General features: G+C 33.4%; 10 protein-coding genes, 1 long non-coding RNA gene and 2 other non-coding genes across 16 annotated transcripts; 9 read left to right on the top strand and 4 right to left on the bottom strand.

Moving 5' to 3' along the window:
• Positions 1-4,254: 4,254 nt before the first annotated feature.
• On the top strand, positions 4,255-4,373 carry LOC131947484 (5S ribosomal RNA). Its single transcript, XR_009387887.1, has one exon. It is a non-coding gene; the product is annotated as a 5S ribosomal RNA (ribosomal RNA).
• A 10,342-nt stretch (positions 4,374-14,715) lies between these two features.
• LOC131947467 (uncharacterized) lies at positions 14,716-15,594 on the top strand. Its single transcript, XM_059308684.1, has one exon. The coding sequence runs from the start codon at positions 14,716-14,718 to the stop codon at positions 15,592-15,594; it is 879 nt and encodes a 292-aa protein (XP_059164667.1).
• Positions 15,595-20,318: 4,724 nt separating this feature from the next.
• Positions 20,319-20,437, top strand: LOC131947483 (5S ribosomal RNA). Its single transcript, XR_009387886.1, has one exon. It is a non-coding gene; the product is annotated as a 5S ribosomal RNA (ribosomal RNA).
• Positions 20,438-28,822: 8,385 nt separating this feature from the next.
• Positions 28,823-34,171, top strand: LOC131947465 (uncharacterized). Its single transcript, XM_059308683.1, has 6 exons — positions 28,823-28,831; positions 29,122-29,245; positions 30,150-30,254; positions 30,634-31,127; positions 31,459-31,513; positions 33,357-34,171. Exons 1-6 carry the CDS (start codon positions 28,823-28,825, stop codon positions 33,758-33,760), a joined length of 1,191 nt encoding a protein of 396 aa, XP_059164666.1. The 3' UTR covers positions 33,761-34,171.
• An 11,847-nt stretch (positions 34,172-46,018) lies between these two features.
• LOC131947468 (nuclease SbcCD subunit C) lies at positions 46,019-115,410 on the bottom strand. 3 transcript variants are annotated; one of them, XM_059308686.1, is made up of 7 exons: positions 115,354-115,410; positions 50,342-50,422; positions 50,090-50,216; positions 49,310-49,390; positions 48,713-49,173; positions 47,533-48,037; positions 46,019-46,586 (listed from the first exon to the last, which is right to left on the bottom strand). In XM_059308686.1, the coding sequence occupies exons 2-7, from the start codon at positions 50,369-50,371 to the stop codon at positions 46,195-46,197; spliced, it is 1,596 nt and encodes a 531-aa protein (XP_059164669.1). In that variant the 5' UTR covers positions 50,372-50,422; positions 115,354-115,410; the 3' UTR covers positions 46,019-46,194. The 3 variants fall into 3 exon arrangements, with proteins under 3 accessions (XP_059164669.1, XP_059164668.1, XP_059164670.1); XM_059308685.1 differs by lacking the exon at positions 115,354-115,410 and adding an exon at positions 52,899-52,970; XM_059308687.1 differs by lacking the exons at positions 49,310-49,390; positions 115,354-115,410 and adding an exon at positions 52,899-52,970.
• LOC131947464 (uncharacterized) lies at positions 64,441-66,227 on the top strand. Its single transcript, XM_059308682.1, has one exon. The coding sequence runs from the start codon at positions 64,443-64,445 to the stop codon at positions 66,225-66,227; it is 1,785 nt and encodes a 594-aa protein (XP_059164665.1). The 5' UTR covers positions 64,441-64,442.
• On the top strand, positions 72,058-78,796 carry LOC131947470 (putative leucine-rich repeat-containing protein DDB_G0290503). Its single transcript, XM_059308689.1, has 8 exons — positions 72,058-72,119; positions 74,230-74,328; positions 74,803-74,908; positions 75,182-75,286; positions 75,626-76,119; positions 76,278-76,379; positions 77,325-77,379; positions 78,317-78,796. The coding sequence occupies exons 2-8, from the start codon at positions 74,230-74,232 to the stop codon at positions 78,718-78,720; spliced, it is 1,365 nt and encodes a 454-aa protein (XP_059164672.1). The 5' UTR covers positions 72,058-72,119; the 3' UTR covers positions 78,721-78,796.
• LOC131947472 (uncharacterized) lies at positions 81,173-86,109 on the top strand. Of its 2 annotated transcripts, none has more exons than XM_059308693.1 (8): positions 81,173-81,335; positions 81,831-81,929; positions 82,181-82,304; positions 82,571-82,675; positions 82,857-83,329; positions 83,814-83,918; positions 84,245-84,299; positions 85,159-86,109. In XM_059308693.1, the coding sequence occupies exons 2-8, from the start codon at positions 81,831-81,833 to the stop codon at positions 85,542-85,544; spliced, it is 1,347 nt and encodes a 448-aa protein (XP_059164676.1). In that variant the 5' UTR covers positions 81,173-81,335; the 3' UTR covers positions 85,545-86,109. The 2 variants fall into 2 exon arrangements, with proteins under 2 accessions (XP_059164676.1, XP_059164677.1); XM_059308694.1 differs by having other exon boundaries at positions 81,174-81,335; positions 82,872-83,329.
• On the top strand, positions 94,871-102,180 carry LOC131947475 (nuclease SbcCD subunit C-like). Its single transcript, XM_059308697.1, has 8 exons — positions 94,871-94,902; positions 95,240-95,338; positions 95,606-95,729; positions 95,981-96,064; positions 96,427-96,899; positions 98,470-98,574; positions 98,911-98,965; positions 101,764-102,180. Exons 2-8 carry the CDS (start codon positions 95,240-95,242, stop codon positions 102,156-102,158), a joined length of 1,335 nt encoding a protein of 444 aa, XP_059164680.1. The 5' UTR covers positions 94,871-94,902; the 3' UTR covers positions 102,159-102,180.
• On the bottom strand, positions 107,647-200,160 carry LOC131947463 (spindle assembly abnormal protein 6 homolog). The gene is made up of 7 exons (XM_059308681.1): positions 200,096-200,160; positions 197,785-197,865; positions 197,533-197,659; positions 111,412-111,492; positions 110,807-111,267; positions 109,800-110,124; positions 107,647-108,552 (listed from the first exon to the last, which is right to left on the bottom strand). The coding sequence occupies exons 1-7, from the start codon at positions 200,096-200,098 to the stop codon at positions 108,161-108,163; spliced, it is 1,470 nt and encodes a 489-aa protein (XP_059164664.1). The 5' UTR covers positions 200,099-200,160; the 3' UTR covers positions 107,647-108,160.
• Positions 177,385-178,501, bottom strand: LOC131947481 (uncharacterized). Its single transcript, XR_009387884.1, has 3 exons — positions 178,411-178,501; positions 177,810-177,933; positions 177,385-177,465 (listed from the first exon to the last, which is right to left on the bottom strand). It is a non-coding gene; the product is annotated as an uncharacterized LOC131947481 (long non-coding RNA).
• A 1,409-nt stretch (positions 200,161-201,569) lies between the features above and the next one.
• LOC131947462 (nuclease SbcCD subunit C-like) lies at positions 201,570-210,031 on the bottom strand. Its single transcript, XM_059308680.1, has 7 exons — positions 209,971-210,031; positions 207,707-207,787; positions 207,455-207,581; positions 206,623-206,703; positions 206,025-206,479; positions 205,117-205,357; positions 201,570-201,961 (listed from the first exon to the last, which is right to left on the bottom strand). Exons 2-7 carry the CDS (start codon positions 207,734-207,736, stop codon positions 201,570-201,572), a joined length of 1,326 nt encoding a protein of 441 aa, XP_059164663.1. The 5' UTR covers positions 207,737-207,787; positions 209,971-210,031.
• Positions 210,032-227,869: 17,838 nt separating this feature from the next.
• On the top strand, positions 227,870-234,859 carry LOC131947461 (uncharacterized). The gene is made up of 9 exons (XM_059308679.1): positions 227,870-227,889; positions 228,397-228,463; positions 228,781-228,879; positions 229,180-229,303; positions 229,548-229,631; positions 229,966-230,087; positions 230,325-230,429; positions 233,118-233,172; positions 233,583-234,859. Exons 1-9 carry the CDS (start codon positions 227,870-227,872, stop codon positions 233,972-233,974), a joined length of 1,068 nt encoding a protein of 355 aa, XP_059164662.1. The 3' UTR covers positions 233,975-234,859.
• Positions 234,860-238,799: the final 3,940 nt, after the last annotated feature.

Genomic DNA, 238,799 nt, shown 5'->3' with positions numbered 1-238,799 from the left:
ATCATGAACTCCTTCGTCAACGACATCTTTGAGCGCATTTCAGCTGAAGCCAGCCGTCTTGCCCACTACAACAAGCGCAGCACCATCACCTCCAGGGAGATCCAGACCGCTGTCCGTCTCCTCCTGCCCGGTGAGCTGGCCAAACACGCCGTCAGTGAAGGCACCAAGGCTGTCACCAAGTACACCACCAGCAAATAAACACAACAGCAAACAACCACCTGGCTTGCTTGTTGTGTGGCTCTACTACTCGGCCCTTTTCAGGGCCCTCCACCCATTCCCAATTAGCTCGGTTTTGGTTTACATTGAACGAGTTTTCCCTCCCTTATCCACCTACCCACCCACTCTGTGTAGCTGCCATGTTACAGTTGTTTTTTGTTTAGTCATTCTTTTCTTTAATAAGTAGAGATAGATATACATACATACATAGGCCTGCATAGTAATATGCCTATCCCAACAACTGCACACACTATTCTCTTAACACATTTCATGCTAATTCTATCCTTTAAACTAGACATAAAAAGGCCACATACTTATTACTGGGTGGCTCCTTTTTTTAAAAAACACTATTTCATTCTGCATCTCACACAGGGCATCAGCACACCTCTATGCATATCATTTATTGTGTGTTGTTTGGCATAGATCCAAGGGATGAATGGGATTTAATAGTTTTAATTCAGATTATAAGGCTGGCTGTTGTAATAGGAATTATTAGCCAACACTTTGATTCTTATCACCAGTGCTAACTGCCATTTTCATTACAATACATCCATTCTGGTGGGTTGGTTTTTTTCTGTCTTCATTATATATGTTGAACATAACTGTGTGAATGTGGCTTTTGGTGTTTTTATTATTTTTGTTTTTCTTTCATTAAAGCTACCATGTCAGATTGCTAAGGCATGCATCTGCCACCATTTGTTCACTGATTTATTTTTTTCCTACTACCATCATATCATATGATTCTTTTTGTTTTGTCTTTTGCTAGTCCTGGCTTGAAAATGAGTTGGTTACACTTCTGCACAACATACATTCTCTTTAACAAGACAAAACAACAATTAAATACTCTGAACTTTTTTTTTTATTATCATATATATACTTTTTTTTTTTTCAAATTACAGAAAATAAAAAATAACATGAGCTCAAGTACACAGCTTTCAAGAAGTTCATGGTTTTCTTTGCCAGCCCGCACAATGATTTCAGCACAGATTAAAATTTAAACAATCAAAAGGAGGTTGATCTCTTACCGGCTGACGAGAAAGTTTGCGCAGAAGCATCATTTCTTAAGTCCTTGGTCAGTTGGAGTTGTAAAATGATGAGGTTTTCTTAACATTTGCCCTGGGGCATACATTTATGGTCCTGGTACTAGTTCTATACTGACAAGGATTCTTTCAAAGCAACTTGAGCCCAAAGGGAAGTATTTATATGCCTGCAACATAGCTGTGATTAATAAAGAATGAATTTCAATGCAAAAAATAATAATTTGAATCCCTGCAAGCTCCTTTCACATAAACCAGAGAGAAAAAAATGTATGCCAGTCTATAACATATACAAAATAAATAAATAAGATTGAATATAAAGATTTTTTTTATTCCTCTCATTAGTTCAACCCTTCTCTTTTTATATAAACACCCAAGGCAGACACTTGAGTAAATTAATATCCTTCCATATATTATAGAAACATAAATAAATATGTGTAAAAAGTATTTCATATATGTATATTTTTTTTAATATATATAAATATATATATATATATATATAAATATATATATATATATATATATATATATATATATATATATATATATATATATATATATATAATGTAAAAATATTGAATAGACGAATATTGTATATATGTCTATATATACGTATGTATATATATGCATGTTTTGTGTATATATATATATATATATATATATATATATATATATATATATATATATATATTTACATGTGTGTCTAAATGTATATTCATTGAATATATATTTGAATGTATATTCAAATATATATATTTGAGTGTAGACGAAAGACGCTCAAGTAAAATAATATCCTTCAGAATATTATAATTATAAGTTTTTTTTTTTCTACCCCAGCAAACAGAAGGATATATATATACACACATATATATAATTTATATTTACAAATATATATCATATAAGAATTAATATATATATTCATAATATATAAGGATATAATACAAATATATATATATATATATATATATATGTATAAATAAATAAATTATATATATAGATATATTCATATATAATGTATTTATTATGTAAATATATATATATATGTATATATCAGTGTGTATATATAAAGGTATGTATATATGTTCCAATATATTTATTTGTTTGTTCGGATACATATATATCTGTTGTGTGTATTAAATTGCGCTCTTCTGTCAGTTTTTTCATTTGACGACAGTCGGTTAAGGTACTGGCCCCAGCCTAAAGATATTAGTAGAGCCTTCATAATGTGATGCCATGGGTTAGCAAAAAATAAATGAAGAAAAATCACATAGCAGGACAAATTGACATTTTACATGCTTTCAAACTTAAACTGAAATCAGAAAATGATGTGAAATTCATCTTGTGTATATAGAAAAATAAGCATTGTGCCAAAATCCTAATCATTGGTTTTAAAAATGACACCAGCTTAATTTAAAAACTGGAAATTGTTTTGCCCTGGCGGATGAGATACCGGTAGCCGACACAGGGTTTACAGGCTGATAAAAGAAAGCGGTATACTTAAAGACAAAAGAATACCCTGTGTTAAAGCGGAACCAGCTAAGATTAAAGCTTAAAGTAAAGGCCTGCCCTGTCGCAGAATGTTAAAGTGGCCGGTGAAAGATCCCCGCGCCAGGCTAAAAGCAAGCTGTACACTTATTACTTAACGAGAGCTTCTTCAGGTCTTGTCTGTAGGACAATTCAGTCACAATAACAGGCAGACCAGGCCAGCCCTGGATATAAGCTAATTCATTTTATGCGGTGCTTCGACAGTCAATGAATATGGAGCTGCGGTCAGACTTTCAAACAAACCGCCTGAGTATTTAAAATGGGAAACAATATTTATTAATATTATCACCAACTAGATCTAGATTATATAGGCTACAAGGAAACCCAGAACCAGACTGGAAAGAAGTAAATTTACTCCCACTAATGATGACTTCTCACTAATACTAATAATTAAAAAAATGTTTAAAAAAATTAATTGCTCAAACCTAATAATCATTACAATCAAGCATCAAGTCTGATAGCCAACATTGGACCTAAAATCTAGATCTATTAGTTTTTACTGAACTAAATCTTATGTTAGCTACTAATAATTACTAATGCATTCAATTATTAATACCTAGGCTACTCATTCCTACAGAATCTAGAAATTCTAGATCTAGACTCTAGAGAAATACTGGCGTCCCAGGCCAACCTAACCTTTTAAGCAACATCCTTAATTAGCATTTAATTTACCATGGATCGCCTGCCTTTTTTTTTTTCACCGTGAAATTATTATTGTAATTTTTGAAACAGTATTTTGAATAGATCCACCCTCCTGTTTATATTATTTTAGTTAAGCTAGAGCGTTAGATCTAGAATTCTAGATCGACGCCTAGTTGCGTGTTTTAAAATAAAGCCAGAATATTAATAGACTGAAAATAAATGTGCCAGTTGTCGTGGGAAAAGGTTAAAAGAATAATTAATAAATGAAAAGCATTGAACTATTTCTCAAACATTAAATTAGTAGACTTGTAGGCGGCTAGATCTAGATCTATGTGATGAGTTGGATTAAAATTGAATGAATTCGTGCAGAATGTTTCGGAAGGAGTGAGTGAGCGGGAGACCCAAAAAAGTTAAAGTATCGCCTTTCCGATAGATCATTTCACATGAAAGCGATAGTTAAAGGACAGGTCGGATGCAGGGGGCACCTGGTTTTCTGATTTTAGTCAAGGAAAATGGGGAAAATGTATTTATTTTGTATTTTACAACGCGCGATGCTCGAAAATTAGTAGCTCAGGGAAGTCTACCGGTGGTTACCGCCTCAGGTTAAAAATAGCGACCAATGGCTGTAGAGGGAAAAAAAGGCACATAGTATTCGATATTAAAACAATGTTTCGCTTTTGTGGCGATTTAGGGCGTTTTTTATTATTGAAATAATATGAGGAAAGCAGTGAAATCATTATTGTAGCCAGAAAAGGACGAATAACTGCTGATTTCGTTTGAGTATATTTATAAGCCCCAATTTTCTCACACCGATGTCTACGGCCATACCACGTTGAAAATACCGGTTCTCGTCCGATCACCGCAGTCAAGCAACGTCGGGCGTGGTTAGTACTTAGATGGGTGACCGCTTGGGAACACCACGTGTTGTAGACTTTTTTTCATCTTTTGTCTTTTGTTTTTACCCCACTGGACACCTATTCTTACCACCTGTACTCTTTCCTAAGTTCACCACATACCTGTGAACACTTTTGTAATATCGAAATATTTTTTGTTTGTTTCTTTTGTGCCTTCACGGTAGGCTACCTCGACCCTCCCCACCCATGGAAACAAACCCCTTAAAAACCAAAGGAAAGATGACCACTCTGCCCAAATTAAATAAATAAACTAAGTAGGCTACAACCAAATAATTGTACAATCAAACCTAAGTAATAAGGAGGAAGAAGTAACTCAGTAAGTAAGGGGTAGGTATGGAAAACATTCGTGTAGGGGTTACAACCACTCGAGCTAATTCGGAAACGTATGGGTGGCCCTAATAAGGGCCGGATGGGTAGAACAAATGGGTGGTCCTGGGTTGAGTTTAACCGCCGAAGCCGTACAGGGTGCGACCTTGACGTTTCAGAGCATAGACGACATCCATAGCAGTGACGGTCTTCCTCTTGGCGTGCTCAGTGTAGGTGACGGCATCACGGATGACATTTTCAAGGAACACCTTGAGGACACCTCTGGTTTCTTCGTAGATCAGACCAGAGATACGTTTGACACCACCTCTGCGAGCAAGACGACGGATGGCTGGCTTGGTGATACCTTGGATGTTATCACGCAACACCTTCCTGTGACGCTTGGCGCCTCCTTTGCCGAGTCCCTTACCACCCTTGCCTCGGCCAGACATATTGAATTTTTTTTCTTTGTTGATGAACGAGTGTTCGAAAAACGCCGTCTGCAGAGAAACTCGCTCCTTATATACGGTCCTGGGCTCGAGTTCGTTCAATATGGCGGACACCGCCCAACCAAAAGCGGTCGGCGAATGAGCCAGCCAATGAAAAAGCAGCTTGCCGTGTCGACTGGAATGTTGCTGGCTTGTCGGCTAACGGTGTCGTTTTCAAAGTCATTTTTTCACCTATTCTGCTATGCGACCCTTGGATAAAAAATAAAGAGTTTCATTGCCCACACGTGTAGGCATAGAAAAGATCCACGTTTGTCATGTTAAAATATGGTATTAGACGTTATTTTCACCGTTTTGTGCGAATAAAACTGAAATATTTCCCTACACCTAATTATGCGAGTACGAGCGAGCTCATTATGCGAGTACGAGAGAATCTCGAACGCTGATTGGTCGAGTACGAACGAAATAATATTCTCGTACTCCGCTCCGTACTCGCAGTGGTTTGTTTACATCGTGAAACGAATAGGTTAGTTAGGCTTCTAATAATTAAATAATCTATGGCGTGTAGTCGTTAAGAATAATTTCTGCTCTCCGATTAAGATCTAGATATCTAGCTCTAACCCTAAAGGGTTTTTCTTTTTTATATATTTTAAAAAGCAATGGATAGGGTGGTGGGTGGGTGGGTGAAAGAAAAATATAAAATTTATTCTCTCCTTTCTTCACATTTGAGATAAATAAAACAATATCAACAGCATGCATACACGAATTCAAATAGCAATGTGATGTGTGAGTTGAATTAAAGAGATAAATGAATAGAACCTATCTCCCGCATCCCCCAGAATAATACTAATAGATGTAGTAGTAGTAGTAGAGTGGCAGACATGGGCAGGGGGTGTAGTGGGTGGGTGGGTGGAAACTCGTGAGGTGGGGGACCTTCACTGCTAATCTGAACGTTGTCAGGTGGTCCTAAAAAGGACCTTGGTTGAGGACAGGGGGTGGTGGTTTGGGCTTAAAAGAAACCTCTTAAGCACGCTCACCACGGATACGTCTGGCTAGCTGGATGTCCTTGGGCATGATGGTGACACGCTTGGCGTGGATGGCGCACAGGTTGGTGTCTTCAAACAGACCGACGAGGTAAGCCTCGCTAGCCTCCTGCAGGGCCATGACAGCGGAGCTCTGGAAGCGAAGGTCAGTCTTGAAGTCCTGGGCGATTTCTCTGACCAGGCGCTGGAATGGCAGCTTGCGAATGAGCAGCTCAGTGCTCTTCTGGTAACGACGGATTTCTCTCAGGGCGACGGTTCCAGGCCTGTAACGATGGGGCTTCTTAACACCGCCGGTGGCTGGTGCTGACTTTCTGGCGGCTTTGGTGGCCAGCTGTTTACGTGGGGCTTTGCCTCCGGTGGATTTACGGGCGGTTTGTTTTGTTCTGGCCATGGCGGTATCTCAACTGGATGATAGTCAGTTTAAGAAATGTGGCAGCCCAGCGCTGCTGGTCCTTTTATAACCGTCCGCCAAACCCTTAGCGCAACGAAGCTCTCCCATTGGACGAGTACGAGTTTAACAACGCTGATTGGCCAGAAGCAGCCACACAACGTTGAGACAGCGTCGACATACCTAGCAGATTATTTTTAGATCGCTCGGTATCCAGCCGAGCGATCTATTAATAGCAGACAGGGCCGATAACACAAAATATTCTTCGTTCAAATGAAATCCTTGGTTGTGCCGCTTGTCATGGGTAACGGTGTGTTTGCTTCTGTCCTCTTCAATGAATTATGAATGTGTGTGAGTGATTAGAAAAGAACCCAACATAGACTGCATGAAACAATCTAGATCTAGACCTAGTCTATAGACCTATGTAGATATTCTGACCCAATTCTTACCCAATTCGCCCGCTCGATCGGCGGTAATAATAGTGTGTAAATAAATGAGGGGGAAGGATTGTAATCAAACATATTTGTTTTTAAAAACAAGAAGATATAAAATAAAAATGGTAGACTAGCGGTGGGTTAAAGAATAGAATTTTAAAATAACGACCACCCTTATTTCTTGTAGACAAGGGTTAAACGGAGCACATTTAAAGAAAAAAAGATTCTATTTACATTTGTATCTATGAGCGAATACCCCTAAAATATGTCCAGTTACTACTATTAATATGACCGCCCCCCTCCCTGTTCTGCTCGTGTAAACCAGTGTAAGTATTATACATCTATAATAATGATCTCATACTGCTAGTGAGTGACATATTGATGCGTTATTAATACAGTTTGAAACAAGTAGGGTAGGGTAGGGTTGGAAAACTCGATTTTTGTTCATTGACACACAACGAAAGCTAATTGGGTAAACTTTGGTTGTCCTGAAAAGGACAGTAGTAGGCTAGGTGGACAGTGGGCAGCAGGGTGACACTGTTTAGCTCTTGCCACCGGGTGTCTTCTGTGACTTCTTGGGCAGAAGCACGGCCTGGATGTTGGGGAGGACACCACCCTGGGCGATGGTGACACCCGACAAAAGTTTGTTCAACTCTTCGTCGTTACGGATGGCCAGCTGGAGGTGACGAGGAATGATTCTTGTCTTCTTGTTGTCTCTGGCAGCGTTGCCGGCCAACTCGAGCACTTCAGCGGCCAAATACTCGAGGACGGCGGCTAGGTAGACTGGGGCACCAGCACCGACACGCTCAGCATAGTTTCCTTTCCTCAACAGACGATGAATACGTCCGACTGGGAATTGAAGGCCTGCCCTGGAGGAGCGAGACTTGGACTTTCCCTTGACTTTACCGCCTTTACCACGTCCGGACATTGTGAGTTGGTTAGGAGCGAGAAGAGTATAGTTTTTTTTTTTTTTTTTTTTTTTTTTTTTTTATATATAATACTTTTATTTTCCAATTTAAAACAAATACAAATACAATAACATTCCACGCCATTTGGTTGGATATTTACAATATAGTTACATTTGTGAAAAAGTACAGGTAATAAATAGCAGATTATGTAGATGGAATACAAAAGGTAATTTGAATTGAAAGGCAATTGCTGATTATGTAGATGGAATACAAAAGGTAATTTGAATTGAAAGGCAATTGCTTAAACAATGAAAAAAAAAGGCTGGTTTGTTGCCTGTTTACCAACAGAAAGATAGATCCGTGGTGGGAACATAAAAAAAAAAATGCAATTTAAATTGCTAGCTGCTGTTCTCAATGTAGGGCTTGCCGTGAAGGGCCATTTGAATACATATTACAATTACAAAACTTTCGGAAAGTGGGAAACCAAGGAGTCAAAATGTTCATAAGAGTTACATGGATAAACAGAAATAATAAAAAAAAAAACATTCCACACCGTTTGGGTGGATATTTACAATATAGCTGCATTGGTGAAAGAGTACAGTAAATAAATAGCAAAATATGTAAATGGAATACAAAAGGTACATTGAATTGAAAGACCATTGCTTCAACAATGAAAAATGGTTGGTTTGTAACTTATTTGCCAACAAAATTTTAGGTCCGTGGTGGTAACATCAATAAATAAAGCAATTTAATTACTAGCTGCTGTTCGCAGTATAGGGCTTGCCGTGAAGGGCAATGTAAATACATAATACAATAACATGGCAACAACAACTCCAAGCTGTCAGCATGTGCCTAGAGGTTACATTGATATGCAAATTTAAAGGGAAGGAAACATCGTGGGGCGGGGAGGTGTATGTGAGGGGTGTGGGTTGGTTGGGAAAGGCTGACCAGGCAGCGGGATCATTGATGCGTTACATCAAAATGTTCATAAGAGTTACATGGATAAACAGAATTTAAAAAAACATTTCCAAAAACATTCCACACCATTTGGGTGGATATTTACAATATAGCTGAATTGGTGAAAGAGTACAGTAAATAAGTAGCAAAATATGTAAATGGAATACAAAAGGTATATTGAATTGAAAGACCATTGCTTCAACAATGAAAAAAGGTTGGTTTGTAACTTATTTGCCGACAAAATGATAGGTCCGTGGTGGTAACATCAATAAATAAAGCAATTTAATTACTAGCTGCTGTTCGCAGTATAGGGCTTGCCGTGAAGGGCAATGTAAATACATAATACAATAACATGGCAACAACAACTCCAAGCTGTCAACATGTGCCTAGAGGTTACATTGATATGCAAATTTAAAGGGAAGGAAACATCGTGGGGCGGGGAGGTGTATGTGAGGGGTGTGGGTTGGTTGAGAAGGCTGACCAGGCAGCGGGATCATTGATGCGTTACATAGCTAGTGAGGGTGAGGGACGGATCTCAATGACAGTATAAAAAAAAAAAAAAAAAAAAAAAAAAAAAAAAATTCAATTTAAAGTTCCCTAACAAACACAGTATGCCTAAGAGTTACATGAATAAACTAGATTTAAGGGGAGAAAGTTGATGGGGCGGGGAGGTAGAGGCGAAGGTAAAGGTTGGTTGGGTAAAATAGGCCAGGCAACAAGATCATTGTTGCGTGACATGAACGCTGAAGGTAAGGGGCGGGTCGCGGTGGTTGACGGGGCATTGAGTGTGTGAGTTTAAGGCGAGCCAGGCGTAAGAGACTGTGTTGTGTGTGAACTGACTACTGGGGTGTTACTATTTATAGTTTGTGTGTTGATGTGCTATATTTGTCCAGTCGTCTGCTAAAAATTAAATCTAAAATCTGTCCCGTAAACTGTGAATTTTCGAATTTAGCTCTGTTTCTACTAGTCCATATGGTTTGTCTATAAATAGCTACAGTCCTTGCTTTGTCTTCTAAGTCTGTCCGGTCTTTTTGCTTAGGTAGTTTGTTTAGCGTTATAGCTATATCGACATTGAATGTGTCTTTTTTACTAGTTATTTTGGCCCTAAGGTTGTTTTTCATTGTCTGTATGGTGGGGCATTCTAAAAAGATGTGTGTTTCTGTTTCTATTGTGTTTTGTCTGCATAGTGGGCAGTGGGCGGTCTGACTTTGGCCTATCGGTGTTGTATTGTAGATTAGTCTGTATGTTATTTCCCTAGCTTTAGGTGTAATGTTTTTCAGGTGTAGGTTCCGAAAAGTGTCTGTTGTATCTGTAAGGGCAAATTTTGAACACCATTTGATTCGATTAAAAAGGGGGGTTGAAAGTTTTTGTACTAATTTTTGGTAGATATTTTGGGATTTGTTGTGTATGAGTTTTTCATTGTTTTTAAGTGATTGTAAACATTCTTTGTAAAAGGCGCTAACTTCTTGACCAAAAAAGTGGGGTGATTTGTTGTTTAGTTTTGTGAGTTTATTGAGCTGAATGCCTATGTAGTAGTGTGCTAGTGGGTGGAAGTGTGGTTGTGCAATTATTCTTCCGATATGTGTTATTCTAAATGTGTTAATTTTTGTTTGAATGTCGTGTAGATTGATTCCCCCTTTATGTTTGTTTTGAACCAGCGTATTATGACTAATGTTTCTAATAGTGCCTTGGAATATGTACTCTCTAATGAGTATGTTAATGGTTTTGATTATTTTTTTGGAGATTGTTTTTGCTGTGGCTATATAAATAATTTTGGGGATGATGTACCGGTTGATAATAGCTGACCTGGCAAATATTGTGGTTGTACTAAATTTGTAAAGTGCTAAGGTGTTTTTGATTTTTTTGGTCATTTCTTTCCATTCTTCTTCATTTGTGTCTTGTGGGTTATTATGATGGGTTATTCCGTAAAGTTTCAATTTGTTAGTCCCCGTCAGATTTTGTGGGTAGTTTTCTTTGTTCGTCCAGCGTCCTAACCCCAAAATTTTAGTTTTCGTAAGGTTAATTTTTGTCCCACTAGCAGGTCCGAAATCGAGGAAAAGGTCAATTATTTGTGTAATGGATTTTTCCGATTGTATGGTGAAAGCTGTGTCGTCAGCATATGCTAAGATTTTTTTATTTGTCATGTTTGGTAAGTCTAAGCCTCGGATTTCTCTGGTGAGCCTGATGCATTCTAGGAGCGGTTCTAGTGTTAATATGTATAAGATAGGAGATAAAGGACACCCTTGTCTGACTGATCTATTGATAGGGAAGGGTTTGGTGATGTTGTTATTTATTAAAAGTTGACTTTGAGCGTTATGATAGATTATTTTGATCCATTTATAAAAATATGTTCCTAAATTGTTAGCTTCTATAATTTTGAAAAGGTATGAATGTGCTACTCTGTCGAAAGCCTTTTCTTGGTCAAGGCTTAGTATAGCTGCTTGTATATTTTTTTCCTGTGTGTATTGAATGATATCTCTAATTAGGTGATTGTGGTTTTGAATGTTCCTACCGGCAATGTTACACTGTTGATCTAGATGAATGAGCTTGTGGAGATGTGGTTCTAATTTAGATACTAAAATTTTTGTTAGGATTTTGTAGTCTGTGTTTAAAAGAGAGATCGGCCTATAGTTTTGGGTTTGTTTGGGGTCGGTTTTAGGTTTGCGTATTAGCGTTATGTAAGATCTGTTAAAATTTTCATGGCATTGTTCTAGCAAAAACATTTCTCTGTAGGTGTCTAGGAGAAGGGGGGTTAAGTCGGATGAAAAGGTTTTGAAAAATTCGCTGGTTAGCCCGTCGGGTCCTGGCGACTTATTTATATTTAGTTTTAGAATGGCTTTAGTGATATCATCTTTCTGGAGGGGGGTGTTGATGCGACTTTTGTCGTCGTCATTTAGAGGTTTAGTGAATTTTAAGTATTTGTCCTGTTTGTCGTTGTCTGTCGTTTCCAGTTGGTAAAGTCTTGTGTAGTAATCAGTAAACATTGCTTGTATTTTTTCAGGGTCAGTCGTCAACTGGTCGTTGTGGTCTATGAGGTGTGTGATTTGTCTTGACTTTTGAATGCTTTGTTCTAAAATTAGAGTGTGATGTGTGGGATCTTCGGAGCCTATTTTTTCTATCCTACTCCTAATTAGTGCTCCTTTGAATTTGTGTTCTTGTATTTCTGTAAGTTCCCGCTCTAATGTGTCTATTTGTTCTTTATTGTTGTCATTTCCCCGTAGTAAACTAAGTTTTCTTTGGATTATCGATTCTATTTGTGTCCTAGCGCTATTAATGCTGCTTGCTACTTGGATTGATGTTTTTTTAATATCCTCTTTTAGATTGTTCCAATGCTCTATCTTGTAAGTGTTTGGTGCAGACTGTATGTAAAACTGAATTAGGTTTTTAATTGTTCTGATGTATCTTTCATCTAACAGTAGGGAGTTGTTAAGCTTCCAATAAGTACTTCTTTTCTTTTTGCTATACGTTAATTCGTCGTTAAGGGTTGTCAAGACTGCTGTGTGGTCGCTGAATTGTAGGGTTTGTGGCAGGTGTTCTACTCTGTTAATTTTTGTGTCTGTTTGGACGTAGATTCTGTCGAGTCTGTATTTGTTTGCTGGTGCTTTGGATGCATGTGTTGTTTGAATGTCGTGTGGGTGAAGCGTTCGGAACGTGTCGACTAATTTAAAGAGTGTTTTAATCTCGGTGAATATATCTATGTAGAGTTTATCGCCAGCCAAACGTTTTCGTGTGCTGTCGTCTGGACCTATTATGTCGAGTTTATCTTCAACGAAATTAAAATCACCGGCTAGGATAATTTTATGATCTTTGTATTTATTTATCAATAGTTTATGTAGTTTATGATAAAAATGTCTGTCGTTTTGTCTATGCGGTCCGTGTACATTTACAATACTAGTTTTTTTTTCCTGTCCGTCAAAGGTTGCTATCGCTAGTTTGCCGTCCGCGTCAGAGTAAGTGTCTATTATGTTATGCCTATTGGATGTGTTGAGTATAGACGCTCCACTGCCAATGGAGCGTGAACTGTAGCTGTGGTGTGCTTGTGTTAGGCCTAAGCTGTGTGTGAATTTGTTAGCTATGTATGCGTTTTTAAAGTTTGTCTCTTGTAATAAGAGAAAATCGGGTTTATGTTTGTGAATTAGGTGTCTGATGTGTTTGTCTTTGTGATGTGTACTTTGTATGTTAAGGGTTATTAGTGTGATTTGGGTACTTACGTTATTTGTTGTATTATTTGTTTCTCTTAAGTCTGGCTCGACCTAGTTTGCTTGGGGATGCGCTGAGGAGGTGTGTTTTTCTTTCTTTTACTTGATAATTTAACTCTGCCTTTGTAGAGAGGGTCATCTTGGGGTGGTACTGAGGGACTCCTGATTGGTTGGGTTTCTTTGGTGTGCTCTGAGGTTTCTTTTTGTTTGTATTTTTTCTTCCTTTCTGTCAGTTCTTTTTTTGAAATAATTGTTGTCCATGTTTGGTCTGTTTCGATGTTTTCTCTTGGATCACTGGGGTCTGGCTCGCTGTCTGGGTTGCTGTCTGAGTCGTCGTCGTCGTCTGAAGTTCTTGTAGATTCAATGACAAGGTGATGATTGCCATCTTCGTCCACTTGTATGCTGTCACGATTTCGTACAAAAGGGCTTTTGCAGGCCAAGGGTCCGTGTAGAGTAGTGTTGCACAGTCTGCAGACTGTCTTCCTTCCATTCAATTGAAGAAGTAATTGGTGGGTTTCCCCACCAATTTCCACATCCAGGTAGTGGGGGAGATCTTCTAGTGGAGCGTTGGGGAGGAAATCTATGGCCCACTTGTCACCTTTCCCCATTCGGAGTGTTGTGACATTTGTTTCCGCTTCGGCCAATGTTTTCACTATCTGATTTATTGTGCTTTCAGTGATTGTGGGGGGCACCCATTTAATATGGCCCCTTTGCCCGTTCTTTTCGGCGTGGAGTAAGATTAGACTTTTGCAGTAGTCAGAATGTTCGAGGAGCTCGTACATATGCAAAGAATTGTAGAGCTCCTCGGACTTGAGGGTTATATACCACTCCGTAGGCTTCCCTAAGTTATAAACGTTTACAAACATGCTTCTGCTGATGTTTAACTCATATGAAATCAAATCTTCCAGTATTATTTCATCAATTTTGCGTTCAGTCTTCCCTCTTAAAATTGCCTTGAGGGTATTTTTGGGGTGCCGGCCAGGGGCGACCCCAGGAATTGATATTTTCTTTATGAGGTTGTTTCTAATCAATTGTGGATTACTCACGTTTTCGCTCTGGTTTGGTTGTACATCGGATTGTCTTTCTTTTGTTTTGTCGGCCATCTGCCATGCAGATTGAATGATTTTTTCCACTTCTGGAGAATCCATAGCGAGAAGAAATACAGCGACTAACAGCGATACGGCTGCAGGCGAGAAGAGTATAGCGACACAGCGATTGCGGCTGTAGGCTATGAATGAAGACTTAACGGCGAGATCGGCCCTTTTATACGAAACGGCGAGGAAATCCGTTCGTCACCAAGCGAGCGTTCTGATTGGCTGCGCAGCGGCTTGGCGTTCGTACTCGTACTCGTACTCTCCAAATTTCCTCGCCGTTTCATATAAAAGGGCGGCCGGCGGTGGGTTCGCCTCACTTCGGGTATCAACAGGAGATACTTATGTGTATATGTATTTCGATGATTTCCTTTTTTTTTTTTCTACGAACCATGCGCACGTTGTTTTCCGACCGCGAAGCCCGAATCGAAATCAAGAAGAGGAGAGAGAGGGAGAGGAGACCTGCAACCAAACCTCAATCGCGGATCAAAACTTAGTCATCCACAAACCTATAGTCCCCCCCTGGGAACTGACATCCCCAGCATTACATACAGACCTGCACAATCAGATAAATAAAAAAGAGGACCCAGTAATGGCCCGTATTGAGGCTTCAAATGAAATAGAAAGGATGACAGCCAATAGCCTAACCATCTACACAGACGGATCAAAAATAAACGAGAAAGTTGGAGCAGGGTTCCACATCCCCCACCTCAACCACTCCAAAAGCTTTAGGTTGACAGACGGCGCCTCCATTTTCACTGCCGAACTAACGGCCATCCTTATGGCCCTCGAGTACACCCCAACAACCCCACATACCAGCATCAGCATATTATCAGACTCCCTGTCAGCATTACAGGCCATTAAAGGGGGAGAATGCTGCAGGGAAGACATTGTAGAAGAAATCCTTCACAAATGTTCCCAGTGGAAACAAAGGGGTCGCTCGGTGCAAATGATCTGGATTCCCTCCCATATCGGCATACAAGGTAACGAGAATGCCGACAAAGCTGCTAAAAAGGGAGTGGAATCCAGAGCTATTGTGAAAACGGGAATAGGCTATTCCGAAATGAAGGCTACTATAAAGAAACAAATAAAAGAAGAATGGATTCAAAAATGGAACGCAAGCGACAAGGGTAGGCACGCCCACAACATACTACGTCCACCCGACGGGAGACTGCAAGTTACAGAAGACCAACGGCCACCCATTAATAAAAAAATTACAAGGCTGCGTCTAGGTTCAGCCTCCTTCATTCACACAAAGAAATGGTGCCACACCTGCAATGAAATAAACACAATAGACCACTACCTAATACACTGTAAGGCATACAACAACCAAAGAAAAGAACTCATCAACTACTTCCAGATAAACCAAAACACATTACTAACAACAGAAACATTACTGGCTATGGACGCCCCATCCACTCTGCTTAGCCTGGTAAAAAAATATGTGCACAAAACCGAAGAATCAGTCTAATAAGCTGTAAAGATAAAATAATATTCACCCAATAACAAAATACAGATCCCGCACAATAAAAAAACTACACCCAAAAATGAAAGGAAAACAAATGAAACCAAACTGTATATACACAAAAACCACGAACTAACCACCAAAAATAGTCTGCGATATAAACGTAAGTTTGAAAGCGGACTTTAAACCCCAAAACAACAACAACAACGGTTCGCCTCATTTCTGTTCAAGCCGTTGAAAAGAAAACAACATGCCACCTAAAGTTTCTTCCAAGGGAGCCAAGAAGGCCGGTAAGGCTAAAGCCGTACGCACCGGTGACAAGAAAAAGAAGAGGAGGAGAAAGGAAAGCTACAGCATCTACATTTACAAAGTCTTGAAGCAGGTGCACCCTGACACTGGCATTTCCTCCAAGGCCATGTCCATCATGAACTCCTTCGTCAACGACATCTTTGAGCGCATTTCAGCTGAAGCCAGCCGTCTTGCCCACTACAACAAGCGCAGCACCATCACCTCCAGGGAGATCCAGACCGCTGTCCGTCTCCTCCTGCCCGGTGAGCTGGCCAAACACGCCGTCAGTGAAGGCACCAAGGCTGTCACCAAGTACACCACCAGCAAATAAACACAACAGCAAACAACCACCTGGCTTGCTTGTTGTGTGGCTCTACTACTCGGCCCTTTTCAGGGCCTCCACCCATTCCCAATTAGCTCGGTTTGGTTTACATTGAACGAGTTTTCCCTCCCTTATCCACCTACCCACCCACTCTGTGTAGCTGCCATGTTACAGTTGTTTTTTGTTTAGTCATTCTTTTCTTTAATAAGTAGAGATAGATATACATACATACATAGGCCTGCATAGTAATATGCCTATCCCAACAACTGCACACACTATTCTCTTAACACATTTCATGCTAATTCTATCCTTTAAACTAGACATAAAAAGGCCACATACTTATTACTGGGTGGCTCCTTTTTTTAAAAAACACTATTTCATTCTGCATCTCACACAGGGCATCAGCACACCTCTATGCATATCATTTATTGTGTGTTGTTTGGCATAGATCCAAGGGATGAATGGGATTTAATAGTTTTAATTCAGATTATAAGGCTGGCTGTTGTAATAGGAATTATTAGCCAACACTTTGATTCTTATCACCAGTGCTAACTGCCATTTTCATTACAATACATCCATTCTGGTGGGTTGGTTTTTTTCTGTCTTCATTATATATGTTGAACATAACTGTGTGAATGTGGCTTTTGGTGTTTTTATTATTTTTGTTTTTCTTTCATTAAAGCTACCATGTCAGATTGCTAAGGCATGCATCTGCCACCATTTGTTCACTGATTTATTTTTTTCCTACTACCATCATATCATATGATTCTTTTTGTTTTGTCTTTTGCTAGTCCTGGCTTGAAAATGAGTTGGTTACACTTCTGCACAACATACATTCTCTTTAACAAGACAAAACAACAATTAAATACTCTGAACTTTTTTTTTTATTATCATATATATACTTTTTTTTTTTTCAAATTACAGAAAATAAAAAATAACATGAGCTCAAGTACACAGCTTTCAAGAAGTTCATGGTTTTCTTTGCCAGCCCGCACAATGATTTCAGCACAGATTAAAATTTAAACAATCAAAAGGAGGTTGATCTCTTACCGGCTGACGAGAAAGTTTGCGCAGAAGCATCATTTCTTAAGTCCTTGGTCAGTTGGAGTTGTAAAATGATGAGGTTTTCTTAACATTTGCCCTGGGGCATACATTTATGGTCCTGGTACTAGTTCTATACTGACAAGGATTCTTTCAAAGCAACTTGAGCCCAAAGGGAAGTATTTATATGCCTGCAACATAGCTGTGATTAATAAAGAATGAATTTCAATGCAAAAAATAATAATTTGAATCCCTGCAAGCTCCTTTCACATAAACCAGAGAGAAAAAAAATGTATGCCAGTCTATAACATATACAAAATAAATAAATAAGATTGAATATAAAGATTTTTTTTATTCCTCTCATTAGTTCAACCCTTCTCTTTTTATATAAACACCCAAGGCAGACACTTGAGTAAATTAATATCCTTCCATATATTATAGAAACATAAATAAATATGTGTAAAAAGTATTTCATATATGTATATTTTTTTTAATATATATAAATATATATATATATATATATAAATATATATATATATATATATATATATATATATATATATATATATATATATATATATATATATATATATATATATATATATATATATATATATATATAATGTAAAAATATTGAATAGACGTATATTGTATATATGTCTATATATACGTATGTATATATATGCATGTTTTGTGTATATATATATATATATATATATATATATATATATATATATATATATATATATATATATATATATATTTTTACATGTGTGTCTAAATGTATATTCATTGAATATATATTTGAATGTATATTCAAATATATATATTTGAGTGTAGACGAAAGACGCTCAAGTAAAATAATATCCTTCAGAATATTATAATTATAAGTTTTTTTTTTCTACCCCAGCAAACAGAAGGATATATATATACACACATATATATAATTTATATTTACAAATATATATCATATAAGAATTAATATATATATTCATAATATATAAGGATATAATACAAATATATATATATATATATATATATATATATATATGTATAAATAAATAAATTATATATATAGATATATTCATATATAATGTATTTATTATGTAAATATATATATATGTATATATCAGTGTGTATATATAAAGGTATGTATATATGTTCCAATATATTTATTTGTTTGTTCGGATACATATATATCTGTTGTGTGTATTAAATTGCGCTCTTCTGTCAGTTTTTTCATTTGACGACAGTCGGTTAAGGTACTGGCCCCAGCCTAAAGATATTAGTAGAGCCTTCATAATGTGATGCCATGGGTTAGCAAAAAATAAATGAAGAAAAATCACATAGCAGGACAAATTGACATTTTACATGCTTTCAAACTTAAACTGAAATCAGAAAATGATGTGAAATTCATCTTGTGTATATAGAAAAATAAGCATTGTGCCAAAATCCTAATCATTGGTTTTAAAAATGACACCAGCTTAATTTAAAAACTGGAAATTGTTTTGCCCTGGCGGATGAGATACCGGTAGCCGACACAGGGTTTACAGGCTGATAAAAGAAAGCGGTATACTTAAAGACAAAAGAATACCCTGTGTTAAAGCGGAACCAGCTAAGATTAAAGCTTAAAGTAAAGGCCTGCCCTGTCGCAGAATGTTAAAGTGGCCGGTGAAAGATCCCCGCGCCAGGCTAAAAGCAAGCTGTACACTTATTACTTAACGAGAGCTTCTTCAGGTCTTGTCTGTAGGACAATTCAGTCACAATAACAGGCAGACCAGGCCAGCCCTGGATATAAGCTAATTCATTTTATGCGGTGCTTCGACAGTCAATGAATATGGAGCTGCGGTCAGACTTTCAAACAAACCGCCTGAGTATTTAAAATGGGAAACAATATTTATTAATATTATCACCAACTAGATCTAGATTATATAGGCTACAAGGAAACCCAGAACCAGACTGGAAAGAAGTAAATTTACTCCCACTAATGATGACTTCTCACTAATACTAATAATTAAAAAAATGTTTAAAAAAATTAATTGCTCAAACCTAATAATCATTACAATCAAGCATCAAGTCTGATAGCCAACATTGGACCTAAAATCTAGATCTATTAGTTTTTACTGAACTAAATCTTATGTTAGCTACTAATAATTACTAATGCATTCAATTATTAATACCTAGGCTACTCATTCCTACAGAATCTAGAAATTCTAGATCTAGACTCTAGAGAAATACTGGCGTCCCAGGCCAACCTAACCTTTTAAGCAACATCCTTAATTAGCATTTAATTTACCATGGATCGCCTGCCTTTTTTTTTTCACCGTGAAATTATTATTGTAATTTTTGAAACAGTATTTTGAATAGATCTACCCTCCTGTTTATATTATTTTAGTTAAGCTAGAGCGTTAGATCTAGAATTCTAGATCGACGCCTAGTTGCGTGTTTTAAAATGAAGCCAGAATATTAATAGACTGAAAATAAATGTGCCAGTTGTCGTGGGAAAAGGTTAAAAGAATAATTAATAAATGAAAAGCATTGAACTATTTCTCAAACATTAAATTAGTAGACTTGTAGGCGGCTAGATCTAGATCTATGTGATGAGTTGGATTAAAATTGAATGAATTCGTGCAGAATGTTTCGGAAGGAGTGAGTGAGCGGGAGACCCAAAAAAGTTAAAGTATCGCCTTTCCGATAGATCATTTCACATGAAAGCGATAGTTAAAGGACAGGTCGGATGCAGGGGGCACCTGGTTTTCTGATTTTAGTCAAGGAAAATGGGGAAAATGTATTTATTTTGTATTTTACAACGCGCGATGCTCGAAAATTAGTAGCTCAGGGAAGTCTACCGGTGGTTACCGCCTCAGGTTAAAAATAGCGACCAATGGCTGTAGAGGGAAAAAAAGGCACATAGTATTCGATATTAAAACAATGTTTCGCTTTTGTGGCGATTTAGGGCGTTTTTTATTATTGAAATAATATGAGGAAAGCAGTGAAATCATTATTGTAGCCAGAAAAGGACGAATAACTGCTGATTTCGTTTGAGTATATTTATAAGCCCCAATTTTCTCACACCGATGTCTACGGCCATACCACGTTGAAAATACCGGTTCTCGTCCGATCACCGCAGTCAAGCAACGTCGGGCGTGGTTAGTACTTAGATGGGTGACCGCTTGGGAACACCACGTGTTGTAGACTTTTTTTCATCTTTTGTCTTTTGTTTTTACCCCACTGGACACCTATTCTTACCACCTGTACTCTTTCCTAAGTTCACCACATACCTGTGAACACTTTTGTAATATCGAAATATTTTTTGTTTGTTTCTTTTGTGCCTTCACGGTAGGCTACCTCGACCCTCCCCACCCATGGAAACAAACCCCTTAAAAACCAAAGGAAAGATGACCACTCTGCCCAAATTAAATAAATAAACTAAGTAGGCTACAACCAAATAATTGTACAATCAAACCTAAGTAATAAGGAGGAAGAAGTAACTCAGTAAGTAAGGGGTAGGTATGGAAAACATTCGTGTAGGGGTTACAACCACTCGAGCTAATTCGGAAACGTATGGGTGGCCCTAATAAGGGCCGGATGGGTAGAACAAATGGGTGGTCCTGGGTTGAGTTTAACCGCCGAAGCCGTACAGGGTGCGACCTTGACGTTTCAGAGCATAGACGACATCCATAGCAGTGACGGTCTTCCTCTTGGCGTGCTCAGTGTAGGTGACGGCATCACGGATGACATTTTCAAGGAACACCTTGAGGACACCTCTGGTTTCTTCGTAGATCAGACCAGAGATACGTTTGACACCACCTCTGCGAGCAAGACGACGGATGGCTGGCTTGGTGATACCTTGGATGTTATCACGCAACACCTTCCTGTGACGCTTGGCGCCTCCTTTGCCGAGTCCCTTACCACCCTTTTTTTTTTTTTTTTTTTTTTTCTTCTTTTTTTTTATGGATTTACAAATGTATACACATTTTTTATTAAATTTTATCATCTAATGAAACCATTTTGTCAGGATGAGCGTATTAATAATAAGTATGTACATGGTTATCATATTTGTTTTATATATGTTGTTATACAAAATTTTAAGGGATAATCAGTAAAAGGGGTTAAAGTAAAATGATAGTGTTGGAATCCGCATGAGGAGGGATTGACAAAACTTGTTTAAGTGGTGAGTACAGCGTGTCATATTTGAAGAGTTGTCCTTCTCGATGTTTATGTTCTGTCGTCTGCATATATGTAAGAAATGGATCTGTCTGGATTGAGGATGTAGAATATTTGATTGTGGCAGGGGTCGTTGTCGGGGTGCTGGTCGTTGAGGTGTTTTTCTATGTCGTATTTGGTGTATAGACTTGTTAGGCAGTATCCACACTGGAAGACAGCGGTGTCTGGGTGTTTTAGTACGTGGTGCTTTATTGCTCCTCTGCTTTTGATCAGATTGTTGCAATGCGGGCATTTACTCGTATCAGGATGGGAAGTTTTTGTATGTGTTTTACACTCGCTGGCAGTACTGAAACTGTGAAAGCAATAACCGCAGCTCTTGTCTTTTCCAGGAGTTAAAGGTTTGGGAATTTGAATTGGTTCAGTGGTAGTTTCTTGTTGCGGCTGGGTTTCTAAGGTGTTTGTCAGGCGATCGAAGATTTGATTCGCGAGTTTTTTTGTTAATTTTCCTTGTTCTGTGGGGCTGATTTCGTTTTTTCTTTTCATTGACGTGGCGTTATCTATTTCTGAATCTGGGCTTTGTGTTTCTCCAGTGTTTTGGATTTTTGTTGATGTAGTTGGTGACTTCGGGTAAGCCGTACTTGGGATCGCTTTTTGGTTCGACAGGTTAGGGGTTACCAATGTTTGCTGCGGTGTGGGTGGTGCTCTAGGTGGTTCTGTTAAAATTGTCTGTGTGGATGGTTGTTGAGTTTGTTCCTGTATTGTTGACAGGTGAACATTGGGTGTTGACTCTGGTGTTGATGATTGGCAGTGGTTGGTCCAGTGTCTGTCTGAATTCGACTTTGCTGCGCATGTTTGTTTGCTAGGTGTTGATGGTATACTTGGCGGCTTGGCTGGGATGATCGGGTTTTTGACCGATGCTTGTTGGTCGCTTGGTGATGGTGCTGGCTGGGCGGATGGCATTGTTTTTTGTAGTGTAGAATGTGCTGGTGTTTGATTACTGGGCGTTGTTTGTAAGTTGAGAGTTTGACAGCGGTTGGTCCAGTGTTCAGTTGACGAGCATGTTTGGCAGGCTTGTTTTCTGTCTTTGATGGCAATTAGCATGTTGAGTGTCTTGTTTTTGTAGTTTATTTGGATGTAGTGAGGGATGGCTGATGGGTTGTCAGTGTGTATTGAGAAATTGCGGTTGGTAGTGAGGGGGATTGTGTATATAGAAGGTTCCTTGTTGCTGTAGGGTTGTAGTGCTTGTATGAGTGTGCGATCGCTTAGTGTGGGTGGGACCCATCTAAGGGTTCCGTTGATCCTGTTTTTTTCGTGTAAAGTGAAGTAGAGCGTGTAGGGGCCGTGTGTTTTGTGTGTATTATGTAAGGTGGTGACGTCGAAGGCAGTTGATGTAAAGAACCAGGTGTCTGCTCGTCCGTAATTGAAGAGGAAGATCTGTTGGTTGCTTATTAGTTGCCGCAGGATATGTCCTCTCAGATTGGGTTGACCATTTGAGTTGATTGTGACTTGAATGGTGGGTGAATCAGCAGGAAATAGTTCTGGGCAATCTTCGTCAGGTAGATCCAGTATGGCTGTAGTAGCTGAAAGGGGTTGGGCCCTGGATTTCATTAAACCCCCCGGACCGTAGTCCGGGAGGCTCCTCCCCAAGTCTCTCGACCCAGGGGGAACATCCAAGGGCGCAACCCCTTTGCTGGCGTGGATTATATTTGCATATGTCGTCATTAGAATACTATTATTTTAGTTCAAGAAAATTTGATAAGATCAGACGACTTTGTGTCATTGGTTGTCCCTTACCACCCTTGCCTCGGCCAGACATATTGAATTTTTTTTCTTTGTTGATGAACGAGTGTTCGAAAAACGCCGTCTGCAGAGAAACTCGCTCCTTATATACGGTCCTGGGCTCGAGTTCGTTCAATATGGCGGACACCGCCCAACCAAAAGCGGTCGGCGAATGAGCCAGCCAATGAAAAAGCAGCTTGCCGTGTCGACTGGAATGTTGCTGGCTTGTCGGCTAACGGTGTCGTTTTCAAAGTCATTTTTTCACCTATTCTGCTATGCGACCCTTGGATAAAAAATAAAGAGTTTCATTGCCCACACGTGTAGGCATAGAAAAGATCCACGTTTGTCATGTTAAAATATGGTATTAGACGTTATTTTCACCGTTTTGTGCGAATAAAACTGAAATATTTCCCTACACCTAATTATGCGAGTACGAGCGAGCTCATTATGCGAGTACGAGAGAATCTCGAACGCTGATTGGTCGAGTACGAACGAAATAATATTCTCGTACTCCGCTCCGTACTCGCAGTGGTTTGTTTACATCGTGAAACGAATAGGTTAGTTAGGCTTCTAATAATTAAATAATCTATGGCGTGTAGTCGTTAAGAATAATTTCTGCTCTCCGATTAAGATCTAGATATCTAGCTCTAACCCTAAAGGGTTTTTCTTTTTTATATATTTTAAAAAGCAATGGATAGGGTGGTGGGTGGGTGGGTGAAAGAAAAATATAAAATTTATTCTCTCCTTTCTTCACATTTGAGATAAATAAAACAATATCAACAGCATGCATACACGAATTCAAATAGCAATGTGATGTGTGAGTTGAATTAAAGAGATAAATGAATAGAACCTATCTCCCGCATCCCCCAGAATAATACTAATAGATGTAGTAGTAGTAGTAGAGTGGCAGACATGGGCAGGGGGTGTAGTGGGTGGGTGGGTGGAAACTCGTGAGGTGGGGGACCTTCACTGCTAATCTGAACGTTGTCAGGTGGTCCTAAAAAGGACCTTGGTTGAGGACAGGGGGTGGTGGTTTGGGCTTAAAAGAAACCTCTTAAGCACGCTCACCACGGATACGTCTGGCTAGCTGGATGTCCTTGGGCATGATGGTGACACGCTTGGCGTGGATGGCGCACAGGTTGGTGTCTTCAAACAGACCGACGAGGTAAGCCTCGCTAGCCTCCTGCAGGGCCATGACAGCGGAGCTCTGGAAGCGAAGGTCAGTCTTGAAGTCCTGGGCGATTTCTCTGACCAGGCGCTGGAATGGCAGCTTGCGAATGAGCAGCTCAGTGCTCTTCTGGTAACGACGGATTTCTCTCAGGGCGACGGTTCCAGGCCTGTAACGATGGGGCTTCTTAACACCGCCGGTGGCTGGTGCTGACTTTCTGGCGGCTTTGGTGGCCAGCTGTTTACGTGGGGCTTTGCCTCCGGTGGATTTACGGGCGGTTTGTTTTGTTCTGGCCATGGCGGTATCTCAACTGGATGATAGTCAGTTTAAGAAATGTGGCAGCCCAGCGCTGCTGGTCCTTTTATAACCGTCCGCCAAACCCTTAGCGCAACGAAGCTCTCCCATTGGACGAGTACGAGTTTAACAACGCTGATTGGCCAGAAGCAGCCACACAACGTTGAGACAGCGTCGACATACCTAGCAGATTATTTTTAGATCGCTCGGTATCCAGCCGAGCGATCTATTAATAGCAGACAGGGCCGATAACACAAAATATTCTTCGTTCAAATGAAATCCTTGGTTGTGCCGCTTGTCATGGGTAACGGTGTGTTTGCTTCTGTCCTCTTCAATGAATTATGAATGTGTGTGAGTGATTAGAAAAGAACCCAACATAGACTGCATGAAACAATCTAGATCTAGACCTAGTCTATAGACCTATGTAGATATTCTGACCCAATTCTTACCCAATTCGCCCGCTCGATCGGCGGTAATAATAGTGTGTAGTGTGTAAATAAATGAGGGGGAAGGATTGTAATCAAACATATTTGTTTTTAAAAACAAGAAGATATAAAATAAAAATGGTAGACTAGCGGTGGGTTAAAGAATAGAATTTTAAAATAACGACCACCCTTATTTCTTGTAGACAAGGGTTAAACGCAGCACATTTAAAGAAAAAAAAGATTCTATTTACATTTGTATCTATGAGCGAATACCCCTAAAATATGTCCAGTTACTACTATTAATATGACCGCCCCCCTCCCTGTTCTGCTCGTGTAAACCAGTGTAAGTATTATACATCTATAATAATGATCTCATACTGCTAGTGAGTGACATATTGATGCGTTATTAATACAGTTTGAAACAAGTAGGGTAGGGTAGGGTTGGAAAACTCGATTTTTGTTCATTGACACACAACGAAAGCTAATTGGGTAAACTTTGGTTGTCCTGAAAAGGACAGTAGTAGGCTAGGTGGACAGTGGGCAGCAGGGTGACACTGTTTAGCTCTTGCCACCGGGTGTCTTCTGTGACTTCTTGGGCAGAAGCACGGCCTGGATGTTGGGGAGGACACCACCCTGGGCGATGGTGACACCCGACAAAAGTTTGTTCAACTCTTCGTCGTTACGGATGGCCAGCTGGAGGTGACGAGGAATGATTCTTGTCTTCTTGTTGTCTCTGGCAGCGTTGCCGGCCAACTCGAGCACTTCAGCGGCCAAATACTCGAGGACGGCGGCTAGGTAGACTGGGGCACCAGCACCGACACGCTCAGCATAGTTTCCTTTCCTCAACAGACGATGAATACGTCCGACTGGGAATTGAAGGCCTGCCCTGGAGGAGCGAGACTTGGACTTTCCCTTGACTTTACCGCCTTTACCACGTCCGGACATTGTGAGTTGGTTAGGAGCGAGAAGAAATACAGCGATTTTTTTTTTTTAAATACTTTTATTTGCAATAAAACAATAACATAATTTACAAATTCATTTAACCATCACAGGGGTTAAGTTGATTATAATAAAATACATTTTAGAGAGGTGGTTCATGTGTGAACGACAGATGAAAATAAAAAAAAGAGCGCGTCGTGTTTGACGGCCTCGGTAAATATACAATGATACATATATAGAACAAAAAAAAGGATGCCTCATAGTTAATACAATGCTACAATTTCAAGAGAAACTAACAATCTTGTAATGGTGTGTCTATTTACAGCTGATGCTCACAATATAAAGTTTGCCGTGTGTGGCAATGTAAATAAATAGTGTAATTACAAAACTTTCATAAAAAAAATAATTCCAAATTGTCAAATGTACAGTGGTGGGGCAGGAAGGAGTAGGTGGGGGTTGATGAGTGGCCGGGGGAGGTGTAGGAGGGGGGTGATTCATACATGAACAACTAATGTATAAAATGAAAGGAGCTTGTCGTGCTTGACAGCCTTAGAGTTGGTACAATACTACAATTTCAAGGAGAAATGAACATTCTTATAATGGTATAATAGCAAAACTGAAAGAAGGAAACACGTGGTGGGGCGGGGATGGGTAGGTGGGGGTTGTTGGGTGGACGGGGTGGTGTAGGTGGGGGTTATTGGGTGGGCAGGGAGGTGTAAACGGAGGTTGTTATGTAGGCGGGGAGGTGTAGGTGGGAGGTGTTGCGTACGTGAACAACAGATGTGTAAAACAAAGAAGGTTAACATGCTAGTCAGCCTCAGTTTTGATACAGTACTACAATTTGAAAAATAATTTAACATTCTTTCAAAAAAAAAAAAAAAAGAAAAAAAAAAAACAAAAAAAAAAAAACGCTAAACTGTGCCTAAAGGTTACGTGGATAAACAAAAATTTGAAGGAAAAGAAACGTTGAGGGGCGGGAAGATGTATGTGGGGGTTAGCTGGGTAAGGCGGGCCAATAAAGCGGAATCATTGTTGCGTGACATGAATGCTGAGGGTAAGGGGCGGGTCGCGATGGTTGACGGGGCACTGAGTGTGTGAGTTTAAGGCGAGCCAGACGTAAGAGATTTTGTTGTGTGTGAACTGACTACTGGGGTGTTACTATTTATGGTTTGTGTGTTGATGTGCTATATTTGTCCAGTCGTCTGCTAAAAATTAAATCTAAAATCTGTCCTGTAAACTGTGAATTTTCGAATTTAGCTCTGTTTCTACTAGTCCAGATGGTTTGTCTATAAACGGCGAGTATCCTGTAGGTCCGTCCTGTTTTTCTGTTTAGGTAGTTTGTTTAGCGTTATGGCTATGTCAACATTGTATGTGTCTTTTTTACTGATTATTTTGGTGCTAAAGGATGATTTTCCGGTTCACTGATTACTCTTTGGATATGTGTCAACCTGAATGTGTTTCTTTTTGTATATGTGTCGTGTAAGCTAACCCCCCCCCCCCCCCCATGAAGTTTGCTCTGGTGTGGCTAATAGTGTAGTGTTCTGTTCCAATATGTGTTCCTATTGTATGTTGGTGCTTTGTTGTTAAATGTCGCGAGTACAGCTGTTTTGTCACTAAACTATTGTGAGTGGTAGAGTTGTTGTACTTTGTTGATTTTCATTTGTCTTGGTGCATATATATCTAATCTAGAATTGTTGTGTTTTATTACTATGGGTGAATTGAGTTTTACTTGGGTGAAGTGTAAGTTGAAGTGACGTTTTATATTATTGATTACGTTTGCCAGTGGTTTGTTTCCATGATGGCGTCTGGTCAGCGAGTCACTATGTCCTGTTATGCCTAGTTTGTCTCATAAGTGGTTATTCGCCTGCTAGTATGCTATTATGGTCTGTATACTTTTTCACCAATAGTGTCTGTAAATTGCGGAAAAAAGGGACAGTTGCCTCTGTTGATAGGTCCGTGTAGGCCTACTTCAAAGCTTTAAGGTACTACTTATTTAAAAAGGATGCAGTTTAGTAAAGCATTTAGCCAAAATAAAGTAAATGCAATTATCTTAACAATTAATCTGGTCTTTATATTGTATATAGGGAACTAATCTAGAAATATGTAATATGTTTATATTCTAGTTTCAATTTCTTTTTCACTTTAGCTTTAACTTAAGTTATCAAGATCTTAATTAAAATCGAATAAAATAATATATTGTCACACACACACACGCACAAACTTTATATACTATATAGGGAACTAATCTAGAATTATGTAATATGTTTATATCCTAGTTTTAATTTCTTTTTGACTTAAGTTTTAATTTGAGTTATTAAGATTTTTATTAAAATCGAATAAAATAATATATTGTCAAACACACATACACACACACACACACACACACGCACGCGCGCACGCACGCACACACGCACGCAGACATGCACGCACGCACACACGCACACACACACACGCACACACAGGCAAAAGGCTGATATATAGGCTCATATATATATATATATATATATATATATATATATATATATATATATATATATATATATATATATATATATATATATATATATATAAGCAATAAACACAATCATGTAGGCATTTCTGTTGATATAAACAAGCAAAAAATAAAAATCGAGTTGATTACAGCTTGTCTTTAACAGATGTCTCAACATTTAAAGAAGTATTTAACAACTCAGTTTGAGCTATTGGACGAGTCAAGTTTTCTTCTACAGAGTAACATCAGGGATTTCGTACAGCAGGTAGATACTCAAAATATAAAATATCTTTGTTAGATAAAGTTGAGTGTCTTTTCAAATGGATAGTGTTTTTAAAAATGATTTATTTATAAAAAAAAACAATGAATTTTCTTTGTATTATAGTATAAAAACACAACTTATTGAAATATACTATTGGTTTATTATTTTTTTTTGTAACACTCACTGTTAATTAGATTCATCTAAACAATCTAGGTATAAAGACAACCTGTAGAAGCTACATGTTAAACATATTTAGCCTTTAACATAAGACTAAACATTGATAGACTGTGATTGGTAATAAATGATATAATCTTAAAGCACATAACCACTTCTAATACTTTCTTGTTACTTGTGCAGATAAAAACCAGAGCCAATGAATGTGTAGACAACTCTACAGACTCCATTAAAGCTGTGAAAGATGCAATCGCTATGGTAACAACAGCACATAGTACAATACTAGAACACACAGATATGTTCACTGGTATGGATAGATCTTTATTTAAAAACATTACCTATTATTAGTTTGTTGAGAATATATTCACTTTTGATCTTGTAAAATTATTTTATTTTTTGTCATCATCATCATCACTCATTTGTGGCCCCTGGGGAGCAAAGGGCTGCAACCACACATCTCCAGCGGACTCGGCTTTGGGCTGCTCCTCTAATCTGTGCCCATGAGAGCCCAGCTGTTTTCGCCTCCTCCTCAACCATTCTCTTCCATGTTTTCCTTGGCCGGCCCACCCTCCTTTTCCCCTGGGGATTCCAGTCCAATGCATGTTTTGCGATGTTTTCTTTTTCTTTTCTTAACGTGTGTCCGATCCATCCCCATTTACGAGCCTTTCTCTATCGGCTGTTGTTTTAAAATTTGCCACAGGTCTTTGTTTGATATTTTATCTGGCCATCTTATTTTGAGTATATGTCGTAAGCATTTGTTTACGAACGCCTGTAGCCTATCAGTAATTGTCTTCGTAACCCTCCAGGTCTCCGAACCATAAAGTAGCACTGCCTTAACATTTGTGTTGAAAATCCCAATTTTGCTCCAGAGTGACAGGGCCGTGGACCTCCACATCGGGCGCAGTGAGTTGAAGGCACATCTAGCCTTGTTGATACGGCATTTTATGTCCTCGTCTGCTACCCCGTCCTTATTGATCACGCTGCCCAGATATGTGAATGTATTATTTTTTGTCAGTGGTTATTAAAATAAAAATTCTTGAAATTTGTTTTACTTTAATAAGTGTGCAATGATGAATGAATTGACATCTGTAAAAGACCTTTCACTGTACATACATCTGATAAAAACTATTGTCAGTGCATAATGTAGGTTTGAGTGACCTGAAGTGCTATCTGTAAGCTTTGTGTATATCTTATGTATATCTTGTGTACAGAATCCACCCTGTTGTACCCTCCCACAGTGATGGCGGGGGAAAAGACATCAATAGAAAGTTTGAAATCAGCAGACACTGGATTTAAATTTAAAGCCTCTATATCTGGTTACTAAGTGATGCTGATTACAATTTAATTACATTATTATCACCCCAAGGAAGCAATTTATAAGATTATTATAAATTTAGTGAATGATTAAAAAAAGTGCAGTTAAAACAATTTATTTATTAATTTGTAAAAAGAAGAGATTACTCAATAATTAGATGAAAAGGAATGTGCTATTTTGTTGTTTGTTAGATGCTATTAAAACTGGTAACTTTAATGAATTCAACAAAACAGTTGAAGTTTGGATTTGCTTAGTTAAATATTTAATTAACAATATTCTTTCTTGTCTCCCAATCATTGGAAATAACAATATTCTCTTTGAGAGTATAATTTTAATTATTTTGCTAAGTCTTATAAAACCTATTTCATTTTGTAATCAAGTTGAATGTAGTCCAGAAACTTCTAGAAGACTAAAGGATATTGAAACAGCTTTATCATCCCTTCAAGACACAAAACAAAAGACTGAAGATGACATATCAGAAATAAAAAAATGGAGGGACAACTTTGTTACAGAACAAAAAGACATTAGGATAAAAATTGAAAAGTTGTGCAAGAAACATAAACAGCACTTTAAAAGCATTAGGACACAAATACACGAACAAGAAAAAAAATTAAAAAATCTGTCTGAAGAAATGGAAAGTTTAAGAGAAAAAGAATCAATTTTTGTCAAAATAATAGAACGAATGTCAATAGATATGAAAGATTACAAAAGGAACTTAGATAAAATAAATAAAGAGATGCCAGGTCGAACAGATAAAACAAGACATTTATCACAAGAAATTAAGAGCCATTCAGATTTGATAGCTACAATACAAGAAGATGGAAAGAAAAATAGAAGGTATACAACAAAAACATGTGAAAAACTACTGTCTAAGGTAATATTTTATTGAAGCTGTATTAAGCGGATTTAGTTTATTTAATTAAAAATGTATTACAGTTTAGACACAGCTAAGTCATAGACATTTTTAATATGTACCTCTTATGCATTAATACAACTTATATTAATACAACATATATAATGGATTATAACTATGCTGCATGTATTTCATGTGTTTATCCTTATATCTATACTCTGTTATGATGTGTCTGTGTTAGTAATTGTAGTAAAGCATGACTTAAAGCTAAATTGGCTAAAATGACTTTTCTGATTAAAAATGCTATATTCTATATTATGGCATAAATAAGGTACTGCTGTTCTATTCTTAGACTGAAACTCAAGAAAAAGATGTTCTTAAGTTGTCGCAGAATTCTCCAGCAATTGGTAAGTAAAATAATGACAAACAACTATAGTCCTTATTACAAATAAACATCTTTTGAGCTTAAACCCTAGTGTTTAGTCCAAACTAAAGTAAATTAAAGTTCACTTTCGAGTAGCGCTCACCTGTTTCTGTGAACTCGGCAAACCATGGTGTGGTCAGCACTATGCCCAGCCGCAGAGGCGTAGCGACCCTTCCCGGCGCCCGGGGACAAACTTTCGATTTGCACCCCCCTCGAACTTTTCATTTGCACCCCCCCTCAAACTTTCGATTTGCACCCCCCGTCGAACTTTTCATTTGCGCCCCCCCCCTCAAACTTTCAATTTAGCGCCCCCCCCCCTAAGGTCGGCGCTCGGGGACATATGTCCCCCCCCCCCCCTCGCTACGCCTCTGCCCAATCGCCTTTGACGTTCCATAACATGAGTTAGGTACCCTCAGAGTTTCTTCCAGGCATCTCTTCGCCCCCCCCCCCCGAACGAAATGAAATTTGTATAATTTATATAGAAAATATATACTTTTAACAGTGTCCGCCCCCTCGCCGAAAATTTCAAGTGCCCCCCCCCCCCCCCCCCGGAGAAAAAAGTCTGGAAGAAACACTGGGTACCCTATCAAGGACATTCTTACTCGAACCGGGACTCGAACTCGAGTCTTTCAGGTTAGCAATCTAGCGCCTCACCGCTAGGGCACACCGTCCCATCCTATCAGCCCTAAGGTGTCGTTATTCCTTGTTGTTATTAGAATGACTTCAGCTCGTCCAATGTCAGAGATGTTACTGTAATGGTTGTTCAGGTGGGAGCCATGTTTGGTTACTTGAGAAAGGGAAACAACCCACTTAAAACCACTGTCAAACCAATGTATGTTAAAATACTTTTTTTTTCTGTTTTACCCTCGTCTATATAATGCTCTTACGACAGTAGGCGTCTAAATAAAACGAAAATTGTTGTTATATAACGACCGTTCCATTGTGTGCGCAGTTTGGACCCTTGTCTGATTTATGTGCATTCAACATAAAGTAAAAGTAAATTAAAGTTCCATTTTCAAACCTGAAGGTCTATGCGGCAAGTGAAGTAGAGTTCACTTGTTTCTGTGACCTCGGCATATGAAGAGATAGTGTGGATAGCACTATGTCCAGCCGTCTTTACTTTTCCAGGGACGGTCTACTGACTTTAACCCGGATTCGAACTCGAGACTTACGGGTTAACAGTCCAGCTCTCTACCGCTAGACCACTCCGTCCCTATTCAACATTAGGGTCACCCATAAATCACGTCACGTTTTTTGACGATTTTACCCACCCCGCCCTCTGTCACACATCGTCACAAAAAGCCAGACCCCCCTAAAATGACGTCACACCTCAGCCTACCTCCCCCCCTAAAATAGCAGTTGCATTTTTTTTAAACATCGAAATTTTTCCAAAATCTTGTCTGAACTTTGTCATCATGGATTATTTTAATCAAATCCTATTACAGTTTATTTAAACAGTTTTATAAAACGCGAAATATCGGTTAAACCTTGTTTTCTAACATTGCTTTTTTATAATGCAAAAATGTGACGTCACACCATCTGAAACCACACCCCTCCCCCTCATCACACACCGTCACAAAATTACGGACCACTTCCACCTTCGAGTGTGACGTCATTTACGGACGACCCCATAGGCGTACATACATCTTTCTGTTCACGGATCAATGCACTTTAAAAATGTATTCTCTTACATCTGTATTGTATTACTGTCCGAACAATTGTGTTGGTTTTACTACAAACATTGTGTCTTAATTAAAATAAAATACGTTTTTATTAGTAGTTTGTTAAGAATAAACAGAGGTAACTTTGTATCTTAATTCGTGCAGCCAATCAACAAGTGAAACATTCTACACTGGGGTTTGTTGCTTCACAAGGTCGCTGGAATGGGGAATGGTATATGGGACACCCAGTTATTACATTCAAAACTGTGAAACGGAACGTAGGAAACCATTTTGATCCAAAGACTGGAGAGTTTACCGCCCCTGTTGATGGCCTGTATAAAGCAAGTCCTACAATAAAACAAACAGCAGATGATGAAGTTAAAGTGTGTGTTGGGCACAGATCTGGTGGCGTGACGTCATGGCTCGATTGTGTTGTGACAGAAGATAAATCTGTGGACGCTTCTAGAACATTGGAAGTTCAGATGAAAACGGGAGATGTTTTATATTCAGTCACTGGCCATAATGACTGTGAATGTACACATTTTTCTTGTGCTCTTCTTGACGTCTAGTTTTCATACAACATAACATGTGCAGAGGCGTAGCGAGGGCGGGGCGGGAGGTGCGGACCACACCGGGTGACACCTGACCATGTGACGCCACTTAACATATGTACAAACAATTATTACACAGTTTCTTGTAGATAGTAGTCAAAAAGTGTTACAAATTTAATCCTTGAAGAAAATTCAGAGGTTTAAATATACAAATATTTACAATACATTGTCAGAAAGAATGAAAACGAAAGGAAGCTAGTGACCTATTTTCTCTGCTCGCAACACCAAAGATGTTACGTATAGTAACATCAATGTTACATTAACAAAAAAAAAACAAAAACAAAACAACAAACCAACAAACAAACTTCAACATAAATAGTCAGTAATATAAATAATGTGTTTGTTTTTATTCATTATTTTACTCTTTTACCTATGCAATAAATCAGGTTATTTTTTAATAATAATTACTTTTTTCTTGGTTGTATTTTAAAATATTTAATGAAATAAAATAATCTCATTAACCTAGTAAAAAACCCTAGTCAGGAAAGTAGAACCTTGCATTGAAAATATAATTCACAGAGACCAACAATGCAGCATCCCAGAAAGAAACATAAAAAAATCACACCTATCTTTTGAGATATATAGTACGATATTTTACGTAGAAAAACACATGCTTGTAAATCCTTAGTATAGATCATTAAAAATAATTAGATAGAGTAGATCATACATGTCTAACATAAACAACCTAGTGCATTACTTTAAAACATGGATCAAAATTATCTAAACAGATGCACATAGCCACCTTTTAGTAAATAACATAGTCACAAAACCATACTCATTCGAAAATCAGCTAGACAAGCAGGGGCGTAGCGAGGGGGGGGGGGCGGGGGGTGCGGACCGCACCGGGTGACACCATTTAGGGGGGTGACACCAAGGCAAAAAATAGCAAAATATATAGAGAAAAACTTGAGGGGGGGGGGAACGCAAATCGAAAGCTTGAGGGGGGGGGGTGCAAATCGAAAGTTTGAGGGGGGGGGGGGGGTGCAAATCGAAAATTTGAAAGTTTGTCCCCGGGAAGGGTCGCTACGCCTCTGGGGGGGTGACACCATTAAGTGCCGCACCGGGTGACACCCGACCTCGCTACGCCACTGTAGACAAGTCTGTCGACTATCCCGGCGACTATATATCCTTAGCATAGAACCTATACTAAATTATTAGATAGGACAGCTGCATTAAAGGATTATCACTGCCAAACACGACGGCCAAAAATATCATCGCATATTCCGACGATACGAATTTCATACTACTTATTAAATGTTCACAGAATTAGAAAGAAGTACCGAAGAAAACATTAATGCAGGAAAATTGAAAATAATGCGGCTAGGTAGATCGACAGACAATAAAACAATCGATCACAATAATCGTTTGATTAAAACTGTACTGTATAACAAACATATGCAGACAGTCCGAAATTAACACATTGTCCACATACAAAAATGCCATACTATTATTTTTGCAACGGTGAATATATATATATATATATATATATATATATATATATATATATATATATATATATATATATATATATATATATATATATATATATATATATATATATATATATATATATATATATATATATATATATATATATATATATATATATATATATATATATATACAGGGGCGTAGCGAGGGGATGGGGCGGGGGGTGCGGACCGCACTGGGTGACACCATTTAGGGGGGGTTACACCAGGGCAAAAAATAGCAAAAATATATAGAAAAAAACTTGAGGGGGGGGGGGGGGGTGGAAATCGAAAGTTTGGGGGGGGGGGGAGGTGCAAATCGGAAACTTATGGGGGGGGGGGGGGGGGGGGTAAATCGAAAACTTGAAAGTTTGTCCCCGGGAAGGGTCGCTACGCCTCTAGGGGGTGACACCATTAAGTGCCGCACCGGGTGACACCCGACCTCGCTACGCCACTGTATATATATATATATATATATATATATATATATATATATATATATATATATATATATATATATATATATATATATATATATATATATATAATCAGAAGCGCCAGACATCCAACTTAAATGCAGAGCTCTCTCCTCTCTCTCTTATACGGTCGATGCCGGCTCCAGCTTTTACTCATTATCCAGGCAGGCTTGAATGGCGTTAAGAATCGAACTTTTCTCTCCCCCAGGTTACCAGCGGCTAGACACGTGGACTGTCATCGAACTTTTGTGCCAGTTTAAAATGTCATCGAAAATTTATTTTGATATACCTTCTCAGAGGCGTAGCGGGGGGGGGGGGGGGGGTGGGCGCCGACCGTAGGGGGCGCCAAAATGGGTTGGAAAAACAAATTGAAAGTTTGAGGGGGGTGCAAATCGAAAGTTTAAGGGGGGGGGGGAGGGTGCAAATCGAAAGTTTAAGGGGGGGGGGAGGGTGCAAATCGAAAATTTGTCCTCGGGCGCCGGGAAGGGTCGCTACACCTCTGTACCTGCTCACGGGTCACAGGGCTATTGATATGGAAATATTCTCGTCGCTTTTAGCTCTTAACTTTACTGCACGGATTTAACCCACACAAAGTATCGAATGCAAGGATTTAACCCACACAAACTATCGAATGCACGGATTTTACCCACACAAAGTATCGAGTGCATGGATTTAACCCAAACAAAGTATCGAGTGCACGGATTAGCGATTGTAGTTATTCTAAAAACTAAATTCTCCATGTAAACTACCCGTGAAGGTAGATCGCTCGACTGCGAGCTTGAAGGTAGTGAGTTCGAAGCTTGGTCAGTAACTGAAATTGCATGACTTCATTGAGCACCCATTTGCAGAGGCGTAGCGACCCTTCCCGGCGCCCGGGGACAAATTTTCAATTTGCACCCCCCTCAAACTTTCGATTTGCACCCCCCCCTCAACTTTTCGATTGCATCCCCCCCCCTCAAACTTTCGATTTGCACCCCCCTCAGCTTTTCGATTTGCACCCCACCCCTTAAAGTGCAAAAATGCAGCTAAAATAACATTTTAATTTGTTTTACAACCCATTTTGGCGCCCCCTAAGGTCGGTTCCCGGGGACATATGTACCCCTTGCCCCCCCATCGCTACGCCTCTGCCCATTTGCCATAGTACTGACCACAAAATCACCTCATATGAGGATGTCAAGATATGGACTCTACCTTTTGGATTGAAAGGAGTGAAAGGGGATTTGATGTAAATTTCGATAAGGAGGTGCCTTTTATATGTTTTATATATTTAATCAGAATTAACTATACAGTTAGAAATAGAAAGAAAGAAAAAAACTTGTGCCATGACTTCATAGTGATTTTAAACGCATCAGTCTATTATTGAAAATAAATATTTATTTTGTTGTGACATGAAAGATGTCTAAAAACAAAGATTTATATTTTTCATTTAAAATGACATAAACATAAAAATTGCTGGAACAGCCAATACAGACCAGAGTGGAGAGAGAGACGCTGACAAAGTCTTGTTGTTCGTAATTATCATCTAGCTCATCAGCTAACAGGGTCGTGGTCAGAAAAAATGTGAAGTTGACCACCAAGTAGATGAAAGTGACCGTCAAGAGCGTGCGTGTGGCCCTGTGAGACCCTGAGCTAGGGCTGGTCAAAATATCCTTTCTTTTCATCGTCGCTATTTTAATTTTGACGATGACCAGTAGAGATCCGAGCAGAACGATGATCAAAGGAACTATACTGGTCATGTAATTAAATATGTAGCCTTTAAATAAGGAAATAATTTCCCAATGTGTGTTACAGAATTCTGTAACCTCCATCGTCCCAGTCCCTGATAAAGTGTAGTGGAAAGAATAGCACGCCGTGTAGAAGACATTCCAAGGTAACCAGAATATGTACGTGATGACAACTATAGTCTTAGCTCTTTTACTGGTCATTATTTGTTTAAACTGGAGCGGAAAATACACGGCGAAAACTCGCTCGACTGAAATTATAGGAGGTAGAGTCACTGAGACGTACGATCCCCACATGAGAAAGAAAAGCATTATTCGGTCTAAATTATAAGCGACAAAAGCAACATTGTGTGAATAGTGCCAGCCGACGTACTTGTAGGTCAAATCTTCAGAAACAGTAAACGTGATCAAGTTTGTGACGTATAAAGCACCAAACAGAGTCATTGAGTCCGAAACGGTCATAGACATCAGGAATATCGTTGAGGACTTACGGAGCCCATCCTTCACTAAGACAATTAGCCCGAATATGTTGGATATCAGACCCACGATACCTATTGTAGGGTTTACAATAAACAACAATACAGCGTGGACCTGGTTAGTCAACCTGATCTTATCGCTCAACAGTTCTGTTGATGACGTATTATATGCGATTCCAGTCGTTGGTTGCGTTACATACATTACCCAGTCGTTTAGTGACACCGACATTTTCCTTTTTTTTAAAATTACGAATTCGGAATTTTATTTCGCAAGTTTATTGTCAACGCTTTCCTTCTCCTAAAATAATTCATTCAAATCTAGTTTTAAAAAAAAAAATCGATAATGATATACAATAATTAAATAATTTAAAATGGTGTATGTAATTGAGAGAATGTAGCAAATGCTGTACACAGACACATAGATAATATAATACACTGTTAAATTTCGTGTAGACGGTAATCTGTGATTATAAAAGTTAAAACATCCACGCCGTGGTAGATTGGAAGAGCGCTCGTCTGCTCCCACAAAAGTCTACAGTTCAAACCTCGGTCTTCAATACGCTTGACTTCCCTAAGAAAACTAAGGCGATCACACTATTAACTTTTTATGTCACGACATTGAAACTAACGAACTCGTCTTTATATATCCCTTATACACTGAAGATAAAATGATGATACATTTTACTACATGATTTTACTGGTTCATATTGGACTAGATAAAAACAATAATCAATTTTTGTATTCTGCTTGTAAATAATGTGATTGATTTCATTAATTAGTATTTAGTTCAGAATGTTTTCTCACTTTTTAACTTGCAATTTATAAAAAAATTGCCAGTTTCTTAATATATGAACTGTATTTACTTTATTTTTTTTATTTTTAAATCATTCAAAGCATTTAAAATAGTTGTTAAATACATTTCATACTTTCTATTTTGCAAGTTTAAAAAATTTAATATAATCTATCTTTTTCTTCTATTTGTATACTATACTATAGTATAGTATATAAACTGTACAACAAGCTATCACTGACAAACCGATACAATATAATTCAATGTTTCTACAATGGACGATAAAATAACCAACGTTTCCAGATAGCAATATTTTATAACAATATTTCATTATACTGATCCAACTAAGTCAGTACCAATATTACCTTGCATCACTTACGCTATAATTACACATTTTAACAGAAAGTGTACAATGTATCATTTTGATGACGGAACTTTTCTAGACAATAATTATATCGGACCAAACGTTATATAGCTCTACTCAATGTTTATGTTCACTGTCATCGATTTTGTTGCTGTTTTATTACAGCCTATAAAGAGGCTGTAGTTTTTATAATGACAGGTAATGAAATACTTAAAAAGTAGGAAGATGTATTTACGAAACAAATTACTGAGGTTATTTATCATCAATAGTACATAATGATTATTTAGTAAAGCAATGAAATAATTCAAAATGTTTTAGTCTGTTTCTCTCAATTATTATGTTGTTTCTAATCATAAGGAATTACACAAAATTAGTGGCTACTTAAAATAAATGGCGCGTTAAAAAAACCTTGTTATTATTTCTTTTGTTTGTATGTTTGTCATGACATTAAACAGACTAACTTTGTAATTCTGTGTATGCAAGGTGATGGGAAATAACCGAAATCATTCAAACATCTTTAGCTAGATAAGATTCTTCTTTTCAAACTATTTCAAAAATGCGATCTATTTCAATGTTTCGTTTTGTATCATCAAATACTCAACCATATATAAAGGTCTTAGTCACCATGTATACGAGTCATACTTAGTCATCAATAGAAATGTATTTCAACAAATAGTGAGGCTATTTTAGATTATACCAAGCGGGACAAACGCACCATTTAGGAATGTGCAAAAAAACAACAACAAACAAACAAAACAAAAACACTAAACGTAGCTTCCAGCCATAATCTGACTTGGCATGACAAGCGACCAAGACTATAGTATTCTTCTATAGTAGAGGGATATTTCTTGTCAACCTTCATTAGTCAAGAATGTCAATTGTTAGTTACCACCAGATCAAAAATAATTTCACATTAAACTACGTGTAAAAGTGTTTTAGCTGGATTTACCACCTGAAACAACTTCCGGATACTGGGTGTAAAAATCTCACGCGCCGATACATCCGGGTAAAAGGGTTGATGAAATGGCTGCAGCAGAAGATAGGCGATGATAATAGCATTGCAATCCTAAAATCTATCAGAAGTAGATATTAAGTGTGAACATTCAAATCTTGTGCAGATCTTCCACTACAAGGCCATCAAAGAAAGTCCATGTTTAATTATGCTGAATTATCAGAGTGCCACACTGTTGGAACTGCAACACAAAAAGTCGCCTACACAAGATGTGTGGCATTCTTTGTAGCGTGCTGTAAAATGAGGTTTTTTTAGCAAACGATATGTGTCGTGTTAATTAAATAAAGTTGAGTAGATCAGTTGAAATACAATAAATATACACTGTTCTAATTACAGTTACCTTTATCTACACACACACACACACACACACACACACACACGCACGTACGCACACACACACACACACGCACACACACACACACACACACACACACACACACACACACACATATATATATATATATATATATATATATATATATATATATATATATATATATATATATATATATATATATATATATATATATATATATATTCTCGACGAATCATTGCAGTTCTTTGCTGCAAAATTTCAAAATTTTAAAAATACTTTTTTGAAGAACAGAAGAAAACACAACACAAAACAGTTCACAGAATAACACCAAAAAAATGTATATATGAAAAAAATGTTTTAATAAGAGATGGATTTATTTATTTACTATTAGAAAAAAACTGTTTTCCTCTCACTCCATATCTGACAAACAAAGAAACAAGACACATTTTAGCTCTTGCTACAGCCGAATTATCCTAATATACAAAGAAACAAGACACCTTTTAGCTCTTGCTACAGCCGAATTATCCTAATATATAAAAGCCCCTGTGCGCACTTCTAATAGATAAAACTAACAGACGCTATGTTTGTTTACATTCTTAATTAGACAACGCATATAACAGACAATTACAAGTCCGTGTCCCACAGCACTCCACTATAATTTAATCCACCAGACTTAGTGGTAGAGTTAGCTCCACTGTGGGGATGGTGCAACCTGCTATACCCCAGTCTGTAGACGGTAGCCCCGCTGCTACCTGGACAGGTACAGGTAGTGTACGTGTACCTGGTCTGGTTACCCCATACCACCTGCCTGTGTACCCAGCGACCTACAGAGACCTGCTTAGAACAGCCATGAGGATGTGACACTATGATGGTTACCTTGTCCACGTCTCTACGACTCTTGTATTTGTCACTTACTGTCTCACTTAGACCATTAAACCGCCCCAACATCCCCTTGAGTTTATCCGCTATGTAGGAGTCATGCGTCACACAAAACAACCAACACAAGTCTCCCTCAGCGTCTGACCCACCCACCTTCCACCCATAAATCTTGACCACTGGACTTGCGTCATCATCAAACCACAGCCTACAGCTGGACTGTCTCGCCTCACTCTCATCAAAAACCACATGTCTGGCTGTCACCACACCGACCTCCCACCACACTTTGCTGGGCGTGTCCGAGTGGTCACATTCAGGACATGGACAGGGTCTGTAGGGAGGGTACATGTTTCCCTCTGTGTGCCGGGTCACCTGGTCCACCCTCCCAGTCCCTGTCCTCTGTAAGTTCTGTCCCCTGATGTTGTAGCAAGGATATGGATCTTGAGTGCCGGGTAGAAACTCTGGTCTGTGTCGACTGGTGAACTTAACGGCTATCCTGACTGTTAGGTCGGCCAGGGCTTTTGTAACGTCACACACATCGTTGTCGTGGTAACCAAAAGAAAGATAATTTACAGGTACAAACCCTTCATGGCCAGGATTTTTCTGGCAGTTTGCCCGGTGTGTGTGTAGATCTGCCTCACTTTGATCTTCCAGACATTCTTGTACTTCATGTGTACCTGTACAGGTAAACAAAACAATTTTATTACTGTAAACCTATCAATAGCTATTTGATTTTGACACACATAAATACAAGAAACAAATCCACAACCACCAACTGTCACAACTACCACAATATAGGTCTGGTAAGTAGGTCACCAACCAGTTCTACGGCTCAATAAAACCTGCATGAGCGATAGCACTGGTTGGTGACCTACTTACCAGCCCAATACCCCGCGAAGTGTGAAATATAGAAACAAAAAGTAACATGAAGTGTCATGACCTGTAAAGTATGTTGATAACTCTTCTCTTATCAAGCTGTTGTGGTCATCTAGACTATCCTTTACTTCACTGGTCATACGGCTGTGGTCATCTGCACGTCTTTCAGTTGTTGATGAATTATCCATTGTATGCGCAGGTTTCTACCAACGTTATTGATGCCTAAATCAACGAAAACAATAATGCTATTCTACCATACAAAATACTGTATAAAAAGTCAAAACGGCGTGTGTGTGTGTAGGAGTGGGGGGGGGGGGGGGGGGGAAGGGACAGGGAAGAGAGAAGGAGTAAATGTAGCGGTTGTCTAAAGTTCAGTACTTATTGAGGTAATCTCAAGTTTGTCAACTTGATATATCTCTTTAAGTTGTTCAAGAGTTCAATTGAAAAATATTATGTGTCGGTGTGGTCGGATTGTCAATGCCCATAGATTCTAGTTGCTAAAGCGAAAAGTTTGATCATCTGGGCATATGAGGCTCGATAGCTGGGGCAGAGGCGTAGCGACCCTTCCCGGCGCCCGGGGACAAACTTTCAATTTCGCGCCCCCCTCGGGAGCAAATATTCAATTTGCGCAGCTAAAATGACATTTTAATTTGTTTTTACAACCCATTTTGGCGCCCCCTAAGGTCGGCGCCTGGGGACGTATGTTCCCTCCTCCCCCCCCCATCGTTACGCCTCTGAGCTGGGGACAGTAACCTATCTAGGAGAGAGAACTTCAAAATCAAACAACTGCTGCCATGTAATTGTAGTTTGTTCTGGGATGGGCAAAGGCTATTGTTACGGGTCAGTTTGAGGTCAGGTTAGAATAGGGTAGAATAGTCTCGAATTTAGGGGAGAGTGCGTGTGTGAGTTGAGTTCATCCTAGTGCAGGGGTTCCCAACCTTTTTTTTACTCTAGAGCACATTCTAAAATATCGGTAGGATGGCGGGCACCACCTATACCACCTATTTTAAATCGACAAACTCCTTCCAGAGGCGTAGCGACCCTTCCCGTCACCCGGGGACAAAACTTTCGATTTGCACCCCCCCCTCAAACTTTCGATTTGCACCCCCCCCCCTCAAATTTTCGATTTGCACCCCCCTCAAATCTCAAGCTTTCGATTTCCATCCCCTTCAATCTTTCAATAATGTTTATGAAAAAAATTCTGTCTCTGTCGAATAGTGAGAGGCGGGCACATACGAATCGTTCGGCGGGCGCCATGGCGCCCGCGGGCACGGGGTTGGGAACCCCTGTCCTAGTGTGTAGTAACCCCCGTGTATTATGTATTGTAATCCCAAGGCCGAATGCGGGTATAAAAGCGCGAGTGAACGATTTTGGGGGAGGTCAGCGTTTAGTTGGTAGCGATTAGGTTGAGGGCTACTCTGTAATGTGAATATGTGAGACCGAATAAACGTATTGAACGTAAACACGAGTCGTTCTTGAGTTGAAACTAACCAGGACGTAACAGCTATGCAAGCTAACCCATAAAGAAAACTAGGCTGAAATCGGAGTAAACGGCCATATGGCGCATAACATATTGACAAGTAATTCTTGGAGGAAACCCCTTCCAACATTTCAATTAATTAAGTACGAGGAAGAAAAAATATTACTTTACTAAGCCTTAACTAACAATATATATATATACTAATTAAAAAACATTTTAATGTCATGCAAGCTAGAAATGTTGGATGAATAACATGACAATACCAGCTAACAACATGTTAATAACATAAAATACATGATTCATAATAAAATATCTTGTTCTAAAAATAAAAGGGCACTAAATATTTTTTCGTTACATTCATGTAGACTGAAGCGATTAAATATCATTAAATCAAGATGTCAATTTTGAATGTTATTGTTATATCACAGATTTAAGTTGTTTGTGAACAAGTTAATAATCAACAACACTTATGTAGAGACATAAGAAAATAAACTATGAAGCACTACACTAGCCCACCTACCTGTGTTTTAAAGACGCTGGACTATCGATTTTAGTGGGAGATTAATTCATTATAGCGTTGCACTGGTTTTATAGATTTGGGTCATAGGCTAAGTATAACGTTACACAAAATAAAGGTTTTCCCCAATAGAGTGGGAGGGGGGTTGGGGGGAAGATAATCAGCGTTGTGTTTCTGTAACTCAGTGTGACTTTTGTAAGCCAGTTATCTTAGGCTTATCAATGTTTAACAAAGCGCTAAAGCACTAGATGTTATTGTTTTTATTGTACGAATGAAAGCATGAAATAAAGTAGGCAACACATTTTTACGTATACGATGTTGTTTAAAAATTGAAGCTACTACGTCGCTGTTTGTATTAGTCTTATGATGATCATTAAGGGAATATGATAATGAATGCTGCAGTTTTTATATGGGTTGAGTTTTTAGGATCTCGTGGAGTAGAGGTCCCCAGCTGCGGCGTGTCCAGTGTTTCTTCCAGACTTTTTTCTCCGGGGGGGGGGGGGGGGGGCTAAGCGCCCCCCACCCCCCCCCCCCCCCCGAAGAGATGCCTGGAAGAAACTCTGGGCGTGTCTTGATTTGTTAGGTAACAGCGTTCGTTCAGTGTTGGGTAGAACTGCATGTTTGTCTTCTTCCTGACATGGCGATTTAGGGGTCGTCCATAAATGACACCCGACCTCGCTACGCCACTGATAGGAATTGATCAAAATACTCTATGCTCACAGAGTTCTGACAAGATTTTGGAAAATATAGATGTTTTAAAGAAAATTTCAACAGCAATTTTGAGGAGGGGGTTGTAGGCTGAGGTGTGACGTCATTTTAGGGGGGATGTCTGGCTTTTTGTGACGAAGTGTGGCGAGGGGGAGGTAAAAATCGTAAAAAAAAAGCATGACGTCATTTATGGATGTCCCCTTTTGGTGTTTCCTTTTTTTGTTTTTGTAGTTGAGCCTAATATAGTATCGGATGATTGTTGGGTTGTCTGAGTGGGTGGTAAAGCTTCGATTATTTGTATATGGGGCTATTATACTGTTGATTATCAGTGCTTTTAGGATTGTGTCATTACAATCCCAGGCTTTTTTTAAAGAATGCCTGAAATGGGTGGACAGAGTGCAAATCAATGGGATGATTTCAGTTTACAAATCCTGATGTTATCATTGTTCTTTAAGTCAAAACATTGCAGATGGTAGTTTCTCAACACAACTGTGAAACATATAATAGTTGCACTTTTTTAGCATAATTAACACTTATTAAGTGTTGAACTATATAAACTAAATTTTTAATTAAAGGTAATATCAATTTGTGAACTTCATTCTGGTAGTGTAATGGTCAGTACTTGACCAGGCATTTTCACATTCCACTAGCAATGTTGGGTACCTACCACAGTTAGGAGGACTGAGAAATCTACAAACACGAGCTTTGTTTGAGTACTGGAGACGGTTGGTATACTCGTGTGCTTTTTATGTGGTTATTTTTTTTTCAGAGCAGATAGAGGTTTATGTTAACACATATAAACATTGGCGATCATAACCTCAAATTTGGTTAGTAAAATAAAGAGATGTATTTTATAACCTTACATCAAATGTATCTAGTAACTTACAGACATTTATTTATAAGCTTTACAATCGTGAAACCACCTCATCCTTGTAGCTTCAACTTGTACCATGAACAACATCACCTTTATTTGGTAAAATAAACACATTTAAAATAAAATCTAACATTAAATATTTTTGGTAAAATTCAGACATTTATTTTTACAATCTTACATCAAATGTATTTAGTAAAATAAGACATTTTATTTATATTTTCAATCTAACACCAAATGTATTAAGTAAAATAAGACATTTTATTTATATTTTAAATCTAACACCAAATGTATTAAGTTATATAAGACATTTTATTTATATTTTCAATCTAACTCCAAATGTATTAAGTAAAATACAGAGAATTATTTTTACAACACCAAATGTATTAAGTAAAATACAGACTTTATTTTTATAATTAAGTAAAATACAGACTTTATTTTTATAATCTAACAATGGTGAAACCACTGCCTCTTTGCAGTTTTGCCCCTGCATCAGCTTGAGCCACTTGAAAGAAAAGTTCTCCCCCTTTCTTTATGGAAACAACGGTTGATCCACAAGCTGATGTTAAGGCAGTAGTAACAAAAACTTCATTGCATAACACCTCCCCGATTAAAACATTAACTTGAATTAGTTTATTTTCATACTCTAGTAAGGTTGCAATGACGAGATAGATGCCATCTTCTGGTGCTACAAGCTTGCCCGTTGTCTGATTAAAATGGCAGCCGTTACGTTCCCACACATTATAGAATGTAGAAACAATGGATCCCCTGGTTACTGGTGTGTTGCTATCAACATGCACTTGACAGATGTAAGGTTTACATGAAGGGGATTCTGTTGGGAAAATGTGAAATGATTGTTAATATCATTAAACATTATGTACATAAGAGTATGTGTTTGTTTTTGTTATGCTGTGAAAAATGTATGTTTTTATGTGACATTGTGTGTGTGTGTGGGGGGGGGGGGGGGAAAAGAAAGGTGGCTATTGTGTGTTTGGCCATGGGAATGTGAAGGGTGTGCATGTTTTTTGTTTCTACTGACACTTCAATATCATCTGTTGTTATATTTTGTTTGACATGTATTTTATGTCTATAAGGTCTACTGATGTTTTAAAACGGCTGTTGTTTACACCATGTGTGAAGATCTATACATTTTCCATCCAGCTCAATATAGTCTGTTGTAAGACCACACATTGGTAATACACTGATGATATATGTAATGGAACTTAATAAGGCAACACTTATCCATAGTTGTAAGTAGTCAATGTTAAAATAGTTTTCTTATCTAGTTATAAACTTTATCTAGACTTCATAGCTGGAAGCTAATGTGTTTATAAACAACATAGCTGGTAGCTAATGTGTTTATAAACAACATAGCTGGTAGCTAATGTGTTTATAAAAAACATAGCTGGTAGCTAATGTGTTTGTAAGAACTTAGCTGGTAACTAAAGTGTTTGTAAACAACTTAGCATGTTGCTAATGTGTAAACAAAAGAATGCTTTTGTTGGAACTGTTGATTCTAAGTCAAGAGACAACCGCTAAGGCTCAGTGACAGGGAGTACAAGAGGTGTAACTCTTGCAAGACTACAATTCTCCCAGTAGACAGGGGTAGGACTCTATAGAGGTTGTCTATAGATAATTTTATCAGTCACCTGTACACCACCAGAAAATATGTGGTCTAAAATAAACAGGTATAACCATGTATCTCAAAAGTTAAAAAGATTAAATAAATAATAGCTAAATTTTGTTATTTGAAATCAAAAGTAAAACACTACACTTACTAACTGTGTTCAAAGGTGTTGAAAGCTTTAAAACATCCTTTACTTGATTTTCAAGCTTCAAAACATCCTGTACTTGATTTTCAAGCTTTAAAACATCCTTTACTTGATTTTCAAGCTTTAAAACATCCTTTACTTGATTTCCAAGCTTTAAAACATCCTTTACTTGATTTTCAAGCTTCAAAACATCCTTTAATTGATTTTCAAGCTTCAAAACATCCTTTACTTGATTTTCAAGCTTCAAAACATCCTGTACTTGATTTTCACGCTTCAAAACATCCTGTACTTGATTTTCAAGCTTTAAAACATCCTTTGCTTGATTTCCAAGCTTTAAAACATCCTTTACTTGATTTTCAAGCTTCAAAACATCCTTTACTTGATTTTCAAGCTTCAAAACATCCTTTACTTGATTTTCAAGCTTCAAAACATCCTTTACTTGATTTTCAAGCTTCAAAACATCCTTTAATTGATTTTCAAGCTTCAAAACATCCTTCGCTTGATTTTCAAACTGTAGAACAGTTAAAAAAAGATATTAAATTTAATAATTTAAAAAGTATTTTCAAAGATGACAAAGAAGAGGCCAACTATTTTTTTTTAAATATAGATAAATGTATTAAATAAAAACAATTTTTAAAAATTTACTTCTTTTGAATGTGTAGATCCCCTATAATACATTAATATATATCTCAAACAGAACACAATTCTCTAGTAACTGGTCAGTTTTTATCCTATGACACCTAAGTCTATGCTAACTGGTAAGTTTATATTCTTTATGATGCAAACTTAAATTAATAACTGGTTAATATGACACATACTCTTGTTACTGGTCATTTTAAATCTCCCTTAACACTAACAAAACTGGTCAGTTTACTTCCCTATGACATTGACATGATAAATGGATATGATATACTAGCTGTTACAATAACAATAAATCTGGTCAGTTTATATTCTGACAATAACAAAGCCTGTCAGTTTTAATTTGTATTAAAATGTATAACACAAAACACGGTAGGATATTCACCAAATTAATGGAGGTTTACCTGTTGAAAACACACACCCTACAATCACAATGTAAAATATCTGACACATCTTGAACACAATTAAATTTCTAAACAAGGCTACAAACTAGTTAAATAAAATATTGCTTTCATAAGTAAACACAAAAAACAACCTAATTAATTACCTTAGCATATAACTCATTTAAGTTACAAGTTGTATGTAGCATGTTTTCTTGTAGTTGGTCTTGTATAGAAGACACCAGAGAGCAATGAATTCTAACTTCTTGGGTTAGACTATCTGTCTTAAGTTCCATCTCTTGATTTATTGGGTTTAAGTTGTTTTCATATTCTTTGATTTTTAGAGAAAGTTTTTCTAGTGTTTTGTTTGACTGTGCTTCCTTTTCTTTTAAACTCTCAATTTCTTTGTTCAGCTCCTTTATTTTGTCATCTTGTTCTCTTATTTTTTGTCTGAGGCTTTCAAGATTTTGTTTTTGTTGATTACAAAATTGTTCTGCCATATTATTTTTTTCTGTCTGCAAGTTGTCTCTCCATTGTTTTATTTCTGATATGTCATCTTCAGTCTTTTGTTTGCTGTCTTGAAGAGAAAATAGAGCTTTCTCTATAAGTTCTAGTCGACTGATTATTTCTGTAATACATGTAAAATTAACACACAATATTTAAAACAATGAAACAAGTATAAACTTTAAAAGTAGAAGTATTACATGCTTAACTTAGCTTCTTTTTTTATATATTTATTTCAGTAAAAAAAAGCAACCAATTACTCGCTGTTTGTAGAAATTGTTTAGCCGCTTGAATTGTTGATTTACTGTCTTCATATTTTTCTGTTGATGTAGTTTGTGGTGCTGAGTGAAATAAATTGTCTTCATTACATGGTTGATATGAGTGCATACTTAAAAGTTTATTTTTGAGGGGTTTGTTTCTTGTCATTTTTGTTTAAGAAGATTTAACAGTGCTGCGGATGTAGTAGAGAAACATTTTTTGTTTTTGTTTATTGTCAGTATTGTTGGAATAGTGCACCACAGGTTTTCCAAGTACTTCAGGCTATAAATAGATGTGCATGTGATATGTCCAGTTATTTAATTTATTTCATTAGTTAAATATCTTGTTTCTTCTCTGTTGGTATTTTAAAATAGATAATTTAGTACATAAATACATCATAATATTCTATGATCAGTCTTTTTAAAAATTAAGTTATCAAATAAATTGTTAATTCTTCTAATTTTTGTTGATACTATGTATGCTTAATAAAAAAATCTAAAGGAATATTATACAAGATTAAATTTATAGTCATGTATAAATATTGACTTCAAATTTTGTAAATTTATATATATATATCTGTGCACTCAATGTACTTAAAAATGTGTCAATTAAAAAAAAATAATTGAAAGCTTGTGTACAGTCATCATATAAGTTTTTATTTAAAATTGTGTAAAAACCCAAATATTGATATAATAAGTAAAGTCATTATTTACATGTTTACTTAAAACTGTGTAAATAAATAATATTAATATCATATAAAAATCATTGAATAAGAAATTTACTTAAAGTTTGTGATGCTCCACCCAACCGTGCTGAGGTCGCTGCTTTAACTTCTGGGAAAGGCTTTCTGAAGGTGAAAGATGAGTTGACATTTTTATCTCCTAACTCAGCCTTAGTTTTGTCTGCAGTCTGAAAAATGACAAGTGAATTAGGATGACGCTTTTGTTGGTACATGTTGTCTATTATATTCACTTATGTCTAATATACAAAGTAAAGGTAAAATAATGAATAATTACAATTCAATAAAATCTTACAGTTTTGACAGCTTCATTGCCAGGTTCCATAATTTTTGTTTGTTCTTCAAACTAGTTTGTGCGTTCTGTAACAAGCTTGGACTAAATTCAAAACAAAATAAAGAAATTAATTGAGAGGTTTTAACTGTCTGCTCACTAAATCTACTTATGTGTTACATGCAATATAATACTGAACCCATTTGAAAATATCAGGCTATGCCAATCTGTAGAAAAGGTATTCATTTTGTAATTTAAATGTATAACACTTTCTTATGTTTGTTAATGGTTTTTTAAAAAAGTTACAAATGGAACAGAAGCCTTTTTTACATTAGCCGAAAACAGTAAATATATTAAGAATAACAAAAAATATAACACTAGAATATACACAGAAATAGAATAAGAGAAATGATAAACATCGCAAGGATTCTGTTTTATGTGGTCATGCAATAGTTAGTTTTTTAGTTTTGTTTAGAATAGATTTTCAGATAAAGAGACAATAGTTTTTAAAACTTTTAAAGTTATAACTTTTATTTAATTTACATTAGCAATCTTGTTCCATAAATTTAAACAAATTATCGAATTATCACCAGAGTATTTTCACTTAGATTTTTAGATGAGATCTACTAACTAAGAGTAGGATTATCTTTTCGGGTAATCTCCAAGTATAGCGTAGGAAATTATCCAGTAATGTTTTGTAGAGTTTGGTAAACATTACTTACTGTAAACCATAGTTTATCTGAACATTGAAATATAAATAGTCAAGTGTACTAAATAAGTGTTTGAACTATATTTTAAGTTTAATTGACATTCACAAAGAAACAGAAATAAATAGAAAATTAGTTACAGTTAAATCTAGTAGCTCTAAATATAAATAATAAAGTCAAGTGTAGTAGCCTAATTAGTCTAATTATTTTTTTAGAAACAGAAATAAAAAACTTTGTGACGGTCAATTAGATATCCAGACCTAGAATCTAGGCCAAGTAAATATGTTTACCAAAATAGTAAAAATGGCTAGAAATAGAACAATGTTTAATAGCAGCAATAATTAGCAAAAACACTTAAAAATAATTAGAAATACAAAATTAATGGCAAAATAATAGTATTTAATTTTATTAACATGCACTTAAAATCAATCTAGAATCTAGATATATCAACATTTTAAAATCAAAACAAAACATGGTGCCAAATAAAGTTTAATAAGGTAAGGTTTAATTTTAAAGAGAAGTAGAATAGATCAACCACCAGTGGATTCTGGAACGACGTGACAGACTACGTCTTATACCATTTTTTAAAATGCTAATCTGTATAGAGTATAGATCTAGATCTACTAATAACATTCCAGAATAATAATCTAGGCTTTGCTAAATTTATTCTAACTACTCAAATACATTGGGCTTGACTCAGACTCTAGTAGCTACTAGTAACTAGATCTAGATCTAGATTAGTAGCTCAGGCTGGTGTAGGTGTAGACTGTCGAGTCTAGCTAGCTAACTACTAGCTAGCCACATCTAGAAAATCTAGATCTAGACCAGATCTGGTTATTCTAGACGTCTACTAGATCTAGATCTAGTTAGTGGCTAGCTGCTACTGTTAGCTAGACTGATTAACTCTATCTATGATCTAATGCTAACTCACTCGGGTAATCTATCGTTTTGGGTACGTAAAATCGCCTGCGGCTATTAATGTACGAAAACGTTACCTCATTGTCAAGGCTGTAATAGAAGTATATTGTGATATGTTTGTGTCAAATATTATAGATAAATGAATAATAAACCTAAATCAATGGCTAAATATATCAATATAGGCCAGAAATTAACTTTAAACAGCTGTGTCTGCAAGCAAGATTTGCTATATAAACAGCAGCCATTTGTAAAATAGAGTGACTTCCGCCTGAATCTTGCGCTATATGTCTATAAAAATAAAACTTTAACAAGATGGCTGCTATAGTAAATGAGCGTGGTTGCATCTGTTGGAAATATCGCTGGTGTTCATTTATTACTGAAAAGTTTTAATTCAATTGTTTAAAAACAGGTACATACATGAAACAAGGAAACATTTTTGTATTTTTCAAAACATAAATCCTCCTCAAAATGTGAAATAATTATTAAAATGTAAGGAGTCACCTGTTTTTCACATTACTAGTCGCGGCCGATTTTACGTACCTAAAACGATAGATTACCCTCACTCGTTATATTATAAAATAAATTGTCCATGGTTGATGAGAATCAAATATTCTTTAACTCAGTAAGCGTCACTTGCAGGTCCATAATAATTAGAATAAGTTAACAGAGAGAGAGAGCTACAACAGTATGATGAGTATGTTGATACATCACAGTTAACACTGAGACCAATCATATTTAATATTTAATTATTTATGATTCTAGCCCTCAACAGTAGTCAACAGTCATAAGACATAACATAAACATTTGACGATAATGATATTCATTGGATTTTAGTTTAGATTTAGATCTAGAAATCTAGATCTAGATCTAATAATTTGATATACAGCGAGATATTTCATTAGCTTTTTTAAATTAGCTTTCACTCATCCAGTAAAACGTTTAAATATTTTAAATACCATAAATGAAATGAGAAACAAGCCAACACGACTGGCATCTACAGAAGTAAATAAGCCGCCATATTTTAAAAATAGATTTGGGTGTTTAAAAAATGAATTAGGCTCTAATATATTGAAACAAACTTAAGCCTAGATCTATGCTACCAAATTGTAACACATAAACATTCATTAAAAAAAAACGTTTTAATTACAAGCTTTTATGTAATAATGCACTAAAAAGTAGAAAAAAAATTGTACACTACTATTTAAATAGTTAAAAAATAAAGAAAGTATATATATATATATATATATATATATATATATATATATATATATATATATATATATATATATATATATATATATATATATATATGTGTGTGTGTGTGTGTGTGTGTTGTGTGTGTGTGTGTGTGTGTCGGCTAACATGGGCCTAAAATTTAAATATGCGCCACATATGCGTACATTCATGTGAATAAGCTCTTTTCACCGCAGACGTAATAGTAACCACAGGGGCGTAGCGTGGGGGGGGGGGGGGGGGGGGGGGCGGGGGGTGCGGACCGCACCGGGTGACACCATTTAGGGGGGTGACACCAAGGCAAAAAATAGCAAAATATATAGAGAAAAACTCGAGGGGGGGGGGGTGCAAATCGAAAGTTTGAGGGGGGGGGTGCAAATCGAAAACTTGAGGGGGGGGGGGTGCAAATCGAAAGTTTGAGGGGGGGGTGCAAATCGAAAATTTGAAAGTTTGTCCCTGGGAAGGGTCTCTATGCCTCTGGGGGGGTGACACCATTAAGTGCCGCACCGGGTGACACCCGACCTCGCTACGCCACTGAGTAACCATGTTTATCTATAGTCTGTTAATAATACATTTTGGATGTAGCATTGTTTTCTCCAGAGTTAACACGTTTACGTCACGGTGTCACCCAAACCCCTTTGTAATAATTTGTTCCTAAAAGACAATATATTTAATTAATCAAACAGGCAAAAAGCAATTTTCTGTACATTTTGCAATTTTTTGCCTTGGTTTCACCCCCTAAACAGTGTTTCTTCCAGACTTTTTTCTCCGCGGGGGGGGGGGGGGGGGGGGCACTTGAAATTTTCGGGGGGGGGCGGTAAATTTTCTTCGGGGGGGGGGGGACACTGTTAAAAGTATATATTTTCTATATAAATTATATAAATGGTGTCATCCGGCTCAGTCCGCACCCCGCCCTTGCTACGTCTCTGCCTGTAGTTCACCTATTTGAATAGTACTTAGATTCTACATATTATTTGAAAAGTCCACATTTGCTGTTAAGGACAGGCACCACGGATAAAAATATTTTTTTTATTTAACACATTTCTGGTTGTTTAATAAGTTCATATGATTATAGTTGTTAAACTATAGACAAAAATAATATATGGCCGTCAATAGCAGTACTGGTTGCCATGGAAACCGCGAAAAGGTGTGAAAACTAACACCTTTTCAAATCGCTAAGGCTTTGTTCCCATAAGAGATTTTAAAAAGCGGATGAAAGATTTAGGTTTCTCAAACCAAACTATACATTTCTACGTTTACTCATTGCGATAGCTTGTACTCAATTTTTAATACAAATTTTTACGTAAATGTATGTGCAAAAATTAGGGGGTGGTGTTACATAAATATCAATATTTCCTAAAGTATTGTAGCAAACTTAATGAACAAACGTAGTTTTGTAGATGGTATCATGCTGAATGCACGTGGAATGTTTTATTCTTGTATGACAAAGGGTTCCAAAGCCTTAGCGATTTGAATGTTGAATTTTGAGTAAAAATGCAAAGTTGAGAAAACGTGAAAAGAAGAGCGGGAAAAGGCACGGCGCGTTTTCTCTTATAGAAAACAGAAAAAAACGTCTTGTTATATGTGGAAGAACCATTTGTCTAATAAAATACGCTTTGATTTATGTTGTAAGTTTTAGACAGAATTTTTCTATGTAAGCAGAAAATATGTATACAACAGGTAATGAATGTATGACTATTTAGTATTACACATCCTATCAATCGAGCGGTATTCTCAGAACAGCTATTTTCAAACCAGATCAAGTTTTGTTTGTTAGCCGGTCTTCTCACTTCGAAACAATGTCTTTCTCTACTCAAATTGTAGCTTACACAAGTTTATTGCCTTATGATAATAGCCTACAACACAACACTGGGTACAACGCTTGAGGCTAGACACGCCCCCTCCACCCCACCCCACCGCTGGATAGTGCGTGAAGAACCGATGAGCCATAGATTACCAATGTTCATTCAACCGCGAATAACACATCTGTGTAGATAGGGTCAAGTACAGGGCCTAAGTGAATGCTTCTCAGCTATCCTATCTAGTATTTACATTAGTTGCTACCACACCCTATACGGAGAGATGGGCATACACATTAACACATGTGTCATATACAGTCCGGTGTAAAGCCTGATGAACGCCTTCAAGCCTATCACATCATGCCGTAACTAGATTATAAACCGGCCTTTGGTTAAATGGCGAGAAGGGAATGAAGGGGGTAAAGGGGATGGACAGTACATTCTTCAAACTGATAGTCATGTCCATGACGCATTGTTTCAGCTTAGTATAAAGCGTACGAAACAGTGTTTAATATTGTTCCAGTGATAATCAACAGTGCATTTCTAGGCCACGTTTCAATTACTAAACTTAATGTTGTTGTATAACTTTAAAACAACAAATAGAAGAGTATACGCAAATGAGGTAAACAAACGAGACAGGCGATTGTTTTGTTTATCTAGAAACAAGATGGCTGCCTAGCACACGTGGTTAGTTGCAGCCTATCGTGAATTATTTTGATTTACTGTACTATAATATGATTGGTCAAGCGTATCAATGAATCTCTTCCCCTTCATAATTTTTATGCGCATGCCCTTATATGGAGTTTGATGTAAAATTTTATTTTGTAGAAAACAACTTCTATCTCACTTATTTTTAGAACAAAAGAAAAGGTCACTACACCAGCGGGTACACGAGTGCTTGGCCCTTAGATTGCTGTAAAGTTTATGGTGCCCCGCGGGCCATAAATACATGTAATACCCGCTCGAAGATAGCCGCTGTCCGCGTAGTAGTGTGAAAACTTGTCGGGGGGGTACCATGTTTCACATCGCAATAAACGGATAACCGTAAGCTGTAGAAGTCCGAGATGTTCGGGTTAGAGAGATAAAAGGTATTAGTATCGAAATAAAAATTTTGGGGAGCAAAATTATAATTTTATCGAAAACATGGGTATCTTGTTCCCTTAATTATAATGTTGGGGGGATCATTAGTAGCCATTAATTCGAAATCGGTATAGCGTATATAGTAAGGGGCAGACTATAGAAGATCGATTAAAAAATGAAGACACCCTGAAAAGACAATAGCTGTTATTATCCTACTTAAGTTATCACTATATTTTTTGGAGTTATGGTAAATAGTTTCATGAGTTAAGTGGTATGCCTGTAGTATACAGCTAGGTAAATAATGAGGAACTGTTGTGAAGGTATCTTACATAAATCAATACAAATGTATAATACCTTGTGATTTATTATTAGTTCCTTTAAGTGACTTCTGTTAGAACTTGGTTATTCATAAACGATATGTTAGTTTGACATAGCTTTTGACCTTTTATCACATTTTAATGTTATACATATCAGGTGTTGACGGTGGTTGTATTTTTTATCAAACACAAAATAGTCCGTTCCTAGACTATCGTGTAGCATTATTTTAGAAATAAACGTGTTTACCGTTTTGATTAAAATTATAATATAATAAATACAAAATTATGTTTAAATAATATACATCCGTTAACGATATGTTTTCCATAATATAAACCTCAATCAGGAGAATATTCATCTTCATTTTTTTTCCTGCCGAAAACACATAGGGCAGATGAAATTGAGGTCATCTGTTTCAATGACAACGGCATAATGTGATCAGCATTATGCCCAGCCGTGTTTGTTTCATTAACGTGCGTCAGGTAGCCGTCAGAACTGGGTTAACTCGGGGAGCAACGGGTTAGCAGTCTAGTGCTCTAACGCTCGACCACGCCGTCCCACAATCAGGGGATGCCCTTAGGGGGCGCCAAAATGGGTTGGAAAAATAAATTGAAAGGTTGAGGGGGGGGGGTGCAAATAGGAAGTTTGAGGGGGGAGGGGTGCAAATCGGAATCTTGAGGGGGGGGGGGTAGGGTGCAAATCGAAAAGTTTGTCCCCGGGCGCCGGGAAGGGTCGCTACGCCTCTGTGCTTGTCCAGCCTATGTCACCGAAAAGAGGAAGAGTTGCCTCCCATATGATTGTCGACTAAAATTTAAGGGAGGCTAAGTGTAGTAACTTTTAAAAAAAGATAGAATCAGAAATACATGTATGAATAGTTATAAATTGCACTTATATAAAAGAAAACACATAATAAATAAACATACTGCTTTTGAATAATCATTACACTAATCACTTACTTTGATTATTTCCTATTGCAAATGTCTTAAATCTAAAACAAAAAACTAAGACAGTTTGCGTTGAATTTTTAGATAACCCCACAATCCCTTTAACTGTTCCAACGACCCCACCACCCACCGCAACATCAATATCCAGAACTTATTTAAAGTTCTAAATCTTGTCTCTTTCCCCTCATCTTTCACACTGCAACCTTTTGAAAACTCAATGCGACCACTACAACACCCTTTCAACTAGTCAACTTAAGTTATTTCCCTACATAGAAAATGCTTCACTGTCCCATTGACCCTCTCTGAAAAATTTCCTTTCCTCTCCCCACCCAGACTTCTGACACTTTCATTTGACCTTCACCCCTTTTACTGTCATCCTTTGCAATTTTTTTTTATAATCAAATACATGACTTCATGTAAATATTCATTATGTACATTTGCAAAACCTTTCGTTTTCATTTGGTGTTCAAAATTATGTTAAAAAATTTGATGTTGATGTACTTGTTTTAATTGCAAATAAAAGTATTTAAAAAAAAAATAAAAAAAAAAAAAAAAAAAATTGATTTTCAAATATTCTACATAGAATCTATGTACAAGTGTATTTTAAAAAATTAATTTCGATATTCGAAATTTTCATTTCTTAAAAATAAAATATTAATTACTAAAAAAAAAAAAAAAAAAAAAAAAAAAAAAAAAAATATATATATATATAGGCCTATAGAAATAATTATAAATTGTCATTACTGATGAAAATCAAATATTCTCTAACAGTGAGCGTCATTTGCTGGTCCACAATTTGAATAAGGTAACAGAAAACTACGACAGTATGTTGATACAAGTGATAAAAAGTTTCGAGTAATTATTACATAACGAGCTGACCCGCGTCAGCATACGCCACTATTTAGTTGTTTTAATTACTATTTTTCAGTAATTCATCATTTGTGAATTCGACACTACCAATGCTGAGACTGAAAATATTTTGCTTTAAAACACTATCAGTAGCTCGTGAACGACGATTATCCTCACCCTCACTTTCCACTCTTCTCCCCCTTCCCCGCTTCAATGAAAGCAGCCGTCCGTGACAACAGTTTAAAGACGACAATGAAAAGATCAAGCAGAACTTGTTATCACCTCCACTGTGTTTCAAATCGTTTAAAAACTAAATTACCTGCCCATAAAAGCCGTCACTAATTCGACCCGACTCTACGATTGTAAACATTCGCCGTGAACCACAGCTCACCAGACTTGTGGGTGGGGGGGGGGGGGTGAGGGGGGCTGGGATGGGTGGGGGTAGGGGGTGGGGGTGGGGGTGGTAGCGATATGGTCTGTTGAGCTTACGTGGGGCTTTCCCGCATGGTTCGTCTATATATTTATATATATAAATACAGATACCAATAGCTCAGGAACTGGACAAAAAAATCTCTTTATAAAGCATGAGGTCAAAATTTGCCAGTTTACTGTTTATCCAACCGTTTATTTCCGAATTCTATCAGGGAGATCATATCATTTAGACTAATCATATTTATGATTATAGCCCTCAACTTTAGATAATGTAAAAAAATAATATTTAAAATGTAGACTTGATGATTTGTATTAATAACTTTACTAAAATGCTGTGAAAAAAAATATAACCTGATAAATAAGCCAACAATATAAAAATACGAGCGTTATTAAATACCCGTACTCGTCGAGTGTTCTTGAGATCTAGTGCTACCCACAAGCGCGACGCAACGGTTTATAAGTGTTTCATCAACGCAATACCAATCATTTATTTTTAGGCATGTTACATTGTTTTCTGAAATGATCCGTTGGTACATGCCGCTAATGTAGTTTATTCTATTAAAAAGAATTACATAATATATTTACACAAATTGGGAAATTGTTTTCTTATTTAAAGACTACATATTTAATCATAAGCCAAGTATTGTCCAATTAATAATCGACAGGATCAGATTATTGATCATCATCAAAATCAAAATAGCGACGATGAAAAGAAAGGATATTTTGACCAGCCCTAGTTCAGGGTCTCACAGGGCCACACGCACGCTCTTGACGGTCAAATTCATCTACTTGGTGGTCAACTTCACATTTTTTCTGACCACGACCCTGTTAGCTGATGAGCTAGATCAGGGGTCTCCAAACTACGGCCCGCGGGCCGGATGCGGCCCGCGAGGTCCTCTCATCCGGCCCGCGGAAATCTTGTTGTCCACGGAAAAAACGTTTGTTGGTGATAGCTGAGGAACTTTGCCCAGAAAAATCAAAGACAGGACTGGAAGAAATTGGCCCCCGAACTGAAATTTGATAGTCAATGCGGCCCTCGGACTGAAAAGTTTGGAGACCCCTGAGCTAGATGATAATTACGAACAACAAGACTTTGTCAGCGTCTCTCTCTCCACTCTGGTCTGTGTTGGCTGCTCCAGCAATGTTTATGTTTATGTCATTTTAAATGAAAAATATAAATCTTTGCTTTTAGATATAATATATTTTATAGCAAAATAATTAACCGTTTTTTCCTCCAAAGATATTAATATATTTAACTCAATTTGCAACCATAATCAGCATGCTTATATTTATTCATTGTTTTTTCGGCTTATTCTTGTAATGAATGTCTGCCATCCAAGTAAAATATAAAGGCAAGTCCGTGTTGTAGTTTATACTTCTAATGGAGACTTCAATAATAAGAAACACATCTGCCCTCCATGTACTCAATACTTTTTATAGGTTAACTCAGTGTAGCAAAGTTAAACTTATAGGTGCCGAGAATATAAATTTATATTTATTTTATAGTATACAATGCTGTATTATGTAATACATGACGTTTTTAATTTCAGCATCTACAATGTAAATAAAAGTTAATGTGTTTAGATAAGAATGATATTACGATAATATAGAGAAAGTTGTATTACTTATGAATTGGCACACATCCTTCAACATAGTGTCACATTTATTAGCTGGCATATTAAAACATGGATGAACGTACATGATATTTTTTCTTTAATTGTGAATATTGGTAATGAATGAACTAATTTTGTACAGCTAATTGATGCTTATCTAAGAAATGACATTAGGCAAATTTTCAGGAACCCTCTCGTAGTAGCACATTTTAAAACCGTGTTATGCAAACTGAAAAACACGCTTAATGAGTGAAATTCTTGCTTTTGTAAAGACATAATATTAATGGTGTCATCAATAAATGACGTTACTTTTTTGACAATTTTTAACTCCCCCCTTCCCTCCGTCTCACGTTGTCACAAAAAGCCAGACCCCGCCCCTAAAATGACGTCACACCGCAACCTATACCCCCCCCCCCCTAAAAATTGCTGTTGAATTTTTCCAAAATCTTGTCAGATCTCTGTCTCTGGCTAAAAAAAACTTGTTTTCAAACATTTCTTTTTTTATAATGCAAAAAGTGACGTCACACCATCTGACCCCCTCCCCGTCCAAACCCACCGTCACAAAATTACGGACTACCCTCCCCCTACGAGTGTGACGTCATTTATGGACAACCCCAATAGATGAACTATAACCACCCACACTTAAAGAGAATTATGTATTTTCTTTTTTGTTTTCTAATAAAACCTTGATATTCATTTTTTTACAAGCTTTTATTTAACTCTGTCAGTCGTCAGTCGTCAGTCTGTCTAGATCGAAACGCAGGAGCGAAATTGCAGGCACTTCTATCTGACAGATACGGTTCGTGATTGATACGTATGTCAAGACACGAAGACAATGCATCGTGACATTAATCTGACTTAACTGGTCTCCTGATTAATTTGTTATGAATTAATTAAAATTTTGACAACATTTGTAGGCAGTTCTATGCACACGCGTCATCACGGCTTCGCAATGGTTTTTAGTCATGTTACTCTATTGTAAATGAAAACATGTAAAGTACTAAATTTGTAAAAATAAAACGTTCAAATAACAAGCTTTTATTAGTCATATAAAAAAATTCACAAAAAACGTTTTAATAACAAGCTTTTATGTAATAATGCACTAAAAAGTAGAAAATAAATTATAAATTATTTTCTTTATAGTAATTTAAATAGTAGTGTATAATTTATTTTCTACTTTTTAGTGCATTATTACATAAAAGCTTGTTATTAAAACGTTTTTTATGAATTTTTTTTTTACAATGCACACAATATTTGCACAGTGTAAAAAAATGAAAATAGAAAAAGAAGGGTTTGCACCAAAGTAGTGCGCTAATGGTTGATCAAGATGTTGCAAGTTTTTAAAAATGATCTGCGTATTTAAGTGAATAAGTAAAATTGCATACATTTACAAAGACGAAAATATTGCAAGGGTTAAAATTACGGCTACATATGTAAGTTTTGAGCCATTAACGCTAGATCTAGTTGTATGTGCATCATTTATTTCAGTGTAAAGCCCTTAGCCCCAAGCATCGAAGGTTAATCATGAATTGTTTCTTATAGATCTATATATAATAGATCTAGATCTAGATCTAGTAGACAATTCGATTTAACACCTTGTGTATTATGCCTTATGGTGTTTAACTGCGTAAACTGCACGGCAGTTATTTAAAAAAAATGCAATTGTACTGAAATGTTAAGTATGAATCATAGGCTATTTATTTAAACTGTTTACTTTCGACAGTACATGAGTTTAAGGAAAATTCTGGTTATTGTTCAATGTGTTTGTTTAATGTAAATGCTATTTCAATAGAGTGAGGTAAAATTAGAGCTAGGAAAGACGTTTATTATGTTAGCTGTAACTTTTGTATCATTACGAAACTTTTACTTGTAATTTAAGAGTTTTTAAATTTCTTACGTTATCCCTTGCTTACATATTTGTAGGTCTAAGTTAAGTTTGGGCTGGATATTTAATAGTTTGGTACCATGTGTTACTCGTAACTCGGGCTAAAACTAGTTCTATCTTTCGGCTTTGCCTGAAACCTTTTACATTAAACAGATAATATTATCTTTTATCCAAATGAACCATGTCCGTAATCATTGTTATATCCTCGATACTGCCTAAAATTGTTCTTAATATTAAAATGGTTGTATTCAGCCATTGTATTTTATCTGTTCGAAATACGATGTAAAGTTTCATACCAAAGTGTGGTGAATGTTTACAATAGCTATGAGTATATAATAGGATAACTTGTTGACAAATTATGTCGTTTCGTATCACTTTTATTGCTAGGGAGTAATAGTTGAGATCCCATGGGTTAGTAAGTTGTAGTTGCTCCGTTTTTGTATTATTTATCATAAGGGTTGAATAATGGCATACAAGTAGCGTGAGCGATTGTTTTGTAGGATTTTGGCTAGGGCTAGTTGAATGTGAAGTGTGTTGAGCAAGAGGGGAGTAAATTACCAAAACATTTGTATAGTAAAAACATTTTTTTCGGTTTTGATTAACTTACATAGTGGTATGATAATCAATGATAAGTTACCTTATATTCACGTTTATGGCTACTATTTTTAATGAATTTATTAAGATAAACTTGACACATTTCTGTTGTTATGTTAGAAAAATTAGGTTCGTCTTTATCTATTATGAGTGCTGTAGATGGCTAAACAGTTGATTTGTAACTCATGAAGCGCTTCCTAATTCCCTATTTGTACAATATTATGCTGTAGTCAGTAGCGTAGCGAGGGTGGGAGGGGGGGGGCATATGTCCCTGGGCGCCGACCTTAGGGGGCGCCAAAATGCGTCGGAAAAATAAATTGAAAGGTTGAGGGGGTGCAAATCGAAATCTTGAGGGGGGGGGGTCTGCAAATCGAAAAGTTTGTCCCCGGGTGCCGGGAAGGGTCGCTACGCCTCTGGCTGTAGTGAAATAATATCTAAACAGTCTCTGAAACAGAGAAATAAGATAAGCAAAATAATAAGACTTATTATGTTTAATAAACCATCCAATTCAACATAATTTGGTAAGTTGTTATTAAATAAATTTAAACAGGTTAGATATTTCTTAAAGTTTATTTATGTGCATGCAATGCCAACGCTCATTACTATGTGTTGATAAATTACATAAGCATTAATCGATGTATCTGCAGGTACTACAACAAAAGCAGCAGGGACTGGGTTGTATCTACTGATCGTTTATCAATGAAGTAAAAACTATCTAGTTTTGAACATAAGTAGCTTGACATAAAGCAAGTATGCAGAGTTATACTTATAGTGATTTCGACGATTTCTTTATTGACGATGAATACGGATATTTTTGGGATTCTCCATATGAAGAGGATTTGAGTGATCTCGACGACTTTGAATCTGTTGAGACACAAGAGTAAGCCAAAGCTTTTCTTTTTTACCTAAAAATGTTCTATCTTATTGTAAAAGTAAAGTTCCGGACTATAGGGCAAGTGAAGTAGAGTTGACTTGTTTCTGTGACCTCGGCATATGAAGAGATAGTGTGGTCAGCACTATGCCCAGCCGCTTTTACGTTCCCTAACATGAGTTAGGTACCCATCAGAGTTGGGTGGACTCACGGACGGTCTACTGACTTGAACCCGGATTATCTTATTGCATTTCCTATTTTATTATCAAGAAATTTTAAGTTGCATTTTGTTATTCGATATTTTTCTTTCCAGTACAATCAATATTACTTATGTTGGCAAACCTACCAAATACATTTTTTAGTCCTGATTACAATCAATAAATAACAGTATTTTAATTTTAAAATGAAAAGTATCACTCCAGTACTAGCGCCCGTCACGGCTCTATTGTTCTAAACAACATTTTATGAACGACAGCTCACCAGACGGTTCGAATGATCCCTACCCAGTGGCGTAGCGAGGTCGGGTGTTACCCGGTGCGGCACTTAATGGTGTCACCCCTCCCAGAGGCGTAGCGACCCTTCACGGGGACAAACTTTTAATTTTCGATTTTACCCCCCCTCCCCTCAAACTTTTGATTTGCACCCCCTCCTCAAACTTTCGATTTGCACCCCCCTACAAACTTTCGATTTCCACGCCCCTCAAATTTTTCTGTATATATTTTGCTATTTTTTTGCCTTGGTGTCATATAAATAAATAAATATATATATATATATATATATATATATATATATATATATATATATATATATATATATATATATATATATATATATATATATATATATAATTTTTTATTTTTTATTTATTAAAGGTCGTCTAACATCATGACTACTTCAGCAATTTGCACACACATTGTTAAGGGTCTAGAACACATGTGGTCAGATCAAATGTTGTTTGATTTTACTGTCAAAATCGAAGACGAAACAATCAAATGCCATCGCCTGATCTTAGCCGCATGTTCGGATTTTTTTCAAGCACTTTTTCGTTCAGGCATGCGAGAAGTCACCGAGAACTGTGTGGTTCTACAGGAGGTTTCATGTGACGTGTTTACGTTAATTCTGAGGACATTGTACACTGGTGTAGATATTTTAACTTCCCAAAACCTGCTGGATGTTTGGCGAGCAGTTCACATGCTGCAGATCTCTTTCATGGTCAAGTTGTGTGAGGACTTCGCTATTGAAACGGTTACGATGGATACGTGGGAAAAGGTTTACACAAATGCTAAACTTTTAGATTCAGAATACGTTCTTGAACACCTCCAGAAATTCATGATAAAAAACTTTGAACAAATTTCCCTGACATCAACATTTCTTCAACTATCGTTTGATGAATTAAGGAATTTGATAAAATGCCAAGATCTAGTAGTAAGCAAAGAAGATTTAGTTCTTGAAGGAGTGATTCGATGGGTCAATTTTGTTCAGATAATGCCAGCTGAGTTAAAAGAAAGTAAATGTACATTGAATGTTTGCCAAGATGAAGATTCAAATAAAGTTGACCATATGATACTAGATTCTAGTGGTACAACTGACTTTGTAAAAAATGAGATAGCTCTGAGAAAGGAAAAACTTACAGGTCTATTAAAAAAGATCAGGATCTATCTTGTTAGTCCTTCACTTTTGTCTCATGTATACAAGATGGACTTAATATCTGAAAATAAAGATTCAAGTGACATAATTGTCGATGCTTTATTATATCACGTTCAAGATCTGAGACAAAGTCATTGGCCATCCGGTGCCCTACATAGAACGTGTAGTGGGTACACATATGGTGGAGTATTCGCTCAAGGAAATGGGCATCTTAAATTTATAAGTGCAATCGAAGAGAAGATTTATACAATTTCATACAGCTCTTGGTTGTATGGCGAAATTAATTTAACCACAGTTAATGGAGAACTGTATGCTGCAAGCAGACCAAACTATCCCTTCTACAGAGAATGTAATATACATGTCTTCAGTGACACCAAATGGAATCTTGTGACGAAACTGAAATGTCACAATTTTTTATTTTTTTCACGTAGAGATTGTATTTACATTTTAAACAAAGATACCCAAGAAATTTACGAAATAAAACCAAAAGACGATCCTGATCATATCCATATTCTGACGCAGTTTGCAGAAGATATTAAAGTTACGCACGTAATTGCTCTAGAATACTGCATTTTGTTATTTTGTTCCGAAACTCAAAACGGGTTAGAAGAGACAGCAGTTCACACATTTGATATTCTATCTAAAGTTTGGACCAGACTAGACAATCTTGATGGACCAGCAGAACATTTAATTAGTTTCAAGAATGGTACACACAACTACATTTTACAGGCAAATGGCAGTTTGTGTTTGGTTCTTTATTTACATGACAGTAGAAAGATCGAGTTTGAACAAATTGCTAACCTTTGGACTTGGAAAACAGTGCTACATGGCGCGTTCACTTACAAGAAGAAACTTATAATTGTTGGATACCAATCGCAAATCAACCCGGATGGAGAACAAAAACTAGAAGTTCCAAATCACTTTAAATTGATCAAGCACTGGCAATTTTTTTGTACAAGGTCTAATGTAGCTCCTTTAATAATACCAACAGCTTCCCTTAGAGAGAATAGCTATTATTACTAATAAATGTCTAACTATGCTAAACATATATTGTTTTTTTTACACACAAATATGATATACATACATATGATATATGTATGTATAAAATTGAATCTTTATTTAAAATACTCTTTTATTTGACAGTGAGTTAATTTTGTTTACCTTGTATATATATACTGTCTGTACCAGCGAGCTGATTTTTGAAAAATAATTATTGGTCTTCATTCAACTATTTATTTTGTGGGTGTTTCAAATTTTAACACTTTGAATATCAAAGCGCATGCTGTTAATGCTGGTCTTATAGCTTTTGAATTATTTGACATATATTGTCTTTATGATATGAATTAAAAAACGTTTCATATTCGTTCAAAAACTATTATTTTATTTACAAATATAATAATGTAATAAAATAAGTGCTACTTATAAGCATTTGTTTTCTCACAAATGTATTTTGAAGTTTTATAATTTAACTAAGTTATGAAAAACACAAATACTTTTAATATATTCACATAATTTTAACAAAACTTTTGAGTAATTTCGTTATAAATTAATTGCTATACTTTACATTTTTGTTAAAGGCATTCTTAAATGTTAAATTTGCATGTTTTTTCCCCCAGTTTTTTTTAATTAAGTTAACACGATACGATTGAGCTTTACGACGCATAAAACAACTTTTACTTAGACTATTGAATCAACAATAAAACCAAGTAAACAATGATACGTTCACGCTTTCCATCCGCGAAACGTAAGTATTTTTAAATTGAAAATCAACATATTTATTTATTTATTTACGTCTTATCACAAACAGAACTCGTCAAAGCAAATAGTATATTGCAACGTATATACAGACAAAATTACATGTATTGTAAACAACGCTAACCAATCAAACGTTATAAAAATATAATGCTGTTTAACATTTATAATCTCCCATGCAAAGTACAAAAGGTACATAACTGGCCAAATGTGGCATTAACGTTTAAAATTAAAACATTTTTTGTGTGTTAATAATATAAAATCTATTTGTAAATGAAATTCGACACATTATCACCCTTGACTTTATTAACTTCTTAATATCTTTTATTAACGTGCTTTCACTATATATATTGCATTGCACTCGACTTATCTATCTCTATACTACTAAAACTCAACTTTGTTTACATGTTTGAATATTTATTTGTTTGTCTGATTTACTACTGGAGAAAATCTGCCATATGTATAGACCTGTAAAATAGTATGTAGGTAGAGAACAATTTTTCTTTTCAGACAGACTGTTAATCACAAATTTATTTAAAGACGTTAATTAATTTATTGATTTACTAATTGGTAGATTAAGCATATTAATTTTAAAAGTTTCAAACAATAGCTTTATTTTGACTGAATAGTGACGTCACTTTATTTGTTTAATTTTTGGTACAATAAAATGGCGGCTTCTATCGAAGAAGATTGTGTTCCCATTCCAATGTTTAACGCGTTCTAAAGCTAATTTTCTTTCGGCTATAACTTTAACAATACGTCCGTTTGCTGTATTTATTACATTCCAACACTTATATCAATTTTCATCTGTCTTTTTCATTTAGTTTTACAATAAATTTCTCTAGCTCTATAATCTGTCCAAGAAAGTTATTTATAGATCTAAATATCAGGTGGCCAAGAAAGTTATTTATAGATCTAGATCTAGAATCTAGGTGAAACCAATGATTAATTAGATACAAACCAAAGATTAATTAGATAAAAATACAATCCATTTTGAAATCATAATACATTTTTTTAGTCCTTAAATACTTGATATAAATCTTTGTGATTTATCAATCTAGATCTAGATCTATCTAGAATAGGTCTAATCTAGATCTAGCAAGAGTTACGCAAAAACTAGACTTAAGACTTAAGCAAACGAGTCGTAGAATCTAGATCTAGGGTAAAGAAGGGCGTTAAGAGCCGTGTGGTATTAGGCCCCAATTAACACCCCACCCCCACAAAACCCACAATAACACTGCTAATCTACTTCTGAGTTAACAACCACTGCTATTCTTTGATAACAGAGAAGCAGAGGATTCATTTTATGTAATTTATGACCCACTTGGTCCAATAAAACTATTTTGTGAACTTTTTTTTCAAATAGACATAACTTGGGAAACTTTACTTAGCAATAAACCAAATGAGTTTTTCAAGCCAATTCTTTGTTCCTGTATTAGAGCATTGGTTGTTGTACATTTGAACACTATTTTTATAGCTATGGCTAGAATAGTTTTATTTTGGTGAATTTTTTTTGCACAGTGATTATTGGTGCCAAAACAAAATGGCCGACATTTGTCCTATTTTACCATGCTATAAAGTTTTTATCATTATCAGAGTAAAACTTGACTGCTCATTACCATAATAGTTTTATTTGTTAGATAATAACTAAATCTACATGAATACATTAATTTTGTCCACTAGCATGCCTGTTCAGAAAAGTTATAACAGATACTGTTATGTGGCTCTTGATACCCTATATGCAAGTTTCTCATTTATTAGACCAATGAATATGACACTGGTATAGGAATAGTTAACACAAAATGTATTAATTGTTAAACAGACTTGTGTCTAAATGATAGAAATACAATTCTAACCTGCTAAAAAGTAAAAATTCAGCCAGATAATTTTTAAAATGGTACACATACTTATTACCCCTAAGGGGCAATACAGCCGACTCAGCCCCCACCTGTTTCTAACCAACCATAAAACTTCTAATCTCTTTGTAGGTAAGAGGAATAAACGTTCTTAGGTCTCAGCCAATCTAGGGTGGTATGTTATGTAAGTTATGACCCTCATGGTCCAGCAGGGAAGTAAACAGACACATTAATACCACTGCTCCCCCCTTACAATTTCTTACCCCCATGATACCCAGCCCCCACCAGTTTCTGGCACACTATAAAACTTCATCTCTTTGTAGGTAACATGGATTACAGTTCCTAGATCTCAGACAATCTGGGGTGGCATGTTATGTAATATATGACATCCTTGGTCTAGCAGGGTGGAGACCAAAGAGGAATCAACACCACTGCTCCCCCCTCACAATTTCTCACCTCCATGATAGCCAGACCCCACCTGTATCTAACCCACCATAAAACTTATCTCTTTGTAGGTAACATGGACTTAGTTCTTAGATCTCAGCCAATCAGAGATAGCATCTCCTTATGTAATTTATGGCCCTCAGGGTCCAGCAAAGAGAACAAAGGGGAAACCAGTACCACTGCTCTCCCCTCACAATTTCTCACCTCCATGTCATGTTAAGTAATGTATAGCACACATGGCTTATCAGGGGAAAGCATTAAGGCAAATTAGTTAGTACCACCCCTTTTTACATCCAAGAATGTTAAACTCTGGACAGATACACACTAGTATACTAGCTACACACTAGGCATACTAATGTGCCTACTGTAAAGTACTAGACTGTAGGTCCTATGTACACCTGCAATTGTATCAATTGTAGACTGGACCCTTTGGGGCCTAGTGCTAGCTAGTATCAGTTAAAGTGTGTGTACACAGCTTTAACTATTTTGGGGTTAGAAATTAATTATTTTTATTGTGGAGTTAGTCTAAACTAGGAGATAATACTTACTGCCCCATTGCCTGGCTCCTTATACCCCAAATGCTGATTTTTGGGGTATGACAATAAATGTTCAATTAAACCCATTTAAAGTATATTTAATAGACTTTGTTATTATTTTTACATTGTGTAAGATATGTTAGAATAATTTTGCCATATTTTCAATACTAAGAAATCTTTAAAAATGTACAGGCGCTAAAAAGTGTGGCTCTTAGTGCTCTTAGATAATTCTATCTAGATCTAGGTAATTTCAGACTTCATTATTTTATATAAATCTTTGTTTATTTAGCTATGTAATTGGCTAATTTAAGATAAAATTTAATTTTAAAATTTCTACTACTAGACTTAGATCTAGATCTATGCGCGTAAATGAAGTTGCATAAGGAGACACAAAGTATTAAACTATACTATAAAAAAAAACATCATGCGGGTGGCACGGGTTCTAGACCAATACGTAAATGTTAAATTTTTTTTTCAATTTTTAATTTTTTTATAGATGTTGTTGATAAAGTTACTTATCTGAACTTGGCGGGAGACAGGGCAGGTGAAGTAGAGTTCATCTGTTTCTTTGTCCTAAGCATATGAAAGGATAGTGTGGTCAGAGACATGCTCGGCTGGAATCGTTTTTTAAACGATAAAAACATGTGATCTGAGACTTGGCGGGACACTGGGCAGGTGAAGTAGAGTTGAGTAGGTCACCTGTGACGTCAGTATATGAAGGGATAGTCCGAAATCGGTGTTTTCGGTGTTTTTAAAAAATAAAAAACATCTTTTTGAATTTGAGGTCTGGTTTTTTTGTGACGATAAGTGACAGACGTGATGTTTTTATGGATGACCCTCGAAACCCACAGTTATCCAAGGGATGACGGGTAGTCTAGTATACTACTAAAACTTAAGTTTGTTTACATGTTTGAATATTTTTTGTTTGTTTGTTTGTTTGTTTGTCTGATTAAATACTGGAGAGAATCTGCTCTATGTGGAGAGCTCTAAAATAGTATGTAGGTAGAGAACAGTTTTTGTTTTCAGAAAGACTGTTCATCACAAATTTATTTAAAGACGTTAATTAATTTATTGATTTATTCATAAGTAGATTAACCACATTAATTTTAAAAGTTTAAAACATTGACTTTACTTTTTGGGAATAGTGACGTCATATGATTTGTTTTCTTGTTAGTACAATAAATGTCGACTTCAATCCAAGATGTAGTTGCCGATTCAGATGTTTAACGCGTTCTTAAACTAATTTTCTGTCGGCTATATATTTAACAATACGTCCGTTTGCTATTTTTATTACGTATATAAGGTGGATAGTGTGTTTAGAGCCATGCTCGGCCAGAATCTTTTTTTTTTATAATAAAACATGTTGTCTTAGACTTGGCGGAACACTGGGCAGGTGAAGTAGTGTTGGGAAGGTGTAAAGTTCACCTTTGACGGCAGCATATGAAGAGATACTGTGGTCAGACCCACGCTCAGCCAAAATCTGTTTTCACAGACAAAAGCATGTCTGAGTTGGAAGGACACTGGGCAGGTGAAGTAGAGTTGACCTGTTTTTGTGACCTCAGCATATGAAAATATTATGTTGTCAGACCCATGCTTAGACGAAGTCAATGTTTTTTAAAGACAAAAACGTCTGAGGTGTGAGGCCTTTTTGAATGTAGAGTCTGGTTATTTTGTGATGATAAGTGACAGACGTGATGTCATTTATGGATGACCCCCGAAACCCACAGTTATCTAATGAGAACGGGTAGTCTAGTTTTTCTAAAAACTCAAAGACAATAAAAATTGAGCAAACTTCATATTGCACACATTCGCCATTAAAGACAATAAGTATTCTTATACATCACACACGATAGACACAGACGATGCAAGTAAAACTGTATTAATGACTTTATAATAAAGTGAGACAAATGAAATTCATTATTGATTAGACTTAATATAACTCTTTGTTAATTAAATAGCAGTAGGGTGTTATAATATATATGAAAAATATGCGTAGACCAAACAGCAATATTGATAAGATTTCCCTTTCATTCCTTATTCATGTTTAGGCAATTCAAGATGTGTTATACACAAGATAAATTCTTATAATATGGCTCATAAAAACATTTAGCATAAATATAATGTGATTTGTTTTACTGTTTGTATATAACTTAATAACATAACTATCAAATAATAAACACTTAAAGATTCTAAATTTTAATTCTATAAAGTGAATTGAACAATTCAGAGAAATTGGATTTTCCCGATATTATTTTTCAGTGTTAATAGGAAAAGAAGATAAGCCATTTTGTTTCACGTCTGTAATACAAAACTAAAATAATTTTAAGGTATTACTGATTTAGATCTAAAGAGAATTTAAAACTGTAATGTGTGTTTGGATGTAGTTTACACAGTAGCGTACGCAGGGGGGGAGCAGGGGGAGCGGCAGCTCCCCCTCTGGCCATTTTCAGCAAAGTGGCGCCTTTTTGGAAACTTTTTAAACTCAAAGTTTTAAACAATGATATTTGTTAAAAATATTTTTGGTCGGCACATCTATGTAAATCACAAGATTTCTTTTCATGCAGCAATTAAGCATTATTGTACTAGTCTAGTAGTGTCTACGTTTACAGCACGTATTAACAGCTGCATCAGTTTGCCATTCTAAGAATAACCATTACGATGCATTGGAATTTTAAAAAATCTTCTACCGGTAGTACCACTTGGCAAGAGGGGTGTTAAGTTTAAGGCAACTGTATAATGTATTTGCTTACGAATAATTGCATTAGAAAATGTTATACATAAAACTTCACACATAATTACTTTAAATATACAGTTTGAATCGTGTGATTAATTTTTTTGAAAATTACAATACAGAAGGAAATACAACTGTCGTGGCACCTCTATTTAAATTTACTTATGAGCAAACTGCGTAGTGGTGGGGAAATTTTGACACGATCAACAACGTCATCACGATGAAGTGGTAGTATTCTTACAGTTTGGGCGATAGTGATTACGACTACAAATTATATGAAACAGTTACAACCCCCCCCCTCCCCCATGGACCCCTCTGTAAAAAAAAATATTGTCATAATACCACTGCTACTTATTTAAATCTAATTCTGAATCAGTATACACGTGTAATATATATGTATGTTTAGAACAGTCATCTAAAAACTGACGCTATGTTCACTCTGAGTTGGTTATCTCCCCCCCCACACCTCACCACCACAATTGTGTAGAGCGACATTAATTTCACACCTAGGTATCCACTGGGTTGTATAATTGACCTAAAGTGACCGGACAGTAAAAAGGTGTGTGAGCAATACAGTGATCTAACCCATACCTATCACTATGTTAAAAAATGATCTTTAAGGAACACAAAGAAGCAGTAGTTAATTTAAAAAATATATGATCTGAACTAAAAGACCAATATTTCGATATATGTAGGCTGTTATTCCGAATGTTTTTCTTTTATTTCGAAAAGCGTGCTTTTATACCAACTCTGATTTCAAAAGCTTTCATTATGCCGTAATACTTTAGCATTTATGATGACGATATATTTAATTCTGATTATAGACAAAAACATTTTTTTAACACAAATAGTGTTAAACAGATTCATTATATTCTAAAGTAATTATTTATTTGTTTTGACATTTATAATTAAATGTGTAGATATATACATATTTATATTAAGAGAGTGATTATTTCCCCTATTTCACTTGTCTTAAATAATTTCCCATGAATTATTATGTAAGAAATTTTTTTACAAGAATTACACAACAGATTGTGTTACGTTCATTGTTTTTGGTTGTAGTGTGTGTATATTTTTTGTTTTTTTGTTTAGATTGATACAATTTTTGTTTTGTCGGCCTACATTGTGTTTTTTCTTATTTCTTCGGAATGCTACTTACAATTTATTTTACATCTTTGCGAAGTAATGACATACAGCTAGTAATTTTATATATATATATATATATATATATATATATATATATATATATATATATATATATATATATATAATACACGTATATAATAAATAAAATACACGTATATAGAACGTGTTAAAAATTCGGCGCCTTTTTTTTTTGTTCTTTTCGCTCCCCCTACAACGAAAACCTGGATACGCCTCTGAGTTTACAAAACGAAAATTAAAACAATAAATAGTAGTCCAAATACTAAATAATATAAATGTAGGTTCACAATAAAGTGTAGCCATTTTAAAAGTTAGGCAATAATATTTAAAATAGACCAATTTATAATATTAATAAACTAGAATTACTTTATTAGTCAAAAGTTATTTTCCAATTTAGGTTAGTTTTAAATTTTATCATTTAAAATATAAGTCTAACATATAATATTTCATAATATGTAAACGAAAGAATCTGACTAAGAAATTAAATGGACTAAAAATGTATCATATAAGTAAAATAAACTGAAAAAATATGTATTTTGCAGATGTATCAGCACTTAAAGAAACATTTGTCTGGTCAACTTGAACTATTGGATGAGTCAAATGTTTATCTACAGAGTAGCATCAGTGATTTTGTACAGCAGGTAAATCGTAATGGTTTTATTTGCATTGGTGTGCATTTTTAGTGACATGCTTCACTTGTTATCTAAAGTAATATGTTATAAAATATATTATTATTTATGTATAATATATTTTTTGCTTTATATTATAAAGCATTAAATAAAATCTTCTAAATGTCATATAATTTTTTTGTATATAGTATATTGTGTATAACATATTCCTTAGATTCATCTACATTATGATCTGTTGATCATATTTATTTTATTTGAAACACCCACTTCATCCCATTAAATTTATCTACATAGTCTGTGGGAAAAAAACCCTTTAACTGTAACTAGTTAAACACAATTTAGCATGCAAGACCATCATTAGTTCTACAATATTTGCATTGTTCAAGATTAAACAAATCTAATCAATCATTTTAATAAACTTTTCTTACATGTCAAGATTAAACTAATCTAATCTATCACTTTAATACACTTTTCTTACATGTCAAGGTTAAGATCAGAGCCACTACTGACTCAAATAAAGATGTAAAAGATGCAATCGCTATGGTAACAGCAGCTCAAAGTACTTTGCATGATCTCACATATAAGTTTACAGGTAAGGTCATCATTTTATAAAACATATTTTGATATAAGCATATTGTTGCTTTGTTAACAATTATTTAAAAATTATACTTATTATAAAATAATTATTACTGAAAAAAAGTCTTTTATTTCAAAAAATATTATTGAATACTAGCCAAAATGATGTATGAAATAGCCATATTATAATTAAAACTTGCCACTGTATATAAAACTGACAATTTTCTGACCATTTCTTGATTTAGGTTAATGTTAACTGATGTGTATCATGTTTATATCTTGTTGACAGAATCCACCAAGCTCTACCCTCCCACTGTGATAACAGGAGAAAAGACAACACCAGAAAGTGTGCAACCAACAGACAGCAGATTTATTTCTAAAGATTTATTATCTGGTACATTTAATTATACTTCCTAAAATGTAAATTACTGAACAACTCACAAGAAATGCCATTCATAAGAAAAGTATAGCCCCAATCAATAATGACAAGCAGTATAATTAAAACAATAATAGCATTGTATATGAATAACATGATATGTAATATTTTTATTTTAATATTTTTATTTCATTCTATTTCATCTAATGTATTAAATCAATACCACAAATAGTATATTTAATTTACTCTACATTTCTTGTACTCAAAGTATTTATATTAACATTACTCTTATTTGTCAATATAAGTAAAATTTTTGTTTAGTCACCTATTACCACATTTTAATATTTTACCTAACAGATGAATACAATTCTGAAATATCTAGACGACTAAAGGATATTGAAACAACTTTATCATCCCTTCAAGACACAAAACAAACGACTGAAGATGACATATCAGAAGTAAAACAATGGAGAGACAACTTTGCAACAGAGCAAAGTGATATAGGGATAAAAATTGAAAAGTTGTCCAAGAAACATAAACAAAATTTTAAAAACATTAGGAAACAAATAAATGAACAAGATAACAAAGTTGAAAAGCTTTATGAAGAAATTGAAAGTTTTAAAGAAAAAGAATCAATATCTAATAAAATGTTAGAGAAAATGTCAATAGATTTGATAGATTACAAAAACAATTTAGACAATATGAATAAAGAGATACAGGTTCAGATAGATAAAAAAGAAAACTTATCACAAGAAATTAGGAGCCATTCAGATTTGATATCAACAATACAAGACGATGGAAAGAAAAACATTATACATACAACTAAATTGTGTGAAAATATACTGTCTAAGGTAATAATTTATAAAAGTTGTAGTAAGCTGATTAACTTTTATCTGATAACTTTTATTTAAACTGTTTTATATCACTCAATTTATGCTCATTTTGACATACACTTTGTTTAATATGAATTTCTTTTATATGCATTACTAACAATTATCTTATTCAATAGCAAACTGTTATATGTAAACTTCTACAACAAAGATTGATGCCTATTGACAAATTGATTCAAACTTTTAATAGACATTTTGAGATTAAGGAGAGAAAAGTGAAGGTAAAATAACTGTATAGATTGTTGTTATACATATTTTAATATTTTCCTTAAATACTTTACACTATATTGTATTTATATATGCTATACTATATCAGAATATTATATAACTATGCAATAGTAAAATAGAAGATTTTTTGTCATGTCATCTTTTAAGTGCCTCTATGCATTTTATAATTATGACTGTGACTTACTCCTCTTTAGTTCTTGTGGAGCATAGGCCCTCAACCATAACCTTCCATTTTGTTTGTTCCCATACTTTTGTTTTTGCAACCTCCAAAGACCCCTTCTATCTTCAGTTCTTCAAGAAGACTCTGCCTCCAGGTCTATCTTGGACACCCTCACTTTCATTTTCCCTGGGGTTCCACTCAAGCACATGGCTTCTCATATTAGAATGTTCTTATTATACAATCCATAACAATAAACAATAGAAATGTATAGTTATGCCACTTTTAATTTGTATGCACAGGAGACTAGGGGTAATTATACACCTGACATTGTTTTTATCTTAAAAAATAGAACTAATACGAACACAAAATCTCATAGGCTTTAGTGCACAAGTTATATTCATATGATAGTAAAAGTAAAAAAAGAATTAATAAAAACAAAAATAAAAAATCTTCAGATATTTACCTTTTCATTAAAAAATTTTTAGATGCTGAAGTAATACTTTAAAAAAAGCTAAAACAGTATTTAACAATATATTGAATTCAAATAAGAAATTTAGAACAAGAAGATCAGATTAAACTAAAAAGAATGACTATTATGGATTATAAATGTGATGTATAAATCCTATTTTAAACTAGCAGACTGAATTTTTCTTGTACACTCTAGTAATGTGTCTTAGTTGTAAATTTAAAGCTGAATAAGGTAACATGTGTCTTCTGAGATATACAGTTTATAATATAAATTAAATAAGCTATTTATTAGTTATTGTTTTATTCTTAGATTGAAACTCAGGAAAAAGATGTTTTAACCTTGTCACCGGATTCGCAGACATTTGGTAAGTAAAATAATGTCACATAACGAACATAAATAATTTATACATGATAATTATAAATACCAAGCTAAATTTTTTTTCATCAAATGAAAATTTATTGCATTATATAGGCCTGTACTAGGTGTCGGCCAGTGTGGTATTTTTAAGAGTTGTTTTTGTATAACTTTTTATTTTGATAAAAGGATTTTATTTTTACCTATACTTTCATTAGAAATTAACTTAAAGTAAGCTCTTTAACAAATTGATTATGTATATATTAAAAAAAAATTCCTCACGAAAGTGTAAAAAAAAAATTATAATCCATCATGAATATTAATTTGAACACACTTTTTCTCAAAATAATGTAATATAAAAAAAATTAATTTTTATGATTATAAAAAAAGAGCTTTTAAACTATAGAATAATGTCATGGAAAAACGTGTGTGCGTTTTCTGATTGTTATTATTGGACTTTTTTCCCCTTCATCCTATACCAGAAATGTAATGATCGTTAAAGTTGGAGACATGTTTGGTTACTTGAGAAAGGGAAATAACCCACCTAAAGTAATTTTAAAACCCAATTTAGCCAATAGCTAGAGAGTTATACAATTAAATGTAGTTTTCCGTTTTTTGGGCGAGCCCTACAATTCTATTACGTGTCGTGGACAACAACCGCCAAAATATTGTTGTTTTTTAAATTAACAAACGATTGGTCCATAATGTGTATGGTTTGGTTATTGTGTGGTTTACGGGCATTCAATAAACAGAATGTACAACTTACTGATTACTTAGAAAATATAATGTTTTGAATGTGTGTTTTATAAATCTATGCACAATAATTCGTGGCTTGATTGGGCGGAATAATATTGTGATAGTTTATAAATTAAGTCTATTGGACATCATTTGTGTAATTTATTTTTATAATGAGTAAAGAAAAAATGTATGATTTTTATTTCTTGAAGCCAATCAACAAGTTATACTTCCTACACTGGGGTTTATTGCTTCACAAGGAGGGTGGAACGGGATGTTGCATTTCGAAAACGAAGTTATTACTTTCAAGTCTGTAGAATGTAATGTAGGAGACCATTTTAATCCAAACACTGGAGTATTTACTGCCCCTGTTGGTGGCCTGTATAAAGCAAGTCTCACAATAAAACAGACAGGAGATCGTGCTGTAATAGCTGGTGTTTATCACATTTCTGATGACGTCGGATCATGGCTCGGTATGATTGACACAATAGACAAATCCGTTAAAGTTTCAGAAACATTTCAGGTGTATATGAAAGCTGGAGATAAATTATTATCAACAACTTCCTGTGAGGATTTTGAATGTACGCAGTTTTCTTGTTTACTCCTTAACACCTAATTTTCATAAAGAACAATAATTACAAGCAATAACAATGATTTATTTTGTAAAATAAAATAACACACTTTTAGCCATATTAGTACAATACTACAATGAAATTCTGTAAAAAAAATATAAATAAATTGATACTTGTTACCTCTGTGTTATTTATTTTTTTGACCTTCAAGAAGTTGACATTTAGGTCTACATTTTATACGATATTTATGTTACAATAACTTTGAGCATTTGTAAATACGAATGAATAATCAGTAATGCGTATAATGTTACTTATTTGCCAATTATTACTATCGGTGTAATAAGACGATTATGAAATATTATAGTAAATTATTCGGTTTGTTTTCAAAGTAACTAACAGACTGACCATGCGAACAAAGTAAAATCGCGTAACATACAAAGTGCCTATTAAAAGTCTGTCGTTATCTAAAATCCAATAATGTGCATGCATTTTTTAATTTATTGTTAAGCTATCAGCACCGAATGAACGAATTGCTAGTAATCCAACCTTAAACCGAAACCTAATTTGAACGTAGTACTTTTTCAATAAACGTCTTAACAGTTGGACGCTGACAAAAAAACCCCCTTAAACGTGGTATATAATCCGATGTATTATACGTTTTTTAAAATTAAATATGACTAAAGTTATGAAACTGTAACAGTTTGTTCATGTTTACTGTTAGTAAAAAAATTCCTATTGTTTATACCAGGTGAAAATCCAATCATGTTTATTAAGTTTGCCCATATACATAATCCAAAAAAAAAAAAAAAAAGAAAAGGTTTGTCGTAAACTTATTGTAACATGTTGTAATAATAAGTAAACGTACTTAGAATTGAGTAAAACTGTGACTTGTATAACAATGTATTCTTATACTCATTTAAACACAAAAACTGTTATTAATACCGGCGCGAAATTATTGATCGCCCAAGGCATTATTAATATTATTAAAACACCCCCTTTCACTAAAATTAATGTAACTAAAATTAATATATATTAATAAATTAATAAATATAAAGTCACATATTAATTATCAATTTCATAAACTTTACAAGTAGACTACAAATTATATAATGAATTTTTCGTGAATTTTTCCACACTTATTCCTTCAATTCCAGTGTTAAAGCGCATACACATTCTATTAAAATTGCTGCTAAGTCCACGAGTCTGGTTTTCAACATTTATATGTGAAGGCAAGTAATTTTTTTTTAAAGTGCGGGTTCTCGACTATCAACTTGAGTATTTTCAACGAAACAACAACATTAGGTACGCACACATCTTCCAATGTGTGTTGTATTATATAGAGAAGCAAATAAGATGATGATATACTCTTTGGAAGCCCACAAGCTACAACTTGAAGCTCATTGCAAAGATCTTTAGCATCACAACCTTTGCATGCGTTATGCGTCAACAACATTTCTAAGTGTTTGTAGTCAGTAAGTATATCCACAGGTGTCTTTGTGGTGATATTGGAAATTTCATAAAAGAATCCTAATAAAATTTTATGTTGTTATAATTGATGGAACATCGTTTTAAGAGACTGTGTAGTAGAATTCTACTTTGAATTTATGTTTAGGATTTGCGGTACATCGTCTAGAGCAGTATATCCAAACTGCCGTGTGTGTCACATTCTATATTCATCTGGCAAAGTTCTCTTGTTTCTAATTAATTATCGCTATCGGCAGCATTAACTTAAACTTGTTCAAATAATTTTTACTCCTACATTTTATAATAAGAGGTATTTCGTAGTCTCGTGAAGTTCTAATTTTAGAGGGTAGGTGCTGCTATTTTGTGTGTTCTTAAACTATGTGCATGCATCAGTCTCTCTTCTGAAAGTATAGTTGCCATGACAACGGTGGCCATCTAAACAAAGAAAAACAATAACCTTTTTTGGAGGTCTTAAGGTTAAAAAAATAATAATATATATTGACCATTTAATCCTTGATCCTTCTTTTACCAACTGTATTTTTTTTTCTTCTAGTGACTTGTCTTCTTCATGGTCAAAGGGAGGCAACAATTAAATATATTCATTTTACAAGAGCTCATAGGTAACGCCCCCTGTTCTTCTAAAATGCACAAAACACCAAAACACACACAAAACACTGTCATCCAGACAGTTACAAGATACAGTTATATAACGGACGTAGATAATTTTAAAATTATGGACATAAAGAGTGACGACTGTGGTTATAAAAACACCTAAACACTCCCTGCCTACGCCACTGGAACACGCACACAAAAAATACGGTATTTTTTTTCTTGGAGGGAGAGGGGGTGTGTGTAAGGGGGGTATTTACTTGCAATTAGATCGGAAATTCCCTTTAATCGTAAACTTGGTGATGATATAAATCTGTGTACATAGGCCTAAATTGTTTCACTTTTATTTCAGTGTTTATGTTTTTTTAATAAAAGAAAGGTTTTCAACATATCTTTTTCTTTAAAAATTTAAAGGTTAAAAAGTGCTTACAATAATCACATAACATTAGTCTTTATAAACAAAACGAACTTTATTTTAAAGTTTTAAGTGGACGGATTTTCCCGATATAATTTCACCAAGTTAAAAAGGAAAACAAGACTCGCCATTTTGTTTCCAGTCTCGAAGACCGTTTTAAACAACCTAAAGGTAGTGCTGATTTATTTAGAAACAAGGAATTTAATATGTGTGTTAGGCGTAGTTCACACAATAATTTAGCAATACAATAGTCAGCATTTCGCTAATGAAGTTAACTTAAAAGTTAATCCATTCTAAAATAGTATATATCTATGCTAGTTCCAATATGTTTATAAAAAATGTAACTTAACTATAACATTTTGAAAAATTTAAATTATAATGGACGACTTTCTATTTGTTGAAAATAAAATTAATAATTTTCGATATGGAAAGGGCTTATATCCGCCAACAATAGAGGAAATATAGAACTTGCTTATATCCTCTCACATATAGCTTATATATATATATATATATATATATATATATATATATATATATATATATATATATATATATATATATATATATCCTACCGGATGAAATAGGCGATCTAAGCAATTTACTTATTTCCTCTGACAACTTACGCATTACCCTCAATATGAGTTCAATAAGGAACATATTCCTCAGATGTCTCAACTTTTAAAGAAACATGTAGCTACTTTGCTGGAGTTATTGGAACAGTCAAGTTTTCATCTACAGAGTAGCATCGGTGATTTTGTACAACATGTAAATAAAAGTCTTTAACTATATTTTTATTAATTAAAGCATTATATCTATATTTTCAACATGCACAAAACACTCTAACCTTTATTTAAAAAATCTGGTAATGGCGACAACCTGCAGTTCTTAAACTTACAGCAGACCACAACTCCTCTACACTGTATCTAAATCTTGATGACGAAATAGTTGCATTTTTAAAATTATGTTAAATCTGAAACAACGTATCGATTTTTATCACAATATCCTCAAAAATACAGATTAAAACAAAAGCAATGGAATGTGTAGACAACAATTCTGACACCGAAATGACGATGAAAGATGTACTTGCTATGGTAACATCAGCACAGAGTACTATAATAGAACACACTGATATGTTCACGGGTATGTGCATTACTTTGCGATAATTTATTTTATTTATCAAGCATAATGTTGTTTTATTAACGACTGTTTGAAGTGTGTAATATTTAGTGACAACTCAAATAAAATGTGTTTAATGTTATTATTTAAATACAATTAGTGTGAAATAATGTAAGAATTGACTGCCTGATTAAAAACTGTCAATGCGCATCTATCTTACTAAACAATTATCAGTTAGTCATTTAGTTGTATAAGACCTGTAGTTATTTCTGTGTATAACATGTTGACAGAATCCACCAAGCTGTACCCTCTCACTGTGATGACAGAAGAACAGAGAACACCTGAAAGTTTGAAGACAGCAGACACTGGATTTATTTCTCAAGCCTGTAGAGCTGGTACATTTTATGACATAATTATAATCTAAATGTTCATAGATGCACAAGTAATATTACATTCTCTTGTCTCCAATTTATTATGATTTAAAATATAATACCTTGTAATATATTTTTACATTAAAAAATTATGCTTTCATTTGAGTGTTTTACCTATTACACGTATTTAATTTTAATCTAAAAGTTAAATGTAATCCAGAAACATCAAGAACATTAAAGGATATTGAAGCAACCTTATTATCCCTTCAAGACTCAAAACAAAAGACGGAAGATGACTTATCAGAAATAAAACAATGGAGAGACAACTTTGTAACAGAACAAAGTGATGTGGGGATTAAAGTTCAAAACTGGTCTAAGAAACAAAAACAGAATTTTAAAAACTTAAGAAAACAGTTAAAAGAACAAGATAACAAAATAGAAGATCTGAATCAACAAATTAAAAGTTTGAAAAGTAAAGAATCAGACACAGACAAAACACTGGAGAAACTGTCTCTAGATATGAAAGAATATGAAAACAACCTGCACACACTAAATAAAGAGATGAGAGTTTACACAGAGAAAACAGATCATGTAACACAAGAAATTAAAAGACATTCTGATTTGATATCTGCTATACAAGAAGATTCAACAAAAGCATTTGATACTTTATTGTCTAAGGTACATATTAATAATATTTTAATCAATGCATTCAGCTAGACTTTTATTAGTGGCTATACATGAATTATATTTTTTTCTTATCCATACCTATTTATGAGTTATAACACATTTGTAGCATTAAAGTAAAGTTTGTGTTTACACATACAACCCTGTGGCTCTACATCCTCTAATGGCTTTGGTCAGCTTTACAACCTTCTCCAGTATAAAATTATCTGTTTATTTTGTTTTCCACATCTGATCTCTATACTATTGTATGTATGTCTCTACCATCCGTTCATCTAGGTCTGTCCACTGATTATTTACAATTGAGTTTGTTAAACACTACCATAGCCACACTTTACTTGTACTTTAAATCACATAACCATAATTGCATTCATTGTAAAATTTCTGCCAAAATATGAGTTGTTTTATGTGTTTTTTTTTTAAATTTAAATCTTATATTAACACATTAATAGTCATGTAGTTTTACATTTCTTCTATTTAGCATGTTACGATATGTAAACTTCTACAACAAAGATTGATGCCAATTCATAAAATAATTGAAACATATAATCAAAACTCTGAGACTAGGGTAGGGAAAATGAAGAAGGTAAATTAAACTAATATTTTTTTAGCTAAACACTATGTAACTTGGTGTTGGCATAATAATATACTTAGTACAGTTATGAAACAAGTGCTTGTTTAATGTATTTATATCTTTTTATTTCACTAGGTTAAAGAAATTACTAAAACTTAAATTCAAATAAAATGAATTTATTTATTTTAGTAATAAATTAAAAATGTGAAGTAAATGTTCTAGTCTCTTCTATATCAGTGCTGTCATATATTTATTGTAGTGAAAACATCTACTATTTATTTTGATGTTAATAGTTTGTAACACATTAATTATTTCTGTAACTGTTGTTCTGTTTTTAGATTGACACTCTTGAAAAAAAAGTTTTAAAGTTGTCACAGAATCTTCAATCAATTGGTAGGTTATTTCTTTTCAATATAAATATACAATATAAAACCATAAAATACAATCGATATCTTAATATGGTTTATTTTTTCTATGAGTTGTTTGTGTAATTTTATCGAAATTATGTTTCTTAAAGCCATGATTCTTTATTCTTTATATTATAGATCATATAAACATCTTGATACACTTTGAATATTTCCTCATTATGTTAATAATAAACATATTTTTAACATAGGTTTACATCTTTATTTGTTTAAGGATTAAATTTTGCAAGATAATTTTCCATAACTAAAGGCTGTGTATTTTAAATAAAATTAGATAATTTATGTGCTTTATTTATTGTTTTGTTTTTATATAGAAGTATGCTATGGTCATATTTATCATTAGATGTAGTTTCTCATTGTTTTATGGTAAGACATTTTTATCTATCGGCCAAAATGTTGTTACAGTAGGAGACACGGTGGTTACTTTATAAAGGGAAACAACCCTGTTAAAACAATTGTCAACCACTGTTAGCTAAAAGTACTAGAATGTAAAAATAAAAGTCTTCTGTTTTGGGCTGAGCCCACCCTTTATTAACTTCAACCTACTGCACAAATAATTGGTCCATAGTGTACATGATTTGGTGTGTTGTGTGAGCAACCTACATTCAATATACAAATTTATTTATTTTCTGTTTACTCAGAAATCTAATTGAAAAATATGATTTTCTTGAACGTATATAATTGCTGCGTCGCTTGATTCGGCGCAGTTCTAGTGTGAGAATTTGGTCTAAGTACAAACAACAACTTAAAAAAAAAGTTTTAGTGTACATTGTTTGTATAACTTATTTGGTAATGTGTAGATACCTTTTGTATTTTATTCCTTGCAGCGAAACATTCTACACCAGGGTTTATTGCTTCACAAGGTCGCTCGGACATGAAAAAATGTGTCGAAGTTATTACATTCAGTGCTGTAGAACGTAACGTAGGAAACCATTTTGATCAAAAGACTGGAGTATTTACCGCCCCTGTTGATGGCCTGTATAAAGTAATCCTTACAATAAAACCAACAGGAGATGGTGCTGTAACAGCCGGTGTTGGGCACAAATCTGGTGATGTGGTGACATTTCCCTTTGATGTTTGGACAGCAGATAAATCTGGTGAAGCTTCAAGGAGAGTACAGGTTCAGATGAAAACTGGAGATATTTTATTTTCACACACCAGCAATAAGGATTGTGAATGTACACATTTTTCTTGTTTCCTTTTTTATTTTTAATATTCATGCATCATACATCATAAAACGTACAGGAAAAAAACCCTATTTTAAGGGGTAATAAAAAGAATAGCAAATATTTTATTGGTTAAAATCAGTAATAACACGTTACTTTGTTTCTTCGTCTTTATCTTTAAGTCTATAATTAAACTTTCTTTAACGAAAGTAACATTTTATTTAATAATAATTGGATAATTATAGCCTAAATTGTGTTAATAAATGACGTGGTTTGATGAACTAAAAATAACTTATTATGATTTGTGATTGTGTATATTCACATCATTTTGCTTACACGATACAAAGATTATAAAATACATTTTTAAAGTAAGTTCCCTGTTCAAACCTGACGGTCTATATGGCAAGTAAAGTAAAGATCACTTGTTTCAGTGAGCTCGGCATATGATAAGAACAAGCTATACATTATGTGATGACGTCATGTTACAGGTAATATAACTAGTTCGTAGTTTGGACAGTCGAAACGGCACAACCAGAGGCGTATCCAGGTTTTCGTTGTAGGGGGAGCGAAAAGAGCAAAAAAGGCGCCGAATTTTTAACACGTTCTATATACGTGTATATATATATATATATATATATATATATATATATATATATATATATATATATATATATATATATATATATTTATATATATATTATATATATATATATATATATATATATATATATATATATATATATATATATATATATATATATATATATATATATATATATATAAATACTTGCTGTATGTCATTGCTTCGCTATGATGTAAAAATAAATTGAAAGTAGCACTCTGAAGGAATAAGAAAAAACACACAATGTAGGCCGACAAAACAAAAATTGTATCAATCTAAACAAACAAATATATATACATATATATATATATATATATATATATATATATATATATATATATATATATATATATATATATATATATATATATATATATATATATATATATATATATATATATATATATATATATATATATATATATATATATATATATATACTACAACCAAAACAATGAACGTAACACAATCTATTTTGTAATTCTTGTAAAAAAATTTCTTACACAATAATTCCTGGGAAATTATTTAATACAAGTGAAATAGGGGAAATAATCACTCTCTTAATATAAATATGTATATATCTACACATTTAATTATAAATGTCAAAACAAATAAATAATTACTTTCGAATATGATGAAATTGTTTAACACTATTCGTGTTTACAAAAACTTTTTGTCTATAATAAAAATTTAATATATCGTCATCATAAATGCTAAAGTGTTACAGCATAATGAAAGTTTTTACAATCAGAGTTGGTATAAAACCACGCTTTTCGATATAGTAGAAAAACATTCGGAATAACAGCCTACATTTAACTATACATCGGTGTTTTAGTTCAGATCATATATTTTTAATTAACTACTGCTTCTTTGTGTTCTTTAAAGATCATTTTTAACATAGTGATAGGTGTGGGTTAGATCACTGTATTGATCACACACCTTTTTACTGGTAATTGCAAAAAAATATTCACAGAGTTTTACGTTTAAAAAGCTAATTTTCTGGCGGCATGGTACTTTGGTACATTTCTACGCGTTTTACTACACGTACTTAACAGATCAGTTCGGGGTGGGTTGGGGGGGGGGGGGTTCAACTTCATTCACCACTGTACGGCAGAGGCGTAGCGACATATTCCAGCGCCCGGGGCGAACTATCAATTTTTCGTCCTCTCCCCCTTCCATTTATATACAGGCTATATAAAGTTATGCATGCTGGTCCTACCCATTTTGGCGCCCCATTTGGGTCGGCGCCCGGGGTGGCCGCCCCACCCACCCTCCCATAGCTACGCCTCTGCTGTACGGTCACTTTAGGTCAATTATCCAATCCAGTGAATACCTAGGTGTGACATTAATGTCGCTCTACACTATTGTTGTGGTGAGGTGTGTGTGTGTGGGGGGGGGGGGGGGGGGGATAACCAACTCAGAGTTAACATAGCGTCAGTTTTTAGATGACTGTTCTAAATATACATATATGTTACACAAATATATATTACATGAATATATATTACAGAAATAGATTTAAATAAGTAGCAGTGGTATTTAAATATTATGACAATATTTTTTTTTTACAGAGGGGTCCATGGGGGAGGGGGTTGTAACTGTTTCATATAATTTGTAATCGTAATCACTATCGCCCAAACTGTAAGAATACTACTACTCCATCGTGATGACGTTGTTGACCTTGTCAAAATTTCCCCACCTCTACGCAGTTTGCTCATAAGTAAATTTAAAAATAATAATATTAATAAATATTTTTGGTCGGCACGACCAAAAATATTTTTTTAACAAATATCATTGTTTAAAATGTTGAGATTAAAAAGTTTCCAAAAAGGCGCCACTTTGCTGAAAATGGCCAGAGGGGGAGCGGCCGCTCCCCCTGCTCCCCCCCTGCGTACGCTACTGGGCACAACCTGAAACATGGTGAATAGTGGTAACCAATCAAAGATAAGGTCAGGGTCACGGGACTAGAGACGGTAAGAAAGGGGAAGGCTATTTTTAATTAAGACAAGGAGTCGGTAAACATATTCTTTAGTTGTACCAGTCTACAGAATTTTAGTGCAAGCTGTTTGACTAGAAAGTCAGGGGCAGCAAGTCGTCAATTATAGAAGAGTTGGTAGTGGACGTGACTTAATGGGGGATAGAAGTTGCAGTGTAGAAATAAATGTAGAGTTACCCAAACATATAATTACATTATCTCAATACCGTCAACTCGACACCATCAAACCCACTATTAATCAACTCTGAAGTACGGAAAAACACTTTTCAACATACGTTCAACTCAACAACTCAACATTCTAAATTTCCAAATACGCAACACGATTACTCAAGAAAACGCAATATCCAAAGGTTACAATACCAACTCATTCGTGCAATAGCAATTCGTGTTATCTTGCTCTGGTGTTCGTTGACCCGCATGTGCTATTTCGACAAAATGATCTCAAACATGCACCGACACACTATGTGTATCGGTGAATTATTTAGCTACTAAAACATTAACCGGTTTAATTATGTTCGTTTTAAGAAAAGTTTAAACGGGTGATAGTTATTCACGATTATAATGTTTTTATTTTCATTGCACGTTATCTTAGGTTTTTATTCTAAAAATAAAGCTTTGAAATAAGGAAATTTATAGTAGAATGCAATTGTCTTAGCACGAAGCTAAATTCCTAAAGCTAGTTTTACTTTGCATTCTCAGTCTTGACGTTGTAGATTTGTAAAAAAATATGTTCTTGTATTTTGTAATATATCGTAGTAAATAGGCCTACTTATCAAAGATATTTGCTAACTAGATATTTGTTTATGCCCCTTTTCTCATGTTATGATGTCATTCATACTAACCATATGTACCCACTATTTGCTACAGTTCTACTCTTTGTTTTATAAACCAAAATTTAAATTTTAAACTTCAACATAGCAGTTACAAAATTAGTTACTTAAAAATGGAAAAAGAATCATAAGAAAATGTGAATAAAATTTAATGCAGGCTGTCGTTTTACCTACTTTTTAAATTGTTTTTTTTTGTATTGTTAATGTCAACACTCAATTTTTTTGTTTTTTTTGCTTAAGAATTTAATTCTGAAAACTAAACAGTGGAGGCAACTTTGGTGTCTAGCATGAGTTGTATTTACTCGGTTGTTACCCTTCGAAAGTTTAATGAATTATTAATTGGATTTATGCGTATGTTAATACAAAATGACGCTTCCGACAATGTAGGTGGGGTGGGAGAGGCATAGTGACATAAAATTTCTAACTATACACAACACAGTACAAAATCTAGATGTATTAATAACTGACTATAAATTAACAACTTAACTGTTCACTGTAAACACTTTAAAGCTATCAACCGGTGGAAGGGGGGGGGGGGGGGCACCAACTGCAAAAATTTACAGCGGGAAATTAAGTTTATTTGCATATTTTAAATAACTGATAAATTAATCAGCAACAGGATAAGGGTGAAATCACATTTGATAATTTACTTTGAAAACGTTGCTTTTTCCACACGAATCAATACGTGCATTAAAATAACGTGTACCCAAATTGCCGCAGTTTGACAAAACGGGACAGTGTGGGAGTGACATCATATTCAACTATACATATAAGCATATATATATATATATATATCGTGCGGCGTCAATTCGGCCAATGACGAAACGGCCCCGTCAAAACGACCCCGATAAAACGACCCCGTCAAAACGACCCCGTCAAATCGGCCCCGTCAAAAAGGCCAGCGACATATGGACCCCGTCATATAGGCTCCCGACAAATAGGCTCCCGTCATTTAGGCTACCGACAAATAGGCTCCCGTTATATAGGCTCCCGACAAAAGGGCTCCAGTCAATAAGGCTCCTGACAAATAGGCTCCCGTCATTTTGGCTCCCGACATATAGTCTCCCGTCATTTAGTTTTTTCCACAAAACGGCCCCCGTCATTACGACTCCCGACAAATAGGCTCCCGCCATTTAGTTTCTCCACAAAACGGCCCCCGTCATTACGACTCCCGACAAATAGGCTAGCGTCATTTTGGCTCCCGACAAAAAGGCTCCTGTCAATTTGGCTCCAGACAAAAGGACCATTGACACAGTGGCGTAGCTACCGTAAAGCTAGCGTAAGCAAGGCATGGGGACCCAAGGCACATAGGGGCCCTTTTTCTTCATAAAAATTAAAACTTTTACAATGGAATTTTAATATTTGTTACATATAAATAATTTTAAAAAAGAAAAAAGTTAAAAGTTCCAAAAAGCCCCCCCCCCCACCGTTTCGGCAGTGGGAATCAGTGTTTGTGGGTCAAACAGAGCCCAATCGTTATAATAACACTGCAGGCGATATCACTTTGTCGTGCAAGACATTGAGAGAATCAGCCTATAAATAAACTTTTTAGCAGTAGTAGGCAATCATAATAATATAGTATAAATACATAATCAGGACATATAAAAAACAAAATGTTGCCATCAGAATATTTATATATTAAAAAATATCCATCGTAAGTAGAAGTTGATCTCTTCGTTTAACTCCTCTGTAGCCTAACGCAGAGGCGTAGCGAAGGCGAGGCGGGGGGGGGGGGGTGCGGACCGCAACGGGTGACACCATTTAGGGGGGGGGTGACACCAAAGGCAAAAAATTGTAAAATTTATAGAATGAAATGCCATTTTCCAGATCCATTAGTTAAAGTTAAATAGTCTTCTAAGTACAAATAAAAAATTATATCAAGAGGGGGGGGGGGGGTGTGACACCACGACGTAAACGTAAACTATAAAGAAAACAATGCTACATCCAACTGTATTATAAACAGACTGTAGATAAACATCGTTACTATTAAGTCAGCAGTGATTAAAGCTTAAACACGTACGTGTACCAGTATGTGGCATATATATACATTTTAGGCCTATGAAGGCCGACACACACACACACACACACACACACACACACACACACACACACACACACACACACACACACACACACATATATATATATATATATATATATATATATATATATATATATATATATATATATATATATATATATATATATATATATATATATATATATATATATATATATATATATATATATATATATGCTTTGTTTCCTGGGAGGGGGTGACAATACGAAGTGCCGCACCGGGTGAGACCCGACCTAGCGACGCCACTGGCCTAACGGCTGACGAAGGGGCCTACTGATAATTTTTGCATAGGGGCCCAAAAATCCTAGCTACGCCACTGCACTGACAATACCGTTTCTGTAGAGACTAAGTCTCCCGGCAAAGCGGTCTCATTGAATATGACATCTGCCAGTGGGACCCCTTCATCAATATTCTTTAGAGTTAGCTTATCCAACACTCTTATGTAATACAACGTATGCATCTCTTGTTCGGCTCGCCTTATTTTTAAATTAGTTTATCTATAATAAAATATAGTATGTTTTAATTTAAGGGTCATTTATCTATGACATCCATAATTGAGTCACTTATAGGCTGTTCCAACACATTGTGTTGGGAGAAGGGTCCACGCTGTACCTTCCTAACTGCAATATGCTTGTACAGGGGCGTAGCGAGGGGGGGGGGGGCGGGGGTGCGGACCGCACCGGGTGACACCATTTAGGGGGTGACACCAAGGCAAAAAATAGCAAAATATAGAGAAAAAGTTGAGGGGGGGGTGCAAATCGAAAGTTTGGGGGGGGGGGGGGGGTGCAAATCGGAAACTTGAAAGTTTGTCCCCGGGAAGGGTCGCAACGCCTCTGGGGGGGGGGGTGACACCATTAAGTGCCGCACCGGGTGACACCCGACCTCGCTACGCCACTGTGCTTGTAGTTATCAAAACAAAATGCTGTTAACATCATGTATATCATACATTTACACTTCTGTGCTCGCTTTTAAGCAACAGATCTTTTCTGTTGTAAACATTATCAAAACTTTAGAATTGGTGGAATTTAGCTGTTAAGGGCTCGATTTGTTTGTGAATTAATGTTGGTTCATGAAAAAAATAATTTCATTCGGGCATTAAAAAGAGGTTATGGTGGTATTGGAGGTAGGACACAATGGTTGCTTTTATGCCAATAGTGGTCATATTATTCATTTTTCTGGAGCCAATATGTCGGGAGTCATTTTGTCAAAAGCCAATATGTCGGGAGCCTAATTGCCGGGAGCCAATATGTCGGGAGCCCATTTGTCGGTAGCCAAAATGTCGTGAGCCCATTTGCCGGGAGCCCATTTGTCTTGAGCCCTTATGTCGGGAGCCAATATGTCGGGAGCCGCTTTGTCGGGAGCCAATATGTCCTGAGCCTATTTGTCAGGGGTTAATATGTCGGGAGTCCATTTGTCGGGAGCCTAAATATCGGGAGCCCATTTGTCGGGAGCCTATATGTCGCAAGTCAATATGACGGGAGCCCATTTGACGGGAGCCAATAAGTCGGGGCCCTTTTGACGGGGCTATTTTGACGGGGTCGGTTTGTCGGGAGTCGATTTGACGGGGTCGTATTAACGGGGCCGTTTTGACGGGGCCGATTTGTCCCGGGCCGTTTTGACAGGGCACCATATATATATATATATATATATATATATATATATATATATATATATATATATATATATATATATATATATATATATATATATATATATATATATATAATCTGAGTTATTACTCGCAATGTTGTTAGAACTGCAAAGGCTTCCTTAGAAGTATAAATCAAATATTATATTAAATTCACTTTCAAAATTAATGTGTACGATTTCAGTACAATACATGACATAATTTATAACGAAATAATTATTTCAGTGAATGCTAGACCTTGTGATTTTAGTTTTTCTTTTAAATAGTAAAAACATTTATTTAAAAGTTATTACTTTAAAAAGTCACCTCCCCTTTACATATACATTTTTTTTACAAACAATTGTTTATATAAGACAATACTTCATCTGGACAAATCTAAGAACCTTACATATAAGTAAGTATGTATATACGCATGTGTATAAATATGTATTCACAATATATTTTTATGTATTTCATTTTTTAACTGTCCCCCCCCCCCCCAAACATGGATTAACACATAAGTTATTACGATTCTCAACCGAAACTTTTACCTTATGCATATTTTGCAACGTAGTGTTAATGTAACTTCCCCCCACTCACGCCCTCCCACCCCCCCCCCCCCCCCACGGCGATTGCTTTAAACTGTGCTCAGATATAATGCTAACGATTTTTTAAAATCTATAGACGGTTATAAATACAGCTTGATGTAGCATGTTAATCTCTTTCATTAGCAGGCTTAAGTCATGGTGTCACCCCCCCCTCCACCCTTGTCGGGATTTGTCAAATTTGCTATTAAAAGACTATTTAACACTCTAATTAATCATTTAATTAAGTGGACTTATCAATTTTTTTCTATATATTTTGCTATTTTTCGCATTGGCGTCACCCCCTAAATGGTCTCACCCGGTGCGGTCCGAACCCCTGCCCCCCCCCCCCCCTCGCTACGCCCCTGATATATATATATATATATATATACATATATATATATATATATATATATATATATATATATATATATATATATATATATATATATATATATATATATAATCTGAGTTATTACTCGCAATGTTGTTAGAACTGCAAAGGCTTCCTTAGAAGTATAAATCAAATATTATATTAAATTCACTTTCAAAATTAATGTGTACGATTTCAGTACAATACATGACATAATTTATAACGAAATAATTATTTCAGTGAATGCTAGACCTTGTGATTTTAGTTTTTCTTTTAAATAGTAAAAACATTTATTTAAAAGTTATTACTTTAAAAAGTCACCTCCCCTTTACATATACATTTTTTTTTACAAACAATTGTTTATATAAGACAATACTTCATCTGGACAAATCTAAGAACCTTACATATAAGTAAGTATGTATATACGCATGTGTATAAATATGTATTCACAATATATTTTTATGTATTTCATTTTTTAACTGTCCCCCCCCCCCCAAACATGGATTAACACATAAGTTATTACGATTCTCAACCGAAACGTTTACCTTATGCATATTTTGCAACGTAGAGTTAATGTAACTTCCCCCCACTCACGCCCTCCCACCCCCCCCCCCCCACGGCGATTGCTTTAAACTGTGCTCAGATATAATGCTAACGATTTTTTAAAATCTATAGACGGTTATAAATACAGCTTGATGTAGCATGTTAATCTCTTTCATTAGCAGGCTTAAGTCATGGTGTCACCCCCCCCCCCCTCCACCCTTGTCGGGATTTGTCAAATTTGCTATTAAAAGACTATTTAACACTCTAATTAATCATTTAATTAAGTGGACTTATCAATTTTTTTCTATATATTTTGCTATTTTTCGCATTGGCGTCACCCCCTAAATGGTCTCACCCGGTGCGGTCCGAACCCCTGCCCCCCCCCCCCCCCCCTCGCTACGCCCCTGATATATATATATATACATATATATATATATATATATATATATATATATATATATATATATATATATATATATATATATATGTATGTTTGTATGTTTATATGTAAAATAAATAAAATATATATTATATATATAAGTGTGTGTATATATAAAGCCTATACTTTTTTGTCATGAGGTGCCGAACCGGGTGACACCCGACATAGCGCCTTTACTGGCATACAGACAGTATTCAATAAACGAGAATACATTTTTATATAATTATTGGATTTTCCCGATATTATGTGTCGGAAGCTTTAAGGAACTCTGGACTTAACATTTAGCTGATGTTATTCTGGAATATAGTCTTAAGGTAAGGATGATATGTAATGACTTAGACCTTCACCGTAAGTTATGCATGTGCAGTATGGTAGATAACATGAAATATAACATGTAGTCTGTTTATACTGTAGATGTTCGTTATATATTAATATATATTTTCGGATTTAATGCCTGGTGTTTTAAAAGGTTTCAGTTTCATTTTGTATTACCCAATAATATAATTTAGTATATCTTACAAAAGTTTACTTCGAAAACTTAAACTAAATTAAAAAAATTACTATATATTGTAATATTATTTATCGATTTAAATGTTTGAGGGAAATATAAACCACTGTAAACTTAAGACTCACAATTATTTTATTTTGTAGATGTCTGACCACCTAAAGAAACATTTAACTACCCAGCTCGAGCTATTGGACGAGTCAAGTTTTCATCTACAGAGTATCATCAGTGATTTTCTGCAGCAGGTAAATACAAATTGTTTTTGTATCATTGATGTGTATTTTAAACGAGATAATTGTTTTCAAAACAGTCAAGTCTAGCATTCATTAACATTTTCTACGTCATATTGTTGTAATTTAAGCATTATATTTCAATCACGTCAAATTGTTGTAATCATTATAACATGTTCAAAGCCTGAGCATGCAACTAAACAGTTTTAGACCAACATTGTTTTTACATAGTGTTATAGGGCACTGGTCAGCAGTTTTTATACAGTTTTCTTACTTGTCCAGATCAAAACTAGAGCCAATGAATGTGTAGACAATATACCTGGCTCCAGTAAAGCTATGAGAGATGCAATCGATATGATAAAAACAGCACAAAGTACAATACTAGAACACACAGACATGTTCACTGGTATGGTTATAGTTTTATTTTTCTATTAAACATAAAATTGCTTTAATAAAAATTCAAAACAGTTGAGCTTTTAAAATGATGATATTTTTTGTAATTGATATACAAGATTCATAATGTTTTACTTAAATAAGATTGATAACAAATATTTTATGAATTAAAAATCTATATGCACCAATCTGACAGCAAACTCTTCATCTCATAAATTAGTTTATCATGCACTGATATAATGTGTGTGTACATCTTGTTGTCAGAATCCACCAAGCTGTCCCCTACCACAGTGATTACACTAGAAAAGACAACACCAGACATTCAAGATAAGAAAGCTCCAATATCTGGTATTTTAATGATACTATTTAAAAAATTACACTCATTAACACATAACATACAATATATTTATAAGTAATCTACAAATAATTGCAACCAGTATACCTAAGAATATTTTAAATACACTTTGGCAAAATCAACAATATTACAATAACAATGTAAAAAAAAATTGTAGAAATTTTGAATGTGTGTTTTTTCTTTTAAAATATTTAATGAATGCTATGAAACAGATACAGTTTTATTGTGTTTAGTTAACATTTAATTAACAATGTTTATTCTGGAATCCCAACATTTTGTGTTGAACTTTATGTTTAGTTTGTTTGAGAATATTTTCTTCAGACATTGACACAATTACAATTTTGTTATTTTACAGTTGAATATAATCCAGAAACATCAAGAAGACTAAAGGATATTGAAACAGCTTTATCATCCCTTCAAGACACAAAACAAAAGACTGAAGATGACATATCAGAAATTAAACAATGGAGAGACAACTTTGTAACAGAACAAAATGATATAGGGATAAAAGTTGAAAACTTGTCTAAGAAACAAAAGCAGAATTTTAAAAACTTAAGAAAACAGTTAAAAGAACAGTATAACCAAATAGAAGTTCTGAATCAACAAATAGGAAGTTTAAAAACGAAAGAATCAGACACAGACAAAACACTGGAAAAACTGTCTCTAGATATGAAAGAATATGAAAACAACCTGCACACACTAAATAAAGAGATGAGAGTTTACACAGATAAAACAGATAATGTAACTCAAGAAACTCAAAGACATTCGGTTCTGATATCTGCTATACAAGAAGATACAACAAACAAATTTGATAAATTATTGTCTAAGGTACATTTTAATAATATTTACATCAATGCATTCATCTAGAGCAAGGGTCTCCAAACTTTTCAGCCCGAGGACCGTATTAACTATCAAATATCAGTTCGGGGGCCAGAGTTTCTTTAAGGCATCTCTTCGGGGTGGTGGCGCTCCCCCCCCCCCCGCCGAAGAACGTTTTCACCCCCCTCCAACAAAATATAAATTATATATAAATATATAAACATTTTAAGTGTCAACCACCATCTCCCCTCCCCCTAAAGTAAAAAGTCTGGAAGAAACACCTTGGGGGGGGGGGGGGAGGGGGTCGACAACACACTCGATGTCCAAGTTTGCTTTGTTCTCAAATTATTCTTAAGTTATTTCATTCTCGAAAATGTTTGTTCACACAGGTATGTTGTTCCAAAATTTAAAAGGTACTTTGCTGCAGAAGTTTTAATATTAGGAAAGTCTTCCTTGTGCAAAAACTTATAAAAACCCATCCGCTCTTCTTTGAACGTGTCTCTAAGGAAGTCATTTTCTTGCAATTCAATGACCTCCCGCTGCAGTTCATCTTCGCAAATGGCCACATTTGTTTCAAATGGGTTTTGAAACAGACACACTTCTTCTGCCTTTGAATCCAAGTAAGAGAATCGCTACTGAAACTGCAGCTGGAGGTCTTTAATGATCTTGTATGTACATGACGTGGGGAAATCAGTGGTTTTGCTTCAGCCGTTAAAACCTAGCACTGCTGAAAGTGTGTCAAGTTGTTGGCCTGTACTTATTCCAAATACATGACAAGTTTGTATCTGAAGGCCTATAGGTGGGTTTATAGATCAGAAACTAGATTTCACTCTCTTGCCGTTTTAGATTCAGAAAATTTAAATGACTTGTTATGTCTGCTGCAGAAGCCAATTTCTATTCTCACTCTTCACCGACAATAATGGCTGTGGCTTGCCTTTACTTTCAGGAAGTCACCTATTTTTTCTGAACTTAAATATTCTGCTCAGAACTTTCTCGCAAAATGGTAACAGTATCATACATTCTATGTAGGGAAGCCAGAGCTTGTGTTATGTTCATATCTTCATCCACACCTCTAATGAACACAAGAAGTTGAGGTGGAACAGCTGTTAAGCGACTCATCCATTGCAAATGAAAAATGGCAAAAGTTGCTTGCATTTTTCGATATTTCAGTCACGATGTTTTCACCAATGTCTGCAACACAGCGGGCAATGGTATCTGCACACTAAGCTACATTTTCAAATTGTTTTGAATTTTCTGTGCAAAGCTCCTCAGTCACCTCAAACAAACATTTATTCAGTGGAGAAAAATATCGTCGCGGGCCGGATAAAATGACTTCACGGGCCGCATCCGACCCGAAGGCCGTAGCTTGGAGACCCCTTATCTAGAGTTCTATTAGTGGCTATATTTTCTCGTCTATACACTACCATAGCAACTCTTCACTGGTATTTTAAATCACATAACATTTATTGCTTGCATTGTAAAATATTCTGCCATTATATAAGTTGTTTTATGAGTTTTATTTTTTAATCTTATGTAAACACATTTATTAAACATGTACTTTTACATTTATTCTATTTAGCATGTTGTAACTTGTAAACTTCTACAACAAAGATTGATGCCAATTGACAAAATAATTGAAATATATAATCAAAACTATGAGACTAGGGAAGGGAAAATGAAGAAGGTAAATTAACCATAAATATTCATAGCTAAACACCATGTTTTATATTTAATACAATTATAAAACAAGTGGTCGTAAAATGTGTCTTTGTCTTTTTATTTTTACTAGTTTAAAGAAGTAATTAAATTTTAAATATCAAATAAAATAGATTAATTTATTTTAGTAATAAATTAAAAAAGTAAAGTAAAAGTTCTAGCCTTTATTTATATCAGAGCTGTTACACAAAATACTTGTATTGATTGTAGTTAACTGCGCCAACTTAAAAAGAAAGATGATGGATTAAGACAAATTAATTGTTTGTGACACAATGTATTTCTGTCACTGTTGTTCTGCTCTTAGCCTGAAACTGTGGAAAAAGAAGTTTTAAAACTATCACAGAATCCTCAATCAATTGGTAGGTTATTTCTTTTCTATAAAAATATACATTATAATCATGGAATACTAGTTAAAATTGTTTTTTAGTTTACCAGAAAGCACAATGTTTTATATATATACTAGCGCTTCCGTCTGACAAAATATATTAGAAGGATATTGCCAATGCATTACCAATCATATGTTCTTAGACGCGTGACCTTGTTTTCTAAAACAGTTATTTAAATCTAAACAATGACTGTGCTTGGATTATAATTATCGGGACACCGGTTTTCCTAAACTACAGCATGAAAACATTGAGTGTACATTAATCACTCACCACAATAATGAAGTAGAACACACTTCGATGACCCCTCCATGTGTCAGGGACGTAGAGGGGCGCTCTCAGGAGCCCCCCACCCCCCGTATACAATACCGCATAGGCGCAGCGTACGGCCCCTGGCTCCTTAAAACAAACAGGCGCCATCGTACTCATAGGGTAACCCAGCGTGCCAATAGCATCCTGTAAACAATGATGCAGATTTCGACATTCGCTAAAGTGACACAAATGAACAGGATTTTTTTCTTTAACACGTAAAAAAAGTATTTGACGTGTTTTAAACATCAGTGTGACTGATGCAATATGCTAGCGTTACTAATGGTCTATTATTAGATGCTCGATCTCAATTTCTGACTGGATTGTCTAATAATAGATGCTTATTGCATCATTCGCAAAGTGGCGAAACTCTACAGTAGGCTCCTCATATTCAAAAAGTTATTTTTTCATCTTTGGCAAGGTGACGAAACTGTACAGAAGGATTTCCTCGCGTTAAAAAGTTATTTTTAGAAGCCTGTTGTAGTTTTACCGCTGAATATAGTAGTACCCTTTACTCGTTATGCAAGACACTCGATTAACGGATGCCAAGTGCTAACATAGTCGCTCTAAAACTCTGGGCGCCAAACCGTGTATTGACGAAAGTTGTACCCTATATGGCGCCGCCCATAAGAAACTTTAGTTTTCTTTTTCGCAGAAATGTTCTCGGGAGTATTCTCATCTACTCCCTAAAGTTTCATGGCATTCGGATGAACCGCATCCGAGTTTTATTTTTTATATACCGTGTATAGGAAAAAAAATCGTAGGGGGGGGGGGGGGGTGGGGGGTGGCGCCCTTGCAAGATTAAACAATATTTTTTTTGCAGAACCCTACCATTGAGTGATCTAATCATCTCCCCAAAGTTTCATGGTACACGGATGAACGGTGAAACCGAAATAGACTTTTATTTTAATAAACCGTATATAGAGAAAAATCGCACCCTCCCGTGGCGCCGCCCTTGCGAAATTGAACAAGTTTTTTTACAGAACCCTTCCCTGAATTGTTCTAATCAACTCCCCCAAAGTCTCATGGCTATCGGATAACGGTGTCACACCAAAATCGACTTATTTTTATATACAGTAAATAGAGAAAAATCGCACCCTCCCGTGGCGCCGCCCTTGCGAAATTAAAAATGATTTTTTTACAGAACCCTTCCCTAGAGTTTTATAATGAACTCCCCAAAGTTTCATGCCTATCGGATGAACGGTGTCACTGCAATTCACTTTTATTATTTTTATACACCGTATATAGAGACAAATCGGACCCTCCCGTGGCGCAGCCCTTGCGAAATTAAAAATTATTTTTTACAGAACCCTTCCCTAGAGTGCTATAATGAACTCCCCAAAGTCTCATGGCTATCGGATGAACAAGGCCAAACCAAAATCGACTTTTTTTTTATATACTGTATATAGAAAAAAACAAATCGCGCCCTGTTGGGGCGCCACCCCTGCGAATTTGAAATATTTTTTTTCGCAGAAACCTCCCCAGGAATTATCTCAACAACTTCCCAAAGTTTCACGGTGATGTGATGAGAGGTGTAGTAATGCATAAAAGACAGACACACACACACACAAACAAACATATATTGCTTAATATATATATAGATAGATAGATAAATAAATAAATAAATAAACAAATATATATATATATATATATATAATGTTGTTTATTTTTTCCATAGGTAAATGTGTCTAAATTGTGTAACTTATAGCTTTTGACTCATTTGTGAATGCTTTTAAAGTAAAGCTACAGTATAGATCAAATAAGCATCTTTAAAAATACACTGCAAATATTTCCTAATTATTTTATTAATAAACATATTTTAAAAATACGTTCATATCTTCATTTGTTTAAGGTTTTTATTTTTCACGATAATTGTCAACAGTAATAGCCTTTGTATTTTAAAAAAATCAAGGTATACAGTTTTATGTGCTTTGATTATTGCATTGTTTTTATGTAGAAGTATGCTATTTTCGTGTTAATCATTAAATGTAGATTCCCACTGTTTTACTCTATTGGCCCATATCAGAGATGTAATGGACTTTACTGCAGGAGACATTTTTGTAGGGGAAACAACCCACCTTAAACCATTGTGAAACTAATGTTAGCCAAAAGTACGAGAATGATAGATTAAACGTAGTCTTCTGTTTTGGGCCGAGGCTACCCTTTTATAGACCTCAAACTTCTGAACAAATTATTAGTCCATAATGTACATGATTTGGTGTCTTGTGTGGTTAAATGCATTCAATATACAAATGAAATCCTTACTTTTTACTTAGAAATCTAGTTGGAAAAAATATTATTCTTGAAATTTTATCTTATAAATGTATGTCTAAAAGCTGCGTCACTTGATTCGGAACAGTTCTAATGTGAAAATCTGGTCTAAGTTCAACCAACAAGTTTAAAAAAAAAGTTAGTATTAAGTATTTGGTAATGTTTAGATACCTTATGTATTTTATTTCTTGCAGCCAATCAACAAGTGAAACCTTCTTCACCGGGGTTTATTGCTTCACAAGGTCGCTGGGAGGGGAAAATGTATGGCGGATACCAAATTATTACATTCAGTGCTGTAGAACGTAACGTAGGAAACCATTTTGATCCAAACACTGGAATGTTTACCGCCCCTGTTGATGGCCTGTATAAAGCAAGTTTTACAATAAAACAAACAGGATATCAAGCTGTAGGAGCTGGTGTTTTTTGCAAATCTGGTCGTGTGGTGACTTGGCCCGGGGAGGTTTGGACACAAGATAAATCTGTAGAAGCTTCAAAGACTTTTGAGGTTCGGATGAAATCTGGAGATATTTTATATTCAGTCACCAGCTATAAGGATTTGGAATGTTCACATTTTTCTTGTTCCCTTTAGACATCATGACACAACATTTGCAAGGAAGAACAATATTATTTTTTTAAAAATATCAATAAGTTGTACATTTATTAGCATTTATTAAAGAACAAATATAGATTAGAATCCAAACTTGTTTTCAACATATTAGAAAATAAGGACTTTTATTGATATTAAACATATTATTACTATTTTGATACTAAATATTTAGATATTTTCCTAAACAATAGCAAACAAATTGTCTTTCGTATTTTGCCGATGTGTTTTTGTTGAGTCACACATGTTTTGTTTCTTATTTTAATCATAATTATAAAGGACAAAATCAACCAACTTATTGTTTGTTATTCGCGCAAAATAATATAATCGAATAGAAACTTAAAGAAAAATAAATTCAATACCAGTGCCCCCACATATCTCCCTATTGATGACAATACACTATTACATAACGTTTGCCTGAATACGTACTTTTGTTAATTTTTAAAAAAATTAACCAGTTTCTTTGTTTAAACACAATTTTTCCCATTTGTAGGCCTCATATCCTCCAAAACACAAACTTCCCACAGAGACGGATAATCCTGAATACACTATAGAGCCTTCAGAACTTTGTTAGCTGCAAACTTCAAAGACTTGATTAAACAGGAACCTTTCAGAAAGAGAGCTTACCATTAATGACCGCATCAAATAAGGTCAAATAGGAGGTCAGCAGACAAAAAACCAAAAAGTACAATTGTAGAATACAGTAGTACTTTACAATCACTTTTAGCTTTAATTTGGATTAGTAGAGTCAGGGTGTTGTGGTGATTGGGGATGTTATATTATTTAATATCAATAAAATACTACGTTATACACTATAGATCACTGTTGTGTATTTTTATCAAGGAAAATATATTATTCTAACTTTTAATGTTTTACTCTTCTGGCCACGCCAGTTGACTTCAAGGAGAGGTTGAGGCCAGTTTTTGAAAATATTTAAATTGATAAAATAATTCTAAACGGCTTTTCAACAGCTTATATTCGATATAAAAATATAAAAATGGGTGAAATCGATGGTTCTCAAACGGCTTTAATTTTTACCAATGTAAAATAACTTTTTTTTACAAAAATTTAGTATGATTACATAGATTTTTCACGCATATTATAATTTTTTTTTTTAGAAAAAAAAGGGAAAGATACCTAAAAATACTTTTAAGATGAAAATATTTAATTGTTGTCTCCTTTTGACCAGTCTCCTTATGTCGCCTTATAGTCTTTAAGATCGTGTCCCCTGTGTAATGTTGTGGGTCAAGTCTGTCACTGTCGCTCAGCTGTTTACAGTTTTTAATGAATTTGTTTAGAGAGTTTGTCGGGTCTAGTTGTTGGTTTGTCCTCTCTTTTTCCTTTACCAAGACGTTATCTAAATCGTCGTCTTCCCTGGTGTGTTGTGTACTGGCTGACCTGCTCTAATGTCTTCTGTTAGTGGAGTGGATAGAAGTTAGATTTTCCGTAGACTTGTCAGTTGTGTGCTGCTTGTCTAGCTAATGTTTTAATTATAATTTAAAATGGATAATTTATTTAAGTTAAAAATTAACCAAGCAATGTCTTTAGTCTCCTTTTAAAATCATCCAGTCGTGTTCACATTCCAGCTTTTGGGTGATGTTTTTTTTGGGTAATGTTCTCTGTCGTGTATATCTATGATGCTATTTTCATCACAGCAAATAGTGGCAACGTATATTAAAGAATAAAAAACATGTGTAGTGTCCCAAGTACAAAATTATCCCCTATCAAGCGTTGCAAAAGATATAATGCTGTTAAAAATGATCGTTTCCCATGTTGTTGGAATGAAAATAAGCAAGGCTGCAATAACAAAGACCAAACATATACACATTTTAAGATAAATAAAATTTTGAAGCTTTTTTATAAGCTATAAAAATGTGATAAATGGCTATAGAATAAAATAGCGATTTGTTCTTCTGTGTGTTAAAATAACATGTAATATGCGTTTGTAAATGATGTCTTTAATAACAGTGTAATTATTGTTGTAGTTGAACTGTTCTTTACTTCTTCTTCTAACATCTAGTAACAGGAAAACTAATTGTACAAATGCGCAATAAAAGTCAATTATCATGTTCCTACTCAGACACTACACGAGATAATCATAAAATCTGTAACTAAAATCTGTATCAATGACTTTATAATAACAATGTGAGACAAATTAAATTAATTAATGATTAGAGTTTAATATAAATCTTTGTTACATAGCAGTAGGGTGTAATAGAGATCAATGTTAAAATGCAGAATAGTCTGATAAAAGTCATGGTTATATTCAGTGGCGTAGGCAGGGGGGGTGGGGTCATAACCCCCCCATAGACCCCTCGGTATATATATATATATATATATATATATATATATATATATATATATATATATATATATATATATAGTATGAGGGGGGTGCAAATCGAAAGTTTGAGTGGAGGGGGGGGGGTGCAAATCGAAATTGGAACCCCCCACCCTTGAGACGATCTTGGCTACGCCACTGGTTATATTATAGAAGACCTGCCTTAGTGTTAAGATAAAATCACAAAACATTGAATTATGTTTAACAGATATACATAACAATGTATACATTACGACACAGACGTACACATGCATTGAAATCTCTAATACCTTTTTAAAAAAAGAAATAATTATTTTTCCCATCTAAAATTTTGAGTTATCCTGTAACGTTAAGCCAATCAGATCCACTACAAAACAAACTAGCAGAGCGAATTGTCTACTTTACTTGTGGGGACATTAAACAAACAAAAAGTGACAATATATGCTTAGGTTCGGTAACCATGCCACATTAATGATTAGCTTGTCGGTCTACTGTTTACCTCAGCCCAACATTTTCATCACTTGACTATTAAAAATGTGAAATTGACTTTAGAAGAACAGTAAATAGAGTAACATAGTCATTGAGTTTGGGTTCTTCAATGAAAGGGTCAAGTATTAGTTATGTCCCAGACGAAGCATAAGATAAATGGTTTCGTTTTTCTTAATGTTGTAATCTGACAATCTACGACCAGCTTTAAGATTTGTGCCACAAAATATCAGACGTTGTTTGTTTGGTGTAATGCCTTCTTTTTCAAATATTTTGTCCATGACGATTTCAGTGGTGTCTGATAGATCAACCTCAATGTTAAATTTTTTGCCAGCGAGGGTTTGCACGAAGATTTGCATAGTACCTCTAAGACGACGCGCGAGAGACTGAATGGAATCTCCCTGTTTGTTGTCGTCAGACAGTGTGAAAATATCATCACGCTTTTTTACAGCATTAAAGGGCAGGCGTTGTTGATCTAGGGGGAAAAATAATTTGAACAACCCGATTAGCCACATATAGATATTATTAAAATATGCTTAGGTTGGTTTTTACACAACAAGTATAGCATGCACAAACTACTATGGAAAAACAAAGACAATATTTATTTAAATATTATTCACCTAAACACCAAATAACTTTATTAAATACACAGATTTATTACCTCAAATAATCCGTTTGAAACCACCTTTTTATTTGTATGATTTATTAATTGTCCGTCCATTCGTCAGTAAATAAAATATTACAAATATTCACTATTAAGTTTCGAACTGTAAGATCTGTCAAACGAATTATAATGAAACCTGTAAATATGATAATATGAATAACTTAAAATATCATTTAAAATAGTTAAAACATATAACAGATTTACAATATATCAGATAAATAAATAGAAAACTGTAACACTTGTATTTACATAATATTTAAAATAAAATTAACCCATGTAAAATACACGCCATTTGCCAAGAAAGCCCTGTATATTTACCTGCTGCACAAAATCACTGATTTTTGTAAATGAAAACTTGAATCGTCCATTAGCTCTAGCATGTTAGTTAAATGCTTTTTAAAATGTTGAGACATCTGTATGAAATAGATCGTAATTTTATACTTTTATTTTCATTAAAACTCACATTTTCCTTTGTCTTACATTTGGAGAATGATGTAGGCCTAACGTTAATGTCTCCTATCGTAAAACTAAATGAAAAAAGATATTGAAACTAAAATATATCTACACCTTAGATTATTGTAGGCCATTCCTCTCTCTCTCTCTCTCTATATATATATATATATATATATATATATATATATATATATATATATATATATATATATATACTATATATATAATAAAATAATAATATTTTGAATAATGTATTTAACGGCGGAAATATAACAAGGGAAGAGCTTGTATAAAACAAGTAAAAAGCTTCGTGATTAAAGTGTTGTGGTTTAGATATTTCATTGAACGTATAATTTGCTACTTTGAAGAAGCATTTATTTTTAACTGTATTTAAAGTAAAATGACTCAATCAATTTTGAGTTATCAGAATTTTCATAAAGTGTTAAAACTCTCTTTATGCAGGCTGTTAATGTGTAATATATGTATTGAATTGTGCAAAAAGTATATCAATGATTATGGACAATCAAAATGTATCTGTAAATTATATAAATATTTTTTTACTGTCTGAAATATGACTTCCCATGTATCCACTACCAGATTCAAACACTTGAAAAAGAAGTTTTAAAGTTGTCACAGGATTTCCAGACTATTGGTAGGTCAATTAACTTTATTCTTTAAGTACTATAAACATCATAATTTTATTTAAAAAAACATATGTATAAATGAAATTCACCACATGCATCATTTGTTTATACGCCAAGTTTGTTAATTTTGGTGTAGATTAAGAAATTTTAGTTTTTAGTTTTCTAAAATGTGGTCGTTGTCTTACTTCTCCAATTATTTACTTTTACTGGGCTAATTTGGTTTATGATTATATTGTTTAGAGCTGAAACATAATAAGAGCAATAGTTTTACTTGCCATAAGAACTATGCATAAAAGAATACTCATATAGTAGCTATGGGGTGAGAAAGTAATTTTTTGAAATGAAATATGTTAAGTGTCCAATGTGTAAATTTTGTAAGTAATTCACATTGCTATTACCAATGAATCAAGTAAAAAAAGGACTAAAATTTTAAGAGACATAAACATATATAACTTTACTGTATGGCTTTGAGTTAATATGATTACTATATACTTAATAAATGCCCAAATTTGATCACGTTTTGTCTGTTTGTGCATTTTTATTTTAGTAAGCCTTGTTAAGTTTTACATGTGATTATAGTTTGACTTGTCTTTGTACATGCTACAATATGTATAACATTTATTTATTGTATACATTTCTTCTATAACTGACCAATGGCATTTCTTGTTTATTTTAGCGAATCAAAGAGGAAAACTGTGTTCACTAGGTTTTATTGCTTCACAAGGATTTTATGAAAGAAAGATGCATTTTATAATCTTACATCAAATGTATTTTGTAACATAAAGAAATTTATTTATAAACTTTACAATAGTGAAACCACTTCCTCCTTATAACATCAACAATATCAACTTTATTTGGCAAAAGACATTAAAAAAAAATCTAACATCAAATATTTTTGGTAAAATTCAGACATTTATTTTTACAATCTTACATCAAAAGTATTAAGTAAAATAAGACATTTCATTAATTTTTTTCAATCTAACACCAAATGAAATTAGTAAAATACAGAAAATTATTTTTACACCAAATGTATTAAGTAAAGTACAGAAAATTATTTTTACAACACTAAATGTATTAAGTAAAATACAGACTATAATTTTATAATCTAACAATGGTGAAACCACTTCCTCCTTCTAGCTTCAACTTGTAACAACAAAACATCAACTTTATTTGGTAAAATAAACATTAAAAAAAAAATCTAACATCAAATATTTTTGGTAAAATTCAGAAATATATTTTTTCAATCTTACATTAAATGTATTAATTGTTAAGTAAAATAAGACATTTATTTTTTCAATCTAACACTAAAAGTATTAAGTAAAGTACAGAAAATAATTTTTACAACACCAAATGTATTAAGTAAAATACAGAAAATTATTTTTCAACACTAAATGTTGTAAGTAAAATACAGACTTTATTTTTATAATCTAACAATGGTGAAACCACTTCCTCCTTGTAGCCTTGCCCCTACATCAGCTTGAGCCACTTGAAAGAAAAGTTCTCCCCCTTTCTTCATGGAAACAACAGTTGATGCACAGACTGATGTTAGGGCAGACTTGACAAAAACTTCATTGCATAACACATCCCCCATTAAAACATTCACTCGAATTAGTTTATTTTCATTCTCCAGCAATGTTGCAATGACGAGATAGATGCTATCATCTGGTGCTACAAGCTTGCCTGTTGTCTGATTAAAATGGCAGCCGTTACGTTCCCACACATTATAGAATGTAGAAACAATGGTTCCCCTGGTTACTGGTGTGTTGTTGTCGACGTGCAGTTGACAGATGTAAGGTTTACATGAAGGGGATTCTGTTGGGAAAATGTGAAATTATTGTTAATATTATTAAACATAATGTATGTGTTTGTTTCTGTGTGATTGTGTCAATTTAATGTTTTTATGTGTGTGTGTGTGGGGAGGGGGGGGGGGGGAAAGCAGGTAAATGTGTGTTTGGTGAGGGGGAAAAGGGTGTGCATAAGTAAGTTATTTATTTCTACTGACACTTCAATACTGTCTGTTGTTATATTTTGTTTGACATGTATTTTATGTCTATAAGGTCTACTGATGTTTTAAAACGGCTGTTGTTTACACCATGTATGAAGATCTATACATTTTCCATCCAGCTCAATACAGTCTGTTATATTACCACACATTTGTAATACACTGATTGATATATTTAGTGGATCTAAATAAGGCAACACTTATCCATAGTTGTAAGTAGTCAATGTAGCTATTGTATTTGTAGCTAATGTTTGTAAACACTATAGCTGGTAGCTAATGTGTTTATAAATAACATAGCTGGTAGCTAATCTATATACATAATTCAAATTCTCTTCATGGGGACCATACGAGACACAACGCAGCTTAGCCACCACCCTCATCCCCACCTGTCAGGTGAGCTATGGTTCACCCCGAATGTTTACAATAGTAGAGCTGGTTCGAATAAGTCATGGCTATTAGGGGCAGATAATTTTCTTTTTAAATGATTTGAAACTAAGGGGAGGTAATAAGTTCTGCTTGATATTTTTATTGTTGTCTGTAAACGGCTGCTTTCACTGGGCGGGTGAGCAGGGGGGTGGGGTAGTGTTGAATTCACGAATTATGAATTGTTGATAAGTAGAAAACAAAACAACTAGAAAGCGGCGTATGCTACATAGTGGGTCGGCTCAGGTGTTTATAAACAACATAGCTGGTAACTACATACATATCAACAACATAGCTCTTAGCTAATGTGTTTGTTGGATTTGTTGATTCTAAGTCAAGAGACAACCACTAAGGTTCAGAGACAGGGTGTACAAGAGGTGTAACTCTTGCCACAATTCTCCCAGTAGACAGGGGTAGGAAATAAATTGATCCAAGTGTTTAGGCTCATTAAATTAAGTCAGTTAGAGGTTGTCTATAGATAATTTAATCAGTCACCTTTACACCACCAGAAAATATGTGGTCTAAAATAAACAGGTATAACTGTGCATCTCAAAATGTAATAGGATAAAATAAATAATTAGCATTACAGCTACATTTTAAATGTGAAATTTAAAAGTAAAACTACTACACTTACTTATTGTATTCAAAGGCGTTGAAAGCTTCAAAACATCCTTTACTTGATTTTCAAGCTTCAAAACATCCTTTACTTGATTTTCAAGCTTCAAAACATCCTTTACTTGATTTTCAAGCTTCAAAACATCCTTTACTTGATTTTCAAGCTTCAAAACATCCTTTACTTGATTTTCAAGCTTCAAAACATCCTTTACTTGATTTTCAAGCTTCAAAATATCCTTTACTTGATTTTCAAGCTTCAAAACATCCTTTACTTGATTTTCAAGCTTCAAAACATCCTTTACTTGATTTTCAAGCTTCAAAACATCCTTCGCTTGATTTTCAAACTGTAGAACAGTAAAAAAAAAGACATTTAATTTAATAATTTAAAAAGTATTTTCAAAGATGACAAAGAAGAGGCCAACTATTTTTTTTAAATATAGATAAATGTATTAAATAAAAACAATTTTTTTTATTTACTTCTTTTGAATGCGTAGATCCCCTATAATACATTAATATATATCTCAAACAGAACACAATTCTCTAGTAACTGGTCAGTTTTTATCCTATGACACCAAAGTCTATGCTAACTGGTAAGTTTATATTCTTTAAGAAGCCATCTTAAATTAATAACTGGTTAATATGACACATACTCTTGTTACTGGTCATTTTAAATCTCCTGTAACACTAACAAAACTGGTCAGTTTACTTCCCTATGACATTGACATGATAAATGGACATGATATACTAGCTGTGACAATAACAATAAATCTGGTCAGTTTATATTCTGACAATAACAAAACCTGTTAGTTTTAATTTGTATTAAAATGTATAACACAAAACACAGTACGATATTCACCAAATTAATGGAGGTTTACAGATTTACCTGTTGAAAACACACACCATACAATCACAATGTAAAATATCTGACACATCTTGAACACAATTAAATTTCTAAACATGGCTACAAACTAGTTAAACAAAATATTGCTTTCGTAAGTAAACACAAAAACCAACCTAATTAATTACCTTTGCATATAACTCATTTAAGTTACAAGTTGTATGTAGCATGTTTTCCTGTAGTTGGTCTTGTAAAGAAGACACCAGAGAGCAATGAATTCTAACTTCCTGTGTTAGACTATCCGTCTTAAGTTCCATCTCTTGATTTATTGTATTTAAGTTGTTTTCATATTCTTTGATCTTTAGAGAAAGTTTTTCTAGTGTTTTGTTTGACTGTGCTTCCTTTTCTTTTAAACTCTCAATTTCTTTGTTCAGCTCCTTTATTTTGTCATCTTGTTCTCTTATTTCTTGTCTGAGGCTTTCAAGATTTTGTTTTTGTTGATTACAAAATTGTTCTGCCATATTATTTTTTTCTGTCTGCAAGTTGTCTCTCCATTGTTTTATTTCTGATATGTCATCTTCAGTCTTTTGTTTGCTGTCTTGAAGAGAAAATAGAGCTTTCTCTATAAGTTCTAGTCGACTGATTATTTCTGTAATACATGTAAAATTAACACACAATATTTAAATATTTAAAACAATGAAATAAGTATAAACTTTAAAAGTAGAAGTATTACATGCTTAACTTAGCTTCTTTTTAAATATATTTATTTCAGTAAAAAAAAACAACCAATTACTCGCTGTTTGTAGAAATTGTTTAGCCGCTTGAATTGTTGATTTACTGTCTTCATATTTTTCTGTTGATGTAGTTTGTGGCGCTGAGTGAAATAAAATGTCTTCATTACATGGTTGACATGAATACATACTTAAAAGTTTATTTTTGAGGGGTTTGTTTCTTGTCATTTTTGTTTAAGAAGATTTAACAGTGCTGCGGATGTAGTAGAGAAACATTTTCTGTTTTTTTTATTGCCAGTATTGTTGGAATAGTGCACCACAGGTTTTCCAAGTACTTCAGGCTATAAATAGATGAGCATGTAATATGTTCAGTCATTTAATTTATTTAATTAGTTAACTATCATGTTTCTTCTCTGTTGGTATTTTAAAATAGATAATTTAGTACATAAATACATCATAATATTCTATGATCAGTCTTTTTAAAAATTAAGTTATCAAATAAATTGTTAATTCTTCTAATTTTTGTTGATACTATGTATGCTTAATAAAAAAATCTAAAGGAATATTATACAAGATTAAATTTATAGTCATGTATAAATATTTACTTCAAATTGTGTAAATTTATATATATATATATATATATATATATATATATATATATATATATATATATATATATATATATATATATATATATCTGTGCACTCAATGTACTTAAAAATGTGTCAATTAAAAAAAAAAATTGAAAGCTTGTGTACAGTCATCATATAAGTTTTTTATTTAAAATTGTGTAAAAACCCAAATATTGATATAATAAGTAAAGTCATTATTTACATGTTTATTTAAAACTGTGTAAATAAATATTAATATCATATAAAAAAATCATTGAATAAGAAATTTACTTAAAGTTTGTGATGCTCCACCCAACCGTGCTGAGGTCGTCGCTTTAACTTCTGGGAAAGGCTTTCTGAAGGTGAAAGATGAGTTGACATTTTTATCTCCTAACTCAGCCTTAGTTTTGTCTGCAGTCTGAAAAATGACAAGTGAATTAGGATGACGCTTTTGTTGGTAAATGTAGTCTATTATATTCACTTATGTCTAATATACAAAGTAAAGGTAAAATAATGAATAATTACAATTCAATAAAATCTTACAGTTTTGACAGCTTCATTGCCAGGTTCCATAATTGTTGTTTGTTCTTCAAACTAGTTTGTGCGTTCTGTAACAAGTTTGGACTAAATTCAAAACAAAATAAAGAAATTAATTGAGAGGTTTTAACTGTCTGCTCACTAAATCTACTTATGTGTTACATGCAATATAATACTGAACCCATTTGAAAATATCCGGCTATGCCAATCTGTAGAAAAGGTATTCATTTTGTAATTTAAATGTATAACACTTTCTTATGTTTGTTAATGGTTTTTTTAAAAAGTTACAAACGGAACAGAAGCCTTTTTAACATTAGCCGAAAACAGTAAATATATTAAGAATAACAAAAAATATAACACTAGAATATACACAGAAATAGAATAAGAGAAATGATAAACATCCAAGGATTCTGTTTTAGGTGGTCATGCAAAAGGTAGTTTATTAGTTTTGTTTAGAATAGATTTTCAGATAAAGAGACAATAGTTTTTAAAACTTTTAAAGTTTTAACTTTTATTTTATTTACATTAGCAATCTTGTTCCATAAATTTAAACAAATTATCGACGTATTGCCAGAGTATTTTCACTTAGATTTTTAGATGAGATCTACTAACTTAAAGTAGGATTATCTTTTCGGGTAATCTCCAAGTATAGTGTAAAAAATTATCCAGTAATGTTTGTAGAGTTTGATAAACATTACTTACTGTAAACCATAGTTTATCTGACCATTGAAATATAAATAGTCAAGTGTACTAAATAAGTGTTTGAACTATATTTTAGTTTAAATGACATTCACAAAGAAACAGAAATAAATAGAAAATTAGTTACAGTTAAATATAGCCTAATTAGTTAAATTATTTTTTTAGAAACAGAAATAAAAACTTTGTGATGGTCAATTAGATATCCAGACCTAGAATCTAGGCCAAGTAAAAATGTTTACCAAAATAGTAAAAAAGGCTAGAAATAGAACAATGTTTAATAGCAGCAATAATTAGCAAAAACACTTAAAAATAATTAGAAATACAAAATTAATAGCAAAATAATAGTATTTAATTTTATTAACATGCACCTAAAATCAATCTAGAATCTAGATATATTAACATTTTAAAATTAAAACAAAACATGGTGCCAAATAAAGTTTAATAAGGTAAGGTTTAATTTTAAAGAGAAGTAGAATAGATCAACCACCGGTGGATTCTGGAACGACGTGACAGACTACGCCTTATACCATTTTTTAAAATGCTTATCTGTATAGATCTACTAATACCATTCCAGAATCTAGGCTGTGCTAGATTTATTCTATATATCTACTGCTCAAATACATTGGGCTTGACTAGGTGATTCTAGATCTCGGACTCTAGTAGCTACTAGTGACTAGATCTAGATTAGTAGCTCAGGCTGGTGTAGGTGTAGAGTCTAGCTAGCTAACTAGCTAGCCACATCTAGAAAATCTAGATCTAGATCTAGACCAGATCTAGTTTTTCTAGACGTCTACTAGATGTAGATCTAGTTAGTGGCTAACTGGCCTAGCTGCTACTGCTAGCTAGACTGACTAACTCTCTGATCTAGTTATATTATAAATATAAATTGTCCATGGTTGATGAGAATCAAATATTCTTTAACAGTAAGCGTCACTTGCAGGTCCATAATTAGAATAAGTTAACAGAGAGAGAGAGAGAGAGCTATAACAGTATGATGAGTATGTTGATACATCATAGATCTACAAGTGATAAAAAGTTTCAAGTAATTACTACTGATAAAATCTATTTATAATTTAAATATAGATTCTAGAATCTATTATAATATAATAATAATAAAGCATGAGGTCAAATTTGCCAGTTTCCTGTTTTTGTCCTAATTCTGTCAGGGCGATCATAACAGTTAACACTGAGACCAATCATATTTAATATATATGATTCTAGCCCTCAACAGTCATCATAAGACATAAACATTTGATGATCAATCATAATGATAATCATTGGATTGATAATGTAAAAAGACAAGACTGGTATTAAAACTTTTTAAGTTTAAAGAATAAAGGGTAATCTATCGTTTTGGGTACGTAAAATTGCCAGCGACTTGTAATGTGAAAAACAGGTGACTCCTTAAATTTTAATAATTATTTCACATTTTGAGGAAGATTTATGTTTTTTAAAATACTAAAATGTTTCCTTGTTTCATTTATACACCTGTTTTTAAACAATTGAATTAACAGTTGAATTAAAACTTTTCAGTAATAAATGAAGACTAGCGATGTTTCCAACAGATGCAACCATGCTCATTTACTATAAGTCATCTTGTTTAAGTTTTATTTTTATAAACTTATAGCACGAGATTCAAGGGGAAGCCACTCTATTTTACTCTATTTGGCTGCTGTTTATAATATATATATTTTTATATAATATAATTATAATATATATTATTTTATATATATTTATTATTATTAATATTATATTATATAATTATTATATAATATATAGCAGACACTGCTGTTTAAAACTTTAAAGTTAATTTCTGGCCTATATTCATATTGATATATTTAGCCATTGATTTAGGTTTATTATTCATTTATCTATAATATTTGACACAAACATATCACAATATACTTCTATTAAATCCTTGACAATGAGGTAACGTTTTCGTACTTTAATAGTCGCGGGCGATTTTACGTACCCAAACAAAACGATAGATTACCGAATAGATCTAGATCTAGATTCTAGATCTAGATCTAGATCTAATAATTTGATCTACAGCGAAATATTTCATTAGCTTTAAATTTATATAGATTCTAGATCTAGATCTTGATCTATTGGAGAAGCTTTCACTCATCCAGTAAAACGTTTAAATATTTTAAATACCATAAATGAAATGAGAAACAAGCCAACACAACACGCATCTACAGAAGTAAATAAGCCGCCATATTTTAAAAATAGATTTGGGTGTTTTAAAAAATGAATTAGGCTCTACTATATTGAAACAAACTTAGGCCTAGATCTATATTTTTGATTGTTCTGCTACCAAATTGTAACACATAGGCCTAAACATTCATTAAACAAGGTAATTAAAAAGTCTTGTGACAATTTAAGCGCAATTTCCTTATGTTATCTAAAAATAGCTCTGTCGTAGCGTAAATCAAGAGCAGGCCAGGGTTAGTAAAACCATTGGTTAGTTATTAAAACGTTTTTTATTAATTTTTTTTTCAGTATTTTACATGTTTTATTTACAATAGAGTTACATGACTAAAAACCATTGCGCGCCTAGCTACTGAACGTGATGACGCAGCCAGTGAACGTGATGGAGCAGCTATTGAACGTGATGACGCGTGTGGTGTGGTTGGAAAAAATGCCTACTAATTCGGTCCAAATTTTAATTAATTAAAAAAAAATGTTTGTGACCGAACGAAAGGATATTTTTGAAAACTTTCTTCGGCAATATTGTTCTAAATTATGGCAGGAATCGATTGGTACATGTTTCAAGTCGCTAAGTGGTCTGGTTGCCGAGATATGGGCCAAAAACTGCATTTTTTCGAGGTTTTTTGGCTTTTCCGGGAAATACATGAAAGAAACCCGCAATTTTTATGGCCTATGCTCATTCTCGTAACTTGCTTAACATAATTGCTTTTGGAACTAGTCATCGATATTGCTTCGTTGAGGAGGAGATACGACTTAAAGCCCGGACACACATTCATCCATACATTCATTCATCCATCCATCCATCCATTCCCAGAAATGACGAGTTAATAAACGCAATTCTCCAGAATGGAAATTGCGCTAAAAAAACGTTTTAATTACAAGCTTTTATGTAATAATGCACTAAAAAGTAGAAACTAAATTGTACGCTACTATTTTAATAGTTAAAAAATAAAGAATATATATATATATATATATATATATATATATATGTGTATGTATGTATGTATATATATATATATATGTGTGTGTGTTGTGTGTGTATGTGTGTATCGGCTAACATGGGCCTAAAATTTAAATATACACCACATATGCGTACATGCATGTGAATGAGCTCTTTTCACTGCAGACGTAATAGTAACGATATTTATCTGTAGTCTGTTAATAATACATTTTGGATGTAGCATTGTTTTCTCCAGAGTTAACACGTAATAATTGTCGATTTGTTCCTAAAAGACTATATATTTAATTAATGAAACAGGCAAAAAGCAATTTTCTTCCGTACATTTTGCAATTTTTTGCCTTGGTATCACCCCCTAAATGATGTCATCCGGCGTAGTCCGCACCCCCCGCCCCGCCCTCGCTACTACTCTGCCTGTAGTTGACCTATTTGAATAGTACTTACATATTATTTGAAAAGTCCACATTTGCTGGTAATTATAATGTTGGGGGGGGGGGATCATTAGTAGCCATTAATTGGAAATAGGTATAGCGTATATCGCAAGGGCAGAGGCGTAGCGACCCTTCCCGGCGCCCGGGGACAAACTTTCAATTTGCATCCCTCCGAACTTTTCATTTGCACCCCCCCCCTCAAACTTTCGATTTGCACCCCCACCCCCCCTCGAACTTTTCATTTGCACACCCCCTCAAACTTTCTATTTGCACCCCCCCTCGAACTTTTCATTTGCACCCCCCTCGAACTTTTCATTAGCACCCCCACTTTTAAACTTTCAATTTGGCGCCCCCCTAAGGTCTGCGCCCGGGGACACGAAGCCCCCCCCCCGAAATTTTTTACCGCCCCCCCGAACGAAATGAAATTTATATAATTTATATAGAAAATATATACTTTTAACAGTGTCCGCCCCCCGAAGAAAGTCTACCGCCCCCCGAAAATTTCAAGTGCCCCCCCCCCCCCCCCCCCGGAGAAAAAAGGCCTGGAAGAAACACTGACCACAGCTCACCAGACTTGGGGGTGGGGGGGGGGGTGGGTGGGGGTTGGGGGTTGGGATGGTAACGACATGGTCTGTTGAGCTTACGTGGGGCTGTCCCGCATGGTCCGTCTATATATTTATATTTATAAATTTAGATACCAATAACTCAGGAACTGGACAAAAAAATCTCAAAATTTGCCAGTTTCCTGTTTATCGAACCGTTTTTGTCCCATTTCTGTCAGGGAGATCATAACATTTAGACTAATCATGTTTATGATTATAGCCCTCAACTTTAGACAATGTAAAAAAAAAAAATTAAATATAAACTAGACGATTTGTATTAATAATTTTACTACAATGCTGTATTTTCGAAAAAGTGTAACCTGATAAATAAGCCAACAATTTAAAAATACGAGTGTGATTAAATACCCGTACCCGTCGAGTGTTCCTGCGATCTAGTCCTACACACAAGAGCGACGCAACGATTTATAAGGGTTTCATCAACGCAATACCAATCGTTTATTTTTAGGCGTGTTACATTGTTTTCTGAAATGAACCGTTAGTACATGCCGCTAGTGTAGTTTATTCTATTAAAAAGAATTACATAATATATTAACACAAATAGGGACATTGTTTTCTTATTTAAAGGCCACATATTTAATCATAAGCACAGTATTGTCCAATTAATAATCTACTGGATCAGATTATTGGTCATCATCAAAATCAAAATAGCGACGATGAAAAGAAAGGATATTTTGACCAGCCCTAGCTCAGGGTCTCACAGGGCGACACACACGCTCTTGACGGGTCACATTCATCTACTTGGTGGTCAACTTCACGTTTTTTCTGACCACGACCCTGTTAGCTGATGAGCTAACGGTCACATTCATCTACTTGGTGGTCAACTTCACGTTTTTTCTGACCACGACCCTGTTAGCTGATGAGCTAGATGATAATTACGAACAACAAGACTTTGTCAGCGTCTCTCTCTCCACTCTGGTCTGTATTGGCTGCTCCAGCAATTTTTATGTTTATGTCATTTTAAATGAAAAATATAAATCTTTGCTTTTAGATATAATTTATTTTATAGCAAAATAATTAACCGTTTCCCCCCCCCAAAGATATTAATATATTTAACTCAATTTGCAACCATAATCAGCATGCTTATATTTATTCATTGTTTTGTCGGCTTATTCTTGTAATGAATGTCTGCCATCCAAGAAAATATAAAGGCAAGTCCGTGTTGTAGTTTACACTTCTAATGGAGACTTCAATAATAAAAAACACATCTGCCTTCCATGTACTCCAGGGGTTCCCAACCTTTTTTTTACTCTAGAGCACATTCTAAAATATCGGTAGGGTGGCGGGCACCACCTATTTTAAATCGACAAACTTCTTCCAGAGGCGTAGCGACCCTTCCCGTCACCCGGAGACAAAACTTCCGATTTGCACCCCCACCCCCTCAAACTTTCGATTTGCACCCCCCCCCTCAAACTTTCGATTTGCACTTTGCACCCCCCCCTCAAATTTTCGATTTGCACCCCTCCCCCCCCCCCCGATACGAATCGTTTGGCGGGCGCCATGGCGCCCGCGGGCACGGGGTTGGGAACCCCTGATGTACTCAGTACTTTTTATAGGTTAACTCAGTGTAGCAAAGTTAAACTTAAAGGTGCCGAGAATATAAATTTATATTTATTTTATAGTATACAATGTTGTATTATATAATACATGACGTTTTTAATTTCAGCATCTACAATGTAAATAAAAGTTAATGTGTTTAGATAAGAATGATATTACGATAATATAGAGAAAGTTGTATTACTTATGAATTGGCACACATCCTTCAACATAGTGTCACATTTATTAGATGGCATATTAAAAATGGATGAACGTACATGATATTTTTTTTTTAATTGTGAATATTGGTAATTAATGAACTAATTTTGTACAGCTAATTGATGCTTATCTAAGAAATGACATTAGGCAAATTTTCATGAACCCTCTCGTAGTTGCACATTTTAAAACTGTGTTCTGTAAACTGAAAAAACACGCTTAAATAGTGAAATTCTTGCTTTTGTAAAGACATAATATAAATGGAGTAATCCATAAATGACGTCACTTTTTTGAAATTTTTTACCTACCCCCTTCCATCCGTCTCACGTCGTCACAAAAAGCCAGACCCCCCCCCCTAAAATGACGTCACACCGCAGCCTACAACCCCCCCCCCCCCTCAAAATTGCTGTTGAATTTTTCTTAAAACATCGATACTTTTGCAAAATCTTGTCGTTTTCAAACATTGTTTTTTTTATAATGCAAAAAGTGACGTCACACCATCTGACCCCCTCCCTGTCGTCACACACCGTCACAAAATTACGGACCACCCTCCCCCCTACGAGTGTGACGTCATTTATGGACGACCCCAATCGATGAATTACAACCACCCACACTTTGTGTATCTATTTCAGTAGTGGTGCAATATGATTTATTTAAAGAGAATTATGTATTTTCTTTTATGAATTGTTTTTTTTACAATGCACACAACATTTGCACAGTGTAAATAAATGAAAATAGAAAAAAAGGGTTTTGCACCAAAGTAGTGCGCTAACGGTTGATCAAGATGTTGCAAGTTTTTAGAAATGATCTGCGTATTTAAGTGAATAAGTAAAATTGCATACATTTACAAAGACGAAAATATAGCAAGGGTTAAAATTACGGCTACATATGTAAGTTTTGAGCCATTAGCTCTACATCTAGCTGTATGTGCATCATTTATTTCAGTGTAAAGCCCTTAGCCCCAAGCATCGAAGGTTAATCATGAATTGTTTCTTATATATAGATCTATAATAGATCTAGATCTAGTCAGTGTTTCTTCCAGACCTTTTTCTCCGGGGGGGGGGGGGGCACTTGTAGACTTTCTTCGGGGTGGAGGGGGGGGGGGGCGGACACTGTTAAAAGTATATATTTTCTATATAAATTATATAAATTACATTTCGTTCGGGGGGGGGGGGGGCGGTATAAATAAAGAGATGCATGGAAGAAACTCTGGATCTAGTAGACAATTCGATTTAACACCTTGTATATTATGCCTTATGGTGTTTAACTGCGTAAACTGCACGGCAGTTATTTAAAAAAAAAGTGCAATTGTCCTGAAATGTTAAGTATGAATCATAGGCTATTTATTTAAACTGTTTACTTTCGACAGTACATGAGTTTAAGGAAAATTCTGGTTATTGTTCAATGTGTTTGTTAAATGTAAATGCTATTTCAATAGAGCGAGTTAAAATTAGAGCTAGGAAAGACGTTTATTATGTTAGCTGTAACTTTTGTATCATTACGAAACTTTTACTTGTAATTTAAGAGTTTTTAAATTTCTTACGTTATCCCTTGCTTACATATTTGTAGGTCTAAGTTAAGTTTGGGCTGGATATTTAATAGTTTGGTACCATGTATTACTCGGGCTAAAACTAGTTCTATCTTTCGGCTTTGCCTGAAACCTTTTACATTAAACAGATAATATTATCTTTTATCCAAATGAATCATGACCGTGATCATTACTATGTCCTCGATACTGCCTGAAATTGTACTTAATATTAAAATGGTTGTATTCAGCCATTGTATTTTATCTGTTCAAAATACGATGTAAAGTTTCATACTAAAGTTTGGTGAATATTTACAATAGTTATAAGTATATAATAAGATAACTTGTTGACAAATTATATTGTTACGTATCACTTTTATTGCTAGGTAGAAATAGTTGAGATCCCCTGGGTTAGTGAGTTGTAGTTGCTCCCTTTTTGTATTATTTATCATAAGGTTGAATGTGGGCATACAAGTAGCGTGAGCGATTGTTTTGTAGGATTTTGGCTAGGGCTAGTTGAATGTGAAGTGTGTTGAGCAAGAGGGGAGTAAATTACCAAAACATTTGTATAGTAAAAACATTTTATTCGGTTTTGATTAACTTACATAGTGGTATGATAATCAATGATAAGTTACCTTATATTCACGTTTATGGCTACTATTTTTAATTAATTTATTAAGATAAACTTCACAAATTTCTGTTGTTATGTTAGAAAAATTAGGTTCGTCTTTATCTATTATGAGTGTGATGGATGGCAAAATAGTTGAGTTGTAACTCGTGAAGCGCTTCCTAATTCCCTATTTGTAAAATTATATGCTGTAGTCAGTTGCGTAGCGAAGGGGGGGGGGGAACATATGTCCCCGAGCGCCGACCTTAGGGGGCGCCAAAATGGGTTGGAAAAATAAATTAAAAGGTTGAGGGGGGATGCAAATCGAAATCTTGAGGGGGGGGGGGGGTGCAAATCGAAATCTTGAGGGGGGGGGGGGATGCAAATCGAAAAGTTTGTCCCCGGGTGCCGGGAAAGGTGGCTGTGCCTCTGGCTGTAGTGAAATAATATCTAAACAGTCTCTGAAACAGAGAAATAAGATAAGCAAAATAATAAGACTTATTATGTTTAATAAACCACCCAATTCAACATAATTTGGTAAGTTGTTATTAAATAAATTTAAACAGGTTAGATATTTTTTAAAGATTATTTATTATGTGCATGCATAACCAATGCTAATTTCTACGTGTTTATAAATTACATAAGCATGAATCGATGTATCTGCAGGTACTTCAACAAAAGCAGCAGGGACTGGGTTGTAATTGCAGTACTACAACACACCAGACCATCTAGTTTTAAACTTAAGTAGCTTGATATAAAGCAAGTATGGAGAGTTATAGTTTTAGTTTTTGCGACTATTTCATTAATGACGATGAATACGGAGATTTTGAGGATTCTCCATGTGAGGAGGATTTGAGTGATCTCGATGACTTTGAATCTGTTGATACACAAGAGTAAGCCAAAGCTTTTCTTTTATACCTAAAAATGTTATTGTAAAAGTAAAGTTCCCTTTCAAACGGACTAAAGGGCAAGTGAAGTAGAGTTGACTTGTTTCTGTGACCTCGGCATATGAAGAGATAGTGTGGTCAGCACTATGCCTAGCCGCTTTTACGTTCCCTAACATGAGTTAGGTACCCATCATAGTTGGGTGGACTCACGGACGGTCTACTGACTTGAACCCGGATTCGAACTCGAGATTATCTTATTGCATTTCCTATTTTATTATCAAGAAATTTTAAATTACATTTTGTTATTCGATAACTTCTTTCCAGTTCAATCAATATTACTTATGTTGGCAAACCTACCAAATACATTTTAGTCCTGATTACAATCAATAAATAGCAGTATTTTAATTTTAAAATGAAAAGTATCACTCCAGTACTAGCGTCTGTCACGGCTCTATTGTTCTAAACAACATTTTATGAACGACAGCTCACCGGACGGTTCGAATGATCCCTACCCAGTGGCGTAGCGAGGTCGGGTGTTACCCGGTGCGGCACTTTATGGTGTCACCCCTCCCAGAGGCGTAGCGACCCTTCACGGGGACAAACTTTTAATTTTCGATTTTACCCCCATCCCCTCAAACTTTTGATTTGCACCCCCTCCTCAAACTTTCGATTTCCACCCCCCCTCAAATTTTTCTGTATATATTTTGCTATTTTTTTGCCTTGGTGTCACCCCCCTAATTGGTGTCACCCGGTGCGGTCCGCACCCCGCCCCCCCTCCCCCTCGCTACGCCCTACCATCTAGTTTTTTTCCAAGTTTTATTCGTGTAATTTGTAAAATAAAAGCTAACATTTATTTAGAAAATGATTTAAAATTAGAATTAAATCCCATCCTTGCGTTTGTATTCTCGATGTATTTACCAGAAATGTTTGAAAACAATTGTTAAAATTCACAAGGGTAAGATATAAGGAAAATGAAAACAACGCCTCATACTAAAACATGAAACGGCTTTATGACTTCAGAAAACCAAAAAAATAAAATAAATTTCAAGCGTTCGTTGCTGAACTCGCTGCATACTGGCTTATGGCTAAACATCTATATGTCAACTGTCGATATTGTTTCCATACACATCATGTTTTATTAAAATACAATAAAATAGAGGGGGGGGGGGGGGGGTGGGTGGGTGTGCGGGGCGGTGTATTAATTCCGATTGTAAATCTAATAAATTAAATGTTTACTAGATTGGTATATTATGTTAGGACATGCACAGTAATTCTTGTGTTTAAATATATGCACAATTCATGTACATCTTGTCTAGTCCACTTTGCATTTAGCAAGCGATATTTGTTGAAATAGATTGATACACGCATATACATATATAAAAATAAATGCATAAATAGTTTTATTTTTATATATATAATAAATATATTTAATATATTTATATTATATATATATATATATATATATATATATATATATATATATATATATATATATATATATATATATATATATATATATACATAATTTAATATTTATTAAAGGTCGTCTAACATCATGACTACTTCAGAAATGTGCACACACATTGTTAAGGGTCTAGAACACATGTGGACAGATAAAATGTTGTTTGATTTTACAGTCAAAATCGAAGACGAAACAATCAAATGTCATCGCCTGATCCTAGCCGCATGTTCGGATTTTTTTCAAGCACTTTTTCGTTCAGGCATGCGAGAAGTCACCGAGAACTGTGTGGTTCTACACGAGGTTTCATGTGACGTGTTTACATTAATTCTGAGGACATTGTACACGGGTGTAGATATTTTAACTTCCCAAAACCTGCTTGATGTTTGGCGAGCAGTTCACATGCTGCAGATCACATTCATGGTCAGTTTATGTGAGGACTTCGCCATTGAAACGGTTGCGATGGATACGTGGGAACAGATTTACACAAATGCTAAACTTTTAGATTCAGAAAACGTTCTTGAACACCTCCAGAAATTCATGATAAAAAACTTTGAACAAATTTCTCTGACATCAACATTTCTTCAACTGTCTTTTGAGGAACTAAGGAATTTGATAAAATGTCAAGATCTAGTAGTAAGCAAAGAAGATTTAGTTCTTGAAGCAGTGATTCGATGGGTCAATTTTGTTCAGATAATGCCAGCTGAGTTAAAAGAAAGTAAATGTACATTGAATGCTAAAGATTCAAACAACGTTAACTATATGATGCTAGATTCTAGTGTTACAGTCGACTTTGTAAAAAATGAAATAGCTTTGAGAAAGGAAAAACTTACAGGTCTATTAAAAAAGATCAGGATCTATCTTGTAAGTCCTTCACTTTTGTCTCATGTATACAAGATGGACTTAATATCTGAAAATAAAGATTCAAGTGACATAATTGTCGATGCTTTATTATATCACGTTCAAGATCTGAGACAAAGTCATTGGCCATCTGTTGCTCTACATAGAACGTGTAGTGAATACAGACATGGTGGAGTATTCGCTGAAGGAAAGGGGCATTTTAAATTTTTAAGTGCAATCGAAGAGAAGATTTATACAATCTCAGATAGTTTTGGGTTGCGTGAAGATGTTCATTTAACCACAGTTAATGGAGAACTGTATGCTGTAGGTAGACAAAAATGTCACCTCAACGGAGAATTTTATTTACATTTTTTCAGTGAAAACAAATGGAATTTTGTGACGAGACTGAAATGTCACAACTTGTTATTTTTTTCACGTAGAGATTGTGTTTACATTTTAAACAAAGATGCCCAAGAAATTTACAAAATAAAACCAAAAGACGATCCAGATCATTTACGTATTCTCACAAAGTTTGTAGAAGATATTAAAGTTACACATGTAATTGCTCTAGAAAACAACATTTTGTTATTTTGTTCCGAAACGCAAAACGGGTTAGAGGAGACAGCCGTTCATAAATTTGATATTGTATCCAAAGTTTGGACCAGACTAGACAATCTTGCTGGACCAGCAGAAAATTTAATTAGTTTCAAGAATGGTACAAACAACTACACTTTACAGGCAAATGGCAGTTTGTGTTTGGTTCTTTGTTTACACGACAGTAGAAGCATCCAATTTGAACACATTGCTAACCTTTGGACTGGCAAAAAAGTGCTGCATGGCGCGTTCACTTACAAAAAGAAACTTATAATTGTTGAAACACAATCGCTAATCAACCCAGCTGAAGAGGAAAAACTAGAAGTTCCAAATCACTTTAATTTGATCAAGTACTGGCGAATTTTTTGTACATGTTCTAATGTAGCTCCTCTCATAATATCAACAGCTTTCCTTAGAGAGAATAGCTATTACTACTAAATGTCTAACTATGCTAAACATATATTGTTTTTTTTTTACACACAAATAGAATATAAATACATATAGTATATGTAAGTATAAAATTGAAGTCCTTATTTAAAATACTCATTTATTTGACGATGAGTTAATTTTGTTTACCTTATATATATATATATATATATATATATATATATATATATATATATATATATATATATATATATATATATACTGTCTGTACCAGCGAGCTGATTTAAAAAAAATAATTATTGGTCTTCATTTTACTATTATTTTGTGTGGGTGTTTCAAATTTTAACACTCTGAATATCAAAGCGCATGCTGCTAATGCTGGTTTTACAGCTTTTGAATTGTTTAACATATATTGTCTTTATGATATGTATTGACAAACGTTTCGTATTCGTTCAAAAAATATTAATTTTTTTACAAATATAATAATGTAATAAAATAAGTGCTACTTATAAGCATTTGTTTTCTCACAAATGTATTTTGAAGTTTTATAATTACTTTTTATATATTCACATAATTTTAAGAAAACTTTTGAGTAATTTCGTTATAAAATTAATTGCTATATTTTACATTTTTGTTAAAGGCATTCTTAAATGTTAAATTTGCATGGTTTTTATCCAGTTTGTTTGTTTTATTAATTATGTTAACGCGATACGATTGAGCTTTACGACGCATACAACCTCTTTTACCTAGACTATTGAATCAACAAGCAAACCAAGTAGACAATGATACGTTCACGCTTTCCATCCGCAACCAGCTCTTTTTACACTATTAATGGCAAACATAGGTAAAAAAGGAATACACAATGGAATCAATCACGCAAATAAGTAGGTATGTTGAAAAAAATCAAATTAATATATTAGCAGTGTGTTACATTACTTGTTTTTTATCACTTGAATAAACAGGAGACACCTTCAAGTTAACTTCAACACTTCATACAATACATATTCTCTGACGACATATCCTCTATCTGTCATCATTCTTGGCCAACTCACTAACACACTATACATGAAACGATACACCACAGAGATAAGACATTCAAGGGACATCATCAGTAAATATAATGCAAGGGACGTAACAATAACTGCCATTACCAGAGTTTCTTCCTCCAGACATCTCTTTGAGGGGGGGGGGGGGGAAATCTACCGAAAAAAGTCTACAGACCCCCCCCCCCCCCCCCGAATGAAATGGAATTTATATAGAATACTAGCCGTTCCGGCCAGGCCCTGCTCTGGCCTCTGTGAAAAACCTTTAAGGACCATTACTTATGTGTTTAATAAACATCATATACCAGATTTTGCCCATCCTAACCACAACCAACCAAACAAAAACCGCAAACATAACGCAAACACAATTACAAATACAAACACAAACGAAAACAAAAACCTAACAACAAACCCAACCACAACCACAAACATAAATACAAAGAAAAACAAACAAAAAAAAGCAAACGAAAACAAACCAATTCCAAACGCAAACCCAACCACAACACACCACAAAGACAACACAAGCACAACACAAACACAACACAAACACAACACAAACATAACACAAAGACAACACAAAGACAACACAAACACAACACAAACACAACACAAACACAACACAAGCACATCACCAACACAACACCAACACAACACCAACACAACACCAACACAACACAAACACAACACAAACACAACACAGACATAACACAAAGACAACACAAACACAACACAAAGACAACACAAAGACAACACAACACAAACACAACACCAACACAACACCAACACAACACCAACACAACACCAACACAACACAAACACAAACAAAACATAAACACAACTCAACACAAACCGGGACGGCTATTATTATATAAAATTGTAAATTTAATTTTAGTTTGGTGCAGGTCTCTATAAAAGAGTTTTCTGGTGTGACCGACAAAAATGAACGCCCTTCGTGCGCAAAAAAAGGACAGACAAAAACGAATACGCCAACAAAAAAAAGATAACTAATAACCTGCGGGAATTCCCGTTCTGGAATAAAGATGTCTTTTGTTTCTTCACCCGTCTTTGATTAAAAATAATAATCTAATATATAAAATTGAATATCTTCTTGTAGTTTGGTGCATGTGTCTATAAAAGAGCTTTCTGGTGCGACCGACCAAAACGAATTCCCCTTCGTGCACAAAAAAGGGACACAAACGAATGCGCAAAAAACCCACAAATAATAACCTGCGGGAATTCCCGTTCCCGAATAAAGATGTTTTTTTTTTACGTCGAATGTCTTTAATAAAAATTTTTTTTTTAGTAAACAGTATGTTCAGTCTATGAAATAAATAAAAAGCAGAATTAAAAATACCTACCTAATGCACTTCATTAATCCGTGCTAATTATGTAATTCTTTTTTTCCCAACACCAAAACAAAGTAATAAAAAGTAACTTCTTTTCCACTAATGGTGACTAATGCAATGTTTTATAAAGGGAAGTAATTTTGTTTTCCTAATTTATCAAAGGGAAGTGATATTTTTTAAAAAGTTTGTTTAATGAACATGCCGACAATTATTTCTATCAGTTTGAAAAATGAAAATTATTTCCCAACATTTTCAGTATTAATTTTTTAAACCAGGCATTTAGACCATGAGCGCTTTATTTATCTAACTTTGGAATCCATCGAAGTATCGTATTTTCTTATATTCCTTTGTAATCCATGACAAACATAATTACGTACATACAGAATTTTCAACTTTATATAATAGATATATACTTTTAACAGTGCCCGAAAACTTTAGTCCGCCATCCCCCCCCCCCCCCCCCCCGAAAATTTCAAGTTCCCCCTCCCACCCCCCGGAGAAAAAAGTCTGGGAGAAACACTGGTCATAACGTTAAAGTAAGACAGTGTTTCTTATGAAATAAAATTAGATGGTTTTTTTTTTCGTCTATGTCAGGGGTCAGCAACCTGCGGCTCGCGAGCCGCATGCGGCTCTTTTGGTGTCCAGTTGCGGCTCAAAATTCATAAAAATATTAGTCTGCTACACTCGGCAATAATCGATAAAACATAAGATATAAACAATAAACATTCACTATTATATTAGAAAGTGCGCACGTAGGCTTTTATATATTAGGATATTTAGTTAGTCCCTATCTCAATGTACTTCCTATTACATTGTCCATTCCGAATTGAAACATTCAACTTCATAGTGGATATCACAAAGAAACTAAACCAGCTAAGTGTAAAACTGAAAGGAAAACCCAGCCTATGTCTTGCTTGAAGAAGTAGTTTGTTTAAAAAAAAACTTTTTTGTTGAATACGTGGCTAGCAGTAAATTACTTAATTACGAAAAAATCTAAAAAAAAAATTTGTTATAAAACCAATGCTACTGTTCAATCACTATTCAATCAATTGCAGGCGTGAAGCAAGGGATCTGAGGCAACCACATTTACATGTAAATCCCTAAGGTAGTGAATATTTACATAATGACATTCATGTGGTGATAATAGTTATGATATGTACACAATTTAAAAGGGTAAATTATAGTAAAAGGGGTAAGCGTAAAATAAAATTTTAAAAATATAAAAAAGTGTTGGAATCCGTGTGCGGAGTGGAAACGAAGTCGATAAATGGGAGGGGGGATGGTTGGGATAAAACTTCGGAGCATTGAAGCGTGTTCTGAGTGGGTGAAAAATGTTGGTTTGCTGAATGTAGTTAGTAGACTAAGGGTTAGGAGGGGGTGCATGAGGTGGGAGCATGGGAGCCTTTTAATGTATTTTTCCGACATAGTTATGCGTGAGATCCGCCCAGGGCCTGGCAACACACACAAGAAGAAATAAACAAAAGGAAAAAGTACTTACAATGAATAAAATGTAAATAAAAAATACTCACAAATTAGTAATAACTTGGATTAATTTTTTCTTTTTGGTGAAGTTATAAATGAAAGTATTATCCTCGGGACAGAAAATTGTAATAAAAGAATTGTGGTATACAATGTGTGTTTAATTTAGCAGAGACTCCCGAAGAAAGTCTACCGCTCCCCGAACGAAATGGAATTTACATAAAAAACATACACTTTTATCAGTGTCCGCCCCCCGAAAATGGTTTCCGCCCCCACCCCCCGAAAATATCAAGTGCACCCTCGGAGAAAAAAGTCTGGAAAACACTGTAATTAAGGAGAAAGAAACACAGGTTAAAATAGAAAAAATAGATAACACACGACGTCGGCATAAAAGCAACAGATTTGGACAAAATACAGACATACTTCACTGATTACCACCAACAGCTGTTTAATAAAGAGGACACCAACAACGAAACACCAAAAAATACCTAAAATTCATAACGAAATTAAAAAACCAAAAGCGCGACAAAATCAGCGATCTTCTGGAAGACATGAGGAAAACACTCGATGACCTGAAACATATATGGCAGAGAATACTGTGTGACATATTTCAATAGGGACTACATTACACGTATACTCAAACTGACAAACCCGACACAGAAAATCAAAAGTCACAAATTATAGACCCATTTCCCTACTTAAAAGCGACTATAAAATGGTTACAAAAGAACTCACCCGAAAAATGTCGTGAAGCATCCGGTATTCATTTACAGCGGTAATCAGCACCAGTGTTTCTTCCAGACTTTTTTCTCCCGGGGGGGGGGGGGGGCGGGTACTTGATATTTTTGGGGGGCGTGGGGCGATCAACATTTTCCGAGGGAGGGGGGGCGGACACTAGTACAAGTATTTGTTTACTATATAAATTTCATCTTATTCGGGGGGGGGGGAGGGGTTGCGGTAGAGATGCCTGGAAGAAACTCTGATCAGCACAGAGGATCTGGAGAGGAATAATCTATTATTTTTTACGTGTGTAGTGTGTCTAATGGTATTGTTTATTTTAAGAAACAAAACAATGGGGAAGCTACCTAAAATACTTGTAAAATGAATATATTTAATTGTTGTCTCCCTTGGAACAGTCAGCTTATCTGCAGTTTCTAATGAATTTGTTTAGAGAGTGTGTCCCTTCTTGTTAAGAGCGCTTTTTTTTTCATCTGGTTGTTGGTTTGTCCTTTGTTTTTCCTTCCCCAAGCCGATACCTAAATCGTCGTTTTCCGTGGTGTGTTGTGTACCGGCTGACCTGCTCTAATGTTTTCCGTTAGAGTGTGTGAGAAGAGGGGGGGGGGGCGGGTGGTAGACGTTAGATTTTCTATAGACTTGTCAGTATTGTCCAGATTTCTCTGTCGTGTATATCTTTGGGGGTGGCCTTTGGTAAAGATGTCAGCCATTTTAAAGATGTCAGCCATTTTTCAAGATTTGGTAACATTCATGTACCAGTCCTCCATGTGTAGATGCTATTTTCAATTTAAAGCTTTACGTTGTTTTCACTGGGAGTTTTTGTGTTTGTAATTATGTCGGGCCCGCCGTCTTTTAATGTGGTTGTAAATTGTTCTTGTCTTTGATTTGGTTGTCGGTGTCCTCATTTCAAGCAACTATCGTTTATAATCAGCGAAAAGTAATATTTTTTAAAGTAAAAGACAATATATTTATTTATTTACGTCTTATCACAAACATAATTCGTCAAAGAAAATAGTTGCAACTTATATTATATACATACAAACTTACGTGTAATGCCCTATGTTAAAAACACTCCCCAATCAAACGTTATAAAAATATAATGCTGTTTAACATTTATAATCTCCCATGTTGCCTTGGAAATTAAATAAGGGAGGGCACCAATAATAAAACCAGACAAATACTATTTTAAAGAATAAATAAAACTTAGAAACTTAAACATAATTTAAAGTACACAAAGTACATAACTGGCAAAATGTGGGGTGAGAGTTTTGTTAAGATAATATAAAATCTATTTGTAAATGAAATTTGACACCTTATCATCCTTTATTTTATTAGCTTCTTAATATCATTTATCAGCGTACTTTCACTTTATATATTGCATTGCACTCTACTTATTCTTCTAATAAATAAAAAGCAATAAAAATTGAGCAAACTACAGATTGCACAAATGCACTATTAAAGACAATAAACATCTTTAGACAGCACACACTAAAGACATAGATACTGCAAGTAAATCTGTAATAAATGACTTTAAGGTGAGACATGTGAAATTCGTTTTTGATTAGACTTTAATATAACTCTTTGTTTAATTAAATAGCAGGAGGGTGTTAAAACAAATGAGAAAGATACGCGTAGACTCAGCAGCAATGTAAAGGTTTCACTTTCATTCCTTATTCATATTTATGCAATACATGACGTATTATACACAAGATGAATTATAATATGGCTCTTTAAAAACATTTAGCAACCATATAATCTGATTTATTTTACTGTTTGTATATAATTTAATAGTAAACATTTAAAAAATTGTTTCACGTCTCTAAAACAAAATTAAAATAATTTAAAGGTATTACTTATTTAGATCTAAATAGAATTTAGAACTGTAATGTGTGTTTGGATGTAGTTTACGAAAATTTAAACAATAGTAGTCTAAATAATATAAATGTAGGTTCAAAATAAAATATACCCATTTCAAAAGTTAGGCAATGCATATAATAACATAATAAACTAGAATAACTATATTAGTCAAAAGTTGTTTTCCAATTTAGTTTTAAATTTTATCATTTAAAACATAAGTCTAACACATAATATTTCATAATCTGTAAACGAAAGAATCTGAATAAGGAATAAAATTGACGAAAATGTATCATCTAAGTAAAGGATTTGGTAATATTCGTGTGCTAGTCTTCCATGTCTAGATGCTATTTTGAATTTTAAGCTGTACGTTGTTTTCACTGGGTCATTTTGTTTTGTAATTCTGTCGGGTCCTTCGTCTTTTAATGTGGTTGTAAATTGTTTTTGACTTTGATTTGGTTGTCGGTGTCCTCATTTCAAGCAACTATCGTTTATAATCAGCGAAACGTAATATTTTTAAAAGTAAAAGACAATATATTTATTTAAGTCTTATCACAAACAGAATTCGTCAAAGAAAATAGTTGCAACGTTATTATATACAAACTTACGTGTAATGCCCTATGTTAACAACGCTCCCCAATCAAACGTTGCAAAAATATAATCCTGTTTAACATTTATAATCTCCCATATTTCCTTGGAAATAAAATAAGGGAGGGCACCAATAATAAAACCAGACAAATATAATTTTAAAGAAAAAATAAAACTTAGAAACTTAAACATAATTTAAAGTACATAAAGTACATAACTGGCAAAATGTGGAGTGAGAGTTTTGTTAAGATAATATAAAATCTATTTGTAAATGAAATTTGACACCTTATCATCCTTTATTTTATTAGCTTCTTAATATCATTTATCAGCGTACTTTCACTTTATTTATTGCATTACTCTCTACTTATTCTTTTAATAAATAAAAAAGCAATAAAAAATGAGCAAATTACAGATTGCACAAATGCGCTATTAAAGACAATGAACATCCTTATACAGTTATTATACAGCACACACTAAAGACATAGACACTTAATATGGCTCTTTAAAAACATTTAGCAAATATATAATGTAATTTATTTTACAGTTTGTATATAATTTAATAGCATAGCTATCAAATAGTAAACATTTAAAAATTCTAAATTTTAATTGCATAAAGTGCAATGAACGATGCAGAGAAATTGGATTTTCCCGATATTATTTTTCAGTGTTAATAGGAAAAGAGTAGAGGATAAGCCATTTTGTTTCACGTCTGTAAAAGAAAATTAAAATAATTTTAAGGTATTACTGATTTAAATCTAGATCTAAATAGAATTTAGGACTGTAATGTGTGTTTGGGTGTAATTACAAAACGAAAATAAAAAAATGTCTAAATAATGTAAAAGTAGATCTTGTTTTAAAATAAAGTGTAGCCATTTTAAAAGTTGGGCAATAATATAGAACAATGCATAACATTAATAAACTAGAATTACTTTATTATCAAAAAATATTTTCCAATTTACTTTAGTTTTAAATTTTATCATTTAAAATATAATTCTAACATATAATATATCATAATCTGTTACAGAAAGCATCTGACTAAAAAATTAAATTGACTAAAAATGTATCATCTAAGTAAAATAAAATAAATCATGTCTTTTGCAGATGTATCAACATTTAAAGAAACATTTGACTGGTCAACTTGAACTATTGGATGAGTCAAATGTTTATCTACAGAGTAGCATCAGTGATTTTGTACAGCAGGTAAATTGTAATGGTTTTATTTGCATTGGTGTGCATTTTTAGTGACATGCTTCACGTGTTATCTAAAATAATAATATTAATTTCATTATTATTTATTTACAATATATTTTTTACTTTATAGTATAAAGCATTGAATACATGTCTTCTCATGTCATATACTTTTTTTTTTAATATAACATATTGTCTATAACATATTCCTTAGATTCATCTACATAGTCAGTGGATAAAGACATGTAGGCCTATTATGTTAAACACTGAATGATCATCTGTTAATCATTTTTTGAAACACGCCCTTCATCACATTAGATTCATCTACATAGTCTGTGGGAAAAAAACCCTTTAACTGTAACTTATTAAATACATTTTAGCATGCAAGACCATCATTAGTTCTACAATATTTGCATTGTTTAAGATTAAACTAATCTAATCAATCACTTTAATAAACTTTTCTTACATGTCAAGATTAAGATAAGAGCCACTATTGACTCCAATAAAGATGTGAAAGATGCAATCGCTATGGTAACAGCTGCTCAAAGTACTTTACATGATCTCACATATATGTTTACAGGTATCGTCATCATTTTATAAAACTTATTTTGATAGTATATTGTTGCTTTGTTTAACAATCATTAAAAATTATGCTTGTAACATAAATTTTACTGAAAAAAGTCCTTTAGTTTTAAAATATTGAAATATCAGTGTAAATGATGTATGAAATAGCCATATTATAATAAAAACTTGCCACTGTATATACAACTGACAATTTTCTGGCCAGTCCTTCATTTAGGTTAATGTTAACTGATGTGCATCATGTTTATATCTTGTTGACAGAATCCACAAAGCTCTACCCTCCTACTGTGATAACAGGAGAAAAGACAACACCAGAAAGTTTGCAACCAACAGATAGCGGATTAATTTCTAAAGACTTATTATCTGGTACATGTAATTATACTACCTAAAATGTAAATTACTGAACAACTCACAACAAAAGCCAGTCATAAGAAAAATATAGCCCCAATCAATAATGACAAGAAGTATAAAAAAAAGAAAATTTAAAATAATTCATCAAAATAGATAGCACTTCAATAGCATTGTATAAAAAACATGAATTGTATTATTTTCATTTCATTCTATTTCATCTAATATATTAAATGAATACTAGAAATAGTATAAAGCATGATTTTTTTTACCTAAGTATTTAATTAACTCTACATTTCTTGTATCCAAAGTATTTATATTAACATTACTCTTATATGTTAAATATAAGTTATATTTTTGTTCAGTCACGTATTACCACATTTTAATATTTTACCTAACAGATGAATACAATTCAGAAATATCTAGAAGACTAAAGGATATTGAAACAACTTTATCATCCCTTCAAGACACAAAACAAAAGACTGAAGATGACATAACAGGAATAAAACAATGGGGAGACAACTTTATGACAGAACAAAGTAAAATAGGGATAAACTTTGAAAAGTTGTCAAAGAAACATAAGCAAAATTTAAAAAACATTAGGAAACAAATACATGAACAAGATAACAAAATAGAGAAGCTTTTTGAAGAAATTGAAAGTTTTAAAGAAAAAGAATCAATATCTAATAAAATGTTAGAGAAAATGTCAATAGATTTGATAGATTACAAAAGCAATTTAGACAATATGAATAAAGAGATACAGGTTCAGAGAGATCAAAAAGAAAATTTATCACAAGAAATTAGGAGCCATTCAGATTTGATATCTACAATACAAGAAGACGGAAAGAAAAACATTATGCATACAACTAAAGTGTATGAAAATATACTGTCTAAGGTAATAATTTATAAAAGTTGTATTAAGCTGATTAACTTTCAACTTATCATTTGAAATGTATTATATCACTCAGTTTATGCTCAATTTGTCATACACATTGTTGAATATATATTTCTTTTATATGCACTACCACCAATTATCTTATTCAATAGCACACTGTTATATGTAAACTTCTACAACAAAGATTGATGCCTATGGACAAAATGATTCAACTTTTAATAGACATTTTGAGACTATGGAGAGAAAATTGAAGGTAAAATACCTGTATAGATTGTTTTTATACATGTTTGAATATTTTCCTTAAATATTTTGTATTTATAGATGCTATACTATACCAGAATATTATATAACTATTTAATAGTAAAATATTTGATGTTTTGTCATCTCATCTTTTTAGTTCCTCTAAGCATTTTTTTTAAAATTATGACTTTGATTTAATCCTCTTTACTTTTGGTGGAGCAAATGGCCTCAACCATAACCTTCCATTTTGTTCTTTCCCACACTGTTGTTTTTACAACCTCTCAAGACATTCCTGCTGTCTTCAGTTCTGCAAGAAGACTCTGCCTCCAGGTCTATCTTAGGCACCCTCACTTTCATTTTCCTTGGGGGTCCACTCAATCACCTGGCTTGTCAGATTAGAATGTTATTATTACACAATCCATAAAAATAAAAAAATGGAAATAGGGCCTACATAGTTAATGCCATGTTTAATGTGCATGTATAAGAGACCTTGGGGTCATATTTATATGATAGTAAAAGTACAGAAAGAGTAAATAAAACAAACAGTTTTTTTTTCAGATTTTTTACCAATTTATTACAACACTATTAAAATTGGGACAATTTCAGATGCTGAAGTAGTAAATCAAAAAAATGTTAATGTGAAAATATGCAAAAAATTCTGGAGACAAACAATCTTCATCATTGGAAGAGGAGTATTCCCATTTAACAATATATTGAATTCAAATAAAAAAAATTAGCACAAGAAGATCAGATTAAAATAACAAGAATGATTATTATGAATTATAAATGTGATGTATAAATCCCACTTGAAACTTGCAACTGATTTTTTCTTGTACACTCAGGTGATGTGTCTTAAATGTAAATTTTAAGCTGCTTAAGTGACATGTGTCTTCTGAGATCTACAGTTTATAATATGGATTAAATAAGGTATTTAGTAGTTATTGTTCTATTCTTAGATTGAAACTCAGGAAAAAGATGTTTTAACCTTGTCAGGGGATTCTCAGGCATTTGGTAAGTAAAATAATGTCAGGTAACTAACATAAAGAATTGTTACATGGCTAATGTTTTTTCTTCCAATAAAAATTAATTTCATTATATAGGCCTATACTAAGTATTGGCCAGTGTGGTATTTTTAAGAGTTGTTTTTATATAACTTTTTATTTTGATAAATGGATTTTATTTTTACTAATGCTTTCATTAGAAATTAATTTAAACTATGCTGTTTAACAAAATCATTATCTATATATTAAAAAATTTTCCTCATGAAAGTGTAAATAAAAAGTTATAATCCTTCATGAACATTAATTTGAACACACTTTTTCTCAAAATAATGTAAAATAAAACAACTTTTATTTTTATAATGATTATAAATAAAGGGCTTTTAAAGTATAGGATAATGTCATGGAAAAACGTGAGTGCATTTTCTGATTGTTATTATTGGATTTTTTTGCTTCATCCTATACCAGAAATGTAATGGTCGTTACAGTGGGAGACATGTTTGGTTACTTGAGAAAGGGAAAAAACCCACCAAAAGTAATTTTAAAACCCAATTTAGCCAATAGCTAGAGAGTGATACAATTAAATGTAGTCTTCCGTTTTTGGGAGAGCCCTACACTGCTATTGCGTGTCTTGGACATTAACCGCCAAAATATTGTTGTTGTTTTTTAAATTAACAAACGATTGGTCCATAATGTGTATGGTTTGGTTCTTGTGTGGTTTACATTCAATATACATGTCTACAACTTACTGCTTACTTGAAAAATATCTTGTTTTTGTATGTGTGTTTTATAAATCTATGCAAAATAATTCGTGGTTGATTCGGCGGAATAATATTGTGATAGTTTATAAATTAAGTCTAATAGACATCAATTGTGTAATTTGTTTAATAAAGAGTAGAGAAAAAAATGTATGATTTTTATTTTATATTTGCAGCCAATCAAGAAGTAAAACATCCTACACTGGGATTTATTGCTTCACAAGGTCGATGGGACGAGATAACCTGTAACGGATACCCAGTTATTACATTCAGTGCTGTAGAACTTAACGTAGGAAACCATTTTGATCCAAACACTGGAGAGTTTACCGCCCCTGCTAATGGCCTGTATAGAGCAAGTCTTACAATAAAACAAACAGGAGAGCGTACTGTAGTAGCTGGTGTTTTGCACATTTCTGGTGGTGTGGTGTCACCACTCGATGCTGTTATAACAAAAGATAAATCTGCAGAAGCTTCAAGGACTTTTGAGGTTCGGATGAAAACTGGAGATGTTTTATTTTCAGCCACTAGCTCAGTGGTTCCCAACCTTTTTCGAGTGGCGACCCCCTTTTATAAAAATTAAGTGACCCGCGACCCCCATAGAATTAAAAAGCCGAAATTAGTATGGAAATTAATAAGCACTAAAATAACATTTTCTAGTAGACTTTCAATATGAACTACTCTTGATAACTGTTTTAATACCATGAGTAAAATTGCATACTATTCACTCAACAGTCGCGGTTAATTTTTTTTGTTTAAGTATTATTTTTTTTTTTGTTAACGCCAACCTATGTCATTATCATTATCTTAATTTTGTTTTTAATCGAAAAATAGTGTTGAAAATCTATTCTTGAAAAGTCAATCAATTTTACGTTTGGGTATGAATGGTGAATACTACACCAAAATTGAGTGTGCAGTTTTTTATCTTACGCGGAATCATTCTACAAATCAAAGAATTCATCTTGTAATTCATCGTGAATGCTGGCAACATCGAGGGAAGAAGAGAATGGATAATGCGTCACTGCAGTTTTTTTTTCAGCTCAGAGAAATAGCGCTGCAGGTCGTTTTCACTTGATTCAAGATACCCAGAAATTTCTTCTTTCAAAATTTTAATTATCTCACAATTAGATTCATCTACCACACTGCAGAGTTTCACAAATTTACAATATTTCCAAGATTTATTTTCTTCGCCGATTTTGCAGCTTTGATAAAAATGCCCCGAGATAATCATGGAAAGTTATAATATTCGTTCATTTTCCCTGAAGCTTCAGGTTATGCTTATGTTAATGTTCGAACACATCTGATAGGTATAATACTCTCTCCAACCACTCTATGTCGTTTTAAGTATACCAAAAGGTCTTGTTTCCTTTGCATTTCCAAGAACAATTTGATTTCAGATTTCAATTCAAAAACACGATTCACAACATTTCGTTTGACAGCCAGCGCACTGTAGTGTAGAAGAGCAGAACCTCGTGATCTATATTAATGTTTTTGCTCAGTTCTTTGAAGGCTCCAGATTTTATATACTTTACCACTTATACCAGCAATGGAGTCTTGATGGCGATTGGTGAGGGCCAGTGGTTAAGGAGCTAAATCTTTTCTGTTTTCTGAAAGCCCGATTTTGAGCTAAACATAGATGGCGCGCCATCCGTACAAACCCTCACAGCCGTTTTAACGCATTTTAATCATCCAATTTTAAAAAAAAAAAACGTATTTATTTTCTCCATGCTATCTTCACAAAAGAGCAACTCTTCTTTGCTATCATCTGAATGAATATAGACAAAGACCAGCAACTGCGAACACAAACTCACGTCTGTTGATTTATCAACTTGAAAAGCAAACAATGGTGAAAGCTTAATTTCAATAAAAATTTGTTATTTAACATCTACGGACGTTTTTTTTTTTTTTTTTTTTGCTTGGCATTTTCTGTCGCGACTTCATGTGATGCTTGCACTAATGCTGTGTTTCCTTGGTGAAAACTTCCTGTTCAATCAAGTCTCTGACGTTTGCAACAAGCTTTATACAGACAAAAGAACTCCATATATTTGTAGGTGTGTTCCGAATGACTCGTCTCAAAATGACATTTTAGTTTTGAAGATTTCATAAACTCGTGACTGAGAAAAACTTTGTACAGTATGCTTTGCTTCTTCTCTATTCCCTTTCCAGTGATGTTAGTAAAGCCGAATTTAAAAAATTCTTCTAAATATTTAGAATATTTCAAATTACTAAGGTTTAGTATACCAGTTGGCGACCCCCCAGAAAGCCCTTCGCGACCCCCAGGGGGGTCGCGACCCCCAGGTTGGGAACCCGTGCACTAGCTATAATGATTTGGAATGTTCACATTTTTCTTGTTCCCTTCTTGACGTTTAATATTCAAACATCGTAACATTTCAAGAAAAAACTATATTATTTTTAAAACCAACAAGTTTTACAATTATTTGCATTTCTTAAAGAGTAAATATATAATAGTATGTAAAAATATTTTCAACATATTATCATAAAATAAGCATTTCTATTGATAAACAAACATATTTATACTATTAAAATTTTGATACTAAATATTTAGATATTTTCCTAAACAATAGCAAACTTGTCTTTCCTGTTTTTGTTCTCGCCAAAGATTGCTGAGTCACAAATGTTTTCTCTGTAATTTCTATCAGTCTTTTTCTGTATTATATACAAGAGTTATCGCCTAATCAATCGTCAGAATTTTGTTGTCTACCTTGTTTTATTTTATCTAATGCCAGTTTCAACAACTGTAATGCAGGTCATAATAATTTTAAAAGTGTCTGTCTGTTCAGTATTACAACATCGCCCTTCATAATGATTGGCTTATTTCGTCCGTTACATCTCTCCTAATGTAACTTAAACAGATTTTAGTTTATAACGCTTTTGTTACACCTGACCTATCATTTTTATGGCTCGCTGATCCAGGTGGAACAACGGTTTAAAAAACCGCAAACAATCAACCATTTTGTGTTGTTCAAGCAAAATAATATACTCGAATAGAAACTTAAAGAAATGACAAAGTTTTTCACAAAGCTTAATTTATAGCCAATCAACTGCTTTCATAGTGCCCACACATATCTCCCTCTCGATGACAATACAATGTGACATAACGTTTGTCTGAACCAGTTTCTTTTATTAAACACCATTTTCCTCAGTTGTCTCATTATCCTCCTAAAGACGCAATCTTCTCACCCAGACGAATAATCCAGAATACACTATAAAGACTTTAGAGTTCTTTTAGTTGCAAACATCAAAGACCTGATTGAACAGATAGTTTTCAGAAAGAGAGTTCAACATTAAAGTACGCATCGAATAAGGTCAAATAGGAGTTCAGAAGACAAAAAAAAATACAATTGTAGATTAAAAAGGGTGAAATAAATTATTGGGGTTTCGTGTAAAATAAAACTGTCACAGATTCCTCGGTCTAATAAAACTCTTCAGTGGCGTATATCAGATTTTAATATCGTTGATTTTAAAGAGCAGATTTTGTAACAGGAATATTTTTAATGTGTATGGTATGTCTACTGTTATTGTGAATTTTTGGAAAAAAGGGGAAACTACCTAATGATACTAGCAAATTTAATATATTTCATTGTTGTCTCCCTTTGCTAAGTCTTCTTATTGTCGTTAATATCGCGTCTGTACTGCTTGGTGGAAGTCTGTCACTGTCCTCAGCTGTCTACAGTTTTAAATGAATTTGTTTAGAGAGTTTGTCCCGTCTGGTTGGTTTGTCATCTCTTTTTCCTTCACCCAGACGTTATCTAAATCGTCGTCTGCCCTGGTGTGTTGTGTACTGGCTGGCCTGGTCTAATGTCTTCCATTAATGTGTGTGGGGACAGGGGCGGGTGTTGTGGTGCATGTTAGATATGTCTTTAATTTCGTTGACGGTGTCCTTAATTCAAGCAACTATCGATTAAAATTAATTAAACGTAACGATTTTTAAAGTGGAAATCTACATATTTATTAGTGGCAACGTATATTAAAGACTAAAAAACATGTGTAGTGTCCCATGTACAAAATATTCCCCTATCAAGCATTGCAAGGGATATAATGCTGTTAAAAATGATCATTTCCCATGTTTGGAAAGAAAATAAGCGAGGCTGCAATAACAAAACCACAAGACCAAACATATACAAATTTTAAGATAAATAAAATTTTGAAGCTTAAACATAATGCAGAGTTTATAAGCTACAAAATTGTGATAAATGGCTATAGAATAAAATAGCGATTTGTTCTTCTCTGTGTTAAAATATTATTTAATATACGTTTGTAAAGGTGTCCGGTCATAAACCCCCTGGACAAAAACCCCCTGGACAAAAAACCCATGGACAAAAACCCCCCGACATAAACCCCCTGGACATACCCACCGCGACATGAACCCCCTGGACAAAAACCCCCTGGACAAAAAACCCATGGACAAAAACCCCCCGACATAAACCCCCTGGACATACCCACCGCGACATGAACCCCCTGGACAAGAACCCCCAATTGAGGTTTGTATAACGAAAACCATGGATGATGGAAACCAAAATTAATAATTAAAAACAAAACAAACATTAGAAAAAAAAACTGTTTTATTATAACTTTAAAAAGAGAGATTTTGAGCGATGCCTCGCAAATACTCTATAATAGCCAGTCTTCAAATGAGTTGTTTGATTTTAACATATAGTCTTCTGCACGTGTGTGCATGTTCTACATATCAAGTGGAAATGGGTTGTCTCCGACGTCGACTTTGTGGTCTGCCAATATAGTAGTCATCGAAACAGTCTGCAATCGGCATTGCTTTTAGGGGGAAAATTTATTAAAGACATAACTAATGTGTTCATTGCCACAAAATCCAATACAGGTAGCCTTCTGAGCTTGAGAGCAAATTCGCTATCAATTTGGAAACGTTGTTGAAGACCAGAGTCCTGTATTTTTCTGTATGTTTTGGCTAAGATGGAAAAAGCATCCTTTGATCTCAGTCTGGAAATACCATTTCAACACTGTTTATTAAAGCCATTTCAAGTCCAATCATAATAGAAATTGGTTGCAGGTTTGTATTCATGAGCGTTAGTTGCTGTAAGAGTGCTGTGTATGTTTCCTGTTTCGTTTTAAACTAAAGCATAAACACATGGAACAGTCCGTCAATGCATGGACTACGTACAGATGTGAAACTATGCAGGAGCTGTTTTGAATATACCATCCATAAACCAGTGCTGATTAACCTTAAATAACCTAAGTTTGTCCTTAGTTCCAAACAAAAACAACCTACTTTTGACTCGGCACCACAATCGTTGGTCGTTAAAAATTACATTAATTTAATTTAATATTGGTTTTTTTTTTTGGGTTCATCATCGTTTCTTATATAAACCTCAGTCGGGGAGTTATAATCCAGGAGGTTTATATCTCGGGGGAGGGGGTTATGTCCAGGGGGGCGGGGGGTTTATGTCGGGGAATTTTTGTCCAGGGGGTTTATGTCCAGGGGGTTTTGCCGGGAGCCGTTTGTAAATGATGTCTTTAATAACAGGATAATTATTGTTGTAGTTAAACTGTTCTCTACTTCTTTTTCTAGCATCTAAGTAACAACAAAAAGTAGATCAAAACTAATTGTACAAATGCGCAATAAATGTCGATTATCATGTTCCTACTCAGACACTACACGTGATAAACATAAAAGCTGTAACTAAAATCTGTATCAATGACTTTATAATAACAACGTGAGACAAATTAAATTGATTAATGATTAGAGTTTAATATAAATCTTTGTTACATAACAGTAGGGTGTAATAGAGATCAATGTTAAAATGCAATGTAGTCTGATAAAGATCATGGTTATATTATAGAAGACCCGCCTTAGTGTAATATTAAGATAAAAAACACACAACATTGAATATATATATATATATATATATATATATATATATTTATATATATATATATATATATATATATATATATATATATATATATATATATATATATATATATATATATATATATATATATATATATATATATATATATATATATATATATATATATATATATATAATATGTAATATATATATATATATATATATATATATATATATATATATATATATACATATATATATATATATATATACAACAGATATACATAACAATGTATACTTTACGACACAGACATACACATGTTTTGAAATCTCTAATACCTTTTGTTAAAGAATTAAAACAAAAAAGAAATAATTATTTTTCCCGACTTAAATTTTGAGTTATCCTGTAACGTTACGCCATGACTTAAAACAAAACTACAAAACAAACTAGCAGAAGGAATTGTCTACTTTACTCGTGGGGACATTAAAACAAACAAAAAGTGACAATATATGTTTAGGTTTTGGTAACCATGCCACATTAGTGATTAGCTTATCGGTCAACTGTTTACCTCAGCCCAACATTTTCATCACTTGACTATTAAAAATGTGAAATTGACTTTAGAAGAACAGTAAATAGAGTAACATAGTGATTGAGATTGGGTTCTTCAATGAAAGGGTCAAGTATTAGTTATGTCCCAGACGAAGCATAAGATAAATGGTTTCGTTTTTCTTAATGTTGTAATCTGACAATCTGCGACCAGCTTTAAGATTGGTGCCACAAAATATCAGACGTTGTTTGTTTGGTGTAATGCCTTCTTTTTCACATATTTTGTCCATGACAATTTCAATGGTGTCTGATGGATCAACCTCAATGTTGAATTTTTTGCCAGCGAGTGTTTGCACGAAGATTTGCATAGTACCTCTAAGACGACGCGCGAGAGACTGAACGGAATCTTCCTGTTTGTTGTCATCAGACAGTGTGAAAATATCATCACTTTTTTTTACAGCATTAAAGGGCAGGCGTTGTTGATCTAGGGGGAAAAATAATTTGAACAATCCGATTAGCCACATATAGACATTATTAAAATATGCTTAGGTTGGTTTTTACACAACAAATATAGCATGCACAAACTACTATGGGAAAAAAAGACAATAGTTATTTAAACATTATTCACCTTAACACCAAATAACTTTATTAAGTACACAAACTTATTTCCTTAAATAATCCGATAGAAACCCCTTATGTATAGGTATTTATTTTTTTTAATTCATAAAAAACGTTTTAATAACAAGCTTTTATGTACTAATGCACTAACAAGTAGAAAATAAATTATAGACTACTATTTAAATAACTATAGAGAAAAGCGTGGGTCACTTTAGTATCTATTGGATACCTTCACCAATGTTTAGGAAGAGACCCACACTTTTCTTTATAGTTATTTAAATAGTAGTGTATAATTTATTTTCTACTTTTTAGTGCATTAGTACATAAAAGCTTGCTATTAAAACGTTTTTTATGAAAAAAATTTTCAGTACTTTACATGTTTTATTTACAATAGAGTTACATGACTAAAAACCATTGCGCGCCTACTGAACGCGATGGCGCGAATACTGAACGTGACGGCGAAGTTATTGAACGTGATGACGCGTGTGGTGTGGATGGATAGAGATGCCTACTAATTCGGTCCAAATTTTAATTAATTCATAAAAAATTAATTAGGCATCCAATTAAGTCAAATTTAATGTCACTATGCATTGTCTTCAAGTCTTGACCCACGTGCCAACTGTGAATCGTATCGGTCAAGTAGAAGTGTCCGAATTTTCACTACTGCGTTTCGATCTAGACAGACTGACGGCTGACGACTGACGAGGAAGTGAGTTAAATAAAAGCTTGTAAAAATTGTTTCATCCCTATCTTTTTGTCGACATTAAAAATGATTTCTTTATTGTCCGCGCGTTCATCCGTAAATAATATATTACACATATTCACTATTAAGATTCGAACTGTAAGATCTGTCAAACAAATTATAACAAAAACCTATTAATTTTTTAATATACATAACAACTTAATATATCATTTAAAATAGTTAAAACATAACAGATTTACAATATATCAGAAAAAAAAATATATAAATATAAATAAAATATACAAATATATAATATATATATATATATATATATATATATATATATATATATATATATATATATATATATATGCCTGCATGGGTTTCGGATCCGTTACTTAAACACGCTGTGGACTCTGCCAGTCAGCCATATAGAAACTTTAGTTATTTTAATTAGTCTCCGAAAGAGGGTAAACACAGATAATTTAAGCGTATCCTATTGTTAAAACTTAATAGAAATAGCAATTAAATGAAACAATAAATCCATAGCTGAAATATACAAATGCATTTAAACGCATTAATCTTTTAAATGGTCAAAAATTGATAGCTATTTTTTTACGCGAAGCAATTAATTGCATGGTGCAAAGTTTAGTCATTGAAGTTAGGTTAGTTTATATTGAAGTTGTTTTTCTAAATTGAATAATACTGCCGGTTTTCTGATATCATATATAATATATATACACATATACATATAATATATATACACATATACATATACAAACGTGTAAACATTGGGTCATGTTTAGAAGAATATGGATAAAAACCAATTTAGATTTTTACACTAAAAACACAATTTTCTGGGGGGGGGGGCTTATTTATAGTTTCACAACTAAATGAATATAAATAAAAATCCTAACTTTCTGATTTATAAATATCTATAAATATCATTATTTTCTGATTTATTGCAAATATTTTCAGATTTATCTCTAAAATACATCTCTAATAAAAGCAAAAAATCTGTAAAACTTGTTAATGTATACAAAATATTTTGATTTTGCATGTAAATCTTGTGTTATGATGTGTTAACATTAGACTGTAAGTAGCGAACAAGAAAAATGTATACATTCACAATCCTCATAGCCAGTGTATGAATATAAAATAATTCCAAATTTCAACCGAACTGCAAATGTTCTTGAAGCTTCAACATATTTATCTTTAGTCCCAACACTACCGAGCCATGACTCCACACCATCAGACATGTGCTTAATGCCAGCCCCCACAATTTTATCTCCTGTTTGTTTTATTGTAAGTTTTGCTTTGTATAGACCATCAACAGGGGCGGTAAACTCTCCGGTGTTTGGATTAAAATGGTTTCCTACGTTACGTTCTACACTGTTGAATGTAATAACTGTGTATAATTCACGGTTTGTCCCGTCCCAGCGACCTTGTGAAGCAACAAACCCCAGAGTAGAATGTTTTATTCGTTGATTGGCTGCAGGAAATAAAATACAAAATGGTATCTACACATCACCAAATAAGTTATTCAAACAATGTACACTAAACCCAATTTTATACACTTATCAGCTGTACTTAGACCAAATTTTCACATTAGAATCAAACTACGCAGTTTTTAGAAATACATTTATAAATGAAATTTTATGAAAATTTTCCAAGTAGATTGCTAAGTAAATAGTATATCATGGACCTATCAGTTGTTTATGATGTTTGTTTTTAGCGCAATTTCCATACTGGAATTGCGATTATTAATTCGTCATTTCTGGATGTGTGTCCGCAGCTTTAAGTCGTATCTCCTCCTCAACGAAGAAATACCGAGGACTAGTTCCAAAAGCAAATATGTTAAGCAAGTTCCGAGGATGATTGTGGGCCGAAAAAATTTCCGGAATTCTCTCCTGGATTTCCCGGAAAAGCCAAAAAACCTAAAAAAATGCAGTTTTTAGCCCATATCTCGGCAACCAGACCACTTAGCGACTTGAAACATTTACCAATCGATTTCTGCCATAATTTAATACAATATTGCCGAAGAAAGTTTAAAAAAATATCTTTTCGTTCGGTCACAAAAAATTAATTAAGAACATTTAAACTGAGCATCGTGTAGGCCTAGGATGATATTTACTTCTTTTTTAAACTGAGCATCGTGTAGGCCTACTCGTTAAAATAAAACTATTTCCGTTGATATAGGTTAATATAGTTGTCCTTTTTTTAGCGCAAAAAATATTCTTTCTTTCGGTCACAAAAAATTAAAATTGTTATGGATAACATAAGGAAATTGCGCTTAAATTGTCACTAGACTTTTTATTAACTTGTTTTTACCACTCTCGTACGTTTGACTAATATAGTTTGAAAATTGTTTTAGTTGTTTTTTTTTCCTTTGTAAATAAACCAAACATGCAGAGTTCATTCTTGTACAAAATGGAATCCATTTAGAAAATATATACTTTTAATAGTGTCCGCCCCTCCCCGGAAAGTTTAGTCTGGAAGAAACACTGCAAACTGTAACGTCCATTAAATCTCTGATTAGGATCGATAAATAATTAAATTGCTCTTACAATAAAAACAATGAGAAAACTACCTGTTATAATTATTATGACCATAACATAATTTAACATAAAACAAGACCATAAGCAAAGCACTTTAACTTTCTAATTGATTTAAAAAATAGAAAGGCTACAGCTATTGATTATAATCTTCAAAAACAAAATGCTTAAACAAATAAAGATCTAAACCTGTTTAAAAATATGTTTATTAATATGATAATTGGAAAATATTTTCAGAGTATCAAAACATTTATAATATAAATATACATAAATATATATATATATACATATATAATATAAATTTTTTATGATCTATAGTATAACTGTATTCCGAAGCATTCACAAACGATTCAAAGTCTTCAATTTACAAAATTTTAGAAAAACAAATGACACACAACTCACAGAAAAATTTAACACATTAACATAAATATTAAGCAATGTGTTTTCTGGTACACTAGAAACTAATTTAATTAGTATTTCATGATTATAAAGTATATTTAAATTGAAAAGATATAACCTACCAATTGATAGAACGTCATTTGACAACTTTAAAACTTCTTTTTCAATCTAAAAACAACAGTTACAGAAATACATTATGCGAAACAAACTATGGACATAAAAAAATACTTCAAGACAATAAGCATATGCGACAGCATTGACATATGGGGAACCTAAAACCTACTAACATTTTAAATGTATTACTAAAGAAATAACTATTTTAATTGATATTCAAATTTGTTGGTAACTTCTTTATTAAACTAGTGAAATAAAAAGATGAATATACATTAAATGAGGACTTGTTTATAATTGAATTAAGTATATTATTATGCCACCCAAATTGAATATTAAAAATTGTGTTTAGTTAAAAACATATGAGGCTCATTTACCTTCTTTATTTTCCCTTCTGTAGTCTCAGAGTTTTGATTATATGTTTCAATCATTTTGTCAATTGGCATCAATCTTTGTTGTAGAAGTTTACACAACACAACATGCTAAATAGAAAACATGAAAATAAACACATACAATAACTTACAATATTGGCAGTAATTTAAACAGAGAATAGAATGATGGTACTGTGACTTAAATTACAAGTAAAAAGTAGCTATGGTGGTGTTTAAACAACTCAATTGTAAATTATTAGCAGGTAGACCTAGACTTTGATGGACAGATGGTAGAGACATACATACAATAGTACAGAGATCAGATGTGGAAAACAATGTGGAAAATAAACAGATTATTTTATACCTGAGAAGGGTGTTAATTAGAAGTCATTAGAGGGCGAGAGACACAGGGGTGTATGTGTAAACACAAAATTTAGTTTATGCTACAAATGTGTTATAACTCAAAAATATGTATAGGCAATAAAACATATAATGCCTTTATAACTACTATTAGAACTTAATTTATTTATCAAAATATTATTAAAAATATACCTTAGACAATAATGTTTCAAATTTTTTGTTTTTATCTACTTTTATAGCAGATATCAAATCAGAATGATTTTTAATTTCTTGTGTAACATGATCTGTTTTATTTGTGTAAACTCTCATCTCTTTATTTAATGTGTGCAGGTTGTTTTCATATTCTTTCATATCTAGAGACAGTTTCTCCAGTGTTTTGTCTGTGTCTGATTCTTTTGTTTTTAAACTTTCAATTTGTTTGGTCAGCTCTTCTATTTTGTTATCTTGTTCTATTAATTGTTTTCTTAAGTTTTTAAAATTCTGTTTTTGTTTCTTAGTGAAGTTGTGAACTTTGATCCCCAGATCACTGTGTTCTGTTACAAAGTTGTCTCTCCATTGTTTTATTTCTGATATGTCATCTTCAGTCTTTTGTTTGGTGTCTTGAAGGGATGATAACACTGTTTCAAAATCCTTTAGTCTTCTAGATGTTTCTGGATTATATTCATCTGTTAAATTACAAATTTATAATTTTGTCAATGTCTGTAGAAAATATTATTCCACAAAGTAAAAAATAAATAAACACAAAATATTTTGGGACAAGAATAAACATTGTTAATTAAATATTTATTTAAAACAAAATCAAACTATCTATTTCATAGCATTCATTTAATATTTTAGAAGGAAAAACATGCATTTAAAATGCTACATTTTATTTCTTCTTATATATTGTTAGTGGACCATTATTGATATTGCAATTTTAAAAAAAACGTTGTTTACTTAACCTTTCAACTAATTTATGAGATGACATGGGTGTTGTCAGATGAATGTATATAGGCATGTTTTTATTCTTACAATATTTTTCTTGTTTATAGAAAACATTCTGAGGTTTCTATAGCAGTGACACAAAATATCATCATTTTACAAGCTCAACGGTTATGAATTAGTATCAAATCAATTCTATGTTTAATAGAAAAAATAAAATAAAAATTATGACCGTACCCGTAAACATATCTGTGTGTTCTATTATTCTACTCTGTGCAGTTGTTACCATAGCGATTGCATCTTTCACTGCTTTATTGGAGTCAGGAATGTTATCTACACATTCATTCGCTCTGGTTTTTATCTGGCCAAATAAGAAAACTTATATTAAAAGTGGTAACCTATAATATTACAACACAATGTAGATTTTGTGTGTGTCTAAAACTGTTTAAAAGCATGCTTTGAACACGTTCTGAGTATTAGAAATGAGTTAACACATAATTGTATTACTCATATTTAGACTATAAAAATTAACGTGATTGAAATGGAATGTTTAAAATACAATTTCAATGAATAGTGGATCTGATTGTTTTGAATCAAATTATCAAATTATCCCGTTTAAAATACACATCATTCCTAAAAAAAACGATTTGTATATACCTGCTGTACAAAATCACTGATGTTACTCCATAGATGAAAACTTGACTCGTCCAATAGCTCAAGCTGTGTAGTTAAATATTTCTTTAAGTGGTCAGACATCTGTGAATATAATCAGATTAAACTCTATTATAAAGTTCTTTGTAATCGATTATGTACTTGTATTTTTTTTATTATGTGTTAGAAATAGTTTGTGGGATCAAACACAATTTTATTTCCATTTGCAAATAGTAAAAGTAAACAACACAATTGAGCAGTTACAATGAGAGGAATTTTATGATAGTAAAGCATCCAGTTAACATTTACCGAGTGGTCAGCACAGAAGTCCAGGTGAGAAATATTATATGTTTAGTTGCAGAGGAAAGAAGGGAAGTTACCAAATTGTCTTGCACGATAGAAATATTTAATTGTTGTCTCTCTTGTCTATTATTCAAATAAAACAAACGCACACAGTATCGAACTTAATCGCCCTTAATCATTTCTGTCTTAGTCTACATTCAGTCTTGTCATATACACATCTAATCTACGTTTTGATAACTACAATTAAGAATACATTGCCTCAAGTGTAATGCATTGACACTACATTATTAACATTGTCCAACCTAAAGTTACCTCACAACACAAGAAACACATTGTAAAGCAGATCTCTGTGATGGTAGAGTTTTGTGACTAACATGGACTTAAACAGCGACTGATGTTTGTGCTGCTATCAAAGGATAGCCTGTTGGCTCGTTTTTGTATACTTATTATAATTATTATTGTATTTTGATATGTTGATATCACTGAAAATCATTTAAAGCGAGTGCCCGATTAAATCTACCAAAATTACTGTGATACTACAATGGCTTATACATTTTTTCCTGTTTCATTATACCTATGCGATATAATAATATATTACATATTTTTATCAAAGACATACATGAATTTAACCGATTAGAATATAATAATTGAACGTGTCTTTGTCATGTTGCTTATTCTACTATAATTATTAGAGGCCGTGATGACAAATCATCATGAATTATTTTGATATTGACAAGACATCCCTTATGTATTACAATCACACAAAATAGGACCTTGCCTAGCCTTCGCTGGAACACATCACTTAAACTATATTGTCATACACTGTGTAGTAGAGGTTAAATTAATAAATAGGTTGCTGTTATTAACTTACGGTTGGTGAAACTTTTCATACAAAAGAGAAAATAAAATGCAGTTTTATTATTAAACTAACTTTCAAGTATACGCCCACTTTAGGGCTGATCAGAGTTATAGGCCCTAATAGCGGAATTTTCCGAAATCATATTATTGTTTTTTTTTTCTTTAATACACACACAATTGTTTTTTGTAGGAATTCGTATATAAACTAAAAAAAGATACTCTTCGAATGTACAGTAATGCATCACAATTTAATTAACAATAAAAAAATTCATGAGTCATTTATAAAAAAAAAAAGTTTATTCTAAACATACAAATTTTTACTCTGTGTCCATAGTGAAGGGGAGGCAACAATAAAAAAACAACTCTAGTAACATTAGTCCAATCACCTAGCTATACTATGTGTCTTTATTGTAACCAATTGAATTAATTTCATGCATTTAATATTGATGTAAACCTATTTTGCTGGAAATATAATTGTTTTTGTTTTTAAACTAATTTCCTTGACTGTTATGTTTAAAAAAGAAAGATGATGTCTCATTCTAAGTGTCTTCTTTTATCATGGATGTTAAAAATAATACGAATACACATATGTTCTTTTAAAATGACACTAATACGGATTTTTCTTGAAACCATTTATTTTTGGCCGAAAGAAGATGCACATATTGCTATAATCACCTGGTTTTTCTTGTCATCTAAATGTTCATTGTTTAGGTCTATGTGTTGTCTTGATGGGACAGGGAGTAACACAATAAAGACTAAAACAATAGATTGTAATAGGCTATTAAAATAAATTTTTAAAAAGCTGCTTAACGTATCGACTAGATCTCTTTACAAGATTTACTATAACTATACACCCTAAACCCCTGACAATGCGCCCAAAGCGCAACTGCTTGGCCACACGGTTTAGATAGTTTTGTCAGAAGAAGGTTAAACGGGTTATTTGATCTCATTGTGCAGCTTTAAAAGTTTTTTTTTCCAAGTAGTCCCTTCGTCATTTTTTTTCTGGTATCACCTTTATTTATGATTTCAGACAATTTGTTTTCAGCATTGACTTAAGGCTGGGTAGTCAAACTTGAAACTTGATCAAGACTTTCAATCAACCAGTCGAAGAGAAAAAACGATTAGGTGACGTCTGTTTGATTAGGTTTCTTCAACTTTTATATCAGTGTTTAGATATCACTAATTAATTTTTGACGTCTACAAAAATGTGGCGTTCCCCCCCCCCCCCACCTTTTATTACATCCATATGCGAATATTTCACACACACCCCCCATGTCGATGTCCACGAACATTTTTTTGTACTTTATAAACTCTGCATTATATGTAAGTTTCAAACTTTTGTTTTTTCTTTAAAATTGTATTTGTTTGGTTTTGTTATTGGTATCCCCCCTTACTTCATTTCCAACGCTACATTGGAAATAATTAATGTTTAACAGCGTTTTATTTTTACAACGTTTGATAGGGGAGCGTTGTTTATATAAGGCACTAGACATATTATTTTTAGCGCAATTACCATACTGACAATTGTGATTATTAACTCGTCAAGGATGGATGTGTGTCCGATGTGTATCCGCAGCTTTAAATCGTATCTCCTCCTCAACGAAGCAATATCGAGGACTAGTTCCAAAGCAAACATGTTAAGCAATTTCCGAGGATGAACATAGGCCAAAAAAATTCCCGGAATTCGATCCTGGATTTCCCGGAAAAGCCAAAAAAAAACTCGAAAAAAATGCTGTTTTTGGCCCATATCTCGGCAACCATACTACTTAGCGACGTGAAACATTTACCAATCGATTCCTGCCATAATTTAGAACAATATTGCCGAAGAAAGTTTTCAAAAATATCCTTTCGTTCGGTCACAAAAAATTAATTAAGGAAATTGCGCTTAAATTGTCACTAGACTTTTTATTAACTTGTTTTAGTTATAAAACATACGTTGCCACTATTTGCTTTGATGGGCTCGGTTTGTGATGAAACAGAAATGATGCCGATTTCAGCTTTAATAATATATTACTCTTCAGCAATGGAAAAACATCTAAACATGGACGACTAGCACACGAATGTTACCAAACTTTGATAAATGGCTGACTACCTTTTACTAAAAACCAACATCTAGGATATAAAAAACAACATAAAAAAACTGTTTCACAAAAAAAGTCCCCAAAGCGGGACTGTAAACACGACTGGTTGCGGTTACGGGGACTTAAGACATTTTTTACTTATATTAATTATCTTTTTTAAATTATGAATTAAAGCATTAGCCAGTCAAGTAGAACACAACTGACAAGTCTACGAAAACTCTAAAGTCTATCACCACACCCGCCCCTCTCCCCCTACACACTAACGGCAGGTCAGCCAGTACAAAACACACCAGGGAACACGACGATTAAGATAACGTATTGGTGAAGGAAAAACAAAGGACAAACAAGACGGGACAAACTCTCTAAACAAATTCATTAAAAACTGTAAACAGCTGAGCGACATTGACTGACTTAAGCCACAACTGTACACATGAGAGGATCTTAGAGGCTAGAAAGAGACTGGTCAAAGGGAGACAACAATTAAATGTATGCATCCTATAAGATAATCAGTATCTACTTGTTTAACGGCTATACAAAACAGCAGTGGATACGCATCATTTCCTATGTATCTAGAAATGTCGCTCTAATCATCACACTTTGGTTCCTAATTAATGATAGTAGATTGGAAAATATGTTGGGACCATATAAAAGCAGATAATGAGATGTGTTGACACTATGATTTGATTATATCTTAAAAACACCATCTGGTTACGTAACTCATTTTAGAATTGCTCAAATCTTTTCTATGTAGTGTAGTTGGACGTTATTTTATATGGCCAACAGTGAAAAACATGAATATGAAACCAAAACTGAAAACTATTAAACGGGAAACCCCGCTATTACATGGTCATAAACAAAAAATAAACATATTGGTAAAACACACTGGCCCAATGTTGATGTTAGCAAGCAGGATACACAGTAGAAGTAACACTAACAACTAAACTACAAAAATATGCCCTTATCAACGTATCAGAAGACAATACCTAATAAGTTCTGTTTTTTTTTTAAATTATTGGATTTTCCCAAATTTATTTTGTCAGTTAAAGCGAAATTCTTGTTCGCCATTTGTTAAAACTACTGTTTCATGGTACCGTTAGTGTTTATTTGAAAGCGAAAGTGGCAAGGGAGGTAATAGAAAAAAATGCGGCGAGCGGTGTTTTGACGCAAGCGATAGTGGCGAACGATGTTTTGCCGCCGGCGATAGTGGCGAACGATGTTTTGCCGCCGGCGATAGTGGCGAACGATGTTTTGCCGCCGGCGATAGTGGCGAACGATGTTTTGCCGCCGGCGATAGTGGCGAACGATGTTTTGCCGCCGGCGATAGTGGCGAACGATGTTTTGTCGCCGGCGATAGTGGCGAACGATGTTTTGCCGCCGGCGATAGTGGCGAACGATGTTTTGCCGCCGGCGATAGTGGCGATTTGCCGCCGGCGATAGTGTCGAACGATGTTTTGCCGCCGGCGATAGTGGCGAACGATGTTTTGACGCCGGCGATAGTGGCGAACGATGTTTTGACGCCGGCGATAGTGGCGAACGATGTTTTTCCGCCGGCGGTAGTGGCGAACGATGTTTTGCCGCCGGCGATAGTGGCGAACGATGTTTTGCCGCCGGCGGTAGTGGCGAACGATGTTTTGCCGCCGGCGATAGTGGCGAACGATGTTTTTCCGCCGGCGATTGTGGCGATTTGCCGCCGGCGATAGAGGCGAACGATGTTTTGCCGCCGGCGATAGTGGCGAACGATGTTTTGCCGCCGGTGATAGTGGCGATTTGCCGCCGGCGATAGTGTCGAACGATGTTTTGCCGCCGGCGATAGTGGCAAACGCTGTTTTGATATTGAAGGTAGTGGAGTAGAGGGGGGGGGGGGGGAGGTTTGGTGCGGTAATAGCAATAAATGTTCAATATTTAATTTTAGTGTCTCCAGAAAAACCATTTTATTTATTTTGATGTGAAAGCAAATAATGTACTGTTTACTTTTCCAGATAGAACCTACACTTCTAAAACCAGCACATCTCTACGATATGATGAGCAGTTATATGGCCTAATGAGGGAACACTATGTAAAGAGGAATTAAAACTATTACAATAAATGTGTTCACCTTTTATTCAGACAAATTAAGTAATATTTTTTTAAATAACTTAAATTTTGAAGCAGTACATTGAAAGTTTAGTAATATGAACTAGTTCTAGATTCTATATCATGTTAAAACCAACCAATGTTGAACTTCTTCTGAAATGTAAAATACTAATGAATAGACAGAAACACATCTTTTTAATTAAACTATATATATAAGTAGACTAACAAGTTAATTACATTTATACAAATAAAAGACCTTACATTTCTAATAGATCTAATTTGCCATCATTTTTATTTTCATATATTAGTTCAGTTTTTCAAGTATGTCAGGCGCGTCGATGACTCAGCGTTTTACCTTTTTACCATCTTTTACCTATTTGTCAACTATTTAGATAGAACCATCAAACACACTTATTTCAGAGCTTCACTCTGGTTAGTTTTTAGCTTTAGATTCAAATAGTTTGGACCTAAGCTGATATTGTATGAACAAATTTCGTATTTAAAAATAGGGGGGTGTACCCTGTTCCACCCCTTATTTTTTGTCAAACAGATAGATTTAAACACATATTTTGATTGTTTCTGTTTAAGAATAGAGTCATCTAGAGCCAGGCAAATTTTGAGACTTAAGTGCTTAATAACTCAAATTTGCCATCATGTTGCATTTCACATCAACAAGACTTCAGTTTTGCGAAATTGCATAATCTATCAGCTTTGTAGCAGTTAAAACAAAAAACTTTTCAGTTATGAATATTATTTTGATTGTAATAACTGACACATCCATAGCTCAACATTCTCAGCAAGTTTGAGCTTAATTTTTGGAATAGTTAAAATTTTAACTGAGATTGTATGAATGCACTGTATATGAAAAATTAGGGGGGTACCCTGTTCTACTTCTGTTTTTGTTTAACTCTGCCCATAAATTTCTAATTTTATTGTTTATTATGCTTCCATATATAATAAATAAAGACATTGCAAAGTTATAACAAATTTGACCATATGGTTTACAAGCTAGGACAATTTTAGTAAACGCTTAAAAAAACTCTATCACAGAAATAGGAAAAAATCCTATGTTAAAAAAATCACATTTTTTAATACGAAAAAAAATCATAACTATTTAACCGTTTGAGCTACATCAAAAAGGAAAACTGTTCTGTTATTGTATTATTATATGACGTTAATCTAAAAATGTGTGTATCTTGTATAAATTAACATTCTTTTTTTAAAATTGAAAATCCTAATGTATTTCTTCAATATATTTTAATTCAACTTAAAATAAAATAATGTTAATACTGTAATATGATTTATTCGATTTCTATAAGTATAACAGTATAGCAGCCTATTTTTAGATATTGTTTTAATGTGTAAGAACTAGATCTAAGTTCTAAGGGTTTAAGATACATTTAAATCGCAATTAAAACATTTTTTTATGAAACAAAAAAAAATTAAAAAAAAATAAAAGATCTTTAACAAGATAAAATTCATGCAGATGACAGACCCATTAAAGAAACATTTAACTACCCAGCTCGAGCTATTGGACGAGTCAAGTTTTCATCTACAGAGTAGCATCAGTGATTTTGTACAGCAGGTAAATACAAACAGATATGTATATGTTCACTATGCTTTGACAGTTATAATATTGCATTTAAAAAAAACATGTTATTTCAGAATCCTTTAATTTATATAATCTATTATACCCTAACACAAAATTATAGAGACCTCCATGTTTGCTATACACATACAATTTATAACACTGTATAACCATGTTTAATGTAATCTTTTAAAGTAGTTAATATCCCATGATTTCTATTTTCTAAGTTTGTCTTTTATTCACATGCAATACTGAGTATCAAAACATTTTTATTTACATAATTTTAATTTTGTTCTATTTCTCATTGTGATGCCTTTAATCATGTTTACTAACATGTATTCTATTTTAATACTGTAATAGATTGAAATAATTGTGAGGTCAAGGGAACTCACTCTTCTGTATTAGTTATATTTATAATATTGTTATCTTGAGTGATGTCCCTTGTGTACTTCCTTCCGTCCTCTCTGTGTATTACCATCGTGGTAGTTAGACCCATTAAATGTGTTATATACAACCACAGGCTTCTGTCGTCAATCTATTATAACTGGCGACGAAGGATAAACATCTACTAGAAAGAGCACCTACTTACGCAAAAAAGAGGTTTGCTAGAGCTTATTAGCTAATTATTTCTAGAATTATGGCGCTGTATGGCCAAATAAAAGAATTTGATGCGAATGATGAAATCATTCAAGATTACCTAGAGAGGTTAAGCTTTTACCTAGAAGCTAACAACGTGACGATAGAAGCCAAAAAGAGAGCTGTTTTGTTAACAGTCATAGGGCCTCAACAATTTAGGCTACTAAAAGACTTATCCGCGCCAGCTAGTCTAACTACCAAGAGCTTTAACGAGCTGAGCAAATTGCTAACAGACCACCATGCGCCTACCCCATCAAAGTTTTTATGTAGAGCTAGATTTGACAGTAGGACTCGTCAACCAAACGAGTCAATATCAGAATATGTTGCTGCTTTACGTCATTTAAGTGAATTTTGTGAATTCGGCGATACGCTGTCTGACAGACTATGTGAAAAGTTTGTGACAGGTGTAAACAGCCCTGATATTCAAAGAAAGTTGCTGCTCGAGTCAGATCTAACATTAGAAAAAGCAATACAACTTGCAACTTCAATCCAGCAGTCATCAGATGCGGCGAAATCTCTAGCACCTTCAGAGATCCATGCAGTAAACAGCAGGTTAGTCAATAAACATCAACCCCATCAGAGCATTCCAACTTATGCTAAACAGCCTGCTCGTTCAAATCCTAGATCTAAATCTAGTAATAATTATCAAAAATGTCATCGATGCAAAGGTCCCCATGCATCTCATCGGTGCAAGTTCAAGTTAGCAACTTGTTATAAGTGCGGTAAGCAAGGTCACATTGCCAAGGCCTGCTTTGCAAAGTCTTCGTCTGTTGCTAAATCTAGCCAGTCAAGACAGTACCGCAACCAAAAGCAGCACTATGTTAACTCTCACCAAGACTACCTAACCCAACCAATGAACCACTCTACCTGTGAAAATGCTCAAACTGATTCGCAGCCGGATTTCAATCTATTCTCTGTGAAATCAATAAGTCATGCTCCCATCAATGTACCAGTTAATATCAACGGTAAGAGCACCAGCTTCCAACTTGACACTGGAGCATCTCTAACAGTCATAACAAAGAAAGATTTTGACGCTGTCATAGGAGGATCAGTGTCTCTACAGCCGTGTCACAAGTGTCTAACAACATACACTGGTGACAATGTTCCGGTAATAGGAGAGTGTATGGTTCATGTAAGTTATAATGGTCAAAGTGTTAAACTTCCTCTTCTTGTGGTTGAAGGAAATGGACCGCCATTACTAGGTAGGAACTGGTTAAGTGATCTTAAGTTAAATTGGGAGAGTATTTGTTCATTGAACAATGGAAAAGAATCTAGTCTTACTTCACTAGATAAAGTAATATCTGAAAATAAATGTGTTTTTGGTAACTCTGGATTACTAAATGATAGAACAGTGAAGTTAAGCATTAAAGACACAAATCCAAGATACTGCAAAGCTAGAGTTCCACCTTATGCAATGAGGAATAAAATTGAAAATGAGCTAAGTAGATTGGAATCTAATGGCATTATAAAGAAGGTAGACTATTCCGATTGGGCGACACCCATTGTGCCAGTGTTAAAGAAGGATGGTTCTATAAGAATTTGTGGAGATTATAAAACTACACTGAATAAGCAAATAGAGCTAAATAGGTACCCTATACCTAACATTGAGGAAATTTCTTTGAATTTGGCAGGAGGAGACAAATTCACTGAATTAGACTTTAGTCATGCTTACACTCAACTAGAACTGCATCCAGATTCAAAAGTCTATACGACAATAAACACACATAAAGGACTCTACCAATATGAAAGACTATGTTTTGGCATATCATCTAGCCCTGGAATTTTCCAAGCTGTCATGGACAGTATTTTTAAGGATATTCCAAATGTTTGTGTGTACTTTGACAATGTGTACATAACTGGTAAGAATGACACTGAACATCTTAAAACACTTGATAAAGTATTGAAAATAGTTGCTGAAAAAGGTTTAAAGATAAACAAAGATAAATGTCAATTCATGCTGACAGAAATTAGTTTTCTTGGTTATATATTAAGCAAGCAAGGCATCAGACCTCAACCTGAGAAAACAAAAGCCATTAAAGAAGCACCCAAACCTGAAAATACCCAACAACTAAGAGCTTTTTTGGGCTTGATAAATTACTATGCAAAGTTCATAGGAAATCTGTCTGGTAAACTATCACCACTGTACAAGCTGCTACAGAAAAATGCAACTTGGCACTGGGGTAAACAACAAGAAGCTGCTTTTAATACAGCAAAAGAGGCTTTGTCTGCTGACACCTTGCTAACTCACTATGACCCAGGGAAAAGACTTGTATTGACATGTGATGCTTCACCAGATGGTGTAGGAGCAGTCTTGTCCCACATGGATGAGAAGGGTGACAGACCCATTGCTTTTGCCAGTAGATCTTTGAACCAGGCTGAGAAAAATTATTCTCAGTTAGATAGGGAAGGCTTAGGCATCATTTTTGGTGTTAAGAAATTTCATAAGTTTCTGTTTGGTAGGAAGTTCACCATCTTTACAGATCATAAACCATTGCTAGGTTTATTTGGAGAAAACAAAACCCTACCTGAGCATGCCTCACCAAGGATTCAAAGATTGGCTATCACACTAACTGCATACAATTATGAATTGAAATACAAACCTGGATCTGAGAATAGTGCAGATAGTCTTAGTAGATTACCTTTAAAAAACCAAAGCCTGAGCTATGTACCAGAAGATGTATTTGTTCTCTTCACTATCATGGATAACTCCAATATAAATGTGAATGATTTAAAAGAGAAACACAAAGATGAGTGCTTAATAAAAGTATATGAGTACTGTAAGAATGGTTGGCCTGAAGAGTCTGTGAATGATGACTTAAGGCCATATTAAATAAGAAATAAAACCCTTTGTGAAGATAATATAAAAGATGGAGAAGATGCAGTCCATTATCAGTCAGAGTTGCCTAAACAAAGTACTTGTAACTTAATAAATGATTATGGTGTTATGGCAATTTCAAATGTTTTAAAGAGAATACATTAGTAAGAAGGAATGTGATCATCAAACAACTTTGCTAACATCATTAGCACTTACAGAAACTAAAAGGGTAACATCAAAAGAAGAAAAAAAGATTTTTGCCATTTAATACACCCACTTCAAATACTGGATCACAGTTGCAAAGTGATATGGTCCAGAATATTACTCATAAACAGTATTTTTGGTTACCAAAAAGCACTATCAGATTACATGAGGAAATTGATCAATCAAAGAAATCTATGTCAGTTAAGGATCTGAATAACAGCATAATACTTTCAGATGCCAATTCAAAAATAGTTCCATTAAATCATGACAACTCATGCATTGAAAGAGAATTTGGTGTTAATAAGAATGTGTATCTAAGAAATTATGGGAGAAAGGAAAAATGGATACCAGGTCAAATTGTTCAATGTACAGGACCTGTGTCTTATAAAGTTAAAAATAACTTGTGCAGATAATAAGTGTGAATCTGTCAATCCCACCAAATCTGAACAGTTCACACCAACTCAGTTTGTTCCACAATCAAGTTCTGTTGATATGAGTGAACCAAGTTGTCTGGAGTCAGAAAATGTAAATTCTGGAGTTAATGATTTAAATCCTAGACCTCCTGAGATAGAGAATCCAAATGGTCAGAATATTGAGTCACCAAATCAAAAGCTACTGAGAAGGTCAAACAGGACAATCAAAGTCCCAAATAAGTTAGACCTATGATTCTAAAGGTCAAAAGGACTTTGACATTATTGTTTTGTATTTTGATTATGTTATGACATATTGTGCATTGTTTGTAAGGATGTAATCTACCATAGTGTTCATGTTACAATATAATTGGTGATTTTAGGATACTATCAATTGTTCTATTGAGAGATGTGTTATTGTGTTCTAAGGGTAAAGGGATGTAATAGATTGAAATAATTGTGAGGTCAAGGGAACTCACTCTTCTGTATTAGTTATATTTATAATATTGTTATCTTGAGTGATGTCCCTCGTGTACTTCCTTCCGTACTCTCTGTGTATTACCATCGTGGTAGTTAGACCCATTAAATGTGTTATATACAACCACAGGCTTCTGTCGTCAATCTATTATAAATACAAAAGTAAAGCATAATTTTATTCCAAAAACATAAGTCATTAAACTATTTGGTTTATAAATTAAGGCAGCCAATAAAACTTTTATATTAACACTGTTTTAATTCACCAGCTTCTGGGCCTATTCCTTAACTTCAATTTATGTGACCAGTGGTATTAAAAGGCGCTACATGGCAGTTGTTCTAAAATAAGTCCTACTATTATTCTCAACCTTTGCAGATTAAAACAAGAGCTATGGGATATTTAGACAAGACTTCTGACACCAATATGACAATGAATGATTTGCTAATTTTGGTTACAAGAGCACAAAGCACAATCATGGAACACACTTATATGTTAATGGGTATATTCATATCTTTTTTATTTATTAATTGTTAATAATTTGCTCTTGTTTAGAATTTACAAATTGTTTTAGTTGTCTACTATAAAATCATCATGTGTTTAAATGTATTAAAAACATTTTAAAGATATAAATAGTTAATACAAATTCCCATCATTACTCGTTACCAGTATTTAACTTTCTTTTTAGTGAAAAATATGGATTTATATGAACAAAAGTATTAGCAAATATTATTTCTTGTTGACAGAATCCACCAAAATGTACCCTCCCTCAGTGATTTCAAAAGAACAGACAACACCAGACAGTAAATGTTTGAAAGACAGAAATGAAAATATTTCAAAAGACTCTACACTTGGTATACATTTTTTTCAGAATTAAAGTTTGTATATGGCATTTAAACAGTGAAGAAATAAAAGTAATACAATGTGTATGGATACATTTTTAACATCAATAATTGTTTAGCGAAATTTAAACTTGCACATATGTAAAAGACCAAAATGGTTAACAATAAAGATATATATATATATATATATATATATATATATATATATATATATATATATATATATATATATATATATATATATATATATATATATATATATGTGTGTGTGTGTGTGTGTGTGTGTGTTTGTGTTTGTGTTATAAAGTTTTCAATACAACTAAATGCTACATAAAGATAATAATAAAACTGTAAAATATACCTTTGTCTAAATACTTAAAAATAATTTTCTAAACAATATATATTTATATATATATATATATATATAATTATATAATAATACTATATATGTATATATATGTATATATATAATTCAGAATTAACGGAAAGACTGAAGGATATTGAAACAACACTAGCATCTCTTCAAGACTCAAAACAAAAGAGTGAAAATGGCTTATCAGAAATAAAACAATGGAAAGATGACTTTGTTACAGAACAAAGTGCCATGATGATAAAAATTGAAAAGTGTTCTAAGAAACAAAAACAGGATTTTAAAAAACTTGAGAAAACAATTAAATGAAGAAAATAACAAAATGGATGTGCTTAGCAAAGTAATTGAAAAATTAGAAGAAAAAGAATCAACTACAAACAATGAACTAGGCAAAATGACACTAGATTTAAAAGAACATGAAAATATTTTAAACAAAATAAAACAAAGCGACACAAGAATACACAGATAAAGCAGAAAATTTATCACAAGAAATCAGGAGCCACATGGTTTGATAGCTACAGTACAAGAAGATGGAAAGAAAAATATTATGTATATAACAAAGACATGTGAAAAGTTAATATCTAAGGTGAGTTAAAAACAAAATAAATTATTATTTGCATTATATATTATCAGTTCCAGTATTACAACCATGTTACATTTGCAAACATTTTGATTAATTAATTTTTGAATTAAAAATTATACTACTTTTACCCAAAAGTAAAATGCAGATAATAATTATAATCAATAGCATGTTGTGTTATGTAAACTTCTACAACAAAGATTGTTGTCCATGGACAAACTGATTGAAACATACAATAGAAGCTATGAGTCTAGAGAAGAAAATTCGATGAAGGTAAAATGAATATTTATTATGTTTCTTATACAAAGTTGAATACTTTTCTCTTTCCTTATTTAATTTAACTGTAAAATATTCACAATTATTAACATAACAAAGTATAAGCCTGTGTATAGTTCTAACTTTTGTATCACACCGACAACAAACATTTTTAATTAATGTATTTAAATGGCAATGCTATGTTTTATTTATGTGTCAACTAGATTTTATAAAGATACATTTTGTTGATGATTTGGTTTTATTTGCTTAAAAAATTATAAACTTATACATACAATTAATGTTATTAAACATTATAACTAAGTGGCTGTAAATAATCCTTTATTTTAGTTTAACAAAATATACTACAGACAATGAAAAAATACCTTATATATATTTTTTTAAATAATGTATTATTTATATCCCATACAGTATATGTGTTCACTGTTTTGAAGTTTAAATTCCCCCCTCCCCCTCCCCAAAGAACGTTGTCTGAAAAAAACGAATAGTCATTTCTGAGTTGGATTGTTTTTTGTTATTCAAAATTAATAGTTATCTAAAATTGTTCTTTTCTTAGAATGAAACTCTGGGAAAAGATGTTTTGAAGTTGTCACTGAATTGTCAAGCTATTGGTAGGTAATTTATATGTATGCAATAGTTGATTTAAAAATGTAGCAGAAATTATACGATAAAAAAACTCTACTTTACTTGCCCCATGGGCTGTAAGGTTCGAAAGAGAACCGTATTTTGTTTTTTAATTGTACATAACTAACTCTATTTTTTTTCCTTCATTCTGCAACACGCCCATTAAACGAACGTAAATAAGCACTGCGTATGCTTTTTCTCAGCTAGTTGATTGTTCTTGTTATTAAATTTCCACTTTTTACATTTTTAGTTCATAGAATTTCTGTTTTTTAGTGTCCATTAATTTACTGTTATTTCTGCTGTATTTTCTCTATTATTTGATTGTGTATATCAGGGATAAAATAATATAGACGTGATGCCATGTTGTTAAGTGAAAATGGTAAACAAACCCAACTACAAAATTTGTCAAACCAAATTTTACCAGTAGTACGAACACAATAAAATAAATATAATTTTCTATTATGGGTTAACTACAGTACTCTGTTATAGTATGACGTATAATAGTCGCTTGATATAGTAATACCTAGTGTTAGAGTAATATATTATAATGAACAGAGACAAGTGTGTATTATATTTCTTGCAGCCAATTACCAAAAGGAAATTTCTACACCTGGGTTTATTGCCTCACAAGGTCACTATCTCTTGAACCCATTTGGCACACCTAACAAGACTCAGTACAACGTTTTTACATTCAGTGCTGTAGAACGTAACGTAGGAAACCATTTTGATCCAAACACAGGAGAGTTTACCGCCCCTGTTGATGGCCTGTATAAAGCAAGTCTTACAGTAAGACAAAGAGGATTTCGTACTCTAAATGCTTCGCTTCTTCTCAAATCTGGCGGTGAGGTGTCAACGCCCGGTATTATTGAGACTAGAGGAAATTATCGTGATTATTCAACAACAATTGAGGTTTATATGAAAACTGGAGACGTGTTATGTTCAATCACTTCCAATTCACATTGTGAATGTACACATTCTTCTTGTGCTCTTCTTGTTGTCTAGCTTTTATACATTACAACACAATCTTCATTCCAAGCAGAAATCTCATTTTTATTGTAATGTTAACAAGTGCTACATTTTTACTTTCTCGTATATACGAAGTATAGAGAAAGTGTTGTAATCGTGCACAAAAATCACTTGGAATTTTAACAATTTTCACTGTATTGCACCTCAGTCCTTCATCACATCCGAAGTATCGAGGACTTATTTTAATCGGGCAAAAATTATCAATCCAGATTTATCAAAATTAAGAGGTTTTATGCGTAATCCAGTCTGAAAAACTGGGCTTTGCAATACTGTCCGTATGTCTGTGTGTCTGTCTGTCTGTGTGTGTGTCCGTGTGTAAACACGATTACTTGAGTACCGTTACAGCTAGGTTGATGAAATTTCATATATAAGTATTTTATCAAAATCATAGATCCGTATCAACTTTTGAGCGATTTCCGATAACCGGAAGTGGTACTTTTTCTACTTTGAATTTTTCAAAAGCCTATAACTTGAGTACTATTTCATATAGATAAATGAAATTTCACATCTAAGTATAAGATCTAATTCTCTACCTTCTGTTAAATTTTGAGTAATTTCCGTTGACCGGAAGTAGTAATTTACGCTACTTCCGATTTCTCAAAAAACTAATGTAAATTTTTAAAGTACTAATAATATTGCGCACTATTATGCACTTTTTTTTGGCGTTCACTTGGTGTGCAATTCTTTTGTCTACGAGATTTTATTCTATTTTTAAAAAATTTAAGTATTTAAAATGGATTAAAAATCATGTCTATAGCCCGAGTTCCCATCCCCTGTTGTTTTAAATAAGAATATTCGAGAAAGTTTAGGGGAGATCACTCCCGGTTTATTTATTTATTAATATTGATTAATTTGGAACTTATTTGCAATATATAAGTTAATGAGGATCTTTAAAAAAAATATTTGATACAAGCGAAGGTGAAATGTTTATAATGTTAATCTAAGGAAACCATATAACATGCCCATAAACAAAATAAACAGTACTATAAATCCTAAATAATTTGCTTTTATGTTTTATTTCAACAACCAGCTTATCTACTTTTGATTGGCGTATATGACATTTAACTGACGTTGTCTTTATAAATATGATCCTGTTTGACAATCACTCAGTACAATTGTAAATTTAGTACCAACAATAGCCTTTAGTGTATATATTAAACAATAAGTCGTCATTTTTATCCGGATTTAAATATAAACTGTTGAAAATCAACATACTCGTGTTTCGCCACAGTGCGGAACTCTGCAGTGTACTTTTTGGAGGATGGAAAATGTAAGTATGACAAAAAAGAAAAAACGATTATTGGAAATTCTCGTGAAAGAAAATATGAATTTCACAAAACTAGATATCAAAATTAATTAAATGTAATGGGTAACAGAAGGGTAAATTAAAAAAAAAATGCATTGCAACCCGCACGACATTAACAACGACAAGCCAAATCCGACACCACCCGTCCCACACTCCAACTTTTGCCCTGCTCTTACCAACACATCACATTATATAGCCTAACTTAGCCTAATCCAAACATCACCCCACTAACCCAACAATACACACCCAATCACTCATACTCACGATTCACCACACACATACAAAACACAAGACGGAGTAGATAAAAAAAACCACATCCTCGCACACCCCATTATGTATAAAAAAGATTATATCCTACAACGTACATTAAAACCCAGTCTACTGCCCACATCTCACACCCCTTATCACACGATCCACACCTAATCACTTATCCCACACCATCCCCAATACACCACAGCCTATTCCACTACACACATAGACCAAACCCCAATCTACTTACCCCCCACTCTCAAAACTATCAACAAACCAACCATCACAGCACATGAATAGAACTCCGAACAAACCCAACACCATTCCATACCAAACCTCATTATTCTAGCCACACCACACCATGTCCCAAACTTAAGCAAATATTTACCCAAATACCCCAAATCATCACACAATCATTGATCTTACACGGTATTTTGATCAATAAAAAGTGATTGCTAGGCAACAATAAATTATGAGATGTCTATAAAAGGAAGGAAGGAATAAGAGCGACAATTGAGTTTAATGAACCCACCTTTTTATAAAGGAGAATAAAAGTGGGATTTAAACAATCTATTTTTGCTCTTTTTTTTCGAAACATTGATTATCTTTTTGCATATTCTGTTATGTCTGATGCTAAGTACTTGATGTTATCTTTTTAAATTTTTGTATGCTTTCGCTTGGTCTTTCGCTTTATCTGATGTGTGCTTGAATTAAGAAATATTGCAACTTTTTCTGACATATTTTATTTGAATCTATAAAGCAGAAAAAGATACTTATACAGTGATTCAATGTTAAAGATTAGAGAGAAAATGTTAAGGTAAAAATAGTAGCGATCCATTGGTCAAGTTTAAATTAACTCATCAAAATAATGGCTAGCCTTGACCAATCAAGGTGAGTCACGTGACTGTAGACACGAGAGGTCAAATTTAGATGAAAGTGGCAGTCAGTTGAAGAAAAGTTATTGAATAAGTCAGCAATTGAGTGAATTTCTTTATTGGTACCAGTTGAATAAAGCGTAGTCAATCTCGGAACTTAGTGTAAACAAAACTAGATCAGCAGTAAATTGGCTAAAGTGGAATAAGTTGGATGGAAAGAGGAGAGACATAGTAATTTAAGTAGGTGTAGTGCAGTTTATAAGAAGATGCATGTGTAGGAAACTAATAAACATAGCGACTATATTTAAATGTAAGTGAGTGTTTTTGATTATACTTATAATTCAATCTCTTCCTCATGTTTCGATTGTCACACTTAAAATGTGTAAGTAACCCACGGTCTATACTGATGTCACTATCTCGAGGGCAGATGCTATTTGTTTTAATTATAGTATGACTTCAATACTAATTATCGATCTAATGTAGTCCAACTTCAAAGTGCTAATTTCCTCACGTTCGCCACACTCACGTACGATGTTTATTGAAAATGTGTTGTTTTAACGCGAATATTGAGTGATTAACATTTTCTATAAAATTTTCTACAATACAATTTGATAAGATAAAAACAGCCTAGTCTTACTTGGCAAATAGGAAAAGAAAACAACATGATTGCGTGTTTAAATTAAGAAGAAATGTTTGATGGTTTATGCAGTGGCGTGTTGAGGTCGGGTGTCGCCCGGTGCGGCACTTAATGGTGTCAACCCCCACCCCAGAGTCGTAGCGACCCTTCCCGGGGACAAACTTTCAATTTTCGATTTGCACCTCCCCCCCCCCCCCTCAAAGTTACGATTTGCACCTCTTAAAAGAGTATTTAACACTCGAATTAATCACTTAATTAAGTGGAATTATCATTTTTCTCTATATAGTTTGCTATTTTTTGCCTTGGTGTCACCCCCCTAAATGGTGTCTCTTTGACCTGCTCTGTCTTCCGTTGGTTTGTGTTGGGAGAGGGGGCAAGTGTGGTGGTGGTGGACGTTAGATTTCTCCTAGACCTGTGCTGCTTGTCTTGGTATTTTAATTTGTAATTGATTATAAATAATTTATTTAAGTAAAAAAATTATCGCGTCCATTTTTAACATCATCCAGTCCTTTTTTGGGTGAATGATATTTTTGTCAAGCAATATTATCTGTCGTGTGTATATACGAGGGGGTGGGGGTGTTTGGTAAATGTAGTCAGCCATTATTTGATAACATTCGTATGCCAGTCTTCCATGTCTAGATGCTGTTTTTCAATTTTAAGCTGTACGTTGTTTTCACTGAGTTTTTTTGTATTTGTAATTTTATTTGTGTCTTTGCCTTTTAATGTGGTTGTGAATTGCAAGTAAATTGTAAGTAGGTCCTATTTTCATGGGTTTGACTATCAGTGAAACTCAATACATTATTTAAGCGGAAATAAAAATATATGTTTCTGTTTTATTACAAACCAATCCCATTAATACAAAATAATGACAACGTATATTATATACAGTTAAATAAACAATGTCTCCTTATCATACATTGTTACAAAAAATATATTATCTCCCTTTTCAACGTGGAAGTAAACATAAAAAAATACTACTTAAGAAAAATAAATTAGAAATATTATTTTTTTTAAACTTAAACACAATGTAGATTACCCAAGTTACAAAATTGTATATTAAAATAACATATAAAAAGCAATTAAAATAATATAAGACATTTTATCATTACCTGCATATAACTTTAGTAAGGCAACACCATTTTTTTTTTAAATTCATTTTGTTGTAATGATTTGTAAATATATATTTTTTTTCATTTTCTAACATTTAAATAACATAATCAAAGCAAAAAAAAATAATTTCAACACAATCTGAATCATGTCAAACTGAATAGAGAACAATGTATATATTATGACATAGACAGATGTATGCATGAGGATATATAGAGCCTTCTGTTTATAGAATACAAATAAGAAACCTGAAGTGCGTTTTTCTGTAATGTTGAACCATGAGTTCAAACAAAACTACACGATAAATAAAATGTATTCTTTAAGATTAGCGAACTGGTCTAACAGTTCTAACAGTTATAAATATTTTTTCACACTTTAATTACAGACCAAATACTTTAGTTGATTTAGTTACTAAAACTACAATAACACATTGATCCATTTAAAAGTCGCCACAATTTAATTTTAGCAAAGTGTTACAGCCGGCTCCTTCTGTATTTTGGACTCGCTGTAACAATTTTAAAGAAATACACTCCACAACTAGAATTCGTTTTATAGGTGTATATTTTTTATCCATCACACGAACACATCACAAGAAGAAACATTGACTAGTAGATAGACCATGTTTTCACGACACCACACTGCTTACACACTACTTCGTTCACACACTTGTTTTCACGCCAGCACACCACTTCCAAGGGGAAGCCACTCTCACACACACTCTATCCGTGACTAAACACTTTCGTATAGACATCTACGTCACAAAAGAAAAAAAAATCGTTTTGTAGTTCTAGCGTTTAGAAGGTTGCCTGTGAGCAATAATTGACGTGTTTTATCGTTAGCGCTACAGACAAATGTCTAGCTATCGCAGCCTTAAAAAACCAATAGATCTACAATACAAGACGTAGAAAGTAACTGGACGGTAACAATTAAGCCTTCAAATCGGTTACAACCCTAACCATCTGCCTGCATTATTTCCTTCATCCTAGCCCTTTTCTAAGATATCGCAGTGTGACTCAACGGACATGCATACCGTGTACAAATGGTTCAATCAGAAAAGTTAGAAACGCCACGTGATTCACAGATATCACACGCACTGCTTATCTTTCTCTACCAATAAAATCGATTATTTTAACCTTCATATATGTGTGAAATATCTTTAATATACAAATCAACCTCTATTATATCCTTTGTTTATAATTATCCGCATTGATAAAATGGCTACTTATACAGAAAAACAAATATCTCTGCTACTTCTGTCCCCCAGATGTGACGTCAACTACCAACTTCCGTGTTTGAGTTTCCTCCCATCGATGGGTTGTTGTCCCTAGCTAAGACCCTCATATGCCAGGGGATTCAGTACATAAGACTTTTGAGTTAGCCCTACTGCTCTTTCCCATCCGACCACTCCATAACCAAAATTTGTTTATAAACTAAATGTTGTTTGAGTTAAGAAAGTAATATACAGAGATAAAAACTGTTGAAATTTAATTAAGTAAAATAATTTTTTCATATAGTTTTACCTCATTTTTTCTTATTAAAAAGTATCATATAATCTTTTTAACATGTAAGCGAAATGATGTGAATATACACAATAACAAATAATAGTATACTACTTTTAATTTATCAAAACTCGTCATTCATTAATACGTTATACTATCTAGTCTATAACAATCTGATTATTATTAAATAAAATTTTACCAAAGTTGAATCAAGTTTAATTATAGTCTTTCTGATAAAGATGAAAAACAACATATGTTTTTTTACTATTAGACGACAAGAAGGGAACAAGAAAAATGTGTACATTCCATATCCTTATAGCAAGTGGTTGAATATAAAACATCTCCACTTTTCATCAGAACCTCAAATGTTCTGGATGCTTCAACAGATTTATCTTTAGTCAAAACATTACCGAGCAGTGACTCCACACCACCAGATATGTGCCAAACACCAGCTACTACAGCACGATCTCCTGTTGATTTTATTGCAAGTCTTGCTTTATACAGGCCATCAACAGGGGCGGTAAACTCTCCAGAGTTTGGATCAAAATGGTTTCCTAAGTTACGTTCTACAGCACTGAATGTAATAATTTTGTATCTGTCATACATTTTCCCGTCCCAGTGACCTTGTGCAGCAATAAACCCTGGTGTTGAATGTTTCACTTGTTGATTGTTTGAAAGAAATAAAATACAATTAGGTATCGACACAATGCCAAATATGTTGTACAAACAATTTACAATAAACTAATTTTAAAACAATTGTTTGCTGTGATTATGCCAACATTTTACGTTAGTACTGCGACGAATTAAGCAACGCAGTCTTTAGAAATACATTTATAAATTAGAAGAAAATTATATTTTCCAAGTAGATTGTTAAAGAAACAGAATACATTTGTATATTGAATGCATTAACCCACACAAGATACCACATCATACACGTTATGGACCAATCATTTCTTAATAATGTTACGGTCATTAAAAGGGTAGGCTCAGCTCCGAACAGAATACTTTTATTTTATCACTCTCGTACTATTGACTAACATTGATTGGCAATTGGTTTAGGTGGATTGTTTCCCTTTCTAAAGTAACCAAACACGTCTAGCACAGTAGATATTGGTCGATAGATAAAAGTATCTTGCAATAAAAACAATGCAATAATTAATTTTGGCAATAACATAATTCTATATAAAACAAGACCATAAGCATATAACTTTAACTGTCTAATCAGTGGCGGAACTAGAAAAAAGGGAAACCCCGCAAAAAAATGTCTCCCCCCCCCAATATATCACAATGTTTTAAAAACAAAGGGAAAAGGAATATACAAGATCGTAGGATGATGTCTACAGAATAAAGATAATCAAACGACAGCTACAGTATTCTTTTTTTACAAAACAAGCATCAAGTAAACAATACAAGAAAATTAAATTTTTGTAAATATAAACAATTGATTATGGTCAGCTGTGGGCCCGCTAAATGGCGTGCCCCCACCCCCTCCGTTCTGGCATTGCGGGATCTGGTGGCACTGTATTTCCGCCCCTGTGTCTAATTGATTTAAATTAACAAAGGCTATAACTATAGATAATTATCTTGAAAAACAAAATCCTTAAACGTGTTTTTATAAACAAATATGTTTATTAATACTATAACGAGCGATTTTCGCAGTCTATCAATATGTTTATATGATCTAACTTTCTTTTGAAGCATTCTAAGAATAATACAATTTCATAAAAAATGTTTTAATAACAAGCTTTTATGTAATTATGCACTAAAAAGTAGAAAATAAATTATACGCTACTATTTAAATTTCTATAAAGAAAAGCGTGGGTCTCTTTTGTACTTTAGTACCTATTGGATACCTTTTCTTATATTTGAGAAGAGACCCACGCTTTTCTTTATAGTAATTTAAATAGTAGTGTATAATTTATTTTCTACTTTTTAGTGCATAATTACATAAAAGCTTGTTATTTAAACGTTTTTTATAAAAAAAAAATTCAGTACTTTACATGTTTTATTTACAATAGTGTTACATGACTAAAAACCATTACGCGTCTATTGAACGTGATGGTGCAGCTATTAAACCTGATGGCGCGGCTATTGAACGTGATGACGCGCGTGGTGTGGTTGGTTAGACATGCCTACTAATTCGGTCCAAATTTTAATTAATTCATAGAAAATTAATTAGGCATCCAATTAAGTCAAATTTAGTTTCAGATTGCATTGTCTTCATGTCTTGACACACGTGTCAAATGTGAATCGTATCGGTCAAGTAGAACTGTCCGAATTTTCACTCCGGTGTTTCGGTCTAGACAGACAGAGGAAGCAAGTTAAATAAAAGCTTGTAAAAAGGGTTTAAGTTCCACATTTTTTTACATAACTAGCGTACCCGTCCCCGCGCGTTGCCGGATAGAAGAAAGTTTGACGAAATATATTAGAAGGATTTCACCAACGCGTTACCAATCATATGTTCTTAGACGCGTGACCTACTTTTCTAAAAGTGGGTTATTTAAATGTAAACAATGCCTGCGCTTGGATCTTAAATATCGGGACACGGGTTTACCTACACTACCACATGAAAACCTTGAGTGTACATTAATCACTCTCAGGAGCCCCCCCCCCCCCCGATTACACTACCGCATAGGCGCGGCGTACGACCCCTGGCTCCTTAAAACTAACAGGCGCCATCGTGCCAAATAACATCCTGTCAACAATGATGCAGATTGCGTCATTCACTAAAGTGACACAAATTAACAGGATTTTTTCTTTAACTCTTAAACAAATCATTTGACCTCTTTTAAACATCAGGGTGACTGATGCAATATGCTAGCGTTACTAATGGTCTATTATTAGATGCTCGATCTCAATTTCTGATTGGATTATCTAAACATAGATGCCAATTGCATCATTCGCAAAGTGGCGAAACTGTTTGGATTTTTTGTCGGAAAAAAAGAAACATCCCACTTAATAATCTAACCTTGGATAATTTTTCTGATTATTAATATAAAACGTATTACATGGCCCTCAGCGGTCCATGTGAGCCTTTGGGGACCGAAACAGATATTTTTATTTGTAGCCTAATCGCACCCTACCAGGGCGCCAGAGGACACGCCTGATTAAATTTAGTGAGCGTTTGTAACGCCCCATCCTATCCATTGTCTATCAAGCTGTTTAGACCGATCGTAATCACCATAGCGCTAACGGGAAAGACCAGGGCGCAAAATCGCATCCTGCCGGGGGCCGCCCATGCAAAATTAAATCTCCCCGCCCCCACCACCCCTATTCCCCACTCCCACCCCAGAAACCTTCTTGTGAGTATTCATCAACTCCCTAAAAGTTTTATGTCACTGGGATAAATTGCGTCGAACCGCAATCGTCTTTTATTTCTATATAATGCATATTGAGAAAAATCCCACCATTCCGTGGGGCCGCCCATGCGAAATTAAAAATGATTTTTTACAGAACCCTTCCCTGGAGTGTTCTAATCAAGTCCCTGAAGTTTGATGGCTATCGGATGAACGTTGTGAGACCGCAATCGCTTTTTATTTTTATATACCATATATAAAGAGAAAACAAATCGCGCCCTGACAGGGCGCCAACCCTGCGAAATTGAAAATGTTTTTAGCGCAGAAACCTCCCCAGGAATATTCTCAACATCTTCCAAAAGTTTCATGGCGATCGTGTGAACGGTGTCACCGCAATTCACTTTTATTATTTTTATGTACCGTATATGAGAGAAAACGCAACCCCCCCCCCCCCCCCGTGGCGCCGCCCTTGCGAAATTAAAAAAGAAGATTTGTTTGTATAACCCTTCCCTGGAGTGTTTTAATCAACACCCCAAAGTTTGATGGCGATCGAATGAACGGAGAGAAACCGCAATCGACTTAAATTTTTATATACCGTATATTGAGAAAAAACAATTGCGAATTTGAAATATTTTTTTTCGTAGAAACCTCCCCAGGTATATTCACAACAACTTCACAAAGTTTCACGGAGATGTTGTGAGAGATGTAGTAATGCATAAAAGACACACACACAAACATACATTGCTTTTTATTTATATAGATAGAGAGATAGATTAAACAAACAAGTCACATAAAAAGTTAGGTACATTAACATATATAATAATCATTGTGTTTTCTGGTAAATGAAAAACAATTTTAATTAGTATTTCATGATTATATTGTAAATTTATATTGAAGAGAAATAACCTACCAATTGATTGAAAATCATTTGACAGCTTTAAAACTTCTATTTCCAGATTTACAATCTAAAAACAGAACAACAGTTACGAAATACATTATGTGTAACAAACTATGAACATCAAAATAAAAAGAACACAACTCAATCCATCAATTTTTTTTAACTAGGCGAACTGCAAAACAATAAACACATGTGGCAGTTGTGATATATGGGGAAACTAAAGCTTACAAACATTCTAAATTTATTACTAAAAAATAATATATATTTTTGATATTTAAAATTGTTTTGGTAACATCTTTATTAAAATAGTGAAATAAAAGATCAAGATACATTAAATGAGCACTTCTTTTTAACCAAATGAAGTATATTATTTTGAATTCTAAGTTAAATATTAAAAATTGGGTTTAGCTAAAAAAATATGAGTTTAATTTACCTTCTTCATTTTCTCTTCCCTAGTCTCAGAGTTTTGATTATATGTTTCAACTATTTTGTCAAGTGGCATCAATCTTTGCTGTAAAAGTTTACACATCACAACATGCTAAAGAGAAGAAATGTAAAAGTTCATTGTTAATAAATGTATTGATAAATGGTTGATATAAATAAAACACACTACATTATTGACAGAAATTTTACTACGTATAAAATAATGGTTTAGTGATTAAGAGTACAAGTCAAGAGTACTAAGATAGTGTTTAACCAACACAATTGTAAATAACCATCAGACAGACCTAGACTTTGATGTACAGATGGTAGAGACATACATACAATAGTACAAAGATCAGATGTGGAAAACAAAATAAACAGATAATTTTATACTCGAGGATGTTGTAAAGCAAACCAACGTCATTTGAGGCTGTAGAGCCACAAGGGTGTATGTGTAAACACAGACTATAGTTTAATACTACAAATGTGTTATAACTCATACATTGGTATAAGCAATAAAAATACAATGCCAATGTTGCCACTAATTGAACATAATGCATTAATATAAATATTATTACAAATGTACCTTAGATAATAATGTATCAAATGTTTTTGTTGTGTCATCTTGTATAGCAGATATCAAATCAGATTGTCTTTTAATTTCTTGTGTTACATGATCTGTTTTATCTATGTAAACTCTCATCTCTTTATTTAGTGTGTGCAGGTTGTTTTCATATTCTTTCATATCTAGAGACAGTTTCTCCATAGTTTTGTCTTTTTCTGGTTCTTTTGTTTTTAAACTGTCAATTTGTTCATTCAGTTCTACTATTTTGTTATCTTGTTCTTTTAACTGTTTTCTTAAGTTTTTAAAATTCTGTTTTTGTTTCTTAGACAAATTTTCAACTGTTATCCCCAAGTCTCTATGTTCTGTTACAAATTTGTCTCTCCATTGTTTTATTTCTGATACGTCATCTTCAGTCTTTTGTTTTGTGTCTTGAAGGGATGATAAAGCTGTTTCAATATCTTTTAGTCTTATTATTGTTTCCGTATCACCTTAAATAGTAAGGATAAAGTGTGATAACAATTATAATAGTATATTCGAATGTTATAAAGATATATAATTTAAATGGATGTAGGAAGATCAATATATTTGATCAGTTTTAATGTATGATGTTAAAACACTAAATAAGTGGTTGCGTAAAGATATATATGTTTAATTTATTATCAAATACTGTAAAAAAATAATATATTATTTGTTTTTGTTCCATTTTAATTAAATGTTTATTTGTGGTGTGGTAAATATTTATAATTACATAAAAAAAATTCTGACCAGACATAGGCACTGTAGAAACATATTGAGCACCTGCTGGGATAAAACTTTTACTCTCAGTTGTTGTCTGGTCTCCTGTCATCACAGTGAAAGGATAAAGCTTGGTGGTTTCTGTCAACATGATATTATATCAATGTGAAGGAAAGTAATTTCTATTGTCAAAAGTTTACTTTGTAAGCTGCAGCAGTTTTAGAGAAAAATTGAAGGCACACTAGTATCGATAAATAGTTTCAAATATAAACTTTTATATATATATATATATATATATATATATATATATATATATATATATATATATATATATATATATATATATATATATATTTATATATATATATATATATATATATATATATATATATATAAGATCTATATATATAAATTTATTTCACCAAATAATTAATGTATGAAGACATTAACTACATGAATAACCATAGACATAAATATCACCATACCATTCATCATATTCACATGTTCAAATATTACACTCTGTGCTGTAGCTACCATAACAAGTGCATCTTTCACTGTCATATTGGTGTCAGTTGTGTTGTCTATATATTCCATAGCTTTTTTTGTAACCTATAAAGTGAAGTTTATTTTATTCATATTTGATCTGAATAATTTATACAAAAATAAATAAATAATTCCTGAACAACATTATAAGCATTACTTTGAAATAAACTACATTGCTTGCAGTGTTTCTTCCAGACTTTTTCCCTGAGGGTTAGGGAGTTGGGGTGAGGGGGGGTAGCTCTTGACATTTGTTTTGGAGGGGTGGGGGGTGACTAAAATTTTCGGGGGCAGACACTGTTAAAACTGTTAAAAGTGTATATGCCTAATATAAATTCCATTTCGCTTGGGGAGTGTTAGACTTTCTTAAGTTCAAAGAACTGGATGATATATTTAAACAAGAATAAAACTTTACACTATTATTTTTTTTATAAATAATATTTTATAATAGATTTTTGATTAGATAATACATTTTACTGTTAACCTTGCTTAAATAGAACAGAATATTAAAAATACATGATACGTTCACTATGCATTTGTATTTACCTGTTGTATAAAACTGCTGATGCTACTCTGTAGATCTAAGCTTGATTCATTCAATAACCCAAGTTGATTATTTAAATGTTTCTTTAATTTGTCAGACATCTGCAAAATGTTATTAAAATTGTTATTTAGTGTCTACAAAGGCTTTAAAATCTCCACCAAGATTGAAATCTATAAAGTTGATTATATTATATTATTATTACCTTAGTTTTAGCATTAGAAGTAAATTTTTGAAATATCTACTCAATATAAAAATATAAAATATTATGGGCTAATAATAAAATGAAACTGAAACCTTCTAAAACACTGGACAGTACAATTTAAATCTTAAAATAAATAATATATAGTTATTATATAGCTAACATGTACATTGTTAACAGACTGCACGTTATATTTTATGTTGAGACATAAAGTATATGTCTCTACACATCATTCTTACTTTTAAGATTATAATAATGAATATTTTAGAATCACTACAGCTAAATGTTGAGTTTAGAGTTCCTTTAAGCTGCCAACACATAATATCGGGAAAATCCAATAGTTAAAAACAACTTAAATCAATTTTTATATTACAGCGAATTATTTTTAGAATATTAAGTTTTTCTAATTAAAAAAAAAGAAAAGTAAAAATATGTTGTGTAATACGAAATAATTAAATGCAGAGTGAATCTTTTTATTCAATCTCTATTTCTGTATTTATTTTTAAATATTTAAATTTTAAAGGTAACCACATACCCTGGTTGTTCTCGCACTATCTATAATCTCTATATCAGTGGTTCTTAAACTTTGGTGGAGGTAACGAACCCCACCAGCTTCATAATCGCATTCATATAATCCTTCTTAATAGGAAAAAAAATATGATTAGTTTTAAGTTCAAACATATGTTTCATAAATAGTGCATGTCATATTGGCCTACATCACTGAGTTCAAAGAACAAAAGGATTAAAGTCTATTTTCACACAAATGCGAAAACATACACAACTTAAGATTTGGTTACCAGAAATTGTTTATTTAAAGAAAAGTGTCTTATTCTTTATATTCATTCTTTTTAATTGTTTTACAAATTATAATTATTGTATTATTTATAACAACCTTTACAAAAAAATTATTTAAAAAATTAAGTTTGTTTATTTTTGTTGGTTATGTTGCAATTAGCAATCCCCATTAAAATAACATTTTAAAGACGAAGCATCACATTTTTAATGTTGTTAGTAAACGTTTGAAATATATTACTTTTTCTGTACCAAATAATCAACTAAAAACTAAACACTATATAAGTTATTCAATATTAACTGTATGGAATTGTTTGAGAGCACATACATTTCTATATAGAAAGCACGCAAGGCGGTTGGGCACAGTGTTCACCGTACTATCCATTCACGAGGTCACATAAACTGGCCCCTAAGGTTCGAAACGAAACTTTACTTACTAACTAATAAACTTAGTTTAATAACATCTAAACAAGGACTAATTCTAATCAGGTACTGTGAGTTAACAAAAAACATTAATCATGACGTAGCCTATAAACTAGAGACATGTCAGTGTGACTGCTTGTTCTGTAACAACGTAGAGAATTTTAACTTTGTTTACTAAAACGTTAATCATGAGACGCTGGGAACTGCAGATGATCAGATCAATAAAATCTTATACACTGGTCTAAGGGAGACAACAGTTAAAATTATACATTCTTCAGTAGTGTTGGGTAGTATCCCCTGGTGCATATTATACAAGGCTCGCACAGTGTCGCACACACATGTGTACCAGATTTTCTAGTGTATTTTAATGTCGCGTAAATGCGTAGACTTTTGTTCTAAATTAATGTAAATAATCATTCAAATAGTTTAATTTGTATTTTGTTCTACGGTAGATTATACTTTATAATGTTTCCGTGTCTTAACTTTATGCAGCAAATTTTCATTACAGTTGGCTACATTGTTTCGGGATATGGGAAATCATAAAGAAAATACAACATTAATAGAGAGAGACAGTTTTAGTTCCGTCCCCTTATTTTTTATAAAATGACCAAATAGTGGGATGTTTTTGTTGATTTCGTCCTCCACTTTCAACCTCGTAAAGGGGCTCTTCGTTTGTTATGTTATTAAAATTATAAAACGTATCTGTTGACTTTTTTTATTTGCATTAAACTGATTGATACTTAAAGCAATGACTATTATTTTTTAACATAAAAAATAACACACACAAAACAACCAAACACCTGGATCTATGTTGCAAATAGATTAAGAAAAAACAGAGCGGTTTCAAATACTTTATTTCTAAAAATTAACTCGATTTCTTCAAACGGCATCTACACCAGTCCAACAGTACTGAAGTAATACATAAGTGAAGATTAAGATAAGACAAAATACAATTACAAAATTATTTTGTAGGTACACAAAAAGTTTAGTTAACTATACTTTTAAAAAATTAAAGACTAACATTCCATCTCAAAATTATTTTTCTTACTATATGTTTTTTCGTATCTGAGACCACCGACTTATTAAAAGAAATCTTTGAGACCAGATGCGTTGCATGGATTTTTTTTTACAACACACTAATATGATAACACGATCAATCTCAATAATAAATGTCTTTAGCAGTCCCGAAAGTCTGAATTTCCTGTGTGAAGCAAACCTTTTGGATGCTAGCTAATACATTACTTGTTGTGCAACTGGAACTCATTTTTAGGGAATTCGAGAAAATATTTTAAAATATTACTTTTTACTAAGCTGTTTATATTTTAATCCAAATAAAATTGACGACTTACTTTTGCGTTGAAATATTTTATGTTTCTTGGTTTTTAATTATTTACATTTTTGATGAGGGAATTTATACAGCCAACGTCAGTGACCTAACTGTCAAATACGCTAATCAATAACACAATGAATTTTTTTTCATTAAAACTTTACATTATTTATTGCACAAGTAGATACATTTGTTTTGAAATAATACATAAAGGCAAACTATTTAGGTTTAATATTACTTTTATTTTGTTTATGGGAAGTTTATATGTCTTCGTTACATTAGCAACGTATAAAATATTAGCCCTTTGGAGGAGAAAATAAGTCAAATTTCGCGTGTAACTGTATAGAATATCTAAAAGAATTCTCAACTATTAATGTATAAATTTTTAGATTGTCGTCAATATTAAGTCTGTAAGACATTAAAGAAAAAATTGACGTTAGACGTCATGAAAAACACAAGAAAAATGCGTACATTCACAACCATCATATTCAGTGAATGAAAATAATACATCTCTAGCTTTCATATAAACCTCAAAAGTTGTTGAAGCTTCAAAGCATTTTGCTTTTGTCTCAACCATAACGAGCCATGTCACCACACCACCACATCTGTGCCCAACACCAGCTTGTACAGCACGATCTCCTGCTTGTTTTATTCTAAGACTTCCTTTATACAGGCCATCAACAGGGGCGGTAAACTCTCCAGTCTTTGGATCAAAATGGTTTCCTATGTTACGTTCTACAGCCCTGAATGTAATAACTTTGTCATATCTTTTCCCGTCCCAGCGACCTTGTGAAGCAATAAAGCCCGGTGCTGGATGTTTCACTTGTTGATTGGCTGCAAAAAAATAAAATTTTAAAACAAAATGACAATTTAATTTTATTACAAGTATAGATATTGGCCTATAAATGTGGTGCCTCGATTAGCAATCGGTAATCGCTGCTTTTAACAGAATGTGCATGCGCAATGAAATATCAAAAAATATAAAGAAATAAATATATTTAATACTCATACAGGCTATCAAAGAAGACAATAATACATTTCCAGGTCCAAATTCATTAATAGGAAGTTTAATCTAATTAGTTTAGTCTAACAAGAAAATATAATAGACACAAATAATTTAATATTTTTCTGAAGGGTTTAAGAGGAGGTCACTCTGTAACACATAAAGTCAGCGAAATCAAAATGCTAACATTTTTAATACTTTAGGTTCTACTGACTTAAAATTTTTAATTTTAATGCATTTGTCATGTAAACATGTTCCATTATCTTTAAAATGGTTCCAAACACTATTTACAAAATGCCAACAGACAGAGCTACTTAGACAAATAATTTATTTGTCTTTTGAAAGCAACATTGAAAAAAAAACTACTAGATAGAATTTTATTTGACAAACATGCACCTAAGGAATGTTTACATACGTCTATAGAAGAAATTAAATGTAAAGACATTAAATGACTTTTGTTATTAAAGCATAAATAATAATGAAAGAAATTACTAAATAGAACTTTATTTTGGAAACATGTATCTAAAGAAATTTTAAAACATGCTAAAAGAATAAATTAATGTAAAGATGTTAAAAGACACTTGATTAAAACAAAACCACATAAAATACATAATATAAGTTCACTTAAGCTAGAATACACAAGATATTTTATTAATTTATTCTAAGTTTACCTTTTGTTTCCACCAGATTTATATGTCATTAAACATATTTGCTCTTACATATAAATTACCAACCAATTTTCTGAAAATCCTGTGACAACTTTAAAACATTTTTTTCCAGAGTTTCAATCTAAAAATAAAAATATTAAGTTATGACATAGGTAATGAAGTCTTTAATAAAAGTCATCATTTGAGTTGTTTTCTAATGTTTACCTTAATATAATAAATGCACAATATGTCTATTTTATAAATGCTTAAATGTGTATGCGAAATGTTTAAAACTAAATAAATACTTAAATAAATGTTTCATTTCACCTTCTTCATATTTTTCTTGGTAGTCTCTAAGTATTTGTTACTTGCTTGAATCATTTTGTCAATAGGCGACAATCTTTGTTGTAGCAGTTGACAAACCACACTATGCTGTTGAGTAGATTTACTGTCATCATTTCACACAATTGAACATTTTTTATAATTTAATTATATCAGGTATATAACATAATCAAATTGCTTGTAATTATTAGAACAATAACTCTCATGTGATTAACATAAATACTCTACAATATCACCTTAAACAGTAATTTTTCTTGCGTTGTAGAGATTAATTGAGAAACTCTTTTAATTTCTTGAGCTAAATATTCAGTTTTGTCTGTGTGATTCTGGATCTCTTTGTTTATTTTGTGTAAGGTTTTTTCATGTTTTTTCAAATCTAGAGACAGTTCCTCTAGTGCTTTGTTTGGTGTTGATTCTTTTTCTTCTAATTTTTCAATTAATTAGCTCATCTCTTCTATTTTGTTGTCTTGTTCATGTTTTTGTTTTCTTATGTTTTTTAAATTCTGCTTTTGTTTCTTAGACATATTTTAAAATATTACCGTCATATTACTTTGTTCTGCTACAAAATTGTCTCTCCATTGTTTTATTTCTGAGATGTCATCTTCAGTCTTTTGTTTTGCATCTTGTAGAGAAGTTAATGTTGTTCCTATATCTTTAAGTCTTCTTATTGTTTCTGTATGACTTGCCACTTTAGATAAAATGTAAAATTAAGCTGAGAAATATGATAACAATTCATAATTTTCAAATTTGTTTAGCTTTATTGTGATCATTATCAAGCATTACATTTTTATTAAAAGCTTTATAATGCATATTTGTCTTCATTGGGTATTGTTTTAATTCTGTAGGCTACATACAAATAAGTTTAAATTAGGGTACACAACTATTATGTTACAAATGTATTAATGCACATTGCAATACAATTTGTCGTTAGGATTAAACGTAGTGATGCAAAATTTTAATAAGAAAAAAAAAAACCAGGTGTAAAGTCTGTTGAAATATTTTCTTCTGTTAATTTTAAACTTTTACTTTCCAGTGTTGTCTTATATCCTGTCATCTTTGTGGATTCTGTTAAGAAGATACAAACATGATGCACATCAGTCAACATTGAATTAAATTAAGTAAAGCATTGGCCATAGTGTCTCTATTTGTACACTCAGTGACAGCAGTTTAAAATTGATAATTTGTTACAAACGAAGTTCACAATAGTGACTCAATAGTCAGTGTGAAGTAGTTTATAAAAGTTAAAGAAATTATAATTTGGTAAGTGTTACAAAATATAATAGCTTTATAAGCTAAACAATTAAACAAATTTGTAAAAAGTAAATACAAGTGTAATAAAAAAAAATGTAAAATATAAAATGATCACCATACCAGTGAACATGTCTGTGTGTTTATGTAGTTATACTATTAAAATAACAAAATGCAGGTAAGGTCTATCTATTATTTCATCCAAACTTGTTTAATACTAAATAATTTAAATATTGATTGCATTCAGTATTTAAAATAATTAAAAAATACATTGAGACTTGTCAATTGCTATAGGTATGAATTGTAGGCATATACTGTGATGTTACATTATTTTACTTTAAAATACAACTAATTAAAATGACAACATTACTAACAAAACCAAATTTGAATATGTCTAGTCAGTTTACCTGCTGTATAAAATCACTGATCCTACTATGTAGATGAAAACTTGACTCGTCGATTAGCTCCAGCTGTGTAGTTAAATATTTCTTTAGGTGGTCAGACATCTGTGTAGAGTTTATTTAAGTAAGATTTGAAAATGTTCTTTTTTTTTTCATAAATTCTGGCAAATTTATTCTTACTTTTAGTATGTTGTAAAATTACATTTAAACTCTTAAAATATAGGCCTAATTATTTACTTAAAATTACTAGTTGCATACATTAATTGCAAATTAATGATAGAATTATTTCATATGTACACTATTTTATGAAATATTATAAGGTATATCATTTGAATATTAAACATTATATTACCAACCATTAGATCTATGATCCAGCTAACCAATTGCTACTAATGCCACTAAAATAATTAATAATTGTAAACTAGATCTAGCAGTTAGCAATAATGCTATTAATACTGTAGTGAATGCCCCTATTATTATCAAACATATGTAGCTGTTATAAGAATAGAACTATAAAAATCATGTATAATTAAGTACAATATAGTATATAGGGATTTAATTTTTATCAATTAAGTTGGTGGTGAGGTAGACCCAAACCCTAACATTTTAGGCTATAAATTTAGAAATTGGTGGCTATACCATATATATAGTATATACTAAGTTAAAACAGAAAGTTTAAAGGCTAAATTCAGAATATTGTATAAGCTAATAATTAATAATACTAATATAAATATAATAATAACAAAACAAAACAACATTAAAATTATATTAACAACTTAGATCTTAGAGTTAAGAGTTTAGTTTAGGTAGTTAGTAACTAATGTCAACAATAAATAGTCAATATGGTTAATATTGTTTTTTTTAAAGAAGTAGATCTAGATCTAAGCTTATACTTATACTTTATACAAAACACTCGGTGTTTCTTCCGGACTTTTTTCTCCTGGGGGGGGGGGGGGGGGGATTGAAATTTTCGAGGTGGGGGGAGGGGCAGTGGACTTTCTTCGGGGGGCGGACAATGTTAAAAGTATATATTTTCGGGGAAGGGGAGGGGGCGGTAGACTTTATTCGGCGCCCCCCCCCCCCCCCCCCGCCGCCGAAAAGATGCCTGGAAGAAACTCTGAAAACATTCCAATCTCATTATTGTCAAATATAGGGTGTGGGGAAATTGCGAGACGCGAAAAGCGAAATGGCGAGGCGGGAAAATGCGAGAAAGTAATGCGAGACATACCTGCGGAATTAAGGGTAAATAGCGAGACACTTTTTGCGAAAAAAGTTTTTTTCTTTTTTTTCCATCTTAATTTATTTAAATTATTTTTTTTTGTTTTAAAATAAACAAGCATTTAGCCATACCCTTTAACACGAGTGTTGTATGTTGTTATTTTTTATCTAGATACTAAGAAGATAGATAGATCTATATCTAGATCTATCTATTTAAAAATCCTAACATCGTTGCTGTGCTACTGTCATCGCCCGCTCTTGTTAGCGAGAGGAAAATCCCGTCTCAGTCAGCATTAATTTAAAAATCTAGCCCGCTCATGTTTATACAAACGTGAGCTGTGTCATTGTGAATTGGTATAATCTTGTCAGCAGGAGAGATATTTTGCAACTTCTATTTATGGATTTTTGTACTTGCAAAAAGTCATTTATGGAAGACCCCAAAATAACACCACCACCAAAACCAAAAAATTCAGATAAGTTCAACTTGGTTTTTAAAATATTTGAAGTAGGCCAATAGCTTACGATATAGCACGAGCAACTGATAATATCGGTGACGTCACTTTATTTTTTCCCCAAACAGTAAGTAAGAGAAAAAAAACTGGGGGCATTAAGAGTTCATAAAAGCTTAGGAATAAGCAACACATAAGGGAGGGTTAATCTAGTCCTCGCCTTCACATAGGGCAGTAACTGCATACTTAATTTGATGTTATTTTTTCTGACTTATTTATGGAAATAATAAATAATAAATTTTTATATATATTTACAATTAATTAATAAATAATAATATAACATTTATGTGAAAATTTGGAAAAGTCACAACCGTGATATAAAATCTAATATAAATTAGTGTATCCAAATGATGTAGGCATTTCCTTGTGCTTAGATTTATATGGTAAAAAAAAGCTAGAAAAAAATCGTAGGCGGCGGCTATAATACAAAATTTCTATGCAACAATAGAAAATATGTTAGCGGCGGCAGCGGATCCGGGCACGGCGATCTTCATCAAAGACGGTAAATCAGGCGGCCTCGGCGTTCCACACAAAAGACAGAAGTTGATCTATCGTCGGCGGTATTTCCGTCGGTTTCGAACAAGGTGGTATTCTAAGTCGACACAAAAGATGGGGGGAGTTGACAAATCATCAGTATGTCTAGCGACGGAAAAATCGGAAGTTTTAACAATGTAAACGAAACGTCTTTGAAGTCTGGACCAAATACCACTGAATATCGGGTGCGGTAAATTTTTCGCAGAAATCTTCGCATTTCAACACTACCCAGCGTAAGTATCGGGTTGTGGTAAAATGCGAGACAAAAAAGTCACGTAACCGACCGTTTTCGCGCCCTTCTCGCATTTTCCCGCCGCGCCATTTCGCTTTTCGCGTCTCGCAATTTCCCCACACCCTCAAATATAAATCAGGAGAACATTTAAATTTTAACTTATTTAGAAATATTTTAAACATTTAGAGAACTTATACATACGCTTGCGAGTCCTATTTACTTTTTAGATCAATGATCAGTAGGCTGATAAAATAATATGGGGAAAATCCGATTATTCTAAAATGATTGTTTCATTTTACAATAACACACGAAACAAATCTTTAGTGATGCAAATTGTTTCTTACAGGGGCACTTACGTGAATAAAGTGACTGGTGAAAATTAAAATGCGACCAGATGCCCAAGCGTGACAATTGATAAAAAAGATGTTAATAATGCTCCTATAGTTTGTATTATAGAAATATGTATCAAACTAACCTGATGCTCCTATAATGTGTAGGCTACTAGAGAAAGATATATTAAACTCACCTGTTATGTTGATGCTATAGCTTGTACTGGAATCAGGGAACTTGGTAGCTTTGGGGTGGCTAACACTGAGAGTTTCTTCCAGGCATCTCTTCGGGGCAGAGCCCCACCCCCAGTCCCCTCGAAGAATGTCTACCGCCCCCTCCTCGAACGACATGGATTGTATATGTAAAATATATACTTTTAACAGTGTCCACCCCCTTCCCCCCCCCCCCCCCTCAGGAAATTTAAGCACGCCACCCGAAAATGTGAAGTCTCCCTCCCTCCGCCACACGGAGAAACATGTATGAAAGAAACACTGCACTGAAAATGGAAATAATATAATTTTGCCAGTCCTGGACGACGTAATTGTTACAGAAAGCAACCCCGCTGCTATATCATTTTCAATTAATTGTTCATGCTTGTCTTTTGTCCACTTGTGATGAAGGATTGTCTGACACAATGTACTAAGGGGAAGGAACAATGTAATTTGAGTTATGAGATAGTTTTATTGATGCTTACCCTTAACGGATGACCCTAGGAAACTTATTTAGTATCGAATACCCTGAAAAATGTATACGCGACTCTCGAGTTTGTTTAGTTATTTAAATAGTGTTGTATTATTATATATTTGTAGTGCACTCTTCTTTTTTATTTTTACCGCATATTTCAAAACTTATTATTACTGACTAAGTTTTTTTTTACATTGAATATACAAATATAAATAACAATGTCATATCGGGGAATTCCAATATTAGGTAACTCTAATCAAACCTAAAGTGGGCGTATACTTGAAAGAGTTAGTCTAATCATAAAACATTGTTTTTATGTATTCTATTGAATGCTTCATCAACGTAAGTTAAATATTGCAAGTAGAATTATTTACTTAACATCTACTTGTGTTTCTTTCAGTATTTTTCTCCGGAGGTGGGGCACTTGGTATTTTCGGGGAAGTGGGGGGGGGGGGGGGGGGGGGTTGGTGGCGGTAGACTTACTCACTGTTTCCTTCAGACATTTTTCTCCGGGGGGGGGGGCACTTGAAATTTTCGGGGGGGGGGGGGCACTGTTAAAAAAATATATTTTCTATATAAATTTCATTTCGTTCGGGGGGGGGGGGGGGCGGTAGACTTTCATCACTCCCCTCTTCCCCCGAAGAGATGCCTGGAAGAAACTCTGGACTTACTTTGTGGGGGGGGGGGGGAAGAAACTTTGACAGCTACTACCGACGTGTTTATCTGCACCTTCCAGGCAGTTAGTTAAAATATTGTATTTAATAAAAGGCTTGAAACATTGCTTTATGACTTTACCCCCCCCCCTCTGGATCGAGTCTACCATTATACATTATACAAACTGCTTTTTTCGTTTGCTCATGACTAAAGTTTTATTTTTTTAATCTCTAGATGTCCCATCACTCAAAGCAATATTTGAACACACAGCTTAGTCAGCTAGAGGAATCATGTCTTCATTTACAAAATAGCTTCAGTGAATTTATTAAGATGGTAAATATGGACGTTATGTTTTTTTTAATGACATTTATATTTTTTACTTTATTTTAATATAAAAAAATTGACATGCCCTCATTATTAAAATTTACTTTAAAATGCTAATTAGCAATAAAAAAACCAATTATTTTTATAGATTAAACTAAAAGCAACAGAATTTCTTGGGAATGCTACAGACACTTATTTAACAATCAAAGATATTATGCTGATGGTAACAGCAGCGCAAAGTATAATACTAGAGCATATGGATTTGTTAATGGGTAAGTTATTAATAAGCAATACTTGAACATATTTCTCAAAAAGATAGCCCACAAATAAAAATGTGTACTTTGCAATGAAAAATAACATGAACAAAGTTTTCATGATCTACAAATTGCATTGCATTTAATTATTTTAATCATCATTTAAATATCACAATATATAGCGTTATGCAAAGATAAGATCAATATTTAGCTTACATAATTTAACAGAATCCACCAAGATGTTTCCTACCACTGAAGAAATACAAACAGGAACTAAATATTTGACACCACCTCAAGCGAAACCAATCTCTCATACACTTATGTCAGGTAAATTAATCATATTTAACTGAGTAGAAAATCACTGATGATCTGATATGTGCCTCATTAAAACATCGTATTAATATCACCAAATCATTAAGTTTTGAATCAAGTTTAAACTTAATGTAGAAACTTTATATCAATTAGCCTACCTCTCCTATAGCCTCAATGTTTTTAGCTTTGAATACTATCTCTATCAATGTATGTTTTCCTAATAAATATATTACATTTTCTTTATAACCCTTTTTCCTACAAATGCCATTGCATATATTACATTTTATCAAAATTTAACTAACAGGTGAAATTCATTCAAGTGTTATCAAAAGGCTAGAACATATTGAAGCTAACATATCTTCTCTTCAATTCACAAAATTAAAGACAGACGATAACATATCAGAAATAAAACAATGGAGAAACAACTTTGTAACAGAACAAAATGCCTTGTGGATACAATTTGAACACTTAACAAACAAACAAAAACAAAACTTCATACAACAGGTTATTGAACAAAATGAGAAAATAATGGAGCTGAATAATGAAACAAAAATTTTAAAAGAAACCGTATCAATGTCTAACACAATGCTAGATAAACTGTCTCTAGATTTAAAAGAATATGAAAAAAACATATGAACTTTGAATGAAGAAATACAAGTTTACACTCCCAAATCTGACAATTTTACACAAGAAAGCACATGCTTTTTAGAACAAACTTCAACTTTACAAGTGGATAACAGCAAAAGCAAAGTAAATATAATAACCTTTAGTTTTTTTAACAATATTTATTCATTAGTTAGTTAAATAAGGAACAAATCAATGATAAATTTATCATGGTAGCCTAAGTACAATGCTTGATTAAAGTATGAAGTACAATAATCTGTTGTTTATTCTAAACTTATATTTGTACATCTGCTTGATGGAAACAGTTTTAGGTGTCTGAAGAATAGTGCAAATACAAATCTAATGAATTTATAGTGTTTTCAGCCAGTTTAAAAATAGATTAAGAGCTATTTCTAGGAAAAAATTTGGTACATAATATTAATATTGAAGGTAAAATGACTCAATCAATTTTGAGTTATCAGAATTTTCGTAAATGTTAACACTCTCTTTATGCAGGCTGTTAATGTGTAATATATGTATTGAATTGTGCAAAAAGTATATCAATGATTATGGCCAATCAAAATGTATCTGTAAATTATATAAATATTTTTTTACTGTCTGAAATATGACATCCCATGTATCCACTACCAGATTCAAACACTTGAAAAAGAAGTTTTAAAGTGTCACAGGATTTCCAGACTATTGGTAGGTCAATTAACTTTATTCTTTAAGTACTATAAACATCATAATTTTATGTAAAAAAACATATGTATAAATGAAATTCACCACATGCATCATTTGTTTATACGCCGAGTTTGTTAATTTTTGTGTAGATTAAGAAATTTTACAGTTTTTAGTTTTCTAAAATGTGGTCGTTGTCTTACTTCTCCAATTATTTACTTTTACTGGGCTAATTTGGTTTATGATTATATTGTTTAGAGCTGAAACATAATAAGAGCAATAGTTTTACTTGCCATAAGAACTATGCATAAAAGAATACTCATATAGTAGCTATGGGGTGAGAAAGTAATTTTTTGAAATGAAATATGTTAAGTGTCCAATGTGTAAATTTTGTAAGTAATTCACAATGCTATTACCAATGAATCAAGTAAAAAAAGGACTAAAATTTTAAGAGACATAAACATATATAACTTTACTGTATGGCTTTGAGTTAATATGATTACTATATACTTAATAAATGCCCAAATTTGATCACGTTTTGTCTGTTTGTGCATTTTTATTTTAGTAAGCCTTGTTAAGTTTTACATGTGATTATAGTTTGACTTGTCTTTGTACATGCTACAATATGTATAACATTTATTTATTGTATACATTTCTTCTATAACTGACCAATGGCATTTCTTGTTTATTTTAGCGAATCAAAGAGGAAAACTGTGTTCACTAGGTTTTATTGCTTCACAAGGATTTTATGAAAGAAAGATGTATTTTATAATCTTACATCAAATGCATTTTGTAACATAAAGAAATTTATTTATAAACTTTACAATAGTGAAACCAATTCCTCCTTATAACATCAACAATATCAACTTTATTTGGCAAAAGACATTAAAAAAAAAATCTAACATCAAATATTTTTGGTAAAATTCAGACATTTATTTTTACAATCTTACATCAAAAGTATTAAGTAAAATAAGACATTTCATTAATTTTTTTCAATCTAACACCAAATGAAATTAGTAAAATACAGAAAATTATTTTTACACCAAATGTATTAAGTAAAGTACAGAAAATTATTTTTACAACACTAAATGTATTAAGTAAAATACAGACTATAATTTTATAATCTAACAATGGTGAAACCACTTCCTCCTTCTAGCTTCAACTTGTAACAACAAAACATCAACTTTATTTGGTAAAATAAACATAAAAAAAAAATCTAACATCAAATATTTTTGGTAAAATTCAGAAATAAATTTTTTCAATCTTACATTAAATGTATTAATTATTAAGTAAAATAAGACATTTATTTTTTCAATCTAACACCAAAAGTATTAAGTAAAGTACAGAAAATAATTTTTACAACACCAAATGTATTAAGTAAAATACAGAAAATTATTTTTCAACACTAAATGTAGTAAGTAAAATACAGACTTTATTTTTATAATCTAACAATGGTGAAACCACTTCCTCCTTGTAGCCTTGCCCCTACATCAGCTTGAACCACTTGAAAGAAAAGTTCTCCCCCTTTCTTCATGGAAACAACAGTTGATGCACAGACTGATGTTAGGGCAGACTTGACAAAAACTTCATTGCATAACACATCCCCCATTAAAACATTCACTCGAATTAGTTTATTTTCATTCTCCAGCAATGTTGCAATGACCAGATAGATGCCATCATCTGGTGCTACAAGCTTGCCTGTTGTCTGATTAAAATGGCAGCCGTTACATTCCCAAACATTATAGAATGTAGAAACAATGGTTCCCCTGGTTACTGGTGTGTTGTTATCAACGTGCAGTTGACAGATGTAAGGTTTACATGAAGGGGATTCTGTTGGGAAAATGTGAAATTATTGTTAATATTATTAAACATAATGTATGTGTTTGTTTCTGTGTGATTGTGTCAATTTAATGTTTTTATGTGTGTGTGTGGGGAGGGGGGGGGGAAAGCAGGTAAACGTGTGTTTGGTGAGGGGGAAAAGGGTGTGCATAAGTAAGTTATTTATTTCTACTGACACTTCAATACTGTCTGTTGTTATATTTTGTTTGACATGTATTTTATGTCTATAAGGTCTACTGATGTTTTAAAACGGCTGTTGTTTACACATCCTCAATACAGTCTGTTGTAAGATCACACATTGGTAATACACTGATTGATATATTTAGTGGATCTAAATAAGGCAACACTTATCCATAGTTGTAAGTAGTCAATGTAGCTATTGTATTTATAAATAACATAGCTGGTAGCTAATCTATATACATAATTCAAATTCTCTTCATGGGGACCATACGAGACACCACGCAGCTTAGCCACCACCCTCATCCCCACCTGTCAGGTGAGCTATGGTTCACCCCAAATGTTTACAATAGTAGAGCTGGTTCGAATAAGTGATGGCTGTTAGGGGCAGATAATTTTCTTTTTAAATGATTTGAAACTAAGGGGAGGTAATGAGTTCTGCTTGATATTTTTATTGTTGTCTGTAAACGGCTGCTTTCACTGGGCGGGTAAGCAGGGGGGTGGGGTATTTTTGAATTCACGAATTATGAATTGTTGATAAGTAGAAAATAAAACAACTAGAAAGCGGCGTATGCTACATAGTGGGTCAGCTCAGGTGTTTATAAACAACATAGCTGGTAACTACATACATATCAACAACATAGCTCTTAGCTAATGTGTTTGTTGGATTTGTTGATTCTAAGTCAAGAGACAACCACTAAGGTTCAGAGACAGGGTGTACAAGAGGTGTAACTCTTGCCACAATTCTCCCAGTAGACAGGGGGTAGGAAATAAATTGATCCAAGTGTTTAGGCTCATTAAATTAAGTCAGTTAGAGGTTGTCTATAGATAATTTAATCAGTCACCTTTACACCACAAGAAAATATGTGGTCTAAAATAAACAGGTATAACTGTGCATCTCAAAATGTAATAGGATAAAATTAATAAGCATAACAGCTACATTTTAAATGTGAAATTTAAAAGTAAAACTACTACACTTACTAATTGTATTCAAAGGTGTTGAAAGCTTCAAAACATCCTTTACTTGATTTTCAAGCTTCAAAACATCCTTTACTTGATTTTCAAGCTTCAAAACATCCTTTACTTGATTTTCAAGCTTCAAAACATCCTTTACTTGATTTTCAAGCTTCAAAATATCCTTTACTTGATTTTCAAGCTTCAAAACATCCTTTACTTGATTTTCAAGCTTCAAAACATCCTTTACTTGATTTTCAAGCTTCAAAACATCCTTTACTTGATTTTCAAGCTTCAAAACATTCTTCGCTTGATTTTCAAACTGCAGAACAGTAAAAAAAAAGACATTAAATTTAATAATTTAAAAAGTATTTTCAAAGATGACAAAGAAGAGGCCAACTATTTTTTAAAAATATAGATAAATGTATTAAATAAAAACAATTTTTTAAAATTTATTTCTTTTGAATGTGTAGATCCCCTATAAATACTATAATACATTAATATATATCTCAAACAGAACACAATTCTCTAGTAACTGGTCAGTTTTTATCCTATGACACCTAAGTCTATGTTAACTGGTAAGTTTATATTCTTTATGATGCAAACTTAAATTAATAACTGGTTAATATGACACATACTCTTGTTACTGGTCATTTTAAATCTCCTGTAACACTAACAAAACTGGTCAGTCTACTTCCCTATGACATTGACATGATAAATGGATATGATATACTAGCTGTTACAATAACAATAAATCTGGTCAGTTTATATTCTGACAATAACAAAGCCTGTCAGTTTTAATTTGTATTAAAATGTATAACACAAAACACGGTACGATATTCACCAAATTAATGGAGGTTTACCTGTTGAAAACACACACCCTACAATCACAATGTAAAATATCTGACACATCTTGAACACAATACAATGAAATTTCTAAACATGGCTACAAACTAGTTAAACAAAATATTGCTTTCATAAGTAAACACAAAAAACAACCTAATTAATTACCTTAGCATATAACTCATTTAAGTTACAAGTTGTATGTAGCATGTTTTCCTGTAGTTGGTCTTGTATAGAAGACACCAGAGAGCAATGAATTCTAACTTCTTGTGTTAGACTATCTGTTTTAAGTTCCATCTCTTGATTTATTGGGTTTAAGTTGTTTTCATATTCTTTGATCTTTACAGAAAGTTTTTCTAGTGTTTTGTTTGACTGTGCTTCCTTTTCTTTTAAACTCTCAATTTCTTTGTTTAGCTCCTTTATTTTGTCATCTTGTTCTCTTATTTCTTGTCTGAGGCTTTCAAGATTTTGTTTTTGTTGATTACAAAATTGTTCTGCCATATTATTTTTTTCTGTCTGCAAGTTGTCTCTCCATTGTTTTATTTCTAATATGTCATCTTCAGTCTTTTGTTTGCTGTCTTGAAGAGAAAATAGAGCTTTCTCTATAAGTTCTAGTTGACTGATTATTTCTGTAATACATGTAAAATTAACACACAATATTTAAAACAATGAAATAAGTATAAACTTTAAAAGTAGAAGTATTACATGCTTAACTTAGCTTCTTTTTTTATATATTTATTTCAGTAAAAAAAAAACAACCAATTACTCGCTGTTTGTAGAAATTGTTTAGCCGCTTGAATTGATTTACTGTCTTCATATTTTTCTGTTGATGTAGTTTGTGGTGCTGAGTAAAATAAAATGTCTTCATTACATGGTTGATATGAATACATACTTAAAAGTTTTTTTTTGAGGGGTTTGTTTCTTGTCATTTTTGTTTAAGGGGATATGCGCGGAAAAAAATCACAAAATTTCTTGTTTTTTGTCATGATGGGTTTCTTGCACTTTTGGATACTTTGTCCATTTTTGTATATAGAAAATAATAACTTTAAAGAAAAAAAAATTATTTTATGTGTTTGAATTACGATTTTTATGACCCTATTAATTAAAAAATAATCAATTTTTCCCAATCTTACAAGCTCTCTATGAAAAGTTTTATATCCGTCATTATATTGTATTTGACATCATTGGAAAGCTGGATTTCTCATGTATTTTATAAACTTAATTTCCTACATCTCGGAAACATCCAAAGCTTACAATCGGCTTTGCAGTTTACACAGATATGGTACTTTCCTGACCTAGTTTTCGTTACTTTTGGCTGTTTTTCTCAGTTTGCAGGTTTTTAACACTAAAAAGCCTACTACTTTTTTATTTATTAAACAATGCCAACCATATTTTCAGTAAACGTTCTTGATGCAAAAATACAACTTTTGTCACGAGGGAATTGTGATTGCTTTCATAGAAAAAAAGTATTTGGTAATTAATATGCACATTTTGAAACTTTTGAATACTAAAAAGGGTACGATTTTTTAGACCTTATAAAATTCTTACTAGTAATTATTTCAAAAAGTTGTCGTGACAAAAGTTTTAATATATACTGAAATATAAGCAGTTTAAATTTGATTACTATAGATGCATAAATAAAAAAGCCTTAGCATTTTTAAAAGTACCGAAAAATTCAAAATGGCGGAGGTTTTTTGGTTTCCATGACAACCAAAATTGTTTTCGACCTTTTTTTTTGCTGTTTAATACTTACTTTTATATGCCAAATATGATTAAAGTATTCAAAAGGCTTTAGATCTTAAACTGTAAAAAATAGAAAAAAACATAGCATATCCCCTTAAGAAGATTTAACAGTGCTGCGGATGTAGTAGGGGACCATTTTTTGTTTTTGTTTATTGTCAGTATTGTTGGAATAGTGCACCACAGGTTTTCCAAGTACTTCAGGCTATAAATCAGAGGTGTAGCGAGGGGCGCCAAATAGAAAGTTTGAGGGGGGGGGGGTGCAAATGAAAAGTTTGAGGGTGGGGTGGCGGGTGCAAATAGAAAGTTTCTCCACGGGCGCCGGGAAGGGTTGCTACGCCTCTGCTATAAATAGATGTGCATGTGTATGTTCAGTCATTTAATTTATTTCATTAGTTAAATATCATGTTTCTTCTATGTTGGTACTTTAAAATAGATAATTTAGTACAAAAATACATCATATTATTCTATGATCAGTCTTTTTAAAAATTAAGTTATCAAATAAATTGTTAATTCTTCTAATTTTTGTTGATACTATGTATGCTGAATAAAAAAAAATCTGAAGTAATATTATACAAGATTAAATTTATAGTCATGTATAAATATTTACTTCAAATTGTGTAAATTTATATATATATATATATAGATATATATATCTGTGCACTCAATGTACTTAAAAATGTGTCAATTAAAAAAAAAATTGAAAGCTTGTGTACAGTCATCATATAAGTTTTTTATTTAAAATTGTGTAAAAACCCAAATATTGATATAATAAGTAAAGTCATTTTTTACATGCTTACTTAAAACTGTGTAAATATTAATATCATATAAAAATCATTGAATAAGAAATTTACTTAAAGTTTGTGATGCTCCACCCAACCGTGCTGAGGTCGCTGCTTTAACTTCTGGGAAAGGTTTTCTGAAGGTGAAAGATGAGTTGACATTTTTATCTCCTAACTCAGCCTTAGTTTTGTCTGCAGTCTGAAAAATGATAAGTGAATTAGGATGACGCTTTTGTTGGTAAATGTTGTATATTATATTCACTTATCTCTAATATACAAAGTAAAGGTAAAATAATGAATAATTACAATTCAATAAAATCTTACAGTTTTGACAGCTTCATTGCCAGGTTCCATAATTTTTGTTTGTTCTTCAAAATAGTTTGTGTGTTCTGAAACAAGCTTGGACTAAATTCAAAACAAAATAAAGAAATTAATTGAGAGGTTTTAACTGTCTGCTCACTAAATCTACTTATGTGTTACATGCAATATAATACTGAACCCATTTGAAAATATCAGGCTATGCCAATCTGTAGAAAAGGTATTCATTTTATAATTTAAATGTATAACACTTTATGTTTGTAAATGGTTTTTTAAAAAATTACAAAAGGAACAGGGGCCTTTTTCACATTAGCCAAAAACAGTAAATATATTAAGAATAACAAAAAATATAAGGCTAGAATATACACAGAAATAGAATAAGAGAAATGATAAACATCGCAAGGATTCTGTTTTAGGTGGTCATGCAATAGGTAGTTTTTAGTTTTGTTTAGAATAGATTTTCAGATAAAGAGACAATTGTTTTTAAAACTTTTAAAGTTTTAACTTTTATTTTATTTGCATTAGCAATCTTGTTCCATAAATTTAAACAAATTATCGAATTATCGCCAGAGTATATTCACTTAGATTCTTTAGATGAGATCTACTAACTTGGAGTAGGATTATCTTTTCGGGTAATCTCCAAGTATAGCGTAGGAAATTATCCAGTAATGTTTGTAGAGTTTGGTAAACATTACTTACTGTAAACCATAGTTTATCTGACCATTGAAATATAAATAGTCAAGTGTACTAAATAGGTGTTTGAACTATATTTTAAGTTTAATTGACATTCACAAAGAAACAGAAATAAATAGAAAATTAGTTACAGTTAAATCTAGTAGCTCTAAATATAAATAATAAAGTCAAGTGTAGTAGCCTAATTAGTCTAATTATTTTTTTAGAAACAGAAATAAAAAACTTTGTGACGGTCAATTAGATATCCAGAACTAGAATCTAGGCCAAGTAAAAATGTTTACCAAAATAGTAAAAATGGCTAGAAATAGAACAATGTTTAATAGCAGCAATAATTAGCAAAAACACTTAAAAATAATTAGAAATACAAAATTAATAGCAAAATAATAGTATTTAATTTTATTAACTTGCACCTAAAATCAATCTAGAATCTAGATATATCAAAGCTTTAAAATTAAAACAAAACATGGTGCCAAACAAATTTTAATAAGGTAATGTTTAATTTTAAAGAGAAGTAGAATAGATCAACCACCGGTGGATTCTGGAATGACGTGACAGGCTACGCCTTATACTATTTTTTAAAATGCTAATCTGTATAGATCTATTTATACGATTCCAGAATACTAATCTACGCTGTGCTAGATTTATTCTATATATCTACTACTCAAATACATTGGGCTTGACTGGGGGATTCTAGATCTTGGACTCTAGTAGTTACTAGTAACTAGATCTAGATTAGTACATTAGTAGCTCAGGCTGGTGTAGGTGTAGAGTCTAGCTAGCTAACTACTGTAACTAGCTAGCTACATCTAGAAAATCTAGATCTAGACCAGATCTAGATCTAGTTATTCTAGACGTCTACTAGATCTAGATAGTGGCTAGCTGGACTAGCTGCTGCTGCTAGCTAGACTGACTAACTCTATGATCTAATGCTAACTCACTTGTTATATTATAAATTGTCCATGGTTGGTGAGAATCAAATATTCTTTAACAGTAAGCGTCACTTGCAGGTCCATAATTAGAATAAGTTAACAGAGAGAGAGCTACAACAGTTACAGTATGATGAGTATGTTGATACATCATAGATCATAGATCTACAAGTGATAAACATAAACATTTTTGAGTAAAATCTCTTTATAATTTAAAATTTAAATATAGATTCTTCTAGATTAGATTCTAAAAGCATGAGGTCAAAATTTGCCAGTTTCCTGTTTTTGTCCGAATTCTGTCAGGGCGATCATAACAGTTAACCAGTAACACTGAGACCAATCATATTTAAATTAATATTTAATTATTTATGATTCTAGCCCTCAACAGTCATAAGTAAGACATAGATCTAGATATTTGATGATCAATCGTAATCATTTAAATTCATTTAGATCTAATCATTGGATTTTAAATGTAAAAAGTTACTAAAAAGTAAAGTAAAAACTAAAAAAGACTTCTTAAAAAGTTAAAATTAATTATTAAAAGACGAGACTGGTATTAAAAAACTTTTTAAGTTTAAATATATTGATCTATATATAAATCTAGATCTAGATCTAATAATTTGATCTACAGCGAAATATTTCATTAGCTTTAAATTAGCTTTCACTCATCCAGTAAAACGTTTAAATAATTTAAATACCATGAATGAAATGAGAAACAAGCCAACACAACTCGCATCTACAGAAGTAAATAAGCCGCCATATTTTAAAAATAGAATTGGGTGTTTAAAAAATGAATTAGGCTCTACCATATTGAAACAAACTTAAGCCTAGATCTATATTTTTGAATGTTCTGCTACCAAATTGTAACACAAACATTCATTAAAAAAACCTTTTAATTACAAGCTCTTAAGTAATAATGCACTAAAAAGTAGAAAATAAATTGTACACTACTATTTAAATAGTTAAAAAATAAAGAAAGTATATATATATATATATATATATATATATATATATATATATATATGTGTGTGTGTGTGTGTGTCGGCTAACATGTGCCTAAAATTTAAATATACGCCACATATGCGTACATGCATGTGAATAAGCTCGTTTCACTGGAGACGTAATAGTAACGATGTTTATCTATAGTCTGTTAACAATACATTTTGGATGTAGCATTGTTTTCTCCAGAGTTAACACGTTTACGTCATGGTGTCACCCAAATACCTTTGTAATTGTGATAGATTGGAATCACTGACGAGAAGCCACATTGGTTGTTAACAGTAGTTTATTCACACCATGAGGAGAGAGAGGGAGGGCAGAAGAGGCGAGACACTTATATACATAACATGTAATGGACATCACTCAAGATAACAATATAAATATAATACTAATACAGAAGAGTGAGTTCCCTTGACCTCACAATTATCTCAATCTATTACATCCCTTTACCCTTAGAACACAATAACACATCTCTCAATAGAACAATTGATAGTATCCTAAAATCACCAATTATATTGTAACATGAACACTATGGTAGATTACATCCTTACAAACAATGCACAATATGTTACAACACAATTAAAATACAAACAATGATGTCAAAGTCCTTTTGACCTTTAAAATCATAGGTCTAACTTATTTGGGACTTTGATTGTCCTGTTTGACCTTCTCAGTGGCCTTTGATTTGGTGACTCAATATTAATAAGACATTTCATTAATTTTTTTCAATCTAACACCAAATGAAATTAGTAAAATACAGAAAATTATTTTTACACCAAATGTATTAAGTAAAGTACAGAAAATTATTTTTACAACACTAAATGTATTAAGTAAAATACAGACTATAATTTTATAATCTAACAATGGTGAAACCACTTCCTCCTTCTAGCTTCAACTTGTAACAACAAAACATCAACTTTATTTGGTAAAATAAACATTAAAAAAAAAAATCTAACATGAAATATTTTTGGTAAAATTCAGAAATATATTTTTTCAATCTTACATTAAATGTATTAATTATTAAGTAAAATAAGACATTTATTTTTTCAATCTAACACCAAAAGTATTAAGTAAAGTACAGAAAATAATTTTTACAACACCAAATGTATTAAGTAAAATACAGAAAATTATTTTTCAACACTAAATGTAGTAAGTAAAATATAGACTTTATTTTTATAATCTAACGATGGTGAAACCACTTCCTCCTTGTAGCCTTGCCCCTACATCAGCTTGAGCCACTTGAAAGAAAAGTTCTCCGCCTTTCTTCATGGAAACAACAGTTGATGCACAGACTGATGTTAGGGCAGACTTGACAAAAACTTCATTGCATAACACATCCCCCATTAAAACATTCACTCGAATTAGTTTATTTTCATTCTCCAGCAATGTTGCAATGACGAGATAGATGCCATCTTCTGGTGCTACAAGCTTGCCTGTTGTCTGATTAAAATGGCAGCCGTTACGTTCCCACACATTATAGAATGTAGAAACAATGGTTCCCCTGGTTACTGGTGTGTTGTTGTCGACGTGCAGTTGACAGATGTAAGGTTTACATGAAGGGGATTCTGTTGGGAAAATGTGAAATTATTGTTAATATTATTAAACATAATGTATGTGTTTGTTTCTGTGTGATTGTGTGTTTTTATGTGTGTGTGTGGGGAGGGGGGGAAAGCAGGTAAATGTGTGTTTGGTGAGGGGGAAAAGGGTGTGCATAAGTAAGTTATTTATTTCTACTGACACTTCAATACTGTCTGTTGTTATATTTTGTTTGACATGTATTTTATATCTATAAGGTCTACTGATGTTTTAAAACGGCTGTTGTTTACACCATGTATGAAGATCTATACATTTTCCATCCAGCTCAATATAGTCTGTTGTAAGACCACACATTGGTAATACACTGATGATATATGTAATGGAACTTAATAAGGCAACACTTATCCATAGTTGTAAGTAGTCAATGTAGCTATTGTATTTGTAGCTAATATGTTTGTAAACACTATAGCTGGTAGCTAATGTGTTTATAAATAACATAGCTGGTAGCTAATCTATATACATAATTCAAATTCTCTTCATGGGGACCATACGAGACACCACGCAGCTTAGCCACCACCCTCATCCCCACCTGTAGAGCTGGTTCGAATAAGTGATGGCTATTAGGGGCAGATAATTTTCTTTTTAAATGATTTGAAACTAAGGGGAGGTAATAAGTTCTGCTTGATATTTTTATTGTTGTCTGTAAACGGCTGCTTTCACTGGGCGGGTGAGCAGGGGGGTGGGGTAGTGTTGAATTCAGGAATTATGAATTGTTGATAAGTAGAAAATAAAAAAAACTAGAAAGCGGCGTATGCTACATAGTGGGTCAGCTCAGGTGTTTATAAACAACATAGCTGGTAACTACATACATATCAACAACATAGCTCTTAGCTAATGTGTTTGTTGGATTTGTTGATTCTAAGTCAGGAGACAACCACTAAGGTTCAGAGACAGGGTGTACAAGAGGTGTAACTCTTGCCACAATTCTCCCAGTAGACAGGGGTAGGAAATAAATTGATCCAAGTGTTTAGGCTCATTAAATTAAGTCAGTTAGAGGTTGTCTATAGATAATTTAATCAGTCACCTGTTCACCACAAGAAAATATGTGGTCTAAAATAAACAGGTATAACTGTGCATCTCAAAATGTAATAGGATAAAATAAATATTTAGCTTAAGGGCATGGGCGGGTGATGAGTACCAACTTCCTTATTTCCGAGTCTAAAGATGTAATACTTGGCTAATAGTTATAACTCAAAGAGTTAAGCATAAAAATATTTTTTTTAATTTTTTAAATCTTCCGTTGCCATGGTGACGGCGGCCATATTGGATTTTATTGACGATTTTTAAATGGAAATAACTCAAAAATGGTTTGTTCAAATTTCATGAAAACTTAATATAGTCTGCAGACACATGTGTTTAAGACTTCAGATAGATTACATTTTCAAAAAAGAAAATAGTTTTTTTTTTTACTTTTTTTTTAAAAACATTACTGTAAAAATTTCATTATTTCGTCCAATTTTTTCACTATTTCAACAACAAAATTTTTTTTTTTACAAAAATTCCAAAAGTGTTCTATCAGTTTTCTTTGAACATATATAAAGAGTAACTGGAGCAAATTTAGTTCAGTTCTGATAATTATTAACAAAGTTATTTCAACAATTGTACAAAAAAACATCAAACTGAGAAAAACGCAAAAAACTAACAAAAAGTTGCAAAAAATGAACATTTATCGCTGTATGTCACTAAAATCGACCACATTTATAGCCTGAAGTATGGTGCTGCTGAATATATTCCTTCTGAGCTTGTTCGGCTGTTAGTTTTCTTTTTTTCTGGCGCTGTTTGTTTTACCTAGAGTTGTAGTAAAGCTGTTGTCATGGCGTCTTTTTTCGCGTCTTCACTGGGTCCTCGACTATGGTTTCCTTCTTTTGACAGCAATGCCATAGCATGCCTGGGCCTAAAATTGAATTAGGCTATCACAGAAACAGCAGTATATTTTGCATGGTCTCATGTCTAAAGCCAATTATGATAAGACGTCTTTGTTTATTGTGAAAGGCCTTGTTCTGGATTCTTTTGCAGTTGTATACTTACGGTTTACAACATTTTTATTACTGCCACACCATGCTTGAAGCAAACCCTTTACACTGTTTTCATCAATAGTAGCCACTACATCACAGTGTGCGAGGAGATGTATTGATAACATCAAGAAGCAAATCACAGTCGACAATAATTCTGCATGGCTGTGGTTTACAATTAGTACTACTAGTACTAGATGTAACAGTGCTTTCTTCTGTCTGTAAAAACTGTGTCTTACATTGTCGCAGTTTCTTAGTAAATGTGCATATTACATCTGCACCAGTGCTTGTCTGAATAGTGCTAGATTTAGTAGAGGTAGCTGCAATCAGTTGCATTCGGACGAGCCCTCGCTTTAGTAAATTAGTTAGATGTGTGTATCTATTTTTAGCGAGTATTTTGTTCTACGCATTATCGAAAGAGAAACGAATTAAATCGTCTCACTGCTTATGATAATTCACACAAACTAATCTAAACTGTTAATAGTATATTTAATTGAAATAATTATATGTTAAAATAATGTAAGTATTTTACAGAAGCTTAGAGAAACAAAACTAGATCAAACTTAGCAACGCGCTGAAACTAAGGGAATGTTTACTCCCGAAGCGAAACGACCAATCGCTAACTAGCTTCCGCCGTCGTATGCCAATGAAAAAATTGAGGTCAAAAATTTGCATACCGGAAAAACCCGACTGAGTAAAATAAACAACTTTATGACGTAGAAAAATAATCACATTAAAATATGTATTTTGATTGGTCATTTAATTTTAGAACAAATAAAGAAAGGAGGTCACGGCCTTTCCATTGATATGAAACACATTAGGTTTCCGCGAAGCCTAATAGTACTTTTCTAGGTCGAAAAATTGCTATTTTTACCAAAAAATTAAACAAAAGACCATGTACACACTACATTGAACCCGGTTTTTCATAATTAAATACTGTTTTTAGGGTCATAACAATGTCGTTTTTAGATTCAACAATGGTTATTCTGTATAGATCAAGTAAAAGTGGGAAATCGATGATTTAGTGGATTTATGACGAAAAGTACACCCGCCCATGCCCTTAACAGCTACATTTTAAATGTGAAAATTAAAAGTAAAACTACTACACTTACTAGATCTAATTGTATTCAAAGGTGTTGAAAGCTTCAAAACATCCTTTAATTGATTTTCAAGCTTCAAAACATCCTTTACTTGATTTTCAAGCTTCAAAACATCCTTTACTTGATTTTCAAGCTTCAAAACATCCTTTACTTGATTTTCAAGCTTCAAAACATCCTTTACTTGATTTTCAAGCTTCAAAACATCCTTTACTTGATTTTCAAGCTTCAAAACATCCTTCGCTTGATTTTCAAACTGTAGAACAGTAAAAAAAAAGACATTAAATTTAATAATTTAAAAAGTATTTTCAAAGATGACAAAGAAGAGGCCAACTATTTTTTTAAAATATAGATAAATGTATTAAATAAAAACAATTTTTAAAAATTTACTTCTTTTAAATGTGTAGATCCCCTATAATACATTAATATATATCTCAAACAGAACACAATTCTCTAGTAACTGGTCAGTTTTTATCCTATGACACCTAAGTAAGTTTATATTCTTTATGATGCAAACTTAAATTAATAACTGGTTAATATGACACATACTCTTGTTACTGGTCATTTTAAATATCCTGTAACACTAACAAAACTGGTCAGTTTACTTCCCTATGACATTGACATGATAAATGGACATGATATACTAGCTGTGACAATAACAATAAATCTGGTCAGTTTATATTCTGACATTAACAAAGCCTGTCAGTTTTAATTTGTATTAAAATGTATAACACAAAACACGGTACGATAATTCACTAAATTAATGGAGGTTTACCTGTTGAAAACACACACCCTACAATCACAATTTAAAATATCTGACACATCTTGAACACAATACAATGAAATTTCTTAACATGGCTACAAACTAGTTAAACAAAATATTGATTTCATAAGTAAACACAAAAAACAACCTAATTAATTACCTTAGCATATAACTCATTTAAGTTACAAGTTGTATGTAGCATGTTTTCCTGTAGTTGGTCTTGTATAGAAGACACCAGAGAGCAATGAATTCTAACTTCCTGTGTTAGACTGTCTGTCTTAAGTTCAATCTCTTGATTTATTGGGTTTAAGTTGTTTTCATATTCTTTGATTTTTAGAGAAAGTTTTTCTAGTGTTTTGTTTGACTGTGCTTCCTTTTCTTTTAAACTCTCAATTTCTTTGTTCAGCTCCTTTATTTTGTCATCTTGTTCTCTTATTTCTTGTCTGAGGCTTTCAAGATTATGTTGATTACAAAATTGTTCTGCCATATTATTTTTTTCTGTCTGCAAGTTGTCTCTCCATTGTTTTATTTCTGATATGTCATCTTCAGTCTTTTGTTTGCTGTCTTGAAGAGAAAATAGAGCTTTCTCTATAAGTTCTAGTCGACTGATTATTTCTGTAATACATGTAAAATTAACACACGATATTTAAATATTTAAAACAATGAAATAAGTATAAACTTTAAAAGTAGAAGTATTACATGCTTAACTTAGCTTCTTTTTAAATATATTTATTTCAGTAAAAAAAACAACCAATTACTCGCTATTTGTAGAAATTGTTTAGCCGCTTGAATTGTTGATTTACTGTCTTCATATTTTTCTGTTGATGTAGTTTGTGGCGCTGAGTGAAATAAAATGTCTTCATTACATGGTTGACATGAATACATACTTAAAAGTTTATTTTTGAGGGGTTTGTTTCTTGTCATTTTTGTTTAAGAAGATTTAACAGTGCTGCGGATGTAGTAGGGGAACATTTTTTGTTTTTGTTTATTGTCAGTATTGTTGGGATAGTGCACCACAGGTTTTCCAAGTACTTCAGGCTATAAATAGATGTGCATGTGATATGTCCAGTTATTTAATTTATTTCATTAGTTAAATATCTTGTTTCTTCTCTGTTGGTATTTTAATATAGATAATTTAGTACATAAATACATCATAATATTCTATGATCAGTCTTTTTAAAAATTAAGTTATCAAATAAATTGTTAATTCTTCTAATTTTTGTTGATACTATGTATGCTTAATAAAAAAATCTGAAGGAATATTATACAAGATTAAATTTATAGTCATGTATAAATATTTACTTCAAATTGTGTAAATTTATATATATATATATATATATATATATATATATATATATATATATATATATATATATATATATCTGTGCACTCAATGTACTTAAAAATGTGTCAATTAAAAAAAAAATTTGAAAGCTTGTGTAGAGTCATCATATAAGTTTTTTATTTAAAATTGTGTAAAAACCCAAATATTGATATAATAAGTAAAGTCATTATTTACATGCTTACTTAAAACTGTGTAAATAAATAAATATTAATATCATATAAAAAATCAGTGAATAAAAAATTTACTTAAAGTTTGTGATGCTCCACCCAACCGTGCTGAGGTCGCTGCTTTAACTTCTGGGAAAGGCTTTCTGAATGTGAAAGATGAGTTGACATTTTTATCTCCTAACTCAGCCTTAGTTTTGTCTGCAGTCTGAAAAATGATAAGTGAATTAGGATGACACTTTTGTTGGTAAATGTAGTCTATTATATTCACTTATGTCTAATATACAAAGTAAAGGTAAAATAATGAATAATTACAATTCAATAAAATCTTACAGTTTTGACAGCTTCAATGCCAGGTTCCATAATTTTTGTTTGTTCTTCAAACTAGTTTGTGCGTTCTGTAACAAGCTTGGACTAAATTCAAAACAAAATAAAGAAATTAATTGAAAGGTTTTAACTGTCTGCTCAATAAATCTACTTATGTGTTACATGCAACAAAATACTGAACCCAATTTGAAAATATCAGGCTATGCCAATCTGTAGAAAAGGTATTCATTTTGTAATTTAAATGTATAACACTTTCTTATGTTTGTTAATGGTTTTTAAAAAAAATTACATACGGAACAGAAGCCTTTTTCACATTAGCCTAAAACAGTAAATATATTAAGAATAACAAAAAATATAACACTAGAATATACACAGAAATAGAATAAGAGAAATGATAAACATCGCAAGGATTCTGTTTTAGGTGGTCATGCAAAAGGTAGTTTATTAGTTTTGTTTAGAATAGATTTTCAGATAAAGAGACAATAGTTTTTAAAACTTTTAAAGTTTTAACTTTTATTTTATTTACATTAGCAATCTTGTTCCATAAATTTAAACAAATTATCGAATTATCACCAGAGTATTTTCACTTAGATTTTTAGATGAGATCTACTAACTTGGAGTAGGATTATCTTTTCGGGTAATCTCCAAGTATAGCGTAGGAAATTATCCAGTAATGTTTGTAGAGTTTGGTAAACATTACTTACTGTAAACCATAGTTTATCTGAACATTGAAATATAAAGTGTACTAAATAAGTGTTTGAACTATATTTTAAGTTTAATTGACATTCACAAAGAAACAGAAATAAATAGAAAATTAGTTACAGTTAAATCTAGTAGCTCTAAATATAAATAATAAAGTCAAGTGTAGTAGCCTAATTAGTCTAATTATTTTTTTAGAAACAGAAATAAAAAACTTTGTGACGGTCAATTAGATATCCAGACCTAGAATCTAGGCAGAGTAAAAATGTTTACCAAAATTGTAAAAATGGCTAGAAATAGAACAATGTTTAATAGCAGCAATAATTAGCAAAAACACTTAAAAATAATTAGAATTACAAAATTAATAGCAAAATAATAGTATTTAATTTTATTAACATGCACATAAAATCAATCTAGATATATCAACATTTTAAAATTGAAACAAAACATGGTGCCAAATAAAGATTAATAAGGTAAGGTTTAATTTTAAAGAGAAGTAGAATAGATCAACCACCGGTGGATTCTGGAACGACAAGACAGACTAAGCCTTATACCATTTTTTAAAATGCTAATCTGTATAGATCTACTATACCATTCCAGAATACTAATCTAGGCTGTGCTAGATTTATTCTATATATCTACTACTCAAATACACTGGCTTGACTGGGGGATTCTAGATCTCGGACTCTAGTAGTTACTAGTAACTAGATCTCGATAAGTACATTAGTAACTCAGGCTGGTGTAGGTAACTACTGTAACTAGCTAGATCTAGCCACATCTAGAAAATCTAAATCTAGACCAGATCTAGTTATTCTAGACGTCTACTAGATCTAGATAGTGGCTAGCTGGACTAGCTGCTGCTGCTAGCTAGACTGACTAACTCTATGATCTAATGCTAACTCACTCGTTATATTATAAATTGTCCATGGTTGGTGAGAATCAAATATTCTTTAACAGTAAGCGTCACTTGCAGGTCCATAATTAGAATAAGTTAACAGAGAGAGAGCTACAACAGTATGATGAGTATGTTGATACATCATAGATCTACAAGTGATAAACATAAACATTTTTGAGTAAAATCTCTTTATAATTTAAATTTTAAATATAGATTCTTCTAGATCTAGATCTAGATTAGATTCTAAAAGCATGAGGTCAAAATTTGTTAGTTTCTCAGTTTCCTGTTTTTGTCCGAATTCTGTCAGGGCGATCATAAAAGTTAACCAGTAACACTGAGACCAATCATATTTAATATTTATGATTCTAGCCCTCAACAGTCATAAGACATAGATCTAAACATTTGATGATCAATCATAATCATTTAAATTCATTTAGATCTAAATCTAGTCTAGAACTAATCATTGGATTTTAAATGTAAAAAGAAAAGTTTTAGAAAAGTCTTAAAAGACGAGACTGGTATTAAAACTTTTTAAGTTTAAAGATATATAGATCTAGATCTAGATCTAAATCTAGATCTAGATTCTAGATCTAATAATTTGATCTACAGCGAAATATTTCATTAGCTTTAAATTAGCTTTCACTCATCCAGTAAAACGTTTAAATAATTTAAATACCATGAATGAAATGAGAAACAAGCCAACACAACTCGCATCTACAGAAGTAAATAAGCCGCCATATTTTAAAAATAGAATTGGGTGTATAAAAAATGAATTAGGCTCTACTATATTGAAACAAACTTAAGCCTAGATCTATATTTTTGAATGTTCTGCTACCAAATTGTAACACATAAACATTCATTAAAAAAACCTTTTAATTACAAGCTTTTAAGTAATAATGCACTAAAAAGTAGAAAATAAATTGTACACTACTATTTAAATAGTTAAAAAATAAAGAATATATATATATATATATATATATATATATATATATATATATATATATATATATATATATATATGCGTGTGTGTGTGTGTGTGTGTGTGTGTGTGTGTCGGCTAACATGTGCCTAAAATTTAAATATACGCCACATATGCGTACATGCATGTGAATAAGCTCTTTTCACTGCAGACGTAATAGTAACGATGTATAATAGATTAGGTATTCAACAACGGAGACAGAAGCCATCAGCATGTAGCCATCTTTATTTGGTAAACCGGAAGAGGAACAATGATAGATAAATACAAGGGACATCACTCAATAACAACATTATAAATATAACTAATACAAGAAGAGTGAGTTCCCCTGACCTCACAAATCCCAATATGTTACATCCCTTTACCCTTAGTAAACACAACACATCTCTCAATAGAACAATTGACAGTATCTTAAAATCACCAATTATATTGTAACATGAACACTATGGTAGATTACATCCTTAAAAACAATGCACAATATGCCACAACATAATCAAGATACAAAACAATGATGTCAAAGTCCTTTTGACCTTTAAAATCATAGGTCTAACTTATCTGGGACTTTGATTGTCCTGTTTGACCTTCTCAGTGGCTTTTGATTTGGTGACTCAAGATTCTGACCATATGGATTCTCTATCTCAGGAGGTCTAGGATTTAAATCATTAACTCCAGAATTTACATTTTCTGACTCTAGACAACTTGGTTCACTCATATCAACAGAACTTGGTTGTGGAACAAACTGAGTTGGTGTGAACTGTTCAGATTTGGTGGGATTGACAGATTCACACTTATTATCTGCACAAGTTATTTTTAACTGGTCTGCATGTCTACGGACAATAAGTCCATCATTTGTTTTTACTTTATAAGACACAGGTCCTGTACATTGAACAATTTGACCTGGTATCCATTTTTCCTTTCTCCCATAATTTCTTAGATACACATTCTCATTAACACCAAATTCTCTTTCAATGGATGTCTTGTCATGATTTAATGGAATTATTTTTGAATTGGCATCTGGAAGTATTATGCTATTATTCAGATCCTTGACTGACATAGATTTCTTTGATTGATCAATTTCCTCAGGTAATCTGATAGTGCTTTTTGGTAACCAAAAATACTGTTTAAAAGTAATATCCTGGACTATATCACTTTGCAACTGTGATCCAGTATTTGAAGTGGGTGTATTAAATGGCAAAAATCTTTTTTCTTTTGATGTTACCCTTTTAGTTTCTGTAAGTGCTAATGATGTTAGCAAAGTTGTTTGATGATCACATTCCTTCTTACTAATGTATTCTCTTTAAAACATTTGAAATTGCCATATCACCATAATCATTTATTAAGTTACAAATACTTTGTTTAGGCAACTCTGACTGATAATGGACTGCATCTTCTCCATCTTTTATATTATCTTCACAAAGGGTTTTATTTCTTATTTAATATGGCCTTAAGTCATCATTCACAGACTCTTCAGGCCAACCATTCTTACAGTACTCATATACTTTTATTAAGCACTCATCTTTTTGTGTTTCTCTTTTAATATCATTCACATTTATATTGGAGTTCTCCATGATAGTGAAGAGAATAAATACATCTTCTGGTATATAGCTAAGGCTTTGGTTTTTTAAAGGTAATCTACTAAGACTATCTGCACTATTCTCAGATCCAGGTTTGTATTTCAATTCATAATTGTATGCAGTTAGTGAGGTGAGGCATGCTCAGGTAGGGTTTTGTTTTCTCCAAATAAACCTAGCAATGGTTTATGATCTGTAAAGATGGTGAACTTCCTACCAAACAGAAACTTATGAAATTTCTTAACACCAAAAATGATGCCTAAGCCTTCCCTATCTAACTGAGAATAATTTTTCTCAGCCTGGTTCAAAGATCTACTGGCAAAAGCAATGGGTCTGTCACCCTTCTCATCCATGTGGGACAAGACTGCTCCTACACCATCTGGTGAAGCATCACATGTTAATATAAGTCTTTTCCCTGGGTCATAGTGAGTTAGAAAGGTGTCAGAAGACAAAGCTTCTTTTGCTGTATTAAAAGCAGCTTCTTGTTGTTTACCCCAGTGCCAAGTTGCATTTTTCTGTAGCAGCTTGTACAGTGGTGATAGTTTACCAGACAGATTCCCTATGAACTTTGCATAGTAATTTATCAAGCCCAAAAAAGCTCTTAGTTGTTGGGTATTTTCAGGTTTGGGTGCTTCTTTAATGGCTTTTGTTTTCTCAGGTTGAGGTCTGATGCCTTGCTTGCTTAATATATAACCAAGAAAACTAATTTCTGTCAACATGAATTGACATTTATCTTTGTTTATCTTTAAACCTTTTTCACCAACTACTTTCAATACTTTATCAAGTGTTTTAAGATGTTCAGTGTCATTCTTACCGGTTATGTACACATTGTCAAAGTAAACACAAACATTTGGAATATCCTTAAAAATACTGTCCATGACAGCTTGGAAAATTCCAGGGCTAGATGATATGCCAAAACATAGTCTTTCATATTGGTAGAGTCCTTTATGTGTGTTTATTGTCGTATAGACTTTTGAATCTGGATGCAGTTCTAGTTGAGTGTAAGCATGACTAAAGTCTAATTCAGTGAATTTGTCTCCTCCTGCCAAATTCAAAGAAATTTCCTCAATGTTAGGAATAGGGTACCTATTTAGCTCTATTTGCTTATTCAGTGTAGTTTTATAGTCTCCACAAATTCTTATAGAACCATCCTTCTTTAACACTGGCACAATGGGCGTTGCCCAATCGGAATAGTCTACCTTCTTTATGATGCCATTAGATTCCAATCTACTTAGCTCATTTTCAATTTTATTCCTCATTGCATAAGGTGGAACTCTAGCTTTGCAGTATCTTGGATTTGTGTCTTTAATGCTTATCTTCACTGTTCTATCATTTAATAATCCAGAATTACCAAAAACACTTTCATTTTCAGATATAACTTTATCTATTGAAGTAAGACTAGATTCTCTTGCGTTGTTCAATGAACATATACTCTTCCAATTTAACTTAAGATTACTTAACCAGTTCCTACCTAGTAATGGTGGTCCATTTCCTTCAACCACAAGAAGAGGAAGTTTAACACTTTGACCATTATAACTTACATGAACCATACACTCTCCTATTACCGGAACATTGTCACCAGTGTATGTTGTTAGACACTTGTGACATGGTTGTAGAGGCACTGATCCTCCTGTGACAGCGTCAAAGTCCTTCTTTGTGATGACTGTTAGAGATGCTCCAGTGTCAAGTTGGAAGCTGATGCTCTTACCGTTGATATTAACTAGTACATTGATGGGAGCATGACTTTCTGATTTCACAGGGAACAGGTTGAAATCCGGTTGCGAATCAGTTTGAGCATTTTCACTGGTAGAGTGGTTCATTGGTTGGGTTAGGTAGTCTTGGTGAGAGTTAACATAGTGCTGCCTTTGGTTGCGGTACTGTCTTGACTGGCTAGATTTAGCAACAGACGAAGACTTTGCAAAGCAGGCCTTGGCAATGTGACCTTGCTTACCGCACTTATAACAAGTTGCTAACTTGAACTTGCACCGATGAGAAGCATGGGGACCTTTGCATCGATGACATTTTTGATAATTATTACTAGATTTAGATCTAGGCTTTAAACGTGCAGGCTGTTTAGCATAAGTTGGAATGCTCTGATGGGGTTGGTGTTTGTTGACTAACCTGCTGTTTACTGCATGGATCTCTGAAGGTGCTAGAGATCTCGCCGCATCGGATGACTGCTGGAATGAAGTTGCTAGTTGTATTGCTTTTTCTAATGTTAGATCTGACTCGAGCAGCAACTTTCTTTGAATATCAGGGCTGTTTACACCTGTGACAAACTTTTCACATAGTCTGTCAGACAGCGTGTCTCCGAATTCACAAAATCTACTTAGATGACGTAAAGCAGCAACATATTCTGATATTGACTCGTTTGGTTGACGAGTCCTACTGTCAAATCTAGCTCTACATAGAAACTTTGATGGGGTAGGCGCATGGTGGTCTGTTAGCAATTTGCTCAGCTCGTTAAAGCTCTTGGTAGTTAGACTAGCTGGTGCGCATAAGTCCTTTAATAGCCTAAATTGTTGAGGCCCTATGACTGTTAACAAAACAGCTCTCTTTTTGGCTTCTATCGTCACGTCGTTAGCTTCAAGGTAAAAGCTTAACCTATCTAGGTAATCTTGAATGATTTCATCATTCGAATCAAATTCTTTTATTTGGCCATACAGCGCCATTATTCTAGAAATACTTAGCCAATATGCTCTAGCAAACCTCTTTTTTGCGTAAGTAGGTGCTCTTTCTAGTAGATTATTTATCCTCGTCGCCAGATATAATAGATTAGGTATTCAACAACGGAGACAGAAGCCATCAGCATGTAGCCATCTTTATTTGGTAAACCGGAAGAGGAACAATGATAGATAAATACAAGGGACATCACTCAAAAACAACATTATAAATATAACTAATACAAGAAGAGTGAGTTCCCCTGACCTCACAAATCCCAATATGTTACACGATGTTTATCTATAGTCTGTTAATAATACATTTTGGATGTAGCATTGTTTTCTCCAGAGTTAACACGTTTACGTCATGGTGTCACCCAAATACCTTTGTAATAATTGTCGATTTGTTCCTAAAAGACTATATATTTAATTAATGAAACAGGCAAAAAGCAATTTTCTTCTGTACATTTTGCGATTTTTTGCCTTGATGTCACCCCCTAAACAGTGTTTCTTCCAGACTTTTTTCTCCGCGGGGGGGGGGGCACTTGAAATTTTCGGGGGGGGGGGGGGGGGTGGCGGTAAATTTTCTTCGGGGGGGGGACACTGTTAAAAGTATATATTTTCTATATAAATTATATAAATGGTGTCATCCGGCTCAGTCCGCACCCCGCCCTTGCTACGTCTCTGCCTGTAGTTGACCTATTTGAATAGTACTTAGATTCTACATATTATTTGAAAAGTCCACATTTGCTGTTAATTATAATGTTGGGGGGATCATTAGTAGCCATTAATTCGAAATCGGTATAGCGTATATAGTAAGGGGCAGACTATAGAAGATCGACTAAAAAATGAAGACACCCTGAAAAGACAATAGCTGTTATTATCCTACTTAAGTTATCACTATATTTTTTGGAGTTATGGTAAATAGTTTCATGAGTTAAGTGGTATGCCTGTAGTATACAGCTAGCTAAATAATGCAGGAACTGTTGTGAAGGTATCTTACATTAATCAATACAAATGTATAATACCTTGTGATTTATTATTAGTTCCTTTAAGTGACTTCTGTTAGAACTTGGTTATTCATAAACGATGTGTTAGTTTGACATAGCTTTTGACCTTTTATCACATTTTAATGTTATACATATCAGGTGTTGACGGTGGTTGTATTTTTTATCAAACACAAAATAGTCTGTTCCTAGACTATCGTGTAGCATTGTTTTAGAAATAAACGTGTTAACCGTTTTGATTAAAATTATAATATAATGAATACAAATTTATGTTTAAATAATAAACATCCGTTAACGATATATTTTTCATAATATAAACCTCAATCAGGAGAATACTCATCTTCATTTTTTTTTCTGCCGAAAACACATAGGGCAGATGAAATTGAGGTCATCTGTTTCAATGACCTCGGCATAATGTGATCAGCATTATGCCCAGCCGTGTTTGTTTCATTAACGTGCGTCAGGTAGCCGTCAGAACTGGGTTAACTCGGGGAGCAACGGGTTAGCAGTCTAGTGCTCTAACGCTCGACCACGCCGTCCCACAATCAGGGGACGCCCTTAGGGGCGCCAAAATGGGTTGGAAAAAGAAATTGAAAGGTTGAGGGGGGGGGGGGGGGTGCAAATAGGAAGTTTGAGGGGGGAAGGGTGCAAATCGGAACCTTGTCCAGCCTATGTCACCGCAAAGATGAAGAGTTGCCTCCCATATGATTGTCGACTAAAATTTAAGGGAGGCTAAGTGTAGTAACTTTTAAAAAAAAAGATAGAATCAGAAATACATGTATGAATATTTATAAATTGCACTTATATAAAAGCAAACACATAATAAATAAACATACTGTTTTTGAATAATCATTACACTAATCACTTACTTTGATTATTTCCTATTGCAAATGTCTTAAATCTAAAACGAAAAACTAAGACAGTTTGCGTTGAATTTTTAGATTTATATGCTCATTTTATTTCTTCAATGGTTAGAGAGAAAATCAATGATTACGAATTTTGTCTCCTCGATATAGGCCTATAGAAATAATTATAAATTATCATTACTGATGTAAAGCAAATATTCTCTAACAGTGAGCGTCATTTGCTGGTCCACAATTTGAATAAGGTAACAGAAAACTACGACAGTATGTTGATACAAGTGATAAAAGGTTTCGAGTAATTATTACATAATGAGCTGACCCGCGTCAGCATACGCCACTATTTAGTTGTTTTAGTTCCTATTTTTCAGTAATTCATCATTTGTGAATTCGACACTACCAATGCTTAGACTGAAAATATTTTGCTTTAAAACACTATCAGTAGCTCGTGAAGGACGATTATCCACACCCTCACTTTCCACTCCCCCCCCCCACGCCCCAATTAAAGCAGCCGTCCGTGACAACAGTCTAAAGACGACAATGAAAAGATCAAGCAGAACTTGTTATTACCTCCACTTAGTTTCAAAGCGTTTAAAAACTAAATTACCTGCCCATAAAAGCCGTTACTTATTCGACCCGGCTCTACGATTGTAAACATTCGGGGTAAACCACAGCTCACCAGACTGGTGAGGGTGGGGGTGGTAGCGATATGGTCTGTTGAGCTTACGTGGGGCTGTCCCGCATTTTCTGTCTATATATTTATATATATAAATATAGATACCAATAGCTCAGGAACTGGACAAAAAAATCTCTTTATAAAGCATCAGGTCAAAATTTGCCAGTTTCCTGTTTATCGAACCGTTTTTGCAGGCACTTCTAACTGACAGATACGGGTCGTAATTTATACGTATGTCAAGACTGAAGACAATGCATCGTGACATTAAATCTGACTTAATTGGTCGCCTGATTAATTTGTTATGAATTAATTAAAATTTTGACCAAATTAGTAAGCAGTTCTATCCACACGCATCATCACGGCAAAAACGCGTTATCACGTTCAATAGCTTCGCAATGGTTTTTTAGTAATGTTACTCTATTGTAAATAAAAATATGTAAAGTACTAAATTTTTAAAAATAAAAATCGTTTTAATAACAAGCTTTTTTTAGTCATATAAAAAAATCATAAAAAACGTTTTAATAACAAGCTTTTATGTAATAATGCACTAAAAAGTAGAAAATATATTATACACTACTATTTAAATTTACTTTAAAGAAAAGCGTGGGTCTCTTCCTAAATATTACTAAAGGTATCCAATAGATACTAAAGTGAACCACGCTTTTCTTTATAGTAATTTAAATAGTAGTGTATAATTTATTTTCTACTTTTTAGTGCATTATTACATAAAAGCTTGTTATTAAAACGTTTTTTATGAATTTTTTTTTTACAATGCGCACAATATTTGCACAGTGTAAATAAATAAAAATATAAAAAAAAGGGTTTGCACCAAAGTAGTGTGCTAATGGTTATTCATGCTGTTGTAAGTTTTTTGAAATGATCTGCGTATTTTAAGTGAATAAGTAAAATTGCATACATTTACAAAGACGAAAATATAGCAAGGGTTAAAATTACGGCTACATATGTAAGTTTTGAGCCATTAACGCTAGATCTAGATGTAGTTGTATGTGCATCATTTATTTCAGTGTATAGCCCTTAGTCCCAAGCATCGAAGGTTAATCATGAATTGTTTCTTATATATATAATAGATCTAGATCTAGATCTAGTAGACAATTCGATTTAACACCTTGTGTATTATGCCTTATGGTGTTTAACTGCGTAAACTGCATGGCAGTTATTTAAAAAAAAAGTGCAATTGTACTGAAATGTTAAGTATGAATCATAGGCTATTTATTTAAACTGTTTACTTTCGACAGTACATGAGTTTAAGGAAAATTCTGATTATTGTTCAATGTATTTGTTTAATGTAAATGCTATTTCAATAGAGCGAGGTAGAATTAAAGCTAGGAAAGACGTGTATTATGTTAGCTGTAACTTTTGTATCATTTTGAAACTTTTACATTTAATTTAAGACTTTTTAAATTTCTTACGTTATCCCTTGCTTACATGTTAGTAGGTCCAAGTTAAGTTTGGGCCTGCTATTTAATAGTTTGATACCATGTGTTACTCGTAACTCGGGCTAAAACTAGTTCTATCTTTCGGCTTTGTCTGAAATCTTTTACGTTACACAGATCATATTATCTTATCAAATTTGAATCATGACCGTAATCATTACTATATCCTCGATACTGCCTGAAATCGTACTTAATATTAAAATGGTTGTATTCAGGCATTGCATTTTATCTGTTTAAAATACGATGTAAAGTTTCATACTAAAGTATGGTAAATATTTACAATAGCTATAAGTATATAATAGGATAACTTGTTGACAAATTATGTTGTTGCGTATCACTTTTATTGCTAGGGAGTAATAGTTAAGATCCCTTGGGTTAGCAAGTTGTAGTTGCTCCGTTTTTGTATTATTTATCCTACGGGTTGAATAATGGCATACAAGTAGCGTGAGCGATTGTTTTGTAGGATTTTGGCTAGGGCTAGTTGAATGTGAAGTGTGTTGAGCTAGAGGGGAGTAAATAACCAAAACATTTGTATAGTACAACATTTTGATTAACTTACATAGTGGTATGATAATCAATGATAAGTTACCTTATTTTCATAATTATGGCTACTATTTTTAACTAATTTATTAAGATAAACTTGACAAATTTCTGTTGTTATGTTAGAAAAATTAAGTTCGTCTTTATCTATTATGAATGCTGTAGATGGCAAAATAGTTGAGTTGTAACTCATGAGGCGCTTCCTAATTCCCTAGTTGTACAATATTATGCTGTAGTGAAAGCATATCTAAACAGTCTCTGAAACAGAGAAATAAGACCAGCAAAATAACAAGACTTGTTATGTTTACTAAACCATATAATTCAACATAATTTGGTACGTTGTTATTAAATAAATATAAACAGGTTAGATATTTCTTAAAGTTTATTTATGTGCATGCATAGCCAACGCTCATTTCTACGTGTTTATAAATTACATAAACATTAATCGATGTATCTGCAGGTACTTCAACAAAAGCAGCAGGGACTGGGTTGTAATTGCAGTACTACAACACACCAGACCTATCTACTGATCGTTTATCAATGAAGTAAAGACCATATCGTTTTAAACTTAAGTAGCTTGATTTAAAGCAGTATGGAGAGTTATAGTTTTAGTTATTACGACTATTTCAATTTTGACGATGAATACGGAGATTTTGAGGATTCTCCATATGAGGAAGAAGATTTGAGTGATCTCGAGGACTTTGAATATGTTGAGACACAAGAGTAAGCCAAAGCATTTTCTTTTATACCTAAAAGTGTTCTATCTTATTGTAAAAGTAAAGTTAAGTTTCCTTTCAAACCTGACGCTCTATAGGGCAAGTGAAGTAGAGTTCACTTGTTTCTGTGACCTCGGCATCTGAAGAGATATTGTGGTCAGCACAATGCCCAGCCGCCTTTACTTTTCCTAACGTGAGTTAGGTACCCATCAGAGCTGGGTAGACTCACGGACGGTCTACTGACTTGAACCCGTATTCGAACTCGAGATTATCTTATTGCATTTCCTATTTTATTATCAAGAAATTTTAAGTTACATTTTGTTATTCGATATTTACTTATGTTGGCAAACCTACCAAATACATTTTTTTAGTCCTGATTACAATCAATAAATAGCAGTATTTTAATTTTAAAATGAAAAGCATCACTCCAGTACTAGCGCCCGTCACGGCTCTATTGTTTTAAACAACATTTTATGAACGACAGCTCACCAGACGGTTTGAATGGTCCCTACCCAGTGGCGTAGCGAGGTCGGGTGTTACCCGGTGCGGCACTTAATGGTGTCACCCCTCTCAGAGGCGTAGCGACCCTTCCCGGGGAAAAACTTTCAATTTTTCGATTACACCCCCCCCCTCCAAACTTTCGATTTACACCCCCCTCAAATATTTATGTATATATTTTGCTATTTTTTTTTTGTCTTGGTGTCACCCCCCTAATTGGTGTCACCCGGTGCGGTCCGCACCCCCGCCCCCCCTCGCTACGCCCTACCATCTAGTTTTTTCCAAGTTTTATTCTTGTAATTTGTAAAATAAAAGCTAACATTTATTTAGAAAATGATTTAAAATTAGAATTAAATCCCATCCTTGCGTTTGTATTCTCGACGTATTTACCAGAAATGTTTGAAAACAATCGTTAAAATTCACAAGGGTAAGATATAAGGAAAATGAAAACAACGCCTCATACTAAAACATGAAACGGCTTTATGACTTCAGAAAACCAAAAAATAACATCAATTTCAAGCGTTCGTTGCTGAACTCGCTGCATACTGGCTTATGGCTAAACATCTATATGTCAACTGTCGATATTGTTTCCATACACATCATGTTTTATTAAAATACAATAAAATAGAGGAGGGGAGGTGGTGGTTGGGGGGGGGGGGGCGGGGCGGTGTATTAATTCCGATTGTAAATCTACAAAATTGAATGTTTACTAGATTGGTATATTATGTTAGGACATGTACAGTAATTCTAGTGTTTGAATATATGCACAATTCATGTAAATTTTGTCTAGTCCACTTTGCATTTAGCAAGCGATATTTTTTTAAATAGATTGATATACGCATATACATATATAAAAATAAATGCATAAATAGTTATATTTTTATATTTATAATAAATATATTTAATATATTTATATAATATATATATATATATATATATATATATATAATTTAACATTTATTAAAGGTCGTCTAACATCATGACTACTTCAGAAATGTGCATACACATTGTTAAGGGTCTAGAACACATGTGGACAGATCAAATGTTGTTTGATTTTACTGTCAAAATCGAAGACGAAACAATCAAATGTCATCGCCTGATCTTAGCCGCATGTTCGGATTTTTTTCAAGCACTTTTTCGTTCAGGCATGCGAGAAGTCACCGAGAACTGTGTTGTTCTACACGACGTTTCATGTGACGTGTTTACATTAATTCTGAGGACATTGTACACGGGTGTAGATATTTTAACTTCCCAAAACCTGCTCGATGTTTGGCGAGCAGTTCACATGCTGCAGATCACTTTCATGGTCAATTTATGTGAGGACTTCGCCATTGAAACGGTTGCGATGGATACGTGGGAACAGATTTACACAAATGCTAAACTTTTAGATTCAGAAAAAGTTCTTGATCACCTCCAGAAATTCATGATAAAAAACTTTGATCAAATTTCTCTGACATCAACATTTCTACAACTGTCTTTTGAGGAACTAAGGAATTTGATTAAATGTCAAGATCTAGTAGTTAGCAAAGAAGATTTAGTTCTTGAAGCAGTGATTCGATGGGTCAATTTTGTTCAGATAATGCCAGCTGAGTTAAAAGAAAGTAAATGTACATTGAATGTTTGCCAAGATGAAGATTCAAACAAAGTTAACCATATAATGCTAGATCCTAGTGCTACAACTGACTTTGTAAAAAATGAAATTGCTTTGAGGAAGGAAAAACTTACAGGTCTATTAAAAAAGATCAGGATCTATCTTGTAAGTCCTTCACTTTTGTCTCATGTATACAAGATGGACTTAATATCTGAAAATAAAGATTCAAGTGACATAATTGTCGATGCTTTGTTATATCACGTTCAAGATCTGAGACAAACTCATTGGCCATCCGGTGCCCTACATAGAACGTGTAGTGGGTACACATATGGTGGAGTATTCGCTGAAGGAAAAGGACATTTTAAATTTATAAGTATAGTCGAAGAGAAGATTTATACAATTTCATATAGCTCTTGTTTGTGTGACAATATTCATTTAACCACAGTTAACGGAGAACTGTATGCTGTAGGCAGACCAAACTATCACCTCTACGGAGAATGTAATATACATGTTTTCAGTGACAACAAATGGAATCTTGTGACGAAAATGAAATGTCACAACTGGTTATTTTTTTCACGAAGAGATAGTATTTACATTTTAAACAAAGATACCCAAGTTATTTACGAAATAAAACCAAAAGACGACCCAGATAATTTACATATTCTGACGCAGTTTGCAGAAGATGTTAAAGTTACGCACGTAATTGCTCTAGAAAACTGCATTTTGTTATTTGGTTCCGACGCTCCAAACGGGTTAGAAGAGACAGCCGTCCATAAATTTGATATTGTATCCAAAGTTTGGACCAGACAAGACAATCTTGATGGACCAGCAGAACATTTAATTAGTTTCAAGAATGGTACACACAACTACATTTTACAGGCAGATGGCAGTTTGTGTTTGGTTCTTTGTGTACACGACGGTAGAAAAATTGAGTTTGAACACATTGCTAACCTTTGGACTGGCAAAAAAGTGATGCATGGCGCGTTCACTTATAAAAAGAAACTTATAATTGTTGGATACCAATCGCAAATCAACCCGGATGGAGAACAAAAACTAGAAGTTCCAAATCACTTTAAATTGATCAAGTACTGGCGAATTTTTTGTACTAGTTCTAATGTAGCTCCTTTAATAATACCAACAGCTTTCCTTAGAGAGAATAACTATTATTACTACTAAATGTCTAACTATGCTAAACATATATTGTTTTTTTACACACAAATATGATATACATACATATGATATATGTATGTATAAAATTGAAGTCCTCATTTAAAATACTCATTTATTTGACAGGGAGTTAATTTTTTTACCTTGTATATATATTTACTGTCTGAACCAGCGAGCTGATTTTTGAAAAATAATTATTTGTCTTCATTTTACTATTTATTTTGTGGGTGTTTCAAATTTTAACACTTTGAATATCAAGACGCATGTTGCAAATGCTGGTTTTACAGCTTTTGAATTATTTAGCATATATTGTCTTTATGATATGTATTAACAAACGTTTCATATTCGTTCAAAAAAAATTAATTTATTTACAAATATAACAATGTAATAAAATAAGTGCTACTTATAAGCATTTGTTTTCTCACAAATGTATTATGAATTTTTATAATTTAACTAAGTTATGAAAAACAAAAGTACTTTTTAAATTTTCACATAATTTTAACAATACTTTTAGTAATTTCGTTATAAAATTAATTGCTATATTTTACATTTTTGTTAAAGGCATTCTTAAATGTTAAATTTGCATGGTTTTTATCCAGTTTGTTTGTTTTATTAATTATGTTAACACGATACGATTGAGCTTTACCACTTTTACTTAGACTATTGAATCAACATTAAAAAACCAAGTAGACAATGATACGTTCACGTTTTCCATCCACAGCCAGTTCTTTTTACACTATTAATGGCAAACATAGATAAATAAAAACATAAACCTGGAGTGATCTCCCCTAAACTTTCTCGAATATTCTAATATAAAATTACGAGGGATGGCAACTCAGGACATAGACAATATTTGTTATCCATTTTTAATTACTTATACTTTTTATAATAGAATAGAATCTCGTAAAAAAAAGAATTGCACACCAAGTGAAAAGTTTCCCTTTCAAACCTGACGGTATATGGGGCAAGTGAAGTAGAGTTCACTTGTTTCTGTGACCTCGGCATATGAAGAGATAGTGTGGTCAGCACTATGCCCAGCCGCCTTTACTTTCCCTAGCAGGAGTTAGGTACCAATCAGAGTTGGGTGGACTCAGGACGGTCTACTGACTTGAATTCAGATTCGAACTCGAGACTAATGGGTTAGCAGTCCAGCTCTCTACCGCTAGACCACTCCGTCCCACACCAAGTGAACGCCTAATAAAATGTGTATAAAAGTGCGGGATATTATTAGTACTTTATAAATTTACATGCGTTTTTTGAGAAATCGGAAATAGCGTAAATTAGTACTTCCATTCAACGGAAATTACTCAAAATTTGACATAAGGTAGAGAATTAGATCTTTTACTTACGTGTGAAATTTCATGAATCTATCTAAAATAGTACGCAACTTATAGGCTTTTGAAAAATTCAAAAGAGAAAAAGTACAACTTCCGGTTATCGGAAATCGCTTAAAAGTTGATCAGGATCTACGATTTTGATAAAATACTTATATTTGAAATTCCATCAACCTAGCTGTAGTTATCGTGTTATCAAGTTTTCGTGTTTACACACAGACAGACACACAGGCACACAGACATACGGATATAATTGCAAAGTCCAGTTTTTACGACTCGATAACGCATAAAACGCCAAAACGTTTATATATTTGTATTTATAATTTTTGCCTGATTAAAATAAGTCCTCTATACTCCGGATGTGATGAAGGACTGAGGAGTAAAACGGTGAAAACTGTCAAAATTTCATGTTATTTTTGTGCACGATTACAATACTTTCTCTATACTTCGTATATACGAGAAAGTAAAAAGGAATACACAAATGGAATCAATCACACAAATAAGTAGGTATGTTGAAAAAAATCAAATTAATATATTAGCAGTGTGTTACATTAGTTGTTTCTTATCATTTGAATAAACAGGAGACCCCTTGAAGTTAACATCGACACTTCATACTATACATCTTCTCTGCCAACATTTCCTCTATACGTCATCATTCTTGGCCAACTCACTAACACACTATACATTAAACGATACACCACAGAGATAAGACATTCAAGGGACACATCAGTAAATATAATGCAAGGGACGTAAAATAACTGCCATAACCAGAGTTTCTTTCTCCAGACATCTCTTCGGGGGTGGGGGGGGGGGGTGGGGGGGGGGGGGGGGGGGGTGGAATCTACCGAAAAAAGTCTACCGCCCCCCCCCCCCCCCCCAAATAAAATGAAATTTATATAGAATATATATACTTTTAACAGTGCCCGGAAATTTTAGTCCGCCCCCCCCCCGAAAATTTCAAGTGCCCCCCTCCCCCCCCGGAGAAAAAAGTCTGGAAGAAACACTGGTCATTGTTTTAAGGAGTAATAAAAATGTGTAATGAATTTTTTTAATTATTTAATAATAATAAGATTGTTATTGACTAGATAGTATAACATGTTAGTAAATGACGTATTTTGATACATTAAAAGTAGTATAATATGATTTGTGGGTTGTATATTCACATCGTTTCGCTTACATGTTAAAAAGATACTTTTTAAATAAGGAAAAATGAGGTAAAAATTACATGAATCTAAAAACAAGTTAATAAAAAGTCTAGTGACAATTTAAGCGCAATTTCCTTATGTTATCCATAACAATTTTAAATCGAGATAAATCATATATGCAGCAAATAAATAATGCAACACAAGTAGTTTTAATAATTCAAAACAAAATAGAAAAAATATTTATTAACGAGATTTTTAAAAATTTGCGAACGTGTAGGGGTATTTAGTTGTCGCGCTCTCTATATTGCTATATAGTACTGTAGTGTATTGTAATTTTAAAAAAAAATTTGTGACCGAACGAAAGGATATTTTTGAAAACTTTCTTCGGCAATATTGTTCTAAATTATGGCAGAAATTGATTGGTAAATGTTTCAAGTCGCTAAGTGGTCTGGTTTCCGAGATATGGAGCAAAAACTGCATTTTTTCGAGGTTTTTTGGCTTTTTCGGGAAATCCAGGAAGGAATTCCGGGAATATTTTGGCCCACAATCATCCTATATATTTGCTTAAAATATTTGCTTTTGGAACTAGTCCTCGGTATTACTTCGTTGAGGAGGAGATACGACTTAGATACGACTTAAAGCTGCGGACACACATCCAGAAATAACAGAAATTTCGAGTTTTTTTGGCTTTTCCGGGAAATCCAGGAAGGAATTCCGGGAATTTTTTTGGCCCACAATCATCCTCGGAACTTGCTTGACATTTTTGCTTTTGGAACTAGTCCTCGATATTGCTTCGTTGAGGAGGAGATACGACTTAGATACGACTTAAAGCTGCGGACACACATCCAGAAATGACGAGTTAATAATCGCAATTGTCCAGTATTGCGCTAAAAATAGAATTAAAGGTCAACAGATTTTTCTATGTATATTTCCTTCTATACCCACATAACATTTAGTTTATAAACAAATTTTGGTTACTGGATGGTCGGAGTGAATAGAGCAGGAAAGCTTATCTAAAAGTCCATATAGTGGAACCTCGGACAGATGGACTACATGTTAAATACCGACAAACTTTGAATTATAATGTATTTCGTCCATTGCGAATTGCGTGAAAAAAAAGTGTATACTATATTTGTTGGATTCATTAATTCTATTAAGATTGTGATACAAGTGTGCCAAAATCGGTAAGTTATTTTAGTTTTTTTGTGCAAATCTACCCTGTGATTTGCCTATATATGGACCAATATATCGGCAACAAATAATTGATTTCATCGTGTGTTTTATTTTATCCTATTTTATGTACCTAAGAATATTTATGAGAAACTCAAACAGTCGTATATAATAACATATTTTAGATATTATACATGCCTGTAAATGTAGTCTGTTGTTTTATAAAACTTGTCGACCTTTTGTCTTGTCGACCTTTTGTCCATGTTGGCCTTTTGTCCGGATCCCGACTAGCACACGAATATTACCATATAATGCCAGTGTTATCTCTGATATTTCTTTTTAAACTTTCGATTTGTTGATTCAGCTCTTCTATTTTGTTTTCTTGTTCATTTATTTGTTTTCTTTGATTTTTCAAATTCAATTTTCGTTTCCTAGACAGGTTGTCAATTTTCACCACCATAACATTTTGTTCTGTTACACAGTTTTCTCTCCATTGTTTTATTTTTAATATCTCATCGTTAGTCTTTTGTTTTGTGTCTTGTAGAGAAGTTAAAGCTGTTTCAATATCAAATGTTACATTTATGTTTTCATAAGAAACAACTTCTTCATGTTTTCGCTAATTTAGCCCGACGGCAACCTCATAAAATGTGTTTTCGATATTTTTAGTTACAAAACAATATTCTCCATCTATGTGGCGAATGGGCTTGTTGGCCGTTATATTGACTAAAATTATGAAAAAAAAGTTCACTCAATCTTATATTAAACAAGCTCGCAATGTCTAAGGGTAACTGTATTTTTCAGATGTTTAAATATTTTAAACCGTTTGTTTTTAGAAAAAGAAAGCTACGAATTTTTAAAATTGTTTTATAAGATGTGTAAATATAGTATTTCAGATTGCTTTTTAATGTTTTATTTCGATTAATAATTAAATACACCCTACGTCGGTGCATTCAGTAAATACTAAACCACAAACCTTCTAAGCTATTCTAACTACACCCCCCCAGACACACAAATACTCACACTCTGCCGACACAGTTATTTCTATTTTAACTTTTGATTTAAACTAGCTAAAATCGTCTAGGGCTCATTAGTTTGAGGAGATCATCTTACAGTTAAAACGATTATTATAAGCTCGTCAGCTGGGGACAACAACACATGAGGCTTTATTGTTTTTACTGAAAGTGGTTTGTTGTTTCTGAAAAATATAATTATGGGTGTGGGGCCAAAGGAGTAAGCCAAAAAAATAAAAGCTGCGAGGCCTTCTGTCTAGAAGATCATTTATAGATTTGATGTTGGGATTAGGCTATCCTTGAGTAGAAGTGTGGTGCGTGAAAGAGGAAACGAGAATGAAATGGGTGGTACATAGAATATAATATACTTCAAATAATCGATGCCACTCATACTAACCATCTGTACCCACTATTTGCTACAATTTTTCTCTTTTTTTTTATTAATCAAATTTTTAAATTGTAATCTACAACATAGCAGTTACAAAATCGGATACTTACAAAAGAAAATGAATCATTAAAGAATGTTAATAAAATTTAATGCAACTGTCGTTTATATATATAGGCATATATATATATATATATATATATATATATATATATATATATATATATATATATATATATATATATATATATATGGCACCCGACCTAGCGCCTTCACTTGCATACAATATTCAATAAACGCGACTGAATTTTTATAAATTTATTGGATTTTCCCGATATTAAGTGTCGGAAGCTTTAAGCAACTCTGGACTCAACATTTGGCTGATATTGTTCTGAAATATAGTCGTAAGGTAAGAATGATATGTAAAGACATAGACCTACAACGTATTTGTTGTATGGTTGATAACATGAAATATAACGTGTAGTCTGTTTATGCTGTAGATGTTGGTTATATATTTTAGGATTTAGGGTCTAATATCTGGTGTTTTAAAAAGTTTCAGTTTCACTTTGTTATTACCCCATTATATTAAGTAAAACATTACAAAAGTTTACTTCTAAAACTAAATTAAAATTAATCCTACATATTGTAATATAATTTATCGATTATATATTTGTGGGAAAATTAAACCACTGTAGCCTTAAGAATAACAATTATTTGTTTTCACAGATGTCTGACCACCTAAAGAAACATTTAACTACCCAGCTCGATCTATTGGACGAGTCAAGTTTTCATCTACAGAATAGCATCACTGATTTTGTACAGCAGGTAAATACAAATTGTTTTTGTATCATCGATGTGTATTATAAACGGAATAATTTTATTCAAAACAGTCAAGTCTAGCATTCATTAACATTTCCTATGTCATAATGTTGTAATTTGAACATTATATTTCAATCACGTTAAATTATTCTAATCCTTATAACGTATTCAAAGCCTTAGCATGCAACTAAACAGTTTTAGACCAACATTGTTTCTACGCAACTAAACAGTTTTAGACCAACATTGTTTCTACATAGTGTTATAGGGCACTGGTCAACAGTTTTTATAGTTTTCTTACTTGTCCAGATCAAAACCAGAGCCAATGAATGTGTAGACAATATGCCTGGCTCTAGTAAAGCTGTGAAAGATGCAATTGCTATGGTAGCAGCAGCACAGAGTACAATACTAGAACACACAGACATGTTCAGTGGTATGGTCATAGTCTTTATTTTTTCCCAGTAAATATATAATTGCTTTGATAACAATTCAAAACAGTTGAGCTTTTAAAATAATGATATTTTGTATTAGTGATATAGTTTTATAATGTTTTACTTTAAGAAGATTGATAGCAAATATTGTATGAATTAAAGCCTGTCAATATGCACCCATCTGACAACAACCTCTTCATCTCATAAATTAGTTTGATGTAATGTCTGTGTGTATCTTGTTGACAGAATCCATCAACTTGTCCCCTGCCACAGTGAAGTCTTTAGAAGAAACAATACCGGATATTAAAGTTAAGAAAGATCCAATATCTGGTAATTTAATAATACTAATTAAAATTTACACTCATTAACCCATAGCATATTATATTAACAGGTAATCTATTGAATAATTGCAAAATTCTTTGACAAAATTATTAACAGTCCGTTATTAATATATGAGAAGAAACGTGTGTTGAATTTGTGTTTTTTTCCATCTAAAACATTAAATGAATGAAATGAATCAGATAGAGTTTGATTTTATTTAACTAAATATTTAATTAACAATGTTTTTTTCTTGTCTCCCAATATTTTGTGTTAAATTTATTTTTACTTTGTTAAAAAATATTTTCTGAATGTCATTGATACGATTTTGATTTTAATTTAACAGTTAAATATGATCCAGAAACATCAATAAGACTAAAGGATATGGAGACAGATTTATTATCCCTTCAAGACACAAACCAAAAGACTGAAGATTATATATCAAACAAAAAAAGGAGAGACAACTTTGTAACAGAACACAGTGATTATGGGATAAAAGTTCAAAACTGGTCTAAGAAACAAAAACAGAATTTTAAAATTTTAAGAAACAAATCAAATGAACAAGGAAACAAAATAGAAGAGCTGAATCAACAAATTGACAGTTTGAAAATAAAAGAATCAGACAAAACACTGGAGAAACTGTCTCTAGATATGAAAGAATTTGAAAACAATCTGCACACACTAAATAAAGAGATGAGAGTTTAGACAGATAAAACAGATCATGTAACACAAGACATTAAAAGACATTCGGATTTGATATCTGCTATACAAGAAGATAAAACAAACAAGTTTGAAAGTTTGTTGTCTAAGGTACTTTTTTGTAATATTTAGAAAACTGGAATCGTTATTAGATGTTATATTGATAATATGTTTTGTCTTTTCTCTACTTCCATCACTGTGATCTGCTTCAATATATTTTTCCCCTCTGACATATCTCATGTTTTCGTCTATGTCTAGAGTTTTACTTTTCTTAGTTCTGTCTCTACTTTGACTCTCCAACTACACCCATTTGAACATCCACACAATTTTAGTAAATCTCTTAAACAATTCTGCCAAAAAACAATTCAATAAAAAGTAATTTGTACCTTGCTATGCTATTAGTTGATAATTTAATATAGTGATTTGATAGTTTCGGTATCATGTTTACTTGGGCTTAATATAATATTATAACTAGAAACCAGAAAGTCTTTAAAAATAAAGTATATTTTATAGGACCTAATAAAAAATAAACCCTATACGTTTTGGTTTCATACCAAAAAATTACTTATTGCGGCGAGGCCAGTGTTTCTGCAGAGTCTGGATAATATCTAGAAAATTAATTGTAAGATTTATAAAAGTCTGGAAACCTCTAGTTTTCCGGCTGGCTTTTAGAAATAAAAGTTTTCCACAATGCCCGCTAGTCTACTGCGTGTGCTAAAATTATCAAAGTTTGATCTATATTTAAAGAGTTATCACTGTGTACATTTCTATTGTAGACACTATACTAATATATAAAAGTCCATCCATGTGCGCAATTCTCTCTCGCTCTCTATCCCCCTCTCTCCCGTATGTTCAGCGATAATATATGGGGAACTTAAAGATACAGACTTTCGTTGAAAATACTACATTGTGTGTTTTAAATGTATAAACTAAATTTTATTTAAAGAACGAAAATAAAAATAAAGGCATGTTCAAATGTAGAAACACAATTTTAATAATGCAACCAGATAATTTATAGCTGTGACAAGAACGTTAAAAAAACGATGTGAAAAGTCATGTTTAAACTACAAAAAGTACTAATGGCGTTATCTTTCAATTTTAGAATATGAAGAAATGAACTATTTCATTCTAATGCCTGCCTGCCTGCCTGCCTATCTGTCAGTCAGTCAGTCAGTCAGTCAGTCAGTCAGTCAGTCAGTCAGTCAGTCAGTCAGTCAGTCAGTTAGTCAGGTAGTCAGTCAGTCAGTCAGTCAGTCAGTCAGTCAGTCAGTCAGTCAGTCAGTCAGTCAGTCAGTCTGTCAGTCAGTCTGTCATTCTGTCATTCTGTCTGTCTGTCTGTCTGTCTGTCTGTCTGTCTGTCTGTCTGTTTGTCTGTGTGTCTTTCTGTCTGTCTGTCTGTCTGTCTTTCTGTCTGTCTGTCCGTCCGTCTGTCCGTCCGTCCGTCCGTCCGTCCTTCTGTCGGTCGGTCTGTCTGTCTGTCTGTCTGTCTGTCTTTCTGTCTGTCTGTCTGTCTGTCTGTCTGTCTGTCTGTCTGTCTGTCTGTCTGTCTGTCTGTCTGTCTGTCTGTCTGTCTGTCTGTCTGTCTGTCTGTCTGTCTGTCTGTCTGTCTGTCTGTCTGTCTGTCTGTCTGTCTGTCTGTCTGTCTGTCTGTCTGTCTGTCTGTCTGTTTGTCTGTGTGTCTTTCTGTCTGTCTGTCTGTCTGTCTTTCTGTCTGTCTGTCCGTCCGTCTGTCCGTCCGTCCGTCCGTCCGTCCGTCCGTCCTTCTGTCGGTCGGTCTGTCTGTCTGTCTGTCTGTCTGTCTTTCTGTCTGTCTGTCTGTCTGTCTGTCCGTCTGTCTGTCTGTCTGTCTGTCTGTCTGTCTGTCTGTCTGTCTGTCTGTCTGTCTGTCTGTCTGTCTGTCTGTCTGTCTGTCTGTCTGTCTGTCTGTCTGTCTGTCTGTCTGTCTGTCTGTCTGTCTGTCTGTCTGTCTGTCTGTCTGTCTGTCTGTCTGTCTGTCTGTCTGTCTGTCTGTCTGTCTGTCTGTCTGTCTGTCTGTCTGTCTGTCTGTCTGTCTGTCTGTTTGTCTGTGTGTCTGTCTGTCTGTCTGTGTGTGTGTGTGTGTGTGTCTGTCTGTCTGTCTGTCTGTCTTTCTGTCTGTCTGCCTTTCTGTCTGTCTGTCTATCTCTCTGTTTGCCTGGTTGTCTGCCTTTCTGTCTGTGTGTTTGCCTGCCGGTCCTCATTTACGTTCTTACGTATGTAATTATGTCGCTGTGTGTGTCTGTGTGTCAGTATGTCTTTGTGTTTGAGAAAAAAATAACTTGAGTATCGTAACAGCTAGGTAATCGAAAGAGGAACGTTTATTTCAATTTTTGTTTTTCAAAAGTCTATCAGTTAGACGAAATTTTAAATATGTGTAGAAGATCCACTTCTCTCTTTTTTCTTACAAATTGTGAGTACTTTCTGGTGACCAAAAATAGAACTTTATCCTATTTTCGATATGAATTTATATTTAACTTAATTCTTCTGTCTTTCCTTATAAAGTTCTCATGTACTGAACTGTTATACACATATTATTTGCTGTTCACTGGAGTTCAGTGCTTTTTACGACGAGATTCTCTTCTATTTAAAAATTAAGTATTTGAAATTATTTTTTTACGACACGTCTGTAGTTTTTCTTATATTGGTGCTTTCATATAAGGGGATTGTGTGTTTGTAGTGAATATGGTATTTTTAAAGATGACCATATTTTATGCGGATTATGAGTTATATTGATATTTTAATATATAATGTTGTAATTAATTAATTCTTGTTCAATCTTAGTTTCAAAGTCTGGATAAATATGTTGTAAAGATATCAAATGATCTTCAAACAATTGGTATGTAATTGATTGTCAATGAAAACATGTGGCCTTTAAAATATACTAGACAGAAGACAATTTTAGAAAGTTATTCAGTTCGGATTACGCGTTCTTGCCAGTAGACCGTTCATAAACCCACACAATTCTGATGGGTACCTTAGTCATGTTAAGTAAAGACGGCTGGGCGTAGTGCTGATTACATTATCTCTTCATATGTCGAGGTTGCAGAAACTGGTGAACTCTAGTCCAGCTGCCCCATTGTTATTCAGGTTTGAAAAGTACTTAAATTTACTCTACTAAATTTGTAAACAGTACTAACCATTTTTTTAAAAGTAGGAAATGAAAATTATCACGACTAAAACTCTGGACATTACTAAACTATAAGTTACAATTACTTGGTAAACGATGCCATGTTTTATTTTCAACAGAAACACGCTTATGTAACAGATATGTGTGTTGTATCGAGCTGGAATATGAGACACCTGTCAGTGATGACCTAATCCTTACAGCATTTGATCAAGTAAATGAATACAACGGTCAACACTTTGATCAAACAACAGGAATATTTGTATCTCCTCGTGATGGTTTATACCTTATCTGTGTAACCCTGCATGAATGGGAACATAAAAATATTCGAGTTGGTGTTGTGGTAGAAGGTAAGTGTCTTACGGCTATAGAAGTTAAATGTGCCGACACAAATGCTGCTGGGTCAGTGGTTGTGGACATGAATAAAGGTCAAGAACTTTACTTTGAAGTGTTTCATGCTGATCATGATTCAAAGTTGTCGGGTAACAGTACTTTTACTATCGTTAGTTTATAGAAGTACATAATGTAACATAGTGAATGGGAACTTCTAAAGACCAAAAATGTGTATCCACATCAATAAACACAAAATAACATTCAATTGTAAGTTTATATAAAGACTTACCTTAACAGTTTTGAATACCATACATCTTACTATAACTATTTGTATCAATACATTTACGTTCAACACATCATTGCTTTTACTTAAAACCTTTAAGAATAAACAATCACTTTTTAAAAATGTCTAGAGGATCGACATATGCTTTGTCTGTCAGACTGTGTTAGATGTTGCACCAACAAATCGTAGCTTGAAGACTTTATAATGCTTTGATAATTAATGCTCTAGTATTTTTGGTTTCACAAATGTATATAACTGCACAAAACATTTTTTATCATTCTAAGCAATTATGTAGTTTACAATGTGTATGTGCTCATTAGTTTAGTTTTTTTTTGTTTGTGGGATGTAGCAAATTTTGTAAAACACTGCCACCACACAGATTTTCTTCAAACTTTCAAGATACATTCGTCTCCGCTATAAAAAGAACACTTTCTATTTTTAATCTATTTAAGCATTAGGTTAGTCTTTAAAATTTAATTTAAATATTAACATGACATCAATATATAGTCTTTTTCAATGTTTATCTTAGAGCTATACAAAACATTACATTAGTACCCAACTGCAGCATAAAAAAAGGAGAACGTTTAACAACATTGCCTTTCGTATAGGTCTAAATTGTGTTCAAGGGGAATGTATAAAATGCATTTTTAAAAAATGTATTGGAATGTTTACCTCCATCACTTTCCCGTCCCTAGTCTCATAGTTTTTCATTATATGTTTGTATTTTTATGTCAATTGGTATCAATCTTTGTCGTGTAAGTTAAAATATATTATATATATAAATTGTGCAATATAATACATTTTTAATTACTAAACTGAATAAAATCTATTATGCGTAACACGTTTTTTAAAAATATTACCTTAGTCAGCAGTTTTTCACAAGACTTTGTTGTATACATATTATTTTTCATTTGCTCTTATTGTAGTGTAGATATCAATTCTAAATAGCTTCTAATTTATTGCAATACATGTCTAATTTATCTGTCTTACCTTGCATCTCATTATTTATTTTAATTGGTTTTTGATTAAAACTATTCTCCGGATTTTCGACATTTTATGATTTCATAAATTAGTTTAAAGATTATCTTTTATAACAAAAATGAGTACACTACTTTAATTGCCACTTAATTGAGAAGGCTATAAGAGTAACTTTTTTTTTTCAAAAAGTTCGCTTGTTTCTTTGAAAACATATCAATTTTTATTCCCATGTCAGTTTATTCTGTTATCTCTCCATTTGCAGGATAGAATAAACTTCGATTTTTTACTTGTGATATGATTATGTAAAGCGTGCACAGCAAGGCATTGATTTTGTTCTCTATTTAAAGTAGATAGTCTGAAAAGTGACAGACACACAACCTAGCGGCTTATTTTATAGATAGTTTATGCATATAGATTGGCGGCGTGGCCTAGCTGTAGAGAACTAGACTGCTTGAAAGTCTCGAGTTCGAACCTACCTCTGGTGGGTTTGTAACTCACGTTAAGGAAACAAGGTGCCTGAACATAGTGCTGACCACATTATCCCTTTGTATGCCGAGCTAATTAAAACAGCTCAAATCTACTTCATCAACCCCATTTGTCCTGCAAACGAATGGGAAAAAGACGATTATCATGTGCTATTCCGTAGTTTAAGATATTTTTAATAGTATTAATTACGATGAGATTATTTACATGTGCAGTAACACTTGAAGGATTATTAATGTATTCCTTGGATTGATAAAACAATAAACAATATATAATACTTAATCATATACAGACAGTTTCAATATTTATCATGTTTTCATTTATTTGTATTGTACGGACATTATCATACATTACATACGCTATGATATTACATACAATCTAACTACAATTACATAACAATCAACTACTGACTTTGAGGATTTTGTATGTACACATTTTTCTTCTCCCTTCTGTTTGACTACTGATTGTATATTAAAACACACCACTTACAACTAAAACGTTGCTTTTTGTTCCGAGCAATCAATTTATAAGTAAGTAAGCTGTATTTGATTTAAAAAACAGGTGTTAGTATTCACAACGAGAAGGAAAGTAAGTTTCTTGCAGTTTACTTAAAACATAATATTGTACTCTGAAAGTTATTCTATTTGTGTTACTATAAAAATAGCTGGGTAAGTTTAATTTAATAATTAAGCAAAAGTGTTCGTCTTGATGATTTGAAGGTAGTTTTGTGCATTGCTGTTAATTTTTATTTTATTTTAAACACACATAGGCCTACATGTTTTAACTGTAGACATAGTTATATAATCATGGAATAAAATCAACAGCAAGTAGATATATCATAAAATTAAAATCAGTTTTATCAAGTAAAATTCTATCTTTTGACAGAAAAATTCAACTTTCTTTTTGCATTTTATATTTTACAAGCTTTTTTGTGGGCCAAAGTGCATGTACATCTTAAGTTTTAAACAAAAAATTTGATAATAGTCCTCTATCGTTTTATTGAAAACACCAATTTCTTAATCAGGACATCGTCATTAACCTGTCAGATTGTCTAATCAATAGCAAACTTACTGTTATCTAAAAAAATAGGATGATTAATTGCAAAATACGATTATGATCCAATTTTAGCAAAAAATATTATAACATTATACGGACACAACCAGGAATAGAACTCGAGACTCGATTGTTTATAAAACTTCTCGAGTATTCCTTCTACACAAATTCACATTTTGGCTTTTAAAAATTGAGCTATTATTACATGAAAATTAGATAACCGAAAGAGAAAAGGAAAATGTGTACATTCGCAGTCAACAGAGCCAGTTGCTGTATACAAAACATCAAGAGATTTATCTTTTGTCTCAACACGACCATGCCATGTCACCACACCACCAGACTTGCGTTAAACACTTGCTCCTTCAACATTAGTTCCCGATTGATTTATGGTAAATCTTAATCTATACATGCTGTCAACAGTAGTAGTGAACTAAATACATACACAATTATTTTAACAAATATGTTAACAATAAGCGTTTAGCAAATATTATTTAATTATTGCAAGCACTTTCACGAAATAATTTAAGCCTATATGTTTCTAAAACATAATATGTTGAGAATCTTATTTTATTGAAAAACATAAACACCGAAATGAAAGTGAAGCAATGTAAGTACACATATTTACATCATCACCAAGTGGACGATAAAAGGGAATTTCCAATCTAAAACCAAGTTAATAACCCACCCCCTTTCAACAAAGAAAAAAACAACGTATTTTTCCTTTGCGTGGTCCAGTGTTGTAGGGAGTGAGTGTTCAGGTGGTGTTATAACCACTTCATATACCCCACTGTAAAAGGTGTTTTAACTTATGATGCAATAATTGGCGAGGGTGGACTCGTCACACTTTATGACCATAATTTAAAAATTATAAACGTCAGTTATTATATATAACTGTCTGGATGTAAGTATTGTGTATGTGTGTTTCTGTGTGTGTCTCAGAGGCGTAGCGAGGGGGGGGGGGGCGGGGGGATATATGTCCCCGGGCGCCGACCTTAGGGGGCGCCAAAATGGGTTGGAAAAATAAATTGAAAGCTTGAGGGGGGATGCAAATCGAAAGTTTGAGGCGGGGTGCAAATCGAAATCTTGAGGGTGGGGGGGGGGGGAGGGCGCAAATCGAAAGCCTCTTGTGTGTCTGTCTCGGTGCTAATGCGACTGTGTATTTTGGAAGAACAAGGGTAAGTTAAATACAAAATCTTGTAAAATTTATATATTTTGATAAATGACCCTATTGAGGAAAAATACAGCGTGCGCTAGGTTGACAGTATTGTCCTTTTCTCTAAACTGAAGCCAAAACCAAAATCACCACCTCAACTTCAAAGTTAGCCGGAAATGAAAAATATAATTGAAAACGGATTTTTATCCAGAATCGACATTTTAACCGGATTAACCCTTGATGTAAATGGTTACTGCACTTTCATGCTAAATACAATTGTAGCCATACCCCTAAATTTCTTTCAGGCAGCTCTTCCAGGGTGTTGTCGTTTTTAAGCTCAAACTTAGCAATAGTCGCATTTAGAGTTTCTTTCAGAAGACTCTACGGGAGGGGGGGGGGGGAAGTAGGGCTTTAGAAGGAGGTAAGGTTGGGGGGCGGAGCGTTCCTCACAAAGTGACACACATAGGGACAGAACGCGTAACTTTGTTGTTTATTTTTACCAGCAAAAAGACAAGTTTTTAGAAAATATATCTAATAGTTATAGAGTTAGTTAAAGAACGATAAATGATTATATGATAAATATATGTATTGTGAGTTTTTAACCTTAAGTCCTTTACAAAAGGTGGCATCAGGGGCGTAGCGAGGGGGGGGGGCGGGGGGTGCGGACCGCACCGGGTGACACCAATTAGGGGGGTGACACCAAGGCAAAAAATAGCAAAATATATAGAGAAAAACTCGAGGGGGGGGGTGCAAATCGAAAGTTTGAGGGGGGGGTGCAAATCGAAAACTCGAGGGGGGGGTGCAAATCGAAAGTTTGAGGGGGGGGTGCAAATCGAAAACTTGAAAGTTTGTCCCTGGGAAGGGTCTCTATGCCTCTGGGGGGGTGACACCATTAAGTGCCGCACCGGGTGACACCCGACCTCGCTACGCCACTGGGTGGCATGGCAACCATACTTTCAGAATAGAGACCTATGAAAGCAAATATTTTCCTTTAAGTACCCTAACATCTAAGTATCAACTTTTTAATTTGACAGGATCTCATGCAGTTATAGAACT

The sequence above is a fragment of the Physella acuta genome, unplaced genomic scaffold (assembly GCF_028476545.2).
Source record: "Physella acuta isolate Inbredline_101_S28 unplaced genomic scaffold, ASM2847654v3 ptg000594l, whole genome shotgun sequence".
NCBI lineage: Eukaryota > Metazoa > Mollusca > Gastropoda > Physidae > Physella > Physella acuta.
The sequence above is the reverse complement of the archived record's forward strand: the minus strand, read 5'-3'. Positions and strand labels throughout refer to the sequence as shown.

What these genes read in the sequence shown, in the direction of transcription:
- LOC131947467 (XM_059308684.1), top strand. Translation starts at nt 14,716, where the DNA reads ATGGCCCGTATTGAGGCTTCAAATGAAATAGAAAGGATGACAGCCAAT.
- LOC131947465 (XM_059308683.1), top strand. An exon ending in ACACACAGATATGTTCACTG is followed by an intron (nt 29,246 to 30,149) that starts GTATGGATAGAT and finishes TCTTGTGTACAG; the next exon opens with AATCCACCCTGTTGTACCCT. An exon ending in GTGAAAAACTACTGTCTAAG is followed by an intron (nt 31,128 to 31,458) that starts GTAATATTTTAT and finishes TTCTATTCTTAG; the next exon opens with ACTGAAACTCAAGAAAAAGA.
- LOC131947468 (XM_059308686.1), bottom strand. Translation starts at nt 50,371, where the DNA reads ATGGAACCTGGCAATGAAGCTGTCAAAACT. An exon ending in GCAATGAAGCTGTCAAAACT is followed by an intron (nt 50,217 to 50,341) that starts GTAAGATTTTAT and finishes GTCATTTTTCAG; the next exon opens with ACTGCAGACAAAACTAAGGC. An exon ending in TAAATGAGTTATATGCTAAG is followed by an intron (nt 48,038 to 48,712) that starts GTAATTAATTAG and finishes ACTGTTCTACAG; the next exon opens with TTTGAAAATCAAGCGAAGGA.
- LOC131947464 (XM_059308682.1), top strand. Translation starts at nt 64,443, where the DNA reads ATGACTACTTCAGCAATTTGCACACACATTGTTAAGGGTCTAGAACAC.
- LOC131947470 (XM_059308689.1), top strand. Translation starts at nt 74,230, where the DNA reads ATGTATCAGCACTTAAAGAAACATTTGTCTGGTCAACTTGAACTATTG. An exon ending in TTCTAAAGATTTATTATCTG is followed by an intron (nt 75,287 to 75,625) that starts GTACATTTAATT and finishes TTTACCTAACAG; the next exon opens with ATGAATACAATTCTGAAATA. An exon ending in TTAAGGAGAGAAAAGTGAAG is followed by an intron (nt 76,380 to 77,324) that starts GTAAAATAACTG and finishes TTTTATTCTTAG; the next exon opens with ATTGAAACTCAGGAAAAAGA.
- LOC131947472 (XM_059308693.1), top strand. Translation starts at nt 81,831, where the DNA reads ATGTCTCAACTTTTAAAGAAACATGTAGCTACTTTGCTGGAGTTATTG. An exon ending in TTGATACTTTATTGTCTAAG is followed by an intron (nt 83,330 to 83,813) that starts GTACATATTAAT and finishes TCTTCTATTTAG; the next exon opens with CATGTTACGATATGTAAACT. An exon ending in GGGTAGGGAAAATGAAGAAG is followed by an intron (nt 83,919 to 84,244) that starts GTAAATTAAACT and finishes TTCTGTTTTTAG; the next exon opens with ATTGACACTCTTGAAAAAAA.
- LOC131947475 (XM_059308697.1), top strand. Translation starts at nt 95,240, where the DNA reads ATGTCTGACCACCTAAAGAAACATTTAACTACCCAGCTCGAGCTATTG. An exon ending in TAAGAAAGCTCCAATATCTG is followed by an intron (nt 96,065 to 96,426) that starts GTATTTTAATGA and finishes GTTATTTTACAG; the next exon opens with TTGAATATAATCCAGAAACA. An exon ending in TTGATAAATTATTGTCTAAG is followed by an intron (nt 96,900 to 98,469) that starts GTACATTTTAAT and finishes TATTCTATTTAG; the next exon opens with CATGTTGTAACTTGTAAACT.
- LOC131947463 (XM_059308681.1), bottom strand. An exon ending in GCAATGAAGCTGTCAAAACT is followed by an intron (nt 197,660 to 197,784) that starts GTAAGATTTTAT and finishes ATCATTTTTCAG; the next exon opens with ACTGCAGACAAAACTAAGGC. An exon ending in ACAATTTCTACAAACAGCGA is followed by an intron (nt 111,268 to 111,411) that starts GTAATTGGTTGT and finishes CATGTATTACAG; the next exon opens with AAATAATCAGTCGACTAGAA.
- LOC131947462 (XM_059308680.1), bottom strand. Translation starts at nt 207,736, where the DNA reads ATGGAACCTGGCATTGAAGCTGTCAAAACT. An exon ending in ACAATTTCTACAAATAGCGA is followed by an intron (nt 206,480 to 206,622) that starts GTAATTGGTTGT and finishes CATGTATTACAG; the next exon opens with AAATAATCAGTCGACTAGAA. An exon ending in TTTGAATACAATTAGATCTA is followed by an intron (nt 201,962 to 205,116) that starts GTAAGTGTAGTA and finishes TTTTCCCAACAG; the next exon opens with AATCCCCTTCATGTAAACCT.
- LOC131947461 (XM_059308679.1), top strand. Translation starts at nt 227,870, where the DNA reads ATGGGTGTGGGGCCAAAGGA. An exon ending in TCACTGATTTTGTACAGCAG is followed by an intron (nt 228,880 to 229,179) that starts GTAAATACAAAT and finishes TTACTTGTCCAG; the next exon opens with ATCAAAACCAGAGCCAATGA. An exon ending in AAAAAAGGAGAGACAACTTT is followed by an intron (nt 230,088 to 230,324) that starts GTAACAGAACAC and finishes ATGAGAGTTTAG; the next exon opens with ACAGATAAAACAGATCATGT.